This window comes from Castor canadensis, chromosome 2 (assembly GCF_047511655.1).
Source record: "Castor canadensis chromosome 2, mCasCan1.hap1v2, whole genome shotgun sequence".
Lineage (NCBI taxonomy): Eukaryota > Metazoa > Chordata > Mammalia > Rodentia > Castoridae > Castor > Castor canadensis.
The window spans coordinates 145,207,986-145,436,750 of record NC_133387.1 but is presented as its reverse complement, the minus strand read 5'-3'; the positions used below and the strand labels follow the sequence as shown (position 1 = coordinate 145,436,750).

Sequence of the window (228,765 nt, the reverse complement as noted above, 5' to 3'; positions counted from 1 at the left end):
CCCCTCCCTTGTGTGCTCTCGCTTTTATCATGTGCTCAAAGTCCAAGCCCCTTGTTGTGTTTGCCCTTGATCTAATGTCCACATATGAGGGAGAACATACGATGTTTGGTCTTTTGGGCCAGGCTAACCTCACTCAGAATGATGTTCTCCAATTCCATCCATTTACCAGCGAATGATAACATTTCATTCTTCTTCATGGCTGCATAAAATTCCATTGTGTATAGATACCACATTTTCTTAATCCATTCGTCAGTGGTGGGGCATCTTGGCTGTTTCCATAACTTGGCTATTGTGAATAGTGCTGCAATAAACATGGGTGTGCAGGTGCCTCTGGAGTAACCTGTGTCACAGTCTTTTGGGTATATCCCCAAGAGCACATTTTCTTGATTCCTTCGTCAGTAGTGGGGCATATGGAAAATTTAGTAGGTATAGGTAGCATCTCAAATCATAGAGCAAAGACAGACCTTTTAAGGAATGATACTATTAGGCTGAGGATGTGTGGCTCAGTGTAGAGTGTGTGCTTAGGATGTGTGGTTCTATCCCCTCCCTACCCCCCCAAAAAAGGGGAGGAGGGAAGGAGAGAAGAAGGAGGAAAAGAAGCAGTGCTATTGACCATGGCCAAAACCACTGAAAACAACCCTGAAGAATGAACAAACAGAAAGTGTGTGCTCCATTCATACACTGGAATGAAAATGAAACAACAGAAATGATGATGAACCTTGAAAATGTTATGCTAAGTGAAAGAAGCCAGTCACAAAAGACTACACACTCTGTGACTCATTCACTGGAAATGTCTATAACAGGCAAGTCCATAGACAGAAAATAAGTTGCTGCATGCCCCGAGCTGCGAGGGGATAAGTAAAAGTCCAACCCTTAGGTCGTCTCTTGGATACTGAAGTCTGCACGCGGAAACCCTTGAATTCTACACTTGAAAGGAATTAATTTAATGGTGTATGGATTGTATCTCAACAAAGATATTTACAAATAATTAAGGGACAAATGACAAAAATAGAGTGGGGAAGATATTTTTCAAATATATGAAAATATTCAGATTTAATCATAATTTGATTTAAACAAAATAGACATTTCTTACCTATACTGGGAAAAAAATATATATATATATAGTGTGCTGTAGGGAAATAGGTGTTCTCAGACAGTGCTGGCTGAGTGCACACTGCAAAGGGAATTTGGTGATACCTAGCAAAACTAGACAGGCAGTTCAACCCAGCAAGACCACTTCTATCCTGAAGACACGCTTCCAACAACACAAAAATACGTGAGTACAAGGCTATTCATTGCTGCATTTCTGATAATTAAAATCTAAATGCTCAACCATTGATTGGATAAACTATGTCTCATCTCTAAAACTGAGTACTAAGCTGGAGGCGTGGCTCAAGGGGTAGAGCACCTGCTTGGCAAACACAAAGCCCAGTACTTCCCCCAACCCAATTAAGTATCAAAGTCATGGAAAACCAGAAAAGATGGAACAACTGTCACAGATTAGAAGAGGCTAAGGATGTCTAACTACTAAATGAGTCATGGGGTCTTGCGTTGGAGCCTAGAACAGAAAAACACAGAAGTGGAAATGTCACCAAAATTCTGATTGGTCTATAGTGGAGTTACTAGTAGTGTGTTGAGGTTAACATCTTGGCTTCAGTCATTGAGCTATGATTATGGAAAATGACAACGTTAAGGAAATCCAGATGACAGGTGTATGGGAAGTCTTTATATTATTTTTGCGACTTTAATTTTTGAATTAGTATATATTAATACTATGAGGGGATTTCATTGTGACAATTCTATACATGCATACAGTGTACCTTGAACAAGTTCCCCCCTCCATTATATTTCCATTCCCCCTCTTTCTTATCCCCTCTTTCAAACAGTTTTGGGTGGGTTTCAAATGCAGCCTAATTCCATCTCTTTACCCCTCAGTATCCTTTGCTTTCTCCCTGCAACTTTTCTTTAAGCAAAACTGTTTGAAAATATAAAATAGTACAGATTATATTAATGAATTTATTGGATCCCCAGTTCTACTCTCAAAATTTTGTTATTTCCTTTCTCCATATCTATCAAGAATGTTTATGCCTCTACCCCTTAGTCAGTCTGACGTGTTATTTCCTGCTATAATAAATTATTTGTTTGATCCCTTGTCATCATATCAAGCTATACTCCAGCTTTCAATTTCTCTGTTGAAATTTTTTTGCACTTTACAAATGATATTTTTATTTCTTCTCTCATCTACTGTAAATGGTGTTCCTTGACTTCTGTCAGCATGTCCATTTTTCCTTCAGCTGATTTTCTCTGTTCCTTCCCCTACTCTGCTCTTCTTTTATTCTGTATTATGAAAAATCCTAACAGTTACTTTTTGGTCTGAAAAGCTAAGTTAGCTTTCCTTGAATGGCTTATTGGTTCAAGTCTAACAACTGGATATCAATAACAATCAAATTATTAGGACCAGATAAATATTATTCACTACTGCTTTAAACAGTGTGTGTCATCGAAATTCCACCTTCTGTGCAGCTTTCTGGTTTTCCTGAAATCTATTAGCTTTGTTTTATGTTTATTCCACCAATTGCCTTTATGGTATTTCCAGTGATTTCCAAACTCTTCATAACTCATGTGTTCAATTAAATGCTCATTTCCCTGGAGACCGCTCTCCTGGGATTCCTGTCTTCTGTTGGGCAGGTTGCTTAAAGACTCTTTAGCAGCCCCAGAGTCTCCTACACTGGATCCAGTCTTAGATCGTATATTTTTTTTTTGTGCTTCCTTATTTTTTTACAACATATCTTAAGGTAAATTCCTAAGAAAGGGAATGCATAAAATAGTTTACGCCCTTACCTGTCTGAAGGAACATGGTTTTACCATCATGTTCAAGCAATAGTTTTGTTGGGTACAGATTTCTTCTCAGTAATCTTTTACTTTCAGAAATTTGTGGCCTTTGTCCCATTCTCTCCTTGCATGAATGGTTGCTTAGGTATTCTGATTTCTGTCTCTTTGGAGATGTGCTATTTTATTCTCCCTTGAGTCACTTAGGATAACCATTTTCAGTATTGTGAACTTTCATGCTGTGTGGAGGTATGAGTCTATTTTATTAATTCATTGGCTAGGTGCTCAATGGAGTGTGTGTGCATGTGTGCATGTGTGTGCATGTGTGCATGTGTGTGCGTGTGTGTGGTACTGGGGAAGTGCACTACCGCTGAACCAGGCCCTTAGCCCAAGGGAATCAGTTTAATTGCAATATCACTCATTAATATTATAATTCATTTGGCTTTATAAATTTTTCTTCTATTCTATTTTCCTCTTCTTCCTGTTTCTGGTTCTTTCTGAAACTCAGGAGACTGAGTTTGGGCCTCCAAGAGTGATGTTCTATACCTTTTTCATGTCTGCTCATTTTACTTTCTGGGAGATTTCTTTTATTGTCTATTGAATTTCTATTTCAGCAATCACATTTCAATTTTCAACTTTTCTTTCTTGGTTTTTATTTATTTTATTTTATATTTTTGGTGGTACTAGGGTTTGAACTCAAGGCTTCACATTTGCTAGGCAGGTGCTCTACTGCTTGAGTCACCAGCCCTTTTTGCTTTGTTTATTTAGCTTATTTTTGTCTAGGCCACCCTGGGTCACAATCCTAGTTTAAGCTTCTCACCATGTCTAAAATGGTAGGTGCATGCCACCACACCCAGCCTTTTTCTGTTGATATGGGGGTCTCATGAACCTTATTTTTCTAAGTCTAGCCTGGAACTGTAATCCTCCCAATCTCAGCCTCCCAAGTAGATAGGATTATAGGTGTGAGTCACTGGCACCTGGATTTTTAATTTTTTCTTTTTTTATAGCATCCTGTTCTTGTTTTATGGACAGAATACCTTCTGAGGATAACATTGACAGATTGGTGTACTGTTTTAAGTCCTGTTCTGTGAATTACCTGTTTCCACTGGAATCAGTGTTTCTGTTCACTTGCTCTTTCGTTCAATTTAGCCACCTGTCTGGTGTTGCTTGGATTTGTGTTCGTGTTTAGGAGTGAAGGATAGAGAAGCGTTACTGACAACATTCTGTCCACCAGCAGGTGATTGAGCAGGAATACAGCTGCCCCTAAATGTTAGAACCCAACAATTCTAGAACAGCTCAATTTGATAGAAGAAAAACAATTCTTAAAAAAATCATTTTTACAAGGGGACAGACAGATCCTGGCTTCCAAGAGTTGTTGGATGAGAAGGGAGGAAAGAAATAGTCAAATCGGCTGGTCTCTCATGTCCTCCCTCACAGCCTGGCCCTGGGGAAGACTCTAGCCTAGACTCCAATTCTGGTCCCCTTCCTGGGACACCTGTGTGCACAACTGCAGCATCATGGGGCCCAGATTTCTTCTGACAGCAGGTTCTGCTGGGACCTCAGCCCACTGGGCAAAGCCAGCTGGGAAAGGTAGCTCTGAGCCTGTGGAACCTGGAGCTCTCTAAATAGTAGGGTGATTACAGGGTCCCATCCTTTTAAGTATCCGTACTTCATAGCTTTCCACCCAAAACAGGCCTAGCTCAGCGTTTAGTCTCTCTGGGGGGCAGCTGTAAAGGCTGCCTATTTCCCAGCTAAGGAGAGGTTGCAAGGCAATTAAAATATTTTTGTCTCTTCTACTTTTGATGATTATTCCCAAGCAATGATGATGATGATGACAGCCAATAGAGCACCTACTGCAACTCCGATACCCACAGGGGAATCCACAACTCCTGGTGGCAGCCTCAAGCCTGACACTGGGCTAGAATTAGTTTCAGTCTTAACACATCCCTTGATTTTCAGAGACTTAGAAGTAAAAGTCAGAAAAAGTGGGTGTAAAGAGTCACAGCCAGGCAATTGTCATTTACTTTAATGGGGTGCTTTTCCCTTTAGGAAGGCAGTAAATGTTTCTTCTTTTCTGTTCTTGGTGGTACTGCAGTTTGAACTCAGGGCCTTGCATTTACTAAGCAAGCACTCTACCACTTGAACCATGTCCCCAGCCCGTTTGTTTTAGCTTTTTTTTGGATAGGGTCTCATGTTTTTGCCTGAGACAACCTGGACCAAGATCCTCCTACCTCTGCCTCCCATATAGCTTGGATGACAGGTGCATACCACCATGCCCAGTTTATTGACTGAGATGGGGTCTCATCAACTTTTTGCCTCGAACCGTAATTCTCCTGATCTCTGCCTCCCAAGTAGCTGGGATTACAAGTATGAGCCATTGCTCCTGGCCTAGTAAATGTTTCTTGAACTTGAATAATTGTACATTATACATTCTGTGTACATTCTCCCTGTGATAAACACGGTACTTGCTCAAATAGATGTAGGTTTTAACCATGTGGAAGCATTTAGATAAAGATGGCATTCTACATCTACCAGCTCTGAATTATAACAAATAATAATAATCAGAGTCTTGGTTATTAAATAATCATATGGAAAAAGTATCTTTCATAATGTTGACATTTATCCTAATGCATACAGCCTTTTCTCAGTATTCAGAAATGCTCCTTAACACGTCAGTAAGCCAGGCAGGTGTCACCACCATCCCATCACACAGATGACAACACAACACGGAGACCTAGGGAAGTCCTGGCACTAGTTAGTGGCTCAGGCCGTATCTGGCCCATCAGACAACGTACCCAGCATGGCTCCTGCTCCTGTGCTTGGTGGACAGTGGTCAAGAGCATATATGATGGCTTTTGTCTACCTCCCAGTTCTTTCCGAGCAGCCAAGGGGTGAGAGCTGGCATCTGGGGACTGATTCCTGCACTGACTGGCCTAGGATTGATGATAAAGGACAGGTGGGGGAAGAGAAAGGTGATTTGGAATATTAAGGACTCTGACTCAGACAGATTAGAGTCCGCCAAAAAACAAACAAACAAAAAAAAAACTCCTTCTCTTCTCCAAAATAACCTGTAGCAATTATGAAAATGACTTCCAGAAATGAAAATATTATAATGCAAATTAAGTTCAGTTGTGACTGTAATTCATCAAAAAGAAAAAATGCCACTGCTATGTTTAGGGGGTCCAGTGTAGGTGCTCAGGACTACAGGGGTGAGGCCAAGAGGGCTTACATCAAAGACCCAAAAGGACCACAGAAATAGTGGGGCACAAAGTCATCATTTTACAGATGAGAGTCTATAGTGGGGACGGTTGCCCAAGTTTGCCCAACAAGTGGAGATGGTAACAGTAAAGCAGTCAGCGTAGAGCCATGTGCAATGCAGGTGCCAGTGAGCAGGACTCAGCTGCAAGCCACATGTGCTGGCTTTGTGGTTTCTTGCGGTAGGCAGTACTGGGCCTGGGTGTCCCTGGATTTCTCCTCTGCCAGTGTTTTCAACAGGCTGGGCCCCAGTATGACCAGAGATGGGGGCTGCACGGGGAGGAGAAGGGAAACCTGGTGAAGGACCCATGGGAGAAACCAAGGAAATGTCACTTCAGGAGAGGAGCACAGTGAAAACTTGACCATTGTTATGTGGAAGAAAAATAGATTTAGTGTTGCCCCAAAAAAGTGACAGATGGAGTGCAATTGGTAGGTGACAAACTGAGTCAAGACAGGAATAATTTTAATGATAGGCACTTATTGAAAATAGGCCAGCTCTGAAACTGGTATATTTCCTGGAGATATTAGAGCAGGATAAGAAACTGGAGAGGAATAGGCTGGGGGTGTGGCTCACATGGTAGAACCCCTGCTGAGCAAGTACAAGGTCCTGAGTTCAAACCTCTGTACTACAAAAAAGAAATTGAAAAGAGTGTGTGTGTGTGTGTGTGTGTGTAGGAGAGAGAGAAAGACTGAGTAAGACTGGGAGAGGCACAATATTGAATGGAGACATGACAACTGTGTTGAGTTTCTGCTGCGTTACACGTCACGAAGACTATTTTCCAAATAAGACACTGGTCTGCATTTGTGAAAAAACTAGTGAACAGGTGTCTGATGAATCTTCTTTACTGAGTGACTTCTCAGAACCACTTGCCTTCCTGGGATTCCATTCTACTACACCTGGGGACCCTTCCTCACTCCACTCCCACAGACCCAGCCTGTTTCCAGTCAGGCCTCTGGAGCAGAGAACAGGGCAACATGGCAGCAATTTTCCAGACTCACTGGAGCCTGGGTTTAGTATCCATTGCAAGTCACATGCATGTGTATGAAAGGCCACTGGACGTCCACAAAGGTGAGGAATTCTGTCACCTATCAGCCATCACCTGAGCCTCTCTTTTACATTTCAGACATGGAAAGTGGGGGAAAACAGATTTTCCTCCCAGAATTGTGAGGACAAAATGTGCTCTGCAGTGCTCAGATTTTAGTAAGGATTCACCAGGTTTTGGTTTATTTACTTCCTCAGTGTCAGCTTTGCCATTGATTTTTTTTTAATTTTATTTTATTATTCATATGTGCATACAAGGCTTGGGTCATTTCTCCCTCCTGCCCCCACCCCCTCCCTTACCACCCACTCCGCCCCCTCCCTCTCCCCCCTACCCCCTCAATACCCAGCAGAAACTATTTTGCCCTTATCTCTAATTTTGTTGTAGAGAGAGTATAAACAATAACAGGAAGGAACAAGGGTTTTTGCTGATTGAGATAAAGATAGCTATACAGGGAGTTGACTCACATTAATTTCCTGTGCATGTGTGTTACCTTCTAGGTTAATTCTTTTTGATCTCACCTCTTCTCTAGTTCCTGGTCCCCTTCTCCTATTGGCCTCAGTTGCTTTTAAGATATATGCTTTAGTTTCTCTGCGTTAAGGGCAACAAATGCTAGCTAATTTTTTAGGTGTCTTACCTATCCTCACCCCTCCCTTGTGTGCTCTCGCTTTTATCATGTGCTCAAAGTCCAAGCCCCTTGTGTTTGCCCTTGATCTAATGTCCACATATGAGGGAGAACATACGATGTTTGGTCTTTTGGGCCAGGCTAACCTCACTCAGAATGATGTTCTCCAATTCTATCCATTTACCAGCGAATGATAACATTTCATTCTTCTTCATGGCTGCATAAAATTCCATTGTGTATAGATACCACATTTTCTTAATCCATTCATCAGTGATGGGGCATCTTTTGCCATTGATTTTTGTCACCATCACTTTTCCAGGCCTTGGTTTCTTCTCCTGTGAAATGAGGGGGTTAGAATAAAATGACCCTGTGATGTTTTGTTTTGTTTTTTTTAACCCCCAGCACTGAACATTGTGGGACCCCCAACAAAATGGCCACTATATTTTCCCCAGTTGGTTTAGAGTCAGTTCTGCCAGGAGGTGGCACCACTGATCCACATTTCCCAGCAGGGCTGAGTACTGACCATTTGTGATCCTCCTGTCAGGTTTGAAAAGAAGCCAGAAAACTGCCTGCTTAGCAACTGCCGCTAAAGAAACTTTAAAAACCAGATACTGATGTTTCCTTGGCGTGAGTGGACTTTCCAGTCTTTTGCTTGCTCCAAAAGTGTCTTCCTTTAGACAGCAGTCATCAGTATTCTAGAAAGAGAGAAATGGAGGGAGACAACACAGCCTCTTCCATCTTGCAGAAGCAAAGCTGCAGCTACAAAGAGCATAGCTATTGAATTGCACCCACAATCAGCCATCTGCATGCAGCTCAGAGGACAAATGACCATGGAGGCTGGCAATTGCCTGATTTCCACTTAGAGGACCACAGGTTACTGTGAGCAGGCTCCGTATTGTGGAAAGGCAGCCGGGCAAGGAAAGGACACAGGCCAATGGGACCAGATTCTTCATTTCACCCCAGGCCAGTCCTGGATATGCAAAGTGAATTGGAAGCAAAAATTCCCTAACTGTACCCTATCCTTTGACTTTTCGCAAAAGTTAAAGAAACAGAAGAAAGAGGGGGGGAAGAAGATAAAAGGGAAGGAAGAGAGAGAGGAGGAAAGGGAAAAAGGAAGGGGAAGGAAGGAAGAGGAAGGGAAGATTTGAAAAGAAGATAACTTTTCTGAAATAGTTAAGATTCAAATGTATTATTCTGCTTTTCTCTAATAAAAAGTAAAGAGTTTTAAAACTCAAGTAGAAAGTATAATGGTATTATTTGGTCTTTGCTTCTAGGATGCCCCATCTCCTTCACAAATCTAAGCATTATTGGTTGTGGGTTGAAAAATTAAGAAGCTAAGATAAATATCTTGTAGACTGATTCTGACCTGTTGTTTTGTTTTGTTTTGTTTTTTGCTGTACCAGAGATCGAACCCAGGGCCTCATGCACGCTGGTAGATGCTTAACCCCTGAGCTACATCTCCAGTCCCATTGACCTTGTGAAGGTTAGATCCTCACAACTTCCTTCTCTGGTACCAGCCTGGGCAGAATGCTTAACTCACATCCATTTTGGAGAGGAAAGACTTATTTTTAGACTCCACACAAGATGTTTTTATCCTCTGAAAAAGTCTGAAAAGGCTACCATGATTCCTTGCTTATGGTGAAGGAACCCTGCAGGCAGAGCCGTTTTCTCTCTGATCCCTTCTTCATCAATCTAGATAGCCAGAGAAGTCACCTCTCATCAAGCCTCATCCACTGCGGGGTCCATCTCATTAGGTAAAATCATTTTTGGCTTTGAAATTCACTTGTGAAAGTCATGAGATGGACATCCCTCTCGTTCTGGTGCCCACCACATCTGCAGAAAGGGAGCAGGCACACACTGCCATGTTCTCGTCCTTTTTGCTCATGGACGGAGCTTTCTCCTGGTCTGACGTCAGCCAGGCATGTCATGGTGGCACTGACAAGTTGCTAGGAGCTCCACTATTGCTTTATAGACATTGTCAGGGGCACACGTGCCTATTGTGACTGCATAGGAAAGGTGATGGTGTCTCTGTTTTTTGGGGGGATTTGGTTTGTTTGTTTTTGGTGGAACTGGGGTTTGAACTCAGGGCTTTGCACTTGCAAAACAGGCTCTTTACTGCTTGAGCCACACCTTCTGTCCATTTTGCTTTGGTTATTTTAGAGATGGGGTCTTGGGAACTATTTGCCTAGGCTGGTCTCAAATTGCAATCCTCCTGATCTCAGCCTCTCAAGTAGCTAGCGAGGATTACACGAGTGAGCCACCAGTTGGATTTCTGAGAAAGTGGAAGAATCTGCAGGTCCTGTTTCCTTTTTTTGAGACTTTCCCATGGAGCTGGATGAGGACTCAGAGGTCAGCCGACAGTCTTTTATTTAAAAAGGGCTGGGGAGTGGCTCAAGTGGTAGATTGCCTAGCATATGTGGGCCCTGAGTTTAAATCCATTAGCACCAAAAAAATGCATGAGAGGGGAATAAAGCAACATTTATTGGGAAGATACTGTGAAGGTGATATTTAACAAATAACATCAGTTGTCTCATTTACTTCATACACATTTCTTAGCTGAGGACACAGAGTCAAAGGAAAGAAGTCGCTTGTCCTGAGTCATGTTGTTTTCAGATAATGGAAAGAAAACTGAAATCTAGGTCTGTCTGTCCAAAACCTGTGCTCTTTCCATATGCCACAGAACGGCAAAATAAAGGTAATTTTAGAACACTGGTTATAGGTGGGCACTGTATAAAGTAAGCAAGGCCAGACCTGGTGTGTGTGATGAGAGTGACTGCCACACTAGAGGAATGGATGTAGAGACAGTGTTGGGGACTTGCCAAGGAAGCAACGATGGCACCCAAGGGTGACCCATTGTGGGACCTGAAGTGAGGAAGGTGCAGGCAGCTTGGGTCCCAGGGCTGGATGCCATGGCAGGTAGACTCAGAGCAGCCCGTTATGAGCAAAGATGAATGAATCCCTTCCCGTTCTATGCTGTGGCTTTGGGGTGCAAGCCCAGGCCAGATCCAGCCTGGAGTTTGGGTTTATTTAGAAGGAAGTCCTGAGGGCTGGAGGCATGGCTCAAGTGATGGAGTGCCTGCCTAGCAAGCGTGAGGCCCTAAGTTCAAAACCTCAGCACCACCAAAAAAATAAAACAGCAAACAAATGTTCCCTCAACCCCTCCCTGCCTGGAGTTGCCCTCCAATTCTCTCCCCCAGCACCTCCAGTCCCCTTGAAAGGATTTCATAAAGGCTGTGAGTTCCAAAGAGCAGGGACCATGGCTGCTTTGTGTATCTCTGTGCTCCCAGTGTCTACCCTGGTGCCTCATATTGAACCGAAACACTGGCTGAACAAGTGGTCCCATTGCTCCCTTTACTCATGAGGCATCCCCACTTCCTTCCTCCACACTTCCAGAACTTCCCATTCCAAAATGGCCTCCACCTTACTTACCAAAGCTAGCAGCTGACTCTCCGTCCTCTTCTCTTTGGCTCTAGCTAGTCAAAGCAATTCTTTCTTTAAGACAGGGTTCTGGGACTGAGGGTATAGTTCAGTTGTAGAGCCCCTGGCTTCGACCCCCAGCTCATAAAAAATAAAGAAGTAAGCATTAAAACAGGATTCTACTTTGCAGCATAAAGCAAATGCAAAAGTACTCCAGGGGCCACAGACAAGCCAGGTTGTGAGGTTTCTTGGTTATCTGCTTGGTGAGCAGTGTCCTTTGAAGTTCTCTGAGGTCACCTCCCCTCGATGGGGGTGAGTGGCATTCGAGGAGGCCCAGCCTGGCTTCAGCAGCTGGAACTAATCTCCCTCCTCTGACAGTTGCTAAGCCTTATCTGCAATTCCCTAGTGGAACAATTTCTTCCTATTTTAGGTTACGGCCATTTGTAACCATGTCCATGTCATCAACCATGTGTACACCCTCTGAGGGCAGGAAGCAGGCTTTTCTCCTCCTTGCATCCTAGCTCAGCCCTGGCTCAGCCATGCAGTGGGCCAGCTGAAAAAATTAGTCATGGAAACCATGGAGACCTTACCTGTGTGGAGTTGTGCGACAGGTTGTTTAATTCACATTGGACTGAGTAAGGCTCTGCAGTGAGCTGGTCCTGGACTGGAAGAAGGCGAAGATAGTGAATAACCAGGATAGCAGAGGCCTCACAGTCAAATTGAGATAACCAACAACACATGCAACAATACATACAAGAATGTTGAATAGAAATTCAAAAATGCAAGAAATATACCATGAAGCCAGGCATAGGTGGCTCATGCTTATATTCCTAGCTACTTGGAAGGTAGAGATTGGGAGGATCATAGTTGGAGGCCTGTCCAAGCAAAAAGTTAGACCCTATCTCAATAAGCAAGCTGGGTAAGGGGGGGCCATGCCTATAATCCCAGCAGGAGGCATACATAGGAGGACTGTCACTGGGATGACCAGGAGCACAACACCACACCCAGATTTTCTTCCATTGACATGGGGTCTTGAGAACTTTTTTGCCCAGGCTGGCCTGAAACCACAATCTTCCCAATCACAGCCTCCCAAGTAGCTAGGATTATGGGCATGAGTTACCAGCACCTGGCTGAATTTTTAACTTTTTTTTTTTTTTTAAAAAAGGAAACTCCAGGTCATTAAGACTCGAGTTTGAGTCCTGACTCTCTGTTTTTAAGGAGCTGGGACAAGGTTTAAGTGGTACAGCCCTCCCTTGCAAGTGTGAGGCCCTGAATTCAATCCCAGTACTGCCAAAATTTTTTTAATGGTGTTAACATGTCTGGTTTTGTCAATTCTCTTCTAACCTAGATTCCAGCACCATGAAAGAGAAATCACACTGCCTGCCTCTCAGCTAGTCTGCAAATGTTCATTGATTACCTACTATGTGCAAGAACCTGTGTGGACATTAGGGATAGAGCAGCTGAACATGAAGGATAGGTCTACACAGACGGTTAGGCACAGCGCTGACAAAGCTATCGCTCGCTCATAAAGGGTGTTGTCATGGTGTCCTGAGCACCCAAAGAGGCTGAGTCTCCTCCCACCCAGGTCTATTTGCTTCCTACCCACCCTGGGCCCTTCCCTGCCTTGTTGCCCAGCACAGCAGCCTGCTCCATGGTCAGGCAGGTTTTCTCTGTGTCCATGGCCGCTGCCTACTCTCGAGCCTCTCATCTTGGTTGGGCCTGTAAAGCCTGAGGAATGGCAGCCTTCATGAACAGAGGACACTCACGGTCGCCATTGCCTGGGAAAGGCCAGCAGAGGGCCAGATCCCAACTGATCCACACAGAGTGAGACACCAGGATTCCCTTCTCTTTTTTTGGGTGGTACTGGGATTTGAACTCAGGGCCTCAATCTTGCTAGGCAGGCACTCTACCACTTGAGCCATGCCTCCAACCCTCAGGACTTCCTTCTAAATAAACCCCAACTCCAGGCCTGGGTTGGCATCCCAAAGCCAGTGACAATCTAACTCCACTCCAGATTTTGGGAGAGGAGCGAGGGTCACCTGCCCTGCTTGACTGGCGGTGGCCCAGGGACAATCTCTCTGATGTGCCAGCTGTCATCCTGTAGTAAGGTGAGTTCAGTCCACTCTGATATTTTCTGAATGTCTAAACGTCATGGTACTGCTCTACCACAGAAACGGCTTCCAAAGTGTAATCAGAACAAATGCCAAATGTGATCAAAGGAAGGCCTTGGGAGCAGTGTCCTTTACACTGGGCTCAGGAGGCCAGGGGGCCACACGCCTGCCTCTATTTCTCCAAGGGTGAGACTTCCCAGGGCTGGGTCTCTCCAGGCCTCTCTTCCCCACAGACCCCATGCCCTCTGTGTCTTGCATGGGTCCCTGTGACCAGCAAGATGAACCAGGGTTGTCACATTCATTTGTACCTCATTTGATTAGGGTCTACTCCAGGCTGGAGGAGGCACAGTTCTCACATGTTCCAGGAGCTAGGTGGGCTGATCTTTTATCTGCCATATTACAGTTAAGGGCGCGTCATTCTATGCCTGTCACTTGATCTGTTCAGCTCAAATCCTGGTCTGGTTTTTCACAGTAGACTATGCTCAGAGGTAAATGTGGCTTGAATGTGTCCCCCCAAGTTCACAGTTGGAACTGTCAGTATGACACTACTAGGGGTGGATCTTAGGAAGTGTTTAAGTCACGAGGGTGGATAGGGATAGGGCTCTCCCAGATGGGGTTAGGGGCCTTCGAAACTGGCTTGAAGGAGTAGATTGGTCCCCCTTCCATCTCTTCTGCCATGTGAGGAGCAGCAGCAAGCACACAACCACAAGGCGGCATCTTGGAAGTAGGAACAGGCCCTCACCAGACACTGGACATTCACCCTGGACTTCCCAGACTCCAGACCTGTGAGGAAACAAACTTGTTTTTATAAGTCACCCGGCCTGGGCTATTTTGTGATAGTAGCACAAATGGACTGGGACGAAGGGCACCCTTGATTGGACAGTTGCTCCTGTACCCCATGTAACCGTCACTAGGTTACATTGACAAGCCCATCCTGAGTCAAAAACATCGTAAGTCAAGAATGCATCTGGCACGCCTAACCTACAGAGCATCGAAGCTCCTGCTGCAGTGCTCCGTAGAGCATCCACTGTTACCCTCAAGGTCACGTGGCCAACTGGGAGCTGCAACCTACCGACAGCATTGTGTCTGGTATATGGCCAGCCTAGAAAAAGATGACAGTTTTAAATAATAATTCTGAAGTATGGTTTCTACTGAATGCGTAGTGAGGTTGAAAGAGCATTGAATCAGATCATCAGAACATGCACATTAGAGGTGAGCTAACACCAAAAAATTCACGCTGATTAAAATTTCACCCACTTGTGACTCTAGGGATCCCAAGATGGGAATGCAAGTATGTCAAGAAGTGCCTCACATCAGGAATGTCACTGAGGATGGGAGGTGTGGCTCAAATGGAAGAGTGCCTGCTTTGCAAGCCTGAAGCCCTGAGTTCAAACCCAATCCCACACACATACACACACAAAAATGTCACTGAGGAAGGCATGGTGGCACAAGCCTAAAATCCCAGTGCCCAGAAGATTGACACAGGAAGATCATGAGTTCAAGGCCAGCCTAGGCTACTATCTCAAGCAGAAGAAGGAGGAGGAGGAGATGTAGAAGACAGCATGTCACGAGACCTTGAACTTGTTATATCACTCCTCAAACCCAAGTTTTCTTCTCTCTAAAACAGAGTGGTATCCTTCTTTGATTAAAGTAGTTATTGACTACTCCTCCAAAACAAATCTTTAATCAGTTCCCACCACTCCACCTCATGACTTTCATGCTAACACAGAGCCTTCTTCTCTGGTCTCCTAAACTCCCTCCCCTGCTCCCCTGTGCCTGCCTCACCCATCCCCAATTCATTCTGGATGTCACATTCAGAGTGACCTATAAGAACATAACCCCCAGCGGGGACCTCACCTGGTCAGCACATTTCACACTTGTCAGTCCTACAATCCTGTAAAAGCCAATTCTTGAAATACACCTAATATTCATTGTCTCTCTCTCTCTCTCTCTCTCTCTCTCTCTCTCTCTCTCTCTCATGTGTGTATTGTTTCTCTGGAAAAGTCTGGCTAATACTATCTCAAGATTAAGTAAATCTTACAAAAATGCCTTCATCCTATGCAAAAAACTGCATGTTCCAGACTAAAAACTTGTGGGAGCACATTGGAGTGCAAACGCTCTGCCGTCAGTGAGCAGTGGGAAACCGTCCACCTCTGTCCAAGCCAAGGATTTGTAAGCATATTGAGCCATAGGACGCTTTAAGCTGGTGACGTTCTTGTCTTCCGCTGGGAAACAGTGAGAGAAAGGCTGGGACCAGGTTTAAGTTCTGCTGCAGACAGACAAAGCCCTTCTCCATCAGCCTAACACCGTTGCCAGCCTCTTGTTATTTTTCAATCACCGTCATCTCTTTCTCCCTGAAATGTCTCCATCATAATCTCCATAGACTGACATTTCAGTGGTACTGGGCTGCTCCCCATCTCTGGACCTTGGCCAAGGCTTTTCCTCCTCCTTCTGCCTTTCCTGACTTTCTGCCTTCATTTATTCCACACTTTAAATTCAGTCACTACTTAGTGAACTCTGCTCATCTCTGAGGACCTCATTCGTATGTCTTTGTTTAGGAAGCCTTCCTGGGTCCTATAACTCTCAGCCCTATGCTTTGGCTGCCCAGGGGACACTTTTTCTGTCACCACATTGTCCTGCTGGGTTGTAGTTATTCACTGATACACTCATTTCTTCAACCAGTCTAATACACCACCAGGCAGGAATTGGCTTATTCATGGTAACTCCTAATCTTTTTGTGAAATAGAATGACTTATTCATGAAGGAATGCAATAATAAATAGATTCCTTAGCTTGAAATTTTCAAAGGTTTCCTAAGGCTCAATTTGCTGCCTGTTAAGACCTTCTGTCAAGTAGCCCACATGCACATCTAGTCTTCTACTTCATTTCTACCCATCATGCAATGCCTTCTCCCATCAGCATACCAAGGACAGTCTGTGATCATGGTGGGAGCCAACCACTTGTTGGTACAATTTTTTGAAAGGAAAACATACTCCTTTCTTTCATACTTGTCTAATCACAGAGTTGTTGTTTAGGATCCCACAGAATACTAAAGGTAAGTACTTTGCAGAAAGTACGAGGTCAAACATCTTTCTGGGGAACGAGGGAATCTGAGGACTGGGTCCCCTGTGACAGACTGCAAGACCATCAGAGGATGATTGGCTCATGAGGCCACTATGATGAATTCACAGTTGAATGAGTTCTTGGAAAGTAAGGCCCAGTTGGAGGAAGTAGGTAAGCGGGGGAGCACCTTTGAAGGGCACACCTTTCTTTCACTTCCTGGCTTCCAGGTGAGCTGTCCCTCTGCCGTGCCCTCCACCATGATGTTTCTACCTTGCCACAAGCCTAAAAGCAATGAGCTAGCCCAGCACAGGCGGAAACCTCTGAAAGCTTGAACCAAAATAAATCTTTGCTCCTTTAGATTTTTTATTTCAGGTGTTTTGTCACAGAGATGAAGCCATATACAGAACTTGTAACAGGTACTTACACTGCTTTTGTTGAAAAACACTTGACTCCTTACTTGTGCCCACGAATCAACTAAAATCAAGAGAAAAGCTTGGCATCCCTGTCTCATATTTATATCTGTGTTTGCTCTGAGCTGTTCATCTTGCAGCCAGCTTGGAATCCAGGCAGGACAGGACTGATTTTGATAAGAAGGCATGGAGGAAACTGCCACCAAAGAAGGGAACTGCAGATCCTCCTCAGTACACACCACCCACCAGACAACAAGGACTTGCTTAACTTGACCAGATTGCTCCCCTTGAGTGATGACAGTGATAACTTCTCCTGGAACCCCTCAATAAGGAGCAACCAGGCCATAACAGGGCTGTTTAATAATCATACATACCTTTCATCCCCTGCCCCAAATTCTTTCTCTATTTTAACCAAAAGCTCATGTCTATACCCTGAAGATGGCTGAAGTGCTTCTTTCTCATGGCTGCTCATGCTGTGTAATAAATCTCCTTTTCCCTGCCCTTCACCACTATTCAGCTCTTTATTTGGCATGTTGAGGCCAGTGGCCAGACGTGACATGTTGAAGCCCTGGAGATGGGCCTAAAACTCCAGTTTCAAGTTGTGAGATCAAGACAAGTAAATAGCTTGGTATAGTGGCACATGCCTATAATTCAAGCACTTGGGAGGCTGAGGCAGAAAGACTGAATTCAAGGTCAGCCTGGGCTACCTAGTGAGACCCCGTTTCAAGAAAAAAAATGAAATAAAATAAGGCCAAGTAAATGCAAGGTGCTCAGATCAATGCCTAGTACATTGTGCACATTCTATGTGTTATCCTTCATTCTACTGACCTCCACTAGAACAGCAGACACCTGGAAGGCCCTTCCAGTGTCCAATGTCTAACACTAACTGAAGAGGATGATGGCATTTTAGGACAATGAAAGATGTTTTGGAGACACATCCATTTATTCATCTCTGTATTAATTCAGCATTCACAGAGAGTAACACCACTATGTACTGACCAAGCCAACCAGATAGACATCCTTCAGCTGTAAGGTCCAGAGGAAGACAAGTACACAAACAAATCACAAATCAGACAGAGCTCCCAAAGAAGGCAAGGGATCAAAGAAGAAAATGGGAGTGGAGTGAAGAAGCTGAATTCAAACTGAAGCCTAGGCAATGAGCCCAGAAAGAAGTGTTGGGTGTGAAAGAGCTGGAGGGAAGGAGGGGCACAAAAATGGGTGCTTGCACCCACTTTCACATGCTTAGCTTTTGCCTAGGAGTGAAGCACATACTTCTTCTCTCTTGCCTGAGCTCAGGTGGCAAGCAGGTCCTTCCTTGGGGCCTCAGAGGAGGAGTCCCAAGCCCCTCTAAAGCCAGTATCCTGACTGCTCTGGTGAGCTAAGGGGGACTGACACTTCTCTGCTTCCTTGGGGTCATAAGACTGCTCTCCAGCCTGGAAGCAGATGGTGGCAGGTGCCCCACCTTCCCACTCTATCCCCCCTCCTTCCTGAGGAAGCTAGAAGCCCTTTCTCTCCGCCCTCCTCTCACCTGCCTGGGGAACTGGCGCCAGGAGGCAACCCACAGAGCCTGAAGAGGTTTTTCTAGGACAAAAGCACGAAGGCACCAGGAATGCACTCCTGACCATTAGGGGCCTCGGCAGGGAGCACTGTCTTCGAGGCATCAGGCAGCCTTTTGTTACCTGCCACTGTGGGATTATTGACCCAATTGGCTAGTTTGAGAAGGTTATCGGTTTAAAATTCCTACCTGGCCTGGGGGCTGTGCCTTTTTTGTGCGTTAGCTCTCCCACCAGACGTGAGATTTGCTTAGGTGGCTCCATTAGGGGACTGTGTTTGTTCCTTCAATAATATGGGGCCTTCACTTTGAAAAGCTAAATCCAAGCCTGAATCCCACCAGTGGGAAACTGTCATTGTCTTTACAGCAAAGCTTCTTTCTGCCCTTAACAGGAAGGATTTTGAGAGCAAGAGTGTGGCTTTTTGTAACTCAACTGCTAGGTCCACTGTCACCTCTCACAATGAACTCATTAGTGGAAATAGGTCACATTTTCACTAAATTATTATGACAATATAGATGTGTGACAATTTGAGCCCCTTCCAGGTGGTCACTTTCCACCCCTATCTGAACTTGCCATTGAGTCACAGACAACCAGGAAGCCAAGAAGATTCCTCTGGTGGGTGCCTCTCCTGGTGGAGGAGGAGGATGAGGCTACCTGGAGAATGGGTTTCACAGTCAGCTGCAAGAGAGGGGCACAGGCATTCCCAGGGAGACTTTGACAAGACACAAGTCCCCAGACAAATACAGTGTGCTCACCTTTCCTGGAACCAGTTTGTTTTGGCATCGCCTCCTCCTAAGAGCCAATAGTTGTGTTAACTACTCTGCTCCCCAGGGGGCACAGAGGACAATTCTGTGAGACTGTAGCGAAGTCTGGGTGCAGGGCTGCCCTATTTGGGGGCTGTTTTTATAGCAGGGGACAGACAGAAGGGTCCCTCCAGTGTAAGGATGGGTAGGTGGTGCTGGGAACAAACCTTGTCCACAGAGAAATCTGTTTGTCTTCACACTCTGGAGGGATCATCGCTCTTCCTGTGACAGGGGAGGGTACTGTAGCATGTACATTCCGGGAGCGGAGATATTCCACCAAGTGACCTTCACTTAATCAGCAGTGGGTCCAAATAGATAAAATGGGGGAGGGGGAGAGCAGCAGGAAGCCTGCCCCATCATCCCCCTCAGTCTTCAGAAGAAACTCTGATCAAAGGAGCAAGAGTATTTGTGAAGAGCTGAGAAAACTTGAAAGAAAATCACAGTGGGCTTGCATATTTGTTTATATTTGTCTGAATTTCTGGGGCAGGCCAACCCATAGCTCTGCTTCTCTCTAGCCCCTTTCTCACCTATTCCCCCCCAACACACACACACACACACAAACACACACGAGTGACCGGTTTTTCTAAAGGTTAATTAAAGTTTTTCTTATAATTCTGTAATATTTCCAATGACCTAGTCCATTCATGATTTTTTGGGCTAAGAAAGAGCTGAGATGGTGCCATCAGATTTTGCAATTTTTAGTATTTATAAAAGCAGAAAGTCTTAGCAACATTCTTATCTACCGTTTCTGAGATCTCAAAAAGGAAGGCTTGTGATAGAACCAAATGTGGATTTGTGTGTGTGTGTGTGTGTGTGTGTGCGTGCGCGCACGTGTTTGGAGGGGGGTATTTTTTTAGATCAAAGGGTTTCATTTGGTGCTGTCCTTTCCTCCTCTTCCTCTCCAACCCCCACCCCAGATCTGTTTGAAAAGGACTCAGATCTTTTTTCCCACACACAGACTGACCTGATAGTGGAGGAATGAGTGGGGGAAGGGTGTAGGCCATTCAGCACCCTTGGTCTCTGCTTTAAAGAAAATTCTGGTAAAAGAAGACTGAGCAGTCACTGTACAGAAGGGAAGCATAAAAATTAAGAACAATGCCCCACTTTGATTTCTCAGGACAAGATAGTAGTAGCATTTTGTCGTCTCCCCCGAGACCACAACACTAACAGCTGCCGTGAACTAAGTATTTAATAGGCTCCAAGCACTGAGTTAAGCTCTGTACGTGGTTCAGCTCATTTGATCCCAATGACAACGCTCTGTGATCGGTGCAGTCCCTGATCTCCAGTTCAGGATACAGGAGCTAAGGGATATGAACTGGCCCAAGGCTACCAGCACCAATGTTCATTCCACACCAGGTCTTTCTGACTTCCACACTGAGCTCTTAGTCACTGAGCAGTAAATGTTGCTGCATGGCAGTGTGGATATAAATCCAGCGGAGGGACTTCTCTGACAAGTGTTAGGCCATGCACTGCCCACTCCAAGGCAAACACAATCAGTAACATATGCTAAACATGGGAGTCTTTGTGAGCCCGGCAGACAGATGGAGACATTACTGTATTCATCACTGACTACTGCACATCTGGAAAGAGAGGCTAGCCTTGGAATCAGATGTATTCCAGACATGCCCAAGGTCCCCTCCTCCTCCTTTGAAAAACCTTTGCTGGATCCTGCTGTGCCCTCCAGCTACGATCCTGTTCTGTCTTCCTTTTCGCTGCCAAACTTTCTGAATGAAAAATGGAGCCACTCATCGTCCCATTTCCTCAACCCCCCCCCCCCCCCCCCCGCACTCCTGCTTCCTCCTTGTGCTCTCCTGAAGCCTTCAAGAGGTCACCGATGAACCACTCATTTCCAATGCCAGTGACATTTTCTCCATCTTCATCCTCCTTGACTTTCCCCCAAACACTGGATGGGGCTTATCACTGTCTGGTTCTCTCTCAATTCTGTGACTCTGTCCTATGTGGGTCACATGTTCCTTTAGGTGTCTCTACTAGGCCTCTTCAAAACATGGCATCTGAAGAACAGAACAGACTCTGTCCTCTTCTTTCTCTGTGCTGTGCCCTTTTAGTGATGTCTCCTGGTTTTTGCTATGTCAGCTGTCACCTTTGTAAAGAAGACACCAGAGGGGTTTGAAAGACAATGGGATTCAAACCCTGGCCAATCCTCTCCACCCCTGCTGGAAGTTCCCAGGTAAGTCACTGACATTTCTGGGCCTCATTTACCTGGTAAGCAAGTTAAGAATGGCAATAGGTACCACACAGGATGGACAGGACTCTCCAGTAACATAATAGCTGTAACCATCCTACAGAACACAGAGTACTGTAGAGGCATCAATTACTGCTAACACCACTTAGTTATTGAATTTTTTATAAAGAAAATCCCAATATTTATTCTGAAAGATAGTCATATGTTGCAAGTAGCAGAGACTAGCAACTTCCAACACATATCTGTAGGAAAAATTCACAGCTCTGAACCAGTTCTTAGGAAAACATTTGTAGCAGTCTTCAGGCCCACCATGAGCATAATCTTAAAGGAACCCTTGGATGTGGTAGAGTCTGTCTGGACAGAGGTCCCACCCCAAATCCTCCAAGTCTGCCCTCTTCACCACTATTTTTATTTTCTGACTTTCTGCTTTAAACATACTACTTATCAGCCTTCCCCCAATGGAGCATGATTCCCCAAATCCCAATACTGTGATTCTCATCCTGCTGTTCAGAAATATTGTGAGTTATCATTAAAATATGTTAATATACACCCGACTGAGTAGACCTGACATAAGAATTTTTGAGGCCTGGCCACTTGCCAAAGGATCCTCCTGATATTTTTCAAGTTTGGTACCCACATTGCTGGTAAACTCTTTTGAACCTTCCATTTGTTCCTCACCAACCTTTAGTTCACAGAGAAGAGCCTATCAGTCTTGTAGTCAAAGAGTCGTGGGTTTGAATCCTGGCTCAGACTTTCACCAGCTGGATAAATTTGGACTACTCATTTATCCTCTCTGAGCCTCAGTCTGCTCAATTCTAAAAGAACTATTATTCATTCACTTGTGTCCCCCCCAAAGCAAGATATATATATAAAATTCTAACTTCCAGTAACATGACCTTCTTTGGAAGTGGGATAGTTTCAGGTGTAATTAGTTAAGTTGAGGTCATACAAGAGAAGAGTGGGCCCTAATTCAACATGACTTTTATGTTATAAGAAGGCCATGTGAAGACTTAGAATGAGCACCACGTGAAGAGGGAGGCAGAGACTGGAGTGATGCAGTCACAAGTTAAGGACTGCTGAGGACTCTCAGCCACCCAGAAGCAGGGAGAGAGGCATGGAATAGATGCTCCCTCACAGCCCTCGGAAGGAACCAGCCTGGATGACATGTTGATCCCAGGCTTTCAGCTTCCAGTACTCAGACAATGAATTTCTACTGCCAAAGCTACCAGCTTGTAATGATTTGTTATAGCAGGACTAAGTAACTAATTCAGAAGCAAAACCCAAGCTCTGGCCCCAATGCCTTCTTTACCCCTTGAAATCCTGCTAGCAATAAAGTCTGCCACAGCCACACCCAAATCCATAGGGGATATGCACCCCTCTATACCCTCCTCCTCCATCCCCATCCCCTACCCTCTCCCATGACTCAACCCCATTCATACCCACAGGCGTCCCCTGTCTGTGAACAGAAAGCAATCCCTGAAGGCCTTTCAATGGTCACCCTATCTTCTGTTTCCAATAACAGTTAATTCTTCAAACATATAATCCAAATCAACAATGAGTTTAAGATTACTTTTTTTTTATTATATATGTTTTTTTTTTCCTCTCCAATCTCTAAAACACTGTCTGAGAACAATGGTAACTTTAAAAAAAAAATAGAATTGAGGCTGGGAACGTTACTCAGTGGTAACATAAATAAATAAATAATAATACATAAATAAATAAGTAATACAGATTTTTTTCATTCTTCATCTTTTTTGAGATTGGATAGTAATCACTCTCCTTCTTACCCAATAATTGCCTTGCCGTGTTCCTTTCAATGCTCACATATTTTTCAAAGAGTAGTATCTGACAGTACAACAGATATTTCTTGTGATTCTGTATACCTCACAAAGACTCCCTCTCTGCAGAGCTGTCCCCACACACAGGGGTGGGCCTCAGAGGCCACATCCATACTATGTGACCCTGTGACCTTAGCCAGAGCTGATTCTTCTAGGGGTGGATAATACCCCTCCTGTCCCTCCTTAGAAAGGGAAGTATGGAGGGAGAGCAGGGGGAGGGCCGGGCTGTGTGCTAAATCACATCAAGAAGAAAGGAAACTCCCACTGCTCGAGTGCCCAAAACTTCCTGGTCCTTCTCTTCCTGAACTGTGGTTATCTGCTTCCTTCTCATTCGGAAATAGACCCCATAGAGATTTCTGCCTTCTGCCTTGGAAGTCATCACTCTAACCCACATGAGAAGAAACATGCTAAATTTGCTGAAATCAGTGACTCTTCTTAGACCATAAGAGAACTGAGACCACAGGACAAACCACTGTCACCCCCCCAAACTGAAGAGATGGATAAGAGGATACAGAGAAGCACAACTCGCCAGAGCAGAAGCCCATGAACAAAAACTCTGGGAACCAGAGTGTTTCCTTCACCCAATACATTGGATCCAACTTTCAACAAAATAGATCTACCCTCATGAATATGACCTGTTTATTTACATATTCTTTCATGGGTTGGGAGCTACTGAGTGCCCACCAAGTGAGAAGTGACATGCTGGCCTCCGTGAGAAAAATCAAAACAGGAATACTACCTTCCTCATGGAAGCAGATTTATAGAAAAATTCTAAATCCAAGTTCAACTATGATCTCCTGCTCTACATCTTCTGCTATAACAGATGAGCTATGGGAACTAAGTTTGTGGGTATTTGCAGAAGCTTTGTAAAATCACAACATTAGAACTGTGTCTAAAAGACACAGATGTGTCTAACAGACATAGTAGCGCATGTGTGTGTGCTCTGCCAGAAAGAGAGACATAAGCCGAGTGTGGGAGGAAAGCAAAAGCACCCCTTGGAAGGTAGCCAGTCACATGCTTTCAGGTACAAAGAACTGGGGACCAGAACAGAAAGGGCAAAGAATGGAAAGGATCAGGCATGGTGGTACCCGCCCCAAATCCCAACACTTGGGAGGATGAGGCGGGGGATCAAGAGTTTGAAGCCAGCCTCAGCTACATAATGAGACTCTGTCTCAAAACACAAGCAAACAAAAACAAGAAGAAGAAGAAAAAGAACTGAAAGAAATTGAAGGGTGTTGGCCCTGGCATTTAGAATCAAAACTGAGATTAAAACATATCTGACAGCTTGGCATAAAATGGACTGGAAGAGAAGAGACTTTAGGGAGGTGACTATAGCAAGCTGAGTACTTAAACAAGACAGTGGGACGGGAGAGAATGAGGTCATCAACTGTCTGAGAGGTAGAATAGATGGTATGGGGTCACTACGTATGTGTGTGGACAAGGGAGGACAAAGGGAGGCAGGTGGAGTTGTACCTCCAGTGATCCATTTCTCCATGGTCACTGCCTGCATGGCCCTGGTCATCTGCTGCCCTTTGGCATCTCAAAGTACCCTCTTGCCATCCTCCTACACTCCTCTGAGCCTCTGTGACTGGTTGGCCTGAGTCAAGGAAGGCCATTTTAGGAATGTGCCACAAGCTTCTCCAGCACAAGGAGAGACAGTGTCAGTGAGTACCAAGTAACACAGCCTTAAAAATAAAGAAAAGAAACTCCATATACCTTTCTGTAGGAGTCCCTGAGAAGGGAATGGCCTGGGCTGATCCTGTGGCATGATAGAAGCCTCAGTGGGCCATTTTCTTCAGCTCCTGTTTTCAGGATAAATCTGCCTCCACCCTCCAAGCCCTGTCCTTGTTACCACTGTTCCCCCATTTGCATTTTAGTCACATCCCTATTGAGTCAGAGATTTTCCAAAACGAAAGTGAATTTATCCATCACAAAGTCCAAGTCTTTCACTTCAAAGATGAGCAACTGGAATCCAGAGGATTGAAGACACCTGTCCATGACTAAGCTTTGTTCTCTGTAACTTATGTAGGCAAGTGACCCTATGCAGGTAACTGACTTCTCTAGCCCTCAGTGTCTCTGTCTGCAAATGGAAATTAAACTCATGTTTATGTCATAGGATTGTGGCTAGAATTAAATAAGAAAATGAAGGTAAAGTCCTTAGAATAGTATCTGAAACATCCCACAAATGTTTCTTGTTATTGTCAACTGCTCAGTATTGTTTTGTCACTTATGGCTTTGAGGGTTTCAGTGTATATGTCATTCCTTCACTGGGCCCACAGATACTTACTGAGTATCCACCTACACCAAGCTTTACACTAAGGTGCATGCTGGGGATAGACTGAGTCCCTGATCTCAGATTTTTCACAAGTCAGTGGTTGCTGGTGTCTACCATGCTGATGTTGGTGGAAGAAAGCTTTCAAGAGAGGACATTTTCTCTACAGTGAGCCCCACATCGCCAAATGCCTATGTAGCTGAAATAATAAAGATTCCTCCACCCCATTATTTCCTCTTCCCAGTCCACTCTTCAACCAATGGGGCAGCTAGGTCAGATGGCATCCTGTGCCTGTGACTAGGGGAAGGCTTTAAACAGGTAAACGTCCCGGCTTTGGAGGGACCCTGGGGACACAGAGAAAAACCTGATGCACACATCAGAACAAGTTTCCTACTCTTGTGAAGGTTTTCAGCTGTGGAAGGAGGAGGAAAGCCCAGGCTAGGGAGGACCCACTGATAAAATTATTAGTGGGTGGTCCCTGGAAAAGGAAGTCTCTGTGCTCTGTCTGCCTCCTCTGACTTGGCCAGAAAGGGGATGGGTTTGGGGAAGGTGGGAGCAGAAGACACCTGTGTTCACTGGGACACCCCAGAGACAGCCCAGCCCAGCGTGCAGATAGCCGTGTGAGGATCTGAGCTGCAGGGTCCACATGGTACCAGGGTAGCAGACTGAGCTCCTCTGTCCTTGGTCCAGAGTACTGCCAAGAACAAGGAACAACTCAGCCTTGAGCTATGTAGATTGAAGATTGAGTACCAGATGGCTCCATGTGAACCCGCTAGGATTCATACATAGCCTTAGGGGAAAGCAACAGAGATCCCTACTAACTACTATTAATTTTCTGTTGCCCTATGTAAAACGAATAGCACTTATAGAAAAGTAAATTTGCACAGGGACAGGAGGTTAGTGGTTTGAGTCCACACTGGACAAAAGTTAGCATGACCCTATCTCAAAAACAAGTCAGGTATAGTGGTGTATCTATAATCCCAGCTACTCAGGAGGCAGAGATAGGAGGATCATGGTTCCAGGCCAACCCTAGGCAAAGTTAGTACAAGACCCAATCTGAAAACAAGTTAAAAGCAAAAGGGCTATGGTGTGGTTCAAGTGGCAGGGCAAGTGTAATACTGTTAAAAAAAGAAAAAAGAAATTTTACTTCTTTACACAACTGGGGCTTGGTGCTACTCCTCAATGCTTACATAAAAAATTTAAGTGTAGAAAACTTTAAAACTCAGTATTTCAAAAAGTATTTCTTGGGAACCCACTAAATGCATGACACCCCAAAGAGTCGGCGGTAGAAAGAGACAACAGACACACACAGACATGCGTGGTCACAGCACAGCACCATGCTCTGACCACACACAGAAAACACTTCTCACTCTCATTGGTTTGAGGGAAAGTCTTTAGCACAGGGTTGGCATTGGGCCTGGGCTTAAAAAGACGGGGAGGACATTGCTAGGGAAGCAGTAATGGTTTCTTGCTGCTGAAGAAGTTGGCAGAGCTTAGAACACAAAGCTTGAGGGAAAGGTCCAGTGGGGACTAAAGTGTCCCATGTCCTGGCCTCACTGACATCTCCATCCTCCACATCCATGCTGTCATGTTTTCATGTTTCAAGTCTTGCTTTTTTAGACTTAGGTTTTATATGCCTATAAAAATAGCAATAAATACCATTAAAAATGTAAAGTAATACTAATAGCAACTACCACTTAGGGAGCTGGCATAGCATTTAGCTTTTCACCTAAATTATCTTCTTTACCCTTATAGTAATCTTAGTTATAAGGACTATTACCCACATGGGGATTTCATTCCTTTTTCCAACCTTTACCCTAATCCTAATCATGCCTGAATAGCTAGTAAGGTTTTCTAAGATATTGTGTTATCCATAGTACCTTATGACATGTTTTCTTATCATTGTCTTAACAATCTCTCTCTGTCTCTCTCTCTCTCTCTCTTTCTCTCTTTGCAGTAGTGGAGATCAAGCCCAGGGACTTGCACATGCTAGGTAAGTGCTCTACCACTGAGCTATATCAACAACAACAGCTAAGTTTCCAAAGTGATCTCGTCATCAACTTTTTTTCTGCTCCCCATCCAGCTATTGTTTCACTTTTCCTCAATGTAATTTCCAAACTAATATTTAATTTCTTAAGGACTTACCAATTCTTTAGTTGAAGTGTCCAACAACTGATGAATGGATAAAGGAAACACCCCTCACACACACTCACCATGGAATATTGCTCAGCCATAAAGAAAAATGAAATTAAGTCATTTGCAGGAAAATGGGTAGAACTGCAGATTGTCGTGTTGAATGAGATAAGCCAAGCTCAAAAAGTCAAATATGGCATGTTCTCACTCATTTGTGGGACCTAGACCTCTTGTGATGATGATGATGGTGACAGGAAATTAATGTGAAAGGGGGACAGTCTGGAGGGGCCAGCAGGAGGGTAAGGGGAAGGAAAGGATACTGAGGGGTGAAGAGGAAGAGAGTAGACTTCCTCTGAGGGTGAACTTGTTCAAAGTACAATGTACACATGTATGGAATTACACAACTATTTTTGAAAAGAACTTACTGATTCTTGAATGGTATTGTTGTAGAAAACTACAACAATAAATGCTGGCCAGGATGCAGGGGAAAAGGAACCCTTATCCGCTGTTGGTGGGAATGTAAATTAGTGCAGCCACTATGGAAATCAGTATGGAGGTTCCTCAAAAAAACTAAAAGTAGAATTACCACATGATCCTGCTATACCTCTGCTGCGTACATACCTGAAGGAATGGAAGTCAGCATGCAGTAAAAATACCAGCAGCCATGTTTATAGCAGGACTATTTGATAGCAAAGCTATTGAGTCTCCATAACTGCCAATCAACAGAAAAATGGGTAAAGAAAATGTATATATACACAATGGAGTATCCTTCAGCCATAAAGAATGAAATTATGTTGCATGCAGGAAAATGGATGGAAATGGAGGTCCTTGTGTTAAGTAAAATAAGCCAGGGTCAGAAAGACAAATATAACATGTTTTCTCTCATATGTGAAATCTAGACCTACAAAAAACAAAACAAAACAAAATGATATGAAGCTGGGCACAAGTGGCTCATGCCTGTAATCCTAACTACTTGGGAAGCTGAGATCAGGAGGATCGTGGTTCAAGGCCAGCCCAGGCAAATAGTGTGTGAGACCCCCATCTCCAAAATGATCAGAGCAAAATGGACTGAAAGTAGCGACGAAGTAGTAGAGTGCCTGCTTTGCAAGTGCAAAGCCCTGAGTTCAAATCCCAGTCCCACGAAAGAAAGAAAGAAAGAATATAGAAGGACTGTTTGAAGGGGAACCAGCAAAAGGGGAAAGGGAGAAAGGAAAGGGTAATAATGAGGGGATGAATACGATCAAAATACATTATATGTACATATGAAAATAAAATAATGAAACACCTTAAAAAACTTTTTAAAAGGGGAGATCAGGGCTGGCAGAGTGGCTCAAGCAGTAAGATCATCTGCCTAGCAAGCATGAGAACCTGAGTTCAAACCCTAGTGCTAGAAAATAAAAATTGCAATTAGAAAAGGGGGGAGGGAGATCAGAAAGAGTAATAGAGGGAGTGAATTAGATCAAAGTATATTATACGATTATGGAAGTATCACAGTGAAACACTTTATACACTTAATATAGGCTAATTTTAAGAAGAACTCACTGATGCTTACCTGTTTGCCTCTTAACCATTTGCTGCCTGCCTCCTCTAGGATTTCATTCAAGCTGTTTTCTCATCCCTCTTTCTGGAATCTCCCCTGGCCTCTGACCCCCAGCAAGACCTGTCCACTGAATCATACCCATTCTTCAAGCCTGAGCTGAGGTGCTGCCTCCCACACACAGAGTCCTCCCTTCCTCCTCTCACTCCCGCCCAGCACTCCTGTCACATCTTTCATGGGGCTGGATTTAGCTTCTGCATTTATCCCGTGACATCCTATGAGACCATGAGCCACTCTCAGACCTCTTGTGTGTCTTATGCAGTTCCATCACTCACATGACAGAATTTTACTCTAACCTTTGTTGAATTGAATGAGATGGACACAAACCTAAATTTCCTGGTCGGGTGCTGGGTCTTCCCTTCCCACATTCTGTTGCTCCACTGTACACACTAGATTTTTGCAGAGCCATGATCAACGAACAGTCATTTCCTCTTCTTCTTTCCTTGGTTATTTTCTCCTAAAACAGAGGCAGAAAGAGCTAGATGAGCATCTGGCAGCCAGAGCCGCCTGTGTGCCTGCCTACCATCCTCAGTAGAGTGTGTGGGTGGGGGGGGTGGGGGGAGTAGCAGCCTCCCGTGGGGTGTCCTGAAGCTGCAGACAACAGGGGTGTGAGGGAACTGAGATCACTGCAGCTGGAAGCCTGGAAAGCACTCCAGTCTCCATTCCAGCAGATTATCCAAAGAGAGGAAAAGAGGAAATACAGAAGCAGAAAGGATTCATGGCAAGGTCTTGCTGGTTTCCTTTTCAAATTAATGGAGAGAGATTAATGAGGAGGAAATGTCCCCGGAGTAAATTGAGGTATACGTAAGCGAATCACTGAAATTTCTTTTTCAAAGATGATAGTCTAAATGTTCAGAGGGGAAAAGACAAAGTCCTTAACAAGAAATCACATTTTATAGGGGCTGGCGGCATGGCTCATGTGGTAGAGTGCCTGCCTAGCAAACACAAGGCCCTGAGTTCAAACCCTGGTACTGCCAAAAAAAGAAAAGAAATCATTTGCAAAATGTTGTCTATAAAGTAGTGACACTTACATAAGTAATATGCAAATTGCATATCAGAGAGACCAAATACAACCATATGCTGACCCTGTACTATATGCAAGGGCTTAGGTGCCTATACTAAATTTCTTAAGTAGTTTGGGGCTAAAAGCAAAGGATTAGTACTTGGCATAGGTCCCTAACTATCTTGCTCCTTGTACAATGCCAGTAATTATACATACAGAATAGTTTGCAAGAACAAGAGTAACCCAAAGCTGGACACCATGACTCACACCTTGTAATCCTAGCTACTTGGGGGGCTGAGATCCAGAGCACAGAAGTTTGAGAGAAAATTATGGTTCTCAAGACCCCATCTCAACTAATAGCTGGGAGTCGTGGTACATGCCTGTCATCCCAGTTTATGGTGGGAAGTGTAAAATAGGAGGATTGTGGTCCAGGCTGGCCTGGGCAAAAGGTGAGACCCTATCTCCAAAATAACTAGCGCGAAAAGGGCTGGTGGAATGGTTAAAGTGGTAAGAGCTCCTGCAAGTGTAAACCTCTGAGTTCAAACCCCAGTATTGGAAGAAAAAAAAAAAAACCACAAGGTTAATCCCAGTATCTTCCTTCTTCAAGAGATACACAGATTATTGAAAACAGAACAGGTCCTGTTGTTAATTTCTACTAATCCAAAACAACAACAACAAGAGACATAGGTATTTTTGCTACCCAAAATAACAAGATAGGAAGCATGAATGTATAATGCAGCCCAAATTTCTCAGTTTGTTGATAAGGAAAAAAATTAGTCCCAAGAAGTTTGGATGACTTGCCCAGACACTCATTCAAACATTCATAAACACAGAGAAGCCAAAGGAAAAGATGGAGACCAGAAGACTGTCTCTTCCTTAAACAACTCTTACAGATGGCAAGAAGGATAAGGAAATTCCTCTCGGCCAGTCTTTCTGGCTCCTGCCATTTTGCCAAATGGGAAGCGGTCGGAACCACAGCATCTGGTTGTCCATGTGCCCTGAGGCTGGAGAGGTCAGCCTGTGAGTCAGATTTCAAGTTGTGGTGGTTTTTGAAAACAGCCAGGCAGGGTGAGACCAGAAAGAAGAGAGGGAGGGACGGAAAGTTGAAGCCTTTTAAAAGCTTCCACAAAAGGCAAAGAGTTCTTCTCCACCAATCCTGACCCTTACCAACCTCATGACCTTGTTACCTAAGGTCAACTTAACACTTTAGAAATGGTCCTGGCTGGCTCTGTAACCTCTGTCACTCACGGCTATAACAAATATGTCTTTAAAAGGGTCACCTTTGGGCCAGACACTGGCTAATCCTTTCCTTTCAATTCACATATGACCCAAAAGTCTCTTTGGTTTCTATTAAGAAATTCAAGCTGTCTAAGTTGAAACCAGTTTTGCTAACACAAGATGCTGCAATAATTTTCACTAATGCAGGCTTCTCTAGAGGGTGTAGTGAATACCAGGTTTATATGGTCACTCACAGAGAGAGAATCTTTCTTGCTGCTATTCAAAAAGCAGAGTTCACAGGACAGCCAGAAACTTAAAATTTGGGGGTCCACCTAAATCTTGTTTTCGGAGAAACTGTTAACAGTCTCTCCAGAGTCTGGAAAGATGGTTGGAGAGAAAGAGTAGTAGACCTTAATAAGGCAAGCTTTCATTCTCTCTTACCAGTTGTCATCACACAGTCAAGGGTTGGAAAATCAAGAATGACTTGTATAGAGCGAGGAATAGGCAAAAAGACAATCAAAAAGATTACAGGTGTTCAGCATGGCTACCAAAGTTTCATTTTTATCCAAAGCAAGAAAGTGATCAAAATAAGGATTATACACACTCCCCAGCCCTCATGTTTACTGTGAGGCTATCTTTTTTCTCAAGGGATTTACCAGAGCGGCACTCTCTCTGGCTAGTCTTCAAATTCAAATGAAGAACCATCTGTGTAAGAGTGGGGTTTGCTTCCAAGTTCTGCTCCTCCTTCTTTCCTTAATTAAATTCAGCCCAACCACACTGCACTGGATGTTAGGAGATCAGAACAAATAAAGCATAACCCTTAACCTCAGTGAGGTGGGAATGAAGGAAAGGGAAACTGACCTGCAAACAAATGAGTGAGATGAAGGGTGGTGTGATTCAGAAGAAAGCAGAGAGCTGGTGCACAGGAGCTCGGCAGGGTCAGGGAAATGGTTAGAAAAGATTTCGTATGAATAAGGTGTGGCAGTGGGGTTTAACTCCAACATGGACCCAGTTTGCCTCACCTTCTGGAATGATCTCCCTGCATGATTCTCCCCCTGTACCACGCCCCACCCAGCATTGTTTTTGGGTCCTGTATAATATGGTGGGAACTGATTGTGACTTCTGAGGCCAGATCATAAAAGCTATTGCTGCATCTGCTTTGCTCTCTCGGGTGACTTGGGCTGAGGGAAGCCCATACCAATGCCTCAAGGACATGCAAGCAGCAGAAAAATCCCATATGGGAGGAACTGATACCTACCACCAGGAATCACTATCAACTTCATCATCTGTCAGCTCAGAAGAAACTCTGAGTTAGGACACACCTAAACTTTTTACCCACTGTGATGGGTAGAATGGCACCCCCTCCCCAAGATGTCTGTGATGTAATCCTGTGACTGTGCCACATTACTTGGCAAAGGGGAAATCAGGATAATAGGTGAAATTAAAGTTGTAATCAGCTCACCTAAAATAGGGAGAGTACTCTGGATTATCTAGGTGGGCCAAAGTGATCATAAGTGTCCTTAAATGTGGAAGAGGGAGGCAGAAGAGGAAGTTAGAATGAAGTAATATGACAATCTACTGGCTTTGGAGCTAGAGAAAGGTGGTGACAAGGAATATGGGTGGCCTCTAGAAGCTGGAAAAGACAGGATGACATTCTCCCTAGCACCTCCAGAAAGGAGGACAGCCCTACTGACATTTGATTTTAGCCCAGTAAGACCCATGTCAGACTTCTGAACTACAGAACAGTAAAAATGAAAAATCTGTGTAGTTTTAAGCCACCATGTTCATGGTAATTTGTAACAGTATCATGGGAAACTAATACACCCACAGAATCTATAAGGCTAAACAGCATGATGATATGAGGACATAAGGGCTTGGGGGGAGGGGCACGGCTAATTGGTATGCATCAGTAGATAATCTATACAGATTTTGATACATGGAAGTGGGCTGTTCCAAAATAAAAATTTTAAATACAAGAGAAGTTTGGAACCAACATTGGGTGTGAGGAAACTAGGGGAACTTTGTTTGTTTTTTTAAGGACTGGGGTTTGAATTCAGAGCCTCACACTTGCTAGGCAGGTACTCTACCACTTGAGCCACTCCACCAGTCCTTTATTGTGTTTAGGGTATTTTTGAGATAGGGTTTCTCTTTTGTTGCCTCAGCAGGCCTTGAACTGTGATCCTGACTTGTGCCTCCCAAGTAGCTAGAATTACAGAAATGAGCCACTGGACCAGCTGGAGAAACTTTTTAAAGGAGTGTATGAGTAAAAGCCTAAAGGTCTCTGAAAAGACCAATTTTTGAAATCCAGTGGCCTTTGAAGAAGCTGTCAGGGAATGTTTATGGGATACTGCAGGAAACGTGATTCTTGCTATGTCATGGCAGAATTTTGTTTTTGGAGGTACTGGGGTTTGAACTTGGGACTTGGTAAGCAGACACTGCCACTAGATCCATACCCCAGCCCATGGGAGAAATTTAAAGCAACACTGTTGTCTGTAGTAACAGGAAAGTAGTAAATGTATCTAATTAACTAAGTCATCTAGCTGAAGAGATTTCCAGGAAGAGTGCTGAAGTTGCCACTCAATTTCTCTGTAAAATTTGAGAGGAGAGAGAAGCAAAAGAAGGACTGTTAAACAAAAGTCTCAAGAATTATTTGGTTTGAAAATTCCAGCCTCTCAAGATGGCAGTCAATGCTAAAATTAAGAAATGGCTTCCAGGTCGAGATAAAATCCAGGGCACTGATAGAACACAGTATATACAAAGATGAAATCCCTGACGACTCCTTTGTTAAGACCTCATAAAGATTCAAGATGTGAGCCAGCTGCCAGAAGCTCATGCCTGTAATCCTAGCTAATTGAGAGCCAGAGATTGGAAGGTTCGAGGCCAGCTTGGGCAAATAGTTTGAGAGACTCCATCTCTAAAATAACCAGAGCAAAAGAGACTGGAGGTGTGGCTCAAGCCATAGAGTACCTGCTTTGCAAGTATGAAGACTGAGTTCAAATCCTAGTCCCACCAAAAAAACAAAAATAACAACAACAACAACAAAATTCAAGATGAGTAGCAGAGGACTTTTCAGTGGACGTCTTTGGGGGCCTCAGGAGTGGGTAAATATCTTGCATGGGGGGAGGGACATGAAACACACGAGGGGGCAGAACATAGTCTGTGTATAGCCACCTCCCAGACAGTCTCCCAATGATCCTTGCTTCCCTGTGTCAATGTCTTTATGGAATGCACTCTCAGTGTATCAATGTTGGAAGTAATGGTGTACAACTTCTTTAGCTAGGCTAGATGGATCACATCAGGAAACCCATTACAAAAAGGAGCAAGTAAAACACAAGTAGTTTTGACTAGGTCGTGTTCCTTCCTAGGACTTGAAAATATCTTAATAACTAATGTTTGTTAAGTGTTTATTATATCCTTGGGATTTCCATATACAATCTTACTTAATCCTTACAACCCTGAGTAATACCGTTATCGTTCCTTTTCACTGAACAAGACAGCAAAGGTTCAGAGGGTTGAGGACCTATACCCATGCCACTCAGCTGCTACTCAAAACTGTTCTGTGGCACTTTGACCACAGATTGCAAAACTTCTCTGACCCAACCATGCAGCCTTGTTGACCTCACACCCTCTGGCAGCTACCAAGAAAGAGTATCTGTTGGGTATCTTTCTGGATTAGACTATGACTGATCTTACAATCCATTTTCTTTCCTCCTGGAACCCTTCTGGACTACATTTCCCATCTCCAGGCAGTAAGATTTGGTCACATGCTTTGGTTCTGGCCAATAGAAAATGGGCTGAAAAGATACACTGCACTTCCAGAACTGGCCCATAAAAATCTCCTGTGGGCTATAGGAGTGGGTCAAGTGGTAGAGTGCCTTCTTTGCAAGTGAGGTCCTGAGTTCAAACACTAGTCCCACGAAAAAAAAAACAGAAAAAAAAAGTGATATATAAAAACCTCCTGCATCATCTTCTACTCTCTGGAGCCATGAAGGACCGACCCATGGTCTCCCTCTACTAACCATGATTATTTATTTATGTTGGATGCAGCACAAGCATGACATAAAATTTTATTGTATTAAATCACAGAATTTTATGGCCCCTATCATGAGTCACACATGGACCTAATAAAACAGCATACAAAAATAAAATTTGGTAAGTCAATTTCATAAATCACTCAGCACCTTCTTTATACATATTATCCGCCTTTATATCTTGTCACTGTGCTTCAAATGTCTAAAAAATTATTTCAGAATCAAACTAGTAAATTCTTTTAATCTAAGGTGACCATGATATACAACATAGCTATCTGGAAAACGTGTTTATAAGAACACTCTATGAGTAGATTTGTAGTTTTATTTGGTAGTGAAGGCTGAAGTTCTTTGATCTCTGTAGACATGGACTTGGATACCTTTGCATTGATCAAAGTAATTTGTGCAGAGGAAAGGATGCAACAATCCTGAAATATTCACTGAAAACAAAATATGAGCTTTTTTTTTTTTTTGTAGTATTACATGCTTAACTGGACATGGAATTCAGCTACATGTTATATATGCAAGTGTAGTATGGTTCACGTGCTGAGTGTTTACTGTTTGCCAAGTGTTTTGCCCAGCTGTATATATTTATTATTTAAACTACATGATGACTCTGCGACATAGGTACTATTATTATCTACATCACATAGGGGAGAATCCAAAGTTCAGGGGATGAAACAGTGTTCCCAAGATCATAAAGCTAAGCAAATGACCAATCAAGAGCTTCACCTGGGCTGGGAGTGTGGCTCAGTGGCAGAGCATGAGGCACCAGGGTCCAAGCCACAGTACCATGAAAAGGGGAAAAAAAAAAAAAAAACAACAAAGATCTGAACCCAAATAGTCAGACTTGAGATAAGCTCTTTTATTACCATGACTATAAGTTAAATTTGGAAAGAGACCTTCATGTATGTAGTTGGTTCCAAATCAAATGAAGGTTAGTAGGTAAAATGAGCACAATTTTTTGCTGGCATGCTCTAAGACTTGGATTTCTATTGGACTGAAAAACAAGTTAAGCAGAAATAACTTAGTGAGTGAGACATGGTTTAATTAAGATTAGAATTTTTGTTTTGCTCTTGGAAGTTATTATTCACATAGTAACTTAGAAAGCTGTGGAAGCTAGTCTTAAACCCAAGACTGAGGCAAAAGACACATTCCTGTTTTCAGACTGGATGGAACTCAAAAGATGTTTATTCAGTGGTGAAACTGAAGACTGAAGGAAAAAAAAGATAACAAAAACACTTCTTGTGTTCCAGCAGAAAATGTGGAAGAATCACTGTTTATTCTTGTCTTGGGCAAAGTTGGGTCTTTACAGACCCACAAAGTTATAGAGTTCCTTTTCACTTCAGTATACCAAGTACATTTTGTTTGTAATTTCTAAGTCATCTAAGACATAGCCTGGTTCCTTTCACAGATTACTGATTCTTTGTGTTTTTTATTTTTCTCTCTTTGAAGGATTTCTATCTCACTTCTACATTCTTCACCAGACAGCCCCTTTTCATTTCCCTGTTCTTTTTGCTTATCAACAGCCAGGGCAATGCTAAACTAATCCCTGACCCAAGGAAATCATAGATACACCATTTTTTCAGAAACAGAAAAAAAAAAAAAAGTGAAGGGGTTTTTTTTATTATTAATTTCTATATTTTATCTTTAAAATAAAACCTTAAAAAATAGCTGGTAAGATATTATGTAAGATCAAGTTTGAGAACACACTTAGTAGATTATAAAAATTAAGCCAGGTGTAGTTGTTCATGCCTGTAATTTTAGCTACTTGGGAGGCAGAGATAGATAGGATCCAGGTTGGAGGCCAACCAGGCAAAAAGTTCATGAAAGCCCATCTCAACCAATAAAAGCTGGGCGTGGTGGTGTGTGACTCTCATCACAGCTATGAGGGGGAGAGCAGGATTCAGAGGAGCCAGACCTTATTCGAAAAATAGCTAAAGCCAAAAAGGGCTGAGGGTACAGCTCAAGGAGTAGCATGCCTGCCTGGCAAGCGCAAGGGCTTGAGTTCAAACCCCAGTATCACTAGGTGCTGGTGGCTCACACCTGTGATCCTTGCTACTAGGGAGGCTGAGATCAGGCAGATTGAAGTTCAAAGCCAGCCTGGGCAAATGTTTCTGAGACCTCATCTCCAAAATAACCAGAGCAAAATGGACTGGAGACATGGTTCAAGCAGTAGAGTAAGTACCTGCTATTCAAGCATGAAGCCTTAAGTTCAAACCCCAGTCCTAAGGTGGTATGGTGAAGGGGGAGTGGAATATGTAAGGGTATGGTTCTGCTTTAGTTTATAGGAAAAAACCACCAATTTTTAGATTTCTTTCATATTACAAAGATTTTAATTAGAATAAGGCAAACAACTGAAAATAATTATGAAAATGTAAAAAAAAAAATCTCCAATTTCATTAAAGTCCTGCACACCTAATCTTGCAAGGAACAGTGGGAAGCACTGATAAAAAATAGTAAAATCATTACTCTCAAAAATTTATAGGGCTGTATAGTTCAGTGGGATAGCATTGCCTGAATGCTTGAGGCCCTGCGTTCAGTCCCCAGCACTGTAAAGAAAAAAAATCTAAATCAGAAAGAACTTACTGTTGAAACAATGAATGGAAAGTTCAGAGTTTGCACTTGCCAGGCAGGTGCCCTGCCACGTGAGCCACGCCCCCAGCCCTTTTTGCTTTAGGTTTTGTTTGTTTGTTTTTTTGGTGAGATTGGGGTTTGAACTAAGAGGTTTGCTCTTGTAAAGCAGGCCTATACCTCTTGAGCCACATCTGATTATTTTGGGGCTGCGAGTCTTAAGAACTATTTGCCCAGGCTGACCTCGAACCTCAATTTTCCTGATCTCAGCCTCCTAAGTAGTTAGGATTACAGGAGTGAGCCAGCAGCACCCAGCATGGTGCTTAGCTATTTTTTGAATAAGGTCTTGACTTTATACCCAGGACCAGCCTTGACCTCAATTCTTCTATCTACACTTCACACTTGGCTAGGATGACAGGCATGTACTGTCATGCCTGGCTTACTGGTTGAGAAGGAGTCTTTCCAACTTTTTCCTCATACCAAGGCACATGGTGGCGAAATTTCAGAGCACTTTGGATAAAGAGATAATCCTAAAAACATCTACAGAGAAAAAACAAGCCACACTCACAGAATTAGGAATCAGAATGGAACACTGGATTCCTTGTTGCAAACTGATGCCAGAGACAGTGGATACCTCACAATTTTAAGAATGATAATTTTCATCTTATATCTTATATCTTGCATATTATCAGTCAAGCATGAGAGTGGAACGAAATATTTTCAAAGACTCAACTACTACATCCCAGACACCCTCTCTTGGAGGTCTACTACAAGATATGCTCCCCAAAAATAAAGGAATAAGCAATAAGCAGACAGAGGATCCAGGAAGCCAGGCTCCAATTCTGGAGACTTAGAAAGAGAAGGCCTGAGGACAGCAGTCACAGCAGACTAACCAAGCAACCTGCCCAAAATGGAAGAGAGAGATGGAGGAAGGGAGGGAGGCACAGACTTCTGCTTTCATCAAGACTTTTACTCAATAACTTTTTTAAAAAAGTTACTGTTTCTTCAATAACTTTTACATTAATATCTCAAATTATATCCTGTCTTGAATTGTCCTTTCCACCATCTAAATGTATTTTCACCCTGCCAAGTCCCCCGCACTGTGTGCACACTTTGTTACCCTATGCATCACAGGGCCTCATTAGCACTTGCTCTGTCTCCACAGCTACTGTGTGAGCTTTGTAAGGGTTGGGGTCATGTCACTGCATCTTGATTTGCTCACATCCTGCAGAGTGCCTAAGTGGACAGAATGTGTTCGCCAGTCAATCAAATGCTGATTAAGACAGTCACCTGAAAGAAGTCCCTCAAAAAGAATATTTTATGGTTACATGATAGAATTTTTCTTTTAGGGGGGCAGTACTGGGGTTTGCACTCAGAGTCTTGTGCTTGCCAGGCAGTACCCTGCCACTTAAGCCATATCCCCACCCTTTTGGCATTAGTTATTTTTTGAATAGGGACTTGCTTTTTTTTTGGTGGGACTGGGATTTGAACTCAGGGCTTCATGCTTACAAAACAGGTGCTCTACCACTTGAGCCACACCTCCAGAATAGGACTCACTTTTATGCCCGGGTTCAGCCTGCACCACGATCCTTCCTTCTATTTACACCTCCCGCACCACCATACCTAGACTTCATTGGTTGAGACTGGGTTTTGAGGACTTTTTGCCTAGGTTGCCCTCTAACCAAGATTCTCCTGATCTCTGCCCCATGAGCAGCTAGGATTACATGCGTGAGCTACTGTGCCCAGCTACAATAGAATTTTAAATCAGGAAAAGAAGTCTATAACATTTCAGGAATATTCTTTTTCTTATTATAAGAGAGGGTTTATTAGACTGCTTCACATGGTCACAGACTCAATAGTCCCAAAATGGCCTTCTGCAGGCGGGAGAACCAGGAAAACCAATAACTGTTCAGACGAAGAAGCAATTATACAGTCCCAGATCAAGACCCAAGGCAGGAAAGCCCCCTGGACAGCTGCTTGTGCAAAGCTGAGCTCCAAAGTTGAAGAATGTGGAGTCTGATATCCACAGGTGGCAGTAGCTGCAAGGAATATTCTTTTGATACCAATATTAAATCATCAACAAATGAAATTATTATTTCTTCAAAATGCATTAATGCATTCATTCAACAGGTATTGAGTAACCCTCCTGTGCCAGAAACTCTTGAGTCCCAGCAAACCAGGTCAAGTCCTCTAGTGGGAGAGACAGTAAGCAGATAGTAAATCAGTATCAGCAGTAATGCTGTCTCTGTAGAGACAGAGGATGTCTGTCCATGGGGAGAGTGGGGCGCTGTCTTACAGAGGTCAGGGGAGGTCTCTCTCACCCTCCGCTGCCCCTCATCTTCCCCTGCTTTGTACCCCAGTAGAAAATAGGCCAGCCTTAGAAATACACAGCCAGACTTCAGTCTGGGCAACCGTGAACTAGAGATGGAAGAAAAGGCAGCTCCTCCTTCCGTCCCTGCATTTAGGAAGGGATGAGAGAGACTCAGAAAGGGTTCCCCTGCACTCTCAAAGGCTGAGAAGAGGCAGCTGTGAAGACTTTGAAGAAATTAGCACTTCTTTACCAACACAAGGGCTTTGAACTGAAAGCGAGTACCCAGGGCACCCTTCCATGTTAGTTGCCATTCAGTGACAAATGGGGTTTGATTGGTATAAATGAGAACATGATTAGTTAGTTGATATCCAACCTAAAGAAAACTTTAAGAACCAAAAAGCTTACAATTAAAATCTCCTCTAATTCTTCAAACATACCTCATCAAGGAAAGATTCATTTTTGTTAGCACCTGTGGTAAGTCATACCTAACATAACACCCTCAAATATTATAGTCATATCTTTTTATCTTAGAAAATGAAAGCATATAAAATTACCCAGTCTTTACTCACAGTTCTTTGTAGTATTATGAGAAATGCTACATAAGAAAATTGTTTCATGTATATATTGGTAAATGATATTTAACAATAAATACAGGGCAATTACTAACCTTTTTAAGCCATCAGTCTTTATTTTAATGAATGTGAATTTGCAGGAGATTAATTTTCTGAAAAATGCTAGCCAAAGCAATAGAATGATAATCCATTTGTATGGTTTTATTATCTTTTTTGTGTAAATCTTATAACTAAGATGTCTTTTTTTTTTTGGAGGTACTGGGGTTTAAACTCAGGCCCTCACACTTGCTAGGCCGGTGCTCTACCACTTGAGCCCCTCTACCAGCCCAGTCAGGGTATCTTCAGAACACCTTGCAGTCATTTAAAAATCTCTGAAGATCTGATACAAGTTTTAATCAACTCTAATTATAATTAAACCTTCTCCACACACTATCCTTGCCCATGATAGCCATCAAAACTACTAATACACATACACACACATGTTTATTAGCTGGAAGCATGTGTACTTCGTCTTAGGGATGTACAGGTTTGTGAACTCCTAGAGATGGTAAACAGTGTAGATACACCCACTCAGTCAAACAGCGAAAAACAAGTACTGAACACCACCAGTGCTGTCATTCATGGTAGGTAGGAATAGCAGTAAGAACAAATCAATACACAGTCACAAGGTTGAGGTTTTTCATTGACATAAAGTGCATTTTCCATGAGGCGCTAAATCCTTACCAATTTGTAGACATCTTTGAGGAGTTGATCAGGAACAACTGGTTAATGAACCTACTCCAGTAAATCATAGTTAGACGTTGCCATGATATCTTTTTCCATATGCATCAACATTTTCCATGACAGGGAGTGAGAGAATAGGGCTTGAAATGCCAACCAGGTACTGCTTACCACCACTCTTTGTTTTTTCTTTTCTTTTCTCATCCACCAAACAGAGCACAAGTAGGAACATGCATCTCTTCTGTGGCCAGAGGATCTGCAGTAGGATTGCAGGAAGAGGGAAACTCTAAAAACTACAGCTACTTTGCTAATGTAAATTTTTTCCACTACTTTTACTGCTTTGGTTTAAACATTTTTTCACCTCTTCCCATTGGTCTTAGTTTATGAATCTTTGCTACACTTCTATTCAGCACCATCAAGTTTTCCACTTCCCTTTGTTTTCTTTCTTCTCCTTAAGTTATATCAAGCAGCTTTGGATATAGAATTCTTATAGGAAGATAAGACCATTGATGAACAGAAGCAAATGATCAACTTTCAGATCCCAGAAGGGATATTTAGGCATCCCACTGTCAAATTTCCATATATGTGTGTTTTTTGCTTATTATTTCTTAAATGCATTGCTAGAACTTCAGAAATAAGTTTAGTTGAGAGTAAAATCTGTCTACTACAGACCTAAGAACACTGTCAAGAAATATATAGATGGCTGATGATAGAGCTACAGTGTGTGGCTAAGGAAATACATGAGTCAATAAAGCATGAATCAAACAAGCTCTTATTTGACTAGACATGGATCTACCATCTGATCCAGCAATACCACTCTTGGGGATATACCCAGAAGACTGTGACACAGGTTACTCCAGAGGCACCTGCACACCCATGTTTATTGCAGCACTATTCACAATAGCCAAGTTATGGAAACAGCCAAGATGCCCCACTACCAACGAATGGATCAAGAAAATGTGGTATCTATACACAATGGAATTTTATGCAGCCATGAAGAAGAACGAAATCTTGTCATCCATAGGTAAATGGATGGAATTGGAGAACATCATTCTGAGTGAGGTTAGCCTGGCCCAAAAGACCAAAAATCATATGTTCTCCCTCATATGTGGACATTAGATCAAGGGCAAACACAACAAAGGGATTGGACTTTGAGCACATGATAAAAGCGAGAGCACACAAGGGAGGGGTGAGGATAGGTAAGACACCTAAAAAGTTAGTTAGCATTTGTTGCCCTTAACACAGAGAAACTAAAGCAGATACCTTAAAAGCAACTGAGGCCAATAGGAGAAGGGGAACAGGTACTAGAGAAAAGGTTAGTTCAAGAAGAATTAACCTAGAAGGTAACACACACGCACAGGAAATTAATGTGAGTCAACTCTCTGTATAGCTATCCTTATCTCAACTAGCAAAAACCCTTGTTCCTTCCTATTATTGCTTATACTCTCTCTTCAACAAAATTAGAGATAAGGGCAAAATAGTTTCTGCTGGGTACCGAGGGGGTGGGGGGAAGAGGAAGGGGGCGGAGTGGGTGATAAGGGAGGGGGTGGGGGCAGGGGGGAGAAATGACCCAAACATTGTATGTACATATGAATAAAAAAAAAAAAGCTCTCATTTGAATTCTGCATTATTGTTTACTGGTGTTTGACCTTGGTAAAGTTTCTTACCCTTTCCATGCCTGTGTCTCCCTCTGAAAAGTGGATTAGCTATTGCTGTTAATGATATTACTATTATTTTGGTTCCGAAACATTTAATCCTGTTAGTTATTCTCTGCTCACATTCTATGCTGCCCTTGTCTCTTAAATTGTGGAATTCAAGGATGAATGTAATATGCTAGATGTAGTGTGACCACAGTAGCATATAGGACACTAGACTTTCCTTGTCCTAGACAACATACATCTATGAACAGGGCACAGGTTTGAAGCAACAACCATACACATTGTTGGCTCAGTTGTGATCAATACCTGCCAGTCTTTTTCTTACAAACTACAAAAAAGTCATGTTCCCCCAAGCTCAACTCTGACTGCACCCATCAAATGCAATTGATTCAACCCAAAAGTCAGAGTTGGGTCTATCTCTTTCTTACCTACCACACATCCAGTTCTACCAGTTGTCTGTGGCTTACTGGTCTTTGTAAAGCAGTCTCGTGTAGGAGAGTGTGCCATAATAAACTATTGAGAGGTGTCATTTTAGAGCATAAGAAATAGAGGGCTCTTAGCTTATAAAATTTGTCTTGTTGGAATTGGTCAGTTGTTCTATCTACCTCTAGCTATCACTCCTCTATCTCTTCTACTTTTTTGCAGGGGAGGGTGGTACTGGGGTCTGAACTTAGGGCCTCATGCTTGCTGGACAGGCACTCTATCACTTGAGCCATTCCACCAGCCCCTCTCTTGGACTTTTCACAGGACACTCAAAGAGAGTTCCAAGGACAAGGGCTATAAGTCAGGTAGACTTGGGGGAGAATCATAACTTTGTCATATACCTCCTTTGTGATCTACACTAAGCTACTTAATCTCTCTGAATTTCTGCTCATCTGTAAATGGAGTATAGCCATACCAGTTTCTCTGGTGGGTGAGGATTGAGTAGGACAAAATCAGTAAAGCTCCTGGTACACAGCACATAGCAAAGAGTGCTTCCCAGGCCACCATTCCTAAGCGTGATTGCAGGACAAGTCTTCCTGCACCAGACTCACGCTCCTTAGCATGGCCTGAGGCTGCTTCTGCATGGCCCTCTCTCTTTTCCCTCCGCTCTCCAAAGGCCTGCTCTCTAGCTCTACTGATCCACCTGCACTTTCCTGAAGACTTCCATCTTTCATACAACATGCCTTGTTCATACTGTTCTCTCTATAAAGCTAATTCAATCCAACTAGACAACTTCAACACACCCTCCAGATTCACCACAATTCTCCAGTGTAAAGCACATGTTAGGAGGTATTTCTCCACAGGTCTCTTGCATCTGCATATCTTGCATCTTGTTCATTCTGAGCTAGGTCTCCAAGAATGTTTGTCTGACTTGGAAAACAGAGATAGTGTCAGTAAACAGGTATGCTTACAGTCCATGTTAAAAATTTAGAGCTTGGCATGATGGTACACGACTGTAGTTCCAGCACTTGGGAAGCTGAGACAGGAGAATTGTGAGTTTGAGGACGGCCTGGCTACAGAGCAAGACCTTGTCAAAAGGAAAGAAGGAAGAAAGAAAGGAAAGAAGGAAGGAAGGAAGGAAGGAAAGAAGGAGAGAGAAAGAAAGAGAGAGAGAGAGATTTAGGTTCTCTCAGCTTCAGGTTCCTCCCCAGTAACACAGTCCTTGCCAATACAGGTGACATCTGACCCCTTTTATGTTGCTCTGTGGGATCTGGAGTCTGAATAACTGATGCAAAATCACTAACACTCTGGCTATTGCTGCTGTGATGAGTAATAACATTTCCTCGATCTCTGACACAGAAGACTCAATGTTTTCAACCAGCATTCAAGGAACAGTGTAGCCTAACTTACAAGCTTGCAAACAAGGTAAAAATCTGAGAATCTTTACACTTCTGGCTAGCATGCTCCCTCCTTTCCATCTCATCCCACCAGGGTAGTGTAAACTGCTCCTTAAACTCTGTCCTCCTACCTATCACTTTCTTATAACTGTGTCTCCAACATCTGTTAAAGCCTGGAACACATTTAATGCCCAGTTCTTGGTTGAATGAGTGAACTGGAGCAGCCCTCCAGTACCAGACTCTTCCCATTGCAGGTGGATGTCCAAAGTGATGCCCAGGGCTCCTGGCCTTAGTTCCAAGCCCTGTGCTCCCCTCTGCTACAAACCCTCCACAACCTCTCCATTTGTAGTTAATGACTCCTTCAATTCTTATGCCTGACTGCTACTTCTGGCTCCTATTTCCTGATTCTCTTCTCTCTTGGAAGTTGCAGTGCTAGTAACATATCCTTATTTGCAGAGTCCCTCCGGACCACTCTTTTTAGTTTCCATCCTCCTACACAGCTACCAGCAGTAGAAATAATTCTTCCTATCATGAAGCATTGTGCTAAATGCAAATTCAGATAAACATGTCCTCACACCAAAAAAAATAAATGTAGACTAGACAAGGACAACCCCAAGTACAGAACTTTGTAATCTTCTACCAGAGACCTTTCTTGCAATTGCTCTCCATCGTTTTTTATCCACTTTTGATATAACTCATTATTCCTCTAGTATAACAAATAGCTATTCAGTTCCTCTTAACTGCAAGACACTGTCCTTCACACTGTGAGGAACATGAAGGTGAATCAGAAAATGATTTGTGTCCTCAAGATGCTTACTGGCTAGTGACAAAATAGGTACAAGTTACGTACCATAAAAATACTGTTAAGATTTCAGACAAAATAACATTTACACTGTCCCTGAAAGTTAAGATTTGGGAGGCTCTCAATTATAAAGTGGGTGTGGGGAGGAATTCCTGCAAAGGCTCAAAGTCAGGATAATTCAGGTGCTACTGGGCAAACACAAGAGCATTCACACTACCATGACTTTTGAATATACAACAACAACAACAAAAAAATTGACCTAAAGTTGTAACAGTAGGTTGGGGCCATATCAGGGACCGCTGGAATTAAGGCATTTATAATGCCATATGTCTTGTGGCATCTCATAAACAATGAGGCCATTTTACAGGCAATGAAGGGTTAGTGAAAGTTTTTTTTTTTAATCAAAGGAAAAACGTTATCTGGAAATATTTACCTGGAAATAAAAGTGGGTTGGAATAGGAAAAGATCAGAAGGTTTGGGAGAAATCTGCTGGAGGCCCTTCTGATGCCATGGCTCTATCAGAAGCACCAAGGCTGGAGCATGGTCAGTGGCAGGGGAAACTGAGAGCACCTACTGAATAACTTTCTGTCCCCACTCCTGCCCCCAATCCTTGACAATTAACATTCTATATTATGTCGCTATGAGCTTGATAATTTAGATAAGCAGAATCATACAGTATTTGTCTTTTTGTGACTGGTTTGTTTCATTTAGTATAATGCATTCAAGGTTCACTTATGATATAGCATATGATGGGACTTTCTTCTTTTTTAAAAGCTAAATAGTATTCCATAATAAGTATTTACATATTTTAATATTCTATGTTATCCCTTAAGGCTGAATGGTATGATTCCTAAATTTTCATCAAGGTTATTTTCATATCTTAGTTACTGTGAATACTGTTGGATTGAACATGGGTACGTACATATCTCTTCAAGAGCCTGTTTTCAATCCTATCAGATATGTATCCAAAAGTAGGATTCCTGGATTGTATGATAGTCCTATATACTTTGTTTTAATTTTAAAAAATTTATTTTGGATTTTTGAGACAGGAGCTGTCTATGTAGCCCAGGCTGGCCATGAGCTCAACTCACAGTTCTTATGCCTCTGCCTCCAGAGTGCTGAGATTTATAGGAATGCACCATCACACTTAGCTTTTTTTTTTTTTTTTTGCATCGCTAGGGATCAGACTCAGGGACTTGTATATGCACTCTAGTACTGAGCTATATCCCCAGCTACTCTTTTCTTTTCTTTCTTTCCTTCCTCTCTCCCTTCCTTTCTATAGTAGTTTTGCTACATAGCCCAGGCTGCCTCAAATGGAGTGCTGCGATTACAGGTGTATGCCACCATGCCTGACTCCAGCCTATTTTTTTATTTTTTGAGGAACTGCTATACTATTTGCCACAGTGGCTGTACCATTTCAGAATCCTGACAATTATAGTCCACTCTTAACTCGTTTCAGAATGTTTCTGATGACAAGTATCAAGCTCACCCGGGAGTAATTTACAAAATGTGAGGACCACAGCATGGAATCTTACTGGGCTTGTCATCTAACCTCCAAAGGAAGAGCTCCATAAACACTTGTTTAACTCTGACTTTTTTATTTATTTATTTTTTTTGTGGTACTGGGGATAGAACTCAGGGCCTCATGCATGCGAGGCAAACACTAAACCACTGAGCTATATCCCCAGCCCCATAAACACTTGTTTAAAAGACAGACATTTGCCATTGTTTATGTTTCATAATCTACAGATGGTTCTAGGATTCCATTCATTCAGGTAACGTTAGAAGTTAGAAATCTTGAAGACCACTGAGTACAGCTCCATAATTTGATGGGTGAAGTTTCATGATATTTTTTTCTTGAAGTTGGGCCAGAGCACTTGAATTTATTGCAGAAACTTGATTCTGTTTTTTGGTTTTTTTTTTTAAAACCTACCCTCAGATTTCAGGGTTGTTTTTTTTTTTTAAACCATAGGCTCTACTCTTTCTGGTCTGAAAATAATTGGCCTTGTTTTAGAATATGAAAGCAAACTAGGGCTTAGGTAGTTATTTCTCTTAACGGGATTTATCCTCCAAGGGGCCAGTTCTGGGAGGTTAGACACCCAGGCACGCCTCACCTCTTGCAAACAAGTTCAGGAACTTTTGAAAGAAGTCATTTGACTCACCATCAGCATAGTCACCAAACCAATGCTTCAGACTGATTCTTAGTAATTTCAATTTTTCAAAATGAATCCCACCCTGAAAGGATAAAGACTTGTCACCATTGGTACTATTTCTCACTAAATAGTTCTAATGGCAATTATTTATAGAACTATGTTCTAGGTGGTTTTCATGCCTCAAATTACGTCACAGCAGCCCATTGGTATTATATTTATTCCCATTAAATAGATTAGGTTTGAGAGCATGAGTAATTTGTTTATGCAACATTGAAATTTGAACTCTAGTCTGTTAGAAACCAAAAACCAGACTTTTAACCACTGCAATGTTACCTCCTATATGAAACGTACTGTGTTGGATGGAAATGATGGGGTCTTCACAAGATCTGGATAGTGAGGTTTTTTTTTTTTGACCCCAGTACTGAGCTTGTGAACTCAGGGCCTTTTAGTTTCTAGGCAGCCTATGGCTTGAGCCACACACCTAGCCCTTTTTGCATTAGTTATTTTTTGAATAGGGTCTCCTGTTTTTCTTCCACTAGTGTGGACTGTCATCTTGTTATTTCTGCCTCCTACATAGCTGGATAACAGGCCCATGCCCCTCCCCCAGTTTATTGGTTGACATGGGGTCTCAAACTGAGATCCTGCTGATCTCTGCCTGTAGAGTAGCTGGGATTCTGTAAGTGAGCCACTGTACCTGGCTCCTCACTGGGTTAATGTGAGAATCAAATGAGTATGTATATATGAAAGGTTTGAGTGTGTTGCAAATTTTATACAATATGGTACAACTACAACATCTTTTGCTTCCCACCACAGAACATTAAATATGTATATATCAGAAAAGGTCCACAAGGTTGTTTAATGTCGTTATATCATCTTCCTTCATTTGGATGCAATACAAATATTCTTCCCAATGGAATTGAAGGCTAAAGCTATCTTGTAAGAATCAAAGTCTCCTATGATTAATTAAAATGTTGAAAGGAAAGGCAACGTGGCAGTTAAAAAAAAACGTTTTTCTGCCTTTTAGGGTCTCCCTTCCCCCAGCTTTTATTCTTCTGATTTATTCAAAAAGGCATAAAAGCATCTTATTAGCAGTTCTTATCCAGGAAATATGAGCAGTTGGGGTCGACTGAAAGGAAAACGTGGAGAAGGAGGAGTCGAGAGGGAGAAGAATGTCATACAATTTAGAAAAAAAAAAAACAGTTTTAACAGCCCACAGTCAATAGTATCATTTTCCCTAGATTGGAATTATCAGATATTTAAAGCACCTTCACAAAATGTTTCATTTTATTACTCTAAATGTTTTCCCTTTCCAAGAATCTTTATTCTGTTTTTTAGAAATAGTTCAAACTCATCTAAATTATTAGACGTGTTTGGAAGCGGTATAGCCAGTTTTCCATGCACTTAAGTTGAAATTAGTAAGTAGACTGATCCTTCTAATGTCTTCTGGGGAAAGGCAGTGCTTCGATCCTAGCAGATGTTCTAAAACTGTGGATCACCCTCCCCTTCTTCATCAGGAGGATTTCTGGAACATGCTAAAGGCAGATAGTGTGTTGCTGTCTTAGTGTCAAAAGCTTAATTCGGTCAACAGCATTCATTAAAGCTAGCTTCTAGCCCCTGCCCTGACATGCCGAAAACTTAGTTTACATATACATGCTAAAATCCACACATTTCGCAATCCGATTACACTCTTTAAATGTGTTTCAACTCCTCTTGTTATCCTTAATGAATTTTAGGAGCTGTGAACAAACTCACATCACTTGTGTCTTTCCTAGTCAGCCTAACTTCTAACCAGTTCATCTACCCGGTCCCCATATCAAGCTCACGGATTGGACATCCCCTGATGTCGCCCCCCACTCCCACTCCCACACAACAGTTCTCAGCATAGGGCCTTTTGTGCGCCTACTTCTAACAAATTAAGAAACTTGACTAACTTAAGGAAGAGATAATAAAACGTCTGCCCCAAAGGTAATTGTTCATTTCAGGGCACTCTTTGGAGATGTGTTTTAAGCCAGTGCTGCATCTGATGGGGTCAGGGAGGATAAGAACCTTCCCCAAACGTGGGGGCTTATCCCCTGGAGATGCCCGCGGTGGAGGTGACAGATCGCTCAAGTGGGAAGTGGTCTCATTTCCTTGCACAGGGCCTCGGCGAGTGAGGGAAGCAGGGGGATGGGCAGGGGGCCATCAGGGGAGAAGTCTCCGGCCTTTCCACGTCTCTCAACACCATCCCTCCCCCACCGCGCCTAAACTAGCCAGGGGATGAGGGGGGCTCCGGGGGCTAGCCGGGCCAGGAGGCTTGGCCTTTGTGGCTCTGTCATCGACGGTGGCGCGGAGGCCGAGGGGGCGGGGACGCAAGCCGGAGACCCTCAGCCGGGGATTGATCCCCAGGTGCATTGTCCGGCGGGGCCCACCCCCTCTCCCTTCCACCCCTCACCCCCAGGCCGCGACCCGGCCACACCGGGTCTCCAACCTCCCTCTCCCAACGTGTCCCTCCGCCGGCCGCACCGACCTCCGGCTCCCCGGACCAGGGGCCAGATGTAGAAAGTAGTCCCCCGGCCGGCAGTCGCGGCGCTGTCCACTCCGCCGCTTCACTCCGCCCCCAGGCCGGACTCTCGAGCCCCCAGCCTGGTGCGAGCGGGTGTCCGTGCGCCACAGCCTCGCCGCCGCCGCCACCGAGAGCCGTGCCTCGCCACGCACGCACGCACGCGGCTGCGGGAGCCCAGCCCAAGCGCGGTGCGCGCAGTGTGGCGTGAGAGCGGGAGCGGCCGCCGGGGCCCGGACTGCGGGCGGACGGACGGACGGACGGCCAGCCGGCCTGCGGCTGCAGGGCGGCCCGGAGCATGCCCGCGCGGCCCCGCTGAATGGCGCCTCCCGTGCGACCCCTAGCCCGGCCGCGGCCCCCGGGGATGCCGCCGCGCGCGCTCCTGCTGCTGCTGCTTTTCTGCTCTGTCCCAGGTGCGCGCGCTTTCTTTTGCGGGCGGTGGGATGCGCAGAGGGGATACTAGGGTGGTGGCGGGGGTGGCGGGGGTGGCGGCGGCGGTGTTTAGAGGTGCGCAGCCCTCGGCGGTGGCGCTGACCACCGGCCTCTGCTCGGTCCTTGGGTCTGTCCGGAGCCCCAAGCTGCGCGCCGGCGCTGCGGGGCGCGGGTTAGACTGTTCGCTCGCGGGCTACAGGCTGCAAGGCCGTGGCGACCGCTGTCCACTCCACTGTCCTCCCTTCTTTCTCGCGCCATTGTCCCGGCTCTGGCCGCGTCCCCGCCTCCCCAGCCAGCCCGCGGGCTCTGCGTCGCCAGCTCGCCCGCCAGCCGGGGCCGCCGGGGCCGCACGTGGCTTTATTTATATTGTTTCCTTAGTGGCAGCCTCGCCGTGCAGGGGGCGCCGCGGTTGCGCGCGGCTTCCAGGGTTTGCACTGAGAGGAGGTTCCCCCAGGTTTTGGGTGCTCGGAGAGAGAATGTGTGAACTCATCCGCCAAGTCTGCGCTGCGCGCTCCTCCTGTGTCGCCCCCCCCCCCCGCCCCCAGGTCCCAATCCAGCGAGGAGGCGGGAAGGTGGAATTGGAGACAGAAGAGTTGAAAAGTTGCATGGTCCGTTTGTGCCCCAAGGGGGAGAGAGAAAGGTCCACGAAGTTGGGAAGGGAGATGTCTAATAGCATTTATTTCCTGCACTTGGGTATCTGGGGGCAGGGACCTAGAGGTGCATGGATCTGAAAGTCCCTGACTCTCCAGGTCAGCCTTGCACAAAGTCGCTTGCTTCGATATTGGTTTCCTCAAAGAGATGAAAGTGTAAAGTGAGCCTGGGAGGAGGGCGGGGGTAGGTGGGTAGGAGAGAGGTGTTAAGGGGAAATGGGTTATTTTTATTTATTTACAAGTTACAGACCCTGGACTTTAGGGTTTTCTTCTGTAGGAGTTACTTTCAGTTAGCAAGAGAAAAGGATCAAAGTCAGATGCGCTTTGGTAACACAATGGTGGTCTTCCGGAGTGGTCCGCAGCGCTAGGTTATAAGGGGACTCGCTCGCTCCTGGGCACTGCACTTCAGGGAAAGTCAGAGCCCGGGAGCATGTTTCCGAGGGCCTGCCTTGATCAGACAACCGAGAAATCTTTCCTGGGGATTTGTAATCAGGGATTCCATATGACCAGGAGAAAAATGAAATGACCCCCATCACAACCCCTAACTCTGCGTTGGCCCCAATCGATATGCAAGACTAGAGGGCTTTTGCACGAGGCAACCCCACTATTAGATGGTTTCTCCTGACGGAGGCCAGAAGCCATGTGTATGCTTTGGATAAAGTATTTCCTCTGCTCTGATAAAAATGTGTATTGGTTGATTAAGCAATCTCCTACCCCTATTAGACAGTACGGACCAATTAGTCACGCTTTTTTTTTTTCCCCCAACAGTTGGTAGTTCTAAAAAAGTGAAATAAGAGTTTGCTAATCCGATCACCCACTGAGTACAAGCAGCAAGAGTTATCAACTTTTCAAGGTCTATTGTTTGTCCTTTAAATACCTAGCTGGCTCTGCAGAAATTAAGTAAATGGATTTCTTTCAAGGAGAGGCGACAGAACCCCTGCTGTAAAAGGCCCACATAGAAAAATGCAAACTTGTAATTTGTCACAAAAGATAAACGCACTTTCCAAAGGAGTAGGTGCCAAGAGTTCCAAAAACACTTCAAGGGACAAGGAAATAAACTTGCTTGTTCGCAGAGTTGGAGTTTTGCTAATGATTTCTTGTAAAATTAGAGTTTTACGACATACTCTGTTCAAGATCTTTTTGACAAGCTTGTAAAAGTAGCAAACAGCTTGTGCTGGTGAGTTTGTGCTGATGATTTTGAATCTCTAGCAAGGAATTTGGGAACAGGACTCTTCCCAGGCATGGAAGTTATTGAAATCTGTCCTACTTTTCAAAAACTTAGCTTGATCTATTAAGGTGCTTGTAAGCAATCCAATATATGGTTGATTCGACTTTGTCGTCTACTGTGAATATGGGTTTTACAAGTGTGTGTGTTAAATGATTTTATACCTGTAATTCTGGAGGTGCCTTTCTCTTTCTCCTTACAGGAGTGTGGTGTTTTAGCGAACTGTTTTTTATAAAAGAACCACAAGATGTAACTGTCACAAGAAAGGACCCAGTCTTTTTAGATTGCCATGCTCATGGAGAAGTTCCTATTAAGGTCACATGGCTGAAAAATGGAGCAAAAGTGTCTGAAAATAAACGGATCCAGGTTCTTTCTAATGGCTCTCTGTACATCAGTGAGGTGGAAGGCAGGAGAGGAGAGCAGTCCGATGAAGGAGTTTATCAGTGCTTGGCAGTGAACAAATACGGAGCCATTCTCAGTCAGAAAGCCCATCTCACCTTGTCAAGTAAGTCTTGATTGTTGACATTTTTCATTGCTACATTTTGATGATGTCTTGACTTACAAAAATAACCCTAAATATCATTCACACATTAAGAGTTTTACTGGAGATAACAGTTGATGCTAATGAAGGCATGCAGAGAAAGCTGTGAAAAATACATACACAAACTCAGATGACTGATTGAGAATAGAAACCAAATTAGGTTTAGAACTCCAAGCAAAATAAAACCTGTAAAAAGTGGCTTTATAGAAGTTTCAAGTGTTTCCCATTCTAAGAAGAATTCGAGGTAGAAGTTTCGCCAACACAGCAAAAGTTGTTCTTTTGGAATACGTAGTTTAATGTAAACAATCACAAGTAAATCTTTCTGCATTGTAGATGGCCCCTGAGTGCTAAATCTTTCTTATAGCCCAAACTTCCATTTTTCTGTCTGCTTTTAGATCACCCATGTTGCTTTTTAATTGTGAGAGGGCATTGGTCAGTAATTCAAGCCTTTGAAGTATTCCTAGTCTTTTCCTGCTGGGAGGGAAAGAGATTAAGGCCATTTCCATATTATGCCTAATGGACTTAAACCAGATCTGCTCATTTTTTTCCCCCACTTGTCATAAAGTTTGCTGTCTAACGATTTCCTTTGTATTAACAACTCCATTAGAGCAACCATTTGTCCAAGTGATCCATCGCTTAGTGGCTGACCTAGTAACTATGGAGTGTAAGGAGGGGCTTAGGACAGGTAGGGAACTTGCTGCTGCTGAGGTCACTACCTCCTCAGGTGGTCCACACAGCAGTCAAGATACCAACAAAACTGTCTTAAAAACAGTTATAGAGTCATCCTAGCTACATGTTTTTGTTAATACACAAAAGACAGAGTTTGCAAGATACCTATAAATTGACCATTTACAAGGTAGACAACAGGGAGTTTGGTTTTTCTTTTTTATTTACCATACATTAATAATACAAGGGGATTTTGTTGTGATAATTTCATATATGTGTATTGTATACCTTGAACAAGTTCACCCTCTCCATTACTCCATTATATTCCCATTCCCCTTTTAAACAGTATTTGGAGGGTTTCATTGTGCTGTCTTCATGATGTGAAGCAGGCTTCCATCCTCTTTACCTAAGAGATAAAGGTACAACCTTTGGGAATAATTTCTTCAAGGTCTGCATGATTGTGACTTACGAGGCTATTAGCAGGAATTTCCCAAGGGACTTAGTATTGTTCATGGCCATATTTAAGCCACCCTCATATTAGCAGTGTTTTTCATTTGTGCAGTAATGATTAATTGTAGAAACTAAGTTGCAAGCAAAGATATTTTTACGTTGAAATATCAGAAAATTAGTTTCCAAATCTGGCTTCACCCCCACCCCTGACAAAGAGGAGCATAAACTGAAAGGGTAGCTGATAAACTTTCTTTCCTTTTTTAAATTTTTTTCCTTCGTTTTGCTGTAAGCACTGGCTGACCTTTTTAATTATTATTATTAGTGAAAATGGTTTTTCTGTACAGTACTATTTTCAGGATAGTGTGCTTTTCATTCTTAGGTTCTGTTCATTTAATTTTTGTTGCATGTAAAATTGTTCAGCAGGGGTCTAGTTTTTCCTTTTTCAGATTTGTGGAATTTTGTGTTTTCATACCCAGAAAGAGGGAGGTGGAGGAGGCATTTGTCATGAGTGCTGTTGTTTGAAGGACCTCCTAGAAGCCTGAGAGAATTCTCCTGCTCCCAGAAATACTTAACACACAGAGCTTTCTGAAATTGTAAATGAAGGCTGCAAGGTGTGTGACAGGTGTAACAAATAAATATTAGTACTAGGGCTGGATTAGTAGCTCAGTGGTGGAGGGTGTGCCCAGCATGCATAAGGCCCTGGGTTTAACCCCAGCACCCAAAGCAAAACAAAAAAAACTGGCTTTGTGGATATCTTTAGATTTTGATATCTTTCTAAAACTAGCATTAATAATACTTTATTAAATATAGATTATTTCAACGTGTTTTTGTGGTGAAGTAATTTTCACGTAAGTGGAAAACTTTGTAGTGAAACTATAGAACAGAGACTGCCATCAGTTAGAGACCACATTCCTATGCATACTTTTAAACTTAATCCTGAGGAGATATTTTGCTTGGAAAATCTAGTCAATATTATGAATTTAAAATAAATGCATGAGGGATTTAGATTTTTCTGTAGAAAGATGAAATTTTTAGAGATCCTAAATTTACAAAGTTAGTTCTGTTACTACGAATGGATGTTTGATAGAGGGGCTCAAATCACTTTTTCCTGGGTTCAGGGTAAAGATGTTATCCAGAGTAAACAGGAAGAGAGTAGGCATTAAGTGGACATTCTGGTTTTTGTTTTTTAAAAGCTAGTTCTCCTAGTTATTGATAACAGCACAGCACATGTGTGTTCTTACATTCTTAAGAGATTTTATAAGCAAACCTATCTGGTGTAGAAGTATATAGCAGGATAGCACCTGAAATCTAAAACTTTAATCTTTGCAAGTTTTAGGTTTTTAACACACAGGCCATCAAGTGTTGGTTTCTAAACTTAGGAACCAGAAGCTGAAAGTTGCACTTTAGGCAAGAATTCCATTATTCATGTGTAAATTAGGAATTCCCAGGGTTAAAAGGTTAGAAGCTGGCCAGGATCCGAGGTGTACCCTGTGATAAAGAGCAGATGACCCCCATTCATTGGCCAGAGCTTTTATGTCGCTCTTCTGCAGGGTTGGTTATTGCCAGGAATTGTTCTTGAGGAATGCAGAGACTCAAATGTGACCGGCCTTCCCTTAAGTGTCACTAAGGAGCCTTATCTCCCCAGCACATCAGAGCAGGGCTGTGGGGACAAGGTTCCTCCCCAAAGGCCTGGAGGCTGGCTTTCCTGTTGTTCATCCAGGCACAAAAGAATTCAGCTAACTTCGTTTTGCTAAGGCATCCCAGTTTTAAAGGAAAATACAGGGTTAAAGTAATATTTAGCGCTTTTTTTTTTTTAAAGGTAATCCTTTTTATTGATAGCCACTTTAGCTGTTTTATATTTTCAGGTAATTAGAATAGACAGGAGAGTGATGTGGGAGGTCTTTTTTCTAGTTGTGTACAATAGTGAGAATAGAAATTTAAACTGTTTCCTATAAATTTAAATATTTTAAATTGTAGTAAATCAAAATTTTACCTTGGGTGCTAAGTCTTTGTTATATAAATACATATTTTAGGAATAAGAACCTCAGGGTATCTTGATGTTTCTTTCATTCTTAATGTAGAAATAAGATAAACTTCATCGAAAAGCATCGTATGGCAAAACAGTTTCAGATTTCAACAAGCTTAAATTAAGATAAGAGACATTTGAGAGAGGTGGAAGAGGCGGGTGTGTTCTGTGATGTGTAAAAGACTGGCTGGGAGCTAGTGATAGAACAGGAAGCCAGTTGTTTATTTCTTTCCCATAAAAGGTGGAAATTGAAGTCCCAGGAAAGAGGGAAAGAACATAAAACTGGCCTGTATTTCTCAGGTTTTTCATGACCGTTACTTGGGCAAAAAATAATTTTTATATGAGCAAATTTCTGGTAGAACATATTGTATGTAACTTTATGTATTTGTTTATTATTGTAACTTCATGTTTTTTTCATTGGAAAATTGAAGATTTTGGCACTAGTAAAGTTATTTAAGGGGTACATTTCTATAACTTAGTAGCAAAAGAAATTTCCTTTAATAGGATGTAGACTGTTTTTCATGAATGAAATCTTCATCACTTCAGATGATGAAACCTAAGGGTTTTTTTTGTTGTTATTTTTTGTGGGATTAGTGAACAACTGTTCTGGAGGTATGGTTTCTGTCTTAAAGAGTAACTTATAAATTGTACTCCAAAGTTGACTTTGAAATGTGAAAGTAAAATATATTAGAAACATTTAAAAGTCATGTTTTCAAAAAAGGGCGGGGGGGGTGTGGGGGAAGGAGTGGTATATTGAAAAGAGAATGATAATCATGAGACTAGAACCTAGAACCTACGTTTTTGGATTTTATAATTGATTCTGGGCCCAAAACAGTCAAAACTTATCTATACTGTCACTGTTTCACTGAGATTTGTGGCGGACAGATAGCATGCCCTCTTCAAAGTCAAGGTAGTGGCAGTTACCTGCCCCAGTTCAGCAGTGCTAACACATAAGTAAATGCCACTTGATTTTGGAAAAGTAAGACAGACAAAACCAAAGGATTTAGAAAGACCAAACTGCCAATACATTAGATAAAGGAATTTTGAACCACACTTTAAAAGAGGATGCGTGGTTCAAAAGTACATTTGATTTACAGGCGACCGTCTTGGATAAGTGAAGTCAAGGAAGGAAAAGTTGCACATAGGATTCTGCAGTTTATTTGCAGTGACACTGGGTTCTTAAAGTCTGTTTATCAGACGCCTGCTAATCTCGGGGTAATGGAACAGTTTTTCCCACTTCACTTGATTTGGTGAGAACCATTTCTCATTTCAGACAACCATAACACTATCTCACTCTTCATTTTTTTTTTTCAGTGTCCAGTGTGGGGGGATTATATTTTTCTTTAAGATGTATATAAACATATTTGTTTTGAAAGAGCCCTTGGTCTGTCCCTCTTTTGTCAACTATTTCTGGCCATTCTAAAGCTAAGGTCTGACTCCCAAGAGTTGTTTGCACAGGGATTCCTTGTCATTGCTCCCAAATTGAACAGCTGGGCCTGTTGATAAAGTCCAGAGTAATTTAAAAGAATAGCAGAAAACAAATCATTTAAGCAGGGCTTAAGGCTAAATAAGTATTTCAGTTAGTAAATCAAATGTATTCAAGGTTACTTTTTTGAGAACCTTGATATTCTGGACTACAGTTCTGAGAGTGCTCTTTCTCACAAACAGGGTTGTGTTCAATTAGGGTTGATTACTTTCAGCCTTTTGGCTCTTAAGCTGATAATGCCTTTTATGAAAAAAAATTAATGATACTGAGTCAGGCATTTTAAGGATCATACTTATATTTTAAGAACAACTTTCACTATTGAAATGTTTTAAAAAAGAAATCCTAAAAATTTCCCAAGTTTTCGTTGTTACTCAAGTCCACTTTAATACTTTTGAGAGTTTATACTCTCTGGATCCTTCTTCTCTCTCTCCTTCCCTCCCTCCCTCTTTTTCCTCCCTCTGACTGGAGAATTGAACTCAGGGCTTTAAGCTTGCTGAATGAGGACTGTACCACTTGAGCCATACCTCTAGCCCTCTACTAAGCATTTCTAAACTCATCACCCAAATTTTGGTAAGTAAGAAAGGAAGAGGAAGAAACAGTTGTAATCATTGAAGCAATATTTGCAGTTCCCCTAATGCAGTACTTGGCACAGATGAGCCTGGGATACATAGTTGGCAACAGTGATGCAGGAAAAAAGGTAAAAATGTACCAGATTACATTGAGGCTGTAATTCTGAGCCCAGCGGACTGCTGTAGGAATACAAATGAGAGGATGAAAGCAATGTCCTCACAAAGGTCTCTGACACTAATCTGACAAATTCTTTCCTGACTTTTACATTCCTGGTCTTTTTTGTTGTTGTTGTTAAACCTCTGGTTCTTAGAAACTGCTTTTCATGAGCCTTTAAAAGCCTAATTCTTAGAGACTAAGCAGAAGGCATGAATTTTAAATGTTTGTCATGTCAGTTTCTAGAGGGTTTGCCCTTCCCTCGTGTTTCTGTCTGTATTTTTGACAGCTTTAGCATTTTCAGTGGCTAGAGTAATCAAGTGACCGTTGGAGCAAGGCGGTCGTTGTCCAGGGATCTGGTTTCACACTTGGACCCTCACTGGGTTTAGTTCTTAGGATTTATGGAAAGGAAATTTTCTTTTCAAAGCTTACTTTATGAAACTGTAGTGAATCCCTGTTTATTTAGAACAAGGTGACAGTTCTTTTTTCTTTTTTCACAATGTTGCATCATACAGACTACTTTAAATAAATCATATTCTTTGGAGTAATCCTGCAAAATAGCCAGATTGTGTTCTGTAATCTTTTAGTACTACTCAGAATGCAGTGACACTCAGAGGCTTATCTTCCATGCTGCCAGTGTTAATGCCCCTTCTCTCCCCAGTACATTTAAAAAAGATATTTCTGGTTGTGGATTACATTTCTCAGGGTTTCTCAGCCTTGGCACAGTTGGCATTTTAGGCGAGATAATTCTTCATTGTGGGTATTGGCCCGTGCATTGTGTGATGTGTAACAGGGTCCCTTGGTCTCCATGTCCTCTGTGGCAGTAGTATCCCCCTCAAGCTGTGACAGGAAAAAATGCCCTCCAGGAGGCAAAATCACCTCTAGTGTTTCTGCAGGTAGTAGAAGCTTGTTTTCTGAGTGATACTGAGGCAGCTGTCTTGTCTTTGACATTCTTTGTGTGTGTGTGTCTCCATTTTTTAAAATTAGAGAAGTATTTGCTATCTTTCAAGTTAAGGAAGCTTGACTTGAAAGTAGTTTTGGGTCATTGTCTAATTTGGAGTAGCAATGCATCTCTAATCCTTTTTGTACACATAGTACATTGAAAACTGCTGTTAAGGGCTCACCCTTCTTAATCAGCATTTTAGATCTTTTCTTGGGAACATCTAGTCAGAGACTAAATAAAAGTTTCATTTAAACTAACTTTCCCATTGCCTTTTTTCCTTCCAATGCTGGGGATCTAACCCAGAGACCCCTCATATATGCTAAGCAGCCAAGTGCTCTACCCCTGAACTGTATCCCCAAAGTTTTCATTTTGTACCCTTTATGTTCTGGTGTGATGCAGGCATAGTTGAAAAGGTATGAGAAATCTCCACATGGTAAATGTTGAGGAGAATCTTCTGTGGTTTTCTGTAGGGAGAGATGGAAAACTATATGACATTATCAGACCACAGAACAGCATTTGCTGTGGTGTTGGCAGTTATTACATGGATGGTTAACAGAAATCTTCAGCTAATTTAGCAGTACCTCAGCTCTTGTTTTGGGCAAGAGCAATTTAGCTTCCCGCAGATCATGATGTAAAGATGGAAGCAGCCAAGAGAGGGCTTCAGGGGGAGAAAATGGGGAGAGAATTAGAGTCCATAGCATGTTAACCAGTACACAGGAAGCTAAGCAGAATTTCAAGTGGTTATTTTTGAAATATTTGTTTTAGATTACTTATTAGTGGTGGGTGTGGTGCAGGTTTCAGTCTGCGTCTTTCTCAAGATAACAGTCTTGTGTGCACTTTTGTGCTAGCTATTTATTCGAGTAAAAGTTAGGACTGTTGCTACCTGGGGTTGGTCACCTGTAGAGGACAGTCACCATTGGGGGCCCAAGCAGCAAGGATGGCAGATGAAGAGGAAACAGTCTTGTAGTGAGTGGTGTTAGCGCTGGGTGATGCTGGCTGAGAGGTACCATGCATTCTGTTCCAGAACACTGGGAGTATAGCCAGTCATCAGCTAGTTCAAACTAGAAGGAATGATTGTACCTTTTTCTTGTGTTTCTGCTACCAGAAATAGCATTTGCCTGTGTGTGTGTGTGATTCAAACTAGAGTTTGAATCAGGGCCTCACACTTCCTAGGCAGGCAATCTGCCACCTCCAGTGCTTTTTGTTTTAGTTACCTTTGGGATAGGGCCTGGAGTTTTTGCTGGGCCAGCCTGGACCGTGATCCTCCTATTTATGCCTCTTGCATAGCTGGGATAAGAGATGTGAACCACTACATCCCATATTAGTTGAAATGGGGTCTGCCAAAGTTTTTGCCCAGGCTGGCCTCAAACCATGATCCTAATCTCAGTCTCCCAACTAACCGGGATTACAGACACGAGCCACCACACCCTGCCTGTCAAGGTAGATTTTTAATGTTCTTGACATAATTTTGTTTGTATGTGTGTGTGTGATGCTGGGTTTGAACTCAGGGCCTTCACCTTGAGCCACTACCAACCTTTTTTTGTGATGGTTTTTTTTCAAGATAGAGTCTCACAAACTATTTGCCAAGGGCTGGCTTTGAACCTTCATCTTTCTGATCTCTGCCTCCAAAGTGGCTAGGATTACATATATCAGACACCAGCACCTGATTTGACATAATTTGCTTATGTAAATTGGCCAGTTTCAATATCTGGTAAATACTCTTAGTGCTGAAAGATGTGGGGTAAAAGTGGAAAAACTGGCAAGGAGAGCTAGGCACTAATGCCTCTCCAGTGCTGATGAGCTGTCTGACTTCAAATAAACCACTTCATCATTCTGCTCCAAAGTGAAAATGGGTAGCTGGGGAAAAAGGCAGATGGAGGTTGAGCCATGTGGTGCCCTTAGTTTTGTAATTCTGTTGGTGTAATTCAGTCAGTACTTTTAAGATTGAGCCCAATCATCTTATGACAGCCATGTAAGTTACTGAGGAAAAAAATTAAAATAACTTGACTACTATTCAACTTGCCTCTAGGACTTCATGTAGGGAGGTCTAAAACTAATACTGATAATTTGGACTTTTTTTTTTTTTGAGACAGGGTCTCATTATGTAGCTCACGCTGGTCTTGAACTCATGACTTCCTGTCTCAACTCCTGTGTGCTGAGATTATAGATGTATACCACCATGCCTAGCTTAGTACTTTTTTTTTTGGCAATGCTGGGGATTGAATCCAGCTACTGTTTTTAAAAGACTAGAAAACTAAGGCTGTGATGTGGCTCAAGTGGTAGAGCGCCTGTCTAGAAGCATAAGACCCTGAGTTCAAACCCCAGTGCTGCCAGAAAAGAGTCTAGAAACCCGTTAGTTTGTCTGGGGCTAGACAACTTGCTCCTACCCTCACTGACTCATTAAGAATGACAAAGCTTGATTCCCCACCCCCCACCCCTCACTTTCAAACTGAATTGACTTGAGTCCCTCTGATTGGATTTAAAGTAACTCAGATTAAAATATTGACCTCAAAGTGGATTTAATTTAGGAAAGAAAATGCTTTGATGTTGGCATTACCGTTTTTTTTTTAACAAGGGATCACAGCTTTTCTTAAGTAATTTACCAGTTACATGTGTTTACTGTTTTCTCAGTAAAAGGAATTAACTTTTTATGTGCTCAAGAAAAGCCACATCCTTTCTAACTTAGTCATGCCTTTAACATAATGGTCATTGAGAAAACAACTTCAGGGAAGCCACAAACTTTCCAAAACCATGATTTGAAGTTATCCAGTGCTGGAATATGATTTCTTCAAAGCCTGCAAATACCCTTTCCCCAATGATGTAACGTGTTTTTAGAAATCTGTGACTATGTGAAAGGAAGCACAGTAGATCTCTGACATCCTCGGGTGTATCTTTCCAAAGAGACTGCCCTTGAAGACCACCTGTGTGTGGTCACAGTGCACAGCTCAGTGCTGCACTGCGGATGCTTGGTTCATTTTTACATCATCCTCCCAACTTACACTAAAGACAGACCACCTTTCAACAGCTCTCACACTTTCCCTTTATCACTTTAGTTAAGCACATTGACATTTAACTTGCTTTTGGAGCCCCATTTGTTTTTTGGGAGGTGGATTTTCATAAAATGAAGGGCAGGGAAACACTCAGCAGATCACACAACAATTTTAACACAACTGAGGATAACTTGGGACTGACTGAGAGCTTCTCCCCATTCACCAAGCTGCAGAATGAGCACAGACATTTAAAATTTTTGTTTTTGAAAACTTTTCTTTCATTTGTTATTTTTTGAACACACTTGGTCAAAACTGAAAGGCAGAGGCTTATTGTAAATAGAAGAAGCTTTGTAAAATTTAATTTTACCAATTTAAAATCAAGAATAGGATTAGGAGTCGCTGATATTTAGGGAGAAAATTTTTCTGCTTAGTAAGATATGCAATGAGAAATTGTAAGTGGACTCACAGGTAGTCAATAGAAATGTGATCAATTTCTTCCCTACTAGAGTTGACTCTGCAGTTTTTAATCAGGACAGAAAGAGGCTGACAGCAGCTTTTCCCTGTCAACTTTCAGAAGGGGATAATATTGAGGAAAAAAGAAAAGAAAGACAAAATACACTAATGGTGTTTACCGATCTCCAAACATTTTGAGAAAGAGAAACTTAAGATTTGATAAAACTTACCTTGTAGTCAGTAGAGAGTCCTCCTGCCTGGTTTGACTTGCATGCAGTTTCCTTCTGCCTTCCTCTGCCATGAGTAACTTTTGTAGTCTTAGAAATTTCTGAAGCCTGGTGTGGTGGTACAGGCTTATAATCCCAGCACTTACAAGACAGGAGAATCTCCAGTTAGAGGCCAGCCTGGGCTGCCTAGCAAATTCTGAGCCAGCCTGGGCTACATAGAGAGACCCTGTCTCCAAAAAAAAAAAAAAAAAAAAAAAAAAATCTGTTTTGCTTCTGAGTGATATGCAGCTGGGAGGAGGACAGGGCCTTTCTCAGAGACACAGCTACCAGTGATGTGATGTGTGGAAGCACAGTTTAGGCTTTCTGAAGTCTAGTCATGAATTGGCAGTGCTTAAGGAAAGCTTTTTCTCTTTCTTCTCCTGTGCTTTTTATGGAAATCTTTTTGTGGTGCTGGGGATTGAATCCAGGGTCTTTTCTTGCTAGACAAGTGCTCTGCCACTCGAGCTAGGCCCCAGCTGATACGTCTTTCCATATTCAAATACTTACCATCAAATCCACAGTATAGAAAAGGAAATGGTAACAGAACTGACACTGAAATTAAACCTCTTCTTTTTCTGACAGGAGTGGGGTTTGAACTCAGGGCTTCACACTTGCAAAGCAGGCACTCCACTGCTTGAGCCCATTTTGCTCTGGTTATTTTGAAGATGGGGTTTACAAACTGTTTGCCTAGGCCGACCTGGAGCCTCAGTCCTCCTGATCTCAGCCTCTCAAGTAGCTAAGATTACAGGTGTGAGCCATGGGTGCCCAGCTGAAGGTCTTTCTTAATTTCTTTTTTTTTTTTTTTTTTTGAGGAGAAAGGAATGTTTATTTGTCATTAACCTTTTGAATATAACCACCATAATTTCTGCAGGGTTACATTTAGTCATAAACTCAATTAATTTCTTAATCTTTTAAAAATACGACTATTTCAGACTTTAATTTTTATGCAACTCTTAGTGCTGCTATGCCTGTATAAGGCTTTTTTGTTGGCAATATTAGTAAATAGTTGATTTTTAAATAAATTGCTAGTGTGTTTCTCTTTTTATCCCTCCCATAACACTTGGTGAATTCTTTTCTTATACACATCCTCAGTGCAGGAGACTGAATTCCGGGCCTTTTTGAGCGGCTGCGCTTGTTAATTTACCTGTCCTAATGGAAGTTTGAGCTAAAGCAGTGCTTTTCTTTATGGTACAAAATAATGGATTTCATTATGCCATTTTTACACTACAGCAGTGCGTCCGTCTTTAAAGAACTCTGAAGGCCCTTTATAGTCAAAAGGCTGAATATTAAATAAATGGTTAAACACATAGCATTTTTATTATTGCATGGAAAGAGGTCATAGTGACAGCGTATGTCTACCTTGTGTTTTTTTTTTCCAATTTAATTTCTTGTGTGTCTGTTTAAGATGGGGTCTTGCTATGTTGCCTTGAATTCGTGATCCTCCTGCCTCAGCCTTTTGAGTGCTGGGATTATAGGCATGTACCATGACTCCTGACACAGGTTCCAGTGTTGTTTCTTCTTTCTTCTTCTTTATCTTTCCTCCTGTGCAGATGGGATTTCTTGTCACTTCCTTGAAAATGTTCTTTCTGGTTTGTGGCTCAAGTGGTACCTGCCTGCATAGCAAGCATAAGGCCCTGAGTTCAACCCTTGGTGCTGCCAAAAAAAAAAAAAAATGCTGTAGATTAATGAGGTTTACTTATGGCTTATCAATTTTATTTTGTTGGTGTATGTCTATCTTTATGCCAGCACCTCACTGTTTTGCTTATTGTAGTTTTTCAGTTAAAAAAAAAAAAGTGAGTTTTCCACCTTTGTTCTTTTCTCGCTCTTCTTTTTTCTTATGTTTTTTTTTGGTGGTGCTGGGCTTGCTTGCTAGGCAGGAACCACTTGAGCCATGCCTCCAGTCCATAGTGCTTTAGTTATTTTTTGAATAGGGTCTGTTTTGAATAGTCGCCTAGACTGTGATCCTCCTATTTACATTTCCCAGATAGCTGGAATGATAGGCGTGTACCACCACACCCAGTTTTTATTGGTTGAGGTGGGGTCTTGTGAACTTTTTGCCTGGGCTGGCCTTGCTTGAACTGTGATCCTCCTGCTTTCCGCCTCCCAAGTAACTAGGATCACACATATGAGCTACTTCGCCCAACTGCTCTTCTTTCTTAAGACTGCTTTGACTGTTCAGGGCTGTCTGCAATTCGTATTTGATCTGTAAGTGACTTCGGGCACTATTGATATTTTAAGATTATTGAGTGTTCCAATCCATGAGTTTCATGCCTTTACGTTTATTTAGGTCTGTCTTTTCTTTCAGCAATGTTTTGTAGTTTTCAGTGTGCATGTGTTTAGTGAATAAGCTTTTGGTGATATTTATTACTAAGCATTTTATTCTTTGAAATATGATCAGGATTGCATATAAAGTGAACTGCTTGATCTGTGCTCATCTTTCAACCCTGAAATTCTCTGAACCTTCTTCATTAGTTCTAGCAGTTTTGCTGTGGATCCTTTGGAACTTCTTATCAAATGGATGAAATTATCTGTGAACGATATAGTTTTACTATTTCAGCTCCCATTTACATGACTTTTAACACTTGTTCTTATCTAATTATGCTGGCTAGAACTTGTAGTATAGCGTTGAGTAACAGTGAAATAGGCATCATTGCCTTTTTACTGCTTATAGAGAAAAGCATTGTTTTTCACCATTGATTTTGACATTGCCTATGAATCTTTCCATAAATGTCCTTTATCATGTTGAAAAAAATTTCCTTCTAGTCCTAGTTTTCTGAGTGTTTTTTTTTTAACATGTAAGTGTATTGGATTTTCTTAAATGCCTTTTTGTGTATGTCAATTAAGATAATCATATGCTTTTTTCCCCTTTTCTTCTTTTAACTTGGTGTATTATATAGATTGATTTCTTGAAAAGTTGGATAAGTGTTGCATTTCTGGGATTAAATTCTCCTTGGTTAGTGTAATCCTTTTTAATATACTGTCAGCTTAAAGTTTGTTCAGATTCTGCATCCATATTCATAGAAGACATACTTCTGTAAATTTCTTTTTTGTGATGTCTGACTGGTGTTGATACCAGAGTTATAAAATGAGTTAGAAATTTCCCTCCCTTTTATTTTTTTGGGAGTGTTTGGGAGGGATTAGTGTTAATTCTCATTTATTTTATATTTTTGGAACTTACCTAAACAGCCATCTGGTCCTAGACTTTTCTTTTGGGAGACTTTTGGTTACTGACTTAACTGTTTACTTACTCTAGGTCTGTTGTGATTTTCTATATCCTGAGTCAGTTTATGTAATTTGTATTTTTTGAGATTTGTCCATTTCACCTCCATTACCTACTTTTTTAATATAATTGTTCATAGTATCCTGTTGTCCCTCTTTTGTCCTTTAAGATCAGTAGTAATGTCCCCTGTTTCATTTCTATTTTAATTATTTATTTTTTCTCTTCTTTGTCATTCTAGTTAAAGGTTTGTCAATTTGGCCTCGTATATGTTCTGTCCTGGAGAATGTCCCCTATGCACCTGAGAAGAGTGCATTCTGTTACTTGGTAGAGCATCTTTATCTGTTAGATTTAGTTGGGTTTACCATGTTGTTCAATCCCCTATTTCCCTATTGATATTCTGTCTAGATGTTCTGCCCATTTTTGAGTGGAGCGTATTGTGGTCTCTAATTGTTATTGTAAAACTGTTTCTCTCTTCAACTCCATTGGTGTCTGATTCATATATTTGGGTATTTGGCTGTTTGGTGAATATGTTTATAATTGCTTTATCTTCTTGATGAATTGATCCTTTTATTATTATATACAATCATTCTTTGTCTTTTTTTGAACCATTTGATTTAAAGTATGGTTTTCTTGATACTTGTATAAGCTACCCCAGTTCTCTTGGTTACCTTTTGCATGGAATACCTTTTCCCATTCTTTCATTTTAAACTTCTTTGTGTCTTTGATCTAAAGTGCAGAGTTGGTTTTTTTTTTTTTTGTAGGTAGCATATAGTTAGATCATGTGTTTTGTTTTTTTAAATCCATTCTGCTAGCCTCTGCCTTTAGACAAAGTTTAATCCATTTACATTTAATGTAATTACTGGTAAGGAAAGAGTTTTGCCATTTTGCTTTTTTTTTTTTTTCCCTTTTCCTCCTGTACATAGTAGGCAATTGGTATCCACAGATCTATGGTTCCAAGCAGACTGTCATTGAGGAAAAACCATGTGTGCTCAGGATGCACAGAGTTCAGCACTCCACAATTACTCAAATTGATTTGTGTATACACACAGTAGATCTGAGCATACATAACTAGAAACTACGTGGAGTAGGCTATATTACTATCACAAAATCACTGTTGTGCACATTCATACTGCTCACCAAAACTAGGTCTTACTTCATGCTCTTTATCTCCAGTACTTCATTGCCCAATCCTGCTAAAGACATGCTGCTTTTCAAGAATTGGAGAACTTTTACTTTATTATGTAAATTGATTACGTTATGTGCCCCTTTTGCTTTGGAAGGATTACCATAACTTTTACCTTACTTTTTGGACACCATTTGTTTTGGAAGAGGCATATTTTCATAAAAGTAAAGGCCAGGAAACACTCAGCAAATCTCACAACAGTTTAAACACAACTGACAGTAACATGGGGACTCACTGAGAGCTTCTTCAAACCAACTCAGCTGTGTAATGTACAGGCAGGAATTAAGTTTTGTTTTTGAAATTTCTTTTCATTTTTTTATACCTTTTTTTTTTTAACCACACTTGATCAAAACTGTGCATACTAAATCTGTGAACATCTTACACAATTTTCTCCCTCATTCCTTCTCCACTACCATCTTTCTGTGGTTAGTTCATTTTTTTGTGGTGAACTATTTTGATTCTGTTCCCACCGCCTTTTGTATGTATATTTGTTTAGATTTTGTTTTGCTTTGTGGTTACCATAGAAAGTGCACTTAGCCTAACCTTATAATAATCTATTTTTAATTGATACCAACTTAAGTAATACGTAAAACTTTGCCTCTACACAGGTCCATCCTCTATGTATTATCAGATCTGCATAAACTTTATACCTTCATACGATGTGTGTCAGTTTTATAGATTCCTGTTTTTGCATTTTTAAAAATATTATGTAGGATAAAACATGGAGGTTCAAACCAAAAATAGAGTAATAATGGCTCTTGAGTACTTAGTTATTTGCCAGTGATATTTATTTTTTCTTATGACTTGGATTATGTTCATCATCTGCTCATTGCAACCTAAGGTCTCCTTTTAGCATTTCTTGTAGGATAGGTATAGTGGTAACAGCTGTCTCAGCTTTTGTTTGTCTGGGAATGTTTTCATTTCTGCCTTATTTCTGAAGGACAGTTTTGCTAGCTATAGAATTCTTGCTTTACAGTTTTGTTTTATTTTTAAAAATCATTTAGGTGTGTCGTCCATTGTCTCCTGGCCTTCATAGTTTCCAGTGAGAAATTGGCTGTTAATCTTATGGAGGAATAATTAGTATATGTCAGGCTCTTCTCTCTCATTTATGAATCTTTTTTTGTCTTTGAACATTTTGATTATAAATGTATTTCTGTGTGAGTCCCTTTTAGTTGATCCTACTTGGAGGTCATTGAGTTTTCATTAGATTCATTTCTTTTATCAAATGTGGACAGTTTTCAGCCATTATTTCTTCAGACCCTATTTTTTCTCCTTTCTGTTTCTCTTCTCTTTCTGGAACACACATAATGCATGTGTTGGTTTCATGGTGTCTCATATGTCCCTTAGAACTGAGTTTTGATTCTTGCTATATAGCAGGTGTTTCCAGGATCTGAGCTGTGGGTCTCAGTTACCTGTACTGTGATGGGACAAAACCACTTCTTCATCTGAGAGACCCTTAGTACCTATAGACACCAACGGACCACTTTGGCTTTAGGTCAAAGGTTTACTGCACTAACATTGCCCTTCAAGTTTTGTTAGTGGTGATGGTGGTGTTTTGAATATTTACTGTCTCAAAATCAAGTTCTCCAACCTCTAAATTATAAATTTGTTTTTCTAAATGATCAGATCACCGGGAGAGAAAAATTACTTCTTTCTCTTTTCTTTTTATGTTTTATAATTACTTTTTTATTTTTCAGACTCCTCCTGTCTCAGACTCTGAGTAGCTGGGATTATAGTTGTATACTACCACAGCTGGCCTCTGTGTGGCATTTCTGTATGTTTTTAGTGGGAAAGTGTATCTGTGTTTACCAGTCTACCATCTTACAGAGATTGTAATAAGGATGAAGTCTTTTAAGAATCTGTTCCTATCCTGGAATATACATGCCTAATCTCTGAGAATTTAGTACCCACCTTTGCTTCTCCATATGTTCCTGACTGTCTTCATTTTAGTTTTCAGCCTCCATACCAACTACATTTTTGTCTTTCTTCCTTGTCTGAGCACAGTTCCTGTCGGGGGACTTTTCAGGGTCTTTGACTGACCCTGCCTGCTACTACCTCAGCACCCAAGAAGCTAATACTGGTATATCATAGAAACTAAAATACTTACTCATTGATTGAGAATTCTGCATTTAGGTTTATTTTTTCACTTAGCACAGTCATTCATTTCTCCAACAAATATTTATCAAGTCTACTTGGCTTGGATCTAAGAATGACATGATTAATTAGAACAAAACATTCACTGACCTCAGTGATAGGATAGTGGGAGAAAGGAGCACATAAATAAATAATTATTGCTAAGGGTATAGCTTAGTGGTAGAGCCCTCGACAAGCACACATGAGGCTCTGGGTTCAATCCCCAGCACTGCATGCATACATACCTATTACAACTATAGTTATGCAGCACTAAAGTGAGCATACCAATAGTAGAGTTGTTTATATGGTATTATTCCAACTTTTTATTTTGAATATTTTTAATTTATAAGAAAGAAGGAGGAGTAGTATAATAAACACCTAAATACTTTTTACCTAGATTTCCAGCTGTTAATATTTTGCCAGAATGACTTCATCCTTCTCTTTTTCTCTAAAAAGTAAGTTGTAGACATTGTGACACTTCACTAGTAAATACTTACCCATGCATCCTCAGGTCTGGGATGGGGAGACAGGGAGAGATCCTGAAAGAGCTAAATTTTAAAGGGAAATTAGATTTTAGTTAGATGAGGGAAACGGGTAGTCCAATAAGGTATAGTAGCAAGCAACAACAGGTCATGTGTGCAGAAATAAGCTGTTTGGTATTTCTGGAGAGCAAGTATCAAGGAAATGGTGGCCAGAAATGGAGTTGGAGACACAGGCAGGATACCCTCAAGGGAAGACTCATATACAGTGTGCCATGTTAAAAAACCTGGAATTTAACCTGGAGTGATGAGGAGCTGCCAGAAGTTGGCTTGGTCACACTCTCATTTTAGATTGATCCCATTAGGGTCTGTGAGGGAGAAGTCTGGTGAACAGGGCTGGAGGCAGTGAGGTAAGAGCTCCCAGTGGCCTGGACCAGAGAGCCAGAAAGGGGAGGAGGGGAAGACAGATGTTAAGTGATAATTAGGATTCGAAATTGCCAGGATTTGTAAGATGTGGGTGCTGGTGTTTCTAATGTAGTAGACTTGGAGAATGGTGTTGCCACAGCTGAAAGGAGAATTCAGGTGGAGGAGCTTATATATAAAGGGAACAAGGTAATGATTTTAGCTTGGAATACATTAGTTTTTGGTGGTCATGGGATGTCCAGTGGAGCTGTTTAGCAGGTTGTCCAAGAAAGCAGTGAGGAGTGAGGTGAGGTGTGGCCTGAAGATGCCAAGCTGAGCTCCCCTGAGGAGTTGAAGTAGCTGGTGACCTCAAGCAGGTTGAGCACAGGAGTGAGAGGCACAAGGGGACAGAGGGCTGGGTACCAACTTCCAGGGCAACCAGCACAGACAGAAACAGTTGTCACAGAGGCAAATGGAAAACCAGGTGGTATAAAAATCACCAAAGCCAGGGGGATGTTTGCAAAGAGTAAACGAAACATTTACTGTTATATATAACAGAACCAGAAAGATAAGATGTGAAAAATACCCTTTGAACCTGGTCACTGGAGTCTTAGAGCAGTCCCTTAGAGAAAAACAGGCACAGTTTTTAAGGACACCAAATTTTGCCTAAAATTTACCAGTGGTAAAAGTTCTCATTGTTTTAATATTCCCCAGCATTATTATTTTAAAATTCAGATCATTTTAAAGTCCTACCACTCTGCTGTGATTTAGTGAAGTAATACTTTTAACTTTTTTCAAACTGTCATCAGTGTCATGATTATCAGACAGTCTAGTTAATTTGGCATAAATGGTTAAGTTGCAATTGTATTTCATCAGAAATACTGTTACACATAAGCAATTCAGCCTTGGTAACTTGCTCTTTTTTATTATTATATTAATTGTTGTACTGGGGTACATTGTGACATTTACAAAAGTTCTTACAATGTATCATAGTTGAATTCACCCCCTCCATCATTCTTTTCTATCTCCCTCTCCCCCCACTTCTGGAATAGTTTCAACAGGGAACATGCTCCTTACAACTAACATTCATTGAGTACATGACACCATTAATAGGCGTTCATTGTTTATTCAAGTTTTCTGTGTCATTCATTAACCTGGTGTTCTCTATACATTTCTAAAATTTTAGCCTCTCAAATCATCATCTTGAGAAGGAAACTTGATTCAAAACTAACTCACTCTTCTGTACTTTATTTTGTCTTGTTTTTTCTTTCTTTTTTTATGGTGCTAGGAATGGAACCCAGTGCCTCATACAGGCTGGGCAGGCACTCTACCACTGAGCTACACTCCAGCCCTTCTTTTGTCTATTACTACTGTATGTTGAGGTATACCAAGTGCCTCATTAACCTGTAAATATTTGAAACATTTTAGTAAAATCAATGAGGACAATGAAAACAAATTTCTCCATCCTGTGTTTGTTGCTATAGGTTTTCTAAGCAATTTAGTTATTCCACTTTAATAAACAACCCAACTAAGATAGCCATTAAGGGGCTGAGCATGGGACTCGGTGGTAGAGCACTAATGTAGCATGCACAAGCCCCTGGATTTGATCCCCACCACTGCAAAGAACCCCCTCCAAAAGTTAATGGTTTAAAAATGTGTACATTTATAAAACCAGTTTGTATATTTGTGAAATTCTTTATGAAAATGAATTTGAATCTTAAGAGGCTGATTGTTATAAGCAAGATATGTTCGTAACATTTGAGGTCAGATGAAAACATTGCATTAAAAACTTGCATGATTTTTTGCAAGCCCTTTTTTTTTTTTTTGCAGTACAGTGTTTGAACTCAGGGCTTTGTACTTGCTAGGCAGGTGCTGTACCATTTGAACCATGCCCCATCCCTTATTGCTTTAGCTATTTTTCAAATAGGATCTCGTGTTTGTCCCCAGGCCTACCTGGACCATGTTCCTCCTGTGTTTGCTTCCCACATAGTTGGGATGACAGGTGCACACCACCACACACAGTTTTTTATTGGTTAAGATGGGGTCCAGCAAGCTTTTTACCTGGGCTGGCCTGGAACTGCAATTCTCCTGATTGCCACTTCCCAAGCCCCCATGCCCAGCTTTTTTTTTTTTTTTAAAGAAAGAAATGGGGGTTCACACTAACTTTTAAACTGCTGAACACTTTCATATATAATAGTGAAATTGTGATGATTTAAATAACAAAAAACAGGGAAACCAAAACTTTTAACAAAATAGCAACATAGTGTTATTAAGTAGGACATTTGGCTCTTCAAATGTATTGTGTTCCACTGCATAGTAGTTCACACATTAAATGAGATTATTGATTTCTGCTTCATCCCTGCTGTACATTTCTGGGCAATTTCTTCAGTACCATAGCACAGTGTCAAAAGTCATAACTTACTTTCTATGGAAGAATAAAAACTTTCACCTGGCAAATCCCAGAAACCTGCACTGTAGTCTTTTGCTCTTTCTCTCTTGCACAGAATTACTGGATAGTCACAGTTGAAAGAAACATTTCATAAATCAGCAGGAGAGAACCTTTTCCTTCCATGGCTTCTTAAAGTTGTTGAGGACTAAGCAGAATTCTACTATAAGATAATAGTGTATAACTCATTTTGAAAATGTTCAGTAGAAAGTTTCCCTGTAGCAATATACACACATTTTTCTATTTCCTATAAAACCAGGTCTCTATGTGACATCAGCATGGAACAGTACAGAGTTAGGAACTTAGCTGTTTTCATCACTCAGCTGTATCTTTTTACTCAGGCTTTGAGTGGCTTGATTTTTCAGTGGTAGCTGCTTTACCACCTTGTGTCTAATGATATTCCATTGGAGAGTGAACGACTCCTCTAATTTTGTAATGGCATTTTGAATTTTAGTCTTTGTTAAGTTTGTAAAGATAGGTATGTATGTACTCTCACTTTTACATATGTAATAATATATTTTTGTTATATATATGTATATTGCTGTAAAATTGTCTATTGTACTCTGTGATGAACTCATCCATTTTTTTTGTTTGTTTTTTTTGGTACTGGGGTTTGAACTCAGGACCTACACCCTTGAGCCACTCCACCAGCCCTTTTTGTGATGGGTTTTTTGAGATAGGGTCTTGTGAACTATGTGCCCAGGCTGGCTTCAAACCCGTCCTAATGATCTCTGCCTCCTGAGTAGCTAGGATTACAGGCTTGAGCCACCAGACCCCCTGGCAGCAGTTATAATCTCAAGAATTCCTCATCTTTTTTTTTTTTTTTTTTTTGGTAGCACTGGGGTTTGAACTCAGATCCCTCATATCCTTATAATGTGTTTTAAGCCAGTTGTGGTGTACTCCTTGTAATAAGCATTGGGAGGCAGAGGCAAGAGGATTTTGGGTTCAAGGCCAACCTGGGATACATTTTGAAACTGTGTCAAAAATGTAAAACAACAATATCAACAAAACTGATTATAAATTATAAAAAGAGAAAGTAAGGAAGTGATTTATTTTTTACTTTTTTTCCTTCCTTCTTTCCTTCCTTCCTTCCTTCCTTCCTTCCTTCCTTCCTTCCTTCCTTTTCTTTCTTTCTAGAACTGGAGTTTGAACTCAGGGCCTACATCTTGAGCCACTCCACCAGCTTTTTAGTGATTGGGTTTTTTTTAAGATAGGTTCTCACAGACTGTTTGCTGGTGGGGGCTTTGAACTATGAGCCTCCTGATCTGGGCAGTTTCTTCAGCACCATAGCACAGTGTCAAAGGTTGTAACTTGCTTTCTTTACTTTTTAACCTCCTGAATAGCTAGGATTTCAGGTGTGAGCCACCAGCATCTGGCTTTTTTTTCTTTTTTTTCCAGTGATCTGGTCGTTAAGAAAAGAAAATTAGATTGTGTTGTAGTCTTGGAGGTTGGGTCCTCTCAGCTCTTGACTTTGAGAAGTTTCTGAGCTGTGGTAATGTTATAGCATCCTGTTGAGTTCTCTCTCTCTTTTTTTTCTTTTTTTGCAGTACCAGGGCTTGAACTCAGGACCTCCACCAGCCCTTTTTTATGTGTTGGGTGTTTTCGAGATAGGGTCTCTCAAACTTTTTGGCCATACTGGCTTTGAACCTGATCTCTGCCTCCTGAGTAGCTAAGATTACAGGCATGAGTCACCGGTGCCCAGCTCTGTTGAGTGCTCTTGATATCTCACCACCTCTCCAGTGACTGCTTGCCTGCTGTAAAACTAAAGGCCAACTTCTAGTTCAGCCTCATTGGTCAGGGAGGTGGCAAAATGGTTCCATAGCTGGAAGAGGAGCTTCCCTGTTACTCAGCTCATAGACATGTATTCTGAATAAAAACTCACCCTTGAATAACGATAACTTGAGATATTGTGATACAAAATTTTATTTCAAGGATCAGTTCATTATCAATCCAAACTTATAAATTTGGGGCAAATAAGTTTTCTTTTTAAAGAGAATGTTGCACTCTGTCCACTTGATAGCTTTTGGATAGTATCTAAAAAATGAGAACCAGTGTTGAGCATTTTAACCATATTTACTGGATGACTTAGCTCTACCGTCTCCAACTGATGTCAGTGCAGAAGGAGATGAATTACTTATCTAAATGTTTTGTCACAACGGTTGCCCTTATATTTTTCTCACTGGGCATCGACAGTTACCAACAGACCAAGCTAAGAGTAGCTAAGAGACTCAGTAACTAAGAGACAGTCTCTTTCACTGCCTTTTGGCTTAAAGGTTAACTCTTTGGATGTTAAACTTGGTACTATATGCCCTACTAAACTCTAATTTGGAGCTTCAGTGCTCTGGGTTTTTGAATACAGTAATCCCAGTGGTCGATGGATGGTATGATCCCAAACCAAAGGCATTTATCTCTTCTTTTGAGGAAGAGGGGATTAGGAACTTCCTGCTGCTTTTCAAACACTGAAGTATCTGTTAGGCTTGATGTTGCCCTAGGGTCACTTTTACAAGTGCTCCACATGTGCTCAAGATCCCAAGTCAGCTCAGGACTCCTTGCTCTTGCCTTTAGGGATAAGGATGACTGGTCTTCCATTAAGAGAATTGCTAGTAGTGTAATACTTCTGTTTACAGAATCAGTGAATCAATCAAATAATAGTTGGAGTTATCAAGAAAGTGTTCTTATCTTTGAGGGTGAGTGGGAAATACCCTGATTAACCTGAGTTAGGGTTTTATCATAGGCGTGGTAGAAGCTAATTCTTTAGGCAGGAGACAAACATGAAAGCTTTGGCTCTGAGGTCTTGGATTAGGCTTTGCTTCAGTGCTTTAACTAAACAATAGCTACACTTCCTAACAGCTCCTTTAAAAATAATAGGAATATTGGGCTGGTGTGTGGCTCAAATGGTAGAGTGCCTGCGTAGCCAGCATGAAGTCCTAAGTTCAAGCCCCAGTCCCCCCCCTCCCCACAACACACACACATAATACATTCAGACAACTGACATCTTATTAAATGATTTGGGGTTTGGAAAATGTGAGAAATATTTTATTATTTGAGTAAGAAATAAATTATATTTACTGATTCCATTTAGTACTATTATTATCATGTCATGTTATTATTTGTATATAGTAAAACGTACTCCTAAGAAGTTAAAGAATTCTCTAAATGGACTTTTGAAGAAAGTCCGGAAGTCCCTCTTAGGGTTATCATTTAATTTTATTAAACATAGAGATTTTTAAAGAGATTATTCTCAAATTTTAACTTTTAACAACATCAAAGGATATATACCTGTAAGTCCAGCTATTTTGGAGGCAGAGATAGAAGACTCACAGCCCAGGCAAACAGCACAAGACCCAATTTGAAAAGTAGATAAAGCAAAAAGGACTGGGGTGTGGTTCAAGTGGCAGAACACCTGCCCAGCAAGCAGGAGGCCCTGAGTTCAAGATCCCAGTACCACCCTCCAAGAAAAGTATATTTCTTTAAGAAACTATGCAGTTTTGATGCAAAAATAGCATTCTTAGGTAGAAAATATGTGTAATCGCTTATGTTTATGTATGTTTATTTTTTAAGTATATGTGGTCAAAAGATTTGAGTAGTTAAACTCTAGATTATGACACTTGAAAGAATTAACCATGTTTTACAGTCTATTTGATGCTTAAGAAGGGAAATAGTCCCAATTTAGAAATTTCACCTTACCCCAAAGCCTTTCTTCCATTCAAAATAAAGGGGGGTGGGGAACTTCTTAAATCGTGAAGTAAGTTCATGTGTCCATATTATATATTTTCCAAATAGAGAGCAATGAAAGGCAAAATAGAAAACTGAGAAAACACAGATATCTTTGCTCGAAAACAAGAAAACCCTCAGGAGATGAAAATGCTAAATGCCCTGAAGTTTTCTTATGGGAAGGATATTTATGTAATTATTAAATAATACACAGACGGACTAAACTATGAGGGAAAAAACAAGTTTTATTAAATTTAACAAGCTTTGGAGTTTCACAGAGACAGTATAAACCAATAATGAAGCCACAAGCACAAATTAGAATTAGGTGTGTGCAATGAATCTAAGTAACAGAAAGATTAGAAACTGAAATACAAAAACAAATAAACAAACAACAAAAAACTGTTACGTATCAATTTTAAAAAAAGACAAATATCCTATTAGAAAAGATTAGGAATAGGAGGCAGTTTGCAGAAGAGAAAACCTAAAACGCTAAATAAACATATGAAATTATGCTTAGGTCACTTGTAATTAGGTATATGAAAAAAATTTTTAAGTACCATTCTGCATGCAGTGACTGACAAAAATTGAAACACGGAATTTCCAAGTGATGGCAGTGAAAGCTGGTGGGAGTCTAAATTGATAGAACTAGGTTTTGGAGGACAATTTGGCAATATCTGAAAATACATGTACCCTTTGACTTCCTAATTTCATTTCTAGGCCTTTATCATAGAAAACTTCCTGTGTACACAAGCAAATACATACAAGAGTGCTCTTTATGGGGGCAGCAGAGATAAAGGAGAATGATGAAGGGATGAATTCGACTATGACATATTGTAAGCATTTTTGTAAATGTCACAGTGTACCCCCAGTATGACAATAACATAATAATAATAATAATAATAATAATGATGAATGCTTCTTGAAGCATCCTTTGTATTGGAAAGTGTGCATTAATATTAAAATGGTTAGCAAATTGTGGGTTACTATACCATAAAATCAAATAAGCTAATTAAGGCAATTACAGTTACATACATCAGTGTGAATAAATGATAAAAATTGTTACACATAAAAATAAGGTACACACCGGGAGCCAGTGGTTCACACCTGTAATCCTAGCAACTCAGTAGGCAGGAGGCAGAGATTAAAAGGATTGAGGTTGGAAGCCAGCCCGGGGTGAGGGGGGGTAGCTTTAAAAAAAGACCGCCACAAAAAAGAGTGGTAAGAACACCTGCCTAACAAGCATGTGTCCCTGAGTTCAAACCCCAGTGTTGCAAAAAATAAAAAAGTGAGACCTATTTCAAATGCCCAGTGCTAAAAAGGACAGGAGGGGTGGCTCATGTGGTAGAGTGCCTGCCTTGCAGATGTGAGGCCCTGAGTTCAAACCCCAGTACCCACTGAGGGGCTTTAATCCATCTGCGGTGTTTATAATCTTAAAAAAATTCCGAAACACATACGGCAGTATGTTAATATTAGCTATGATAAAACTAAGTAGAATACATGTTTGATGTATTACTCACTCATCTGTATATTTGAAAAAATGTGAATAAGCAATTTTTAAATGAGTGGATTAAATATATTTCCATATTTTGTCAGACATACAGTATTCTATTAGTGGCTTTCTGAAATTAAATTAGGTCATGTTGATGCAATTGTCTGTGCTTGTTATTTGAGTTTATTTTAAAATTTTATCTTTCTTACAACTCTTTTTTTATTATTATAATTTACTTATTAGGATATATTCATTATACAGGGGGTTCATAGTGACAACTCCGACTAGACTTATATTGTACATTATTTACATTGCCCCCGTCGTCTCTCCCACTCAACCCCATCCCACCCCACTTAAAGCAGTTGCAAGTTCTATTTTATATAGGTACATGAAATCCATCAGCCATATACTATCACCTTAATCTCCTTCCTTCACCCTCACCCCTCCTCCCTCCCATTAGTATCCACTTCTTCCAGCTTTTAAAAAGAATTTGAATTTGCATAAAGTTTATGATAAAAAAGGATATACTAAGAATCTGAAATACCATCTTTTTTTTTTCTTTTATTCATATGTGCATACAATGTTTGGGTCATTTCTCCCCCCTCCCCCTTTCCCCCCACCCCCTCCCTCTCCCCCCTTCCCCCTCGCTACCCGGCAGAAACTATTTTGCCCTTATCTCTGATTTTGTTGAAGAGAGAGTATAAGCCATAATAGGAAGGAACAAGGGTTTTTGCTAGTTGAGATAAGGATAGCTGTACAGGGAGTTGACTCACATTAATTTCCTGTGCATGTGTGTTACATTCTAAATTAATTCTTACTGAACTAACCTTTTCTCTAGTTCCTGGTCCCCTTCTCCTATTGGCCTCTGTCGCTTTAAAGTATCTGCTTTAGTTTCTCTGCATTGAGGGCAACAAATGCTATCTGGTTTTTTTAGATGTCTTACCTATCCTCATACCTCCCTTGTGTGCTCTCGCTTTATCATGAGATCGAAGTCCAATCCCTTGTTGTGTTTACCCTTGATCTAATGTTCACATATGAGGGAAAACATACGATTTTTTTGTCTTTTGGGCCTGGCTAACCTCGCTCAGAATGATGTTCTCCAGTTCCATCCATTTACTTGCGAATGATAAGATTTCATTCTTCTTCATGGCTGCATAAAATTCCATTGTGTATAAATACCACATTTTCTTGATCCATTCGTCAGTAGTGGGGCATCTTGGCTGTTTCCATAACTTGGCTATTGTGAATAGTGCCGCAATAAACATGAGTGTGCAAGTGCCTCTGGAGTAACCTGTATCACATTCTTTTGGGTATATAATCAAGAGTAAATACCATCTTCTTGGCATTTACTTCTTGAAACACCATATCTGTGCTTGGCACTAAATTATTTTAAGTCGATTCAGCATGGTCTTTTGATTTGTCTTGAGATTGCCCCAAGGCCAGTTCAGTCTGGGAGGAAGCACAGTTACAACACACAAATCACGCATCACCATACCAATACACTGGTGATGATCAGAGCAGGGAACAATCAGGAATTGAATCAGCACCTTTGCAAAGCAAATCCACTTGAGATTTTTGTGTTGGCTTGAAACACATAGTCAAAACAATGTTCTTAAAAACCTTTGCTGGCGCAGAAAACAAGCCTCTCTCTCCATAGACCAAAGCTACTACTATTCAACACAGGGATCTTTGTCTGTCTTTGACCAATAGTCAGTGAACTCTGACCCAGCATTTCATTTCACTGTCTTGACCATAGTTCGGATTCTAGTGATTGATTCTTTAACCCTCTAGAGTTCACATTCTCATGTCAAAGTCTTACCAGTGTAGAAAAAAAGATTTTATGTGAGCTGATTTTATTTAAAAGGCTATGGTGCAGTTGTGTCATTGGAAAAGTTACTCCAAGACCTGAAAATGCCTTCATTGCTCTCACGTTGTGGACCTAATTCCAGTCATATAACCAAAATCAGTTGCCCTTTTCTTAATCATTTTGGTTCACCGCAACTCTTCCTTCTCCAGACCTCCCTCTGTGTAACATTCAGCTGAGACTTGTCATCTGCTTGTTTGTTTATTTTTTCTTATTTACATCGGAACATTCATCCACAAAATTTTTTTAATTGAGGCAGTAGCCATGAGAACAGATAAGAAAAGAAAGTACCAGTTAGTAGCTGTCACTGCATAACAGTACTGATTATGGCGATCTAACACTGTAAGCATATATAATTGCCTGTGGGTCATGGATCAGATGGGTAGTTCTGCTCACGTGAGGCAGGATTGGCTGATCTCAGCTGGGCTTACTCAAGTCTGATTATGTGTCTACAGTTAGCTAGTAGGTTTTCTGGGAGGGAGGCTGCTGGCTGGTCTAGGATGAACTCACTAGTGTGTTTGAGTGTTGGCCAGGGTGAGAGCAGAAGAGGGACCATGTGTCTTCGGCACCCAGTAAGCAATCCTGAGTCTATTCACATGTTTGTGGCCAGTTCCAGGAGAGGGAGTGAAATCAAATCCCTGGCATAGAATTACCGTGTCCTTCAATCCCCTGTGCTGGCTAAACCAAGCCTCAACATCAGCCCAGATTCAGGAGGTAGAAGGAGCTGCAGGTTATCTTGGGGAAAGAATAATACAGAAAATTGAAGAATTTCGACCACATTTGCAGTTGGTATACTGCAGATGGAAAGGATGTAAGGGAAAGTGTGGGAGTGAGGATTTAGGATTTCTGCCCTTGACGATGGCTTGAAGATGGTATGGTTCATGTTTTAGATGGTAATGCTATTCAGTCAGATTGGAAAGAAAGATGGCAGTCGGTAGGCAAAAGGAAAGGGTTAGCGGGTGTGGAGAGGATATGAATGAATGAAGAGAATGAGTTTAGTCCTGTCAAATCCCACCGAGGTGTCATTGGGACATTCACATGGAGGTATTTAGTGATATTGTTGGCGGAATGGGAGGATTTTCCAAGAGCAAAGTTAGAGAAGTCTACAAATGTACAGACTTAGCAGTCAGTGAAACACTAAGTATTAGAAGTCAGTGGGGTTGCCTAAGGAAGGGTGTAGTGCACAAAGGCAAGAGGGCTGGACAGCCAGCCTTAGGTTTAAGAAGTGGGTGGAGTGGGGGAGTGGTTTCCTGTCTGGTAGATAGTACTGAGAGTCCAAGTCAAGGGAAGATCAAGGAGAGGCTGCTGAGAGTCACGGTGGGATGAAAAGCGAGTGGGGAAGGTAATGTCGTGGTGGAAGGAAGTGGCAAATGTCAGAGGACAGGAAAGCCCAAGGAGCTGCTTGCAGAATGGAGAAGATGAGTTCATTAGTAAGCCATGACACCTAGTGATGAGGAAGAGTTGGAAGACAGGAGCTAGTGAATGAGTTACAGACCTATGGGAAGGGATGGGCAGAATCATATCCTTTATAGTCAGTATTTCATTTAATCCTAACAGTGCTCCAAGATAAATTTTCACCCTTTTATATACTAAGAAACAGAAATAGAGACATTAGGAACTTAAAAAGTTCTATGGACAGCATTTGGTGGATCTAAATTTCACTGTTTCTTCTTGACTGCCCCCCACACTGTGAATTTTATTTGTTTATTTATTTTTACTTATTTTATTTTATTTATTTTTACTTATTTTGCATTCTGCAAGGAAAGAGGCAAATTTTCCAAGGGCAGGCACAAGATTTCACTTTTTCTTATATCTCCCAATCATGTCTTACATAAAATTTAGGGATTTAGTATATTTTTTATTGGTAACTTAGATAATTTAACGCAGAGAAACTAAAGCAGATACCTTAAAGCAACTGAGGCCAATAGGAAAAGGGGAACAGGTACTAGAGAAAAGGTTAGATCAAAAAGAATTAACCTAGAAGGTAATACCCACGCACAGGAAATTAATGTGAGCCAATGCCCTGTATAGCTATCCTTATCTCAACCAGCAAAAACCCTTGTTCCTTCCTATTATTGCTTATACTCTCTCTACAACAAAATTAGAAATAAGGGCAAAATAGTTTCTGCTGGGTATTGGGGGGGGGAGAGGGAGGGGGCGGAGTGGATGGTAAGGGAGGGGGTGGGGGCAGGGGGGAGAAATGAACCAAGCCTTGTATGCACATATGAATAATAAAAGAAAAATGAAAAAAAAAAAGTTGATCAAGTCAATGTTTTAAAAGAAGTGCGAGCTTTTAGCTTATGGCTGAAGGGGATGTTAGATATGTTAAAAAGCTAAGAATGTTTTAAGGACTTATTTGAAATGCTTAAACATTCCTATAGGCTATCTTAGACCTTGGGAATACCATGATATAATCACAGCCTAAAATTTCAGAAAGTAAACTTTTAAAGACAGAACTCTAAATCTGTGTATTTTGGGCATTTGAGTATAAAATAAGGCCACACACTGAATGTGAGTAATGTAGTGGTTAGGGTAAGAGAACATTTTTTCATGAGGGAAAAAGTGCTATAAATAGCAGTCTCTTTGCAAATAGACCTATTTAATTCATGTAGTACCTAATAAATTGTACATGTACAATAAAAAATATAAAATACCATTGCCATGATTAGTGTAATTACTAAGTACATTAATACCAAGCTAGTAAGAAATAGTATTTAACCTTGAGGATGAAGATGCTGGTGGAAGTGTTTTTGACTTTGAATAGGACTTTCTGGAACTTCTAAAGATTCTTGAGGACGATAGCTACTTTTACTGTTGTTTTTGACATGACAGAAATTCCATAAACATTGAAATAGTAGAGAAAATAGTAAGTGCTTAATTCCTTCTGAGGTAGCGTGGTTAATGGTTGTGTCTGTTCTGCATGTACAAATATGTATGAGTCCACTCACATGGGTCTTTTTCCCCTTTCAGTTTTTAAAAATTTTATTGAGTTCTGAGTGTGTCACAGTACACTGCACATACTTACAATGCACAGTTTGATAAAATTGACCATGATGCATAATGAATGCACTTATCACTCCCAACACAGAAACTTCTGTGCCTTTGTGACCCAGCCCTCTTCCTCATTTCCAGGCAACCACTTAATCAGAATTAAACTTCATTCTGTTGCTATGTATCAGTTTGCCTTTCTAAATATTATCACATAATGTGTACTCTTTTGTTTGTGTGGATTCTCTCATTCAGCTTCAGTATTTTGAGATTCATCTGTGTTGTGTCTATATCAATAATTCACTTTTTTGTGACTGAATAGTATTCTATTGACTGAATATACCACAGACTGTTTATCCATTCACTTGTAAATGGACATTGGTTGTTTCTCAACAGTGTAAGTAGTCTTTGAGCATGAGCTCACTTCTCATAGGGTAGATACCTCGAAGTGAAATGTCTGAGTGTATAATAGGTACATGTTTAACATTTTAAGAAACTGCAAGCTGTTTTCCTACCCCAGTAAGTAGATTGCACTCAGTGGATAACTTGGTGGGGTCTTTTTGTTTTGTTTGTTGGTTTGCTAATAAACCAACACTTTCTTTTTATTATTGGCCTTCTCAGTAGTGTTTGTTACATTCTTTTATTCATAATTACAGCCATAAAGAAATTTAACTATCCGTAAAGTTCCTTGGGGGCTTAAAACATCTATGATTTATTAAATACCAATTTTCGCAGATGACCAAGGATTAAAACAAAAGAAAACATTGTTTCACGGCCAATCAGGAATCATTCTCAGATAATTCTGGGTGGGCAAATTCAGTTAAATGGCAGCTTCAGTACTCTGGTAGAAGATAGCTCTTCTGGTGAGTTAGCAGCAGTCAGTGGAACTGTCATTTGTTCCTGTGGCATTAGGTTTGGAGTCCCCTTATTTGTACCAGCCATTCCTGGTCCATTTCTTCTCTTTGTCTTTCCACTTTTCTTCCTATTCTTTCTTCCTTTTTCTCCCCTTTCTCACTAAGTCTTCTGTCTCTATTTTGTTTATGAGCTCATCTGCCTTTCTATGAGCACGGACACAAACTCTGTCCATCAGCAAAAGACTGTACTAGCACTTTGCACAAAGTTGGGAAATCCAGCTTTATAGCTGGTTCTGAATGTAGTATGTATTTATTTTGGGCTGGGTGCGGTGAACTTTACTGATGACACTGATAAAGCAGGGCTCTAAGCCCTTCCCCATCTTCCTGGGGTGTAGGATGGAAGCTATGAAGAAGGGAGATTATTCCCAGTGTGTTGGGGAACTGAGTGGGGCAGGGACTCCCCAGCACTGAGGACCTCATTCTTTCTCTAGAGTTCTTGCTGGGGTGGGTGGTCTAGGGGTTCTTACTCCTTGGAGGCCGTGTGGACCATAAGATCCACCACCCTGTTGCTGCAGCCAAATTCGTTGTCATTCCAGGAAATGAGCTTGACAGAGTGGTCACTGAGGGCAATGCCAGCCTCAGAACCAAGGGTGGAAAAGTGGGCGCTGCTGTTAAAGTCCCAGGAGACAATCTGGTCCTCTCTGTAGCCCAGGATGCTCTTCAGGGACCGTCAGGCGCCTGCATTGCCACCTTCTTGATTGGTGTCATCGTATTTGGCCTCTTGGCAGTGCCAAGATGGACGATGTTCTGGGCAGCCCCACAGCCATCACACCACAGTCTACCAGAGGGGCCACCTGTAGTCTTCTGAGCAGCAGATAGTGTGGACTGTGGCACAAGTCCGTCCACAATGCCAAAGTTGTCATGGATAACCTTAGCCAGGGGTGCTAAGCAGTTGGTGGTGCAGGAGACATTGCTGATGGTCTTCAGGGAGTTGCTGTGCTTCTCATGGTTCACACCCATCACACACGTGATGGCATCAGCAGAAGGGGCAGAGATTATGACCCTTTCAACTCCACCCTTCAAGTGAACCCCAGCCTTCTCCATGGTGGCGGAGACACCAGTGGACTCCCCACATACTCAGCACCAGCATCGCCCCATTTGCTGTTGGTGGGATCTCGCTCCTGGAAGATGGAGGTGCCTTCCCACTGATGGAGGAGCTTCCTGCGCTTAGCCTTCACTGTGCTCTTGAACTTGCCATGGGTGGAATAAGAATGTACCACGTAGACCATGTAGATGAGCTCAATGAGTGCGTCATTTATGTCACAATACCCACTTTGCCAGAGTTGAAAGCAGCCCTGGTGACCAGGCGGCCAATTTGGCCAAATCCGTTCACTCTGACCTTCACCATCGTGTCTCGGCATGGCTGGCAGTGCACGAGAAGATGTGGCTGCCCGTCAAACAGGGAGGAGAGGAGCAGAGAGCCTGAGTGTTGCTTTATTCGCATCAAATCATAATCTTTCAGGCATATCAGTCTTAGGTCTGATGGCTGTGAGAACTGAACTTGGGTAGCAGTACCACAATTCTTAGTCGTTATGAAAGGTGTGTTACATATTCACATACAGCACAACTACACTTTTGCTGTTGTTACTAAAGAACTCAGTTTTACTCTCTTTAAGTACAAAATCTTTTGAATAACATTCAAACCATCAAAGCAGAAGTTAGTTGCTTGGCTCTCTCCACTGCCAGTAGCACTGTTAAAAAGCAGATACTACCAGTTAGCCTTCCTCCGCTCAAGTGAAGTGACACTGGCTGCAGATGAAATGTGAGCTGCAAGTGTCTTTTGCTCTCCTCCTATAAACTATGCGTTGTTTTGATTTGGTTCATTGAACACATTATGGGGGATTTCTGAATGGCAGTGGTCTAGAATTCTCTGCTTCTGCTTTTCTGAGCAAAAGGTTGCATATAATTTAGCAATCAATTTCTAAAAGCATGTATGCTTTCCTCTTTCGATACATGGTTTGTGAGAAGCCAGTGCATCCTCTTTCTGCCTTACCCGAGTAATCAAGGTCTAACAGACTTCGAAGTCACTGGAGTAAGACATTTTTGCAGCCGCTTTGCATTGATGAAATGCTTTCAGGAACATGACTGCAGAAATTTTATTTCAATCATAGTTAGATATTGGTTTAAAATGCTTTCATCCTGTAGAAAGTGTGGTCTTGATGTTTGAGATAACTTTAAACCTTCCTCTGAATAAGAGAAATACTTTTATGAAACATGACCATTCTTAAACAGAGGAATCTAACTGCAAGTGAATTGTCAAAAAAATTCATATTTGCATTTTTACCTGCTTATAATCAGTATTCCAGATTTCTCTCAAATCTGATCATGTATATTCTTTGCTTAAAATATTTTGTAGATTCAGGTGGGAAGTGTGGCTCAATTGGTAGAGGTATCTGCCTAAGAAGCACAAAGCTCTAAGTTTAAATTCTAATAACGTCATCCAAAAAAGAAAAAAAAAATATATATATAGGCTCCCTATTGTCTTAAAAATACAACCAGAGTGTGTAGAGTGGTGTGCTTCTCAATTTTAAAGTGCACACAAGTCACCTGGACAGGTTTGAAAGCTGATTGGTAGTTTTGGGTCTGTGGTGGAGCCTGATGTTCTATGTTTTAGTCAGACTCTGAGACTGGTCCGAAGACCGCACTTAGACTAGCAAAGCTCTTCACCTCCGCCCTGCAGGAGCATCTTACCACCTGTCTCTCTCACCTCCTCCCTGCCTCACCCTCTGACCTCTATGCACATTCCAGATTCCCGCCATACGCAAGTTTCGTTCTTGACCGTGCCAGGCACTCTCCTTGCTCTCTGCTTTTCCCATGCCCTGTTCTTCTGTCTTGAATCCTTTGCTGCTCACTAGTCCTGCAGCCCTTGACCACACATTACCACCCATGTGAAGTCTTTCCTGACTCAGTCTTGGTTTGATGGCTGGGGGCTTTAGAACATCTTAGAGTTGTACTCTCATGGAAAGGTATAAAAATGTAATATTCTTCGATTTGGAGTCATCGTTTCTCCTTTCCTTTCCTCTCTCCTTCCCTTCTCCCATCCTTTTTCTCCCTCCCCCTTTCCCTTTCTTTTCCTTTCCTTTCCTTTAGCTGGGGTTCTAATGAAGAGCCTTACACAAGCTGGGTAAGAACTCTACTAAAGAGCTACATCCCTAGCCGTTGGTGTTTTTGAAAACAGGGCATTGCTGTGTAGCTCAGGATACCTTGAACTTGCTGTGTAGCCCTGCTGGCCCCAAACTCATGATTCTCTTGCCTCTGCTTGCCAAGTGATAAGATTACAGGTATGCAGCCCTACATGTTTTTAAAAGAATGACAAGAAGATTTTGTTGGACTGACAAGAAAGTCCATATTGGAAAGTAATACGGACTGTTGAATAGATAATTTTACCATTAAATTGGCCTAAAATGTAGATAGAAAAGGGAAGGAAGAATTGATGACTAAAGATCCTAAATTCCTCGTTCATTTGGGGAGGGATTTTAAATCAAGTACAACATTAAGAGCATATATTTTTTCCGCGGTTTCCAGGAAAGAAAAATAAGAGAAAAGAGGACTTCCTGCCTTTTGTGCATAAATGTCCGTTTCCCCAGGACTACATTAACATTATTGCCATAAAGTGGAATCCTTGAATAGATACTTTGTCTCTAGGGCTGTAGGTTGGGAGTAAGTAAACATATGTGTGCACACCCACAAACACACACACACACACACACACATATTTGTACTCCTGGCTCCACTGTTTATTAAGTTTCATGACCCTGAGAAAGTGGCTTGACCTGGGTACTTATCTCCCTAACCATAAGTTAAGGTAGCATTACTTACTTGTTGAAGTTTTGAGAACATTAAATGAGTCAACAGGTGTAAGATTAATTCCCTCTTCTCCCCATTAGGGCTTTGTGGTCAAACCTAATTAAAAAATGAGCTACAGAGGGCTGGCACAGGGCTGCCATGTTGCCACAGGACAGGAATGATGACAGTGATGATGTTTCACTGTTTGATGTGCAAGAGGAGACAACTGGTAGTCCAAAAAAAATCTCAAAGCAGACATGCCGTGACACCATTTTCCACTTGTCCTTTCCAGGCAGTGCAGCTGTAGTCTGTCTTCTCTGTGAGTCACTTAGCAGCAGCTTTCTTGCTGAAGGTGGCCATTCTCTGCTGTCATTTGACTTTGGGGCAGTGAAGATGGTCACGGTAAACTAACCATTGGCCTATGTTGGTAGAATACTATTGACAAGCATAGAACAGCCACAGAGTGTTTGAGTGCAGAAAGGCAGTTCCCTAAGGACTCAAACTGTCTGAGGCTCAGTCAAGAACCCTTTGGGCAGGGCTCAGTACTGTCCAGTACTGCGGGCAGTATTGGCCATTAGTGCTGTCCTCTCCTTCAGAGCAAAGCAATGGGTGTGGGGCTGCAAGGTGCCAACCTGTAATGCTTACGTCAGAAGTTACCATGGGCAACAGGAAGAATTTAACCAGCATGGTCACCTCATCTTAGGAAGCAGTCTTTAACACAAATCATGGATATGATCAGACTTCCTGAATACAGAGGAAGTTTGTTTTGCATTACATCGGGGAACAACCTAAAAGATTCTTGACTCTGAATGGTTTAGAGCTCAGTCTGTGTTGCAGAGTGGAGCTTGGGTTTGTTTTTCTACTTAAAAACTTTTTAAAAACAGATATATTGGACTGGAAGTGTGGCTCAAGAGGTATATAGTGCCTGCTTTGTGAGTACCTGCTTTGCAAGTGCGAAGCACTAAATTCAAACCCAAGTCCCACCAAAAACACAAAAAAGAACAAAAGAACTATTGTTTTCATACTAAATTCTTATTCTTATTTTCTTTCTACTAGTTGGGATTGTAAAGTGTGGTGTCACTAGAAATATTATCAGAATTTGTTCTATGTGTGCACACGTATGTAGGTTGTCATGTAATATTTGTGTATCTCAAATGAGTGTGTTTTTTATGTATGTGACAGAGGTCGTTGCATTTTGATGTATAGAACATAGGAGGATGTTCTTAGCCCATCTCAGCTCTGTATGTTTACATATTATTTTTGTCAATTTTTCTGAGTAGTAAGTTTTGATTCTATGGCAAGAGTGAGCATTTGGCTTATGGATGAGTTAGAAATACTTGTTAATTTTAATATGTACTTCGTGGTGAAATTTCTTATCTTAGACATAAATAAATAAAACCAAATTCACAGCCATAGTGTAGTGGGTTTTTTTTTTTTTTTTTGGCAGAACTGGAGTTTTGAATTTAGGGCCTGGTGCTTGCTAGGCAAGTGCTGTACACTTAACTCATGCCTCTAGTCTTAGGATTTTTTTTTTTTTTTCTTTCTTTCTTTGTTTTTTTGAGACAAGGTCTCATTATATAGCCCAGGCTGGCCTCAAACTCAAGATTCTCCTGCCTTACAAGCCTCCTGACGGCTGGTATCACAGGTGTGTACCAACACATCCACCTAAAACTTTGTTTTTATTTTTATTTTATAAGAAGTAATTAACTTAAGGCCCAATTAATATAAATGGAATCTTGATAGTTATGTTGAAGGGAATAGCCAGGGATTGCTGCTGTGTATTTATTTTATGGAAAGGATACCCAGATTTTAGTTTGAAACTGCCTGGAAGCTCTTCAGTGGTGTTTTGGCCAATTCGGTTTTATTTATTTGAGTATGTCTAAGATAAGAAATTTCACCATGAAGTACATATTAAAAATTAACAAGAATTTCAAACTCATCCATAAGCCAAATGCTCACTCTTGCCATGGAGTCAAAACTTACTACTCAGAAAAATTGACAAAAATAATATGTAAACATACAGAGCTGAGATGGGCTAAAAGACCACTTGGGGCTATTGTAAATAACATTTGCTTTAATGGTATTTCTTAAAGCAATATATGTAACTGTAAATTAAAATAATCAGCAAACTATTGTAGGCATCTGTAAATTCTGCTGTAGGCACCATGACCTTTGTTGGTGGAGTCTTTTATTTTTATTATCATTCCTTTTTTTTTTCTGGTGATGCTGGAGTTTGAACTTGGGGCACTATACCATTTGAGCTGCATCCCTATCCTTGTTGGAGTCTTTTAATCAGCAGGTTATATTGTAAATACAGTTGTGTATTGTGGAAATGAAGACGTTTTGTTTAACTGAATAAGTGTATTGGAGTGGTAGCTTGGAGGGTACATAACTTCATTTTTTAAAGTAAAACTCTACTGTTGACAAAGCAAAAATAAAGTGAGCTGCAATGTTCCTAAGGCTTTATTGTGGACAGGTACTTCAGAAGCCATTATCTGTGTCACAAATTTATTTTAACAGGTCATCTGATACATATAATTTTTTTTCTATTGTCAGTTACATTGACTTGGTCCTACCTTGGAATGAAGGTGTGTACCTGTAGTCCCAGCTACAGGGGAGGGGAGGCAGAAAGATCACAAGTTAGAGGTAGCCTGGAAAACTTAACAAGACCCTGTCTCAAAATAAAATTTAAGGAAATGGCTGGGGATGTAGCTCAGTGGTCCTGTAGTACTCCAGTATCCTTCAAACAAAACCAAACAAACCAGCCCCTGGTGTGGTCTTTTAACAGCTACCAGGAGATGAAGAAGCTCAGCCAGCAGTTAAAGACTTAGACATTCCATGGTGATAGAGTCCCAGTTTGTGAATGTCATATCTAAACTATTTAATTGATGCAATAAATTATAATTGTATAAACTTTATGCATAACAGACATTTATTTAGTATTCACTGAGTATATGGTTATTATGTGGAAAAGAAAGGAAAACCAGACCTTTTATACTCTGAGAAAGCAATATTCATACACGACATTATATGTGTGTGGATAAAATAGTGATGGGAAATAATGCTGTGAAGTTTATCGTTGAATGATTTAATATACTGTGCTTTTGAATTGGTTATTAGAAGTGTCCTTGAGCGAACACTTTGTAAAAGCAAAAGTAGCCCTAGTAGAAATATTTCAAGATTTTGTGATTTTTTTTTTCCTCATTGTAAACTTCAACAGGGATGAAGTTGCTAAGTGACACGAGTTTTGTTACAAAAACCTCACTCTTCTTAATACTTTCTTGATCCCTCTGCTGCTGTGACTGATGCAGAGTGTAAAATCGCATGGAATGTTCTTCCTGCACAGTTGAGCTATTAAGCAGAACTAATTCTTTATGGAATGACAACAAGGCAGAAGAAAGGCATCTCTTGGATCAGGCAATATAAGGCAATCACTTGGCAAAGTGCTGAAGGGAAGTGGTCTTGGTAAAGACAAAAAGCAACGGCACTTTTTTCTTTTCCCTCTGAATTCATAGGAGCCACACAAGTCGAACAGCTTTGAAGCTGGTTAATGTGGCTTACTATGCGTGTTTTTTCTGTACGGTTTCCTGCTTGCTTTTGCCAGCAGAGGGACTTAGAATAATCACTTGATAAACGCATTAGCATGTCCTGTACACTTCTGTGGCCACACACTGTTGCTGGGAAGACAGAGAATTTGAGAAGAGGAAAATCCCAGTTGGGAATGTCTTTCAAAGTGAGATCAGATTTTACTCCCAAACTAACAGGATTCTGTCTAGATTATGAGAATCCCATATGGAGACTGATTATTATTTTTTTTAATTTAAACTCAAGATTAAGAAGCAGTTGGAAAAGATGACAGGCAAAACGAACAATGGCTTGTTTTAATTTCATCAGCTCAAGAAAGGAAGACAAGGAATACTGTTGGTGGTCATTTCATGGTTATAGAAAACTTACCTCTCTAGCTTTCCCTTCCTGGCACTGTGCTCCTCATTGTTTGCCTAGGTGTGGGGCTTTCCTTGTTCCTGAGTTCTACCTCAAATTCCTGAGACAACTCTTCTGACCTGGTGTCATGTTTCCATACTTGCCTCTGGCCCTGAGAAGTCACTGGGTACCACTGATCTCCTCAGGTTGGAGACACCATCCATCCTGCAGAACATAAGCCAAGGGGTCGCCATGGAGAACTACACTCAGCTGAAGATGGGAATGGGGTAGTTGTGACTTCAACATTGCAAATCTCCACCTACTTTAACTCCTTTCTCCCCTGCTTCAAAGAATGGTAATACCCATGTGACACAGATGCACGTGTGTGAAAACAGTGCACCTTTGTTTTCCCACTGAATGAGTGCTCATATGTTCAGTGGTCTCGGTCAAATGTTAGAAAAATCCATTTTTCACTTGAGCTTCCTTGGAACAGACCAGTTGGTTCTAGGCCCATATTTCCAGCCTGGCCTTACGGAATCTGAGTCAGGTTGAATATTATGCTACTGCTCAAGATTGGCTTAGAATGCCAGGGGCCTGGGGCTGGGTATGTCTGTGGGATGTTTTAGGTTAGTGGCCTGTAAAATGTGTGCCAGAACTATAGGCCTGCGGTGCGCTGCCCGCACCAGGAGGCAGAGGGTGGGGTTGGGCCCCCTCAGGAAGGGCTGGGTCTGCAGGGTGTGTATGTGTGATGCCTACTGACCCCCGACTCTTGTAAGCCTCTCCAAAGAGGTGGAGCAGGAGGATGGCTCTAAGAGTCTGACTCCCGCCCCTCAGGAATGTAGTTTCATTTCCAGTTAACAGGATGAATTTTATTTTAGGCATACTTTTGTGTGTGGTATTATAAAGTTAATTTAAACTTAATTTTAGCATCTTACAATTCTTCAGATTATCATGATGCAAACATTAGTCTGTTTGTCTTCTCTCTGTCTATCTTCATCCATTCATCTCAGGTGAAGAAGGAGGTGGAGACTGAACTGAATGGTAATATACCCTAACGTGTATTTTGTTTGTGTGTTTCTCACACATCTTCTAGTTGCCTTTTCCTTTTTTTTAAAAATTTTTATTTTTTTATTATTCATATGTACATACAATGCTTGGGTCATTTCTCCCCCCTGCCCCCACCCCCTCGGTACCTGGCAGAAACTATTTTGCCCTTATCTCTAATTTTGTTGAAGAGAGAGTATAGGCAATAATAGGAAGGAACAAAGGCTTTTGCTAGTTGAGATAAGGATAGCTATACAGGGAGTTGACTCACATTAATTTCCTGTGCATGTGTGTTACCTTCTAGGTTAATTCTTTTTGATCTAACCTTTTCTCTAGTTCCTGGTCCCCTTTTCCTATTGGCCTCAGTTGCTTTTAAGGTATCTGCTTTAGTTTCTCTGCGTTAAGGGCAACAAATGCTAACTAATTTTTTAGGTGTCTTACCTATCCTCGCCCCTCCCTTGTGTGCTCTCGCTTTTATCATGTGCTCAAAGACCAATCCCCTTGTTGTGTTTGCACTTGATCTAATGTCCACATATGAGGACATTAGATTTTTGGTCTTTTGGGCCAGGCTAACCTCACTCAGAATGATGTTCTCCAATTCTATCCATTTACCAGCAAATGATAACATTTCGTTCTTCTTCATGGCTGCATAAAATTCCATTGTGTATAGATACCACATTTTCTTGATCCATTGGTCAGTGGTGGGGCATCTTGGCTGTTTCCATAACTTGGCTATTGAGAATAGTGCCGCAATAAACATGGGTGTGCAGGTGCCTCTGGAGTAACCTGTGTCACAGTCTTTTGGGTATATCCCCAAGAGTGGTATTGCTGGATCAAATGGTAGATCAATGTTTGGCTTTTTAAGGAGCCTCCAAGCTTTTTCCAGAGTGGTGTACTAGTTTACATTCCCACCAGCAGTGTAAGAGGGTTCCTTTTTCCCGAATCCTCGCCAGCACCTGTTGTTGGCGGTGTTGCTAATGATGGCTATTCTAACAGGGGTGAGGTGGAATCTTAGTGTGGTTTTTAATTTGCATTTCCTTTATTGCTAGAGATGGTGAGCATTTTTTCATGTGTTTTTTGGCCATTTGAATTTCTTCTTTTGAGAAAGTTCTGTTTAGTTCACTTGCCCATTTCTTTATTGGTTCATTAGTTTTGGGAGAATTTAGTTTTTTAAGTTCCCTATATATTCTGGTTATCAGTCCTTTGTCTGATGTGTAGCTGGCAAATATTTTCTCCCACTCTGTGTTCTCCTCAGTTTAGAGACCATTTCTTTTGATGAACAGAAGCTTTTTAGTTTTATGAAGTCCCATTTATCTATGCTATCTCTTAGTTGCTGTGCTGCTGGGGTTCCATTGAGAAAGTTCTTATTTATACCTACTAACTCCAGAGTATTTCCTACTCTTTCCTGTATCAACTTTAGAGTTTGTGGTCTAATATTAAGATCCTTGATCCATTTTGTGTTAACATTGGTATAGGGTGATATACATGGATCTAGTTTCAGTTTTTTGCAGACTGCTAACCAGTTTTCCCAGCAGTTTTTGTTGAAGAGGCTGCTTTTTCTCCATCGTATATTTTTAGCTCCTTTGTCAAAGACAAGTTGGTTATAGTTGTGTGGCTTCATATCTAGGTCCTCTATTCTGTTCCACTGGTTCTCATGTCTGTTTTTGTGCCAGTACCATGCTTGCCTTTTCCTTACATCTGTTGTGCCATGCCAGAAATAAAAGATGAAAGGATTCCCACTCTGTCCCGGGTGTGGGAGCAGAAAGCTGAGCTGATGAACAAATGGAGATGCACAGAGCCTCGTCTGTGACCTCAGGGGGATGACGGCGACTCTGGCTCCACTTGAGAAACTCAGAGCTGACCTCAGAGGAGGCTTCCAGGGGTCACTTGGAAAGTCAGTGTGAGCGGTCATCCATCTGAATGTGTAACCTTGTTCTTATGAGTGGTTGCAAGATTAAGCAAGTCTTCTATTTTATAGGGGACGTAGGCTTTTTGGAAATTTATTTTTTATGTTCATGGAGTAAAACTCACTTTTTGAGATGTTACTGTGAGTTTTGACATGTGTAAATTGTGTTACCATTATCACGGGATGCAGAAGAGCTTCTATCACCCCAAAACATCCCCTTGTGCTGCCCTGTAGTCACACTCTCCTCGCCCCTGACACGTAGCAGCCACCATGTTTTATATTTGTAATAATGGCATGGAACTGGAGCTGCGTGCAATGTCGTGTCTGGGCTTTGGTTTCTTTGGCTCAGTGTAATGCATGGGGACTTACTCTGATTCATTGCTGAATAGTACTGTAAGCATGAAACACAGGGGTGTATGTCCACTCCCCACTTAAAGGACTTTCAGGTGGTTTGCAGTTTGGGGTAATTATGAATAAAGGTTCTCTCAGCTTTTCTTGTGTGGGTTTTTGTATGAATGCAAGTTTTCCTTTCTGTTGAGTAAATGTTCAGAGAAGGATCACATGGTAAGTATGTGTTTAACTCTGGAAGAAGCTGCTAAGTTACTTTCCAAGGTGATTGATTACCAGTTTGCATTCCCACTGGCACACTGTATTGCTTTGGCGATTCCAGTCCCTTTGCCTTTCCATGTAAACGTTATAATCAGATGCAGCTTTGCATTCTATACGTAAGTACAGGGCAAGCTTGTGCAAAACAGTCTGTCTTTAGTCTTCTGCCGCTTTTTCCTCATACAGTTTTTCTTTCCATCTCTGAACGCCAGCTCCTGGGTAGAGGGTTCCCTGCTTGCTGTCTGTCCAAGGCCCAGTGAACATGTGATTACCCTTACTTACCCTTTCCACAGGCATTGTGACTAGGGCAGTCTCATTCTGAGTCCCACCGTGTTTCTGTAGCACACATGTCATGTCAGGTCCAAAGATCTCACTGCCTCCTTACTTGCTAGAACTGGAACATACAGAGTAATGATGCCGAAAATATTTAATACAAGAAAATTTGGACTGACTCACTAACCAACACTGCCATCATAACTGATAGTGACTTAATTTCATTTTAGCAGGCTTCTAGTGATGAACCATTGTGTTTAAAGCACTCTGATTTGTAGGCCCATTGAAATCACTGCTTATTTCTTGTTGTTGAGCTCTTTGAATGTTTTAGGACACAGATGCCAAGATAATGATGCTTGTTCTTTTGTGGCAGATGCACTGGGTTGAGTGCCAGAGGTGAAAAGGTGGAATAATTAGTAGAGGCTTGACATTGTCAATCACCGTTTTTTTTTTTTGGCACTACTGGGGTTTGAACTCAGGACTTTGCACTTGCCAGGCAGGTGCTCTACCACTTGGCCACTCTACCAGCCTCTTTTGTTTTATTTTTGAGGTAGAGTCTTGCTTTTTATGCCAGGCTGGCCTGGACCACAATCCTCCTGGTTTATGCTTCCTACCTAGCTGAAAATACCACTATGCCCAGCCTTTGAGCCAGATGGGGTCTTGTGAACTATTTGCCTGGCTGGCCTCCACCCCTGGTCCTCCTGATCTCTGCCTCCCAAGTAGATAGAATTACAGGCATGAGCCACTGTTGCCTGGCTCAATTGTCAGTCATCTGACTTAGAATGTAGAATATATCATTGAGGATTAGGATGGCCTGTGTAGGGTCACTTTTTATTGTTGACAGTAGCAGTAGCTAGAGCGATAATGTCTGTTCATTCCATGCATCCTATGGTATGAAGTTAGTGTATTCACGGTGCTAAACTTGTGCTCAGTAGCCACACATGCTGGGCAAACTTGTTTTCTCTATACCACTGAAAAGGTTTTGCTGTGGCTTTTCAGAAGTTTTAGTCAGCTGGCAGAGTGGCTTAAGTGGTAGAGCACCTGCCTACCAAGTGTGAGGCCCTGAGTTCAAACCCCAGTGCCACCAAAAACAAACCAAGAAGTTGTTTTAACCAGCACCCCAAATGCATCTCCCTCCAGTCTTCTCTGCCTCCCCAACTTTACATTAGCCTGATTCACGAGTGGCCTAATTTGAGTCAAGCAGCCACAAATTCCACCATAATACTCCACCTAACTGGAACATTTTTTTGAGCCAAACTCATGAATTCTACTTCTTAAGGGAAAATTCATTCCCTGGAAGTTCCTGAGGCCTTTGTGTGATGCACCTCTACCTCTTCTCCTCCCTCCTCTCCATCCTGCCTGACCCAGCAGATGTCAGGAAGAGGATGGTGACGTCATTCAAAAAGAACTAAATGACAGAGAATACATTGGTTTGATATTCACTTGGCCTGAGGTAGGGCAGAGAAAATATGTTCCTAAGCACATATTAAGAAATTAGTAATGAGAGTGATACAAGAGAAGAATATAAATGGAATATGGACCTGGAGCAGGTAGGCAGGGGAGTGAGAATGCCAAGAGAGACTGAGCACAGTGGCATATGCCTATAATCCCAGCTACTTAGGAGGCAGAGATAGGGAGGATGCAGTCGGAGCCTAGACCCCCATCTCAACAAACAACTTTGGCATGGTAGCACACATCTATAATCCCAACTATACAGGAGACACAGGTAGGAAAATGGTGGTCAGAGGTCAGTCCCCGCAAGAAGTATGAGACCTGTCTGAAAAATACCTAAAGCAGAATGGATTGGCAGCATGGCTCAAGTGGTAAGAGTATTTCCTAGCTAGCCTGTGGCCCTGCGTTCAAATTCCTGTACTCACACACACACACAAAAAAAAAATGCCAGGAGAGAGTTAACCTTGGTGCAAGTTGGAATGATTTTTTGTCCTCAGAACCAAGTGTGAAGGAAAAGAAGTTAGGTAAAGAGGGAGAGACTTTGATGGTAAGGAAAAAAAATTGATGGTAGAAACAAAAATGATCATAGTAGAGCCCTTGCCTAGCATGTGTGAGCCCTGAGTTTGATCCCCAGCACTGAGGAAAAATATTGACAGTATATAAATACCATTGAATAGCACAGTGATAGAAATTGCTAACATTTATCCAGTGCTTTTAATGCCATCAGCACTTTGTTAACTAATTTACTTGTGTTACCTGACGTAATCTGTAATAACCCTTTGAGGAGCCTTATGCAGTGGAGGATGGTGGTGTTCTCAGGAAAGAGGCAGAGTTTCTATCGGGAGGGAGGAAGGGGGGGAGGTGGTGATGAGGTGGCCATGGGACCCACTGGCCTCATTCAGCCAGCCCTTATCGAAGCACTGCTGTGACTGCTGGGAACTAAAATGTGTCCTCTGAGCTCAAGGAAGTGACATCTGTAGGTAGGGAAGGCTGGGGAGTCCTTAAGTCAGTTATCAATGAAAGACTTGCTGATAGACAGCAGGAAGCAACACCTTTCTGGAGGGCGTCCTAAGAGAGTTATGTCACACTCTTTCCAGACACACGGAGTCCCAGGTCTGGAGTTTGACAGAGTGAGACTGATGAAATATCAAAGATGCAAGGAATTCCCTAGTGGTGTTAACAGTGTCTTTTAATTTGAATATGGTAAGACTTTCCAGGGCATATCTAGGATGTGATCTCAGATTAAGATAAATCTTTGGATTCACAGAGATTTATTTGGGAAACATTTCTGAAAGCCCCTGATCCCCAGCATGGCTACAGTGTTTCCAGCCCTTGTTTTGTTTACATTTATTTTGAGCTAAACATTTCCTTTGAGAAGTAAACATGTATCTGAGAGTCCTGGTTGTCACAGCTGTCACAGGTTGAAGCCAGGTAGCATCCACTAGAGAGCAGGGAATAGGCACTTAGAGAATGGCTGTTACACACCTGGTACGGCTGGATGGACACATGGCAGGAACCCCAGACATGGTGGTCACATCAATCTTACTGCTATGGTATTTTTGTTACTCGGATGCTAAATAACTCATGGGAAAGTGAGTAGCTTCTTGCCCAGTTTTAAGGAGATAATAAGTTTCAACTTCCATTTGTTGCTTGGTTCTTTTTACTACTAATACCCTGAAACTTTGATTCAAGGATGGGACAAGCTCTCTTAGTGCCACCTCCTGTTCAGTTGAGTATCAGTCTTGAAATTCAGAGACTCAAAGTGAAATGGGATCTGAGGAGGCAAGAAAGGTACAACTGGGTTTTGATTAGGAACAGCTGATGTAGACATCTGCGTGGTTGGAGTGCAAGACCTGGGTGGTAGAAGTAAACTTTAAGTTCGTGTGACTAAAACTCAATAAGGAACTCTAAAACTGTGCATATGGGACAGTGCACATGGGACAGTCGGGGTTAGGAATCACCCTGTGTCCTTGATGAGCTGCTCGAGAAAGTCCCCAGAGCTGTGGTGATTGGTGATTTAAGTGGAGGAAACCACAGCCATATGGCTGCTGCTGATGTCCCTGCCCTGAGGATGCCCTGGGAGGGCATGTGGCAGCGCAGCGGCCACGGTGCTGTCCCAACGAGCTTGCTGGCTGAACTGCAGTGATGGACCATGGACTTCAACCCTGCTTTAAGATTCTGCCTTATTTCAGCACAACAATATTGTCTGCGCAGCTTTAAAAAGAAAGCAGCATTTTGCTCACCCTGGGAATAGTCTGTAAACTTGTTTTAAACTATTGGATGGCATGTTATACCAGATTGCATATCCATAATTTCTCATTGGTTTTAAAATCAGTGTGCATCCAGTTTTTTATTCATTGCAACCTTTTAAATGCATGAATGACATGAGTTGAATATCTGTTAATTGAGTTTAATAGACAAATGTTGGTGTATTCGTTGAATTAGTCATACATTACTTCCAGCGTAGTTTCACACGTGTGTCGCTTTCTGCGCCCAAGTTGGAAGAACATTTTCATCTCAGCAGCTTTGATGTGGGGTTTTTTCCTGACTATAAATCATAGAAGCAAATGATGAAGTAGACAGGTGAAGAGGAGGAAGTCACAAATAAAACAGGCACTTACATTTATTGTGTTTGCAAGGTTGTTTTTAGGACAGCGCGTGTTTCTTGAGACCTTGTTTCTTGCCTGTTTTATAGAGCTCTGGCCTCTTAACGGCACTGCTTTAACGACTTCTTGTGGTGCTCTGGGTTTATGTTAACACTGGCTGAGGGAGGAATGAGGTCAGGTTTCATGAGGAGGCTGTGGACTTGTAAAATCCTTCCTAACCGGCAGAAACAAAGTCCACATTAGGAAGTAAACTGTATTTGCATAAGGATTCAGGAGGTTTGTAATTGAAATAACTTGATAATGCTGAAAGTAGTTTGTGAACTAAAATTTTATAAGGCTCTAGCACATATTCTTTTATTTATTTATTTTTTTATGGTACTGGGGTTTGAACTCAGGGTCTGGGCTTGCCAGGCAGGCACTCTTCCACAAGAGCCACGCCTCCAGCCCTCTTTTACTCAGTTTAATACCCTTTTTTTAAAAAAGGACAGAATAGTGTTGGGGATGCAGCTCAGTGGTAGAGCTCTTGCTTAATATGTGCAAGGCACCGGTTCAAGCCCAGAACTGGGTGTGGATGTGAGGCAATCAAAACAGAAAAACACTTACTATTATGGCATAGAGTAACTATTTTATTTTTGTATGCTTTTCTGGTGTCTATTTTAATAGGAAGTTTTATACAATTTTTAAAATTGGAAAGTAGTCCTTACTCAGATTTTTTTTCTTACAATTTTCAGGTCTAGGGCACTGATTAGGGACACAAACAATTATCCATAGATCACAGGTGATTTCTACCGAAAGAACAAGAAGTTAAAAGAATGCCTGTGATCCTAGCTACACGGGAGGCCATAGGAGGATCACCATCCCAGGGCGAATTCCTGTGGCCCTACCTAAAAAGTAACTAAAGTCAAAAGGGCTGGGGACACGGCTCAAGTGGTGGAGCCCCTGCTTAGCAAGCACAGGCCCGTGTTCAAAAAAGGAAGAAGAAAGAATGACTGAAAAGGCGGATAGCCAGGCATGGTGCTGTACACCCATAATCTCTCACCTGAGAAGCTAAGACAGCAGAGTTGGAAGTTCGAGGGCAGCTCTGGCTACATAGTGAGACCCTGTTTCAAAACAAGAAAAAAAAAAAAGAGAGAAATGCAGGTTAAAACAAAGGACAAAGAATTTCATTAGGCAGTGCAGTACAGCAGAAAATTTATGCTAGCTCTTCCTTCAACCCATACCCCATAGAGGCATATGTATATGTATTTCACTACTGTTTCTTTATTACGCATTTTTGTGGAAAAATTGTAAGTAAAATAAGAAAGTTAAAACTGAACTTAATTACCTGTTTTCTATGATTGCACCATTGAAATAATAGATTTTATCCTCTTCAAATAATTTACCTGTGTGCATTCAAAATGGAAAAATTATTTTGTTTCTCTGCATTTTATGTCCTTTTATGTAAAAGCTACACATGACTGGCTTAGTAGAAAATAACAGAAAGATTTAAATCTTAGAATACCTCTGCCTTTGATCACACTTTAAAGTTTATTTTTATTACATGAAGGTCATGGTATCCTTTGTTTGAGTCATTGTTCTGAACATAAAAGTAGCACATTCATAGCAAGACATCCCCTTACCATTACCACCTCCTGCAACACTGCCAGGAGTTAATCAGGGGTCAAACAGCACCTGCCTGGGTACATGACAGCATTCTGGTCTCTGTGTGTGCATGCATAGTATATGCATGAGTATCACTGGGATGTAGCCTGTGGTAGAGCACTTGCCTAACCTGTGGCAACTCTTGGTTCAGTGCACAGCTCTGCAGAGAAAGAGAGAGAGGGAGGAAGGGAGGGAGAGAGAGAATGCGCAGGACAGCAACAAAACAAATTGGAAGTTCAGTAAATGCCATTCTACCCAAGCTTATTCTAGCAGAGCCTCCAAAGAACGCCTTTTCTCTGCTGATCTTAATTATTAAGCATGAGTGTTTTTATTGGCTGCTATGATAAAATCTCAAGGATGCCCTTCTATAAATCTTAATGACAGCCTAACATCTGAGCATGAGTTTAGCAATCCAGATGCACAGGCATTCAAAGTTGTTTACACTGCTAATCTCTGGCTGCACTTTACAGTTTCCCATCTTCCAAAGCATGTCCATTTTCCTTTGACTTTGATTGAGTGAGAGTTTGTGCTGGTTGCTCTCCAGCCATCTGGTCTCTATCTTCTGTACTCTTCCATGGCCATGGTATTTTCTGGCCTTCCAGTTATACAGGTCAGAAACTCTGGACCCACATGGGTCTTTCCCCATCTCTCCCTTGAACCAAATTATATCGTCCATTGAATCTCTTGTATGTGCCCTGCCCCACCCCCACCCTTTCCTGTCATTACTGCCATCATTCAGGCTCACAGCAGACCTCTATTCTGTTTAGATGACCTCTTAGCTGGTCTCCCTACCTTCAGAACTCTTTGGGTACTTGGCTTTTTTGGGGAGATGTGGGGGAGTGGGAGGAGCAGTACTGGGTATTGAGGTCAGGGCCTTATGTTTGCTCGGCAGGTGTTCTCCCACTATGGCAACAGGCCCAGCCCTTTTGCTTTCAGTTTGTTTGTCAGATAGGGTCTCCCACTTTTCCTGGGCCAGCCTCAGACCACAGGCCTCTGAGGTCCACCTTCTGTGTTGCTGAGGTTACAGGTGTGTTCCACACATGGCTGGCTGAAATTTAGGAATTTAATACACATTCTTAGCCAGCTAGAAAGCCAGTCCATTTCAGCTCACACTGAGCAAAAGAATTACTTGTAAGTAAAACCTGTGATTTTTTAATCTTCTCCAAAAAACTGGGTTATCCCTGAGCTGGGGGCATGGCTTAAGTGATAGAGGGACTGGCTCTGACTCTCAAATGCAAAGCCCTAATTTAAAACCCCAGTACTACCCAAAAAAAAGCCTAAAACAAAAAAACAAAAAAACCTTTGGATAGCTCAAACTTACTCATAAGAGAATTCCAATAGGCTCTCTGGAAATTAATTAGTGAGATTCAGGTTCCAGTGCCAACACTGAACTAGTTAAAAAAACTTGAACAAGTTGCCTGATTTTCCTGTGCCTCTGTTTTTTTTTTTTTTAATTAAATATTGGGATATAGTAGCTGTGAGGATTAAACAAGCTAGAACATGTAACATACTATATGTTAAGTTACTGTCTTTCTGACATTAAGTTGCTTACCACCTCCTTGTAATACTTCTACTTTTCCTTCCTAGTATTTATCACAGTCCGAAAGCACATACTCACATAGTAATTTAGTTAGACACTGTTCTCTACCATGAGACAAAGATTCCTGAGAACAGGGCCTCTTAGCTTTCTTCATCGAATCCTCCCTCACCCTCTAGAACACTAGGCATTCATCAGTGGTGGGCACCTGGGCTGTTTCCATAGCTTGGCTATTGTGAATAGTGCTGCAATAAACATGGTGTGCAGGTGTCTTTGTTGTAACCTGAGTTGCATTCCTTCAGGTATATCCCTAGGAGTGGGATTGCTGGATCATATGGAAGATGAATTTTTAGTTTTTTGAGGAGCCTCCATACTGTTGGTACTAATTTATATTCCTACCAGCAGTGTATGAGGGTCAGTATTGTATCTGTCCCCCCCCCCCCCGCCCAGTTCTCCCCAACATTTGCTGTTGTTTGTGTTCTTGAGGATAGTTACTGAACAGGAGTGAGGTGGAATCTTAAGTGGTTTTTTTTTTTTTTTTTAATTTGCATTTCCTTTATGGCCAGGAATGTTAAGCATTTTTCTCATGTGTTTTTTTAGCTATTTGGACTTCTTCCTTTGAAAAAGTCTGTTCAATTCATTTGCCCATTTCTTCACTGGGTCACTGATTTTTGGGGGAGTTTAGCTTAAAAAAATGCTTTTCAATTAGCCTGTTACTTTATGGAGAGTTGTATGATGCAGAACATGGAATAACTACAAAGTAGATGAATGGAGAAATCGTTTATACATGGGATTGATATTAATGTATGATTTGTAGAAATTAACTCCTATATGTCTTAGTTTTACTGGATAGCTTTAAGAGCAGAGAAACTATTTTTATAAAATTTAAGATTGATTTTTTTTTAAATGCTATTATGTTTACCAGGGAAACAGTTTGATTTTGAAGAAACTGATAACAAATTGATTTTTTTTCCTACATAAGCTAGCCAATAAATTCATCCTCTCATTGACTATACCTAGTATATGTATGTGTGAATATACATATATGTATACACACAATATATATATGTGAATATATATATGAATATATATGAATACATATATAATTTTTTTCCTTTTACTGTAGCAAGGATAGATGCATTCCATTTGCCTAGTTAGTTAAGCTAATTAGTTTAAAGATTTAAAAGGAGGGTTGCTAAGACACAGTGCTTTCTGACAGCATTTAAATTTGGTCACATTTTTTGTGAGATTACTCTGTCTTTGGTTTTAGAAGTAGTATGTTGACCTATGGAAGCCTTCGAATGAATAGATAAAAGCCACTTGTGAGTCAGATGCAGCTGCATCAAACACTGGTTTATGTCTTGAGCATGTTTTTAAAGGAGGGAAGGGCAAAGGGAAGGAGGGATACTAGATAAAAGGCTGTTAGTGGCTGAGGGGAGAGATGTATGGACAGAGACCCACGGGCATGGATTTGACATGTTTAGGGCTTAAAGTCAGCAGGAACAGGTGATTGAATGAAGAAAATACAGGAGTTAGTCATGTCCAGCTCAGGTAAGGAACTCTGCATAGTGGTCCTACAAAGCTAAAGTCGAGATTCAGATTTAGAAGAAAGATTATTTCATTTTGCTCATGTGAGTTTGAGGTGCCTTTTAAATATTCCAGGTGAAGATGACCACTAGGTATTTGGAGCCATGACCAAGAAACTTGGGGGCAGTGACCTAAGCTGGAGATGCATTCTGGAGAGAGTCAGCAGCAGTAGCAGCTGGACATAGGGAAAGGGGAAGTAGGTGTCCATCACCAAAGGAGAGTGTGGACAGAGGGAAGAACAGAGATGCCTGAGAGGACGAGCAGAACCAGAAGCCAACTTGGAGAAGGGAGACAGGAAAGAAGTCAGAAATGAGAGCAGCACAAGGAGTGTGCAGTGCCATAGATACTGTCCCAACAAAATACTAGGGAAGAAGGCAGGTTCAGCTGTAAGCTGTACAGTAGAAGAGGAAGAAGGGGAGGCAGCTAGCATGAACCACTCTTTAGAGACGTTTCAATCCCAGGGGCTGACAGAGTGGGTAGTGCTGGGTGATTACGTGAATGGATGCAAAGAGGTTTGGAGTCACCTTCATTTTGTTTTTGGAGGTTGAAAAACCCTTTTACAGATTGAGGGGAAGAGGACAGGAGAAGAGGAGCGTGAATGTGTAGGACAGAGAAAAGGTGGCCACACAAGAGCTCCAGAGGTGGGGCGATGTCCAGATGAGGGAATTTCAATCAGGAAGAGGGGATCCTACTCTCATGATCAACTCCTATTTGCCTCTTTTCTTCAGTCATAGAGGTATTAGTGAGAGTCCTAAGCAGTAATGTGGTTTGATGTTCCCTGGGAAGAATATTGCCAATTCAATGTTCAAAATGACATCTTTAATAAAAAGGTGTGTTTTGGTTGTTGTGGAGGTAGTGGGGATTGAACTCATGGCCTCATGTGTGTACTAGGCAAGCGCTCTATCATCTGAGCTGCACCCCAAACTCCTTTGTTCCTTTTTTTTGAGACAGGGTCTCACTAACTGTCTAGGTTGACCTTTAACTCATGATCCTCTTCCCTTTGCCTCCTGAATATCTGGGATTACAGTTGTGCACAATCATGCCCAGCTAGAAGATATGTTTTTATACTTGCTTTAACACTCTTCTGAAAACCAGAGCAGGAGTAAAAAATGCTCTTTAATGAATTAGAGGATACATCCACTTACCTTTCTGTTCTTAGAATTTTGTGACTCCATATTTCTAGCTTTTTGGGCCTAAACTGCAAATTTAGTTGTCTTTTTATTTTTGTGCTGGAGTTGGAACCCAGGGCCTTCTGCACGCTCTACCACTGAGCCACATGCCCAGCCCAGAGTTCAATTTTAGTTATTAGAAATCTCAAGGATTTCGTAGATGTATCCATCTGGGGAAAAGGAGGAGGAAAAGGTAGTGCTTCTGAGGTGTGCTGCTTGATTGGTTAGGTGAGTAGTAACAAGGAAATTACTCTAGTGATGACGCTTTTATTCTTCATAATCACAACACGTATATGTTAGTCACACTTTTTGTTGCTGTGACAAAATACCTGACAGAACATTTTAAAAGGAAGGCTTCTGAGATTCCAGTCCATGGTCAGCAGCTCTGTTTCTAGGTCATGATGAAGCAGAGAGAGTATCATGGCACAGGGCATGGTGAGCACAGTCGATCCCCTCATGGCAGCCAGGAAGAGGCGGGTGGCAGTGGGGGGGGGGACTGGTAAGGGACAGCATAAGCCCCCAAGGACACGCTCCCAGTGACCTGCTTCCTCCAGCCAGGCCCTGTTTTCCTAAAGCGTCCGGGACCTTCCAAAGCAGTGCCACCAGCTGGGGACCGAGCCTGGTACAAGAGCCTTTTGTGGGATGGGGAGCACTTCATATCAAAACCATAACAATTTACGAAAAGCTTCATGGGCTGAGGTTGCAGCTTAGTGGCAGAGCACTTGTCATGCCTGTACAAGGCCCTTAAAGCAAGAAGCTTTATGACATGTGACAGTCCCTCACTATGTTGGCTTATTTAATATTTATAAAAATCCTTTTATATGGGAATGACAGCTTTCATCTCTAAAATTAATGCTGCTAAAATATTAGGCAATATTTGGAATTAACAGCAAAGAAAATAACTATAAAAAATTTTTTTCTATCAGCCCAGGCCTTGTTATTTTTCATGAGACACTCCCTACAATTGTAGTTACTGTACTTAAAGACATAATAGAATTAGGGAACGTCCAAAAGTTTTTGGTTACAGTCAACCATTTTTCTAGTGCTGTAAGGGATCCTGCGAAGCTGTGACGACTCCTGCCCCTCAGTGAGCCCAGGGCTTGCTGGGGAGAGGAGAAGACTGTGCACAGGTGGTTATACAGGCTGGGCATCTGTAATCTGAAACACTGAAATCCAAGACTTGTCAAGAAATTGAAGATTTTGGAATTTTCAGAGTAGGTGTACTCAACTGGCAATGCCTATAAATCTATGACTCTGAAGACTCCCAAATCTGAAGCACTTCAGGGGCCTAGCACTTTGAATAAGAGAACTCAACCTGTAATATGAGACGAGAGCAGCCATGAAGTTCTGCAGGGGAGGAGGACGGCAGTCTGCTGGCTGCCTAAAAGGGCTGGATGGTAGAGTGCTCAATGGCAGAGGGCTAATATTTTAGGCATTATTCAGCCCGTGAGTTCAAGCACCAGTATTGTCGAGAGAGAGATGAGATGAGAGTCAGGGATGGACGGCAGGAGGAAGACAGAGAGAGAGAGAGAACTTAAAACTTTATTAAAGCAATTGTTAAACTTAGTGAAGTTTAGGAGCTAATTTTTTAATAAATGAATGTCTTTGGCATATGTTTAGTAACTATAAAAAAACATATAAGCTGGGAATGTGGCTCAAGTAGTAGATGACTTGCTTAGCAAGTGTGAGGCCCTGAGTTCAAACCCCAGGACCCCACTACCACTAAAAAACAACAACAAAAAAGAAACAAGACAAGCTTACATTGTTACTGAGAAATCAAGTGGTTCTGAATGTGAACCTGATGCTTTGAAATTGAACATAACAATCTATTTCCTAATATTTTGCTAGGTAAACAGTAGTGGCTTGTAGGTTTCATCTAGAAGTAAAATGTTTAGAGAGAAAAACATCCTAGATATTGATACAGAAACAATTCAAATGAAAAACTATTGACTTTTTTCTTTAGACTTTGAAGTTTTTTTTGTTTTTTGTTTTTTTTAATTGTTTGAACTCAGGGCCTTATGGCTTGGTAGACAGATCCTCTTATCACTTGGGCCACTCTTCCAACCCATAGAGTTTGAAGTTCTTGAATGGTGACTCTAAAATACTTTAATCTACTCTTTCTACTTTTAAAACTAAGGACCCCATAGATCTTGAATACAAGATTCTAGCTTGTTTCTACTGATAATTACTATTACAAATTAAAACTTGAAAAACTTTAGAAGATGTTAATTCATTTAAAAATGAAAACATTGACCCATTATATATGTCTATAACAGTAATTATTCTCCAGTAGAAAGAAATTAATGAGAAGAGTGGAATTGTTTTACATTTGTGCAAATCTCCTTAGTTGGCTTAGTTGAAGACAGTTGGATTCTGCTGCATTCAGGCTGTTACGTGTCACCCATCATGTAGCTTCTGGAAAACACTATACTCAAAAAAGAAAATTAAAAAGGCAAGTGATAGTTATTTGGAAAAGGCTTTGACTTTGAGGATCCACTGACGTCGTCAATTTGAATGCTGTTGTTCTTAAATAAGAAATTTCAGTTACACATACAAATAAAGCATGTCTTTACCCCACTACACTGTCACTGAAAGTAAATTTTCCCAAGAATATTTTGATGTCCCTCATACTATACCATAAAAGGCCTATAATCTATCTGAATTAGAGATCATATCCAGGCAGAATTTGTTAGTCTTAACTGACCTTTTACCCTTTTTGTCTAATGATGTGTGTGTCTAGTCCTGTTTCTTGTATTTTTCTTCCTGATTTCTCACTTTATTGATAAACTAATTAGGTGTTTTTAACTGGAGACTGAGGAGGGCAAGAGGACTATTTGTGGGACTCTTATCTTTGTGAAATGGGAGGCTTCCCGGAGGGAAGGAAAGCCACACTGTTACCTGCTGTCTGAATTTCAAAAGGTAAATCTATGGGCACTGAAGAGCACTTCCTTCAGGCCTGCCTAGAATGATGAAGAAGTATCTCTAGAAAATAGCAACACTTCAAGATTTATCTCCAGTTGGAAATGCGTGAGCCTAAAAGTTATAGTCTTCTAGAGTTTCGCTACCTTTTGTCCATCAGATGCACCATGTCTGCTTGCTCTCCTATCTATTCAGCCTCATCAGTCCCAACTTCACCTGAATCCAAACAAAGAATGATGTATCTGTGTCCAAGAAGAAGCAAGTACCTGCTTTTTTTTTTTTTAAGGATATCTCCAGAATCTCTCCATTCTCACACCCACCAACCTTGTTCTGTTTCTATTTGAACAGCCTGTTGGACTTTTGACTGAAGACTTCTTTTGTCAATCCATCCTATATGGCATTTCCTGGTTAATTTTGTCTAGGTATTACCATTATCATGCTACTCCTTTGTTCAGAAATCTTCAGTGATGGCATAATTTGTACCATGGCACAAATCTGCCATACTTATGTTCTCCTCCTGCTTTTCCCTGAGGCCTTCATCTGAAGTATTCACAATAGTTTTGCTGTTTCCCTACAGTCCTATGAATACAAGCTCTATGTTTTACCTTTGTGCTTGTCTTCATACTGTTCCTCTTGCCTAATATGTCTTATTATTCTCCTTCAGTTGAACCCAATGGATTCTTCAGAAGCCAATTCAAGGGTGGATATGGTGGTGATGCCTGTAATCCCAGCTGCTTAGGAGGTAGAAGATAGGAGGATTGTGGTTTGAGGCCCACTCAGGCAAAAGTAGGAGACCATATTTGAAAACAAACTAAATGGCAAAAAAGGATTGAGGAATGGTCCAAGTGGTCAGGTGCAAGACCCTGAGTTCAATCCCCAGTACTGCAAAAAAAAAAAAAAAAAACCAAGCCAATTCAAAACTGATTCCAACAAATGGTTTTTACCTGACTAGTTTGTCTTTATTTCCTTTCCTCTGATATATAGTAGTATTTGAAGTTTATATCATACTGTTGGGTGTGTAATTATCTACCATTATTGTTTTTCTTTTACCTATGTTGATCTTTTCTCTCCAATGGATAGTTTCTTGAGACCCTGTCTAGAATATAATTCTGGGAAACCCCAGACTCTAAGATGGCCAGTGCGTTTTCCAAAATCTTCACTAAGGTAGATTGATCTTATCTGAGAGCAGGAGTTCAAGTCTGATGAAACTGTCTGGCAGTGATATTTCTAAGGGTGGTTGTCATGTGTTCATCCTTAGTTTGTCAAATTGTATCCCATAGCTATTTCTGCATTTGAAGTTCAGCCAGTTTCCACTGAGGTCCACGAAGGTGGAGTCGCTAGATTCACCTGCAAGATTTCATCAAACCCTCCCGCAGCTATAACATGGGAATTCAACCGGACAACTCTGCCTATCACTATGGACAGGTAAATAGAACTTTTTTCCTTTGGAGGTGACACAGAAGAAATTCATAAGAGGCTTCAGAGGGGAAAAAGATGGTTGTGAGGCTCATTTTTTTCACTTAGGGTGGCAATAGTTGATTTCCTAAGACACTTCAGACTCAGGGAAAGAAATCTCTGACCGCATGGGGCATAGGTACTTGTTCAGCTTAGAATTCAAGTAGGTTATCTACCATCCTGCTCCTCTCTTCAGCCATTTGTTCAACCATGTGTCCATGTGAATATTTGAATCATTGCCCAAGTTTTTAGAAAATCAAATTACACTTTCAGTTCTGGGAAGAGTGGGGCTGGTATAGGGTCTCCCATTTATACCCTGGTAGCTGTCCACTTCTACGTCTTGTTTTCTTTCCAGGGCTCTCTTCACTGTACGCACATGCTTGTACACACACACATGCACACGTACATGTTTAGTGTTCTGAAGGTAGTTGGGGGCTTAGCAGTCAAGAACTTGATAGCAATTCCTACAAAGTCTGATTCCTGCCATACTCTGAAGTCCTCAGAAATCATTTCCAAAAATGCTGGAATACTAACATAGAAAGTTATTCAAGGATTCATGTTATTTAAAAACAAACAAACATATGCAGGTATATCTTAGAGAATACATAGATATTAATAGGTCAAAAAGAGCAATTTGACAACATTATTCTGGGCCATCAGGTAGCTAAATTTAAGCTAGAATGTCAAATGACACCCTTTATGTAAAATTATATACAATTAAACCATATCCTACAGCATTACTTATACTTTAGAGGTCTTTAGGGACCCAACTGAAAACAATAGAATTAAGCTAATGTTTTTGTTTGGTTCCATTTTTCAGTGTTAGGGATTGCACCTAGGACCTCAAGCATACAAGGCAAACTGCTCCACCACTAAGCTACACCCAGCTCAAGCTAGTATGTTGAGGGGTTTTAAAAGTTAACACTGTAACAATATTAAGTTGTGTTAATTCCTGTGGAAGGATATGTTAAGTAAAATATAAAATGTACTACAAAAGTTTAATTGTGTTTCTTCTCCTAACAGGATAACTGCCCTTCCCATGGGAGTGTTGCAGATCTATGAGGTTGGCCTAATGGATGCTGGGAATTATCGGTGTGTTGCTGCTACTGTAGGTCACAGACGTAAAAGCATGGAGGCCTCTCTGTCAGTGATTCCAGGTACCATACTGACATGGCTTTTTCCAGCTGTGTGAGATTTTATTGGCCATCCTGTGGTTGTAATAGTATTCCATAAGGCAATTTTGATTTCATTGGCATCACTGTAATCAGTTTGGGAAATGATCATTTTTATCAATTAAGCAAATCTTTCCCAGGCCAACTTGTTTTCTGTTACGTCATCTTCTCTAAGAAAGGTCGACTGTTTTGTTTAGAAATGTTTCCATCCACCTTTGTTTTTAAAACCAGAAAATACCAAAAAAAAAAAAAATAATAATAATGAAAACAGGTATTTTCATCAGAACTGTCCATTGTCAATAAAGATGTTTGTTTGCAACCTGGTATTCTTTTGTTTATTGTTTTAAGAACTAACTCCTAATAGATACGGGTTTCTTTGGGGGAGGTGATGAAAATGTTTTAAAATTAATTGCATTAATAGTTGCATGACTCTGAAAATTCTAAAAACCATTGAATTATACGCTTCAAATAGGTGAATTGTATGGTAAATGAGTGACATCTCAATAAAGCTTAAACAAGTTTCTAATTTAAAAAAAAAGAAGTAAGTTAGGGCACAGTAGCTCTAGCCTATAATCCTAGCTACTCAGGAGGCAGAGATTGGGAGGCCAGCCTGGGCAAAAAGTTCTCAAGATCCCATCTCAACCAATAAGAGCTGGGCATGACCACCATGCATGCCTGCCACCCCAGCTACATGGGAATACACCGATAGGATGGAGGTCCAGGCTGGCTCAGGCGTGAATCAAAAACAACTACGGCAAAATGGGCTGGTGGTATGGCTCACGTGGTAGAGTGCCTTCCTAGCAAGCGTGAAGCCCTGAGTTCAAACCCCAGTACTGCCAAAAAAAAAAAGTGATTAAGAATTGATGCTGTAACATAGCTTACTTGTGTCTTATAATTTATTTTTGTATTCTGTCTTTTCCTCCCCAAAGCTAAGGAGTCTGAATCCTTCTATACACCCACCATTGTAGCAGGTCCACAGAATGTAACAGTGTCTCTTCATCAGACTGTTGTTTTAGAATGCATGGCCACAGGAAACCCCAAACCAATCATTTCCTGGAGCCGTCTTGGTAAGTCTTGGAGGTGGGGATGGATCTCATCCCTAAACTGTGTTCCTTCTAGTGAAACTGATAAAAATGTTTGCTTTATGGATAAAACTCACATTTGACAATTGCTAATGAACAACTTCTTTTTGGCATTTTTCCATGCGTTGAAGCTCTTTTTGTGATTGGGCACTTGAATAGGAGTCTTTTGACATAATTTCAGGTTGTATGTACATTGTTTGAACTGAAGTATTCTCTTTGGAGCAGATCACAAGTCCATTGATGTCTTTAATACACGGGTACTTGGGAATGGTAATCTCATGATATCTGACGTCAAACTGCAGCACGCCGGAGTGTATGTTTGCAGGGCCACTACACCAGGCACCCGCAACTTTACAGTTGCCATGGCAACTTTAACTGTGTTAGGTATGTTCTCTTCTATTCTGTAATCAGGAGAATCTCACGTTTTCATGTTTGCCATTTTTGTCTCATTCATCACTTATTTCTACCTTTCCTAAGTTTTGTAGCATTAGTAATGAGTGTTGACAATAAGTATTGTGTAATCCAATAGTCAGTTTTTAGGAGAAAATTGAATTTCTTGTTAAATTATAGCTGTAGTCACCATCCTGTTTGCACCAGTACATTATGTCCCTTTTTATTTAAGCTTCTCTTTCTTCTCATCTACACACATATCTATACCCATTCAACAGTCTGAAATTGTAATCTAGCGACCTTCTGTATGAATTCACAAGTGGCCCTGTATGGGGCTTAGTCACCAGGGCTGTGGGTATGCACACTTGTGGTGAGATCATATAAACATCTCAGTAGGGGAGGTGGACAGAAGTTAAGCAATGCAGAGATAAGTCACCTGCATGGACGGGAGACATGGGCAGGCGGCTTAGAAAATCAAACAGTTTCCCCTGAGAAGCTGTTCCTCATGTGGCTGGTTTCATTTACTATATTCTTTCTTGACTCTGTTATTCCTTTTGTGACCACAAAACTTTTTTTCTTTAAAAAATAGCTCCTCCTTCATTTGTTGAATGGCCGGAAAGCTTAACCAGACCTCGGGCTGGCACTGCCCGATTTGTATGTCAGGCAGAAGGAATCCCCTCGCCCAAAATGTCCTGGTTAAAAAATGGAAGGAAGATACATTCAAATGGGAGAATTAAAATGTACAACAGGTGGGTATGTCATTTTGCTACTATTTCATGCAAGATGTAATGACTTCATTAGATTTTATGTGAAATGGTTATAATAATATCAAATACCTAAATAATTTTGATAGTTAAAAACAAATTTAAGTAAGAAATTAACTTAAGATTCATAGCACTAGCATGCCATAGAGCCTTTTGTATTTTACACCTGGATCGTGGAAGTGGTAGATACAATAAAATGAATGCTGGACAATTTCCCAGGCCTTCTTTCTGGTCCTGGGAAGTAAGCATTAACTCTTTGGGGTCTCAGTTCCTTCCTCCAGGTGAAAAAATTAGAAGGATATAATTTATTCTCTTAAGAATTCCTCCAAAGTGTTCAAATTAATGACTTTAAGAATTCAGTTTTCTTAATATATATATTAAGAAAAAATATACATATTCTTATCAGTTCTCATTTTTGTTGAACAAGCCTTTAAAAATTTTTGTTGACCTGCATTTTGTATACATTGTAATGTACTTTCTGAATAAAGGTCAAATTTTAAAAAGGAAATTAAGTTGCCACCTGAAGCAAAGAGAATTTGGCCAGATGTGGTGGTGCATGCCTGTGGTCTTGGGAGGCAGAGGCAGGAAAGGGGGGGAGTTCAAGGACAACCTGAGCTAGATGGTGAATTACAGGCCAGTCTGTGCTGCATAGTGAGACCCTATTTAAAAAACAAAACAAAAAGGATTTTGGTACCATAAATACTTATGAAGTCTCAGAAAACAAATAAGAGTGATTTTCAGTAATACAGGGTATTTTTAATTAGGGCTGACGATACAAGTTTTTGTTCTCAAGCTCTTGTCATTTGAGATAAAAGTGCACTCAGCAACCACTGAACTTTATCATTACATCATTCTTGGAATTTTTCATGGGTATAAACAGATGTGTTCTTTCCTCAGTAAATTGGTAATTAATCAGATCATTCCTGAAGATGATGCTATTTATCAGTGCATGGCTGAGAACAGCCAAGGATCTATTCTGTCGAGAGCCAGACTGACCGTCGTCATGTCAGAAGACAGACCTAGTGCTCCCTGTAATGTGCACGCTGAAACCATGTCGAGCTCAGCCATCCTTTTAGCCTGGGAGAGGCCACTGTACAACTCAGACAAGGTCATTGCCTACTCTGTGCACTACATGAAAGCGGAAGGTAAGAGCTCAGGTGTGTTCCTTACGTGCCTCCCACTGGCCATCAGGAGTGAACTGTCTTATGGAGCCCACAAAATATTTGTGAAATCCCATAGCAGTTATCTCTTTAATAACATAATGGATGACCCATTTTTTTCTGAGTTTTCTGTGGTTCCATACTTTGTACATGTTAGTGTAGTTTAAGACTTTTCTGTATAGAAACAAGTACCAGTGAATGCAGTGTCTCTGCTGCAAACTATTTTGTACTTAGGAGTTTTGTGCCAGACAGGGTGTAAATTCCCTAAAGTTAACACCAATTAAGTATTCAGTTACATAGGAACAGTGTGTGACTATTGAATAAAATAACATAGTAAATTTACAGATTCTATAGCATGTTTTTAAGGGGATTCTTCATATTCTTAATTCTGTACATTTTGAATGTTTTCTGAAATCGTGGCACTCTGAACATTGAGCAAGACACTTTACTAATATTTCTTTTACTATAAAAATCAATATCAAATCTCTTAAAATTCTTATTTAGAATTACTGGTTTCATTTTTGGTATCATTTCCACACACACTTCCCGCCCCCCACTCCGGTATCTTACGTTTGGCCAAAATCTTAGAAGAAAAGAAAATGAAAAGCAACTTACATGGTAGAGGTTTACAAATTTTACTTCTGTCCACACACAGCTATATATATTAAAAACGAATTCAAACACGAAAGGATGGTAATGTTAAAATGGTCCATAGAGACAGGTGTTTTGTTGTAGCTGTTATTTTATTTTTTTTGCACTTTGAAGTGGTGCTTTGAAAAGGAATATTTTGAATGTAAATCGGGGTCATGGCAGCAAGAAGAATGGAAGTCTGATAACTGGGCAAGGTGGAGTATGTTAATTCTCTTTCCAGTGATTTAGGAAAGTGAAAAGGAGTGCTGGTTAAGGTGGGGACCACTCTTATTTGCTATTATGGTGGACTCATTAGAGTCTCTGTGTGTGCTCAGTGGTCTATTCAGAAAAAGAACAAGGCTTTTTAATTCGAACTCAAGGACCTTGTTTGGTAGGTCAGAAATCGTACTATGCAGCTCCTAATTAACGAGCCATTAGCCAGCCTGTTGTGAAATGCCTGTAATCTTGTCTAATTAAAATGCTATCAAGTTAATCCAGAAATGTGGGAAAACTTAATACTGGAATTTGCCTTCTGTTTTGTTTATAAATGCGGTGTGGGGAGAGGGGACTCGGTCTTAGAGAGTTCTGATGAAGTTGACTTGCATTTACTGGGAATTGTTAGCAGAGCACAGTAGCTGCCAGGGCTCTCCGCTCTGTAGGAATTCAGCCCCACAAAGACAAGTCCTCTTCTGTACCTTGCCATGCATATTTTATTAAGAATTGCTGAGGATTTTTTTTTTCTTTTTTTAAAAAAATAAAAGCTCACTGTGGGACAAAGTATTTTGAAGCACATTCTATGCCTCCCAGTTCCTTTGCTTTCAGTATAAATAAAAGGAGAACTTGTGTCAGGCAAATTTAATAAGAATCTCTAGGGGCAAAATGAGATCTTTTACAGGACAAATTTTGGTTTGGTTTGTTTTTATAAAGAATAGTCTTTGCATTCCCTACTGTCCCTCTATTTATGTTTGAAAGCATAAAGAAACCGCTAACTTACACAAGTAAAATTTACATTGTTACAAGTTACTCTTCTGTTGTGTGAAGCTCTGTTGTTTACCACCGTACATTGTCTGTGCTGTATGTTTTTACTAGGTGGCAAATGAAGTTGAGAGATTAATTCTTTGCAGTTGGATTTATTCTGGAGAAATTCAGAGTAGTAATTGGTAGCAAGACAAATTACTTGATCTCTTTTAGAAAATAAAAAGACCTTTCTGTTCACAAGGGGGTTTTGTACAGATGGTCATTAAAGATAAGAAATATGAGAACTAAGAACCAGTATTTTTTATGCTGACAGAAAATGGTCGGCTAATTTTGTTTTGAGTAATCATAACTTTTAAATGTGGATTCTTTAATTTAGGTTTAAATAATGAAGAATATCAAGTAGTCCTGGGAAATGACACAACTCATTATATTATTGATGACTTAGAACCTGCCAGCAATTATACTTTCTACATTGTGGCATACATGCCAATGGGAGCCAGCCAGATGTCCGACCACGTGATCCAGAATACTCTTGAGGATGGTGAGGGAGCATGATTAACTAAAAGTTTTATATATTTAATCAGAATTTAATTTATTTTTAATATATTTTATATATTTAATATTGTTTGCTTTTACTTTTTTGGTTGGTACTGGGAAGTTTTTTTGAAATTTTTTTTTAATTAGGGTATATTTGTTTAGAGGGGATCCATTGTGACAATTCTGAATAGGCTCACATTGTACATTGGTTAAATTGCCCCCACGGGTACTGGGTTTTAAACTCAGGGCTTCTTATTTGTGAGACAGGCACTCGACAGCTTGAATCATGCATGCCTCTAGTTCTAAAAGTATGTTTTAAGTGAGAGAAAATAATCTTTATGGCTAAAAAAACCCCAGATAAGTTTAACAGCAGGCTAGTTTGCCATTTCAAATCTGACTTGCTTTTTGCCAGCAACATGAAGATGGAGAACATTTCTATTTATAATTCATAAGAAAAATTTTAGTAATTTTTTTATACTGTTATGTTCCCTAGTGAAATTATAAATATGCTGCAGTTTTTTCAAATCAAACAGAACAAAATGTAGATTTTTTTTAGGCATGGCTAATATAGTGAATGTCGCTCATTGAGGGATGGTTATAGGGATTGGTCTTCTGAAACTGGGCATTTATGAAACTTTGTGTCTGTCAGTTACAAAAATCCTTAGATAATCAAACAGTACCTAGTTTATTTTTACCTGCTTACATTACTTGGTCAGTTTGTTCCTTGACCATCAAGTTACAGTTCTTTTGAGGAAGAGCAGGTCCCCATCCACTGTGATAACGTGGGGAAATTCCATCCATCAAGGTAGTCTCAGAGCACTGGCCCTCCCTGTGGAGAGAGAGAAAGGCTCTCTTTCCAGGGGCTGTAGAGGGCGGAGTTTTGTACCCTGTAGTGTGAAAGGTAATTATTTAACATACGCTTAATTGCACTTTTCTCCCTTCATTGATGTTTTCTCATTGTCAGGGAATAATCTGCTCTTAGTTTTCAAAACATCTTTATATAAGTAATTCCCAAGTCTGCTTTTTGTTCATTTGGTCCCACATCTTAGATCTTTAAAGACCACTTACTTAGATGTTTATAAATTCAGAGTTGGACCAAATGACAAAAGTTTCACTCATCTGGATGCTGAATTCCAAATTTTAGTTTTCATTTAAGTGGGTTCTACTTTACAACAGGTGTAGTGGTGCACAGCTGGAACCCCAGAATTCAGGAGGCAGAAGCAGGAGGGTCTTGAGTTCAAGGCCAGCCTGGGCTACACAGATGGTCTTAAAAAAAAAAAGAGGTCTTTTGTTTTAGAATGAGCCACGGTATATATGACATCTGTATACAGTTGTCACATTACATTTAACAACCTCTGTTATGTTTGTCTAAGGTGAAACATGGGCCAGTTTGGGTAGGGGGCAGGGAAATGAGTGGGGTATGTTCTTCCTCTACATTCTTGAAGAAAATGACTCTAACCACAGCAAGCTACCTGTTGAGGTGTGGCCCTCCAGTTACATTAAATTCTCCTTTAACCGTTTCCTTCTTTTTGTTTTTTTTTTTGGACAGCACTGAGTCCTTCTGATACTGCTTTTCAAATTTCTTCACCAGTTTCTCCCCATTTCTTAAGCCCACAGCTTTCAGTCTGAGCTGGGTGGGTCTCTTAGGCTGCACGGCAGTGTGTCACAGATCTAGTAATGCTGAAGGAGTACATCCTACCTTCCTGTTCTATTCTCTTATCCATCCCTACCTAACTCTGTGGCGGGGGAGGTAGGCATACACAGAGGCCACAGTGTGGAGGACAGTTGTGGGTTTTGTCTGTTCTGTCTGGGTCTGGTCACACAAGGTCTTTATCCTCTCTGTACCTTAGTTCCCTTAACTGTAAAGTGGTAGTGCAAATGGTGCTTCCTGCAATGAGTTTCTGTGAGAATCAATGGTTCATATGTATAAAGGACTAAGAAGCTTTTAAATGGATTTTTAAAATTTTCCACCTGCTCTTTCTTTCATTCAACAAATATTCATTGAGTATTTGCTATATGTTACTCAGTATTTAGTGTGAGCAAAACACAAGAAAATTTGTCCCTAATCTCATGGAGATAATTTTCTAGTGGGAGAGGGGTGCCCAGGAACAATAAACCAGATGAACAGTAAATTATATACTGTGTTAGAGAAAGAGCACGAAATACGCAAGGAAGTAGGACAGAAATGGTAGAGGAATTTGAGACCTTAGACAGTCACCAACACAGCAGCAGGGAGGACTTGATGAGCGAGGAATTGGAAATAAGGGTGTTGGCCAGGCCGGTGATAGACAGGAGCACTGGGCAGAGGAGATGGAGTTACAAGAGTTCTGCTCAAGCTTGGCCAGAGTGGGAAAAGCAGGCGGAGGTGACACAAGAGAGTGATGGGCAGCCAGCTACATGGCTAGATAGGGCTTTGCATGAAGCTGTAATGAGGACTGTGGCTTTTCCTTTGAGTGAAGGAGAATCGTTTGGACAAGGAGTGTCCGACTTGCATTTCAACAGGCTAGAATGTTGGAAATAGATGGTAGAGCAGAGGAGGGAAAGCTGTTAGTGTGTTCCAACAGTACAGGCTAGTGAGTGATGGTAGCATGTACCAAGAGCAGCAGGGAAGTGGGACAGCCACAGGAGTGAAAGTGAAGAGTGTGTGGAGGAGTCAAGGATGACAGGAAGGCTGAACAGATGGTTGCCATTAACCAAAACAGGAAAAAGCACAGAAGGAGCTATTCTTACCTCCATTTTGTATATGAAGAAACCTAGACACAGAGAAGTTAATTTGCCAAGATCACACAGAGCAAAGATTCAAACACAGTTAAGAACCCAAGTTTTAACTATTATACTGCCTCATTTTACTCATTTTCCTGGAATTCCAGTTTTATCCAAATTATTGGAGGGAAACTTTTCCTATTAAATACCATGTTATAATTAGAAATACAAACTTCACATTAGTTTTAGGATATGACTCTTGCACTTCAAAAAATTATTTTTCAGGTTATAATCCTAGAGTTCGATGCTTCCCCACTTTGGATAATTCATGCTCCCTTGCTTCAAAAGCATTTTGGTAGAATTATTTGAGAAGTCGTCTCATTTTTAATATGAATGCTAAGTGCTCTCACGTTCATCCCAAACAGCAGCCTAACAACCACAACAAAAGTGATAAAAAGCCACATGTGGTGGTGGCTCACACTTACAATCCTAGCTACTCTGGAGATGAGTGGAGACCAGGAGTGTTGTGGTTTGAAGCCAGCTTAGGCAAAAAGTTCATGAGACTCCCATCCCAGCCAATATAAACTGTGTGTGGTAGCCTGTGCCTGTGTCCTGGTTACATGGGAAGCATAAACAAGATTGCAGTCCAGGCTAACCCCAGCCATAAAAATGAGACTGTTGAAAAAATAGCTAAAACAATAAGGGCTGGAGGCGTGGCTCAAGTGATAGAGCCCCTGTGTAGCAAGCCCAAGGCCCTGAGTTCAAACCCCGGTACCACCAAAGGAAAAGAAACCCAAAGTGATGGAAGCCTTATTTTCTTTGCTTCCATGCTCTTGATAACCTTTTTCTGTATTTTTTCTGGCTTATTCTCTGCATCACTGCCTCATTTTACTCATTTTACCTCTGCTAGAGGTAAAAGTATCTCTTACCATGTTATGCATTGCTTTTAAGAGACTTCAATAACCTTTGTTGTGCTGTAGCCACTTGGCTCCAAATGTTGATAAACAAATGCGTTTTCTCTTATGAGTAGTTCCCCTGAGACCTCCTGAAATCAGTTTGACAAGCCGAAGTCCCACCGACATTCTCATCTCCTGGCTTCCGATCCCAGCCAAGTACCGGCGGGGCCAAGTCTTGTTGTATCGCTTGTCCTTCCGCCTAAGTACTGAGAACACCATCCAAGTCCTGGAGCTCCCGGGGACCGCGCACGAGCACCTTCTGGAAGGCCTGAAGCCTGATAGTGTCTACCTCGTCCGGATTGCTGCTGCCACCCGCGTGGGGCTGGGAGAGTCATCGGTGTGGACGTCACATAAGACGCCCAGAGCTGCCAGTGTGAAAGGTAACCCAGGCACTAGGCAGGAAGAAAAACAGCGTTTTCACTTTTCAGTTGAACTGTTCCTCTCTTAGTCATATTTATATTTTTAATTTTTATAAACAAAAATCTTCCATGGGTCATAGACTTAACTGAAAAAAAAGTAAACCTTTTATTTAGTAATCCCCTTCCACGTAGAGATCATTGTGGGTAAGACTGTTGGTTATACTATCAGCTAGCTTAACAAACTCTTCATGAACAGATAAGCTGTAGCCAAACTGAATTATCAGAAGTGGTCTATTACCAGAGACCTAATTAATATAATGACCATACTTTTTTAAGTCATCGATTCAAAGGATAAAAACCTAATACTAGGAACTTACAGGCCCTTCTCTTTAACTCGTGAGGAATGTAACATGACCAGTTTTGTTACTGTTATTTGATTGATAATAACGCCTGTTCTCTCTACCACAGAGGAATATTAGATGGTCAAAATTAGAAAATATTTATTGTCTTTCTGAAAAAATTACATACAAATCCTTGTATCAATATTATTTTATAATTATTTATGTATTTTAGTCTTTTAGGTAGTATATTCTTTTTTATTCCTTCCATACCATGTCTCCCCATTCATAATCCAGACCAGGCATAGGACCTGCACCGAATATGGGGTGTGGGCTGTGTAGAGGGCAGGTTTACTTTCCCTCCTCTTTTATACAGTCAGTGTAAGAACTCAGCCTGTGGTCAGCAACAGGAGGGCAGTACCTTAATTCTGTGTCAAAGTTTAGTATCACTGTGAAATTTTGTATGTTGAAGTGTAGTAATTGGACTTGAACTGTTTTGTAATTATTGGCTTAAAGCCAGGAGGTCTGTATTATTCTTTGTCTTCCTGTGAATTATGGTCTATGTAGCCTACATTTTCTGGTGAATTTTTCCAGCCCCTAAGTCTCCAGAACTGCATTTGGAGCCTCTGAACTGCACCACCATTTCTGTGAAATGGCAGCAGGATGCTGAGGACCCTGCGGCCATTCAGGGCTACAAGCTGTTCTACAAAGAGGAAGGGCAGCAGGAGCACGGACCTATTTTCTTAGACACTAACGACCTTCTCCACACACTCAGCGGCTTGGGTGAGCGAGTGGGCACTGGGCTTTTTTTTTTTATTGTTCCCCTCTTGCCAGTTAGGAAAAAATTGGGGCTAAGGCAGGAGAACTGACTTGATGCTGCAAAGAAAACTTGATTTTACTATGTCACTATGTATGTGGTACATCTTAAGCGGGCAGGTGTCAGGTAGCCATGCTGTCTTTCTGTCTTTCTTGCAGCTCTGAGAATCAGCTGTTCTTTCTTGAGTTCACTTCTAGTAGAGGAAGACCCTGATTGATTATTGTGGATATATTAGATGTAGAAGCCTCTCGTCCCTCTCTGTGTTCACAGAGGGCTCCCACAGGCCTCTGCTGAGTGAGTCCTCACCAAGGCCCTTACATCTGCCTCTCCCTCCCAGGGTCACCACACCACAGCCCCTGAAGGGCTCCAGCCATCTTCTGAGCGGCTTGGTGGAGCTAGTCTCTGCTCTAACCCCAGTGAGTCAGGCCTTTTATGTGATTCCTCCAGAATCTTATGGTGTGCAGGATAGGAATGTAGAATGGGGATTTCAAATAATCAAACAGTTCTCAGTCATTGAATTTAATGTAGAATTTGTCTGAGCATGCTGTATAGGCCGAATAATTCATACAAATTATATGGTACATGTCACAGTGAGTATTTGCTTGATTTGGCTCCAACCCAAGAACACTGGACAAAAAAAGCACCTACCTCAGTGTTTAGCTTCCTCTGTCTTCTGAAAAGCAGTTTTACTCCCTGTTCTTCCTGCCTTTGCAGTGTTGAAAAAGTTTCATGATGAAAACATGTATTGGGGGGGGGAGAGGGAGGGGGCGGAGTGGGTGGTAAGGGAGGGGTTGGGGGCAGGGGGGAGAAATGAACCAAGCCTTGTATGCACATATGAATAATAAAAGAAAAATGAAAAAAAAATTTTAAATGAATTCATGAGTATGAACAGATACCCCTCATCAAGGTGTCAAATGTATACTCAGCAGTTCATTGACTATGAGTAGATTTTTTTTCATACTGCCACTCAGACACTTCCTGATTTGTTGTGGCATTTTCTGTCCCTATTACAATGTTTTTATACCTATTACGATTCTATGAAGTACTCCAGTTTTTCCTTTTATGCTGCCCTTTAAAGGTGAGGGAAGAGAAGAGGCACAGCATCCCACTTTGGGTTTGACCATTTCCTTCCCTGGCCTTGTCAGAGCAGAAGTAGTCTTGAGTCCCTGCATCATGGGGTGCACTGATGGGAACCTGTTTTCAGATGCAGGGACATAGAAATCCATCCCACGATTCCTTGCCATAGTTTTCCAGATGGTATTTGGCTTCTAATCTTATTATTTGGGTTTTAATTTCATCTGCATTGGGTAAGTAAATTTGCTATCGATTTCTGTCACACAGCTTTATAAATTATGAGCAGTTACATATGTTCCAGGTCGACCTTCCTCAGTCAGTTGATACTGAGATGATGTCACCTTACTGTTCCCAAAGCCAACAGTGCTTCTCTCTGCCTGTAGCTTCACACTCCCTTTCTTTGTGCCTCTCCTGATGTCAGAACCCAGGAGCTATTAGGACTGGGACAATAGTTGATGAAAACTCACAGCTCAAACTCAGTACTGCTGTTTTTCCTCACTGTCAAGGAAACATAAATTTGTAGAAGATACAAAAAAATACTCTCAGAAGAGAGTTCCGAGAACACTCTTCTTGAGCACTCGTTACAGGTAGCTTATTCTAAGGAGGTGAATAATATATTGGGAAAAAAACAAAATAAGACTCTGTGAAAAATTTAGAGATATTTTATTAAAAGCTAAAAGTGTTGTTTGATAAACATCTTAAGTTCTAAAGCTTCATTATGCTGTGAATCTAGCTGCAGTGGAATTTTAAAAAACATGGTCCTGTATACACTTCATAATTTTGTTATCACTACATTGTTATTGGTTTTATTTCTATAATCAGCATGAAAAATAAAAGTGGTTCTTTAAATTTTTGAAAAAAAATTTTTTTTTTTTTTTGGTAGGACTGGTGCTTGAACTCAGGGCCTCACACACTTGCTAGGCAGGTGCTCTACCACTTGAGCCACTCTGCCAGCCCTAAACTTTTGAATTTTCTACAAGTGCATGTAGATAGACGTGTGTGAGTGTGTGTGTGTGTGTGTGTGTGTGTGTGTGTAAAGAGGCAAGAGAGGGAGGAAGACCAATTGATTTTTATTCCTTTTTATAGTCTCTAGATAATAATCAGCTTTCAAAACTCTAAACCTTTAATTTCCTCCAGTGTTTTAAAATTAAATTACATGTACCACTGCCTTTATTTTCATGTCATAACATACATTGTGTATTTTATTTGAGGTAGGTCCATTTAAAATCACTTTTTAAATGCACAAGCTGGGGAGTTATTTTGTTACAGTTGGCATGCCATGTCTATTAAATAGCTCCGTGTTTCCTGACTCTGGAACTGGTCTGAGGGGCTGGGCTACTTGGCGGTTCAAGGTGATGGTGGCGTCGGTGCAGCTGTAGACTTCCTCATTAGACAGCAGGTTCTGCCCCCTGAGTGCTGTCTCAGCCTGAAGGGCCGGGCCCAGCACTGTCTAGCTGTTGACTAGATCACCTTAAAGGTGCCTGTTAATCCCGAGATCCCTAGGGTCTTAGCCCTCCTTTTCTAGAATGTCAGTGTTGGGGCCTGGCCAGGCTTAGCACAGGATGTGTTCACAGCTCTCCCTTTTGGATACTGGGAGGGCAGTGTGTTCTGTTAGCTGGACAGCTGACCATCTGTGACCATTTTTAGCAAGAGCATCTGGCAGTGCTGCCTGTTTAACAGAGAGTGGTGTGTCTAGAGGGCAGTAGGTTAAGGGAATCCTATCTGTGTCCCCTGTGGTGAATACTGCTCTCTCTCAGCTTCTGCACACTAAACATGTTCTAACTAGAGCGAGATTGACTAAGTGGGCCTTGGAAATGAAATTTAAACGCTCTGTTTGCTGATTCAGTGTCAATTTTGAGTAACAAACTGATGTCTCAAAATTTCATTTTCATACTAATCCCCTTTCTAATGCCCTTATACACATCCTTTGATTTCCACTTCTGCTAATTAAGTTTTCAATTTAAAAAGTATGTTATTGAGACACAGTCTCCTTGGAAATACACACAGTTCTTTGTTTCTAAAAGAAAGAAAAAGGCAGATGACTTTGTACCTTTCAATTAATTTAACAAGCATATTTTAATATCTTTCTAAGTGAGGCATCATAGTATGACATAAAAAGATGTGACAGATGTAGTCTGTGCTTAAGACAAGAAATTAAACGAAAAGATATTTAACTGGCTCATTTGTCTAATACTCTTCCAAATACCTGATTCACTAAATTTAGTTAGTTATGAAAGTTATTTTAGAGTATTTTGTTCCTTAAAGTACTTAAGGAGATTCATGTGTTTCTAATAGGATAATATAAATATTGGCAGAGCAGTGGAAATATTTTGACGTTGCTACTTTAAATTTGACTTTGGAATATAGCTTGATTTTAAGTAGAAGTTTTGGGGTATAGAAACAAGCACTAGTCTTGTGATTTAATGTGCTCATGTGATTTGTTCTAAGTGGTGTCTGAGGTGTGTGTGTCAGGATTTTGCATCTTTATAATAATGATTTTCATTTAGGTATTTTTTTCTCAATCCTTTCATTGTTCAGTTACAAGATAACCTGTTATATTTATCACACAGTAAACTGAAGCAAAATTAATAACACACTTACGTTCTCCAATAATAGAAAAAAATTGTTTCTTTTTTTAATCTATTTTGGAAATTGACTTTAAATTCTGAAATTAGTTTCTAATTGCAAAGAGACTGTTTTCCTAAGGTGATTGTCAGAAACTTGTCTAACAGTTTTGCTAAAAGCTTTGATTGTCTGAATTTTGCTAAAGAGCTTATGCTATTTTGCTTAATTTCACAGCAAGTATCTTAGGAGAATGAGGTGCAGCACCAGTTACGAAGATGCAAGATATTTAAAATCAGTCATATTCAAAGTCAATGTGAGATACTTGCACACCTTCATCATTCACAGTTTTTTGTTTGTGTGTTTAGAAATCCAAAGTTGGAGCTCCTAGCAAAAAGAAACAGTCCCTGGTTGGTCATTAATTATAAAATCTCATAGCCAGTTTAGAAGGAAGCACGCTAAAATTAAGTCAGACTTCTAGCTGTTGTCTGTCACTTTGCTTCTGTGGTTACATCCTACTGGTGAAGCAATTGATACACAGATTCCTTTGCGACCTTTTCTTTAGTGGCGGCAGGAGATTTTGAGGCATATGAAAGACCACTCGGAGAAAACGCACTGAACATCTCCAGAATGATAGCTTCGTTTGGAGGAATTAGAATCATGGTTTATGGACATGTAAGTCATGTTTTTAGGTGAGCAGAGTCTTCAGCGTGAGTTCCCTCATCCATCTCACACAGGGGCCTTAAGTGATGCTCAGAGAACCTCTGCAAACATGCGGCAGGTGGACATCCTTTGATGTGGTGGTGTCACAGATTTCTGACTGCGCCACTTCAAGGTGAAGTCCAAGATACACTCTTGTATAACAAAATCCTCCTTTGCATGAAAGATTGCAAGTACGTTTTTCCACACTGACTCTTAGCCTGCAAAGACATTGCAAATAATCTGGTGTTGTGATACTAACCACCAGATGACGTATCATCACAGACACTAGGATTCTTTTCTTCCAAAGTAACATATAACTAATATAAACATCACTGAACATTCTTTCTAGGTTGGCTTTGACTTCATAAAGCAGTTCTGGTTTCTATCACATCATTTTGCTTTTTTTGGTTTTTTGTTTTGTTTTTTGGTGGTACTGGGGTTTGAACTCAGGGCTTTGCACTTGCTAGACTCTACCACTTGAGCCATACCTCCACTCATGCATTTGTTCTTAACTGATGAGTGTAAAAAGTGCATTGGCACATTTGCTTTTCTTTACCACAGGCAAGATCTTGGGGACATACCTTTTTGGCCTCTCTTCAGTTCTTCCTATGCTGACTTACATTTCAGTAGAAATAGTTCCTCTGAACAATGACTGCACTCTTCCATTCTTCCCTTCCAAAGATTCATAGAACAAATTCATGTAACTGAAGTCGGTAGATTTCTTAAAGGAGTGATTTTGGAAATCACCTGCTACGTAGGCCAGAAAATTGACAGCGTGAGTACAAATTACAAAAAACAAAAGAAATGTAAAAAAAAAATACTGTATTTCTTCATTAGTAAATTATTTAAGTTTCCTTTCCTTAATTTGTATTTAATCTGTTATCACGCCAGAACACATTAAAACTTCCCTGTAGACTTTAGTGATTTACACACTGTTTTTTCTTATTTTGCCAACAGAGAAACAAAATGTGAATATTTTATTCTTTGCAGTATCTGAACATGTCAAATATGATTGATACTCAGCTCGTTTTAGAACTTATTACCGAGAGAATTAGAAAGCAACGTTTCAAAACAAATGGAGCATTTTCTTCCTAAAAATCCTGTTACGAGGCCTGTAATCCCAGCTACTCAAGAGGCAGATATCAGACTCAAGGCCAGCCCAGGGGAAAAGTAAGCAGGACCCCTTTTGGGTAACAAGCTGGGTTGGCTGGTGGTGCATGCCTGTAACCCCAGCTACCTAGGAGACACAGGTAGAAGGATTGCAGTCTGAGACAGGACTGGCCAGATAGTATGAGACCCTACCCCAAAAATAACTAAAGCCAAAAGGGCTGGGTGTGTGGCTGTAGTGGTAACTTGCCTAACAAGTACAAAGAATTTTTCATTTCCCCAACTGCAAAGCCTCTATTTGAAGACAAAATGTGTGCAGATTGATGACACTGAAAGGACTAGAACAAAAGTTAAAAAGCATCACCTGGTTATTTTTCCTTAAATTCTTTGTCTTGAATAAAAGGTCACTGCCGTTCTAAAATATTTCTGGTATTCTTAGGGGAAATTACAGATATATCTCTATGTCTCTTCTTTCAATTGGAAAAATCTTTCCCAGCCTATGTCATCAGCTCCTAATGGAATATTCTTGCCAGTCCAAATGGTATCAGTCACTCTGGTAGTACCCCATTCACAGTGCTCTGTCACAGGGATTGCGTGGTGCTGGCAGTTCAGAGAAAAATAGCTGTTAAGTCAGTTTAATCTCTGCTGTCTGGGTTTGGCTTCAGATCCCACAGCTTCTTCACAAATTAAATCCAGGCTGTTCGCCTCATCTTCCAGATAATAGTAATGGTAGTAATCTCTATTTTAGAATATTAGAAGGATTAGATGAAATATGCACATAAGTTAGCACAGTGTCTGACAAATTGCATTATAAGTTCGCAACAAATGTCAGCTGTTGTAGTTGTCTTTAAAATTGTTTTCTCAGAGCTGGCATGTAGCTTAGTGGCAGAGCCTAACATGCACAAGGCCCTGGTTTCCATTCCCTACCCCACAAAATAAATAAATAAATAAATATTCTCCAAGGATGGAGATTGTATTTTAAAAATTGTATCATTATTTACATTTTTCCCAAGTGATTTTCCCATGAAACAAAATTTTCTTGATTTAATATGTACATATATATATATCTTATTGAGACAGATAAGTAGTCTGGAAGGGGACTGAAAATTTTGCATTTCTACCCACACTGAGAAGCAAGGATCTAAGCAAAGGGTAGGCAAACTTTCCTGGAATGGGCCAGAGGGTAAATACTGTAGGCTTTTTAGGTGTCATGGACTGAATTGTTCATCGTTCCAAAATTCTTGTGTTAAAGCCCTAACCTCCAGTGTGACAGATAGCCAAGGTGAAGTGAGGTCCTGAGGATGGGGTCCTAACTCTCTTCCTTACGGGAAGAGAGAAACGTTAGTGTGCTCTCTGTACCACGTGAGATCAGAGCAGAAAGTGACCATCTGCAAGCCGGGAAGAGAGCCCTCCCCCAAAGCTGGATCCTGCCAGGCCTGGATCTCAGCCTTCCCAGTTCATGAGACAACACATTCCTGTTGTTTAAGCCACCCAGTCCACGGCAGTTTGTTAGGGCAGCCCGAGCAGACAGATATCACAGTCACGTGGTCTCTAACACAAGACCTGCAGCACAGACACAGCCTCAGAAAATGCATAAACCTATGGGCGGCTTTGTTCTACTATGATTTTATTTGTATACACCAGAATATGAATTTCATAGAATTTTGACATGTCACAAAATAGTATTCTTTTAAGGAACTGGTAGTGTGGCTCAGGAAATAGAGCACCTGCTTTGCAAGCACAAAGCCCTGAGTTCAAAACCCAGTCCCACTCCCCAAAAAATAATTTCTGCTGGTGGAGTGGCTCAAGTGGCAGAGTATCTGCCTAGCAAGTGTGAGGCCCTGAGTTCAAATGTTGGTACTGTCAGAAAAAAAAAACAAAAAAAAATTTCCAACCACTTAGAAATATAAAAACCAATTTTAGCTGACAATGTGTATCACAGGCACCTGGCCGTATTACTGCAGGTTTGGCAATTTCAGTTGTAGCCTCTGTACATACCTCCCACAGTATGGTCCCAAGATCAGCAGCGTAGCCTGGAAGTATCCTGAAGTGCTGAACCTCTGCCTGTGCTTGCAACATGTAAGGAAAGACATCTGGTTGGTGCCTGTCTTTCTCAGCCCAGTTCTGTAATTGTCTCCAAAACTTCATCCTTCCCTTGGCTTACATGAGCGCTTAGCAGGTTTCCAATCACAATTCTAAGAGTATTCTGTCCCAGAAGAAAGCCTGACATGCTGGGCACTGATGGCTCATGCCTGTAATCCTAGCTACTCAGGAGGCAGATATTAGGAGGTTTACAGTTTGAAGCCAGCCTGAGCAAATAGTTCGCGAGACTCTTGAAAACAAACCATCACAAAAAGCTGGTGAAGTGGCTCAAGGTGTAGGCCCTGAGTTCAAGCCCCAGTACTGCCAGAAAAAATGAATGCAGGTAACCGCAGGCATCTTTAATTCCAGCGCTCAGAAGGCTGAGGCAAGAAGATCATGAGTTTGAGCCCAGGCTGGGCTAAATAGTGAGACCTTATCTCAAAAAGAAAAATGTGCAGGTGAACAATGCTAGGAACAGAATATAGGACACTGTGCTCATGAGTTGGCTATGAAAAGGGAATGAACTCTAGCACTGTGTGCCTCTCTGATCAGGTCACTCAACTTCTGCTTTATTTTTATTGATTGATTGATTGATTTGTTTATTTTCTGTGGAATTGGGATTTGAACTCAGGGATTCATTCTTGCAAAGCAGGCACTCTGCTACTTAGGTCACCCTTCCAGTCCATATTGCTCTGGTTATTTTGGAGATGGGTCTCATGAAGTATTTGCTTGGGCTGGTCTCAAACCTCCACATTTCAGCCTCCCAAGGAGCTAAGACTACAGGCACGTACCACTGGCACCCAGGTAGTCTGCTCACTTTTAAAATGGAGATAATAAAACATACCTTTTGGGGTTGTTACGACAGATGTGATTTTTCACACATTATAAATCCAGATACAAGTATAAAGTATTTTTTATTTATGTGTTATCTTTTTGGGGATAACGTCAAAAACAAAGCAGTGTCAAAACAGCCAACCAGCTAAGATGCTTCCCTAATGGGTCCTTTATAAAATTTAAAAAACTAGTAGCAAATAACTCAAAAAACAATTTTATTCTGAAGATTGTTTCCTCTGTTTACCTACCTTAAATATGAGAACATCTGTAGTATACACAATTTACAGTTTCTGCTATTAAAGAAAAACCTCCAAGTACAAAAAAAAAAAAAGAAAAAGAAAGAAAGCCTGATTACTCTTGATTTGGTGTGTCTCTTTTTAGGCAACTGTGACCCCCACCAACTTAGAGTTAGTGTTATGAATGAACAAAAAAATAAAGGACTTGTAATAGTGACGCATTTCTCAAATCCATAAGGTAAACTTGTTTTTAAATACCCCGGCTGAAGCTGGGAGCCTTTGGTAGATGTTCAGAAAGAGTATTTTTGAGCCCTCTCAGCAGCTCTCATTGAGCTTTGAGATGGGCTCTGGGTGCTGCAGGGCCGTGTTTGCACAGCCCTCTGGAGCTCTGTGAATACTGTGAGCACAGGGTTTTATGAGACTCTTCTGGGATAAAGAGGATCATACGCTTTTTCTGTGGTTCTCTGAGGCTCCTGCTAGGCTTATGACACAGACAATCAGAAGATGAACAAAGCAGGGTGCCAGTGGCTCAGGCCTGCAATCCTACCTACTTGGGAGGCTGAGATCTCAACGATCGTGGTTCAAGGCCAACACAGGCAAATAGTTCTCAAGACCTCATCTCCAAAATAACTAGAGCAAAATGGACTGGAGGTGTGGCTCAAGTGGTAGATTGCCTGCTTTGCAATCATGAAGCCCTGAGTTCAAAACCCCAGTCCCACCAAAAAAAGAAAGATGGACTGCATTTAGAAATATCTGATAATGGGCTGAATACATTATAAGTTAATATTATAACTTAATCTCAAAATTGAAATACAAATCTGACAACATACAGTTTTGACTTTCTGTGATTCTTTGCTTATCCCTTTGCCTCAGAGGGAGAGGCAGTTAGAAAAGCAGCATTTCTAATTTTAGGATAGATGTAATATAGCCTTTTCTTAGAGCTTGATTATTTTTCATGGGTCTCATTATGACCTTTTTGTACATGTCTGTAATGCACTGTGATCACATAAAGTTTAATATAAATAAGATTGTCATCTATACCAATTGATTGCCTTATTTTGTTTCATAAAATTATATTAGAGTTTATCTGGGTTGTGGATTTTAACTTAATTTTATTTGCAATTGTTTTTAAATTTCGTATATATTTATTGAATGTAACACTATTACCAGTACTATATTGAGCAGAAGGAGTGTGAACATAAGTTGGCATGCCTTCCTCCAGAGTATTTAAGTTGTTTTGCTTTTGTTTTTGTTTTGTGGTATGGGAGATGGAACCCAGGGCCTGGTGCATGCTAGGCAAAATTCTATCACTTGCACCACACCCCAAGTCCCAAAGAATTTAAGTTTAGCATGGAGGACTTATCAGTGTTCATGGGAAGATGTACTGATGGACAAAATTGAGGTATAGGCTGAATGTTCTGAAAGCACAAGATAAATTTTCTTGTCCAGTGAAGAGTAGCTTGCCTGGTAGAGAGATGTGGAAGGGGAGGGGGCACGTAACATGTACAAAACCAGAAAGACTCATTGATATGTTACGGCTGAAACATAGTGTGTATGGGTAGAGGTTACAGAGACTGAGGTCCTAGAGAAAAGTAGCTCTAGTTTAAGGACCAGGCACCTCATAATGATGTGGTCTTTGAGCTGCCATATAAACGATGCTGAGCCATTAGAAGTTTCCAAATGGGGAAGTGCCGTGGCTTGTTTAAGAAAGATAGCTGGGGGTGAGGGGGGAAGGTGGCCCAGATAGTGTATACATATGTAACTAAATGTAAAAACAATAAAATAAATTAAAAGAAAGACTACATGAAGGCAGTGGAAAGCCAGCCGCCTGTAAGCCCAGGGCAGAGGCCTTAGAAGAAAGCAACCTTGATCTTGGACTGTAGCTTCCAGAATTTTGAGAAAATAAATTTCTGTTCTTCAAGAAAAAAAAAAAAAAAAAAAGAAAGATTACCGGTAATGATTAAAGTAGATTTAGGGAAGGCAAGGAGAGAATCCTAAAGATTAGAAATCAGTAAGTTAGTTGGTTGTTAAAATAACCTAAGTTGATGAGCATGTAAACTAGCACAGTAGTCTACTGGGGAGAGGCAGGTGGAAAGTAGGACTTAACTGATTACATGTCAACTGGATGGAGGGCCTTGACGTGGGAGTTTATGGGAGGCCATGGGATGCATGGATTATGGCTGAGGAGTCTATGAAAAGACGCCTGACAGTGTTAGTCATCAGTGCAATGCAAGTTTAAAGATTTAAACAGCAAGATAGCACTAATTTTTAAAATACCAAAACTGCCAATAACAAGTGCTGGCATGAATACAGAACATCTGAAATTCTTACATATTATTGTAAGATGGCACAGTTTAGTGTTTTCTCCTAAAGTTAAACATGCCCATACCATGTGACCCAGAAATCCCATCGCAGTTATTTACCCTGGAAAACCCAAAACATGAATTCACATAAAAACATGTACACAAATGTATAGCTCTGATCATAGTTGCCAAAAACTGTTAAACTACAGTTGCTCAGTGGGAAATAGACCGAATTACATCCATACACGTGGGATGCCTTCCAGCAATTAAAAAAAGAGAGAGCTGTGTTGATATTTGCAAAAGTTCCTGGATGAATCTCAGTGATAGATGCTGAGTGAAGGAGACCTGCCTCAGGAGGTTACATTCTGTGTGGTTCCACTCATCTGACAGTCTCAAAAAGTCAGACCCATCCAGATGGAAAACAACGGATCAGGGCACAGGACTCGACACGCCAGGCAGCATGGAAGCTGTGGGGGTGAGGGAATCAGTTCATTCACCTCCGTGTACCCCCTCCTGTTCATCTAGGATGTTGAGCGTTAAATGAGCACCTCTGCACAGTCATTGGTACGTAGTTAGTGCTCCATGACAGATAGCTATATATAAACAGAGGATGGAAGTAGGACGATGGTCAAGAGCTCTGTGTGGATACTTTGATTGCAGTGGACTTTCAAGTTTTGGGAAGTGAGAGGTGTTGAGTCCAGTTTTGATTGGATTGTCCAGTTGGAGAGGTCTGTAGCAGCTTAGTACTGCATGGGTTTAAACTTTAGAACACGAGATGGTGGATTGTTTGTTGTGCATTTGGAAGTTGAGACTGCACAGTGTTCTAAGGACTCCACCTGTTGTTGAGATGGGTCTTGATAACTTTTTGTCTGGGTTGGCCTCAAACCATCAGCCTCCTTAGTAGCTAGGATTTAAAAAATTATCTTGCACTGGGTGCCAGTGGCTCACACCTGAAATCCTAGCTACTCAGGAGGCAGAGTTCAGGAGAATTGAAGCCAGCCCAGGCAAATAGTTGGAAACTGAAATTCTTTCCATCTAGGTAAGATCGTATTTGTATTTGTTCTTAGTTTGGTGCAGTTCTAAACATAAATCAGTCTCTGTTACTGTAACAGGAGATTTGTGCAGGACCGAAAGCTTCCACCCAGTCTTTCTGGCTTAGGTGTTTAGCCATAGAGAGGGTTGGCATTCGTGCTTCTTATCTCATGAAGCCGGAAGAATGAACAAGGAAGGGTGAGTGGAGAGGTAGGAAAGCTTATTAAGGGAAAGTATGAAAGCTCCTATGGGAAGGGTGAGGTCCTGAGTGGGTCTGAAGTTTTTATCAGTTTTCTCCAGGGGGTCGTTCAGTTTCTCTGCTAATTAGGTATGCATAAAGCAGCATTCTGGTTGGCTATGCCTATGACATTCTGATTGGTCATGCCCTAATCCTCATACTGTCCTTAATCTGGTCAGTCCTGCTTTTCCTTCTTTCCACCCTTTAAGGTCACAGGGAGGTCATAATGGAGGTTTCCAGGGGAACTTCTGTCCTAGCTATACCATCTACATTTAGCTAATGGCTTAGCCTCCTTGCTCATTGCTTGCTTTTAAATAAGAAGCAGAGGGGATTTAGACTGTGGTGTTATTCTGAGAGAAACAGAATCTCCTAACAAATCACAGAAGATATTTTTGCATTCTTCAATAGTTGAAAGCCATTTTGTAATTTTCTTTATACACAGTTGAATGCATAGCACAACTGTCATAATTTATATTTCTCCTTCTTAAATTTAGAAGATTGCAAACAATGTGTGATAACGACAGTGTTCCCTGAAAGAAGAAGTGTCTCTTGTGCTGTATTTTATACTATGTCAAAATCATATTAATGGCAATGGGATGTTAACATATCTCTATTTTATACTTTAAAAAATTATTTTGGGGGGAGCAACTCAGTGAGAGAGAGCTTGCCTGGCATGCACAAGCCCTAGATTCTGTCCCCAGCATAGGGGACAAAAGTCATTTCAAAGTAAGAGAATAAAAAGCCACCAGTATGTGCCTGTAAATCTTAGACCTTTTTTAAACCATCTTTAAAAATTAAAAATCAACTTTCCAAAAATATCAATCCCAAATAATTGAGAAAAGAATTCTGATGATTTTCCCTGGACTTTTAAATCCTTAATCTTGAATAGTCATCACCTTTTGAAATGTTCTAAAACATGGAATGCTGTGTGAAAAACATGTCTCATTATTGAACAAGGTGTAATAGGTGACAAAAACAATACATAGCTACTCTTCTATTTTTTTTTTTTTAAAGGATAAAGGAAAGGCTCCCCCTCCCCCAGAACAAAATTGATGTATTTGCCTAAGTGGCCACCCCTTTTGTGGATTTGAAGTCAGTTCACTGTTTTAGCAGCTGTGTAGCAAGTTTTCTAGCAGACAGTGGTGGTGGGGAGGGGGTCAGTTGCATCTGGTTTGTCTTTGAAGAGTGACTGAAAAGTTGATATTTAGTAGTTTTCTTGAGAAAGCAGTTTATCTATAGAAGAGGAACTTTTTTAGTAGCTAAATTAGCTGGCTGTGATTCATATGTATGCATTTTGTCTTCTTGCTTAAGGAAAAAAAAAAAAAGAGTAAAGAATGTCCTCTGTCTACCCTAAAACTGCACAGGGCAGATGACAGCAGATAACCCTGTGACCTTTGGCACCGAGTGAAGATTTACAGTACTTGTGGAGCCCCACTTCACAGGCCTGCCTGAAAAGAGCCCTAAATAAAGTGAGGCCCCTGTGGAGATGAAGAAAATAAGCAGGATAAGGAAGTTCCATTATTTTAAGAGGCTATGTTTTGTTTTGCTTTTTTTTTACCAGTCTATGAAGTGAAATACCAATTGTGATGTGTTTCTAGTTTTGGAGTCTAAGGTCAATTAGATTTAGGATCTAATATTAGGGTAGGTAGAGTCGGGGTTACCCTGGTCATAGTTTTCTATCTGGCTCTCTCACTGTCAGTTACTGTCCACTCCTCCCAGCTCCATCAAATTCAATTCCCATTTGAAGTATCTGAATAGTTGGTTATTCCTTTTATGGTACTGGGATCAAACCCAGGGCCTTGCCTGGGTTAGGCAAGCACTGTACCACTGAGATACATTCCAGGCCCTCTTAGTTTTTGTTCTGGTTTAGTTTGGTTGTTACTTTTTAAGGCAAAGCAAAATAATAGAAAACTTATAGAAAAGGGGCATGATTGAAAGACAAGGGAGAGTAGGAATCACCAACTGTTTATCTCTTTCATACGTTAGGAAATTAAGATTATTCAGATATAAAACATAAAAAACCCAAAAAACATGAATTTCCTGTCTACAGAAAATAAAGTTAAAACTTGATTCCAAGTGACACCTCAAATTTAGACATTCAAAGAAACTTGCATTGTTTTCTGTCTAATGATGCTGAGATCTATTTGATAATTATTTATGAATAGCTGTCTACTGAGTCTTTAGCTTATTTGTCTCTTCTACAATATCTGAGTATCTGAGTATTTTCTGTAGCACTTTGTTGTTTATATATTGATGTTTACTTATTAAGCAGATTTTACTGTTTTCTGCTTCTTTTCTTTTGGTCTTTAATAAGACCAAAAATTAATTCCCTCAAATTTAGAAAGATGTTGGTAGCTATTGACAGGCTCTTGATTATTTCATAGGTTAGAACTTTGAAATGTTATCTTTAAGAACAAAGGGAAGCCTTTGGTAAACTTTTCATTCCCCTATTTTTAATTCTGTAAGCATGGTAAATGGTTGACACCAGTCACAAACAGTATCTCCTAAGAGAAGGAAGAACTCTTATAGGAAATTAAATCAATACTGTCCATTAATCATACTGAGTGTCACCCCTCAGACCACTCTGAAAGTTTCTGGTGAATGTAAAGAATCTTTAGATATGTGAGGGACGTTCTTCAAAATCTAAGTAAGTTAAAGGAGAGGAGGTTTTTTAAATGCCACCATTAGTACATGAAAGAACTTCTGGGTGGATAGAAAAAAACATTTGCTGTATAGCAGTAATTACTCTTGATGGGTTTTATTTTGCTTTCATTTAAAACTTTGGTTTTTTTTCATGCAAATGAAAATCTTAAGCAGGTTTGTCCTATTTATACTCTTTACAGGGGAGAGAGGAGCTGCAAGAGAAGCCATTATGGAAGAAAATTTTTTTTATCTTAGCCTAAAAAAAATTTTTTTTTTAAGGCGGTAGTGGGGTTTGAATTCAGGGCTTGCAAGACAGATGCTCTGTTTCTTGAGCCACACCTCCAGTCCTAAAAACATTTTTGTATGTTTATTTAATTATGTCATAAATAAAAACATATAATGAGTATGCATGCAAGAAAAAAATTATTGGGGCTAGGATATAGCTCAGTGGTAGTGTGCTTGCTTTAGCATGTGTGGGGGCCCTGGGATCTATTCTCAGTATTTCAAAAGAAAAATCTGGGGGGAAAAAAATTATTAATGGAGAGTAAAATAAAAAAAAAATTGGAGAGTACTAAAAGATTCTAAAAAGATTGAATCAGTTATTTCTAAGTGACAATTGAGTTATGAAGTAGATATTAATCATGTCACCACATAATTTATAATTACAGACTTTAGTTGTGATGGAAAAGTATAGAGTTACGTGACTGTGGTCATTGTATTATTTTTGTTTGCATTTTCCTCTCTTTAATTAGTGTATATTAACTATGCAAATGAGTTCTGTTGTGATATTTCCATACATGCATTTAAATTACTGTGGTGAAAGCCACCCCCTCTAGTGACTCTTTCTTATCCCTTTTTAAGACAAATTTTAACAGGTTTTATTCTATTTTCCTACATGTATATGAAGTACTTTCACCCTCCTGCTGGTTCCCACCTCCAAACAAATGGACATTATGTTACGAACATGTATTGAGGTGGCAGTCGGGGTACCTCTCCTTGAGAAGGCAATATTGAATGGTAATTGGAAGGATAAATAGGAGTTAACTAGGTGAAAGACTCAGATAGAGACATGAAAGAATTACAGAAGCCATTGTGTAAACATGGTGCATCTTCCTGTGGAAACAGCCTGATTTACCAGCTCCTCCATCCTCTCCTCCACTCTAATCCTGACATAGTTTATTGAAATTATGTGTTTTCCTGTTCAAGTTTGAGAGGTTTAAAATCTTGAAAGACTTTGGGTAACATCCAAGAAAATAGGAGCTATGGTAGGTGGAGGCTGCTTGGATTAGCCCAGGTGGCTGACTCAAGAGACGTGGCTTATCATGGAAACGGAGCAGTCGCCTCAGCCGAATGTCATCAGCTTTCTTGGCATGACAGGGTGGTAATAACTTGTGAAATCTGTGCACAACATAAGCAGCACATTGGCCTGACCATCACAAGCCACACATCTTCCTTGGTAGATTGTGTAAATACATCTAACTGCTGTCATTATTTCACTTTTATGCCTATCTTACCACTTCTTTCAAAGAAAGACTTGAAATGACTCAATGCAAAACCAAAAAAATTCAATAAAATAAGAGGCAAATAGGTGAGATAAAGGTTTAGGGTTAGACACATTCACACGAAAGATAATATAAATTGATGCACAACACTTGTAGGGATAAAAAAAGGGAGGTAACTTATAATAGTGCATACTTTTATCTAGAAATTCCACTCATAGTGACCTATCAAACCAGGCATGGTGGCCCATGCTATAATCCCACCACTCAGGAGGCTGAGGCAGGATGCTCTTGAGTTTGAGGCCAGCCTGTGCTGCATAGCAAGACCCTGTCTCAAAAAAAAAAAAAAAAAGTGAGACCTATCACAAGATAATAATAATGAAACAAACATTAAACCCTAAGATATTCATCGTACTGCACCTGGATGTGATGGTCCACAGCTACAATCAGCACTCAGGAGATTTAGGCAGGAAGATCAAAGTTCAAGGCCAGCCGGGTTACATAATAAGACCCTGTCTTTTGGGGAGGAAGAACTATTCGCTGTGTTATTCAGTGTCATTTATAACTGAAAAGCTGGCGAAAACCTACATATTTAGGGGAATAGTTTTAATTAAATTGTGGCGTATCGTACAACTTAAATAAGTGTGAACCTCGAAATAAATGTTTTAGAAAAAATATTAAATGATCTGAATAGTTCACAGTATGCTAAGAAAAAAAAAGCAGATTGTAAAATATAAAAAAGTTTGTGTATATGAATAGTAGAATTAAATAACATAGACTAACGTTCACCGCACTTAACGCTGGGTGCTGGTGATAAGGACATTTTCCCTTTATACTGCTGCTCATCTGAATTGTATAAAATTTCACTAAACCATGTATTTGATCAAAATAAGAAGAAAATAGTGTATTTTTTGGGGGGTGCTGGGGTTCATGCCCAGGACGCCACACATGCTAGTCAGGCGCTGTACCCCTGAGCTATACTCCCAGCACCATAAAATATTTTTTAATCAAATAAACCTAAATGAAGAAATGGGAGCCAAGATAAATAAAGGTTTTAAAGTCGATGAACTTGTAGATTCTTTATTAAGGCCCTGTGAAGTTTTAGAATGGTCTAGAAATCTAGCCATGGAGTTTCACCGCACACCAAGCTCCGCGGGCTGGGAGGAGCACAGGGTATTGTCACTGTCAGAGGAAGGCTGTAACATGGTAGTTAAGTTACCCAAGTCCAGTACCTTCACATGGTGAAGTGGTAGGGCATTCCCTGTGAATATATGGACTGAAGGTATTTTAACTTACGATGACCGCAGATAATAAGGAAGGCAGATTTCCTGAAGTTTCTAGGATCATTTAACAACCTACAAAGTTTTGAATGACATCGAGGTAGTGGAGGAAACAATTAAAATAACTTTTTTGAACTTTCACCTTTCTCCATCTGGATGGCCAAATAGGATGATTCTGAGTGTGCTCCCCTCTCCTGAACAGTTATGTTCCAGTTGTTTTCAGAGAATAACCTTTTGCCTCAGAAGAAAAATCGTGGCAGTTGGGCCTCAGTTCTGAGCCCACAAAACTGCAGAAATTACATGTATAGACTCTGGAAACTTCACAGAGTAAGGAGACACTCTTTTAAAGGGCTCAATTTTTGTGCACATCCCCATTCTGAGAAATCACAATGATTGCTTTAACTGGATTCTCCATTTTGTGCTGACTCGATGTATACTTTGTGGCCTTGACCATAAAGTGGTCAAGCGGTGGGAACCGCTTACTCTGTTCCCACATGTACATTTTTCAAATTGGCATTCCAGTGTGACTCATTAGAAATTAAGGAACCTGAGCCCGGGGTCGAGGTGCATGCCTGTAATCCCAGCACCCAGGAGGCTGAGACTGGAGGACAGAAAGTTGGAGGCCAGCCTGAGCTACATTGTGAGATCCTGTCTCAAAAATGAAACAAGGGAAAACAATAGAAAAAGAAATCTGCATCTTAAATTAAAAGCCCTAGACAGTACCGGAAATCTTACAAGTCTAAAGACATGTTGGTGTTGATTTTTATTTGTTCTCAATGGCAAACAAGTGATCAATGCAGACATTCATGTAAATATCAAGAAAACCGATAAAAAAATAGATAGATGGCCTCTAAGGAAATCAGGCTATTCTGGGGTCAGGAAGTGTTTTGAAACCATGATTTTCCTCTTCGGCAAGCAAATCCACACTTGCCAAAAAACATAGGTTTAAGTTGTATTTCCCTTCATAAAATTGCCCTATGTTAAGGTCGCTATTTGACCTGTGTAATATCCTTGCCAAAAATGCTTAACCTGAGTGTGGTAATGAGGAAGCACTCATAAGTAGATTGTGAGATATTTTACAAAACGTCTAGGCTGGAGTCTTCAACAGAAAAGAACAGGACGGCTCTGGGGGAAGGAGATCTGGCGTGGAGCCGAGGAGGGCATGGGCTTTTGGTGAGGAAAGGAACTGTCTGAGATAATTTTAAAAGTTTAAACACAGAATACAGGACTAGGGGTGCAACTCAAGTGATAAAAGCTCTGAGTTCAAACCCAAGCATCTCAAAAAAAAAAAAAACAAAGCAAAATACCTAAAATCGTGTCATTGTTAAACTTACTGGGTGTAATAATGATATTGTGATTACCTAGGAGAAACCCTTGTTCTGGGGGGGACTCGCGTGCCCGCGCACACGCAGGAGAACAAGAGCCAGGGAGGTGGCTCTGTAGTGGAGCCCTTGTGCAGCGTGCTGCAGGCCTGGGTTCCATCGAAAGCACCACAAAATAAATAAATAAAAGCTATCTAAACAAATGGAGATCTGCTTTTAAAAGAAGAACGAAAACAAACACATCAAAATGTTGAAAAAAATAATTTAAAAAGGTTGAAATGCCCTGTGTTTTGTTTGTCATCAGTCAGAATTCCCAGATTAGGGACTGCCTTTGCAATGATTTTGCACATGGTTCAGACTAGAGCCGTTTTAAAATAGTTACAATAATTATAGGAATGTGGGGATTTTTAAAGTTCCATCAACTGACATATGCTGTTATATAAATTTACTCAGTAAGAAACTGAGACACAAAACCAGTTTCTAATTCATCCCATCTAGGAGTCCTTCCAGTTAGAGCTGTCTTGAGGAACTCAAAATTAGCTGATGGTAAAACAAAAATACTTTGACCTGAAATTATTTCCTTAAGCAACTAAATATCTCTTTTTCCCATGAACTGTTTATAAGCCAATGTTTATAATAATGTGTGTCATTTTGAATGTAAGAAACCCTTAGATCTGTTGAGTATTTATCAGAAACCCTTTTGACTTAGCTGTATATACTCAAATTATTTGAAATTCTCTTACATATGTGTTGAAAACGCTTTCATTAAGATAAATTAAATACCTTCCAGTGCCCCAGAGATCGAGTGTCTTTTCATACCTGAAAGATTTGAAATTTATATAGAATTTGAGTAGACTATCCATCAGTTAACCTGTTAAAGAATCGCACCTGTTTGTATCAAAGAACTCCCAGAATCCTCTTATCTGCTAACATTAAAATTGGCTTCCGAGCGATACATTCCACAAAGTTTAAATAAGTTGTATCGTAATGCTGCTTGTGAGTTTTAAAGGAGGCATAAATAAACAGTCATGGTTTTATCACTATGATTGATGAAGCTGATATTTCATCAGCTTGCATTTCCCACTTGAGAAGAAATTTAAAAGTAGTTTCAAGCTGTCTGCCTACATCTTTCCCATCTTGTACGCATGCTTTTAACTGCCAAGGGTTGAGTTTTGGAGGGATGGTTATCAAACTACAGATGTTTTTGCAATGAAACTGTGCACCTCCAACCAAGTCGCTGTGGTTCAAGAGATGATAGATGGTATTTTCATGTTGCCTCACAAAAGGGTCAAAATGGCATGGCGGGCCCATGACAATGAAGCGGAGAAATGTTAGTCCTGGAAGGACATTTATTTCTTAGCTTCAGGGGACATTCGGCCATCGTGAATAGGCTCTCTCTGTCAGCTTATAAAAATATTGTTTGTAAGGCATTGATGTATGTGAGACAGATCGTGTATGTGTGCTGGCAGACAGAGAAGCTACTTAAACAAATGCTAAGTAAGTACCGTGTGTGAGTCAAATATTCTACTTCAGATGCTTTTAGGATAAAGCATTGCTCTTGATAGAAATATCTATGAAATCAAAGGAGTTTCATTTTCTCACATAACAATTTTAAGTGAATTTCATTTGTAAATTCAATACCTTCTTAATTGCCTTAGAAGCTTATACACACACACACCCATTGTAACATACTTTTTTGGTGTTAGAATTACAAATTCATGCAATCAGCATTCATTCCATTTTACTGGTTTTTAAATGAATCAGGAACATATGGGTGGGCACAGCCTTTTAGCCCAGTTCACCTAACAATCCTAAGTTTGAGGCAGTTAACCACTGCTCTTTTGAAGTCTTCTGTTTTTCTTTTCATCTGATGACAGAATGTCACCTATTAATGAATGGAACTGTGGTGGACACTAATCTTAAAAAATTGGACCAATGAGGTGCTGTTCTTCCCTGGTAACTCACAGAGGGAGAGACCTCCCGTTAGAGAAGAACATAAAAGGTCAAACCCCTGTTTGGAGGGGCTTCCAATAATACCTTCCCATTCATTTTTCAATGCATGGATGTAAATCAGATTCACAGAGTGATGTTCAAATAGAAATCTTTAACCCAAGTTTTTCTAAACTAGGCAGCATGGAGTAAATTCCACTCATCAAAAATAGTAACTATTTTTAAAAAAGAAGTCTTGAAAACCTAATGCACAAAAGTGAAATTACAGGCTGGCAGAGTGGCTCAGGTGGTAGAGAGCCTGCCTAGCAAGCATGAGGCCTTGGGTTCAAACCCCAGCAGTGCAAAAACAAACCAAAAGTGAAATTGCATTATCAAAGAAAAAATAACATTCCAGAAGCCAGTGGTTCACACCCATAATCCTAGCTACTTGGGAGGCTGAGGTCAGGAGGACCATGGTTCGAGGACAGCCTGGGCAAATAGTTCAGGAGACCTCATCTCCAAAATAACCAGAACAAAATGGACTGGAGGTGTGGCTCAATCAGTAGAGCATCCGCTTTGCAAGTGTGAAGCCCTGAGTTCAAACCTCATCCCAATAAAAAGAAGAAGAAATAACATGACCAAAATATTAATGGACACATTGTAATTGGGAGGCCTTACTCCTCTGGGCTCATTTGGAACAGTCCCGGTCATTTTGGGGAGGTTTTAAAAATAGAGATTGTCAATAGTTTATACTTATGTTGATAGGGAACAGGATTCTCAAATGTCACATACAAAGAACTCAGTAGGAGAGGGGATGTTTTCACTGGGAGAGGTGTTATTTGTCTTAAGCCCTTTAGGACGACAGAACAAAAGAGCCCCAGTCATTCATTTCAGCTTCACACAAATGCCCTGCCATCAGCTTCCAGGAGAGCTGGGTGTAGAAGCAGAGGGGAAGTCAGGCAAGTGGTGGATTGCCCCCTCCATCTGTCATTTGTATTACACTCAAAGAAATAGTCTACATTATCACAGGACAAATGTATAATATTTTCACATAGTCTTTAAAGAAAACATCTTTAAATGTATAATGCAGAAAGAGTGAAAAGCCTTTATGGTGAACATTCTCTTATAGAAAGTCAGTTTATAAACAAAAGGAGAATGGATTCTTCACCTGGACTTAAAGTAAAATTCACATTTTTTTTCTGCAAAAACCAGCACATTCAGGTAAGACATTATTTGGACCATCATGAATTAACTTTTTCCATTTTAACTTAAGTTGAATAATACAAGATAAGAATTGCCTGTTCGAAGAACCTGCTCCCCTAATCTCAGTGTGGTTTGGAGTGGTGCAACGCTGTACTCTTACAACGTTGGGGAGGCTTGAAGGCCCAAGCTACATTGTTAAATATGACTTGTGTTTTCCTCGATGTGCCGAAACAGCATTTTAAAGATAGGATTTCACTGACTTTCCTTTCCCACCCATCCCCCTTGGCGTTTTTTCCTGCTCCTCTGCTGGAAAGGGGCAGACTTGGGCTGGCCCCAGATTCTGTGTCAGAGGCCATGACCCAGGTGTCACAGCAGCCATACTGCTGGCCTCTTCTCTGAATAATTATATGGAGGTATTGTGTTGAAGGGACAAGCCCGGGGGCAGTGCAGTCACCCTGGCTAGCCAGACTGGGAGCTCTCCAGTTGGGGCTGCAGGAGAACAATGGGCCTGAAAAGGCTTGCACAAAACCTTGCTGCACAAAAGATTCAATTAAAAGTGGACCTCAGGCGAGGCACTGGGTTTCATCCTGCAGAATTTTACCTTTGTAACTTCACTCTAATCATTTCCTACCTTAACCATCTTCACACAGCAACTTTTCAGATTGGTTTTTCCTTCCCATCTGTGCCCATGTCAGCTTTGAAGTGATCTTAATTAGAGCATGGTGTCGCTCATGTAAGCAAAGCTTTTCTCTAACAGTGTTTTTAAGTAAATCAAAGCACACATAGGAATTTTTAAAATAATGGTCTTTATTTCCCTATGGCATTTTATTGGGCCACTCCAGCATGGTCCCTGTGTGTAAACTGAACAAGAGGCAGGATTAGTCCTAAAGTAGATGTGATCAGCTTTATCTTCTTTTTCTCCTACGAGGATTCTTTTCCCCACCAAGATAGGCAATAAAGCTAAGTCTATCAGTTTTGAATTTTAGAAATGATGCCAGGAGTGGACTCACTCCTGTGGGGAAAGTTTTCTCATGATTCTAACTTCAGCTTTTCTCCTATTTTTTTTCCGTCCCTGAACTGTGGTTCCTGCCTGGCTCTTCTCAGGGCCTGTAGAGCCTCACAAATGAGCAGCAGCTGAGGGAAACAAAGGCTTGGTTTTCATGACCCCAGTATTATCTTTTGGTTAGTCCATAGTCCTGTACTTTCTAAATAAGTATTTCCTATTATTCATTTTCCTGGAACCAAACCAAACTGTTACTATTACTACAGAGTCCAGAAAGATTCAATCTGTTATCCATCAGTTTTCCTACCTGAGTCCATTGTCAGAGGAGGCCTTAGTCTTCATGTGTTGGTGGAAGCTATGATGTGGAAACTTCATAAGTGAGCCTCTTAGAGTTCTCTTTTTTTTTTTTACTTTGTGGTACTGGAATTTGAACTCGGGGCCTTGCACTTGCCAGGCACGTGCTCTACCACTTAAGCCACACCACCAACCCTTTTTCCTTTAGTTATTTTGTCGAATATGGTCTTGTACTTACACCTTGGCCAGCCTGCACCACAGTCCTCCTATTTGTACTTCCCAAACAACTGAGATATGATAGGCATGCACCATCACACATAGCTTTAATTGACTGGGATGGGGTCTTGAGAAGTTTCTGCCTGGGCTGCCCTTGAACTGTACCCCCCACCCCATCTCTGTCTGCAGAGCAGCTAGGATTATAGATATGTGACACCACACGCAGCTACTTTTTGCCTTTTGTATCTTAAGGAGTGTAAGAATGGAGTAATGATCAAAACCTAACAGGACTGGAGGTCTTTTTTTTTTTTTTTTGGCCGGTGCTGGTGTTTGAACTTAAGACTCTGCATTTGCTAGGCAGGTGCTCTACCACTTGAACCAAGCCTCCAGCCTTTTCTGCTCCTGTTGTTTTGGAGATAGGGTCCCATGTTTTACCCAGGAGTGCTTCCCCCCAGAGCTGGTTTGACAGGGGCACTCCACCACACCCAACTTTTTTCCACTGAGATGGGTTCTCGCCAACTTGTTTTGCCTAGGCTGGCCTGAAATCTCAATCCTCCCAGTCTCAGACTCCCAAGTAGACAGGATTACGGGCATGAGCCACAGCACCTGGCAGAACTGGAATTCTTCCATGTTTTTTCCTTGAAATAAAATTAATTCATTCCTTAATGTTTCAGTTTCTGATTTTTCTGCTTTTGTTCTACTGTGTATTTGACTACCTTGAATGAACATATCAATAATCACTCATTCAGAGCTTAAAACCTGACTGTTTTCAGAAATAACCTACAATCAGGATGTGGCTAAAAAGAGTCACTCGCAAAGCCACTCAGCAAGCAGGAAGCTTCTCTTCACTAAGTTTTCTCACTGCTTTTGCTATCTGATTTCTCAAACATTAGTGACTATTGGGCCTGACTCTATAAAATAGGCTCAGAAGCATTGAAGCTGGAGGTCAGCAACCCTCTGCTTACCCTCTTCCTATTGTGCTGCTTGACTCAGTTGAAGAGTTTGGAGCCTTCTCACTGCTCCTCAGCCCCTTCTCTCAATTCCATTTAGCCAACTCCTGTGGTGTGCCATAGAATCCATAATGGTGAGGCTGGCTCCAGAGCCCTCTGTGAACTGTCCCCAGCCTGACTTTTCCATGTGAACCTCACTCATGTCCCCTTTTGTCTGCGATCTGCATTCCTATCTCTGCACCATTGCCTTCGCTTGCTTCTTCCCCAGGCTTCTATGAAGCCCTGTCCACTCCAAATTAGTACTAATTCGTAAATGCTCTTGGAGTTTCAACTCTTCCATTCGCAGCAGTTTTTCCTATCTTATGTGGCACTTATTTTCACTCCTGTCTAAGCTCCCTAATTTACTGTTATGTGAACCAGTTTTAGACCAACTGATAATATATCTTTTTTTTTTATTCATTCTACATGTATTTATTGAACAACTGTTATATAGCAGGCTTCTCACTTGCTAGGTAAACACTAACACTTGTCCATGATAATATATCATTAATCTTACAGCCCAGGAGGCTGAGTGACTTCTACAGTGTCACAGCCGAGTTGGTCCAAGATGGAAACTCAAATCCCCTAATGCCCAAGCCAGCTCTCTCTCCAACATTTACTTACTTAGCATGAAATAAACACTACAAAATCACCAGGTATTTTTCTAAACATTTTACAAACATAAACTCATTCAATGTCCATTTTACAGACGAGGAAGCATGATTCAAACTCAGATAGTCTGGGCCTAAAGTCTGCTTCCTAGTTACTGCACCGTTCTGCTCTTGTACACAACAGGGTGCAGGGCTGGACATAAGAGTGTTGATGAGCATGGTTAGTTTACATTGTTCTCACAGGGTGAGCTGCCCTTTGTCACAACACTTGGGCCAGTGTTTCAGCTTTGGAACGTTTTGGATTTCAGATTCCTGGATTACGGATGCCAACTGGTATTGACATTTTATCAGTATGTTATTACTAGCACCATTGTTATCATAATTATTCTCCCTAAGTACCCTAAAAATTTTATAGGAATAAATGACTGTCTCCTCCCAACAGCTTCATGAGATGGTTTCTTGTATTACCATCATTACATAAACAAGGTATAGAGAGAAAAAAACATCCCACGTTATACAAATAATGACCAGGCTAGAGTTGGACTCCACTCAGCCTGGGTTTAACATCGCAGCCCTTAAACAGTACACAGTCTAGACTGCCTCTTAGCTTCTTAGTGGTGCTGAATCTTGAGCAAAGTTGTCTTCTATTTGACCTCCTCTGTAGAGGACAGGTGGCAAGAGCAATACCTATTTCTCAGGGTTTTTTGATGTTCGTATGAAATATTTGTATGTATGAAAAGCAGGATCCAAGTCATCCTTTCTTCCCTTTTACTGCTTCGCGACTCACTAAGACTTTCATTTGGTGAAACCGAAACACTTGCTGTAGCCCATGCATAACTTTCTTGATTTGGTCCATTCAGCAGTTTCACCTCAGTAGCTGGATGAATGGGGATCATCGCTGTCCTTACAGACTCAACGGTGACATCTAGTGGTGGAGAAGAGAAACAAGTTTTTCTAGTAAAGCACTGAAGGAAGGCCTGAGTTGTTGTTGAGTGCTCTTCAGGAGCACATTGGGATGAAAGACGGGCGTACTGCGCCTGAGTCTGTACAGGTGGCCCCTGTTGCTGTCACATCATACCCATTAGGGTGGACTGGGCAGATTCTCAATAAGAACAACTTAAAAATCTGGGCATTACAGAGAGTAGCATTTTATTGACCTTCATTTTTCTTGTTCTACGTTGTAATCAAATACCTGATTGTAAAAGTGGGATATGATTAACAGATTGAATTAATTTCTGTTTCTGTCTGCTTGCTGTTTCTAATACTAGCCCTCAAATACTTCCACGTTTTGCTTTTATGAAACAACTTACTGTTCTTCCCTTAGGGAAGAAGCTTATTAAATTGTTTTCCAGAGCTTTCATGGCCATCAGGGCTGTGTCCTTGTTTGCAGATGAGCGATTATTAGAGCAGCGTGGAAGACGTGGGTGAAGGTGGCTTGACCGTTGAGTATCTGCCATATGACGTGATTGCCAAAACAGCAAGCAGTCTTGCTGATGGTAAACACGCAGCACAGCCCTTTCAGTCACACAAATCACGCACACTTGGGAGCCTACACCGGCTCTCCACCCTGGGAATTGGAATGAGGACAGCCAGGAGGGTTCAGCTTCAGTATTTGCTAATTGCTAATTTGCTGGGATTCTGGACTCTAGACCTTGTGTATATGAACGAATATCTTTAATATTCGTAAGACTTCACAAGATAACTCTCAAATGTTTAAGTGCACCATAGTTTTGGTACTGCCTTGTCTGTCCATCAAGGCCATTTTACTCACATAGTAACCACAGTAGTGTTGTATGCTTACTAATTATAGGAACTGTACAGTGTACTTCATAGGCATGATTTTAGTAAATACTTTTTAAATCCCAACAAGGGAGGTACTCTTACATATCTATATTTTTCCACATAAAAATACATGAGGCTTAGGAGAGTAACAAACTTAAGCTTATATAATAATACATAGAAAATATTCATTTATTAGTTTATCTTCTTTGGTAGATTGAAAGTAAAAAGCAAGAGTTGTGTCTTTTTAATCCTTGAGTCTTATCTGTCAAGTGATAGATATTTGATAAAATGCTTATCAGACACCTGTGAACTCTTTATTGGTCAGACTCCTGGTTCTGACTCTTCTTTGTGTGACTAATAGTCCCAAGTAGACAAGCTGGTGATGAGAGAGAATGAGAAAAGAAGGAAGGAGAGGCAGATCCTGGAGCCAGTAGAGGAAAGTCACAGGTGATAACCAAAGCAGTATGCCAGGAAAGTGATCAGTTTGGTCAGAGACTCACTCCTTGATAAAGAACTTTCATTTGGTAGATATCAGTTAACTTGCACACAGGCTGACACCCAGAGCTGAACAGTTAGGATCAAAATGTTTAGGATCAAACTTGTGTTAAATTAATTTGAGCCTTCTTTCCTAACCCTTCATTTTTATATATTGCTAAACCTTTGATCAAGTTTAAGTCAGTATACTGTCTATTTGAGTCATCACCCCTGGGTTCATTAAGAATTGAGTAGTGGGGCTGGCCGCAGAATGGCTCAAGTGTTGGAGTGCCTGCCTAGCACACAAGAAGCCCTGAGTTGAAACCCCAGTGACAAAAAAAAAAAGGAACTGAGTAGTAATTGCCAGCCATGGCAGCATACACCTGTAATCCTAAACTGTTTGGGAGACTTAGGCAGGAGGATTGGATTGCAGGTTCATGGGCAACAACCTGGGCAACATAGACCATGTCTCAAAAAACACAGCAAAACAAAAAAAACACTGAGTAGTGATTATTTTTTTATACCCCTGTGTTGAGTTTTTAAGGAATAGGGCCAGCTCTTTTCTTTCTCCCGTTCCTCATTTTCTCCTTTCCTTGCTGGGCTTTGAAAAAGCCTGCACTCTTCTCTGTGGCTGCTTTCCCAACTGCTGTTTTTTCCCCAAAACCACACGGCCTAAGTCTGCTGAGTGTCTGTAACCAAGCACCACATACGTGGCAATGTTTAACTCACTAGGCTGCAACCAGCCTTGGGAGCACGGTGCCTGTGGGATTGCAGTGTGGATCCTGGTCTCTGCTTTGTCTCATGTGGGGGAGTCTTTGCAGAGCTACTTCTCTGAGGTTCATTCTTTGTGCTTTTCTCTGAACTTGGGAACTTAGGATCTCAGATGCTTTTGTTTCTTACTCTGTGTCCTCAACTGTGTTAGTTATGTGGCTGTTCTCTGTTTTCTTTCTTGGCTGATAAATCTCATTCCTGAGAATGCCCACCTTATGAGTACTTGGTTCCTCTCTCAAATTTGCAAATGAAAGTCAAATCTCTAACAATTTGATAAATGGGAATGAGTCAGGTTGCTCCAGAATCTCTGGATCCAAAATAATACAGCATTTGCTTGGATTCCAATTTTTTTAAGCTGAAGAGGAGCCTGTGGCCACCGTCATGGTAAAGCCACGTGGCCTGTTGTGCAGCTTTGCCCCTAGGCTGGCACTCTTTATTTTAAAAGAAGAGATTCTTGGTTCTTTGTAAGGAACAAAGAGTAGGTTACATGTAGAGAAATATGTGTGGGGTTTTCTTCACTTTTAAATTATTTTTTCTATATAGTATATCCTATTTTATTTGTCCTTCTAAAATAATCTCCAGAACTATCACTGTTCTTAGTTATGACTTTTGTATGGGTAGAAAAAAATCTTGTACCCTTCGTGTACTTGATTTTCTTGCCTGATGGTTTGCTTCTTCCTGACCTCAGGTGAACTAGCATAGGAAGGAACCTGGCACCTAAGACCTGTGACACCTATGTTGTTCCCACACAGGCCTGGGTGCTGCTCTCTTGTTGGGGCTTGTTTGATTTGTACCATGTGGGCAGCAGCCAGGGGCTGGGGACTTTAAAAAAGCAACTCTGTTCTTCCATCTTTTCAGGACACATAAGCTACTTCTGTCTGGCCAGCAAAAATAGTTTTATTTCTGTGTTTAAAGTTTATATTTTAAAGAAGATGAAGAAAAACTTGAATGCATCATTTTAGGGCTAACAAAAGTAACCATTGAAGGGAAGTGTTGTCTCCCAGCAGTATGCAACCGTATGCATGTTTAGCTGTCCATGGACAGCGTGAGCTGCTTTGAGGGCAGGTCTGTCTGATCTTCCCTTTGCTGTACCTGCTGCATTCCTGGCGTGTGTTTTGCATTCAGGAGGTTTTTATAAAAACCTTCTTCCTGTTGGGCTGAGAAATGGTGTTCACGGTTGCACTGTGAACTTATAAAGAACTGGAGTGCAAAGAGCCAATCAAGTTCCATTTTTACCAACTCTGAGAGGTATTGTAGTATTGAACTCAGAGTTCAGTGGACTGATGTGTTCCAGCCATGTGTTAGCAGGAGAGAAAGAGAAAAATAGATCCAAACAGTCATTAATCTGAACCAGAATCTTTAGGATTTTAAAATTTTTAGTGCTGAATGTTGGCAGTCATTTGAGTCTGAAATCCAATGTGTCTATGTTTCCAATAATTACAAGATGTAAGAACATACCTCTATTCATTATAAGAAGGCAGACTTATTTGTGATAAAGGCACATATTTGTATAAACTTAGAGGGTCTTCACTTTGTTATAGAAATATCCACAAGTACTTGGATCTTGGCTCAGCTTTGTTGTGACATTGGACATTTTCCTGAACACCTTTGTACCATGACTTGTAAAATGGGAATAACGTATGCTTCACAGAGCATTGTGATAGTTTAATAAGATATTGTATCTAACATTTTTTCTGCAAGCTAGTTAAGTGTTATTAGTCTTCTTACTTTCTATCTAAAAAGCTAAGAAACTTTCTAAATTGTAGAAATTTTCCTTTTGTGGTTTTAATTTTGTCAAAACAAATGGAAATGAAAAATGTATAGTTTAGGGCATCATTTTAATGCATTTTAATATTAAACATTAGGACATATTCATTGGTTTCTAAAATATTTATACAAAATTTTAAATTATTTTGTCAAGTTTCATAAACCTCACATCTTTTTTTTTAAGTATTCTGTGAATTCACTCTAGAATTATTTTTATGATTTCATTCCAAGTTTTTTCCCACAGAGGATATATCTGTTAAGGATGATTTTTTTTTTTCTCTGATTAAGGATTGAATTTATTTGTGTGTTTGTTTTGGTAGAAAAATACATTGTTTCTGGGTAGCATTTGTTTTGCCCTAGAGAAGTACTTTGTAGTTAAGTGTCCTCACAAGCTGTTGACTTTAAGTGTATTTATATTATTAACCTTCCTGAATATTTTTTAAAGCATATCTGTCAAAATTATAACCATTACTTCCTCAAAGTCCTGAAAAAATTATTTTAAAGTTCTTGGAATCAGTTTTCATTTTAAGTGACAATACTCAGCCTATACCAGTAGAGGGAGCTACAACTCACCGTTCTTGAATTTAGCTCTAGACTGACCCTGTGGATTTGTTGGAAGGACATACCTAGAAATAAATTTAAACAAATTATATAAATTTATTAAAAGTACCAAACCATTTCAGTTGTAATTTACCTTAATTTTTAGGGAGAAAACGATCTCACTTTGATTTCTTGCTTTTAAGTAAACTATCCTCAAATATTATTGCCTAAACAAGAAACATGTACATAGTATAAACCTCTCATGACCCATCAAGCAATCTGAGGCTTTTAAAATAAAAATCCAGTCAGTTGAGGGATGAGGGGAGAAGTGGTTGTGATACTGTCATCATTTGAAATTAGAAGAAGCACAGTGAAATCTTAGATAACTGGTCACAAAAGCAGTGTCATACTGTGTGAATTACTGAGTTGTGCGGTACGGGGAAAGGGAAAAATTCATTTCATTTAGAACTTAAATGCTTTTAGAAGTTTCTTACCAAAGTCTAGAGCTTTTGTTCATAGGCAGGGGCTGCTCTTAGTGATTATCTGCTGGTTTCTTTGTAGACCCCAGAAGAAAATACCACGTGAGGCTGCTGGCTTACAATAATGTAGAAGATGGCTACCAGGCGGACCAGACTGTCAGCACGCCAGGATGTGTGTGTGAGTGAGAATTATGGTAGTTTTTTCACCATTGCTCGTGCTCCCTTTTCTCTTCTTCCTTGAAATTTCAGTCTCTTTCTACTTAGAAGCCTTGGTGGTTTAATTACTTAAATCCTCCATACTGCCTAGCATGGTATCTGGGAAAGTTCTAGTCAGGTGTTTAAATATTTGAGTGAGATTTTTGAATTACAAAACCCTATCTTAATTTTACCAGCAAAAGGCTGCTAGAAATTTTCCTGAAGAAAATAACCACTGAATACCTACAGTACTGAATTTTCTCTCACTGCAAGGCTAATCTTTGCTTCTAGTGGCTGCTCTGTGTTATTGCTACAGGAAGACCTTGTTCTGGTCTTGCTGCTACTGCTGGTTCCCTACTGATTTTTTTGTGTTTAGGTTTTGTAGTCTGTTAAGTATTGATAGTATTTGACTCCATCAAGCTCATGGGAGAGTTGTTTAGGTATGAGTTACGTCCAGATCGTTATGAATGAGTCTAAGGTGGGAGAGAGTCCAAACGTCAACTTACAGGGTGGGGTCTTAGGATTTTACCATCTTAGCACTTTCTACATTAAACGTTAAGTCGTGCAGTAAATGAACATGGTATTTTTCAATAGCCGTTCGTGATCGCATGGTCCCTCCTCCGCCACCACCCCACCATCTCTATGCGAAGGCTAACACCTCATCTTCCATCTTCCTGCACTGGAGGAGGCCTGCGTTCACCACCGCACAGGTCATTAACTACACCGTCCGCTGTAACCCTGTGGGCCTGCAGAATGCTTCCTTGGTTCTGTACCTGCAAACGTATGTAGCTCCAACGATGACTTGTTTTCTTTGATTTCCTCCCCACTGCTACTTCTTGCTATCATCGGCCCAGCTTGGGCTTCAGCTGTAAGCATTTGTTTCTGGGATTTTCTTACTTCTAAATGGTTGGGAGTTTTGCCTCCCTTATTTTTACTTTGCCTAATATGTTGTCACATTCACTTCTGAAAACTGTACTTTTTGACACAATTTACATGTGCTTCAAAAATTTTTCTCGGCTTCATGCAACCTGATTATTTATTTTCAAGTAACTAAAATAAACATAACATATTTAAAGAAAGACACAAAAGGACATTTTTTTTTATTGTGCTGGGTGGGAGTACATTATAGTATTTACAAAAGTTGTTACAGTATATGAAATATATTATACTTGAATTCACCCCTCTACCATTCTCCTTTATCCCCTCCTCCATTCCTAAATAGTTTGAACAGGTATCATTTTTCCATTTACATACATGTGTACAACATACTTGTACCATAGTCACCCTCCTACACCCTTTCCCCACCTCCTCCCACAAAAAGGACATTTTCAAGCTGGGCATTCTGATGCTTTCTGTAATCCCAGCAAACAACTTTAGCACCAGAAAGTAGAATTGGCTGTCATTCTGTGTTCTAGGTTGGAGTTAGGAAAATAGTTGTTACGATGCTTTTAAAAAGTGATTTGGGGCTGGTGGAGTGGCTCAAGTGGTAAAGCACCTGCCTACCAAGTGCAAAGACCTGAGTTCAAATCAAAGTACCACCCCTCCTCAGAACAATGTTATGACCTAGAAAAGCAATTGGTCTTCCAGTATTTCAGAGAAAGACCCTTTGTATTGGACCATTTCTATATGGTTAATTTTCTGGCTTCCTCTCAGAGAGTCATCTTACAGGCTTATTTCGATATAATAATACCAAATGAACCATTTTAGTATTCAGATTTGATCGCTTTTATAGTTAAAAAATGTTTTTATAAAGAAAATGAGCTAATGAACAATAATGCTATATGTCCTACCTATTGTGTTGATTGAAATGCTGACAGTGTGTCAGCAACAAAATGCTTCCAACTTCATTGCTCTTTTTCATAGGTCAGAAACTCACATGTTGGTTCAGGGTCTAGAACCAAACACCAAATATGAATGTGCAGTGCGACTGCATGTGGACCAGCTCTCCAGCCCCTGGAGTCCTGTTCTGCACCATTCTACTCTTCCAGAAGGTAAGGAAAACAAGTTCCCTCTGAGTTTTGTCTCACAATTTTTTTTTTCCTTTTTCTTTTATTATTCATATGTGCATACAAGGCTTGGTTCATTTCTCCCCCCTGCCCCCACTCCCTTACCACCCACTCCACCCCCTCCTGCTCCCCCCACTCAATACCCAGCAGAAACTATTTTGCCCTTATCTCTAATTTTGTTGTAGAGAGAGTATAAGCAATAATAGGAAGGAACAAGGGTTTTTGCTGGTTGAGATAAGGATAGCTATACAGGGCATTGACTCACATTGATTTCCTGTGCGTGTCTCACAATTTTTTAACGAAATGTTTTAATATATGTCACTTTGAGAAGGGTACTATCCTGGTTGTCACCTACCAATCGATGTATTTCTGTTTTCCTTAACATTTGAAAGAATGTTCCCTTTATCATATATAAAGTATTTTTCTTCTAAACAAAAAGTTACACAAGAACAAGTGGGCTTAAATTTAGTGTCCCTTAAAGGAAGCCCTTATGCTAGTCACAGCTGAATCTCAAGTGAAAATGGAGGTGAGTGGATAATTGGAGCCCATCTCTCTGAGTGGCATCTTGACATTGTGCACTGTCCAGGGTTCATCCTCGACCGAGCACAGTCTGTAGCGTACCTCTGGCTCCAGCTGACATTGATGTCTGTAAACTTGCATCTCTTATCTATGGTGTGAGGATGAAGAACTAGACAATCTAGAAGGAGCGTTCCTATTGTATTTTGATTGTGCTAAAGGAAAGTAGAGGACATCTGCAAGAAGAGGGCTTCTTCACCATGGTTTTGCCAATATTTCATAGGAGATGTGCCACCAAAAACATAGCTCTTCACTTTCAGCTCATATTAAAAATGGAGCCAACTAACTTTCCAATATTTCACTACTTTTCACAGATAGAAGTTATTAAACTTAAGTCTGTCCTGTAAACTCACTGATTCACAACTTTTGGGGGGAAAACTAGATGTCTTGGTCTTAGAAGCATTCTTTTCAGAGGCCTTCTAGATCAGGTTAAGTTAGGGCTCTAGACATTTTACAATTTAGACTCAATACTAATGGCTGGAACCCATTACCTGATGAACAGGTACTACTGGTAGAACTATAAACTAGCCTGCCCTTCTTCCTTCCTCCCTCCCTCCCTCCCTCTCTGCTTTCTTCCCTTCCTCCCACTCCTCCCATCCTCCTTCTTCCTCCCTGTGCTGGGGATGAATTCAAGAGTCCTAAAAATGCTATCCTTTTGATTTAGATTCCTTAAGAATCTACCATCTCCTTTATTTTTTTTTAATCTTGTAAACATAAAAGTGAAATTAACTTTTAGAAAAAGAAGAAAATATATTATTTACTGTTATCACTAATGGTCTTTAAAAGCTGTGATTTTTTTTGTTTTCTTTTGGATGCTTTTATGGTGGTTTCTAGTTTGTCAACCTCTTTTCTAAGCTTACCAGCCTGTCAACCAGGTGCTTGAGTGTTCATGAGCCATTTTGTCCTAGTAACACAACATTCTTTAACACGCGTGCACAGCACCAAAAGGTCCACCTGTTGGAGTAAAAGTGACCCTGATAGAAGATGACACTGCCCTGGTTTCTTGGAAACCCCCTGCTGGCCCAGAGACAGTCGTGACACGCTATACCATCCTGTATGCGTCCAGGAAGGCCTGGATTGCTGGAGAATGGCAGGTCCTACACCGAGAAGGTAAATACAATCACCAGTTATCAAGGAGAGTGGAAAGTAAGACTATTAGTGATGTAAGGAAACAAAGGCAAAGAGCTGCACAAAGTTAGTTTTGAACTTACATGTTGTATATGAAGCAACAAATTATTAAAGATTTTGGTTTTTACTCAAAATATATTGGGAAGACATTTATTTTAAGAGTGATTCCTATTTAAGAAAGATGACTTCTCCTGTGGTGAGCCAGAAGAGGGTAGGTTGAGGAAAAGACGAGGGCGTGGTATGGGACTAGTGAGGAAGTAATTGTAGTGATTTAGGAAAGGGGTGATCACCTGGGCTAGGATGGGAGGATTGCCGGGGAAAAGAGAAGAGACACAGGTGGTGAAATTGACTCTTTTGATAGCTCGGATGGGAGGAAAAGAGAGGAGGGAGGGAGGGAGAATTGCTGTGCTAGTCAGCAGTGTATGCTGGTGGTAGTCTTGCATGGAGTGGGCAACAATGACACATGGTGTCAGGGAGAAGACCCTGTGCAGCTCCTCAGATGGTCCTCTTGCAAGTTAATTGACCCACACAAATATTAGGGCTTCTCTGAAGTCCAGGGAAAGCCCCACTGGGGCTTAAAGACACTGTATTTAGTACCTTTAAACGTTAGTTTACTGTTAGTGAGAAAAATTTAAGATTCCCAGACTTGTAGCATTCTTACTGCACACTTTTATCATTATATCCTTTTTATAATTTTCAGTCTCTCGTTTGGAGAAACTCCCTATGCCTGTTTTTAGATAAACCATCACATAAACAGTAAAGCTTCATTATTTTGGCACATCCTCAATTCAGACACATATGCTGGAGAAAAAATTGTTTGCCAAACAGTTAAAAGCCCAAGAAGGATTTTAAAAAGGATATTTGTGGCCATCCACATATTCTAAACCCAGTACAGTACAAGGCATTTCCATATATATTTTACCTTTCATGGGGAATTTTTCCCAGTTAAAGCGGTAAACTTTAAAGACATTTATGTGCCTGCAGATATAAGCAAATGATAACTTTAGCTGGAAATTTGATACTTGTATATTCAGATTTTTCATTATCATGTGGTCCACTCAGAAGTGCTTTTGTGGTCACTGAAGAGACTTGAAAGTACTGAGTACTCAGTACCTATACTGACTTAAGTGGTAGAGCGCCTGCCTAGCAAGCACAAGGCCCTGAGTTCAAATCTCAAAGTCTAAAACTCCCTCTCTCCAAAAGCTAAAACTCCCTCCCCCAAAAAATCTAAAACTTAAATCAACTGTGTTATTTATAATTCCTCAAATCAGCGATTTTGGCAGGGATCAACTGAGCGGTTCTGCAGAACTCTTAGTAGGTTGCAGCAATCTGACAGTTTGCATGACTAAATACAGCAAGGGAGAGGGATTCCAGGTCAGGAAAAGAGGGAGCAAGTCCCAGGCATGAAGTTTCATAAACCTCTGCTAGCGTCATGCTTACTAAAGTCCCAGGTGACAGAGTAAGTCACAAGGCCACCCCCAGAGCACCCTGCACAACATTGCCCCAGATTGTTAGTAAGTGGAGGTGTTACTCACTGGGGACCAAGTGTGACAGTCTACCACAATATTCTTAAAATGTATAACTCAACTTCATTATTCAGGTCTAAAATGGTTTACTGGCACAATGCTTGACCACATGACCAACCTGATTTAGTGAGGTGTCATAAATATATTAATAAAAAATTTTGATCACATGAGCACATAGATTTTAGTTCTTCACTTGTATCTGCCTAAGAAGAAAAGAATTTTTTTTTGCCTGTTTTCAAATGTGTTCATTTGTGAGTTTGAGAAAGTGCTCAGCAAACAACATTTTACCTCATTGAAGTCTCAGTAGTGAAATGGGTTATAATTGCAGGTTTTTACATCTAGATAAGCTTTTCCAAGTATATAATAGGGCACTGGAATGCAATCTGCATCCTGCTTGGTGCAATTTTAAGAAACATTCTCAGTGAAGAGCTTTTGTCATTCCTTAAATCTAGAGATCCTTTTCATAGCTAAAGACAACAGTTCATCGAGAACAAATAAACAGTAAAGTCAAAAGCCACTGAGTACTGTTTTGAAAGAGAAAAATGTTGGCTGACTCATCCACATTTAATCAAAAAGCAAGGGATACACCATGACATTTAAAAAAAGACTAAAGGTAAAATTGTCTTTTATGTCTGCGTATGGTAACCTCAAGAAGGTAATAGTATAGGAAAACATGGAGAAGGAATGTTGATGTCTCTGTCCCATATATCTGATCATCTATACACAGGAAGTTCATGATAGTTACATTCATATTAAAACACATTTAATACAAAGTGGAACAAGATTTTTTTTTCAAGAATCAACATTTTCAAAATATTTTTGGTGAGCATATGGTATTTGTGGTTGACATGGTACATGATAGAATGGTTGAGCAGAAACATGACATGATATTATACTTGTCTGTAATTTAAAGTGCATCCAAAATTGCAGTTTTTATCTTCCTGGTATGCAGCATGCAGCAGATCAGCCAAACTACTCGAGGACTTTCAAATCTAAAAGATGCTGAAGGAGATACACTCCATATCAGCAAGTCCCTTCTTCAGGAGTTTCCTAAGATTATAAAGTGCTCTTCCTTAAAAAAAAATGTCCTCCATGATTAGAAATAAGTTTGAGAAACACCACATACCTTTCCTCCTATCAGAGATTCACACTGGAAATTTAAACACCTGCAATAAAGGACTTTCTAATTCTACATTTGTCAAATAAATTGGACTACCAGAAGTAGGAACATACTCATTTGTTACACAAATTCTTACTGATTACTATGTGCCTGGCTCTGTTCTTAGAACTTGGAGCACTTCCACACTGAGCAAAACCGAGTCCCTCCCCCCACGTAAACCAACTAATGTATACATATGTAGATAGTATGACAGATACAGTAGGGAAAAGAGACAAAGGACAGAGGTTAATAAGGTAAGTTCTCTTGGGAGAAGTGAGATCTGAGCAGAATAGTGTTGGTATCAGAGAGAAGTGCAAAGGCCCTGAGGCAGAAGTACTTGGCACCTTAGAAGAAAAACAAGGCCAGAGAGGTTAGAATGAGGGACAAAGCAGATATGCTCTGAAATGAGAGATGGGGCTCAGGATGTAGCTCAGTGGTAGAGCATTTACCTGGCACGTGTGAGGCCTTGCATCTGATCCCCAGAACCACAATAAAAAAAAACAAAGAAAAGACCAAAAAAAAATGGGGGTGGGGACAGATAAAGGAGAATGATGGGGGGGAGGTGAATTCAACTATGACATATTGTAAGCACTTTGTAAATTTCACAGTGTACCCCCAGTACAACAAAAATAAGTAAAATGAATTTTAAAAAAAGAAAGAAAATCAGTTCATGACATTTAGTCCTTAGTTTAAACTATACAAAGGAAATTTGAGACTCCTAAGACAGTGACATTAGCATATTTAAATGTAAAATGCAAAATTATGACTTATGTGTTTTCAAATATGCAAAAAAAAAAAATGAAAGGGAGGGAGGGAATACAGACACGTATAGTATCACATCACATTTCTGCCATGTACCATTTTAGCCACAAATATCATATGCTCTCCAGAAATATTTTGAAAATGTTGTGATTCTTGAAAAAAATATTTTGTTCCATTTGGTATTAAATATGTGAGTTAAAATGGAAGGAGAAAGAGAAAGGAAGGAAGGAAAGAAAAAAAGGGGGTAGAGAGGGAATTAACCAAGGGCAGCTGTTATAGACCAGGCTTTGTGAACTGTGGCTCTTACCCTGAGAGAGAAGCAAGATAGAGGAGACTTTTAATGAGATTTACACTTTAAAAGGATTGCTCTGGCAGCCACCAAGACACTGATTATCAGGGGGAGGTAAGGGTGGAAGCTGGGAGACCATTAGTAGACAGGTGTCTGTGTGAGAGCCAGGGCTTGGACAGGGACACAATGGTGAGGTGAGAAGAAGCTGCTGCCTCATAATTGGAAAGAAGAGTCAGCTGAACTTGCCACCATTTATGGGGGAGGGAAGCAGAAGGAAAAAGAGAAGCCAAATGACTTGAGCAGTCAGGGTTTGGTTTTAGACCTGTTAAATTTCAGGTGCCTCTGACGTGTCCAAGTGCAGAGGTTGATTCAGCAGTGGGTCGTGGAGCTAAGTCCCCAACACATAAGGACTAGAGGTGTAACTTAGGTGTGTAGGTGATATTCAAGGCAAAGGAACTGAGAAGAATCACTTAAAATGTGGACAGAAGAGAAATAGGGGTGAGACTGCACCTGGGGCACACGACCAGTCCTGGAACCTCTCCCTTGCGTATGCAGCACATAGAGTACACACAGCACACACATGCACACACAGTGTACACGAGTGTGTGGAGCTGCTGGGACGGAGCCAGCAGTGCATGCTAGGCGTGTCTCTCCCGCTGACCCTGCTGTTCACATTGTTTTCAAGGCTTTATTTTAGTAAGTCTTCTAAAATGAGCTACATTTTTTTGAATTAGCATACATTCATAATACAAGGGGGTTTCATTGTGATAATTTCACACGTGTACAGTGCACCTTAAACAAGTTTACCCCTCCGTTATATTCCCATTTCCCTTCATATGACGTCTACCTCCATCTTCTTCATCCCTCAGTGCAGTCATATTTTTAAATGAATAGTTCTTTGATCACAAATAGCTCAAATCTGAATGCAAGTTCAGCTGGCATGTACTAAGAATTATCTTGTATAGCACATTCTGCTAGCCACCTGAAGGTGTTCAAATATGAAAAAAAAAATTCTGTCCACTGGCAGAGAAAGAGAAGCAGTCAGAGGTGAGAAAGAAAGCTTCTTTTATTGCATGTTAGATACTCTTGTGTCAGCACCTGCCAATGATAGTTTATTTAATCCTTATGGTAATTATATGGGGTGGAAACTGTTGCCCCCATAAAGAAAGGATAACTCAGGAACTTGCTAGAAGGCTCAAATTACTTAGTTGGCAGCATGCCAAAACTTAACCTACTGAGCCTATTACGCTGTCTTGCTTAAGGCTCAGACATATGAAAAGTCAATAGACTAATAATCACATTATTTGAGATTGAGAAGGTCAGCTTCAGCAACACAACTGTCAGAACACTTTAATATTTGGGGTGTTCATAGAGGAACCAGGATGTTATACATAGTTTCCTTATTTAAATGGCGATCTTTTTTGTGGGCAGAAAAGGAATGTGTGTACACACACATTGCTGATCCATTTACAAAACTCAAATTAATTGAAAAGGCTTTTAGTTTCTGGTAGTGATTGGTTTTTGCCAAGCATTTTAAAAAATCAGATACATTCTGTGATAAAGTGGAAACTTTATTTCTGTCTCTCCTTGTGAAGAAATTGAAATGTTCCTCCTTAGCTAATTGTAACATGTCCCAGTGCATCTTTGTTTTTTAATGTGTCTGCCTAAGAACATGGTACCAGTGGAAACGCTCTTTCTGGTTCTAAATAGAGGTTAATTTCTTTAGCAGTTATGTACTCAAGTCGCTCACACTGTCTTCAGGCCAAGTTGAAACCAGAGCACATGAAAACAAGTCCGGTTGGGCTCCTGGCATTACCTCTTGTGGTCTGGCTGCCTCACACCATGTGACCTGTGTATCACGACCCCAGTTCTGAGATCACCCCGTGCCTCACTTGCGTAATGAGGTACACTCTAGCAAACGCACTGGGCAGCAGGCCCTGGCCTTAGAGTTGGCTGCAGCAAGCTACTGTGAGCTCTTTGAAGCGATTATAAGGATGCCCTGAGACAGATGAAAACCCCTGAAGGAAGGTTGGATTTCCCTGAGCATAGCCACTACGAATGCTTGCTGGCACAGTTTTGTGGTGGAATTTCTTAACATTAGGATTAATTCCTAGTGTGGGAGTCCTTTTTGTAAGAAAAATACTTCAATGCAGTAGCAGAATGAAGCCAGGTGCCAATGATTTCGCTTATAATCCTAGCTACTCAGGAGGCAGAGATCAGGAGGATTGTGGTTTGAAGCCAGCTCCAGGCAAATAGTTCTTGAGACCCTATCTGGAAAAAACCCATCACAAAAAGGACTGGTGGAGTGGCTTAAGTAGTAGAGTGCCTGTCTAGCAACTGGGAGGCCTTGAGTTCAAGTCACAGTACCACCATCAAAAAAAAAAGGGAGAATGATCCCTCAAGGAATGACAGGATCCAGACAAGAATCCTTCTTAGCAGTCATGTTGATAGAGAGTGCTAAATAGCCTATGTTAATTCAAGTGTGATTACCTGTAGGGGATCCCTAGTGATCATTCTGGTGGTTAATCTGAAACCAAGGTTATCAACACTCTGAGGTACCTGTGGAACTTTGCATTTTGCTTCCTTGGAGAAATCTGAGATAATGATTAGGACCAAGAAAAAATACATTTATGCCTTCAAAAATAATTGTGTTAAGCAGGCAGGATAGCTTATGGGAGAATGCCCGGCCCAGCAAGTGTGAGGCCCTGAGTTCAACCGCCAGTACTGCAAGAAAAGAAGAAAATAATGTGCTATTTAAGAAGGAAGATTGCTTCTCATAGTTATTACCATAAGTATTTTAAACACTTCTAATAAGGGTGTTTTAAAATATAATTGTTGATCTGTATTCATTACACGTGCCATTCATAGTACAATGCTAAATGAAAACTCTTAAGATATAAAAGTGCATGCAGGAAATATGTATTCACACATTTGAGCACACATGGAGATACATTAAACTGTTAACAGTGGGAGGAAATTGTAATTTTCTTTTTATCTCCCTTGTTGAAGTGTTCTACAATGAAAATATGTCACTTGTGTAGTCAGAAAAATACTTTTAAAGTAAAGGAGCATATCATGTTCATATGCTTGTGAAAGTTTACTTAACTTGTAATTGCTATATTTATAGGGGCAATAACAATGGCTTTGCTAGAAAACTTGGTGGCAGGAAATGTGTACATCGTCAAGATCTCTGCCTCCAACGAGGTGGGAGAAGGACCCTTTTCAAATTCTGTGGAGCTGGCTGTGCTTCCTAAGGAAACTTCTGAGTCAAACCAGAGGCCCAAGCGTTTAGACTCTGCTGATACCAAAGGTCTGTGTGATCTTTTGTAAGGGGAAAAAAAAAGAGCTTTTTCACCTCCTACAATTGCCACATCCCTAAATCTGCACACAATTTATGAAATTGTTGCTGGTGAAGTTCTGGCATTACAGGTTGTTTGGCTCTTTCTGCACTCTGACGAGGAGGAGGGAAAAAGCACCTCAGAATTTACTGGGGCTTTCAGACTCTTGTGCTCCAATTCCTTCTCTTTCCAGCTGTGCAGCCACCAGGGCAGACCCCTGAGCTGAGGGGAACTGGGAGGTGGCTGTGGTATTCTGACTAAGAACAGCATGGTTTGCATTAAGAGTTTTCATCACAGAAAAACAACCTTTCTGGAAAGAGAGTTGTTTCTCTCCAGAAAAGCTATTGGGATAATATCTTTAAAAAGCTACTCTCACTCCACTCAGTGCCTCTGTCCATCTGTTCTGAAGGAATCCAATGCCCCCTGGGGTTCAGAACCAGACACCTCCTTTCCTCCTTTTCTGTGGGGAAGTGAGAGGAAGTGTTACTTAAGGAGAGATGCCTGCTAAACTCAGAACAAGATTAAGGACTGTTAGCTGCACATAGTGGTCATTCAGTGCCACTGAATGTGTGTGTGTGTGTGTTTCCCTGTGAAGAGAGAGAGTGGTCACATTGTAGAAAGGGAAGGAGGTAGCCACAGTAGCTGCCATATCTGGGGAAGAGAGGACAAGGCTCTTCTTTGCTCATCAAATACTTTTCTCAAAGTGACTTAGGGACCAGCATCATGGGCTTCACCTGGGTGTTTGTTAGTCGTGCAGAATCCTGGGTGCTTCCAGATTTGGTGACTTGAAATCTGCATTTCAACCTATCCCCTAGTGACTCATGCACATCCAAGTTTAGAAGCACTGTTCTAATGTGTGGAAGTAGAAGTGACCTTGAACACACACGTTTATTTTAACATGCCAGCTGTTCTTTGTCCCATCAAAGAACACCTCTGGGGGTGGGGGAAGAACATCTATGTTTTGTGCCTTTTGTATTATATATTATGGGTTGATGTTCATGTTTGATAAAATAATATGATACTGAAATATGATACTGGAAGATAAATTGATCTGTGAAATCACTGATAAAAGATTAACTTGTGACTTTTTTGCTTAGGTATGTTAATGCTTTTCCTATGAAATGAAGAAAAATTATAGAAAAGCAAATACCTGAAAATCATGATACAGAATCTTTTCTTTCTGACTGATCTGCTTCTCCCCCCTCACCACCCCAGTTTATTCAGGCTATTACCATCTGGACCAAAAGTCGATGACGGGCATTGCTGTAGGTGTAGGCATCGCCTTGACCTGCATCCTCATCTGTGTTCTCATCTTGATTTACCGAAGTAAAGCCAGGTGCGTTTCCATTGCTAGACGTGCTGAGGTGGTTAAAGACATTTAATTACAGCAACCACAGGAAACAAGCTGAAATCAAGTGTCTTTTAGAATAACTGAGATTTTTCCACTTTGAAATAAATGTTTTACTGAGTTCTTTCAGCTAGAAATGTGTTCATTCTGTAGGAAGATTATTTTCTTGCCATTTGAAAAAAATTATGCCAATAAAATACTCTGGAAATGAGGGCTTAGTTTCCTCATTTCCAGAGTATTTTGAGAAACACAAAATACATCCTTGAGATACTTAATCCTATGCATCTGCTTCTTGAAAGAGTTCCTTACGGTCTGGAATATTTCATATTTAAGTAAATGTACCAGAAATGCCTCTGTCACTGAGAACAGCACAGAGCACATGGGAGGGAACCTGCAGACAAGGACTAAGACAAATAAAGTAGCTAGGGACCATGTGGCCGACAAACTGTTGGGCAAACTGACCTCTCAATTGGCATAGATTTTTTTCAGTGTTTACTTGTAAGTTTCATACTTGTACATAGAAACATACTTCAAAACATAACTGTCTTAATGAAAATGTTCTAAAAATCTTTGTACATAATTGAACTGGCTTAGTTTTATTATCAGATTGCCTTTAAGATTTTTTTTTTTTTTTATCATTTTTACATTTACTCACATGTATATACACTGTTTGGGCTACCTCCACACCTCCCCACTCTCCCCACCTCACCCTCCTACTCCCACCCCCTGCTTCCATGCAAAACCTGTTGTTCTCCAATTTTGTTGAAGAGGAAACATAAGAGATAATAAGAAAGACATAGCGTTTTGCTAGTTTGAGATAAGAATTTCTTAAAGGATATCTTTATGTTCACTGTTTTAGTGATGTCTAAATATTACAGAAGTGCTTCTGTAAATCATTAATTAGCAGAGAAAATTGCTAGGTTAGTGTAACAATCTGCAGATCTGAAGGGGAAAAATATAAAGTAAAAAGAATATGGTTTTGCACAAATAGTAAATAAGTCATAGCAATAAGTAGTTGCACTCTATAACTATTAAGGTTTTTATTGTTTGTAGAAAGTAATTTTATATAAGCAGATAGGAAGGCAAAAAGAAAGTAGTTCCTCAAGTCATAAAAGTCTGCAGCAGTGAGTGGAGTTAAAAAAATCCAACACTACATGGAAATGCCATGATGAAACTCCCTGTACAGATATCTTAAACAAACAAAAATGTCTTTTTTTCTAAAGTGGGGGACAGGAATATAAAACAGGTCCTGTTTGGGGATTGGTACCAGTGGAAGAGGGGAGGAGATAAGGAAAGGGTGCAGGAGGGTGAATATGGTGGAGATTTTATGTACTCATGGATGAAAATGGAAAAATGGGACCTGCTGAAACTTCTCCAGTAATGGGAGAAGGTTGGTGGGGGGAGTAAAGGAGAGTGATGGAGGGGGTGAGTTCAATATGATGTATTGTAAGCACTCTTGTAAATGTCATTGTGCCCCAGTACAACAATAATATGATAATAAAAAGGAAAAACGAGCTAATAGTGAGTTTCTAAAGATATTTGAAAAGTGGGCATCGGAGAACTCCATTGTTTTCGAGGCTGCGATTGTAGGCCAAATTTGGTAGATTTGTCTGTGTCGTCTATGAAATTAGATTTTTGTTTTTTTCCTTACCAATACTTCAGGAGATCAGCCACTTCCAAGACTGTGCAGAATGGAACTCAGCAGCTGTCTCGTGCCAGCGCCTCCTTAGCTAGCGGGAATGAAGCCGGAAAGAACCTGGAAAGAGCTGTAGAAAATGAGGAATCCTTGCTGCCAGTGATAATGCCGAATACCTTCATTGACGCCAAGGTACTCTTGGCTCAGGGACTGACCTGTGCAGGACCCTTCCTTCCACCCATCCTCTCTTTATGTGTGAAGTTAACTCGCCAAAAACTCTACATTGATCAAATTATATGCAGACTCCTCTTAGTGAAATACAAGAAATTTCACCCACATCCTTCATTTTATAAAATGTTTGTGGAGAAAAAGATGTGAATAGATAAAACAATAAAGTATGAAAGATAAAAAAAGAAAAGTGAGAAGGTAGCATAGATCCAATTAGAATTATTTGGAGGGCTGGTGGAGTGGCTCAAGTGGTACAGCACATGCTTTACCAGCATGAAGCCTTGAGTTCAAACCCCAATACCACCACCAAAAAAAAAATATGCAGCTAGGGTGTCATAAATACATTAATCTGTTGTTTTACCTGATTTGGACTGCCTTGTATTTATGAGTGGACAATTTTTTATTAATCCATTTTACACTTAGTTTGTTGATCGATTGTTGAACTGAGCTTCTCAGGTATGAATGGTATTTTAAAAGATATGGAGCATCTCACCCGGAGTGGTGGTAATTTTCTGTAATCCCAAGTATTCTGGAGGCAGAGGCCAGTCAGCAAAATTTGCAAGATATGCTGTCTCACAAACAAAATGGCTGTGGAGGTGTTGCTCAAGAGAAGCCCTGGGTTCATTTTCCATTTCTCTTCTCTCTCTCTCTCATTCACACACACACACACACACACACACACACACACACACACGAGCATCTTAATAGATGGCTAAGGTCCTTCCTCTATGGCCCACAGAGTTTGGATATTGTAAAGAAATGTCATTGGAGACGTTTTACTTCATGTTTTTGCCAGGATATGCAGTAGTCCAGTGGTAAGCATTATGGAAACCAGTTTAGAATTGTTTTTAGTCACATTGGGCATTATTATAGCAGTTCCCATAACCAAGCTGCTATAAATCAGGTGTCAGCAAACTACAGCCCAGGCCAGCCCAGAGCCTGTTCTTGTGTAGTCACACCCTGAGCCAAGAATATTTTTAGTATTCTTATAAGGTTTGTTTAGAAAAAGGAGAAAATGTAACACCTACCACATGTGGCCTGCAAAGCTGAAATAGTTACTCTCCAGTCTTTACAGAAAACATTTGCCATCCCCTGCTACAAATTACTCTTCCCCAATTGTTCCCTGAAATTTAGAAGTCACTTTTATATTGAATTTTATGTAATTGGATTTGACAGATGCAGTCTACCTGTGTCCAGCACAGAACTGTCTGTATATAATACATAAGGAATAATAATATTGAATTGATTTTTGCTGTTTCTCTTGTCTTGTTTGCAATTTCACATAGCTTTTGCTTCTAATCTAAAAATACAGATCAAGCCCTTACTCAACTTATTTCAAATTAATCTGTAACATTAGAATCCAAATGTGTTTTTTTCTTTTTTGTGAAACTGGAGTTTGAACTCAGTGCTTTGTGCTTGCAAAGCAGGTGCTGTATGTGCTTTGGAGCCGCACCTCCAGTCCAGAATCTAAAACTTCTTAAGAAGTATAAATAACACTAAAATATATTGTGGGCCTGTTACTACTAGTTTGGAAGTAGACATAAGGAAGGATAGGGGAGAAGTGGGAGGAAGACATGGAAAGAAAGCGGAAGTATCTAACATCAAAAAGGCGGAGAGCAGTGAAGGCCTAGAGTAAAGGAGAGAAACAGGGTGAAGGGCTCTCCCTCCATTCCCTTGGCTTAGCCTGAGCTAGTGCCTCCTCACCTTTGCCGTTTTGTTGAGCATATGTGGATCCACAACTTTTTTTTTTTTTCCCCCTTTGGTGGGACTTCACACTTGCAAAGCAGGTGTTCTACCATTTGAACCACACCCCCAGTCCATTTTATTCTGGTTATTTTGGAGATGGGTCCTAGTAAACTGTTTGCCTGGGCTGGCCTTCAGTTGCAGTCCTCCCAGTTTCAGTCTCCTGAGTAGTGAGGATTACAGGCATGTTACACCAGCACCTGGCTTCCATGACTCCCTAACTGCTGTTAAATTTTTTCAATCATGCAAAAAGGGTGAAAGAAGAATGGAATGAATAATTAATACATATGGAAATAATTGTTAGCATCTTGTCATAATTCATATCTCTATATACTTTTGTTGCCTGTTTCATTTGAAAATAAGTTTTAGAATCATTACACTTTACTCCAAAACTTCAGATATTTAGAATACACACATATATATACATATATAGATGCATATTTATATATAGATGCGGGTATATATATATATATATATATGTATATATATATATATATATATTATCTTAGAGTAATCCTAGCCAGGCACGGTTGCTTACACCTATAATCCCAGTACTCAGGAGGCTGAGGCAGGAGGATCTTGAGTTCTAAGCCAGCCTGGGTTACATAGGGAGACTCTGTCTCAAAAGAAAAAATAAATAAAATAAACCTGTTATATCTTTTTGATATGTAGTATGCTGCCTGTGTAAAAGAAGAAAAAATTATTATATCTGTGATCAATTTTTCCTTTAAACATTTAAAAATTCTGCTTACAATTTGTGATAAACTGAAATCTCTAATATCGAGATGTTTATTTACATTTCCCCCTTTTGTTTCCCCAGGGAGGAACTGACCTGATAATTAATAGCTACGGTCCTATAATTAAAAAAAACACTAAGAAAAAATGGCTTTTTTTCCAAGGCTCTAAGAAGATGAAAATAGAGCAGGTAACCCACCTACATGAGAACAGGCTTGCAGCCCATGGGACTCATATGAAGTGACCCTTTAAAAGAGAAGAAATTGTCTTCTTTATGGATCTGATGATCCTTTGAGGCGTGACTGGAGAACCAGTCAAGTGACCTCCATAGATGTCAGAGCTGTGCTTTCAGTGGGCGTTGGGGGCAGTGGGGAAAGGGACAGGGCTGAGAAATCCCTGACCCTTGTGTAGGGGAACCACTGACCTCCCAGTCCCTCCATGAGGGTGACCTCTGGTCCGTGCACTTGAACAGTTCTTCCTCTCACTGCCACTTTATCTGTTTCCCTCTAGCCTCAAAGAAGATTGACTCAAGCCACCTGCTTTTACCAGCCAGGCACAACTGTGTTGGTCAGTGACAGAGGTGCCCCTGGCTCCCCAGGCCAGACCACCAGCTTCCCAAGGCCTTTTGGTGTTGCTGCTGACACTGAGCATTCAGCAAATAGTGAAGGCAGCCATGAGACTGGGGACTCTGGAAGGTTCTCCCATGAGTCCAACGATGAGATACACCTGTCCTCTGTCATAAGTACCACACCCCCGACCTCTCATTCCCTCGAGGGCAGTGATTCCTGTGGGGACCCTGGCAAGTGTGAAGATCCTGCAGTGCCCTTGGGAGCTGAGCAGACCTCCTCGGCAGTCCCACGGCTACCATCTGCCTCCCTCCGCTTTGACAGCAACGAGTTTCCAATCTAGACAGCCATGCCCCTGTGTTCGTACCTGTAAGTGCGTTCCAAGGACTATGAAAGGGGAGCCAAAGCCTTTTGAGAAAATCTTCGTGTCTTACTGGGTGTTTCAGCCATTTTTGAATGTGTTTTCTTTTTTTTTTTTTTTAACTCACATATTTTGAATGTTTCATTGTCGGCAATGTGAAAGGGCAGTGAAGATATTTGACTGGATTATAAAATGTATCACTGGAGCAAAGGGAAGACTTCTGAAAGCCCCTTTGCTGAGTATCTACCTCAGTTTGCCAAGTGGCAGACTCTGAAGACAACTTTGTTACCTCCTGTGTTGTGATAGTTTGTCTCAGCTACGTACCAATGATACTTCCTAGTAGCGTTTTGTTTTCATTGCTGTGTGTGTAATGTGTGTGATCGAGGGAGCCACGCAGGTAGATGAGTAAGAATGTTTATCTGAAGCTCTGATTTTTTTTTAAAAAAACTGTGACACATGCACAGTTTGGATAATTTCACACCTGGCTGTGAGGACTGTCAAGCCACTGAGAAGAGAAGATGTGGGACTATTTATTTTAATGACCAAAACAAGTGTATCTCTTTTGAGACCAGCACCATTCAGTAGCATATGTGGACTGCCTTTGCGTTAAAAGGCTGTTAGGGTTTCGGGCACTGGAGTCTGAGCACTTTGCCTGCTCTGTCCCACACCTGCCTCTAGCCGTGCCTTTTCTACCTTCCCCTTTGCCTGATGGTCAGCCAAAGGCTGCACTGTCTACTTTGCAAAGCGCTCTCAACTTTTCCAGTATCACTTGCAAAACCCTAGGCAGAAAATGGATTTTTTTAAGAACAGTTAGGGTTTGCTTTCTTACTTAAAAACCCCAGTTTGGCTTAAAGGGGTGAAGCAACTTCATAAACCATTAAGAATGATTTAAGTGCAACAGTACACAGTAAAATGAACTTGAGGTTGTCATAGTAACAGTGCCTTCCAGTATATATTATGAAATTTTTTGCCTTATAGCTTTTTAATATTCATGAAGTTATTTAGGACAGGAGTACAAAAAGTTGCCTTAAGAGTTTCTTGGATTTCATCAGTAACTATTTAAGTGCAGGTTTTACATAGGGATATATATTCAGAGCTCTACCACCCTACTTGTTTTTTGTTAAATTCTTAAGAGAATTTGGTACTCTTGGTTTAATCTTCCTTCAGTGTTGATGCTGTGAACGAGGACTGCTAACTCCAGGAGTGAGTTAATCCTCTTGCTGGTTTGAAATCAGCCATCTGTTTACTCAGCCACATAGGGTAGGCCTTCTCAGTCAGGTGACAATTCCAAGGTGCCGAGCAGAGGGAGGGGACAAAGAATTGAATGTGTGATATGGAGAGGGGGCCCTAGGGCCCTTTGAAAAAGATTTTTTTTTTTTTCAAAATTTCTAGAAATGACTTTTGAGTCTCATTTTAAAAGGAATCTTAATGGATTCTCCTTGAGACCTGTCATGTGTGGATAGATGGGCCAAGGTCAAGTTAAATGGTGTTCTAAAATCAAAAGAAGTTTGCTAGATAATAGTCCTACTATCATCTCCTACCTATCGACTGATGATATAACATTTTTAATTGCTTTTTTTTAAATCCGTAGTTTTGTGCCAAACTGGATATATTCAGAAGAAACTAACATGAAGTGGCAGTAGCCACCTCTGAACTAAATTCAGAGTCCCCTTCAGTTAAGATCAGGCCTGACGGCAACCGGGAAAAGCAGAGCTTTAGGTGAACAATCAGAAGCAAGGAAGGCGCCGCGCCTGCCTTACCGCTCCTGGTTTATACTACCTCCTTTTAAAGTTATTCTAGTGTTATTTTTTCCTGTACTCAGGGAACTTTTGTTACTTTCGAGCTGCCTCATGGAAGCATGGGCACGTTGACAGGGTATGGCGTTTTTAGGTTCGTAGGTAAAGTATGTGGGGCCAAGTTGTATCAGTATCTAAAATTAAGTACGGTGAGATCATTTTATTTTTTAAACTTAAAAGGCAAACAAAATCTAAAGGTGAAACTTTAGATCTAGGACTGTATGAATTTGAACTGTCTTAACTGCCTAAAAAGATGACCTGAAGGAATTGGAGGGCATGTAGTCCTTAAGGAAAGCATTCGTCTGCGTTTGTTATTGGTGGATAGGCCCTTAGTTGTGATAAATCTTTAGGCTATAACTATTTGCCAGTTATTTGCCAGTACAGTTTTCTTTTTTAACCTTTTCATTTTGTTTTTATTCAGAATTATTCATAATAATCCTGTTACCAAAGAATTTTCAGTAGAATGTGAAACTTCGATTATAATCCCCCCCCCAAATTGAATTAACTAGAAACATCTATAGATATAAAGCATATACAAGTAGTTACTAACCCAAAATGATAGGGTTTATATTGATTATTGTAGTTAGACTAGTAATGTTAACTACCTTACTGTTATCAGAGCATTTAAAATAAGCTGTAATGCCTTCTTTACCAGAAGATCATTCTAAAGAATTTCAAGTACAACTCTTTTTTTTTTTTTCTTCAGCAAGTCAATCTTCAACTATACAGTATTAAACTATTTTTAAATTGTTGAAACTACTTGTTGGAGAGGGAAAAAAAAATTTCACCAAAAATAAATATTTTGGTCTCACTGAGTAAGATATTTAATGTTTAGTAAAGACTTCTTTTTACTTGGCCAAAGCAAGCTTCTTTGAAGTCTGAAGTATGAAATTGTAACTAAAATGTGAAGGTTCTAGTGTTGAAAATTTCATGGTAATTCAACTCCAAAGGGGCTAATATGCAAATGGTAACTGTTTTCCTTTCCAAAGATTTATTTGCTGTAAGTACTGACACCTGCATATCATTTTTATGCCAAATATTACAAGATAACTGCTCATCTGTATTTTCATACCAAAGACCATTAAAATATATAGTTTAGCCTATAAGTAAGTAAAGATGAGCAGCTCTGAAATAAATTTATTTAGAGGCAGGTAGAGAATCTAGCTTTAGTAGCAAAAAATATCAAAGAGCTAAGTTTACATAATTAAAAGCAATACATTTATATTGGTATTTATCAGTGTTTTATTCAAGTACTTTATATCAGCAAATTAAAAGAAAAAAAAAACAAAAACCAAAGATATTTAAGGTTACCTCCGCATATAGGCAAAGTTAGTTGTACATTAAACTGTTGTGTTTTTGTTTTTATGTTAACCAAACCTGTCTCTCCAGAATCCAGCGTGTATACAAATAGCTTACATAGGGATTTTCCATTAAATCTGCTGATTCAGCCACAGGATGTTTTTGCCAAATGGTATGATTCTTTCCTAAGCACCTTGAGTGTGAGATGTCAACAGTAACATCAGCCAGCCTTTCCATTGCTGATTATTATGGTGACCCCTCCATTCACCTACACAGTCCCCTTCTCCATTAGCATCACCTCAAGGTGGCTTGAGGCAGCTCCTTGGTAACAGGCTGTCCTCATTTCTGAGGACATAACAGAAGCCAGACATGTTGCTGTTCAATGGAGCTAGGCTTTGATAGATGTGCTCTTTAAAGTTATTGGATTGAAATTTAGTTACTGAATTGAAATGCATCCATTGCATCAAAAGAGCCTGGTTTTCAAACTTAAGCAGAACCTTGGGTGACAAAAAATATGCTTTATGAAATCTGGACTTTTATATGATAATTAACCTAAAAATAAAGATACATATTTACCCACTAAATCACTTTTAAAAATCCTCTTTGCCTTACAAAGGAAATCTGATCCTTAGTGAAATGCTATACTTGTATTTGCCGTTGCTTCAAACAAAAGCAGTGTCAGCACTGGGAGCAGTGACAGTGGTTTGCATCATTTTGTCACAGCTTTGTTAAGGACCTCTGCCTGAAACTTGCTTATAGTTGACAACTCAGGATATGGTTCAACTCCAGTGAAGATGCTTTTGGAAACAATTCAGAGTGGGTCACACAAAGAAAAGATGGAATTAAAACTACCATTTTAAGTGCATGAGTACACAGGTATGGTTCCACCTCAGCAGCGGCTGTAGTTGAGTCACTTACATGTTTATATTTCATTGAATGTAAATTTTGAATACTGAATGTAAAACAATGTTCCCCCTATATTGAAAGTGTCCCGATCTTTCTGAGAGTAGACATGTATTTTGCAGACTTTGTTCCTAAGGATTTGCCACGTGGGTCACTGATAAGATTACTGTGGTTTGATAGTCAAAATAACTTTTTGTGATCTGTGAGCAGAGTGGTGGGTTCTGGAGATCTCCATATACAACCAGTTGTCCAGTTGTGAATTTTACTGGTGTTTAGCAGAACATAACCAAAGAGTTCTGTGTTAAGTTGATTTATGCTCAGAACACAAGAACACAGGCTAATACAACGTGTGTGTGCAGGCTTTGTGTTTCTCAGTTTCCCTTGTTAACCCTTTGACAGTATGTAAGATTAAGATGACAGTCTCATGTGTAGCAGACAGATTCTATATTGTTTTTCCGTTGCCCCTAAAACAAATTACTGCATGTTTAATGTCTTTAAACAATACATTATTCACTTAGAGCTCTGTAGATCAGAAAGCCAACACAGGCCTTACTGGGATAAAATCAGGGTGTTAGCTGGGCTTATTCCTCCTGGAGACTGTAGGGAAGAATCCATTTCCTTGTCTCTTCCAGCTTTTGAAGGCTATCAACTCCTCTTAGTCTTTAGAGACAGTAATGTAGCCTCTCTCCGATGCTCCTTCCTTCATTATATCCCTTTTTCTGACCCCAAGAGAGAAAGGTTCTCCAATCTTAAATGGTTTGGGTGTGCTTTAATAGTCCGGATTATCTGCCCAACTAAGTCACCTCTGCACAGTTTCTTTTGTCCCATACGGGACACATTCACAGTTTTCAGAGATTTGAGAGTGGACTCCTGTTTGTGACTGACCAGCTTCTTTGCCTACTATAGATGCAGTATTTCTGTGGAATTCTGATCTCTAGAACATATCTGCAGCATTCAGGAGATTGCAAATCTGAGGTCATGTGTCCCTTGGGGATCTTAAAATTTCAAAGACATGAAAAACTTTGACCCTGTACTTTATCAGAAATACATACTAAGCTTTCTCTCTAAAACTCTTGCAAAAAACAATTCAATTTTAAGCATTTTTAATACATGCCTCATAAAATAACATCCCAGTTCTATGTTTAACAGAAAGTTTCTTAAATATTTGCCTCTAACTTTATGGAATTTCATCAGAAATTTTTGAAAATTTCTCCTTTTCTTTTCAATGATTGTGTGGCTGGAGAAGGGTTGGAGGAAGGCCTCAAATAAATGAACTCAGAATAAATGGACAGGGCATACCCAAATTCATTCATTTTTTTCTTTTAAAGACACATCTGCAATAGGAGGTCTTTCTGCCTTTAAGTCTGGTTTCTCTCTTCAGCTTCTCCAGCCCCCCATTGTTTGGTTTTCAGTTTTGGCAGCCCTCACATTTCCAATCCACCTCAGGAATGTATGTATCCTAGGATATTTTATCCTTCTTGTCACTCTTTGATTTTCCTTGTCCATTTTTCTGGAAAACTCAAGGTCATTCTAAATTCTCTTTCAGTTTTGAAGGATAAAATTTTAACTATCCTAATTTTCAGCATTTCTTCGACTAGCCATATAAAACTACCTCCTCCATGGGGTGAAGAGCAGGATGACACTGTGTGTCAGTCATTTTACTGCTGCCCCTTCCTCTAGACTCTAGGAGGGAATTAGGCCACTTACTGAGCAGTCTGCTGTATGTCACATCTGCCCTTCATCTCCGCAAACTACTCTGCAAAGCAAGTACTGTCCCCATTTTAGAGATTGGGAAGCTGAGGATCTTGGACTTGTCAAAGGTCACAGATAGGAAGTGGATCAGCCAAGATACAACCCAAATTGGACCAACTTGGAGGTTTATAGAATTTCTGCCATGCTACATTGCCTTGGCTAAGAAAATGGTATTTTGTTATCCAAGCTCACGGCACCCTACCTCTATGGTTGGATCAGATAAAACTTGCTTTCTGTATCTATAAAGACTAACTGATGTCACCGCAACCTGTCCATGGAGTAGAGACCAACAGAGAGACGTCTGTCTCAGTTAAATCTGCCTATTCCCAGGAGGACTGGAGACCCCCGAGCTGTGGCTCATCCCTCGTCATCTCCTCACCTCTCTGCTCCTCTAAAACCTTCAGCCTCTGACATCTTATACCTAGAGTTGCAGTGGAAGCAAGGTTGCATGGTTTCTGCAGTCCTTATCTGGCCCAATATTTCCTTCAGAATTGGATTTTATTTTTTGAAATTTTCTTTAGTCCCCCCATATCCAAAAGAGAAATTCAGTAGCTGAAAAATGCAGCTATTATTAATCAGTAACAGTTCCTTGCCAGATCTAAATAGTCAATAGTTTTTATATGAATATAAGCTAATTATTCACACTTAATGTAGGAGAGAGCAAAATTGAGGGAGACTTGTCTGTTAGAACAAGTACAAGGTTAGGTTTTGGAGCATTGAGTTCTGGGGGTGGGGAGGGAACCCAGGGCCCCATGCCTGACAGGCAAGTGCTCTGCCACTGAGCTGCACCCAAGTCCTTCAATTCTAGTCTTCACCATTTTAAGGATGGGTTTGGTAGAAAAGTTCTTAACCTATCAAGTGTAAACAATTATGATCCAAAAGTCATTACCATGGATCGTGAGACATACCTTTACAGATGTTTTCTTTACAGATCAGCCTTTCCAGTGATATTTTCCTGTGATAAGGTGAAAAATGTTTGCTTCTCCTGTACATATACCCAAAAAAAAAAAAAAATCAATACAAGAAAGCAGTTAGTACATCCCAGAATTAAACGCTTATCTGTAATGTGGGTAAATCCCAAAGAGGAGACAGGGGAATTGATTGTACTTTTCAGAACACTAAAGTTGAAATCATCTCACCCCAATGTAGACATTCATTTTGATATCCTGGTTTTTAACGAGTTAAGGAGAGTAGTGTAGAACTAGAATTCTTCTTTAGCAGAACTGTTTTCCCATGATTGTGGAGCATTTTTTCAATTTTTGCAAACTGTTTAGAATGAGTTTTTTTCCATGTGTGTTGCTGGAGCTTTGCACATGCGAGGAATACATTTTACCACTGAGCTACACTCCTGGATGAATTTTACACAGGGGCAACACTTACTGTCCCCTAGTCTGGTTTATTCAAGTCAACATTTAAGGTTCATTGGATAAAATTACATGATCACCATTTTTTTTACACCAGGGCCTCACACATGCTAGGCAAGCACCCTGTCCTCTGAGACACCCCCTCAGCCAATTTTTTTTAAAGACAGGAACTATTTCCCTTACTTTTTCTTGTAATCTAATATCGCTCGTGGTATAACCCATAAGATCGTGAAAAGCTTTACAGATTTCCTCAAACTTACATCTTATAGCTCATGGTATACCAATACGAGTCTTGACTTAGAAACTTTATTATGTTACAGAAATTTTTCTGTGGAACTGCTCTTTTTTTTGAGGGGGAGAGGTAATGGGGTTTGAACTCAAGGCCCTCATTCTTGAGCCACACCCCCAGCTCTAGTTCTCTTTTATTATAATAAAAATATAAAAAGTTGTTAGTTAAGTTATCCTGCTTCCTTTTACCATATTCTGGATATCTTCTTTGTTTGCAAATGAAAACTATGACGCTGGTTAGCAACCTGGGCTGTTACAGGAATAACAAAGCCTGAACACACACACACTGCCTTAGCCTATGTGTGGAGTAGAGGACATATAGTAAGAGAATGTCTTGTCTGTTGCTGTTGTTAGGCAGAGTTTTAGGTCTGTGTGTGTAGGATTTTTTTTTTTTCTATTTTCTTCAAAGATGTGAATTTGATGAAAGTGTGGGAGCCAGTTAAGTTATTTTCTGTTGTGGGTGTTCTGGGTCCCGTCACTCCATGTACCATTTTCTTGTAAGGGCGGCATTTGCAGACTTGTTGATGCTCTGTGGAGCTGGGCTGTATTAACTTTGTACTTGACTCAGGGGATCAGCTCCGTGAGCTCCACTGCATGAAGAGAGCTAATGTTCGCCTTGATTTTGAATGTACTTTTTAATTGTCTTCTTAAAACATATTTTGTTTAATAATGTGGGTTTGTTTTCTTTTTCTAGCATAGTGAATATTGCTTACTATTTCCCCCATCCTCAGGGTGGTTTATATTCTACCCTACAGGTCATGCCAAAAATGAATAAAAGCTTAAATGCCAAAATGTTTATGAAACTGCTGTCTAAATACTGATTGATTGCACAGTTTAAATAAAAGATTTCCTCAAGTTAAAAAGAGAAAAAGCCATGTGTTCTTTCACTCCTCACTTTTCTTCAGGGAATCAGGAATGAAAACTTTCAGTGTGTAGAATTGTAGAGTCACTCCTGCTACAGATCTGAGAATTGTGTTCATGTGGCCTTAACTGAAGAGCTGCAAGGAAATAATTCCCCCACTCCAATAAATGGGGGCTCACTCAGAAATAATGGACAGCCTCAAGGCTGTGGGCCTGTCCAGGTACATGGGATTAAAAAAAAGATTTTCGTATTAAAATGAAAAAAATGATATAGGAATTCTAAAATTCTGTCACTAAAAGCATATAGAAAGAAGTGATAAAATATGACCCAAACAAGTTTCAAGCATGTAGTTTCTTATTTTTTAAAAAAATTCTAGGTTCAGGAGTGAAATGGGAACTGAAAAATGGAGCAACAGTGTCTTGAAATGATACCATGCTGACTAGAGAGCATGAAGGAAAGGACTGAAACCTAAGATGAGCAGCTAAGTTAAAAAAAAAAAAATTAGAAAAATGAGTAGAATTTCCAGAAATAAAAAAATCATTGAAGCTTTTAAAGTTGCTAAATAATAAATCAAATACAGTGAAAGAATTTGATAAAACTTGGAGATAGGTGTGAAAAAATTAACCAGAATGCAGGACAGAGAGATAAATATTTTAAGAATATGAAAGGCCTTGCTCACGCCTATAATCCTAGTTTCCTTGGGAGGCTGAGATGAGGATGATGGTGCTTAAGGCCAGCCTGGACAAAAAGTTTGAGAGGCCCCCTATCTCAACAGATAAAAGCTGGGCTTGGTGATGTGCATCTGTCATCACAGTGACAGCCCTGGGCAAAAAACAAGTCCCTATCTTCAAAATAAACCATAGCTAAAATGGGCTAGAGGTGTGACTGAAGCAGCAGAGCCCCTGCTTTGCAAATTCAAAGCCCTGAGTTTAGTACCTCCAAGGAAACAGGGTTAAACTGAACATTCAATATACATCTGACAACCATTCTAAAAGAGAGGACTAAGGAGAATGAAGAATAAGTAATATTCACAAAATGACTAATGAATGCTATAAATCTTCAGATTCAAGAAACACAAGCCTGTCTAGAAATGTTTTTTTAAAAATCTATCCACCAAGACTCATAGTAAAACTGCAGAACATCAAAGACATAGCAGAACTGAAGAATAGCTAGAGAAAAAAAAGCATACAGATCGCACTAAAAAATGCCTCACTGGCATTAAAAGAAGCAAGAAGATGGCAGGTATCTTCCAAACAAAGGAAAATAGCTGGCATGTGAACTTTTGTGCCAATATAAATGCATTAAGATGTCAGAGTGAAGTAGGCATCACACAAAGATTGAGAGAATTGGCCACTCACTCCCTTGCAAAATAAACAATTCAGAAGAAAGTATGCAGTATGCGTTAGAAGAAGGAAGTGGAATCTAGAAGGACGATAGAAGTACTAAGTGACAGTGAGCAGGAAGTGCAGACAGAACAATGAGGTGCCTGCCCTTCCAGTAGGGTGACTATCAAAAGAAATTAGAGCCCTCACACATTGCCGGGAGGGGTGTAAAATAGTGCAAAGCTATGGAAAGAGTTTAGTAGCTTCTCAAAACCAAAGTTATCTTCTGATCAAGCAACTCCACTCTTGGATATACACTCATGAGAAATGAAAACATTCACATAAAACCTTATGCACATTTGTAACAGCATTAGTCATAATAGTCAAAAAGTGGGTTGGGCATGGTAGCACAGGCCTGTAATTCCAACACTGGGAAGCTAAGACAAGAGGATTGGAAGCTCGGGGCCAGCCTGGGCTAAATGGTTAGACCCAGCTTCAAAAAAAAGTCACAAATGTCCACCAACTGGTGAATGCATAAATGAAACGTAGTACAATCACTCAGTGGAATATTATTTGGCCATAAAAAGGAACAAAGCAATAATACATTGCTACGACATGGATGAATCTTGAAACCATTCAAAAAAGAGCAGACATTGTATGACTCCAGTTGGAAGAAATGTTCAGAAAAGGCAAATCTACAGAGAATAGTTTGGTGGTTACACAGGACTGGAGGATAGCAGGGAATGAGAGATAGTTGAGAATCGGTAGGGGGTTTCTCTTGAAGTAATGAAACATTTATAAAATTAATTGTGACAGTACACAGTTTTGTGAGTATACTAAAACTCATAGAACTGTACATTGTGAGAGTATATTGAGCCAGGCTCCAGTGGCTCACACTTGTAATCCTGGCTACGTAAGGCGGCTGAGATTAGGGGGATTAAGGTTCCAGGCTAGCCTGGGCAAATAGTTGACGAGACCCCTATGTGCACCAATAGCTGGGTGCAGTGATGCATGCCTGTCATCCTGAACTACATGGAAGCTGAAATTGGAGGACTGTGGTGCCAGGCCAGCCTGGGCCAACAAATTGGTGAGAGCCCATCTTAACTGAAAAAAGTTAGATATGGTGGCACACACCTGTCATCCCAAGTGATGAGAGAAACTTAAAATGGGAGGCTTACAGTGCAAAGCGAGACCCTCTCCAAAATAACCAGAGCCAAAAAGGCTGGAGGTGTGGCTCAAGTAGTAGCATGCTTACATAGCAAGCGCAAAACCACCACCAAAAAGAAAAAAGTTGTATGGTATATGAATTATATCTTAATAAAGCTGTTTTTTAAAAGCCACCATGAACAAAGAAACAGAGAAACATAGCTAAATGTAAACCAGTTACACATTCACTATATAAAATGAAATTATTATTTTGAGTACGAGAAAATGTGGTAGGACTAAAATGTTAGACAACTGAACATGAGATCAGAAAGAAAACAAACTCGAACATTCCACCGTTCTTTTATTAAGGAACTTTAAAAACTAAAGAGTAAGTGCTAATGTAATATAGCATTATAGTTCTAAATCTAATTTACGTAGAAAAGGAAAGAGCACGTGATTAATTAAATAGAAGAGAGGAGGCGGAGAAAAAAGAACAGTAATGTGGCAGAAAAATACAATGATGCCTAGTTACAAAAAAATAAGCTTCCACTTCAGAGACTGGATTTTTAAAAAATAAATTAAAAAAAAATCTTGCTATAGGCTATTTGCTGTCTATAGTGTGAACATAGTTAATGACCCCAGAATTGCACAGTGTTTCAGGGTATAAGTTCACACAAAATTCAGGTGCATTTCTATCTGCTAGAAATGAAAAGGAAATTAACAAAACAATCTTACTTACAATAGCATCTAAGATTAAAATACCTCAGCTAAATTTAACCAATAAGCTGACTTAGGTAAATTATATACTGAAGACTTGCACACTGAAGACTACAAAACACAGCTCACACAAATCAAAGACCTAAATAAATGGAAAGCTATCCCATGTTCCTGAGTAGAAAGACATTATAGTATTTAGGCATCAGCATCACCCAAAGCAACCTGCAGATTCAGGGCACCCTATTAAATTTCCAACAACCATTATTTCAGAAGTGGAAAAGGTAATCCTCAAATTCATATGGAATTTTTTTTTGTAGTACTGGCAGTTAAACCCAGGGCCTCATGCACACTAGGCAAGTGCTTTGAGCTATGCCCCCAGCCCTTGTTATTATTTTGTTTTGGAGATAGGGTCTCAGCCCAGACCAGCCTTGAACTCAAGATCCTTCTCCTCCACCTCTCAAGTAGATGGGACTACAGGTGTATGCCACCATGCCTGGCTTCCATTTGGAATTTCAAGGGGTCCCAAATTACCCAAAACATATTGAGAAAGAACAAAGAACACACATACTTCCTGATTTCAAAATTTACTACTGTGCTAAAGTAATTAAAACGGTGTGATACTTGCATAAGGATAGACATACACACTACTGGAATAGATTGAGACTCCAGAAATAAGCCAGTTGACTTTTACTAAGGGCACAGAGTTCATTCAATGGAGAAAGAGGCCAGGCATGAGATCAGGAGGAGCGCTGTTCAAGGCCACACCTCAGCAAGCAGGCCTGGCATGGTGATGACTGCAACTGCTTGGGAGGAATGGGAGAACTGAGGTCCAGGCCAGCCTCAGGCAAAAATGCAAGACCCTATCTCAAAAAATAACAAGAGCAAGAAGGGCTGGCAGAGTGGCTCAGTGGTGGAGCACCTGGCTAGTAATCATGAGCCCTTGGGTTCGAACCTTAGTACTGCCAATAAATAAATAAATACAAAATTTTAAAAAGGAATGAAGTTAGACTCCTCTACCTCACACCAATGCAAAACTTTTTTCTAACTCAAAATGGATCAATTTTGAAATGAGAAATCTTTGGAAACAGATGATTGTTACATAATAAGAATGTAATTAATGCTATTGAATTATAAATTTTAAAATGGTTAAAATGGCAAATGTGTGTTACATGTATTTTACCACAATAAAAAAAGAGTTAAACCAAGTGTGCACCTGTAATTCAAGCTATCTGGGTGGTGGAAAAATCATCTGAGCCCAAGAGTTCAGAACCAGCCTGGCAACATAGGGAAACCCTGTCTCAAAAAAAAAAAAAGAAAGAAAGAAAAGGAAAAAGCTTGGTACCAGTGGCTTACGTCTGTAATCCTAGCTACTAGCTACATAGGAAGCTGAGACCAGGAGGATTTCAGTTTGAGGCCAGCCAGAGTAAATAGTTTGCAAGACTACATCTTCAAAATAACTGGAGCAAAATGGACTGGAGGTTTGGCTCAAGCAGTAGAGTGCCTGCTTTGCAAGCACAAAACCATGAGTTCAAATCCCAGCCCACAAAAAAAAAAAAAAGTAAGTAAAGAGATAGAAAAAGCTGCTGACTAACCAAAGAAAATAAATAAGTAGCTGCATTAAAATGAGACAAAAGGCTTCACACGAGGGTTGTTTAAATGATGTGGGAACAATTCACTGAGATGAAATGTAATTTTGTGTTTGAAGGCACCTTGCAACTTAGCTTCCAAATGTATTGAACAAAATGAAAACATATCACATGATAGAGGGATATGTTAGCTCAACGTTCTCAAAATTTACAGATGATAATATATATATATATATATATATATATACCTGCACTTAAGGAAAAGAATACACAATTTTATTTTATTAGTGTTGTGTTAATTCTACAAAGCAAGGGGCTTCCCCATGACATACCTGTGGTCATATTATATTCACCCTCTATTACTCTTTTATCCCCACCCCTTCTTTCCTTACCCTTCCAGCTCCCCAGTACTCCCCATTTTACTTTCATGGCCTTGTTTTTTTTTTGTTGTTGTTGTTTTGGTTTTTTGTTTGTTTTAATTTTCACTCTATCTTCCATAAATGAGAGAAAAACACATGACATTTGTCTTTGTAGGACTGGCTTATTTCATTTAACAAGATAAAAGTACATTTGGAAGATTTTTTTAAAAAAATGTGTATTGACCATATCGAGAATCTGAGCAAATGTCAAAGAATTAATATCCTACAGACTGTAAAAAATTAAAACACATATAAAAACCAAGGATAAAAAAACACACATATGAGATTGTAGGATGCAATAAAACAGCACCAAGGAAGAGTCTTCACTGTGTATATTAGAAAGGAGCATGGAAATATTTGAGAAATTAGAAAATTAATGAGCTCAGCACCAAAATGAAGAAGTGGGAGATGACTAACCCTCTGCGGAGGCCAGGAAGATGCGTCTTGCAGACCTGCCATTCCAAGGAGCTTAAGTGACCCAGGAGGGGAGGGGAGGGGAAGGGAGGGGTAGAGAGGAGAGGACTAAAGGAGAAAGGCCAGGTGTCTACAGTAGATACCAAATAAGACCTGTGAAAGGAATGAGTTAAAAATGACCCTTCTGCACCTATGATAGTTTTAACTGATTCAAATAGGAATTCTCAAAGGATGCAAAAACTAGTAGATGAACATTTAATAAGATGTGGGGTCTTTACACAGTCTCAATGTATTTTCTCAGAGTGTATTAACTTTGCAAAAGAGAAACCTAATGAACTCCATGTTAACCAAGTGATCAAAGTTAACAGAACAGATCATAAAACAAACTGATACCATATGGTGCCTGGTGAGAGGCACTTTGGCCTTACTTTAGCACGATTCCTACCAAGGATTATGTATCAACCTTAATCTAATCCTGTGGAAGCATCAAAGAAACCCAAACTGAGCACCAAGTCTCCAGTAACAACTAGCCTGTATTCTAGAAGTGCTGGGAACATGAGAGACCAGGAGGGCTGAGGAACTGGCCCAGATTCAAGAGGGAACACGACCCTTAGGTAAAATGTGCATCCTTGACCAGGGAATCAGGCACTGAAGGTCATAAAGCCAGTATGAAGGACGTGACTGGAATCATTGGTGAAATTTAAGTATGGTCAGTATTTGGTCATGTGTTGCATAATGACATTTCAATTAAAGAGAGACCACATATATATGACAGCGAGCCCGTGAGAGTGTATCACTAGTGAAACTATAGCCAACTTAGTCTGTGTGAGTCCACTCTATGATGCTCTGACAGTGACAGAACGGTCACATTCTCGGAATGTATCTCCATTGTAACAGACAATCGTCGGAACAGACATTAACAACAGTGTTAACGATGGAGGCACATGATCGTGATCCAGCGTTAGACGTCTAGTGATCTGTGTTGCATTACAGTGTTTTACTCCTGTATAATTTCCTTAATTTGATCATTGTTCTGTGATTCTATAAGAGATTTTCTTGTTCTTAGGAAACACAGACTAAAGTATTAGGGCTAGAAAGGCATGAGCCTTCTTAAAGTTGTTCTGGAGAGTAACAGCCATCACAATACAAATGTGTGAATTGTAGACAGAGAGAAGAAAGTAAATAAGCAATTGCCATTGAGGGAAAATGTTGATTTATTTCAGTGAAGAATATATTAGACTTTTGTCATTGTCTTGTGCCTCTCTTGGAAATTTGAAAATAATTCAAAATTTTAAAAATTAAAAGTGAATCTTTACACAGTAACACCAAAAATAGTGAATTTTTGGTATGTCTACATAGTGGAATATTATTCATCCATAAAAGGAATGAAGCATCGACATATATAGACCATGGTTGAATCCTGAAAACATTATGCTAAGTGAGAAAAAAAAAAAACAGCCACGAAAGGCCATATATCATGTGACTTCATTTATATGAAATATGAAATGCCCAGAATAGGTAAATCCATAGAAGCAGAAAGTAGGTAGGATGGGGATAGAGAGGGAGTGACTGCTGAACAGTGTAGGGTTTCTTATGAAGATCTAGATTTAGTGGCAATAGTTACCCAACTGGCAAAATTAAACTAAAAAGTGAGTACACTACAATAGTAAATCATACCCACTAAAATGGTGAATTTTATGGTAAGTTACATCTCCATAAAAAAGCAAGCGTGCGGAAATGAAGTGCTCAGAGGGACAGTGTTGCACAAAGTTGTCATCATCTTTCGTCCCTGTTTCCACTGTTCCCTACAAACACACAAACCCAAGTGGCTTAAAAGTAGCATATTTTTCCTGTCTTTTAAAAGAGGTTTCATGAAATGCCAGTTGTTCCGTATTTAGTTGTTGTTTTCACACTAAGACTTGCCACATCCCTTACGCAGTCCTGTCTTGCTGTGTTTCACTCACAAATGCGCACACATCGTGTTCCTCCCCACACGTTCTGAAACACGTCTCAGGCACCCACAGGGCTGCAGGCTGCCCATGTTGGCAGTATTTAGATCCTGAAAAGAAAGTCTGCCTCTTTTTCCATGGCTGCAAAAAACACAGCAAAACAAGGCAAGAAGCCCACATTACTTTGCTGTATTGGTCCATCAGCTGTCACATAAGAAGAATCTGACTCATGATGCCTTTAGGGTCAAAGGTCAAAGACAGGTAGCAGAGGTATGTCACTTTAAATATGCTACAATCCACAAAAAAAGAATGAGATCATGTATATTGCTTATATGCTGAAATAATGTTTTGGCTATACTTGGTTTAATAAAATATATAATTAAAAATATGCTATAATCGTGAATGTGTTAAACCACGTTGCCCAAGAAAAATACCATGTATCTTCTTAGGATGGTTATATTAACGTCTAGTCTTTTTCTATTGTATTTTTTTTTTTTTTTGGTGGTACTGGGGTTTGAACTCAGGGCCTACACATTGAATCATTACACCAGCCCTTTTCTATAATGGGTTTTTTACAAAATAGGGTCTTTTGACCTATTTGCCTATTTGGCTTTGAACTCAGATCCTCCTGATCTCTACCTGCTGAGTAGCTAGGATTACAGGTGTGAGCCACTGGTGCCTGGCCAACTTCAAGTCTTGGGTTGTTGATTATAGAGACTATGTCAAGTTCAAATGACAAGGCGGGAAAGATGGTGATGGTATAAGGTTGATGGACTTCATATACCTGTATGAAAGAACTAAGAAACCTCTTATCATTGCCTTAAGTGGGGCAAGGAGGGGGTTGAGGGGGAGAGACAATGGGGGCAGTGTAAATAATGTACAATATACGTCTAATTAGAATCGTCACTATAAATCCCCTCATATAATGAATATATCCTAATAAAAATTATATATATATTTTCCAGGATGTATTAATGAAACTTTGTATGAATCCAAAATTTGGCTGTAGGAGTCTTGCTTAGCAGGCTATCTGTGCAAGATTAGTAGTTAACATATTAAATGAATAATGGCTAATTAAACAGTTTACAGAATTTAAAGTGTTGACACTGAATTCTTTGCCAGTATACAATTCGTTCATGCATTCAAAAAACATTTATTGAGCACTTGTTATGTGCTAGACAATACTGAGTAAAAATTAAAATAATCCTTGCTTATATTCTTGATTTTAATTTGGAAGCAGAGACCAAATTTAACCAGATATTTGCAGGAATGAATATGTAATTACAAACTGAGAGAAGTAATGAAATAAAAGAACATACAAAATAAAAGAGGAACCTGACTTAGACTGGGGAAAGGTTTCCCTGAAGAGCTGATACCTAAGAATGAAAGGTAGACTTGGAGTTTTTAGACTAGGAGAAGGGAGAGGAAACAGCTTTGCCAAGCCCCTAAGGTAGGCAAATAATGATGAACTGAGGAGAGGTTCAAAGGCCAGTCAGCATAAAGAACAGGAGGCTGGAGAAACCAATGAAATCATATCACATAAGTCCATTTAAAAGAAATCTAGCCTTAGTTATAACAGCAATGGGAAGCTACTGAAGAGAATTCTATAACGCGGTGCCATGCCGAGATTTCTGTTTTTACAAGAGCACTCTGCAGTCTAAAAGATAGTTTGGTAATTCTTAAACAAAACTGAACATGGACTTACTATATGACCCTGCAATTGCATTCTTGAACCTTTAGCTCAGAAAAATGAAGCCTTATTTTCATTTAGAAATTTGTACATGAATGTTCATAAATGACTAATAGTTAAAAAGTAGAAACCACCCTGGTGTCCTTAAATGAGAAAATAGTTTGAAAAAAACAGTGGTATATCCATGCATGGAATACTACTAAGTAGTAAAAAGGAAGAAGATATTGACATGTAAAATGTAATTTCCTTTAATGAAACACAAGGAAGTTACGCTGTGTGATAAGAAAGCAAATCCCCAAATGAAACATACTGCTAATTATATTTGTGAAACATTCATGAAGTAATGTAATTATAAAAATACAAAATGGATTAGTTGTTGCCAGGGGTTAAGGATAAGGGGACTGAGTGAGTGTGACTATGAAGGGGTAATCCAAAGGGGTCTTGTCATTAGAGGTCATGTGATGGTGACACAGTTAAGTAACTTGATTGTAGAGGTTGTTACACACAGCAACACATGATAAAGCTACAGACTCACACATGCAAATAAGTGCACATGTAACTAATGAAATCTAAATAGACTTTATGTATTATACCAATGTCAACTTCTTGGTTTTGATATATTATAATACTATATGATGTTAAAATTGGGGAAGATGCATGGAACTTCCTTGAACACTTCTTTGTAAATTCCTATGAAACTATACCAAAAAGTTTACACAATTTTTTATTATAGGGTTATTAACTATAACGGAAAGTGGCTCACACCTATAATCCCAGCTTTGTAGAAGAGGATCATCTTTCTCTTTGTAGCCAGAATGATCGTTCTAAAATGCAACACTTTGCACGTCATTCACGTGCTTAAACTCTTCAGTGTTTCCTTATTGCTTTCAAGATAAAATCCACAATCCTTGGTATGGCATGCAGTGCCCTTCAGAGATCTGGTCCTTGTCTACTGTCATGAAAGCATCTCCTGCCACTTCTCCAAAGGTACCCTAGGCTGCAGCCACTCCTAACTACTTAAGGTCTCTGGTAGATTCGTGCCTTCTCAACCCCTTTTCCTTTGGAAGTTCTCTTCCCTTTGATTAGAAGACTTGATTTGCCCTAGCAATCTGTTTGACTAATTTCTACATATTCTCCCTCTTCTCTTTAGTTTTATTTATTTATTTTTGCAGTACTGAGGCTTGAACTCAGGGCTTTCACCTTGAGCCACTCCACCAGCCCTATTTTTGTTGTTCTGTTTTGTGAAGGGTTTTTCAAAATAGGGTCTCAAAAACTATTTGCCCAGGCTGGCTTTGAACCTTGATCCTCCCAATCTCTGCCTCCTGAGTAGCTAGGATTACAGGCGTGAGCCACAGGTACCCAGCTCCCCTCTCCTCTTTTTATGTAGTAAAATACATATAACCAAAATTTACCATTTTAACTATTTTTAAGTGCATAATTAAGTGGCATTAATTACATTCACATTGTTGTGCAACTATCTTCACTATCTACCTCTAGGAAGTCTATCATCCCAGTCAAACAGAGGAGCTCATGCCGATAATCCTAGCCACTAGGGAGACGGAGATCAGGAGGATTTCGGGTCAAGGCCAGCCCAGGCAAAAAGTTCAGGAGACCTGCATCTCAACCAGTAAAAAGCTAGGCATGGTGGAGTATGCCTGTCATCCCAGCTATGTGGGAAACATAAATAGGAGGATTGCAGTCCAGGCCAGCCTGGGCACACACGAGACCCTACCTAAAAATAACTAATGCAAAAAAGGGTAGGGGGCTCAAGTGGTAGAGAGCCAAGCTTGAGGCCCTGAATTCAAATCCTAGTACTGCCCCCAATTTTTTTCCCCAATCATCTCAAACTAAAACTTTATACCCATGAAAGAATAACTGCCCATACCTGCCTTCCTCCCCGAGCCCGTTAACTACACGTATATGTTCTTTTTAAGATCACTAGCTATCCATCTGCCTCCTGAGGTGAGCCGAGGGTTCTGCAGTGCTTGGCACTCTGCATCGTCAGTGATGATTTAAACCTCTGCTCTCTCACCTAAACTGTGAGCTGGGGTCTCATTAATCTCCATATCTTCAAGGAACTGTTTTGCCTACCATACCCTTCAGAAATGCAAGTCGCCACATCATCATTGCTTTTGACTCATCTAGAGAGCATTTAAGGACAGATTTCCAGACCTCATTTCCCAGGGATCCTGATTTGGTAAATCTGGAGAGGAGCTTGGGAATCTGAAAGTTTGGAAAATCTTTTGGTGTGTGCAAGCAAGCAGTCAGGATTCAGAAGACCAACTGATCTTAAAAAAAAAAAAGTCCAAGTAAGATGGTCTTTTAATTCTTGATGAATCATTCAAAAGAGGCCAGCTCATTTGTCTTGATTTTTGTATTATTTCTGAGTCTCTAGCCTTAGGAAATTATAATTAAGACTCAAAATTAGGTTGGGGGCATAGCTCAAGTGGAAGAGTGCTTGTCTAGCATGCACGAGGCCCTGGGTTTGATTCACAGTATCTGAAAAAAAAAATTCAAAACCTCTTAGCAATGATTTTGATTTTCTCAACATCTTATCGACTGATGTTTTCAAAGTGTTCTCAAGTCTTCCTTCATCAACCCTGTGAGGGAGAGTATTAGCTTCAACTTCTTTACCATATTTGGTTACCATTTGCTTGAGCTTTATCACACTTTCCACAGCTCTGCCAATCCCCTTGTTCCAGGGCCACTTCCAGTTTATTTACTCACACATTCATTCAACAAATATTTTTTGAACACCTGTGTGCCAGCGTGGTAGGAGAGGGCACAGCACTGAACTGGACAAAATTTCTGCCTGCATGTAGCTTACTTTCTACTTTGGGGGAACTTCTCAGATATGCCTACTGTACCAACACCTCCCCCATCCATCCTGTCCTAGACTCAGTCTTCCAGTCCTCCTTTCTAGATAAAGAGTAAGGTCTGCTCCTGGCCAGACTGTCTTCTAAAGCGGGTTCTGTATAAACTGTTGACACTCTGCCACTGGCTTCTTCTTTGCCTCTGTTCTCTTGGCAGTTGTCTGGGAATTGAATGAATTCTGTGAGTCTTGTCTCCTAAACGATGTGACTGCCGTGTTGGTTAATTCTAGGACCTTGCATGCTTACGGAGCGCTTTGCAGTGATTCAGACATCAGAACAAACCGCGTTTTACCTGAGGATTGGTGTCTCCACCTACAGATTCTCTTTCGTAGGATAACTAGAAAACCTTACAAAAATAGGGAACACTGTCTCGTAAAAGTATATCAAAGGATGTCGGAGCTAGAAGACACCTTGGAGATCCAGCCCCACTGTCTTTTTTGTAAATGAGAAAACTGAAACCCAGAGAGGTTACCTAAGTCGCCTGAGGTCACACAGCTCAAGTGATGGACACTAATTTACAACCTTCCTGGGGGAGGTCCCGTCCTGCCCAGTATCCCCGTGGGCAGGTCGCACAAACACCAAAGTGGGGCACCACAGAAACAGGTGTGCAGGGTATTGGGGTCCCCACGCGCGCGCCAAGCCCGCCCCAAAGTTTGCTGCTGGCCTCCCCGGTTCCTCCTGCCGAGCCGGGGTTGCGCGGCCACGACGCCGCGAAGTTGGTGGCCGCCGCGTCGTCGTCACCGAGGTCTCCAAGCGAGCGAGGCGACCCCCGGGTTAGGGCTGGCGGCCACAGGGCGCGGGCCGCGAGGCGGGTCGGCTCCTGAGCGCGCTGCCCGCGGGGTCGCGGGGCGCGGGGCGAGGGGCGCGCGCGGGCCGTGGGGGGCTGGGCCGAGGCGGAGAGCGCGGCGGCGGCCGGAGGGAGGGAGGCGCGGCGGGACGAGGCGGCGGCCCCCGCCCCCCGAAGCCCGTCCCCGCGCGGGGCCGGGGAGCGCAGGGCGGGGAAGCCGCGGGGCCGTGCCACGTCCCTCGCCCGCCCCGGAGCGGGTGGCGCAGGCGGCTCCACGCTGGGGGCTTTTGTGTCTGCGCCTCGGGAGCGGCGGGCGCGCCGGCCTCGTCCTCCGAGGGCGCAGCGAGGGCGCCTCCCTCCCCTCTTCCCTCCCCTGTCAGCCGCGGCGGTGGAGGAGGAGCGGGACGCGGCGGCCGTGGCGGTGGCGGCTCGGTCCCCGCACGTGCCACCCCCAGGCCGCCGCTGAGCCCGCCGAGCTCCCGCTCACCGCCGCCCCGCCGCCCCGAGGCCTCGGCCGCCTCCCAAACTTTGCAAAGTCGGCCCGCGTCCCCGCCGCCCTCGCCGGCGCCCGGCCGCCCGAGCTCAGCCGCGCCGCCGCGGCCCCGCGCGGAGGAGGAGGAGGAGCCGCCGTCGCCGCCGCCGCCGCCGCCGCATCAAAGACACCGGATTCCCGCGGCCTGGGGGGCGTCATGCTTTGCGGTCTGTGATGTCCGCAGAACAGGACAAGGAGCCCATTGCGCTGAAGAGAGTTCGAGGTAACGCACAAGGGCGCCGGGCCGGTGGGGAGGTGCCCAGGACGGGGGACGCGCGCGGGCCCTGCTGCCCGGAGGCCACGGGGCTCCGGCCGGGCCTAAGTCCGCGTCCCGCCCGCGCTGCGGTCCGAGACGCGCGGCCCCGCGTCCGTGGACGCCCGTGCGGAGCCCCGGCCCGCGCACTTGGCGTTGGGGCGGCCGTGCGGGCCGCCGCGCTCGGCATCCTCCATGTCCCGCTCCGCTCCCGCCGCCCCTGGCTCCCGGGACGCACGCAGCACAATAGGCGCCTCGGAGGGGGTAGAGAGACACCCCTGCACAGACCTCCAGGCGTGCCCACCCCCCAAAAAAAGTAACTTGCACCGCACCAGAGTTGACGCTCTTTGACGAAGGGCTGCGGGGTTTGCGCGGCTCCCCCCGGCTCCTTTCACACCCCCCAGAAGGCGTCACGTACTCAGTGTATTTCCACTAGGTTACGAGGAGAAACTATGCAAATTCAGCAGGCGTTTTTCTTTATTAGCTTGTGATTCAGAATCAGATCATCTAAGATCAGTTGTATGCATCATCGGTTTTCTTCTCCCTTGCAAACTAGTGAGGAATTTTGCTGCTGTCTCACGAAGACACATCAGAGAGAACGACGCACTAGACAAAAGACGTGCGTGCAAGTTCAAAAACGCCATCTGGAAATTTGGGGATACTCACCAGCTCTAATTTCCAAGCTCTCAGTGGGGTTAAGGCTAAAAGTCCCAAACTTGTACTCATACTGTTTGGTCATGAAACAAATATTTATTGAACATCTGCTATGTGCCCGGCACTGCTCTGCGCACTGGTGACAACAATAAATAAAGAAAGCACATGATCTTCACCAGAAGAAGTTCACAGTCCTGCGGGGGTAAACTCATGATAAAGAAAAGGCATAGTGTGACAAATGCTGTGCTATGGTGAAAAGCGAAGCAAGGAGAGGGGATAGAAGATAGGTTTGGGGTGGGGAGGCAGGGATTATAGGTAAGGTGTTGCATCAAAGACCTAAAGGAAGTGGTAGAGCTCACACTCGTGGGAAAAGCGATCCCAGCAAAAGGAACAGCAGATGCAAAGGCCCTGTTTCAGGCAACAGTGGAGAATCTGTTGTAACTGGAGCAAAGTGAGCAGGGAGGATTAGGACGAGATGTGCTGAGGGATGGGGACTGAGTGCTGAGAAGCCTGGCCTGCCACCTAAGACTTTGGCTTTTACTCTGTGATACAGACTGCACAAAAGAGTGATGTGACATTTTTAATAGGGCTTCTTTGGCTGCTGTGTAGAAAACAGACTGTAGGGAACAAGAACTGAGGCAGGGAGATTGGTTAAGGGGCTACTGCAATAATCCTTTCATCCAAAAAGGGTAAAATGCCCTTGCCTGGTATGCACAAGGCCCTGGGTTCAATCCCAGCATGACAAGGGGTGGGGGGAAAGGGATAAAATGCCTTAGAAATCAGTAAGTAGTAAGGTAAATTTCTATTCGATTTAAGTGATGCAGAGATGGAGACGACACTGATGCTTTTGTTCAGTGTGACTACAGATTAAACGTGTATAGAACTGACTGTGACACACTGACAATGCGGTAACCAAAAGACATCATTGCAAAGAGTATTTAGGTAGAAACTGGTTTTTGTAGTCATTTAAGCAAAAGCAAAACTTAGACCATAGTATTGTTCTTATAGGCTTAGTATCAGCACAACGTAGCCCTCCTATTGTGGTTATGGCTTGCCAAGGTCTTTAAAGAATAGAGTTTTACAGTTGTTTCCCCTGAGATTTTTGCTGTATTATTTTGTCTATTATTATAAATTGCTTTGGGGTTGAAGGAAAAGACAGAGCTATTGAGTTTATATCTTTGAACTTCATTATCAGTGTTAATCAAATGTAATTCTAAATAAAATGAATGAATATTTTATTGCAGGTCAAGAGCACAGATAAATCTTCATTTTGTTCCAACTGATGCTTTTAAATTAGCTGTTGGGAGTTAACTCAGGAATTAACTCAAGAATATCCTGAAAGTTAAGTGACAGAATTAAAAAAAAAACTTTTAAAAATAAAAGCCAGTATTTTTATTTCATAAAGTTTTTATAATAAGTCATTTCCTAGCAATTAGCACATTGATTTAAAAGACATTTTTGGATTGTTTTATAACCCATAAAAGGTACCAGAGTACCTGTGTGAGCTTTTCTCAAGCAGAGTTTTGTTGAACTTCACTGCCCTGGAACTTTTGTTATAGTTTATATCAAGCAAGATATGGAGTTTATAGGGCATAAACTCCTGAGCAGTGCTTTGCAAACTGCTTCCCCTCCACTCCTGTATACAAGTAAACTTTAACGGTTACATATTTATTTCATGTGTATTGCAAAAAAATGTCATCAAACCCCTTGCTTAGGATGATACATATATCTATATGTATATATACATGTTTTGACTTAAATTTTTAAGAAAGTAATATAAATGGACTAAGATTTGACAGAATTATGACATTGATGACTGAGGATTTTATTATAGTACGTTCTGTAGCTCAAAAGCATCGTAATCACCTATGATACTTATTAAAATACAGAATCTTGGATCCATAGAATCAGTATTTCTGGGAATAGTCTGCTTTTTTTTTTTTTTTTTTTTTTGGTGGTACTGGTGTTCGAAGTCAGGGCTTCAGGCTTGCAAAGCAGGCACTCATACTACTTGAGACACACCTCTAGTCCAGTTTGCTCTGATTTTTTGGAGATGGGGGTCTCAAGAACTATTTGTCTGGGCTCGCCTTGAATCTTGATCCTCCTGATCTCAGTCTCTCAAGGAGCTGGGATTATAGGCATGCACCATCGGTACCCAGCTTTTCTGTATCTTCAATGAAATTCCCAGGTGTTTCTTTACACATGAGTTTGGAAATTGCATTGATAGACCTAAATTGTAAAGGTGTGTGGATCAGAAGAAGCTGATTTGTGGTCTTGGAAAGCTGTCCTGATATTATTACATTAGATTCAGAGTTACATAGTATCTTACTGTTTTCTACCAGCTTTACCATCCCTAAAACCTCAGCTCTTGATGATAAGACAGAGCCATAAAGACAAGTACTGTCTCTTAATTACCTTCTTATTTGCCTTTGCCATAGTGAGTGTCAAATTAATGAATGAGTGGATCCATAAATGAATCCATTCATATCTTTATGACACATTCTGACTGTCCCTATCCCCTCACACTACATTTCCTTAGAATGTCACTCAATGTCATCTTTAACAAACACTCCCATTCTCCAGTATTCTTAGAACTCTGTCAGGTTTTGACCTGATGGTAATACTCATTTGTTTATTCAAGATATATTTATTAACTAGCCACCATGCCAAATAGTGGGACTACATTAATTAAGAAGACATGACACAGGCTGGAGGTGGGACTCAAGTGGTAGAGTGCCTTCCTGGAGCCCTGAGTTCAAACCCCACTACTACCATAAAAAAAAAAAAACATGGCATCTATCGTCAAGAAATTGCTATTCTAGAACATGACATATAGTCCTTGTTTATAGTCATATAAACAGCATAATAAGGGTATGATTATTTACAGGAAATAAAGGAACATATAACCTATCTTTAAGGCAATCAAGGAAGGCCTCCTGAAGAAAAGTTCTAAGAAGCGGTGAGTGTTCTGTACTGAGTGATGTATGCAGGGAAAGGGTTCAGGAAGTCCCTGGTGATTTTGAGAAGGCAGTTTTGGGAGTAAATTGCATCTCTTTGTGTTGAAGATTAATGTTGTAAAGATGAAGTGAAGATGTGGCTAAAAAGGAGCTTGGTATAGAAGAAAATAGCTTGAGAGACAAAAAGTTTTTATGAGCGTGTTTTTGGTTTTTTTTCAGTTGATTAAAAAAAAAAAAAAGCTTAACATTTGTAGATTGGCAGAAGAACCTGGCGTAAAAGGACAGGGGAAAATGGAAAGGGCAACAGAAAGGACAATTTGTTAATTACTGAAGCACTCAGTGCATCTTTTCAAATACCTACTCAGTGTATTACTGGCACTCAGTGTTCCAGTAGCTGGAGACGAGACAGACAAGGTCCTGTTTTCATAAGTCAGGTCTCTGCAGATAAGAGAAGGAGGTTAACATCAAGAGGACTCATGGAGGAAAAAAAGGAATAGAGGAAGAAAAACAGAAGGAACTCAGGGCGTTTATTTCAGATGGAATGCTTTTAACCAGAGTTAGAAATGACATAGAGGAGATAAGGATGTAGTTTAGAACGGAATCACGACACAGAAATGTCATTCTGACACTAAAAGTTTACAAGAAAATATAGACTGTCTTGATGGGATGAGTGTATGGAGGATTTGGGTAAAGATTAGAGGGAGCAGAATTTCCTAGTCACAGAATAAGGGAGGAAAAGCTAGTGAGAGAACGTGTGAAGGAAACGTTTTTGTTTTTAAAATTGGTACATACAAGCCAGGTGCTGGCAGCTCACACCTGTAATACAATCTACATGGGAGGCAGAAATAGGAGAATTCTGGTTCCATGAGACCAGGCTAGGCAAACAAATAGCTCTTGAGATCCCCATTTCCAAAACCACAAGAGTAAAATGGACTGGAGGTGTGGCTCAAGCAGCAAAGCATATGCTTTGCAAGTGTGAACCTCTGAGTTCAAATCTCAGTCCCACCAAAAAAAAAAAAAAAAAAAGGTTCATGTTAGAGTGAGGCAGATTATCAGGAAAGTGAGTTTGGTTTTAAACATGTTGAACTAATATCCCCTGAGGTCTTCCAGTGAACACAATGGATATATTTTCATGATTTAGAACTGAAGCCAATCATTCGAGCTTGAAATAGAGATCTAAAACTCATCAGTAAACAGGTGAATACTAATTAATGTCTTGGGAGTACATGCGCTCACCCAAGAGAGAGTGAACCATGAGAGAAGCATTGAGACTACAAATTTTGTAGTGTTTTTTTTTTTTTGGTGGTAGTGTTGAGGTTTGAACTCAGGGCTTCGAGCTTGCAAGGCAGACTCTGTACTACTTGAGCCACACTGCCAGCCCAAGACCACAACTCTGGAAACACTAACATTTGGGAGACAGATGAAGAAAGAAGATCCCAAAAAGCTGAATGTGAAACATGTGTTAGGTGGGAGAAAATCCGTGAGAGCGTAGTGTCCCACATGTGTAGAGGAAAATGGATCTATGGATGAATTTTGTTTTTAACAGATTGAGGGAAAGGTTTGTGTGAGAAACCAATGTGCTCTCTCTCCAGTACTCCCTATCTTGGTGAACATGACCGTTGTTACTCAGGGTCCCAGAGTCATCCTCTGTTCCCACACAACACTGTCCCAAAGTCCTGTAATATTTGCTTATTGTTTTGAACCCATTGTCTTCTTGAACTTTCCACAACCAATTCCTGAGTTTAGGTTTTGTTTGTCTCTTTGTTACATAGCCCTCTCACTAGTTTCCTGGCTCTTCCCTTTTGTCCTTGTTAATTCATCCACATTGGCACTGCTAGTGAGAGGTAACTTCCATCTACCGAGTACTTACCAAGTACTTTGCGGAGTGGTTTAAATGGTTCAGCTGGCTTAATTCTTTCAGTAACCCTGTGAACTAGATGTTAACATTCTAGCTTTGTGTTTAAGGAGTTGATGCTTACAGAGGTTAAGTAACATGTGCTTTGGTAATGTACTCAAGTTTGCCCAGCTAGTCCGTGGCAAAGAACTCAAACTCTAGTGTTCAAGATTGTAGAAGCTACTATGTTCATTGCCTTAGTGCTCCAGAAACATAATTCAGTCATATTAGTAGTTCATAAAATTATTCAATGTTACTTCATTGCCATTAGGATAAAAAAGCTTTCTTAGGTTGGCCCTTTTTATTTGTCCTACCATTTATTCATTCATTCTTCACATTTCATGAAGGACTCTCCGTTCTGTGCTCATCTCTATCATAGTATTTATCACATTTAATTTTAAGAGTTTCTAAAAAAAGAAAATAAACTGCTTCCTGTAGATTATGAGATCCTTATAGGAAAGAATTATTACCTCTCTTTCTTCTATTAGGAATTAATATCTCTCTTTCAAAAGTTCAGCAAATGTTTCTGAACTCTTAATTTGATGAGTATTAACCAAGAGATTTGCTTTTCCCAGGGTGTAGAGAAGTTACTTCTTGGGACAACAGTATTCACTCTTCTAACATCCTTATTCCAGGCAATCCAAGTCTTGTAAGTCACCTTTCCCATCAAGCACAGTTAACAACAGTTTGAGGCCTTTTTCCTTACTCTCAGTTTCTGTAGATGTGCTAATTGCAATAATGAGAAATAGTACAGCAGTATGACTCAGCTTGACGGCTAAGGTTATTGCAATTTATTAGATGTGTGGTCCTTGACAAGTTACTTCTCTGTGCATCAGTTTCCTGAGCTACACAATGAGAATAATAATGGTACTTATTTCATGAAGTTGTTTGAAGGATTAAGTGAGTTTATGTGTGCATGTGTATGTGCAGCTATACACATACAAACAGAACATTGTCCAGTATACTGTAAGTTATCAGTTTTCTATTCAAATTGGAACCAGAAGATCTGAAATACCCATTCTAGTTAAGTAATGTGATCAACATCTACTTCTAGGTACATGTAATCAATCAGTCAGCACATGTAAATGACCTACAGCATATTCTTTCTAAATTTGTTTATGAGTTGGCATGAGGAAAGCAGAAATGAAGGGTTGTTTTTGCCTCTAGTCAGAAAACAATGAATAAAAAATACTTTAAAACCAGAAATCTCTTAGGTTTCATAATTTTGCTGAAAGACAAATAGAAGTTGTTTAGTGAAGACTTGTGAATATCTGCAGCTTTGTTTCCCGTGATTTGTTTTGTCTAAAAAATAAACTAATTTTTTTATTAAAGTTGACCTTAATAAAAAAATTTTCTTTCTCAAGTTTTCTTTTACTTTTTAATTAGTATACATTGGTAGTATGAGGGGATTTATTGTGATAATTCCATAGATGTGTACTTTGAACAAGTCTACCTCCTCTCTTAGATTCCCTTATATCCTTACCCCAAAGAAACTTTCTTTAAGAAAATAAGTTGGGCTGGAGGCTTGCCTATCAAGCACAAGGCCCTGAGTTCAAACCTCAATACCACTAACTAAAGAAAGTTCATTTTTAAAGTTATTGTGTAGTCAGCTTTCCACATGAATATTATGTGTCCTTCTGAGCTTTTCTGTTATAAGAAACTTAAACCCCATGGAACTCAGTGGTAGTAGTGGTACTTTGGGGAGAACAGCTAGCACAGGAACCATATTTGAAAGCTTAAGTCACTGATGCATTTAGTATTTATTGATCTAGGTTCTGGCCATCACATAGTGGACACTGTCTTGCGTTTTGAAAGGAAACAATGGTACTTTCATTTCCATCACATAAGGCCTTTGTAACAAATGCTGAAATTTTTTATAATACTATGTTCACATGTTAATTAATAATATTTACATTCTGTAGTAGAGACCATCATTAGAAAAGTATGCATTTCGGATAAAGATGAGGCTCTTAGGTCAGATGTTCATGCCCACAGTAAATGACCTCAGACTTCTGTGTAATGAAAAACTAGTATTTGAGCATCCACCAAGTGCATTGGCCTTGTTGGATGCTAGGTATTTTAGTCTCAAAAAACAGGCTGGCCTCAAGCTGGCAATCCTTCTGCCTCAGCCTCCCAAGTGCTGGGATTACAGTTGTATGCTATCACACCTGGCTTTTGGTAGGACTTTTACATGCTATACTAAATAAAGTGAGGTGAATTTCTGGTACAGTGTGCATGCTTGCTTTCTTAATGAAAGCAAAATAAGGGTTAGCATTTGAGTGCCCACTGTGTACCAGGTACTTTACATGGCGTGTATCATTTAATCAATATAAAATACATAATTGAACTAAAACTACTTGGAATAATAATGAAGCAATTCTGGTTAAAAGAAAATATTCACTATAAAGCATTTCTAAAATAGCTTGGGCTACTGTAGCATACTACTGTAGCCTGGGTGGCTGAAACAACAAATATCTTTCACAGTTCTGGTACCTGGCAAGTGTGACGTTAAGGTGCCATCAGGTTTAGTTCCTGAGGACCCACTTCCTGGTGTATGGACTGCCACCTTCTCAGTGTGTGCTCATGTGGATTTTCCTGCTTGGGGCTCGGGGAGCAGTCTAGCACTCAGTATCCTCCAATAAGGCCACTCATCCCATCATGATGACCTGGCCCTCGTGAAGTCATCTAATTCTTTCTCAAAGCCCCATCTGTAAATACCATCACTTTGGGGATAAGGCTTCAACATGAGGATTTTAAAGGGAGAAATTCAGCCCATAGGCAATATAACAGAGCAAACCATTAGTATAAGGTAAGATTAACAGATGAATACTTAGGTCTGGGGATGCAGCTCTGTGGAAGAGCACTTGCCTGGCATGTGCAAGGAGCTGGGTTCTATTCCCAGCAGTGCAAAAGGGAAAAAGATGCATATTTAAAAAATATAAAGCCCTGAAGGAAATATTCCTCACTTTATACAGTACTTACAAATAGAAAAATGACAAATTCACATCAAAGAAATTCTTAATTTATTGGGTCTTTGGGTAGGAAAAATTGTTTCATTTACTAGATTAGAGAGTCTCCTATGATATTATCAGGATAGAGACAACTTCAACTTCCAGCTGAGGATGAAGGTTAAAGGTAAAAGAAGTGAGTCTTATTCTGTTTATTGAGATTGGTTGGCATAATGTAGTGTGATCACCTGATAGATAAAATTCCTTTGCTTGCTTTTTTTCTTTTTTCTTTTTTTTCACAGTACTGGATGTTGAACTTAGGGCCTCAATCTTTTTCTTTTAATTGTTTATTCATTTATTCATATGTGTATACATTGTTTAGGCCACCTCTCCCCCTCGCCCCTCACCCTTCTCTCTTCCCCACTTCGCTTGCTTCCAGGCAGAACCTGTTCCACCCTCTTCTCCAATTTTGTTGAAGAGAAAACATAAGAGATAATAAGAAAGACATAGCATTTTTGCTAGCTTGAGATAAAAATGGGTATACAGAGAGATTTCTAGCGTTGCTTCCATGCATTTGTATATTGCAACCCATATTGGTTCATCTCTATCAGACCTCTTCACCACTTCCTGGTCCCTTTCTCATAGTGGCCTCTATCAGTTTAAGATTATTTTATTCACTCCTCTACAGTGGGTACATCAACCACATTCAAGTTTTAGGTTTCCTTCCCTTTCTTAGGGCCTCAGTCTTGCTAGGCAGGCACTCTCCCACTTGAACCACACTGCCAGGCCTCTTTTGCTTTCTTAAGAGAGAGGCTTCTTCTTCCATTCTTGACAAAACTCATGCCCACTTCTGTTCCCTTTGTGCATTCAGGATTCAGAGGGCCCTTAGCAGGTAGGAGTAAAGAGATAAAATGAAGTTCAGATATTACAAATAAATGGAGTATAGTGTCATAAGTTTTGGCAGTCCCTTTTTCTTGGCTCAGTGCTCTAGCCCCTTACACAATTAGAGGCAAGCAGGTATACAGAACAGGTGGGCAGAAGCTTTGGTACCAAAAGTTATTAAGGAAACCTGAATAGCAGAAAAATGACCACTTTATCCTCCCTTGAAATCTGATCTTCAGTTTCATCTGGTAAGAATGAGGATCATAGAAATTCTTACTTGCTTGTACTTTAATTAATCCTGAGACCATGCATCTAATGTAATATAACTGATTTTGCCGTGCAGAAGAACCACAGATATTACAGACAGCAGGAGAAAGTACAGACACAGGGCCAAGAGTCATACCCACTGGGAGTGTTAAGTCTTCAGGTGAACTATAACAGGGCAACAGACCAGTGGGAACTTGAAGATTTGCTTTACAGAGGGAGATACTAGACTTTTAAATTAAAAAATCAGTACCATAAAAGTCAATGTGAAGTTTTTACTTACTTGTTTTTGAGATGGAACCTTGAACTTGGGAGCTCAAGGGATCCTCCTGCCTCCACCACCTGAGTGGTTGAGACAATAGGCATGTGCCAGCACATCCAGCTAAAAACTCATTTTTCGAAACAGGGTTTTAGGTGGTTTTGCTCACAGTTTGCTTGAAAAGAATGAGTTCATTTAAATGATTCCAAATGTCTGTTTTTGTCATATTACCTTAACCACAAGCAATTATTTGCTTTTTGGAAAGTGAGCATGTATAATAGAGACCATTAGGTGCTTTCTATCCATTTTTAAATGACAGCATTTTAACTATAAAATTATAGTTGTTCACTAGTGATAAGAATGTCATGAATGATAATTCAGATATGCTAGATTAGATACTGCAGAGTGCTTTATTAGTAATTGTTTTTTATCATTAAGAATTGCTTTTTTCCCCCCTATTTATACTTGGTTAAAATGGAATACTCATGACAGATGCTAGTAAAGACAGGACTTTGAAGTCTGGCACCTTTGTTTATTTATGTAACCACTTTATTATTTGACCTGTAAGGGTGTTGGTATTTCTCTTTCCACACCACACCCATCAGAATCTTTAGATACTCAGATTAAAGAACAACACATCGGTCTGCTCAGCATGTCATTTATGGAAAACCGCATATAAATTACTAATCTGAAATCATCAGATCGTTTTATATAGGCTTCTGAACAGTTAAAGTTGGCAATCAGTTTAGTCAGATCTGAACCATCAGATTTGAATAAATGACCCTCAAGGAATGGACTGTATCTCATTGCCAGTTTTTTTTTTTTTTTTTTGAGAAACATAATAATTTCATAGATGAAATAAATATTCCAGTACATGCAAGGTAAAAACTTGACATTGGGAGGAAAATCATTCTATAGTGTAAATTAAAAAATAAAACTCATGCTCACAGTAGCTTCCCCCCACTTGCAAATCACATGACCAAAACTTCCATACCGAGATACCCCTAATTCAAACAGACAGATAAACAAACAAGCAAAAATAACATCACTGTCAGTTCTTTACTTCCCATCTACCCAGCTGTAATTGCACATCAAGTTAGAAAGAAATGTTAGGAGTTCTTTTAGTCTGAACCAGAAATGTCCATTTTTGCCTTCTGTGGTCCATGAAGGAAGACTTAGATTTTAGAGAGGCAAACGATTATCTTAGAAGTAGATAAACCTGAGCTGGGTATAGTACTGCATGCCTGTGATTCCAGCACTCAGGAGGCTGAGCAGCAGGATTGAAAATTCTAGTCTAGCTGGGCTATACAGTGAGACCCTGTCGAGGGAAGGAGAGGGAGAGTAAGGAGAAGGAGAATTAAGAAAGAAGGAAGAAGAAGAACCTAGTATTACCCAAGCAACTAAAGAAAAAATAGGTCAATTGGACTTAATGAAAATTTAAAAATTGTGTCAGAGGACACTGTCAAAGTGGAAAGATAACCCACACGATAGGAGAAAATATTTGCAAATCATAGATAAGACTCTAGTATCCAGAATACATAAAAAAATCAAACAACCCAACTGGAAAATGATCAAAGGAGTTGGGTGCAGTAGCTCAGGCCTGTAATCCTAACTACTCAGGAGACAAAGATTGAGAGGATCGCTTGTTTGAGGCCAGCTTGGGTAAAAAGTTAAGGAGATCCCATCTCAACCAATAAAAAAGCTGGATATAGTGGTGTGCAACTGTCATCCTAGCTACACAAGAAGTGATTATGGTCCAAACAGGCCCTGGCATAAACTTGAGACCCTATTCTAAAAGAAACTAAAACAAAACAGACAGGGGTCTCAAGTGATAGAGAGCCTGCCCAATGAGCTCATCATGGCCCAGAGTTCAAACTACAGTACTACCAAAAAGAAAGAAAATGACCAAAGGATTTGAATACGCAGCTCTCCAAAGAATATCTATAAATAAATTAGGAATAGAGAACAGAATAGAGAGGGATGACAAGTTATATGATGGAAAAGATTCAGAAATCATATTAAGTGCAAATGAAGAAGAAAAATGAAAAATAGCTAACTAACAGATACGGAGCTAAGAATCTCTAGCATCCTGATAATTAGCTCCCTTGACATAGAGCTCTTAACAAAAAGAATACTCAGTTATATGATAAAATAATTTTCACCCAAAATAAAGAATTAAATCTAGATACAGAAGTACTCTCGAGAGGTACAAAAAATAGGATAAGCTAGGCATGGTGGTGCACGTCTGTATCCCAGTACATGGGAGGCTGAGGCAGGAGGATTGTGAATTTGAGGCTAGCCTGGGCTACATAGTAGCAAGACTCTGTCTTTAAAAAACAAAATCATAAAGTAAAATGTGAAATTATCTTATGATCAACTTTCATAGCAGGGAGTCAGTAACTACCTGAAATGAAAAAAGGGGCTGGGGATGTAGTTCAGTACATGCATAGCATGTGTGAGGTTCTGACTTTAATCTCCAGCACCACTAAAAATAGAATTGAAAAATACATACATTTTCCAACGTAATATTTTTCTGTCTTAAGCCATAGAGGATTATTTTAGAAAATTTTTCTTGGTTCAGAAACAGCATATTCTTCAGTTTATTTATTTTAGTTTTATGAAATTCTAATAAAGTTAAAATTTTTATGCTGGTATTTAAAAAAATAGTATCTTTTGCTAGGTGCTGATGCTCACGCTTGTATTTCTGGTTATTCAGGAAGCAGAGATCAGGGGGATCGAAGTCCGAGACCAGCCTGGGCAAATAGTTCTTGAGATCCTATTTCAAGAATATCTGACACAAGCTAGGGCTGGTAGAGTGGCTCAAGTGGTAGAGCACCTTGCTAGCAAGTGTGAAGTCCTGAGTTCAAATCTCAGTGCCACCAAAAATAAATTGATCTTTTGTGAAAGTGTTACTGTATATCCACCTATAGTCCAGAAGGGAAAGTCAGTAGATCACAGCGAGCTAGACTCTGGAATGATGTTAACTTCAGAGTGAAGATGGGTTCTGGCTGGTGGAACTTGAAATGTTTATCAGTCAGAATCTGTTCAGGAGACAGAAACCACAGCAGATTAAAAAAAAAAGATAAAGATTATTGTTAACAGATACTTTGAACTGAAATGGCAAAAATAGAATGGCTTTGAGGAAGAGGTTGAATGATTATAATACATAAACTCAGAGAAGGGGCCTTGCAGATTTTACACTCAGCTTTCTGGGGAAAGGGTGCTGTGTAGGCTGGTGTTAATGCCTTGAAGTTGGAGGAGATTGGTTCCTGGGTCTGGAGCCAGACCCCTGGTGCTGGCATCACTAACATGCAAGGCTGTTTCTGCGAGTTGCAACCTGGGTTGAACATGGTTATGTGTAGCTGGAACAAATACACGAAGGCAAGTGGAAGAGAGGCCAGCATGCTGCTGAGGGGAAGAAATCATGGGTTCCATTTTCCTCCTCAGCCCCAGTCTTCCCTTTTCTCCCCGTTAGGCTGTGCTAACAGATCCAGCAGATATAGAATGGTGTCTAATGGCACAGGGTGATTTTTTTCTTTATTTATATGCATTGCCTACATTTCCTTATAATGAGTATGTTTATTTCCTACAAAGGCAGTGATTTTAAAAAGATACTTACCATAGGGTGTTTCATAAAGCTCAGAAGAAGGTACTTAATCTAACCGGGATAGAACTGGGCATTGCTCTCCAGCCTGGGAGACTGTCAGAAATCCAAATTCATGGGCTTGATCCTGGGACCACTGAATTAGGATCCCAGGGAGTGAGGGTGAGGAATCTGTGTTTTTAAAATTTTTCTGACATTTTTATGCACATTAAAGTTTGAGAGAACTACTGATCTATATATTTAAAACTTGGTGCACAGGCTTTTGAGTCAGAAAGAGTCAACCATGTGACATTGAACAAATTAGTTAAAATAAGTTAATTTTGTCATCTATAAAATGGGCAGAACCATAGGATTCTTTGAGGGTCACATGAAACAATGTATATAAAATGCTTATCACAGTATCTGACACACAGTGAACATTAACTATTCAGTTAATATTATTAAATGGTAATGCCTTTCCCTACAATTTTGTAACCAGAATGGTAAAAAAAATACCTTTGTCTTTAACTTTTAATTGTTTTATCAATTAGAAATCTTATAGTTCAATTTAATTCAGTAAACTTATTGAAAGCGTATGGGACCCAAACATTGTATGCACATATGAATAAAAGAAAAAAAAAAAAAGAAAGCCTATGGGTAAGGCCATAGATTGTGGCAGATACAAAAGAAATGAGGTTTCAAACCCCAGTACCACAAAAAAAAAAAAAAAAGGTGAGGAATATTTTCTGTCCTTAAAAGTGTGTATGTCTTTGTATGATGTATGTGTACACACTTACATATGATTATGATATATATTACAATTTATCCATTTGTCCATCAGTGGACACATATATTTTTTCCTTGTCTTGGCTGTTATAAATGCTGCAAGTCAGGTGCCCGTGGCTCGTGACTATAATCCTAGCTACTCAGGAGGCAGAGATCACCAGGATCGCAGTTCAAAGCCAGCCCAGGCAAATAGTTTGTGAGACCCTGTCTTGAAAATGCCCAACACATGGCGAGGATGCGGGGAAAAAGGAACCCTCTTACACTGTTGGTGGGAATGTAGACTAGTACAACCACTCTGGAAAAAAATTTGGAGGCTACTTAAAAAGCTGGACATCGATCTACCATTTGATCCAGCAATACCACTCTTGGGGATATACCCAAAAGACTGTTACTTCAGAGGCACCTGCACATCCATGTTTATTGCAGCACTATTCACAATAGCCAAGTTATGGAAACAGCCAAGATGCCCCACCACTGACCAATGGATTAAGAAAATGTGGTATCTATACACAATGGAATTTTATGCAGCCATGAAGAAGAACAAAATGTTATCATTCGCTGGTAAATGGATGGAATTGGAGAGCATCATTCTGAGTGAGGTTAGCCTGGCTCAAAAGACCAAAAATCGTATGTTCTCCCTCATATGTGGACATTAGATCAAGGGCAAACACAACAAGGGGATTGGACTATGAGCACATGATAAAAGCGAGAGCACACAAGGGAGGGGTGAGGATAGGTAAGACACCTAAAAAACTAGCTAGCATTTGTTGCCCTTAATGCAGAGAAACTAAAGCAGATACCTTAAAGCAACTGAGGCCAATAGGAAAAGGGGACCAGGAACTAGAGAAAAGGTTAGATCAAAAAGAATCAACCTAGAAGGTAACACCCACGCACAGGAAATCAATGTGAGTCAATGCCCTGTATAGCTATCCTTATCTCAACCAGCAAAACCCCTTGTTCCTTCCTATTATTGCTTATACTCTCTCTACAACAAAATTAGAGATAAGGGCAAAATAGTTTCTGCGGGGTATTGAGGGGGGGAGCGGGAGGGGGTGGAGTGGGTGGTAAGGGAGGGGGTGGGGGCAGAGGGGAGAAATGAACCAAGCCTTGTATGCACATATGAATAATAAAAGAAAAATGAAAAAAAAAAGAAAATGCCCAACACAGAAAGGGTCGGTGGAGTAGCTGAAGTGTTAGAGTGCCTGCCTTGCCTGGCAAGTGTGAAGCCCTGAGTTCAAACCCCAGGCCCACCAAAATAATAATAATAATAATAATAATAATAATAATAATAATCATGCTGCAGTAAACATGGGACTTGCAGATACCTCTTCAAGACATGAATTTCGTTTCCTTCAGATATTTCCCCAGAAATTGGATGCTGGATCATATAGTAGGTAGTTCTAGTTTGAGTTTCTTGAGGAACCTGGGAAATGTTTTTCATAATGACTACACCAACTTATGTTCCTGCCACCAGTACACACTTTCTCTCTTTACCACATCCTCACCAACACTGTTTTCTTGCCTTTTTGATAATAGCTGTCCTAGCAGCGTGGGGTGATTTCTCACTGTGATTTTGATTTGCATTCCCCTGGTTAGTGCTGTTGAATACCTTTCATATACTTGGTGGCAATGTCTACTTAGGTACTCTCCCTGTTTTAAAATCTGATTGTTTTTCCTATTGCGTTGTAGGAGCATTTTTGTATTTTAGATAATAACCCCTTATCAGATACATTTTTTGCAAATATTTTCTTCCATCTCATTGATTCCCTCTTCATTTTGTTGTTTCCTTTGCTCTGCAGAAGCCCTTTGGTCTGGTATGCTCTAACTAGTTTATTTTTGCTTTTGTTGCCTGTGCTTTTGGTGTCATATTCAGAAAAATCATTGCTAAGAGCAATGTCAGGGAATGCTTCCCTGTAGGAGTTTTACAGTTTATAAAGTCTGATGTTGAAGTCTTTGAGCCATTTTGATTAATTTTTGTCAGTGGCCTAAGATGGAGGTACAATTTCATTCTTTTACATGTGGATATCCAGTTTTCCTGTCACTATTTGTTGAAAAGACTATCCTTTCCCCATTATGTATTCTTGGTGCCTTCACGAAATATTAGTTGACTATGTATGTGTGGGTTTGTATCTACACTTCTGATTCTGCTCTACTGATCTATATGACTATTTAATTTTAGTACTGTACTGTTTTGATTACTATAGCTTTGTAACATAGTGTGAAATCAGAAAGTATGATGTCTCCACCTTAGTTGTTCTTTCTCAAGATTGCTTCAACTATTCAGGGACTGTTGTGATTTCACATGAATTGGAGGATATTTTTTCTTCTGGGAGAAATGCCATTGGAATTTTGATAGGTTTTTGTTGTTGGTGGTGGTGGGTTGGTTGGTTGGTTGGTTGGTTGTTTTGAGACAGGGTCTTGTTATATATAGGGTTAGGCTCGTCTGGAACTTAATATGTAGTGCAGTCTGGCCTCACTCACACTTGAGGTCCTCCTACCTCAGCCTCCCAAGTGCTGGGATTACATGTGTAAGCCACCACATTCAACTTGATAGAGACTGTGTTGAATCTATAGATAATAACTTTTAAATACTGTACTGGGGACACAGAGGAAAACTGGTAACAAATGGAAAGGTATTTTCTGTTCTGGCTAGCCATATAGAACAAAATAAAAAAGTTCTTAACCTCACTTATTTTCCCCAAATAAGTTCCATATGGACCAAGGATACAACAAAAATGAAACCATACTATGGAAAACATCATGGCATTTTTCCAAATGTTAGAAGTAGAATTGTCATATGAACTGTCAATTCCACTGCTATGTATATATCCCAGAGAAATGAAAGTAGAACCCTACAGCAGTATTTGTACCTTCATATTCATAGCAGCATTATTCACAGGAGCCCAACTGTGGGGGCAACCAGGCCAACTAAAATAGGTGAAATAAGCCACCACAAAAAGGCAAATACTTGATAAGATATTCCATAGCAATCAAATTCATAAAAAGTTAATATAGAACAGTGGTTGCCAAAGGTAGGGGGTGAAGAGTTGGTGCTTAATGGATGTAGTTTCAGTTTTGCAGAGTGAACAGGTTCTGGAGATTGGCTGCACAGTACTGTGCCTATGCACGATACTATTGACCTGTACACCTCAGAGGGTTGGGGAGGGGGCTCAGTGGTAGAGTACATGCTTAGTACTAGCCAGGCCCTGGATTCCGTCTACACACACACACACACACACACACACAGATAAGAGAGAATTGGGGGTGTTGCTCAGTGCTGGAGTTCTTGCCTAGCACATACAACCCTGGGTTCAAATCCCCAGCACCACTAAAATAATAATAATAATAATAATAATAATAATAATAAGCAACCAAAGAACGGTTAGTTTCATGCTATGTGTTTTATCACAAGTAAACATTGAAGTTAAGCTTTTAAAACATAGGCTAAACATGAGAGAACTATTTTTTTTCACTGTAATGAATAATACCACTGTGAACATTTGTGTACAAGTTTGTTTGTTTTTTGTTTTTTTGTTTTCTAGTGGTACTGAGGTTTTAAACTCAGGGTTTCATGCTTGTGAGGCAGGAAGTCTATAACTTGAGCTACTCCTCCAGCCCCCTGTACAAGTTTTTGTGCAAACAAGTTTTCCTCTCTCTTGGGTGCACAGCCACAAGAAGAATTGATGAGCAGTGTGATAGCTCCATGATTAACGTTTTGAGACACTGTCAAGCTCTTTTCCACAGTGACTGCATCATTTTACATTTCCACCTGCCAGGTATCATGGCTCCAACTTCGCCACTCCCTGCAGTCTTTTGATTACACCTGTCAGTCCCGTTGCGTTTGATTTGCATTTCTGTAATGACTAACGAGGTTGAGCCTCTTTCATATGCTTATTAGACATTTGTAAATCTTCTTTGGAGAAATGTCTACTGAAATTCCTTGGCCACTTTTAGTTTGGGTTCTTTGGTTTTGTTGAGTTGTAAGAATTCTTTTGTTTTATTTTATTTTTCTTTTTATTTGTTTTTTGAGACAGGGTCTCGCTATGTAGCCTAGGCTGCCTCAAACTTGCGGTCCTTCTGTCTCCTCCTCCCAAGTGCGGGGATTACAGGCTTGCATCGCTACATCCAGCTTCTGGGTACCCTCTGTTTCCTCTGTTTCATTTTCTTCCTAATTGTTTTGGTAGAACTTCCAGTACAGTGTTGAATATCAGACATTCTTGTCTTGTTCCTGACCTTAAGAGGATAGATTTCATCTTTTACCTTATGTGTGATGTTTGCTGTTTTTCATGGGTGTTTTTTTTTTTAAATCAGGATGATTTTCTCCCTCTCTTTATAATTGATTTTTTTTAACCATGAAAAGGTGTTGGAGTTTGTCAAATGACTTTCTGCCTCTAGTGACATGATTATGTGTGAGGGTTTTCCTCTTTATCCTACTAATAAGTAGTGTTAAGTTGGCTGACTTTAATATGTTGAATCAACCTTTCATTTCTGGGGGAAATCCTACTGTACTGTGATGTGTTCTCCTTTTGAAATACTACTGAATTTTGGTTGCCAGTATTTTGTGAACAACTTTTATATAACTGTATTCCTAAAAGGTGTTGCTATAGGGGTTTTTTTGTTTTTATTTTTCTTGTTATGGCTTTGTCTTCTGTTAGTATCAAGGAGATACTGGCGTAAGAGTATGAATCAGAAAGCATTTTCTCCACTTGTTTAAAGGATTTTTTATTTTTTGGTCCTGGGAATGAAACCCAAGGCTTTGCATATGCTAAGCAGGCACCCTACTATGAAGCTTTACCACCAGCCCCAAATAGGCTGGTGAGTAAATATGTGATAATTTGCACAACAACAGAAAATTCAGCTAAAGGAAAACAACCAAAAATTATATGCCCCCTTCCCATGGAAAAAACGATCTTGCAAAATCCTGAAATTTAAATCTGATCAAGTCCCTTATTTAAATCTAACTGTCAAGTTACAGGAAATAAAGAACATACTAAATTATGCCAAGGAAGGGTATATCATATGTTCCAAGCAAGAAAACATTAATCATACCTGAAATTTAATATAAAGATTTGGTTGAACTGAAGTTCAAGACATGGTGATGCACACCTATAATCCTAGCATTCAGGAGGCTGAGGTAGGAGGACTGTGAGTTCCAAGCCAGCCTGGGTTACATAATGAAACCCTGCCCCAAAAACAAACATAAAAAAAAGAAAAAGAAAAAAGCATTGAACTGAAAAAGCAGAAAGTGTGGTAACATTGGGAAATAACTGCAGGAAGCAGCTTCCACATTTAGAGTTTGGTGAATAATGGAAAGAAGTTGGGTTTATGGTTGATCTAGAAGGTTTAAGGAGGGATCCTGTACATCTTGGATGAACCCTACAGACTGAGATTTAGATGCTGTCTGACTAGTACTAATACATGTGAAGAGATGTGTTGAAGGTGATTTGAGAAGGAGGAAAAAGCTCAAGCCTGGAACCTACTGCCAGTGTAGAGAGACGGCTGTGGGTGGAGTGGCCATTGGGAATGGCAGGCAGGTGGAAGCAGTAGGAATTCTCTTCTCCATAGCCTTCTAGGATTCCTTTAGGGCTCTTGTTAGAAGAGCCAGGCAAAAGAGAATGTAATTTCCAAAGTCCTGAAGACTGTAGTTTAACAGTTGGAATGTTAATCAAGCTGGTTCCTTCAACTAATACATTGTAAGCAAAAAAAAGAAAGAAAGAAAAGAAAAAAGAGTGATGGAGGAAAACATAGCAAATAAAAGACAGATCACCCACCTGCCATGTATGGACCATGTTTGGATCCTAACTTAAACAAGCCAGAACAAATCTATGAGATATTTGGGTTAGATAAAATATTGTTAATTTTTGTAGGAATGAGACTGGCACTTTTTAAAGTCCTTAGCCTTTTATTCTAAAATGTTTGTAGATAAAATGCTAAGATGTCTGGAATTTGCTTTAAGATGGGATTGGGGAGAAGTGAAAGCAGTGTTGAGGAGACAAGATTGACTAGGTGTTGGTGGTTGTTAGTGCTGATTGATGGGCATATGGGGTTAATTTTACCCTGCTATCCACTTTGAATACTTCACAGAGTTTTTGTTGTTGTTTAGTGTGTGTGTGGTACTGGGGATGGAACCCAGGGCTTTGTGCATGCTAGGCAAACACTCAACCATTGAGCTACATTCCCAGTCCCACAGTTCTTCATAATAAAAAGGTTTTTGAGAGTAGAAAAAAATCCCATTAATAAACTTTTTTATTAGAATAAAAGTCAAGCTTTTGTTTTGCTTCATCATATACAACTGAGGAAACCATACTTGCAAACAGTATTGGACAATAAAATACAGGTGTGTTAATACACATCCATAATCCCAGCATTTCGCAGTCTGAGACAGGAGGATCTCAAGTTTAAGGCCAGCCTTAAACTGTGGGGTGGGAAGGAGGGAAAGAAAAGGAGAGAGGAAGAGAAAGAAAAAAGTTAAAAAGCACATGCCTTTGATGCCACAGTTCCAGTTCTAGGAATGACTTGTACATGTAGGCAAAGACATTTACATGCAGATTTTCATCACATCAACAGTAAAGGTTTGTAAACAACCTAGATATCCTAGGAGGGTGACTAATTTAATGAATTATGTTAAAATTATACTATGGAATTCTATTCATTTATTAAGGAATAAAGCAGTTCTAATTGTAGTAATATGGGATGATCTCTAAGAAAGAAAACAAAGTAAAGACAGTATTTATATGTCATCATTTGTGCCCCCACCAAAAAAAAAGAAGATACATTTGACTATATATAGAGTGCCTTTGGAAAGATAGACCAGAAACTGGTCATAGTGGTGGATTCAGAGACAGGGAACTGGATGACTGAAGTTTAGAGGTGAAAGGGCAGCACATATCTATAATCTCAGAGGCTAGGACAGGAGGATCATGAGTTCAAGGCCAGCTTGGACTCTAGTGAATACAACTTAAATATAATAGATATTGCTATGATAGTTGTAAATGATTTCACTTACAAATAGAAGTATCTGGGTTTTTTTTCTTTTCAGGTGGTGATAGTGGATTGGATGGGTTAGGAGGACCAGGTGTACAACTAGGAAGCCCAGATAAGAAAAAACGCAAGGCAAATGCACAGGTAAATTGATATTTTCTTTGCTAACAATTTCCCTTTGTTGGTGTGGTCACACTGATAAGACAGATTTAAATTTGGTAATGGGTTTTATTGTTTCCTGTCCTCATTCAGAACCTACAAACAAATCCTGCCATGGTTTTTGTTTTTAGTCTGCAGCTGGTGGCTGTTTTTGGATTGCAGGCCTAGAGTAGATACTGCAAAAAGAAAGTGTAGGCAAATTAAAATACTTGTTCTTGAATATAATTTAATGGTTTTTAAAAGCATATTATGCCTGAAGTTCTATTTAAGGATTTCATGTACATTATTATGTATAAATTGAAGTACTCTTTTGATGATATCTGTACAAATTACTTTGTATTTTTCCATTTTGGCCATGTCAAACTTGCAATGTGACTAAATCTGGCAGTTTATTTTCCATTACAAGGTCTTGAGCTCAGTGTTTGGGGATTACTTTTAACCGTGGCTCCCTGAAGTTAAGCCAGGGAAGATTTTTAGTTTTCTTCTTGTTAATTGTTACTTACTTTTATGATCATTTGAAGGTGGGAAAGGATTTTTGATTAGAATGCTGTGGTGTTTTAAGTGAAAGAGTTTGATTATAGACAAGCCTGATAAGTGAAAATTATGACACTGAGGCCTCTTTTTGAAAGTTAAATACTTGGTGGGTTGAAGTAACAATGAATTTGAGCTCAGAAAAGCCCATCTTATTTTCTTTACTAAGTGGATGACACATACATATTTTTATCATTAAGTATAATATAATTAAACAATTGTAATTGAAAAGTAAAGTGAAGAACTTAAATTTTCCTAGCACTGTAAGAGAAATTTGACTAAAACCTGGTTCATAACAGTACAATTATAATGACTTCTTTGATAAAGAACATATGCTTTACGTTGTATTCTCTTTTCAGGGGCCTTCTTTTCCTCCATTGTCTGAGTATGCTCCACCACCAAACCCAAACTCTGACCATCTAGTGGCTGCTAATCCATTTGATGACAACTATAATACTATTTCCTATAAACCACTACCTTCGTCAAATCCGTATCTTGGCCCTGGTTATCCTGGCTTTGGAGGCTATAGCACATTCAGAATGCCACCTCACGTTCCCCCAAGAATGTCTTCCCCATACTGTGGTCCTTACTCACTCAGGAACCAGCCACACCCATTTCCTCAGAATCCTCTGGGCATGGGCTTTAATCGACCTCCTGCTTTTAACTTTGGGCCACATGATAATTCAAGTTTTGGAAATCCATCGTATAATAATGTACTAAGTCAGAATGTTAACATACCTAATCAACATTTTAGACAAAATCCTGCTGAAAACTTCAGTCAGATTCCTCCACAGAATGCTGGTCAAATATCTAACCCTGATTTGGCACCTAATTTTGTCCCTGGAAGTAATTCAAATTTCACCTCTCCTTTAGAATCTAATCATTCTTTTATTCCACCTCCAAACACTTTTGGTCAAGCAAAAGCACCACCTCCCAAACAAGACTTTGGTCAAGGAACAACCAAAAATGCTAATCAAAATTCCTCTGCTCACCCACCCCACTTAAATATGGATGACAGTGTGAATCAGAGTAATATTGAATTAAAAAATGTTAACCGAAACAATGTACTTAATCAAGAGAACAGTCGTTCAGGAAGCACTGAAGGTACAAACAACAGCCATGCAAATGGGACGCAGAATAAGCCACGACAACCTAGAAGTGCAGCCGACATGTGCACCACAGAGAAAAGCAATAAGTCCTCTCTCCACCCCAGCCGTCACGGCCATTCGTCTTCCGACCCGGTGTATCCATGTGGAATTTGTACAAATGAAGTGAATGATGATCAGGATGCCATTTTGTGTGAGGCCTCCTGTCAGAAGTGGTTTCACCGGATCTGCACTGGGATGACTGAAACAGCTTATGGCCTCCTCACTGCAGAAGCCTCAGCAGTGTGGGGCTGCGACACCTGTATGGCTGACAAAGATGTCCAGTTAATGCGCACCAGAGAAACTTTTGGGCCCCCTGCTGTGGGCAGTGATGCTTAGTCACAGGCATTAACTAAAATGGGCTTTTCCCTGTGTACTGCAGAGGTTCTGACAGGATTTTAATGTTTGACATTATTTTTGTTAATGCACACACAAAACATTACTGCCTTTTAGTCCTTACTACTACTCTACTTCATCACTACTGCAATTTCTGTATTGTTGCTATCTTAAAAGAGAATAATGGATGTGAGGGTGCTTTAGAAACACCTCTAAGTAAATGCTTTGATATTTATCATAAACATAAAAGCCTCATGAAGCTTCAAAATAACTTATAACAAAGGTAGGCAAGTTTTAACTTTCAAAGTTTAGACTAATTGAAAAATGTGTGTTTCAGTGCTGAACTTTGGCCACACCACATTAAACATTTAGTTCAAAGTTTTTTAAGGATCCATTTAAATGTTTTCCATATACATAAAATATGCAGCTATAACATGGAGGAAAGCATACATTTTAATGGATTAAAAAAAATAAGAGTATGGTGTTAGATTCCTTCTCTACTAGGGTCTTTGAAATTAGTGGATTTCAGATTTTGAACTCAGTCTCTAGAGGATATCTGCAGGTGCAAGACAGAGAGACTTTAGCATACAGTGGATTCTCAGTAAGAATTTGTTAATTAACTTGTAGATGGTGCTCCATGAAATTGCTCATATTTGATCAGTTGAAAATTGACTGCAGTTAGTAAGATGGTATAAAGTATGTTTCCAGTTTTACTGTTTAGAATTATGTTAGAATTATGTGCTTAATATTCCGTGACTATTCAGTTGTTTTCTGGAGAAATAAATAATAGAGCACCCTCAGAAGAATTGCGAACACTTTGTTTTACATGACTTTAAACTGGGACATATTGCAAATAAGAAAGAGGTAGAAGCATCAGTTTGGCCTCAGAGGGCTCTACTGGCCAAAGAACTCCACAGAGGTGGGTTGAAAAATCTTGCTCTGGGAGTCCGAGCTTCCAAAATGAACCTCAGGGAAGATCAAAATCCATTTTAAACCAAGTCCAACTTAGAGCCAAGGTGAAAGCTAACTTGCAAACAAATTAAGGCCTTGCTTCAGGCTTAGGAGTTTTCTACTGCAACTGGGAAAAGTGTGAAAATGGATCTGAGAGTATAGTAGCTCCAGAGAGAATGGAGACAGTTGGAGGTACGCTCATTGACAGTCAAAATAGCAAGCCAGGCACCAGTGGCTCATGTCTGTAATCTTAACTACTTGAGAGGCAGAGATCAGAAGGATCAAGGATTGAGGCCAACTTGATTTTTTGAGACCCTTTCTCAAAAACACCCAACACAGAAAAAGGCCTGGCAGAGTGGTTCAAGTGGGTAGAGGGCCTGCCTTACAAGTGAAGCCCTGAGTTCAAACTCCAGTACCTCAAAAACATATATATAGTCAAAACAGCAAAAGCCCATTTTTGGAGCAGATCAGAACCTATGACCAAAATAAATGTGAAGAGATTGGATGGTTGGATGTTGACGAAGTTCACTGACAGTGCACCACCATTATTACTTCCATCATAAGAGTTATGAAGACCTGGGGCAAACAATGACAGCAGCAGCATGTTGTCAAGAAATTTAAATCATGCATGAGAATCTTGACTGAAAAGCAAAACTCTTGGACCAGGGTCAGTGGCTCACGTCTGTAACACCAGCTGCGTGGCAGGCAGAGATAAAAGGATTGCAATATGAGACCAGCCCAGGCAAAAAGTTGGTGAGACCCTATCTCAAATAACAAACTGAGTATGGTGTGGACACATCTATAATCCCAGCTATGTGGGAGACATAGATAGGAAGATCATGGTCCAAGGCTGGCCTGGGCAAAATTAAGACCCAATTTGAAAAATAACTTAAGCAAAAAGGGCTAGGGGTATGGCTCAAGTGATAGACCTCTTAGGCCTTGAGTTCAGTTAACAGATGTGAGCCCATACTTTTACAGGACAGGACTTGTCACATGTTGCCAGGCACTACAGCCACATTAACTGACTGGGCCATGAAGCTTTCTCATATCCATCATGGTCATGGATGTTTATCTCATGGACTACGGCTTTTCTTAGGAGCTTTTCCTAAGAAACGACATACTCCCCAATTAAACAGTAACTGGAGGATTTGAACAATTATACAGTCTAAACAAAATGATGAGTTTTATAAAAAGTATCTTGTTGGAAGAAAACAGTGGTTCTGATGAATATTTTGATTGAATAAAACTTATTTTTTTTTATCTACAGTGTTTTAATTTCTTCATAACCAAACAGCAATTTCATATGGTGCAAGGTAATACAAGGTTTTTTCCATTTCTCCTGACTACTTAGAAGTGAGTATAAAACATTTTCAATAGCTATGTAATATATATCTTCACAACTTTAAGAAGGGAGTGACATAAATTCTGAAACTAGGTATTCGTTTGTGTGAAAACTTTACCATTGGAAGTAGGTTAAGATGCAGTATTTGGGGGATTTGGTGGTATTCAGTACATACTTGAAGATCCGTTTGCTTGCATTATTATTTTTGCTAGAAATAATTCTCTAAATGTTTAAGGACCTGGTTTTGGTTTTCTTAAAATTGAGTACCTACTTTCAGTACATGATGCCCACTCCTAGCATTGTGACTTTACTTTTATGACAGATAGAACTAGATGAATATTATGAGTAGAACCTTGTAGTGCTCTCAGGAGTTGATATTCTACATTGTAGTGCTTGAGTTGCTAAAAATGGGTTATATGGTTTCTTAAACCCTTTATTGCTTAACAGTTTTAGTAGTTAACTTTATGAAAATGAAGTAACCTTTTCAGATCTAGTCTAAAGATATTTGATTTATAAGGTGATTTATTTTCTATTTCCAAACAGTTATTTTTTTAAGGAACTTATAAACAGGTAAATTTCTGTTCAAGTATTTAAGTTTCAAAACACCTTACTTAAATAAGAATCTGTAAATATTCTACGAAAAACCCATGGTTGATTCTGATATGAGTGTTTTCATGTGTTTGAATTCTCTTACTAGTTTCACATTTGTCTCTATAAAACATCAAGTCAAAAGTTATATAGATACTTTTGATAAGGAAAAGTGATAAATTACGAGAATGGCCAGAATATTTGTCCAATTTGACCCAAAGAAGATTTTCTTAGAACAAGTGATAAGCTGCCCTCAACTTTTAAAATATAACGATAGAAACAAATAGAGCGCCAGGCATAGTGGCTCACACCTGTAATCCTAGCTACTCAGGAGGCAGAGTTCAGGAGGTTCGAAGTTCAAAGCCAGCTGGTGGAAATAATTCTGCAGACCCTATCTTGAAAATACCCAACACAAAAAAGGGCTGACGGAGTGGCTCAAGTATTAGAGAACCTGCCTAGTAAGTGTGAAGCCCTGAGTTTAAATCAAGTACCACCAAAACAAACAAATGAACAAAAGAAATACAGATGGAATTGTATCTTTCAGGGTATGTTCCTTTTCCACCACTGAAAGGCCTCAGCTTATATACACACATATGTACAAAGACACACACAGACAACTAAGCAGGATGTCTTGGAGTGTCTCCTCCATCCTCAAGTTTTGCTGAAGTTCAGCCTGGCTAATTGGTAGCACGTAGGCTCACTCCCTGAGGCAGGGTACTGATGAACAGTTTCAAGCATCACTTTTTCCTTAGAATTTACTTTGCTCATCCTCTGGAGGATTCATGGTGCATGTGCTTCTAGATGTCACTGTACACACAGACACTGAAGCAGCCTACTTTATAAAAGAAAGTGAGTCATTCTTCACATAGAGCACTTAGAATTAGACTTGCGGTCAGTGTTTTCCTTTTGGGTGAAATACTTTAGAGTGCTGCTATTATGGTTCTTGTTATCCAAATTAGACTATGTACATGAAGCTTAAGATTTTCTTCTACTAGTGCTTATTCTTCATAGATATAAGCATAATATGAAGATACCCAGTTTTTTGGTGGGTTTTTTTTAGACTCCCACCTCTGTCTAGTGGAAGAAAAATAATACAGGTCATCATGAAATCTGATGGTTTTAATCATACGCATGAAATGTGTCAAGTTTTCATCTAACATTCTTTCATACTTTGTCTTGAATAAATTAGAGTGCTAGAAGTTATCAAACATACTAATTGTATGTAATAGTAAGCAAATATATAAGCAAATGACTTTGTGGAGGTTTTTGTTTGTTTGTTTGTTTTGCTTTTGAGGTGCTGGGGATCAAACCCAGGATCTTGCACATGCTAGGCAAGTGCTCTACCACTGAGTTAAAACCCCTGCCCTAGGCAATGATTTTTAAAAGGGAGTTCTAAAATGTTTTGGAGTTCTTTTTTGCAGTGTATAGAGATTTCATACGCATGAACATTTGTGCTATTTTAGACTTTTTAATTAAAGTTGAAAAGCATCCAGACTCTGGAAGTTCATTTGTAAATAGTGCCTTGGAATGCTCTATAAGCGGTTAGATTCTTAGGGAAGTTTATGAAGTCTTATTTAAACCCTAATGTAGTTAACTGTTCTTACCATCCTGAGTCTCAGTTTTCTTTAGGGAGGCAATCAGTGTGAGAGAGAAAGAAGCAGAGGTCTTTCCTTTCTCCTGATGGAATTAGGAAGGTTAAGTTCTTCGTTGTTGGGCCATTTCCCAGTTCCCTCTTGCAGTTCTAAACTCTGGTGGGATGCTTCTAAACAGGCTGTCCTTTCCCTCCTTGGTCCTCTTGTGCTCCAGCAGTTTCCATCTTTCCTCTGGTCAAAAATTCTATTTCTTTTGTGTGGTATTGGCTGGCTAGATTTTAAGGAAAATACATTTTTCTGTTAAGATACAAATGAAGATGGTAGAGAAAGTGACATTAAATTTCTTTGTTTTTAATAAGAACATTCAGAATGGATCTTTAATATCTAAGATTTCAGATAATCTGACCACATTTCAAGTACCATGGTATTTTAGCAAATTAGCTAGTGCTGTCTTAAGCGTACTTCTCAGTTCACTTCCTTTAGGTTGTTTTGACTCTTCACAGCTTCCTGTCCTGTAGTTCTGAACTCAGAGGTTTCTTCTCATTTCCAAGTTTCAGTAACTTCCTTTTCCTCTCTGTATTAAATCACATCTGCATTTCCCACCTCTTGGTGGCACTGTCAAAGGGGTTTGGAGACACTGGAGCAAGGAGGCTAGGGACAAGTAGTCCAGGGAAACAGTGGAATGAAAGGGCCATATTTAGGCGTAGCATTAACCCAGTAGACATGCCTGTGTTGAATTAAAAACTGTTAATAAAACCCAGTGGATAAGCTTCATCCTCATCGTATTTTACCAGCACAACATTACTTATATTAAAACTTACTCTAAATACCTGTACCTTTCTTGTTCTGTAGATGCGTAGTTGATGTTGCTTGTTAGTTAAAATGTTATCTTTTATAAAAGAAAGTCCTGCTTCTTATCATGATGTATGTGACTTAAATGATTGTTTCATATTAAAACTATTTCTTCCTTATGTACTGTTTACATATACCTCTTTTTGGGATATTAGTTCAGTACTTTTATACAAATCTGAGTGTGTTCCACATTGGTGACATGTATTTTTGCAGTAAATTTTGGTTTTGTTTTTAGAGCATGTCTAAAGTAATACATGCACTAGTGCTGTGGTCTGTGGCAAAATTACTGTAATTCAAATTGGAAAATAAAATGTTTCCAGACTTTGTCCAACATTTATTCCTATGGCAAAGGAAATTACTATGTAATACTAATTATTTCTTATGCTGGTATGTTTTAAGCTACTCTATGAAGTATGTGAAACATCAATATTTGTGGATTAGCAGATGGTCTCATATCTTTGAAATGTGAGAGAGGAGGAAAATTTGGTATTAGCAATTCGTGACACTTATACTACAATAAATACTTCCTAAAATTTTGATCAACTGCTGGATGTGGTGTTGCACTTCCGTAATCTCAGCACTCAGGAGGCTGAGGCAGATGGAACTCAACTTCGAGGCCAGCCTGGGCTACATAGTGAGACCTTGTCTCAGAATTTTTTTTTTTTTTTGATCTACTTACAGGGATAATTTACTAAGGAGTTATCTTAATAACAGTGCATGTTAGGATTTTTTTAGCCCATACTACTAACAGATTTTAAACTTAAGATGATGTCTCTAATAACAAACAATATCATTCACTCTACCACAAGCAAAATAAGTAGTAATACTAATCTTCACTTAAAAATTATTAAGCTACCATAAAACTATATTTAGAATTTGTATCCATTGATATAAAGACTTGAATGCTGTTTACTTTATACTACCCACCCAATGAAAAGATTTGCTAATAAAAGTCATAATTAAGATTTTTTAAATGTTCATTGTAAAGCCAACTTTTAAAAAAATTTTTAAAGGCAGTTATTTAAAAATACTAGTTTAAAAGCATTTTTATTTTGTCATTAAAACAAGTAGTCAAGAGAATTATAATAAGTACTTCTTGGCCAATGCAAATTTGCATATTTAAAAGTACATACTCAAAAGTTTAAAAAAAGAATGCTTATGAGTGCTTAAACTGAAAATCTTTTAAAATATTCAAAATTTTAGTCTTTTTATCAATTCAAACTGTCCTGAATTAATAAGGTCTCACTATATCAGTGAATATATTACAAAATAAATGTCTACCTATGTTAATAATATTTCTATGTTGCATTATATTTGGCATGGTGGTTGTGGAATTTTGTACTTATAATTGTTGACTGTTGTTAGGATAATATAGCAATAAGTCTGACTCAGTCTTAATATTTTTTAGAATTCCAGATTCCATACTGTGTCATAATCTCATTATAGTTGACCTGAATGCCCATAGTTTCATAGGTCTGTTTTTCATGTTAAAAATGTACATGTTTAAGGTTTATTTTTGTCTGATATTTTCAAATACAGTCTTCTAGAACTGGGTATATTGGTATATTTCTATTTAAGTCATAGAAGTTTAATGAAGTATTAGTATTAAATGATTCATGAGCTGCTTTTTGGTAAAGCTGAAATAAAGTATGCAATTAGTAGATGATCCCAAATTGTTTATCTTTATGTGGTTTGCACACAGGTTACAGTTTTCAAAGAAATAAAACTGGTTAGAACTCTGATAGAATATAGTAAATCATAGATTGTTTGCTTAAAGGCTTCCAAGTGTTAGTTATGGTCCCAATCCTGAAATACTTTACAGTAATCACTGTAAATTGTGAAAGTCACCTCCCCTTTCTGAGGCATTTAACTCATACAGATTTCCCCTCTGACCCTATGCCCTTCTCCCCTAAACTTTGGGCTAGAACTTACAATTAGAATTGGTCTTCCACGTGTTAACTTTTTATTATAAAATCCAAGACAATAGAGGTTCTGCTGTCAGGACTTCCATGTTATTGTTAGCCATTCTTTTCAGGGATAACATTAATGTCATTTGTGCATTGTAGAAGGAATGTCGGTACACAGACCTACCATCAGTAGAAATGATGTATGGCAGGCTTTCTTGAATATGTATTGTAAGTTTGTTCCTATAGTGTTGTTATTCAAATTATTTTAAATAAAGCTAGTTTTTAACGAGAAGACCTGTTTTTAAATGTTTGACTTTTATCTTTCCTTAGGATAAGTAGGTGAAGCGTCTTGACTTGGGGTGCAATATGTCCAACTAAACATTAAGCAGGGCAATAGGCTATAGTAGCCTACAGTTAACCAGGGATTTAATTTTATACTGAAAGAACCAATACTTTTGGTCAGGCCTTGCTATATATAAATACATTTGTCAGCAAATTATATACATAACCCTAAATCCTGGGTTTCCTTTAGAAATGGTGCCTGGAAGTGAGGGGGATGGAGGGAGGAGGAAAGGAGTGGGGGGCAGGAGGGTGACCCAAACAATGTATACACATATGAGTAAGTGTATAAACAATTAAAAAAAAAAGAAATTAAAAAAAAAACAAATGGTGAGCTTATATGTCTATTTTGATTTTAACAAATTAGGGCTCCTGTTAATAGAAAATTAGAAGAATCTACAACCTTAGCAGTTGAAAGATCCCTGAGGCAGAGATGACAATGTGGCATCAATTAAAAAACAGGAGTGGGAGGGTGGGGGAGGTGAGCACAGGTAGCTCACGCCTGTAATCTTAGCTACTCAGGAGGCGGAGATCAGGAGGATCATGGTTTGAAGTTAGCCTGGGCAGATAGTTCAAGAGCCCTTATCTTGAAAAACTCTTCACAAAAATAGGGCTGGTGGAGTAGCTCAAGGTGTAGGCCCTGAGTTCAAACCCCAGTACCACAAAAAAATAAATAAACTTGAAACTGAGCGCCAGTGGCTCACAGCTGTAATCCTGGCTACTCAGGAGGCAAAGATCAGGAGGATCTTGGTTTAAAGTCAGCCCTGGGCAAATAGTTCGCAAGACCCTATCTCCAAAATACCCAACATTTAAAAGAAGAAGAAAAATACAAGGGCAAAAGGGCTAGTGGAATAGATCAAGTGGTAGAGTACCTTCCTAGCAAGTGTGAGGCCCCTGAGTACAAACGCAAGTACCACCAAAAAAAAAAAAAAAAGTCAAAAATAAACTTGGCCTGGTGCAGTTACACCTGTAACTCCAGCTACTGAAGAGGCAACAATTGGGAGGATTATGTTTTGAGACCACCCTGGGCAAAAAAAAAAAGTTAATGAGACCCCATCTAAATAAATCAGGCATGGTGGTACATTTCCATAATCCCAGCTATGAGGGAGATTATGGTCCAAATCCTTAGGCATAAATGAGACCCTATCTGAAAATCTGAAAAATAACTAAAGCAAAAAGAGGTGGTGATAGAGTACCTGTCTAGCAAGTGTGAGGCCCTAAGTTCAAACCCCACTACCACAAAAAGAAAAAGTCACATTTAGCTGGGTGCCAGCGGCTCTTGCCTATAATCCTAGCTACTTGGGAGGCCGAGATCAGGAAGATCAAGATTTGAGTCCAGTCTGGACAAATAGTTCATGAAATCCCATCATAAAAACCAGAGCAAAATGAACTGGAGATGTGGCTCAAGCAGTAGAGTGCCTGCTTTGCAAGCTCTAGTCCTGAAGTCAAAGTCCAGTCCTACCAAAAACCAAACAACCAAAAGAAATAATCACATTTAAAAATTTTAAATCTCAACTAAGAATATAAATACAATATAGTTTCTAAACCACTAGAAGGAAAAGCAGAATATAGAAAATTTTATCAAGCCAATGAAAGACAAGAAGGAGCTAAAGAAGCAAGGTTAAAAAGACAATAAACAAAAACCAAAGCGAAGAGGGATTTCAGTGAATGAATGGATCGATACTGTCAGATCAAGCCAAGAAGAATTCTGTCATAGGTGGGGACCTCAGACAGAAGGTGACAGACCTCTTCACTGGGAGGGAGACTGGGGTGGGAGGATGGAGAATTCCAGGCTAGCCTAGCTAGACCCTGTCTCAAATAAATAAATAAAATAAAATAAAATCTAGAGCCTAGATTTTGGTCTGTGAAACCCTTTTCTACTAAAAAGAACCAAGAGTTCTTGGAAAATGACTGATTCTGTGTCCTAAAAAGTAAAAAACATTTCCTGGTTCTGGAAGCCCATGGGTGAGCAGTGGCACCCTTCACCCAGAGGTCCTGGAAGGAATCCTGGACCGGCCGCTGCCTGCTCCCACAGCATATGAAGACCAAGCCACTGCTCAGTCTGCTTGCTAAGCTGGACATGGAGCAGTGGCAGTTTTCTGGCTGAAATCTGGAGTTTTTGGTATTTGGGCTCAAGGAGTCACAATTTGGGTCCATAAAGGAAGGGAAAAAAGAAAAATTCAGGGTAGCCCTTTAGCATTTTACTGCCAGTATAAGGGATTTTTTTCAAAACTTTTTTAAAACTTCAGCAGTGATGTTAAAAGAATGTAGGAAATAACCTTTTCCAATGGCCACATTTAAAAGCTTGACCCATCAAAAATAAGTAACAGTCCAATCCCAAGCATTATAAATAATTTAAATTACAGCTAATTAGTTTTGGATGTGGAATAATAAAGCCAATGAAACTTTTGCTTTCATAGGTACATTTTTAGTCTTTTTGAATCTCATGGAATGTAACAAGTAAATAAGGAGGCTTCTCTAAAGATTGGGTTTTTTTTTAATTTTTTTTTCCAGAAACTTTGGAAGGAATTTTTTAAAATTTTACTTTAATTGTGTAATATTTGTTACAAACAAAATAATATATGTAAGTAACAAATTATATATAAATCCACTGAGAGAGAGAGAGAGAGAGAAACACTTGGCAACTTCGAGGCTCTACAATTACATCTATTAACATAATCAACAGAATGAAGCAAAAATGACCTTGAGTGTTCTTTTTGGGTTTTCCTAGGCAACCAGCCAGGGAGACCTGGACTCATCGTGGAGGAGCTGCACCTCAACTCAGCTTCCCACAGGACTGATGGCTTCTTCCAACTGCACCTTTCTGTGTGGTTTGATGCCTCCACACACCGCAGGCTGACTTTCTTGGACGACTCCTTTATAAATAAACCAAGACTGCATGATGCTTTAGTAGTTTCTCTAATGACAAGTTTCCTTTCATACTTGCTTTGTATGAAGCGAAAGCAACAAGGGGATGGGACTCCTTGCCTTAATGCAAACCCACCATGAAGAGCTAGCAGAGTGCCTGGCCTCAGTGGGCCTCTCCTTGAGAAAGGGAGGACCTGTGTTTTTTCTTGACTTTGTAAGTTTCCCGCTTTCTCCAAATAAAAGCTTTGGTTCTCAAATTTTAGTATGTAACAGAATTATCTGATGAGTTTGTTAAACACAGATTGCTGGTTCTATTCCCAGGGTTGCTAGTTCCATAAGTCTGAAGAGGGCCTGGGAGTCTGCATTTCTAACACTTCCCCCAGGTGATGCTGATAGTGTTGGGAGATTTTTGTTTTGTTTTGTTGTTTAAGACAGGATTTCTCTATGTAGCCAAAGCTGACTTCAAACTCATGATTCTCCTGACTCAGCCTCTTGAGTGCTGGGATTACAGGTGTGTACTACCATGCCTGGCTATGGTTAGTACTTTTTATGTCATATTTCAGGAATTCTTCCTTACTCCAAGATTACACAGCTATTACTATTCCTTTAAGTTTCAAGCATTTATATCTTTGGTTCATCTACAACTCAGTTTTGTGTTTTTATTTTTTTTCTTGGAAGAACTGGGGTTTGAACTCAGGGCTTTGCACTTTGCTCTACCACTTGAGCCACACCTCTTGTCCATTTTGCTCTGGTTATTTTGGAGATGGGGGATCTCTCAAACTATTGCCTGGGCTGTCCTCAACCTTGATCCTCTTGATCTCAGCCTCCTGACTAGCTAGAATTACAGACATAACCACAGGCATCTGGTTACAATTAATCTTCTATGTGTGACATTGTATGTGTGTAGAGATCCAATCTCACTTTTTCCATATGGTAACCATTTCTCCCAGTACTGTGTACTCAATAGTCATTCCTTTCTTTGCATTTCCCATTGATGTGTAGAGCTACCTTTGCCATATATCAATTTCTATCCACCTATAGGTTAGGCTAGAGCTTTCTAAAAAATCTAATAAATACAGACTTTAAGATTGAGTTAGTGTCAAGGCTTGTGAAATAAGAGATGTGCCTAAGTCATGGAACAATGTATACAGATTAATGTTTTAAATTGGTATCAGTCCCTGCTCAGTAATAAAACTTGACAAGTTTTTGGTTAAGATATAATTCACTCAGAATTATGTTTAGTAAGGTACAGTTGTCTGGAGAACAATTTTGCTGCAGAGTTGTATATGTACTTACCAAAGTGATTGCTAACAATTTTTCGGAATACTCCAAACACCACATCTATCATTTTTATTATTACCTTATATATACACATAAATTCACTTGTATTTTTATTAATGGGAGAACCTAGGCTTTAAAATTTTATATGAATGGAAGTTGAGCATAATATTACACGCCTGTAATCCCAGCACTCAGGAGACTATGACAGGAGGATTTCAAGTTTGAGGCTAGCCTGGATTAAAGAGGGAGACATTGTCTCAAAAAAGACAAAAGAAAATTTATATAAAAGGGATGTGCAAACTTTGACTTCAGAAGACATGTGAGAGCTTGAAACAACATGGTAGAAATAGGAATAGAACGAAAAGGGGGAAAATGCCAAAAGTACTATGAAAAAAAAGTGCAGGAGTCATACGTTTCTCAGCTTAAAGGGACAACGGAAAAAGAAGTCTCAGATGACTCCCAGTATTCAAAGTTCCCTGAAGCTTGAGATCAGTGAGTGCTAATAAACGTGATTAAGGTGGTCAGGAGTGCCCTGTTCCGGGGAAAAGATAATTTCTGCTGTTCTAAACTTTCCTCAAGGAATTTCTTAGGGGCTTTGAAATTTGTGCAAACAGCCTCCAAAAGTTAAAAAAAGTTTAAAACCCCAATCCCTAGGTGGCAAATTGCTGGGAGGTACTGAAACATGGCTTTGGCCTCATATTCCAGTGGTTTATAAGCCGGGGCTATGGACAGCAGCCCAGCGAAAGAGCATTGGACTGGCAGAGGAGATGGGGATTTGATCACCGCCCTGCCACTCATCCCTGTGACAGTGGTCTTTAGTGCACGGGCCTCGGACTCCGTGAGCATGTAGGACCAAACTACGCGGCCTTCAAGGTTTTGCCAGGCTAAAAGTCACTCTACTTGAACAACTGTAAAGTGTGTCAGTGTAAATGCAACTTATCCAACTACTGGGGACGGCCAGCCTCCGCCAGGTGAGCTCTGGGCTCCTCTCCAGCTCTCACACTCTGCCTCTGACAGCCTCAAAGCAGAAGTGCAGACTCGCTGGTACGTCTGCATGACCATGACCAAGACATTTCCTAAACAGATTTATGGATTGGCAGGGTGTCGCTATGTAGCCGAGGCAGGCCTC

The 228,765-nt window shown here is 40.4% G+C and overlaps 3 protein-coding genes and 2 pseudogenes across 6 annotated transcripts; 2 read left to right on the top strand and 3 right to left on the bottom strand.

Annotated features, from left to right (window-relative positions):
* Positions 1-7,482: 7,482 nt before the first annotated feature.
* On the bottom strand, positions 7,483-50,846 carry LOC141418350 (uncharacterized). The gene is made up of 4 exons (XM_074058882.1): positions 50,514-50,846; positions 29,476-29,605; positions 11,757-11,830; positions 7,483-8,444 (listed from the first exon to the last, which is right to left on the bottom strand). The coding sequence occupies exons 1-4, from the start codon at positions 50,844-50,846 to the stop codon at positions 8,187-8,189; spliced, it is 795 nt and encodes a 264-aa protein (XP_073914983.1). The 3' UTR covers positions 7,483-8,186.
* Prtg (protogenin) lies at positions 50,657-178,834 on the top strand. 2 transcript variants are annotated; one of them, XM_020185901.2, is made up of 20 exons: positions 50,657-50,959; positions 53,056-53,358; positions 109,957-110,101; positions 111,155-111,288; positions 112,233-112,370; positions 112,611-112,769; positions 113,365-113,524; positions 114,437-114,684; positions 116,684-116,848; positions 120,578-120,883; positions 121,795-121,983; positions 153,072-153,167; positions 153,779-153,965; positions 155,048-155,175; positions 156,706-156,876; positions 163,758-163,940; positions 165,184-165,304; positions 166,979-167,144; positions 169,744-169,848; positions 170,169-178,834. In XM_020185901.2, exons 1-20 carry the CDS (start codon positions 50,866-50,868, stop codon positions 170,565-170,567), a joined length of 3,597 nt encoding a protein of 1,198 aa, XP_020041490.1. In that variant the 5' UTR covers positions 50,657-50,865; the 3' UTR covers positions 170,568-178,834. The 2 variants fall into 2 exon arrangements, with proteins under 2 accessions (XP_020041490.1, XP_073922102.1); XM_074066001.1 differs by having other exon boundaries at positions 114,437-114,696.
* Positions 84,693-85,579, bottom strand: LOC109700636 (glyceraldehyde-3-phosphate dehydrogenase-like; annotated as a pseudogene).
* Positions 121,473-121,616, bottom strand: LOC141421149 (small nucleolar RNA SNORA51; annotated as a pseudogene).
* A 13,517-nt stretch (positions 178,835-192,351) lies between the features above and the next one.
* Positions 192,352-226,612, top strand: Pygo1 (pygopus family PHD finger 1). Of its 3 annotated transcripts, XR_002213714.2 has the most exons (5): positions 192,352-192,507; positions 213,804-213,889; positions 214,795-217,620; positions 218,135-218,220; positions 226,219-226,612. XR_002213714.2 is itself a non-coding variant. In XM_020185951.2 (3 exons), exons 1-3 carry the CDS (start codon positions 192,459-192,461, stop codon positions 215,917-215,919), a joined length of 1,260 nt encoding a protein of 419 aa, XP_020041540.1. In that variant the 5' UTR covers positions 192,352-192,458; the 3' UTR covers positions 215,920-224,665. The 3 variants fall into 3 exon arrangements, 1 of the variants encoding a protein (XP_020041540.1); XR_012445490.1 differs by having other exon boundaries at positions 214,795-218,220; XM_020185951.2 differs by lacking the exon at positions 226,219-226,612 and having other exon boundaries at positions 214,795-224,665.
* Positions 226,613-228,765: the final 2,153 nt, after the last annotated feature.

Excerpts from the sequence above, each read along its gene's own strand:
- LOC141418350 (XM_074058882.1), bottom strand. The coding sequence starts at position 50,846 with ATGCTCCGGGCCGCCCTGCAGCCGCAGGCCGGCTGGCCGTCCGTCCGT. Across the intron at positions 11,831-29,475 it reads CACCCGACCAGGAAATTTAG|TCCAGGACCAGCTCACTGCA; the intron begins GTTTGTGTCCAT and ends GCCTTCTTCCAG. Across the intron at positions 8,445-11,756 it reads TGTCGCACAACTCCACACAG|AATACTGATGACTGCTGTCT; the intron begins GTAAGGTCTCCA and ends CTCTCTTTCTAG.
- Prtg (XM_074066001.1), top strand. The coding sequence starts at position 50,866 with ATGGCGCCTCCCGTGCGACCCCTAGCCCGGCCGCGGCCCCCGGGGATG. Across the intron at positions 112,371-112,610 it reads CATTTCCTGGAGCCGTCTTG|ATCACAAGTCCATTGATGTC; the intron begins GTAAGTCTTGGA and ends TCTTTGGAGCAG. Across the intron at positions 153,168-153,778 it reads CAGCACGCCAGGATGTGTGT|CCGTTCGTGATCGCATGGTC; the intron begins GTGAGTGAGAAT and ends ATTTTTCAATAG.
- Pygo1 (XM_020185951.2), top strand. The coding sequence starts at position 192,459 with ATGTCCGCAGAACAGGACAAGGAGCCCATTGCGCTGAAGAGAGTTCGA. Across the intron at positions 192,508-213,803 it reads TGCGCTGAAGAGAGTTCGAG|GTGGTGATAGTGGATTGGAT; the intron begins GTAACGCACAAG and ends TTTTCTTTTCAG. Across the intron at positions 213,890-214,794 it reads AACGCAAGGCAAATGCACAG|GGGCCTTCTTTTCCTCCATT; the intron begins GTAAATTGATAT and ends TTCTCTTTTCAG.